Below are 239,772 nucleotides of genomic sequence, written 5' to 3'. Positions count from 1 at the left end.
TTCTTATATGAGCTCATAATATTCATAAGAATCATTATCTTATGTTTTATTTTTCTAATACTGCAACATTCTCTGTCTTTGCTACCTTCAAAAAGAGAGAAGAATTTAAAATGAGATTAAAAAAAATATCAAATTACTTTCATTAACTGGATTCTCTTTGTTAGTCTGGAGAAAGAAAGCCAAACAAAATTGTTTCCAGTCACACTACATCAAACAGAATTTTTAGCTGAGAGTATTTTATTAAAGCTACATGTTAATTTTAATCTCTTTATTGCACCCACAAATGTGATTATATTTTTGAACATAGAAAGTGCATGGTTACCTGTAAGCAGAAATACGTTTTTGAGATTAGCTCACATTTAATGAAAGAGTGGATAGTTCTGGCTCTTGGAATGCATCTGTGCCACAACCAGGTCATGGTGGTTATGGTGTCACACTGACTGTGACAGGCAGCACAATGTGGGGGTGATGAGTTTCTTATCTGGAGATCCCAGCTGAATCCCCAATGGATTGTCTTTCACCAGGCAACAGTGAAGCTCTTGGGTATTCAATTCCAATTGTGCTTGAAAATCACTTGCAGTGATGCTTTTTGTGTTAAGCCTCTAAAATTTAGGGCATCTCTGTGACTTTGGACCTCAGTAAGATTTGATGTATGACTTAGGGAATAAGGACCATTGGTCATTCCTAGTTAATATGTAAGATTTGGTGAGTTCTGTGGACAAAATATGAGATGTTGTGTTAGTTACAGAATATTCCATGTGAATAAGCAGAAAATACCATATATGGTTTTTGACTATTTTTATAAGAATATAATAAGTGATTCTCTTAATCTTTCTTAGATTCTTAAAAACCTGAGTTAAATTATTACATGATTAGACATTAATACATTTTATGCAAATGGGTTTCCAGAATTGTTTTAGATCTACAGAACAGTCACCAAACTCTTTAGATGTTACAGTGTACCCTCCAGTATGATTCTTCTAACTAATTAGCATGAAGGATTAAACTTTAGCAGTGGTATTAGCTTAAATACTCTGTGGGAGTTTGTAATGAGAGGAACATAATAAGGAACATTCTGCTTGATGGGAAGTGTGTTATCCTAAAAACTTTCAGTTGCTTACAGCTTTGCTAAATAGCACAAACATCTAGTTTGATGACTTCTATTTGGAGAATGTCCCTTAGCTTGGACTTCTAAGCAAAGTAGCAAAGTAGGTGTAATTTCTCTCTTTTTAAACACAGGCACAAAAATGTTTGTTCCTGTGTTTTCTACTCTTCTGTGAAATGTGTGCTTTGGATGAGGAGGTATTTAGTAATTGGGAGTGTGGTGCCCTATATGTCAGAGAAGTACTCTTTGCCATCTCTTTTTGCCACCTCAGTTTGAATTTGTATAAGTAAAAATTCAGCATAGCTTTGCAGTGTGATAGAATTATAATAATAGAGGAATAGAGCATATGAGAACCAAATGTTAAGGCAGGAGGTTTCAGATTCTCAGGTGTCTGGAAATGACAGAAATCCAATTGTTCTAGTAAATTTGATCTAGGTAATCACTTGTGCAATATTTATGAGAAGTTAATGTTTTATGGTAATTTCAAATGCTATTTTGAACAACACAGGACATCACTGAGGATGCTGTTGGTCCTCCAAAGTTTGAGGTTGGCAAAACTGACTGCAAGTGCTAGAATTCGCAAAAAAACCCACAACATTCTAGTAAAATAAATAAGTACATTATATTGGAGGGAAGTAGATGAAGAGAGAGTATTCATACTTAAAGCACCAGTAGATCTCACTGTCCTTTAGCAACCAAGTATCTGCACTGAAATGATGTCTCATATTCTCCCTAATGAGTTTCCCCCTAAATCTTTGAAACTACTAGCTTCCTTGAGGATTATCTGTCCTGGCAAGAACAACAACAAGATAAATGTTCTCTTTCAAAACCTGCCTCAACACGCTTGTCAATATTTACTATATATTTATAACTTGACACAGTGAAGGATTGATGAGATCATTACAGTGGATTAGGATGACTCATTTCCCTGTCCTTCATGACTGCTTCTGCTGAGCTCTTTCCTTCTCCTGACTGCCCAAAGGAGAAACTCTGACGTGTTCTGAGCAGGCTTCCAGGGAGCTGGAAGAAATCAATCCATTCTTTCACAGTCCTTGAAGATGTCCAAAGGATTCTTCAAGTCTAACGAATTTTCTGTGTACTACCAGCACTCAAGTGATTTTTCATTCATCTTGCTGTTGTTAATCATTAGACTCCACAAACATTAGGAAATCTGTTTCACAATCTCTTACTTTCCACAGGCAAAATTCTTGGTACCAATAAAATCAGGGTTTGACTTTCACTGATAACTTCTGTACAATCTTTCAGATCCTACGGTAAAGTGAGTGGTATCATATTCCAATCCTCTTCCAGATTTCTTTTGGCTGGTAGGATGAAAATAAGTTCCTCAGGTTTTCCAATTGTTCTCAGCAGCAAAATTACGCCTTACTTTTGTGGCTGTGGGAAATTCTTTCTTCTTTCTGATGTTGTAGGTTTAGGAACATTCTTGTAGGGTTATCACAAGAGACCCTTGGATGAGAAAGCACTTTTTATACCTACTGTGTGCCTGAACTCTGCTGATCTATTTATATCTCCATTCTGTTCAAAGACTGACTGTAGCAATTATTAATGAAATTAGATTAGGAAATAGTAAGGGATTAGTCCATTTCTACATGTTACTTTTGTTCTGCCACAAAATAATCTGCAGGGCGTTGTGATTGTACTTTGAGCAGGAGGGTAAGGAAAACATTCATACTGTTCTCAACCTCTTCACCTGAAAGAAAAGCAGTTGCTTTTCTTTCAGTGTGTATGAGATACATACATACTTATGTAGTATCTCAGAGGAAGAGCTCTTCTTGTTCAGCTTTATGAGCAAAAAAATTATTAGCAACAGAACAGTTCTGGGTTTTGGTCCTTATCTACTTGTAGTTTTAGGATATTTGTCTGGATTTCCTAAGGCTCTTTTTGGCTATATAGTACCCCTAGGTTTCTTTATAAAGAGTGACCTGAAACAAATACAGTCATTTTATTAAAGAGCAAAACTTGTCTAAATCCAGATTTGCAGTAACAAATTTAGAAAAGAAAAATTAAAAAATCTTATGAGAAAGTTGTTAGAGATGTAGGAGTCTATTAAAAGCTGGAAAATACATTTTATCTTTTGTATGGATTCACACAAAAGGAAAATATGTCAGTGGTCTGACATCCCAGAGTGGCTTTGAATTGTCTGAATCACAGAACTGCATCATAATGACTCATTCTCATTGCATACTGACATCCCTGCTGGGAAAGAAAAGCTGTCTCTCCCTTGTAGCAATTTCAGTTTGCACATTTTTATTTTCTCCTCTCAATGAAGTTTTTGTTCTAACAGACATCTACAGTGGAGCTTGCCTTCTTCAAGAAGACAGGCACTGTTCTGCAGGTGCAGTAGGTCATTTATTGCTCTTTTAGAAGCAAGTATTCAATCCTCCAAATGGAAAAGGAACATAAAATCCTATCTACTGTTTCTAGGGACTTTGCTATAACTGAATTCCTTCCAATGTCAATACACAAGAGGATAACACAAGCAGAACTCAGATTTGTACTGTTTGTATGTGTCCTTTCTTTATAGATGTAACATCTAAACCCTTTAGAAAAAAGATACTCATCCTTATAAAACAATCTTGTGTGCAGCCACCACAAGAAAAGCCTTTCTAAAATGAGATGATCAGCCAGTGCTATGAATTCTTGGTATTTAGTTCCACTCAGCTCAGAACTATCTAGCCTGGGATGAAACAGTCCATATTCCATGATTTTTGCCACCATACATCAGTCCTAGAACAAGTGAACCAGGAATGGCACACAAAGAGTAGATACCTCACTGTATGTTGTACTAATCTCTGTGGATGTAGATGAGGCATTGTATTTTCAGGGCAGATCTCCCAATCTATGCTGAGGGCAAGGGAGCTCAATGCATCCCTTTTCCAGAAATTGTGATGATTTTTCCCCTCCTCTTACGCTTATCATCCTCTATAACCTTGGTGACATAGTGAGTGATCTGTCCTTCTGCAAAGTCACTAGAATTGTTGCTCACTGCATTTTTCACAAGGACCTTTCAGGTGAATGTTAGTATTACCGCCAAATTCTTGTCAGCACACTTGGGCTAACAGCATATGACTTAATGTCTGGCAAAAGTCCTACAGGATTTGCTTCTAAAAATTGATAAGCACTCACAAGTTGGGGAGAGATCAGGCCAAAGAGGCACAACCAAGTGCCCCCCCCGAATAAAAACATCCTTTCTTGGAACTTCCAAGGAGTATGTTTTGGGTCTCTTCTGCTATCTGTGTCTTCATACTGTTCTCAGACCTTCTTGTCCAGACCTTTTTTTTTTTTTTCTTTTTTTTTTTTAACTTAATGAAGCTATGCCTGGACTTTTCTTACACAGGAAACTGAAGCTTAAGTTATCTTTTTCAAATTTGCCTTTGGAGTTGGCAGTAATTCTAAGGCTGAGCTATAGATTCATCATTCCCATGCTGGATGCTCACATGCCATTTCAACCTTCAATGCTGATAAACTTTGTAAAACTGTTTAATTTTTCCTTCATTGTCAAATAATCCTTTTAGAACTTATTTATAACTTCTTTGTTTCACCAAGAGCTTTCTTGAAGTGATGGAATATATTTTTCATTTATGCATTAGATTTTAAGGATTATTTTTTTAAATTGCTGAAATCAAGTGTGTGATCATTTCATTGAGGAGATTTTAAGTTAAGTAAATGTGTCATCTCAGGATCTGTGCTCAGAAACAAATACATTTGGATTTCTTGACCCTTAGGAACAGGTGTATTTGTTTTGGTTTGCTGTTTTTCTGACAATGGAGAGTTAGGGAACCAGAAGGTTCTCTTAAATTTCTTAGCTTATTTTTTTCCCATTAATCAGTAATTCTCAAGTTCTGTACATTTTCTTTGTCAAAGTTTGGTATTTTCTTTATGAACTAGCCTGTGAAAAAAGAGTTATGATGGTATTTAGTCAAAAAAGGGAAGTCTTCGGGGAGTTCATGATAGTGTTCCCATTTGTGAAAGTTGCTATAGAAAAAGACACAATGTTCAGCACACACTCAGACTGTCACGGTTTTCTGAAGCTGCAAGCTCTGCCTAAATGATCTCCTGATGAAGGTTTTTCCTTGTGATTTTGTCTCCTCTGAAGTTTTTCTCTGAGCCATGAATCCCCATGATACAAGACAGCTGCATTCACATTTGATGACTATGAAATACCACATAGCGCAGAACATTCTGGCATAACTTTCATCAGTACAGACCTTTCCTGGACTGCTCCATTGAAGCTGTAGTCAGGAAAAGGGGAACAAGATCAGTCATGGATGGTTGTGATCTGATAAATAAACATATTTAAAACCATGTGTCCCATTTGCAGTGCTGCTCAATCCTACTATAATAGTTTTAAATGATTTTAGAAAAATGATTCAAAGCATTTAATCAAATGCTTCTCAAAAAACCCCCACCAACAAAAACAAACCTTTTCCCCTCTTCTTCCTCTGCTGTTTTAGCTTGTTATCTCAGTCCCCACTCTGCACCCTGGCAAAACCCTAAAATGAGTAATGTCTCATTGTGAGAATGACACCTGCATGACCTTAAAAAGACTATGGAGAATTACAGCTTTGATTGGAAATAGCTGCTACTCTTTCTTGGTGTGGGTTTTTTTTTTTACAGTTAGTTAGTATTCAGTCTTAATGGTGTTTCATCTGCTGAAATAATGCTTAATTACTTTTCTATAAACTTAACAGTGTAAGCAACCATTGTGTGTTGCTTTTCTTCTTTTCTCTAGATAAACATAATTTTAATAGTTGAATTTAGTTTGTAGAGTTGAAATTGAGACTGGCTGGTATGGAGCCAGATTCTGATAGCATCACAGTGTGGTACAGGTCAGGCCTTAATTTAGTCTGGCTTCTAGTGTGAATGGATTCTCCTCTAATGTCATCTCTCTGCTCCTGACATAGAATAATGGCTAGTTCTATTTACATCTCATTTTCAAGCCACAAAATTCCTGCTAGTACCAAAAAGGCATCAAAGGCAGAGGATAAAGATAGTGACCTCTCTATAATTGAATTATTTCTGCGAGAATGAAGGTGGGTGTTGGGGACTTAATCTTTGTCCCACTCAAAAATAAAGGTAAGATTAAGTCACCTAGTTAGTGCAGCAGTACATATTTGTTATGCCTTGAAGCCCTCTGGTTTCTAACTTAGAATAGTTTGGGTTGGAAAGGACCTTAAAGATCACTGAGTTCCAACCCCATGACCACAGGCAGGGACACTTTCCACTAGACCAGGTGGCTCAGAGCCCCATCCAATCTGGTCTGGAACATTTTTTATTTAAATTAATTACTTGCTAAATTTCTGAACTTCAAGGAATCTGCTGCAGGTATTTAGAATGTGAAAGCTAAGTTTTGCAGAGCCTATAGGTCCTTGTTAGAGAAGTTACACCTAGCTTATACTTGTAAGTAATATTGTCTCTTTCGGTTTTAATCATGTTTTCCCCCTTCTAATTCCTTACATTCCCTTGCAATGATTTTTCCCTTAAAGTCCTTCTTGACAGAGTAACAAAGTGCATTTTCTCCATGTGTCTGTTTGTGTCTCTATCAGTTAATAAGCCATACTGTCCTCTATTTCTGGCAGTCAAATTTCTGATGTTTCCAGGTTTATAATTACTTATTTGGGAACTCTGCTGCTAGTTTTGTTTTGTAGTATTTGCATTATCTTCTCCTTAGTGCTTATTGGGATTTGAGCTTTATACACATGGGCTCTTTAATCACCATTTTTTGGCATCTTAACATCTTGAATTAATTTAAGCAGATGAAAGAGATCAATAGGTAAGGTCTTAAATATCCTTGATAGCCAGATGCTCCTATATTTCCCATGCAGAAATCTTCCATCTGCTGTCAGGTTGACAAATGAACCCAGTTTTGAATGTGTCCCCTGTTTGCTTTAATGGCTGAATGTTCAGATATTCCAAACTCTTATGTTCTGTCTCTGCACAAAAGTGCATAGGCCTAAATGCAGACAAGCTTTATCTTTATCATATAGTACAAATTTGATTTAGATATGTAAAATAGTTAATTCAAATAGTTTTAAAACATTTTAAAATAACTTCAGACTCAAATTCCAAATGCACATGCTTTTAGCTGCTTCAGACTTGCACAAGGGGCACTGAGGAGAGGAAGACGAGAAGCCTATTTCAGTAGCTGGCTTTTGAACTCTGAAACTGAAAATTTAATTCTTTGTCACTTGCATTCCCTAGCATTATTTGCTGAATTTGATATAAAGTTGCTATAAATTAAAACTTTCTTCCTTGGCATGTGCAGAGATATTTCAGTTGGTCTTAGATATTATTGCATTATTCCAACCTACAAAAACGAGCTTAAAAAAAAAAATCTATAGGAGGTACTACATACTCTGATAGTATTTGTGGTAGTAACTGGGATCAAAATACATGCTCTGCCCTGATGTAGGAAGGTCCCACACCCAAAATGTACAGAGTGCCTGTTGTCACTGTATAAATCACTGTATAAATCACTGTATAGTTGGAAGGTAATACAACATGTGATAGCAGAATTTAAACGACATTATAAACTATCTTAACATCATACTGCTAGAACAATGGTTGTGAAATTCAATACATTAGATATCAAAGATTTTATTGTTGCTTAATGACTTAGAAATACAAAAATAAGTAAATCCCACAGGTCTAAGCACAGCCAAAATCTCTGCCAGCATCTAATTTGGAAAGATGCCATTTATCCTCCAGGAAAAAGTCTTGTCAGCAGCTTGGACCAACAGTGTTCAGACTCACTGCCTAAGTGAATAGGCAGTATACTTGAGAGTCTATTGGATGATGGTGACACATAAAAATACATTAACTAACCCTAATAATGGGATAATACCAATATCTTGGTCCTACATGTGACTGAAAATAAACAGAACACTTTAATATAAGGGGGCAAAGAGAAATTATCGAGCCCCTTTAGTATGGTCCTTAATAGCCTGATTACTAAAGGAAAACCGATCCATGCAGACTTGTCTCAGTGATTGCCCTCAGTTAATACTCTCAGAATGCACTGGCATCGTTCAGCCAAACTGGAAAACAGAGGCATAAAAATTACCTTCTAAGATTATGGTTTTTTCTAGGTTTGTGAAAGAGCTGGATAGATAAGGAGAGGAGAAAGATAATAGTCATAGTTTTGATCCTGCATGAAAACTTTTATATCACTATGTAACAGAGAACTCAACCTTGGGAGGGAAAGGGCTGTGGGAAAGGGAAACATTAAATGCCCTGAGAGCAGAAAAAGCTTTGGTTGTAGCTGGCAGTCAACTGAGGCACAAATCAGTTGGAGGCCACACCTCGCTAACCTTTCTGTCTGCAAAACTCCTGATTTAATTATGTCACCATGATCCTTAACATTACTGCTTACAGCACACAAATTTGAGGACCATTTCCTTTTCCCAGTAAATTTTTCTGTCTCTTAAATTCTCTTTGCATAATGTATGGGTTTTGTACTTAGAACTATTACTGTTTTTCCTGGGTTGTAGCATCCAGGTTACACCTCGGCTAAACTCTGCTGCCAGTGGCAATGCAAGCCACTGTCATAGTCTCTTATCCTGTGTTGCAATTAATGGCATGACTTCATTTCACAACCAGCTTACATTTAATCTTCTTTTCAGCAATAAAAATGCGCAGCTTCAAATATTCAGATTCCAGTTCTAAACCAGAATTTAGTTCTATAACTCATGCTGATGTTTTCTAGGGAAGAAGAGGAAGATGATTCTGGTGTAGAGTGATTTTCTTTGTAAAGTTCTCCTGTGTTTGTGATTGTGGTGTTAATCACTGTCAACATGCTCTGAACTTTCTAACGTTGGGAATGATTTTCTCCAGGTTACTAGCACAGTCCTGAAAACAAAATAGCTAAAAAAAAATCCTAGCTAAAGTGAAAATGTGAAAGGGAGAGATGAAAGAGAAAGACTTGACATTTTCTCTCTTGAGCCAGATTTGCCCAAATCCTTGGATTGCAACATTGACAATTATATTCTTTTGTCATTTCTTAATTTCACTTGAGATACAATATATATTATTAGTGAAATACCATTGATTAGCAACAGGACTTAACAGGGGTGTATGAGTAAGATATGTAGCATCATCTGTGACCTTGCAGTTTATCATTTAAAGGAAAAAAAAATTGGGAGAAAATGAAACAGTCCCATAAAACACCCTAACCACACCTGCCTTTACAAAGGACAGCTTGATTTTGCCATTAAGTTTGTATATTTAAATGAAAGCAAAATTTAGTGCTTCCACAGGGGCACCTGCATGGCAGTTCCCAGCTGCAGTAGCAGTGGCTGCATCATTCCCACATTTAATGCTTTGTTTGGACCCAGAAACACAGCTGTGAAATCATGGAACAGAGCTTTAAGAAAGGCATTCCTGTTTCTCACTACGTAACAAGTTACAATTTTTAAAATGGTGATGGAGAGGGCAGGGTTTCAGTCTCTGGACAACTGAGGTCAGAATTTTCTATTTTGAAGCAATGGTAACAGATTAAAGCCAGTCAGAAATAACCAGGTTTAAAGGATTTTCCTTTGCACATTTATTTACAAAACTTTCTCTCAGGCTTCAGAGCTATGGTGATAGTAGAAGTCAAGAATAAAATATTTTGTGTTGTTGCTTTTCTGTAAAAAAACCCTAAAGCAAATTAGAAAGCATAAGATGTTACCACTCTTCAGCTGCAAAATTTGCATGACTCCTAAATCAGTTTGTAGCTAACTTCACATTTTAACTCAGGAGAAAGTGAAGTTCATCATTCACGGTAAGAACAATTCTAGGTAACATTGAAAACTTCTGAAAGAGCCCACCAAGAACTTGGGGCCAGCCAGGCTTTTCATTGTCCTTTTTACAACAAAAAGCAGCAACCGTGGCCAAAAATAACCGCAGAAAAATATATACTGTGGAAAACTCCAGTCTCTCTCAAGGATTCATAGAAAAATTGTTTGCAGAATATGAGTAAGATGTGACTTCGGTATCTTGATTTTTTTTTTTTTTTTTAAACTCCAAACCCAGCTATTCCTCTTTTGATCTTTTTGTCATCCTAATGAGTTTATCTCTATAGCAAAAGGAAGATACATTCAAATACATATGTAAGCTAGGAATCTAATTCAAGATAGAATAGTCAGACACAGAGAAAGAATCAGCTCTTAGAAATAATGACCTCCCAGTGCTTCCACAGTCTTCACAGCTTCCCTAGGCATGAGTGAACTCACAGCCTCTAATTTGTGCCTTTTTCAAGAAGATGGAGTAAAATATAATTGAAATGTAAACAAAGCCAATGTTAAAGCTAATGCAGCAGTAGTAGTCTGCAGGGTTTTTCAGCACATGCTCCAGTGCTATTGTAGCCAGATACCTGCTCTTGGAAAATCTTACAGATTTCTCAGGTAGAATATCTGCCTTTGAATTCTCTTATGATTCTTGCAAATGAACCTCATCCTTATTGAAATGACTAGTTAAGAAATAAAAGACGCGTCTCTGACAAATATTGCCTTGTGGTTCAGGACACTGGTTTTATGTATAATACTGGCAGCCATGTGAGAAATTTGGCAAGTTCAGCACAGGATAATCTTTAAGCTGGGAGTAGCTTGGATGAAGCCACAGGATGAAATAAAACCAAGAATTATTTATCTTAAAAGGGATTCATCTGCATTCAGCCCATGTAAGAAGACAGTGACAGTTTTTTCTCTGATGTTGACAGTGCAGTTCAGTGCCAGCAGCCTGAGCTTTGCTTACAGAGTGCTCATGTAACAGAGCACTTGCAGTTTTTCCTGTTTGTCTAGATATTTTTTATAGAAGACATTTAAATACCAGTTTTAAAGCTAATATGAATGAAGGATGAGGCCCTTTCTTTTTGAATTTCCAAAGCTGTGTGTTGTTTGTCCATATTAAAATTGTGCCTCTGATAGGTTCTGCTGTTCTACTCACTCTACAAACACAGCATAAGAGGTTTGTCAGTTCCAGGGAAAGTCTGATTTCAACACTGCAACCAAACTGCTTTGCTAACTCATTGCCTGGGAAGTAATTTTGTAATTTTTAAAGACCCATATGAAAATAGGGACCAGAAATCTTAATCAAAACAGAAGATTTTGGTAGCAATCCTTGCTCTGGGTCTGGCAGGCAGTAGGAAGCTCTGGCTGTTCCTCAAGGCTGGTGAGGTGGGAGAGGAGATGGGGGCACAGAGCTGGCAGAGCAATGTGCCCTCCAGCTAAGGCCCACTGCCCACAGTGCCTGAGCAAGGCAAGCCCACAGACAAGTTCAACCATGTTGAGAACATTACAAAAACTCACCAGGTCCAAGGTCAAGCCAGCCCAGGGGTTCAGTTCAACAAAATCCATGGCTTTGGCAGAGCTAGAAACCAACACCAGCTCAACTCAGCTCAGGCAAATATTAATGCCCCTGGGCTGGGTTTAAATAATGCTCCTGAGCCCACAGGAAGAGGTGTGTGTGGAAGCCCCAGGTGGGGCTGGTCAGGCTTGTTAAAGTCTATCAGTGTTCTGGGGGTCCTGACAAGACTCTTTCAGTGTTTACGATATAAGATGTACTTGGAGATGCTGTGGAGAACTAATGTAGTAAAAGGCAGAGAAAACAGTGTTTTCATAAGTCAGCTGTGTAAACAGCTGCATCTTGTCGGATTTTATCTTTCTAATGAAAAGATCTGAGTGCTACATAAATAACGGAAATTGCTGCAAACCCTCCATGGATTTACAATCAGGACACTGCAGGAGCTGTCATGGTAGATCCTGGAAAAGGATGAAAAGAAGAGTGTTGAGAAGTGGCATCGCAGACAAGCCTGGAAGGGTTTTGTTTTAGTTTGTCCATAATGCAGTGTGAAAGATGGATGAATGTGTTTGTGGAGGAAAGGGTAAACAGGCAATGGAAATGAACATTGCTGTACCAGTTTACACACGTGCATTAAAAACTCTAGTGCCTTGTTCAGGAGGTGATGAATAAGGGGAAAGGGTGGACATATAAAAGGTCTGATACATAACTGTTACTGACAAGGAAAATAATTAGTAAAGGTAGCATTTTGTGCTGAGAGTCGTGTTTGGGAAGAACCTCCATGTAAATTGTGGCAGCTCTGCAGGTAGAGGTTAAGCATCTGGACAGGAGGTTCAGGGGTTGATCAAGACTCCTTTGAAGTCTGCTTTATTTCTTTGGAGTGCAATAGAATTTTTCAAGCAAATGAAACCTAGTCCATGTTCTTTTCTCCCCCAAAAAATTTACATCCTTTTCTCTAAAACACCTCCTGTTTGTCTTGGAATAAAGAGCTTTTCAGCCTCATAGCTCAAAACCAGGGCAGATGGTGCCCTTGCAGAATTTCAATAACATATCAGCATGTTGTCACCTGTAAGTGCAGTGGTTAGAGCAATTCTGCAGTGCAGTCACTGGGATGTCAAAAACAGAGGAAAAAGAAATTTTAGTCCAGCAAATGCTGCATAGAACAGTTTTGCAAATTGCTTAATGTTATTCTTTGGCTTACCACAGTGCACTTGGCAGAAATTATTAGAGAGAGACACATATACAGGGTTTTAAAAAAAAAAAAAGTAATTGATTTCTGCATGTAGTAGGTTGAGGGAATTAGAGGGAATTTAATATATCCATAGCTGGCAGGTTTAATTTGTCAGCTTTTAGCATGGCTTTAGAGGATAAGAGGCCTCAGTATTACTTTAAAACCCATACTTATCATTACTAACATCAAGGAGTACAAAAGTTTGAATACTCAGTTTTCTTAAAGTAAACACGAAGTTGACAGCTACAGTCTGTCCCTACACTTAATGCAAGATGGAGAATGTGTACATACATTTTTCTTCATTTATGTTACTGCTGTCATTACCATTTAAATGGAACATTGACATATTGCTGAAGTGAATTGTTTCAAATACTGAATTCCATTGTATATTTTCTTCTTAAAAGGGGCAGGAAGGTGAAGAGCCTGAAAAAGAATGCAGATGGAACATATTTAGGGTGCCATTTTAGGAACAAATGGTGAAGCTTTTACTGGTAACCCAGAAAATACTGTATGAGTTAAGAGAATTGGGCATCCAAATGTAAGTTCTAAACACTAATTAAATAACCTGGAGTGAAGGGCCCTGTGTTTCCAGAAGAGACCATTTTTTAAAAGACATAAACCAAGGGGGAAGACATGAGCAGGGGGAATATAGAAGGGAAAGAACAATGCAAACATTGGAAAAGGTGATAGTTTTTGCAGAGATAGTGTAGTTAGTGAGAGCAAGATAAGTGAATGAGTGGGAAGAATCTGTGAGATGATAAAGGGAGTTGTGCAGGGAAACAACACTTGAGAATACAATAGACTGATTGCTGCCAAGGATTGTTCTCATTTAAGGTGGCATCTTCTAACGTGCCAGGGAACCAGTATGCAGCTACAGCTAATACAAACCCCTTGATGCTGCACATGAATCTATTTCCTTTCCCCTGTATCAGTATTGATAAATTAATGAAGCTCATCAGAAGGACAGAGACTGTGTCATACCTGTCAGAACAAGGCACGATTATTTAATTTGATTTTGCTTTCCTGTCATGATCAGTGGGCTTGCATGCAAGTACTGCTATGGAAACACAATCTCCTTTTATGAAGGTAAGAACAGGAGGAAAGGGAAAAAAGAAGATTTATTGTCCCTGAGGTGGTTGGTTTTTATTTTGAAGTGTGATGTGGGAGGCAGTAGGATTCCTGGACAATATGCAGAAGTATAGAAAAAGAAAGATTTCTTTTTGTTTTCTGTGTGTTTTCAGGAGGCTTTACTGGTGATATTTGTTTGGTTTGGGTTCTTTGGGTTTCATTTGTTTGTTTGGTTTTGGGTTTTTTGTTTGTTTTGGTGTGGTTGTTGTTTTGGTTTTGGGTTTTTTTCCCCTGTAATGTGTACAAAGGTTTTCCTGGTGCAAAGTCATATTAATGGTATGCCTTACCCCAAAAATGTATTTCACAGTCCATATAGAGGAATTTAAAATTGGTGAGCTAACCAAGCTGAATAAAAATGAATACGCATCACTGGTAAAATAATTAGATGTATTTCACCAAGAAACTGTTCTGTTGTAATAAATTACTTTAAGGATCAATTGAAATATATTCATAGATTTTTTATTCTTTTTTAACAGAAAAGGAAACTGAAAGTTATAAGGTAAGTTTGAAAATGGGCCAGGCAGAAGAGCTGAGGCTTTACTTGCATGAGCAGCTGAGTGGCCAAACAGGTCACTGCCTCTGAAAATGAGAGGTCTCAAAAGCCTGCCCTCCTGCCTTGCTTCCATCCACACTGCCCTGTCCATTCCCTGGAGTCTGCAGTTCCCAACAGGTGCCCCTTTGTTCAGGCAGCTTCTTGTCAAGCTGAGGACAACACTGTCACAGTGATGGCAGTGTCAGATGAGCACCAGAGCTCAGCTGGCAGCTCAGCTCTGGAGTGCTGGAGAGCACCTCATTCAGGCAGCAGTGACCTGCTAGGTCAAGTCAGGCCATCCCACATGGCTGTGTGCTGTGCTTCAGGATGAAATGGATCATTAAAACATTTGTGTTAACCACTGTGCTTAACATTATACAGAAATAAACTGCCCCAACAGAATTGCTTCTCCTTTGGAGTCAGGTGATTAAGTATCATTTGAACACGAAAAGAAACAAATAATGAACAAATCCATACTTTTGAGACTTAATTCTCTTTTGCCCAAAGTAAGTTTTCTTCATGGTGGTATTTGTTTCTTTGGAGTGTCTGATTTCTAAGCTAAGATATAGAAGTCTCATGTACAAAATCCTGGCTTTGAAGTTGCTGACTGGGAAGTTGAAAGAGCCACAGCCCTGTAGGACCCATTTTATGAGCTGGATAAATGCTGAGGGGATATCCAGCCTTCTGTTTTATCAGTGTAGAAAATGCATGTTTTAAAAGGGACTTGGTTTTTCACTGCAGCTGTTCTGTCTGGGCTATTGCACACCTCATATTAGATCAGCTGTGAGGAAAGAGAACTTCTCTGCCTCACCCAGCAGGGCTGTGGTTATACATACCATGACTACAGCAAGGAGGAGGGATTAAAGCTATGTGAAACAGTTTTTTACGTATTTCCCCTAGGTTTTTTTTATCTGTTTTCTCCAAAGGAATAAAAAAGAGCAAATAGAAAAAAAAAAAAGTTTGAGTAAAACCAAAGTTGGTAATTTCTTCCAAAGCTTGACTTGAAATCTTATAGAGAGAAATGGGGAGTAACAGCTTGGACTTCAAGGTTTGGTGCCAATTCTTCCATTTTCCATGATGCCATATATATATTTATTCTACAAGGCTGCTGCAGGATTTCAGAAAATAATTGCATTTTAGCTAAGGTATAGGCTGTAATTCAGACAAGGTTGCTTGTTTTCGTAGGGGGAGAAATAAAATACTATTTCTCTCCTGTACTACTGCTTCATTGTTTGAGGATTCTTATGCACATAGCCAAATTAGATGCAAAGCTAATTTTGGTTTAAAGAATTTATGTGTTCAACTATATGTGCATGTACAAATGGTGAACTTGAAGCCCTAAATTTCAAAAATTATGCTTAAAAAAGGGAATAAATTAAAATTTGCAACATTAATTATTATTTTAATAATCTTTTACAAACCATTAGCTGGAGCTTGATTTTTATTCTAGAAAGGTTTTGGGTTCTTACTGGATCATTTTTAAGCCGTGTGTGTATTTTCTTAGTCTGTAAAAGTGTGTCTGTGTCAACACAGTATTTAGGTCTATTTAATGAAAATTAAAATCAAATTTTACTCTTTAGCAGCTGACATCAATCATGTCCTCTCTTTCCCCTCCCCCTGCCCCCCATAACCTTTAATGCTGAACAATTGTTCCAAAAGGAAAATTTATTTGATCACCTATTTCAATTCTCTGACATCATTCTGTCATGGCAATGAAGTGATTTACATGGAAAAATGTATTACCTCTGCTTTTAGACATAATGAGTTTATGATGATTAATGGTTTTACTGCAGGTATGAGAGAACCTGGAAATGGCCAGCCTTTTAAAAGTGAAACATGACCTATGCTCAATTTTCCTCCTTATTTTCTTCAGTTCTTGTAAAATGGTTTTGGTTGTCAGTAAATTAAAATGTAGAAATTATGTCTTGTAACTGAAGTAAGCTATAAATGCTGGGGTATCCATGGTAACAACACTACAGAACTGCAACTAGAGACAAAAGGGAAAAAGCAATCAGCTTGAAGCATGGAATCCAAACCATCATGATGGCAGGGGACTGAGATCACATATTCCATGAGGAGTCAAAGTCCTCAAGGAAGGCACATGTTTAGTTTGGGGAAGAGCAGGCTAAAGGATGATGGTCTCCAGCTGTCCCTCCTGCTCACCATTCCTATGATTCTAAAACACAGTTGACTTTGGGCAGAGAATTTGGAATACAGAATGGTCATATGAATGGTGAAATAGTATTTTAACAGGAAAGCATGGAGCAAATAATTTTTTCTGATGCATACCTTAAAATGACACTTGAAACATTTCCTTTAGCTTTATACAGAGCTGGACTTTTCCTTAGATGTCATATAAATAACAAGTAATACAACAAGGCCTAAACTAAGACGAGAAGATGATGCTGAATAAGAACTCTGAAATATTTTCTTTACATATGTTAACTGAACTAAAACCCAAAGGCCATTAGGGCAAAAGCTGTTCAACTATAGAAAGACTTAAATTCAGGAAAAATGTAAATAGTTTTTATGTAAATGGCATTTTTGTTCCAGGGGGCTTATGGAACAAAATCACTCCTAAAAAGAAGGCAAAGGCTGAGGTGAACACTGCTGGCAATTTAATCTGCATGGAGACTTTGCATCAGTCACAAAATGTAATATTTGAGAATGACTAGAGAGTAATTTCTCTCTGACAGATCGACTATGCTTTGCTGTGTGCTTCGCCTAATCCCAGGCTGTGATGGATGCTGGGGCACTGAGCACTGTTCTGCTACCTCAGTGGAGCCTTGGTGCCTTTCAGTGTTTAGAAAAGTGTAAAATGAACTATCAGGGAAAACTAAAAGCTGGATGAATTTACAGTTGTGGCTTATCCTTAGTGACATTGACTGGACAACTGTCTTGGAAGGCACACTTGGCAATGGAAAATAACTTGCTGTTGGATTCTGTGCATGAAAACGCATTTGCAAGTAAAGCAAAAATGTGTTTAAGGTAGTGATTAAAAATACACAACTCATACTAACATTTTCAGGAAGACAGCAGTATCACAACAAGCATTTAAACTGTGTTATTTTTATTCAGATGATTAATCCAAGTCCTCCATTAGGCATACAATGAATTTAGCATTCTACTGCAGTTCCCTATATGCAATCTAGGAATTTCAGCACTGTCCCTCATTGATTTCTGCTACCAGTACAGGCTCTTGAGGGCTCTTCAAGACAGAACTGTCTTTCCTGACTTACACAGTTGTTTATCAGGAGCCATGTACTGTTGTTCTCCTATTATTTGTTCAAATGGCTTGGCTTTTCCTCTGATACAAGTTATTGATGTTTAGTTCCCTGCTGTGTGATGTTCATTCATCTGGCTATTTGTTTTCTCACATGAATGATTTCCTTGGAGGGAGAGTTAGAAAACAGTGAAAGGAGGTTTACCACATCAGTAGGTGGTGCAGATACAAAAGGGTATTTTGTTCTTTGGTTCACCTTTGCTTCAGTCACCATTTGCTCTCATCAACAGCAATTCTTTGGCTCTGAGTGTACACAGTGTACATTTGTAGTGTTGCTTGCTTTGTTTTTTAACTAGCGTGAAATTTGTATGGAACTAAATCGATGGTTGGATGTAATTTCCACCTTGTTTTCCCTGTTCTGTCAGATGGATCAGGTGGTCTCTATTAGACCCTTCACGTTGCTGGTGTTGAAATCTCCCAGGGACCTGTATTGGAGCAGTGCTCAGTGTCTGTGTGACAAGCCTGCACAGTCTGTTGCCTTTAGTGACCATGAGGCAACTGGGACATGTGTTGAATTGAATCTGATTTTTTCCCCCTAGTTTGAGGTTTCTCAATCCCACATGCTGTGGCAAAATTCAGCCAGCCAGATGGTCACATGATTTCTCTTGTGACTGCTGCTTTGCTGTAGGCCAGCCCCTGTGAATTTTATCTATCAAATCAAGTTTTTCTGATTGAAACTGCCTCAGAATACAGTTGAGATTTGCAGAGTGACTATCTGGTAGCTGAGAAGATGGGTTCTGTTAGCAAGCACATCATTTCCTTTCCAGCAATCCTGCTGCTGGCTGTTAGGTTTTGATCTGCCATGTCACCTCCATTTCCTCTTGCATCACTGCCACAGTACGTTGCCAGCAAACAGCTGCAAGGTTTTCAGGACAGCCTGAACAGTAGCTGTAGCCAGGATGGAGGCAGGCACTCACATCCAGCAGACCATTCCCAGCCACTGTGTGCAGGGATCTGGCACCCTGGATTCCCTCATGTGAGAATGCTGGTGCTTGGCTAGGCTGGCTGTACATGTGATGATGGTGGCCTCGTTACAACCTGAATTAACCACACTGGTACTCCTCCCGCACTGTTAAAGAGTTGCTGCCATATTCCAGGCTTAGAATTGGGCTGCACTGGAATTCAGCTAAGGCCATCTTCTTACAAGCTGCTTAGAATACTTGTAGAAATAAGTTTATTATTGAGAACTCTGGAATAAATCAAGAAATTTGGACTGAAAAAGTCCTGGAAGTTTGCATTGATGTGCTTATTCCTAATTTAGATAGGGGCAAAAATTTTGTGTGGCTGAAAACTTACAATTTCAAGGTGAGAGAACAGGACTTCTGGAGACACCCAAGCCATTGCTTAGGAGCAGATTGCAAGACATTTTCTGTTGGTATTCTGTTTCTGAATCACATGCTTGTTTAAATATCTGAACAAAAACAGAAAGGATGGAAAAGGCCCCCAAGTTTTGCTTTTCCCATTTGCTCTTCCAGTAAATAAGAAAATCCTTAATGAAGCAACATAGAGTCCTCACAGGTGGCAAACTGGATCTTTTATAATGAAATTTTTAGTTTGCTTTCATTTTCCAGTTTGGGGGTATTGCAAACATATGTGTTCATATGTTTGCTATCAGGGACTGGGATGTGGTTGTTTTCTACTAATAGAGCTTTATGCAGTTTATGAACTACAGAAGGCTTTGTGCATGTGTGTGGATGGGGGCTGGTAGGTGAGCAGGAAGACACTGAATGGAGGTGCAGCACAAGTAAATCTAAAAGAGAATGCAGTAAGTGGTTAAGCTAAAGTCTGGAGCCCAACAGTGGCAACAGGAAAGTGTCTGCAGGTTTTTAAATGTAGTGAGACATGGTATGTTTGAGAAGCACGTTCCTCGTGTAAAACCATGTCTGACTCATTGCTCTAATACCTCAGTAGATTAGCCTGCTTGTTATTTTTGCAAATATATATCTATACTTCATTTAAGTATAATTTCAGACATTACTCTTGTGGTTTAACAATTCTACTCATGTGCAAGCCTCACCAAAGTTGTCTCATTCCTAAATATTTTTGAGGATGGCAGTAACATGCCTTTTCTTATTCCCAGATTTTCTCAGGGCTGTGCTTGCACTGGTCCCCAAGATGAACTCAGCTATCTTGCCATCAGAAGCAGGGCTGATAGATGGCCCTGCATGCTCTCTGACTGATAAAGAACCTGCTTCTCCCCTGTTTAGACTTTTAACTAAACAATCTTAAATACAAAATTATGCTATGAGAATTACAGAAATGTTCCCAGCTCTAGCATTTGAAGATGATATTATTAAATAATACAGATATTATGGGCACTCTTAATGCAAAGGGTAAGTTGCATTAATACACCTGGAGAACTAAGTGGACCAAGTTATTATTTTTTGAGAGGCTAAACTTTGACTCTGAGGCAAGAAGCACAGAGAGGAAGAGACTGCAGCCTGCAGAGGTGGCAGGTCACAATATGAAGAACTCTCTCAATCAAGACAGAGCATTGTGGTTTGGGATTTGTTTTCTGAGCCTTTATTAAACAGAGGCAGTGGTGAGATTACTTGAGACCTCTGCTATAGTAATTTGATGGGCAGATAATGTATTTTCTGCCTTCATGGTTTAGGAGAATAAAACAAAGGCAACAACCAAATCTCTGGAGAATTAAAATGTTTTTACTTGTCAGTCATTTTAGTAATTGTGGCGCTTACTTTTACCACCTCAGTGTATTTCAGAAAGCTCATTGTTGTGATATAAATGCCCAGTTGCTCTTACTAATGCTGTCACTATCTATGGAGAAGGAGAGCAAAAATAAAGCTCAGAAAACTTTTCAAGACAAATAACTGCCAGACTGGATGCACTTATACACAGACAGATATGTATGTGTGTTTGTGAACAAAAAATTGAGAAGCAGATCTGAAATACCTTCTGTACCTTGTACTTGTTCCTTATGGTAAGACAAATGAAAATCTGTGTCTCCTTTCCTTTGAAAAATGCTTTTAATTTCTGTTTTCTATGCAGAGAGCTGAAATTCCAAGGAGGCGAGTCCACATGGTGGAGACTGGCTTCTGAAGAAATAAATAAGGAAACACCCGTAAATCACACTAATACAAAGGCAGCATGGAGTTTAGAAGTGAAGAAAACCTGCCTGAGAAACTCCAACAGAAAATCTAAGCCTAAATAATTCTCCTTTACAGGGATCAGAATAACATAGTATAGCCCTGGCTTAAATGTAGGTCAGCTGGGTTTGTGTTCAGGTATTTACAGGCAAACAAGATAAATTAATAATATGGTGGTTTGTTTATCAAGTTTTTTTCCTCAGGACATAAAACAGAACATTCTTGAAGTGCCACCAGAAACATTTTGGGGAAGAAAAGTAATGGATGACATAGCTGGAAAAAAGGACCATTTTGTAGTAATGTTTTCTTAACAATGTGATCCTGCCAGAAACTGAATGCCCTATTTGATGCAGCCATCAAAAGTAGTAGAGTACATTTCCTGTATTGTATGGGAGCTTTCTCTTTTTTTAAACTTTTTTAAAGCAAAGAATAGAAGCTCCACTGCTGCTAAACACTGTTAGCCAAGCACAGCACTGGCACACTCACTCCAAAGGTCCCTAGAAGTGATCAGCAGCCCAACGCCTTACCTGTGTCAGCATGATTAACTTGCAGATGCACAGTCTCCTCCCCTGGCTGGCAGAGGTGCACAGTATCTGCCTTGAGCCTATGTAAAAGATTTACAGAAGAAAAGTAGTAACAAAGCCCAACCAACAATGCCACACAGGTCACTGCAGATCCAGTTGATCTATAGTCACACACATTTTATTCTGCTTTTACCTAAACATTTAACATGTCATTACTGGAGTAAAACTTGGAAGTTGTTTACAGCTTTCTTAGGTTTTAAATTTTCTTGTTTTGATTGTTTTTTGTTTTCTTTTTTCTAGATTGTCATATTTGTTTTTTCCTGTATAGGAGCGGTAGCATTGTAGAGAAGCATTAATCCATACATTTATGCACATCCTTTACCCGGACGAAATTCCAGAGGAAACCATCAAATCCTGCAGAGGTACCACCATTCATGTCTGTATATGGAGAGTGCTGTGTCTACAGCTGCAGAACAGAACAGCTGTTCATGTGCAGCAAGCAGTGGAACAAGGGCTTTGCTCTTATGGAGCACAATGTCTCATGGACTGCTGAGCTGTTTCCTCTTCCGTAGACACCCCAGCTGAAGCAGGCAGAACAGCTTGGCACTGTTATCTGTGAAGCACTAGGAAACACTCCGGAGTTACCCCGTGGTGCACCCTTCCTCTGGCAGAGTGGCCACAGCAATTCCAACAGCTGCTAACATCCCACACTACACTGCACAGTAACTGTAGTGTCAACAGTCAATCCTGGGCCAAAGGCAGCATCAAAAACCATGAAGTAAAATTCTTTAATGATCTAACTAGCAGCTTGCTGCCCTTTGCACTTTCAAAAATAACTTCTATTGATTTTAAAAGCATTTTCTACAAAATCAGCTTAACAGTTAAAACACAGGGCTTGGATGGATAGCTAGAAACTGTGATCAGTATTTTGTTCACTTTGATGGAATGGTAAAAGATGAGTCTACCACCTCATAGGATTTACTGTGATGTTACTGCCAAGTAGCATAACTACCTTGTGTATTTAAAAACCTGAAAATGTGTATTTTATATTTGTTGCCAAGTCCACAATTTACTTGCTAGACTGTAACACAGTTGTAAGTTATTATGAATTGAATCTCTGCATTAATTTGGAACAATACCATTCTAGCTCATGTTAGAGCAAAAAAAGGATAATTAGTATGTGGATGCAAATTAGAGTTTAATATCCCATGCAGCTGTTTACATCTGCTTAATTAAGCAGCAGTGACTTCACATTAGCATTGCTATGAAACCGTAAATACACACCAGAGATAAAGGTACAATCATGTTAACCACCTTCCTCATGTCAAATCAATGCAAGATGGGTACTTTTTGTTTCAGTGTTGTGTTTTAATGGTAAAGAGAAAGTCTTCATGTTTAAAGAGGATCTTCAGGTTCAATACATCTGGTTTTGGTACAAATGCCAGGATTTTATAAAAAGACTGTGCTCCTGTAGGCAGACAGTTTAAGCAGTATATGAAGAGCTCTAATGGAAACTCCTAACAAATACAATTGGAAGTCAGTGGGTAATTTTGCTTTTGGAGCCTTTACAGGAGTATCACAGTCATTTTGTACAGTAGCAGAAGGTAAAGAAACACCCATCTGGAAAAATGTAGTGCTATTTTAACACTGATGAAGTTCTAACACTTGGACTATGTAGCATAAAGTCTTTGTTTCAGGTATTGACCAGCAGTTCTGGCACAGGGCTGCTTGTTTTGCTCTTTGACTAAGGACCCCTGAAGTTACACAGATGTAGCAAAGGTGGTATTCTGAGAGGTATCTACAGTCAGAACAGGCCTTGGATTAACACAACACCTTAACAATAGAACAGAAAAACTTTTCTTCGGTCAGGACTATCAGAACTCACTGTTAACCATCAGCATAAGAACACAACCTGAGTTGGTGCCATTTTTAATGATTAGAAATAATACATTGTAAAACAAAAAGTGAAAAAATACCAACGTGATACTTATAAACAAAGAACAAATAGAAAACAAAAGACTTTCGGTTTTGCCTGATTTATAGTACTTATACAACAGATCATTAGTCTGAGGTAATACCAGTATTAAGTTTTTAGTCCCTAAAGGACTGCTCAAAAATTAATAATGATAGCAATGCATGTTATGTTAGAAGTGAGACTTAATTATTAAATCAAGCAAACCCCTTCCCCTTTTAGTTAGGGATGTGTGGCTGCAAATATAAAACTGGAAGTAAGTCTACACAGTAGGAACTACAGAACATCAGAATCCTGTGTGGCGTGTCAGTACGTAAGAGTACAGCTGAGTATGTAAAAATCAGACATTTCAATACAGTAAAGACTTTGTTCCAGAATAGCCCTTAAGAAATTTAGAATACTGTTAAGTTTGCATAAAATAGCCAAAAAACCCCAACTAATTCAGAAGTCCAAATTTTGGCATGAGGTAAAACCATGTGCATTTATTTAATCTGCATTTTAGATTTAGTAAGCATAAAATTAAGTATGTTGACTGTAATGAATTCAGTCATACAAGTGCAAGTCTTCAGTTAGAACGTATTTTATGGCAGTTTATTTAAAAAATGTACCAGTAAATCATAAAAGAGGGATCATGTCCATTTAACGTTTATTGAAGTATACAGGAGGTTTTCTTTAGAATCAAATATGAGCATGAATATATGGCCAAACGTAAAATCTATCAAATTCAGTGAAAATTTTCTGACTTTAAATAGTAGCTGTAAGAATGACCAATATATATTCTTTGTTACAACCGCCCTCACTCTACAAGTAAAAAAAAAAATAATAAACATTCAGTAAACATTCTTTCCTAAGGTAGTTTCCCTTATATATCAGTGATTTATCCATTTTTTGTATACATAACTTTTTAAACATACCAATCAGTGGTTCTCACAATTGAAAAATAAAAGCACAAAAAAGTTTACACTCTTGTACAGGTAAATAAAAGATCATTTTTAATTAAACTGTATATCCTTAAGGGCATAGTATAGTTTCAATTTCATTACCTATTACATAATTAACTTCTTACATACAAATATTGACATATTTGGCTTGTGCTTCAAAGCCGTTGTGTCTACAAAGTCCATGTCAATGCAACTCATGACTTGAAATCAGTGGGGACATCTTTACTGCTGCTGGGCTTAACCTGGTCGTGCAACATGGTCTCTTCTGAGCTTGTTGTGGCACTGCATTTTTCTGTGGAGTCATCAGTGTCTGGATCCAATCCTTCAGGACAGGGAAGTTTTAGAAGTTCTTCCCGCAACTGAGCTGTATGACGCTGGATATACAAAAACAAGTCAGCGTGGAAGGCCACAGTTAAAACAATACTTTTGACAAGGTTAGACACTATAAAGCAAAAAGGGGAGTAGGTAGAAAAGGTTTAAACGAACTCTTTCAGTGTCTGGATCAACTTCTTCCCTGAATTTAAGGACTGGTACTTTCCTTTCAGTGACAGAATAATTAGCAAGCACTGCTAGGGACAAATTAAAGGCAGTCAAAAGAACTGCAGCCAACATGTGCATCATTATAAATGCTACACTATTGGTCTTGCAGTTGAGTCCTATCTGTGTTTGGGGATCACAGCAGGAACTGGCTTGGACTTGGTCGGTCATACAGTCAAACCAAATTTATAAAGAATTCATGAGGAGATCTCTCACAAGAGACAGATATGCAGAGATTTGTATGCTGATCACAGTAACTTCATTTTGAAGACCAGTCATACTGAAAGAAGGAAACTCTGGCACTAGAATTCAGAATCTGGGGTTTGCACCTCAGGGGAAGAAAAAACTCAAATATTAAAAACAATATAAGCCTGTTGTCTGTGTGGTCACAACATACACAAATGATAATACTTGGCTAGGAAGGCAGGAAACATTTATAATGGTTATAACTTGATTAAAGTTAGCACAGGGTAAGACTGGTTGTAGTGAAGCACAGTTTAATAACTGTGCTTGCCTACTCTAAGAGCTTGTTTTCTGGCAAGGAATTGGCTGTAATACAACTTTATCATTAACACCCACCCACCCTTAGAGCAAACAGAAGAAACGTCCCTGTTATCACAGAATATTCTGATTGGAAGGGAGACCCACAAGGATCAAGTCCAACTCTTCAGTGAATGGCCCAGGGGGAATCAAACCCACAACCTTGGCATTATCAGCACCATGCTCCAACCAACTGAACTCCTATCTCAGGGCCACTGTATCCTATATAAATATTGATACAAAAAATAGGCAGGACAGGTGATAAAGGAAAATCCAACTTGTAGAAACAAATACTGAGGAAGTGGAGTGCACAAACATTTCATCTCTTGACAACTGGGAAACTTAGATTTGTTATAAATGTCTCACCTTCAGAGCTGCTGCATGATGGGACATAGTCCTGCCTACCCGTTTGTCACTGCTGTACTGCTGGATGTCTGCTATCCACTCCTCACACTGAGCCATGATCTCCACTCTTTTCAAGTAGAAGTGTTTGTGGATGACCTGCAAGAAAGCATTCCCAATGTAACATGGATGGAAGAATCAAATACTTGAAAAATACCAAATTTGCAAGACCTCTGTGGGTCTAGCTGAATATAAGGAAAGAAAAAAATCAGTATGAAGGTAATTCAGAATTTAACCAGGTTGGAGATAAGTTGTAGAATTTTTGTCCTCAGAGGTTTCCAAAATACAAGTGGAAAAAGCCCTGAGGAACCTGGTCTGAATTCAGCTGATGCTGTTTTGGGGAGTTTGTTGGTCTGGGTATCTCTTCCAATCTGTAGAAATACACTGTTTGTGTGCTGCCTGTCATTTCAGCAGTCACTTGTGTTACCTGGGTGCAGCGTAAATGAATGCCAGAAACACACCGAGCAAAAGCAAAGGGAGAGCAGAATGCTGCACATTCTGCAGTTCAAAGCTGAACTCACTACACAGGCACGAGGCACGGACATTTGTGTTTGCACAGGACCAGAGTAACACAGGTACAGTGTTGACTGAGGCTTTTATTGTTTCTTTCACTGCCCTATTTTGCTAGAGAAGCACAGCATAAGTAGAAGCACCATGTCCTCCCCTGTCACTGACCATGGGCTGCCCAAACAGAAAACAGATGAGCAGAAACAGTCAGCAGTGTGAGCACAGGAACATAATGCTTCTGCACAGAGGATGATCATAGCAGCTGCTTCAGAAGGAATGCAACCACTTTGCTCTAGGCAGAGGCAGCACCTTTGGGCACACTGGAATTCTCAGGCCATAGTAGTTGAGCTGCCCACAGTTTGGATGGGAGCTAGTATTTGACTGAAGAGTAATTTTGGTATTGAGGTACATATTTGAGTCTAAAAAATCCAACCAATCAACACTCACACAAGTTGTGAAACTCTATTTGGTGTTAGCTTTGTCTTAAACAGTTTTATAAAACACTGAATAATGGTGAAAGAAACAATAAAATCGAAGAAATTTTACTGAGCACTGAGAGTTCTAGGCCATACTGCAACATAATGGGAAAAATAATTTTTCCCTCTGGAGGTTAAGAGAAAACAGCTATCTGTCTAAAGAGAAACTGCATATTGAAAGCTTTCATTCTAAAGAGAAACTGCATATTGAAAGACATTCCTGGATGCCTTCCTTAAATCCATCATGGAGCTCAGAAAAACTCCCAAAGACTGGCATTTTAGATCTCCTGAGCCTACCTGTCATTTAAAACACTGAAGACAAGACAGCTCAGAATTTTAAGGCAACAGATCTCAGGATCTACATTCTTAGACTTCAGTCTTCAGGATGACTTTGCATTTATGTTACTGAATTGATCACCACTGTTAAGGTTGCCAAGACAGCCCTACAAAAACCCTAGAGGTCTTAACAAAAAGTGAATCTCCCAAAAAAGTGCTCAGATAATCCAAGAGACACATTTCCATTTTGGATGGGGCCACATATGGAATCCAGCATTTTTCCAAAGCTGCCTTTTTCATACCAGCAGTGAGAAAGCTGAGCTGCAGAGTAAGCACACAATTGCTGAGACTCCTGAAGGAAAGTGCAGTAACAATAACCTGTGACTCAGTTACCAAATGGTGTAATATTGCATATCTTTCATTTCTGTACATGTGAGAAGAAACATGGAGTATTATTGTCACAGAGCCCACTGCTTTCTTATATATTCAATTAATTTGATCTTACTGTGATTTGAGAACATGTTTGCCAAAGTGAAATCATTACATGAGCTAGAAGAAAAGGACCTACTAGCAGATGTTACTGGATTATGTGTCTGGATATTATCTCTATCATGGACTTCTTTCTACTTGTCCATTGAGCAGAACATTTAAGAGGTAATTCAGAACCACCACCAGGTTTTATTTCATTAATTCAACAACCCTATATATACTGCACATCCTTTTTCACCTGCATGTGGATAAAAATATCTAACACTTCTGCAGGTGTAGTGTCAGTAGTTTCTTATTCCACAAGACACAGTAATTTTTATGACAAAAGGTTTTGTATTCCTAAGGATGTTTTTTAGGACATCAAGGAAGGGATGGGAGATCAACATCTCAGATGCCACACCTAGCAACGTGCATAATTCTAAAATAATTAGGCTTTTTTAACATTGTATTATGCAGCCAATTGAAAGCATAGGTGATATTGCCAGATGGTTCCACACTTCAGCACTAGCAACAGCTGTAGTAGTTCAAGGCCAAATAGGTTTTTCTGGAAATATTTGCTGGTAATACTATGAGATGACTCATGTTTGACCAAACACTTTGCATTAATATTCATACAGATTCTCTTAGTGTTTCTTCAGCTCTTTTTTCCTTGAACTCTATGCTGTATACATTCAAGTCCCTGAGATCTGCTTTGGGTAAGGAATTGGACTTCAGACATGGAGAGAAATCCCTAATAACTAAATTCTTCTGTGATGCTAGAAGTGAGTTTTAGTCTATTTTCAGGAATATAAACAAATTAAATAATTTGATTCATTAATTTTTTTTTTAGGAGAGCATGAATGCATTAAGATTAGCATTGCTTTTAGCAGCATCAAGACAGTTATTTTCAAAGGCCCAGATTTCTAGTGCAGATGTTTTGTGGAATTTCTTTTAAGGAATTTTTCCAATTTGCATTATCTTGGTCTATCTGAAGCGTTTCCTAGTATTTGCTTCAAACTCATGATCCTTGGAAAAATACTGCCTATTCCTTATGTAGAGTACAGAGTGCCCCTTTGTAGGGCAAATCAACAGGTGTTGCAGGCAATGTAGAAGGTACTACCCAGCAGTAAGCAAGAGCTGAGCTTATTGAACCTTGTGTTACCCAACTGTGCACCAAGATCCCATTCAGGTCAGTCCCAACTTGCGTGCATTCCTGTTTCCCAAAAAGGATGTGTGGAGTTAGGTGTGTCCTTATTCACTGCAGTCTCTTGAGTCAGCTGCCCCAGGTTAAAACAGACACCTCATATGTGATCTTACCATGTATTTGCATTATTCTTAATGCTCACAAAAGAGAAATACTGCCTTCCACAAAACCCACCTCCTTAAAACATGGTGATGGATTTCTCATTTGTTCAAGCATTGCCCACTTGACTGTTGCCTGTCGTATATTTCCATCATATTCTCTGGAGCTCTGGGTACCACTTGGAGTACCTCGTGATCGTTCATAACCTGGTTCATTGAAGTATGGTTCTGCCACCAGTATTAGGGACTGGACAGACACTAACACCTGTTAAGAGAAGAAACCAAATATTAAAATTGTGCTACTGAAGTATTTTTACAAATATACACACCTCTGCTCACCTTACAAGCAAAACCACTTCTATGGCAAAGTACTTCCATTTGTGATAGAGGCTACATGCAAGCAGGGAACATCCATGCTTTCAAACCTAAACTGTCACTACACATGAAAATCACCAAGCCCTGTGACTGTGTATTTAGCTCAAACACCGAGAAAATGACAAATTTAACTTAACCCCCTCACTCCAAACAAACATACAGATATAAGTAAAAAAAAGTATTTAAAGGAAGAGATGTCTGATTGCACCATTTTGTGAAAGAAAGTGTGTTTGTCAAGTTCTCAGTCAACAATTTTGATATTTTCCCTGTGGCTGAGCTTACTAATTCTTCTAATTCTGAGCTAGATTGAAAAGACACAGAGGAAGTGAAAGGCCAGGTGAACCACTGAAAAGAATCCTGATCTACACTGTCTCCCATTTTTTCTTCCAAATGAATGTTCTTAGCCTTCTAGTTTTAAATTTGACAAACAATACTGTGTCATATGCCAATAAAACAAAATCTCAGTATTTCTCTTAAGCTAAGGGAAGAAATGTTTTTAGTAATATATCAAGGAAGCACCAACTATTGAATAATTAGGAAATAAAATTTTCCTCCTTTCAGTATTACTATCCAGCATACATGGGAATAGTTGCTTACATAAATTCAAGGCATTTAACTATATACTCAGATATTCCTAATAAAAACCAAAGAATTAAATAGATACATAGGGCTCTTAGGTATCCAAATGTAGACGTATTGCATATTCATAATTTGATGGCTTGCCAGTTTTGCCAGTATTAAGAAGCTTGTCCTTGTCAACTTGTTTTGTTAGTAAATGAATAAGAAGTTTTTCTTATGTACTTAGGACTAAATCCACCAGCAACAATTTTAGGGATTACAATGGTAGAGTGACTTCCAGGCCAAGGTTTTGGGTATGAAAGGTGTTTTGGTGATCACTGTGGCTTTTACAAGTGTCTGGAAGAACAGGCTTTTGCTTTTAAAAATGCTGTGGTTTAGATATCTATATTTCTTTTAAGTAGCTATGGTGGAGAAATTTAACACTGCAGCATTGTACTTTCTGGGCCTGAATAAGCAGTCAGTATTTTGAATTATAATTGTAATGAATGGGAAACTCTAAACCAGTCTTCCAGTTTTGCTGGGTAATAAAAATTAATTTCTGAAGTATTTTGGGTGGTCTGAGAATAATTCAATCGCTGAGTCAGAAAAAAACATGTAGTGCTTAATCCTTTCCAAGCAATTTATTTAGTCTTACAGCTGTTTTCCATTTAATAGTTGTAAAGCGTTTTTCTCCCAGTATGGTGGGGATGGGACTTTTTCCAACAGTTTTCTTACTATTCTCAAAATGAAACACTGAAAAAAAGTTTCAATTATAAACTTATATGCTGCATGTGATTTCTAACAATCAAGTCTAACATTTTAGTATGAGAAAAAGGACTTGAGTGAAAATAAGACTTCTTAAATACTCGTGCCTTTCTACACTGATTTTACAGCTGAAGTCCAAAATTGCATTTCATCTCTTAAGAAATTGTATCTTGGGAGACTTGCATTCTGTAAGGAACTCTTGGATGCTTATCCCAACATTCGATCACCCTCATGGTGAAGAAGTTTTCCCTATTACTTAATCAAAATTTCCCATCTCCCATCTTGTGTCAACCAGTACTTGTCCTGCTGCTCTGGGTCTGTCTGGCATGCCCGGCTCCATCTTCCCTTCCCCATTTAGGTGCTGATCTCTTTGCCACTGGTCCAGCCACCTTCCCACCCCTTACAATACACATCTCATCCATTTGGCTAGCAGGTGCTAAGGCACACTGCTTCTTGCTGAAGTGTGCTACATCTACTGCTCTCCCTTTGTGCAAAGCCAGGCACCTCACTGTAGAAGGCAAGAGCCTTCTAACCTCTGTTCCCACCCAGTAAATCCACACTGGCTGTTCCAACCTCTCTGTCTTTCATGTACTTGAAAACAGCTTCCAGGATTATTTGTTCCATTATCTTCCCAAAGACCACAGGGTGTTGTTGACCATCTTCCTGTTCCCCAGATCCTCTCTCTGGCTCATCTTGAAGCTGAGTGTGGGATTTGCCAGGAAGCTCCCCTTGACTGTTCTGCCTTTCAAAGACAAGAGCTAATGGTTTTGCAGTGGTATCAGCTGGCTCCCTCAGCTCCCTATGATTCATGGGGTTTGGTTCTATGAACATGTTGGATCCAAGCAGCTTGAATACCATTTCCTTTACTGTGGGTAATTCCTCATTCTCACAGACCTTCCTAGTGAGGGCTCAGGGACATAGGAAAGCAAACCTTACCCCTAAGAATGAAGCAGAGATGACCTCTGCCTTTTCCACACCCTTGTCAATAGGTTTCCTGCCCCACTGAGCATCTGGAAAGCCTAAGGAAAATGTGTTCTTTTGCTGCCAGTGTACTTACAAGAAGCTCTTCATCTTTATAACCCCCAGTATTTTCAAATGCCATTTGAGCTTTAGTTTCTCTAATTTCTCTCCTGAATGTTTGGTCAATGTCCTTTAATTTCACATAAGTAGTCCATCCCCTCTTTCCACCTTCTGTGTAGTTCTTTTTGCAGCAGAGTTTAGGCAAGAGTTCTTGTTTACCCATGCTCGCTCTCTGCCTCTCTCACCTAACTTCCACATACTGCAATAGACCATTCTTGAACTTTTAGGACTGAAAAATCTGCTCTGCAAGGCCAAATCCTGAACAAGCTGAAATCTGTTCTGCTGAAGGCAGTAATTCTATTATGCTGAAGCTGTGCAGTCTTCTACGATTTGGAACAGAAATTGTACCTTGTGCTACATAATAATTACTCCAAGCACAGAATAAATTCAGTAACTGCCATAGGAAAGAAGACATTGCAGGTTTTACTTTTACTTAATGTCTTTGCTTACGAGTCAGTGCATGTCTGCAAAATAAAGCTGAGAATTATAAGGACTGTATGTCCTAATAAATTCTGCTCTAATGTAACACTAATTGTTATTGAACACAGCATACCTACGCTTCCATTCTCTTCATCTTTATTCCTTTATTCAGCTTGCTTGTACACTTAGGAGGAGGAAGGCTACAGTCTGCACTAGTGTACTTCACTTTCTCATCTCTCACAATGTGGAGCCTGTTTTGTCTTTACCATAAAAAGCTTGTGAGGATTCCATGAGATGATGTCATCTCCCAGTCTTTTTTTTTCTTTTTAAAAATACAATAAGCTATTTGAAATCACCTGAGCACAGTTGGTGCAGGAATGAGCTGCACACATGAACAGCCACTCTTCAAAACCACACCTACAGAAATACTCAGTGGAAAGAGCACTTTGAAGAACCTGTCTCTTGTGCAGTGTTCCTCTTCTAGAGTCCCACAGACATTTTCTGGACTTTTGTCTTACTTATGCTTATTTGAAGAAGATTCTGGTTTAAAAGTTCTAGAAAAAGAATCCTTAGGACCAAGAGACCACTTACTACTCCTAAATGACATCTGAAGTGATAGAAGAAATTGCTCACCTGCAAAAAACTTGATGTTTGGGGATTCCATTTCTCTTCTGGCCTCCCATGCCATGTGTTAAGTATGCTTAAGCACACCTGAAAAGGTGACATTAATACCACAGACAAATATTAGGACAAAATTGTTCTGCTTGGACAGAACAGCATATTGACACTACGTTCATTTTTTGCACAAACATTTGTACAACAGCATTCTAAAAGACAAATTTGTTTCCTATCATGGAATCACAGAATCAATTAGGTTGGAAAAGACCTCAGAGATCATCAAGTCCAACCTGTGACTGAACACCACCATGCCAACCAGACTATGGCACTGAGTGCCAGGTCCAGTCTCTCTTTTAAACACCTCCAGGGACAGTGACTCCATCACCTCCCTGGGCAGCCCACTCCAATGTCTGATCATCCTTTCTGTGGAGAAATTCCTCCTAATGTCCAACCTAAAACTCCCCTGGCACAGCTTAAGACCATGAAACAACTTTGAAAGGAAAACAGATAAAAATGATGTGGATAAGCAAGAACAGCATTCTAATAATCAAACAAGACAAGGCAGATTACTTTTCCTCATGGAAAACCTCTGGATTCTAGTGGCTCCAAAAAAAAAAGAATCATGAATAGTGCCCAATTCTCTACTTTCCCCTTTAAATACTGTTATAACACATGTAACTGTGGGTTTTAAAGAGAGTCATTCTGCTTAAGCATGTAAAAGGTGTTTTCTGTCACACAGACTATCAAGAAATTGGAATTACTCCTGAACTTTTGTGACTGATCTCAACTTCAGGGAAGCCTATGATGTTCTTGAATCCTATTGTGAAATGGGATTATCCAAGATAGGGAAAACAAAGAGACAAAATAAACAGAAGAAATGTAGAGGCAAGTATTTGCCAAGACTTAAAGCTAGACAAAGAAAAATGGAGATAGAAAGTAATTTCTAGTAGAGACTTTATGTCCACATTAATAGAAAGGGAATGGAAAAATAGAGACAAGGCACTCAGCAAACACCTTCAGTTGCAGCTGATATGCAGCGTAATTTCTCTGTGGAAAGGATCTTTCAGCTAGGCCAAACAGATTTCTGATGGGTTAATTTAGCAAAAAAAGGGTGGAAAAACCAATTTTTTCCCAGTCAAAAGCATTTCCTTTTTTGGTCCAATCCAGCTCATAAAGGCTGCATCTCCAAAAACCACCAAGACCAGCAAGGGGATAATTCCCACTTGAAACTGGTAAATCCCTCTTAATTTCTGTCTGAAGACTGGTATTAACAAAAGAGCTTCCTCCTGCATGTTAGGAGTGGCTGATCTACCATTTGATCACAAAGGGAAAATATTTTCATCAGTTCCACTTTCTTGTTACATTTAACACAGGAGCCCAGCTGACCTACCTTGCCATCATTGTAGAGGTTTGGATTAAATCTCACGCTGTGGCCTCCAGTTGTTTCCAGATTCACAAGTGGAGGGGAATTAGGATAGTCTTGTGGGAAATATACATCAAATTCAAAGCAACCATTTGCGTATGGGGTGTCTGCAGGACCAGTAATGAGAACCTACCAGCGTTAAAAAGAAAAGGAAAAAAAAGAACACTTAAAATTCCCACCCTTATATCTATCACACAGTTGAGATTTTCTAAGTTATATGAAGCATTCTATTTCCACATGCTACATAGCAGGAGTTAAAATTAGACGTTATAGTCACATGCAGGCTGTCAGTCTGTTCATTTTGATACTGTGGGTACGCAAAGCTCTCTGTGAAAATTTGTTTCTCCAGGTTACAAATGGAAAGCAAGACAGAAGGAGCTAAAACTCTTTCCTATTGGATGCTGTTAATAATTTTTTTTTTTTTCAAAATCCAGGTCCAGAGGGACTCAGTGTACTTCTCCATACCTACTGCCTACAACTTAAATGGTCACATGTGAAGATATGTTTGGATCGTAATGGAGTAACAGCAGTAAACTTTTCCCTCTGGAATAGCTGAAGAAGAATAAACTGTTCTGTGAAGACTCCTTGGCCAACAGAGCACTCCTGAGGCTCATGGACTCTCCCTGCCCCTGCCAAGCTGCTGAGAAATCAGACTCAGACTCAAATACTACAATTCACATTAATGTTTAGACAGGAATTAAAGTACACATGAAATACTTCTGTTCATTTTAAGATTTCAGGCACCTTCCTAAACACTTCTATGCCAAGCTGAAGAGAGAACTAAACCCAGCTTTGGTTCTTTACCTTCATGATGTCGAGGCGCTCCTCATCACAACGCACGAAGACGCTGGATGAGGACGAGAGAGGCAGTGAAGTTGACAGGGTCACAGCTTCCTGAGCCAGCCGGCGAGCCCTGGCAGCGCTGTTGGCATCACTCGCGTTTTTTACCTGAGACATGTAGTGGTAATTGACTTTAAAAACCAATTTGCCATCATCGTCTTCAGAAACCATTTCAAATGTATCTAGAAGAGAAAAAAGATTTTAATGCGTCAGGAAAGGAGTGAAGTTTTTAACGAATTAGTCTTGGATAAAGATTATGAGTATTAAAATCAGGAAAGTTTAATTTGGATCACACTAATGCAAGAAAATAAGTATTTTGTGAGTTAACAGGGATCACAGAAACCAAAGCATTAACAGTGCTGGGCTGAAATAATTTCTGCAGCTAATTTACAAGCTTTCCTACGCAACTTGTCAAATATACATCACTCCCAATTTGGAAAGCTACCAGCTATTCCAGACCAGGAATATGATGATACTTATGAATACATAACATCGCTAATAATGCAACCTGTGTGAAGCCAAGTGCCAGTGGTATTTACTCATGTGCTGGTTGCAATGTTATTAAAGAAGCATCAAAAATTACAGTGGAGATGGTTTTCTTTAATCACTTGCTACACAAAATCTGCAGCACAGCTGCCAGAGGGAAAAGCTCCCACTTCCTACAAACCGTTCTAACTCCTACTCTTGGCATATACTCCACAAACATTTATGAGGAAAATCTCTTACAAATACAACAGCAAAGAAATGTGACTGCAAATGCTGTCACTGCAACTCAAAAAATACTCAGTGAGCATGTTTTAGCAATAATTTTATAGCTCTTTTTTGGATCAGATACTACTAGTTCTTTATGAATTTTTTTGGTAATACATTCCCCTTATGGCCAAAGTAAGGACTCATCACAATTTCCAAATGTTACATATTGCACTTCATGAAAGGACACAATGAAATTGACTGCAGTTTCATTTAAAAAACACATTTTGATTTGAATTCTTTTCTGCTTGAAAAATAAAAGCTACATTAATATCAGCTTTAAAAAAAAAAAACCCAAACATTTCAATGTAATTTGAGAACTGAAAGACTCACAAAAAATTATTATTGTAATGAAAACATGCACACCATGACGGAATTCATCTGATCCCTTGAATTACTCTAGTGCATGCTTAAAACATTTGTTGTTAGCTTAAAGAGTTCATGAGTTGGTAACCTGAAAATACAAATGTATAATTCTCCTTATGTGAAAACTATCCGTGGTCACATATGTAAGACAATTGTCAACTTTTAAAATAATAAGGGACTCTGTTCAACAGAACACACATTTGCTCAGTGTCTGCTTTCTAAAACACAAACATTCACACTTCTCAACCTACCAAACTGGAGTTTTTTCATGACAGCCACATACTTCTCTTCAAGGGACCGTAAAACAGACAAAGGCTTGGGCTTCACAGCAGCCTTTTTGGAGTATTCAGCCATCTTCTTTTCTGTTATATAAAATGGAATGATTATTTGTAGTTAACTGTGTAATTCCAAGAAAAGCACAGTGAGTGTTGATATTTTATGGTTACATTCTTTTGCAAAAACATCTCAAAATTGCTATCACTAAAGATATACAAATCTCTTTTTCTCACTACTGTGTATTTCATTATCTGAACATCTTGGAGTAAATAAAGATCACAATCTCAGCTCAGAAATAATTCATGACTGCTGCTGCTGCTTCTTTGAATTTTTTTTCCTTTTTTTTTTATTTTTAATTTAGAACAGGAAGTGAGACATGCTTGTGTGGATGGCTATTCCCACATGCATTCTTGGGAGTCTCCAAAACCAGGAGCTGATTATACATGCCTTTATAAAATGCACTCCTTACTACTTAATCTTTAGTTTTCTTTACTAGACAACCAGATGGTCTTTTGAACATCTGCAAGTTCAATCCATGTTTCAGATTTTTGTTCTGCATTCATCTACTTAATAGTTAATCCAATTCATAAGATTAAGTTTTAGCAGAAAAGGTTTTACTACTAAAGGTCATGTATGTTGTTTTCTGCCAAGAAAAATAATAATAAAGAAGGTGCTACATAATTGTGCTGGAAGCTCTGAGGTGTACTTTTACTTGAATTATTCTGTTTCCCCATCAAAACATTTAAGAATACCACAAGGTTCCAACCACCTTTGACAATGCAGTCAGTGGCTGGGGACAGGAGAGAAGTGTTTTGTCTTGCTTTTAAGCTAATTTATAAGTTACCTGTAAATGACTGTATTACAAATAAACACCATCCAGTACTTGTAGCAGTGTTTCTGTTTTACCTTGGTTTGCTTGGCGCAGGCTGGTGGTAGCAGCATAAACGATCTCTGCAGTCTTTTGGATGTCTGGCACCAGGAGGGTCAGTCCCTCTGGCTCTTGATCTGAAGTATCTGGTTTTACTCCTGCTTTAGCTTTGTCTTTTTTAGATCTGTATGGGGCAAAAAAATAGGATTTTAACACACGGGAATATTTTTCAACCAGTCATACAGCACTCAGCATATCTGTCAACAGGGAAAAATACCAAAGATGAAGGATCAAGAGTAAATCAAGCCTTCTGATATGGAATGTCTCTCTGTCCCTTCTGATTGTTACCCTGCAGGCTGACCTGATGTCTGCACACCTTCACAAAGCATTAGAAAAGCTTACAAAATCAATCTCACAAAGATCATGTCATGAACATGCATTTCATCCTCGCAGATCCTTGTGCAAAACTAAGTCCTAAACAGATAATAATACACTAGCAATTACTGAAAATACACTAATGGTAGGAAACCTCCAGTAAACATTCACAGCATGCAGATGAACCTGAACCCCAGGCATCACAGGACAGTGGATCAAACACCAAGTTTGTCTCTCTCTGCAGTTCTCTTCTGGGCTATAGAAATGTAGACCTTTTATTTCAATAAACAGGTTATTGTAACATAATTTTAAAAGTCTCAAAATACAAACAGCGTCTAGGTTACATTGGATGTTTATAATCAAAGTATTGCAAATCAAAACGTCAATTAAAACACCTCAAAAATTTTTAGTAACATTATTTGAAAATACAGCACATACTAGCACTGTTGTTTGAAAGAAGCTAGTTGCCTGGTAATTGAAGATATATTTAAATCTTTAGAATGTAACAATCCTTACTAGCATAGATAGCCAAATGTTGAAATGAGGACAAGGGTATTTGATAAGAATGTAACCTAAATGTGCATATTTAAAAGCTTCTACGTTTTAAAAGCTAGCATGAATTTACACTGCCATCCTGCAAATTTAGGAGATTTTAATGCTAACAGCATCCTAATTATTTTACAACAATTTCTATATATTTTTGTTTCAATAGCACTTGCTCATTTTGAGAGCCAAACAAGTTCAACAGCCAAGATGAAGTGGTTTTCTCACTAGCACACCTAGAAGCAAACCAGGAAACCATCTACACAAGTAAAACCAGCAATTTAATGCCTTGATATAGCAAACATATTTTACCAACTATAACCTTTCTGTGTTTTAATCTAGACTGAAATTGTGCATAATGAATGACTCTCTAAACTATTCAGTAGAGGTGATTACAGCAGTACTGAATATAGTCTCTGAACTGTACCTAATCAAATGAGAATATCCCTAGAGAGCATTAATAACAAAATACATTACTGCAGCACGGTCCATTTTCCCTGTTCCAGATTTAATCCAAAAGGATGTTAGCCAATTGCTGACTTCAAGCTATTCTGAGCTTTCAGATGCTCAAAGTTAGGAGGAATCAGAGGCATCACAGCCAGCCCCTGGTTGCGTTTGAGAAACATTCTATGACAAAAAAGCAGCAGCTGCATCTCTCATTCACATTTTCCAATCCTCATTATTACATTTTTCCTTGTGGAAAGCTACGCGAATATTTTTTAAATAACCTACTAAGCATGTTCAGAAATATATATTTAAACCTAATAAACCTCAGTGATAACCTATTTTAACATCACACACATCCTAGCAGCTACCAGTCCCTAGAAAGGTATACACATTTAGATCTGCCTGCTATTGATGCAGAAGCCTTAAGCTATTTGCTACAAAATCCTCTGAGAAATTCTAGCTAAAGTAAAATGTCAGTGGGCATTAAGCAAGAGAAAGATGTGTGAAACACAATAAAAATGTGCTTGGTGAAGGTACATGAAAGTAAAATTAGTTCTTACAAATTCATTTGCAAAACAGTTATCTTGCAGCTCTTTTATCTTCCACATGGTTTTACAATTTAGACTAGTCTGTTTTTCTTCCTTTGACTTGGTCTTAGAATCAAAACAATCAAGGTATTGGCCTCATTAAGCAAAATGCTTCACCACATGCTTAAAAACTCCTACAGACATCGTGAGTTACTGACAGGGACTACCTCAGCAGACAAGGAATATGTATCTAGGCTAAGCAGCAGGAAAAGGAGACATCTACTCAAATGCAAACTTTCAGTACCAATAACATCATTTCCTCTTGTTCTCCCTGCTGTCCACAACAGCTACACTTCAGCACTTTTGAACTATCAATAGAAAATGTATTCTCCTAACAACTCCTGTGCCACGGAGGAAAGGAGATTCTGTCCACAGCAATCATGAGCACAACAGACAACCCTCACCCCACCTCTCCTCAGAACAGACTTTTGAAATCATGTGTTTGCAGAACAGCTCTACCCTGACAACTGTAGTTGTCTGGGGCTTGTGTGAGGGTCTGCATTATCAAGCTGCCTAACTTCTGAGTCAGGCCATACCTGTGGAAGAGCAGTTTAGGAAGCAAAATGCAGGAATAAATCTAACTCAGCCACACCTCTGCCCCATCCAAGTCTCATTTTTTGACCTTGATTCTGCCTAAGCAGGAATTTCAGTTAGTTTCTTAGAGGGAGCTGGTATCATAAATTCCCAAAATCAGACATACTGCCTAGTCAACATTTAGCTTCGTCACACAAGTCTTGCTTGTATATTCTAATGGTTAGTTAGGGTAAAGGTAACTTTCCCCCCCACTTTTGTGGAAAAAGCTAACTGATATTGCCATAGCTTGCAAGACTCCTATTAATGATGACATCCATTATTCTTCCCTCCTTTTGTCGTCCTACCTTTATTTGATTCAAAAGAATACTAACTCAGTGTGATCAGTCCTTCATGGTTCATGAGAACACAGAATCACATAATGGTTTGGGTTGGAAGGGACCTTAAAGATCATCTCATTCCAACCCCTCTGCCATGGGCAGGGACATCTTCCACTAGACCAGGTTGCTCAGAGCCCCATCCAGCCTGGCCTTGAACCTCCAGGGCTGGGGCATCCACAGCTTCTCTGGGCAGCTTGTGCCAGTGCCTCACCATGCTCCCAGTAAATTTTTCTTTCTAATATCTAATCTAAATCTACTCTCTCTCATTTGAAGCCATTACCCCTTTTCCTGTCACTGAATGCCCTTGTAAAAAGTCCATCTTTCTGGCAGGCATCTGCCTCGTTATTTTTTTCTCTACTTTAGCATTATTCACAAATGTCTGGAGAACTGTAACAGTACTTTACAGTAGTTTCTCAGTTTATTTACAACATATGGAAAATCAAGTAATTCCCTAGACTCTAGATGGGAAAATCTGTCAAATGTTCCCCAGCCATATGTACTTTCACACTGATGATAATCTTCAAAGCTCACAGAGTTTTGCCATCTGAGATAGAATTGAACATCACTGCAGACATGAACTATTACACTTAATTTTATATTTCTTTTACATTAGAAGACCACAGCAGCCCTTTCTAAAAACATATCCTTAAAATATGTTTATCATGGCTATCAAATAATGCAATTTAAAAAGAACAGGTGCACTGTAAGATTAAAATGTCGCACGAAACAGCTCTGGAACTGAAGATGGTAATATGAATCTGATCTATGAACCCATCTCCCTCATGTAACAAAACATCCTCGTCTGGAAAATCTAAAAACCTCTTTTGTTCCCCGAACTGCATGGTTATAAAAGGGCTGATACAAAAATGTAATTCAAAGCCCATGAAAAAGTTCAAAAGGTTTCACATATCACTGATCCACTGGGGAATCTTAGAGCACACAAAGTAAACAAAGGTCACAGTCACTGTGAGGGTCACTCGCAAAGGACTCCATGAGCCTACTGCAGTATGGACCCTGCAAAATAACTTCTTGATCAGATTCAGTCTTGGAGTCCTCCAAGGACAAAATTACAGCTTTACTGAAGAGGATTTTTTTTAGTGTAATCTGAAACACATGATAGGCAGATACCTAACAGCTTTATCAAACTCCTGAGCTTTAATGCAGGAAAAACCTTCATCTAAATGTTACGATTTTCAGAGTGGAGGAGGAGCCAAATATTTAATTTAGAAACAGAAACTTCCCCATACAGCTTTTCAACCATTGAAGAAAAAGCAGAGAAAATGTCAACTCACATTTAAAGGGATGACAGTCACTAATATATTTGCTAGAAGAGACAGCAGTGTACATGCTAATAATTTAAGCCATTAATTTAGCTTGTGCTAGAAGATGACAGCCTTCTCTTTACGCTGTGCTAAATGAATAATGAATTATACACTCCCAAGGCAACTTTAATTTTCAAAGTCAATACTAATACTTACTCACCCGTGCCTGATACTTGGAGGTAAATGTGATGATACAGACTGATACCCTTATCAAAGCATTCACAGAGCAAAGCCAATGAACCATTCAGCCCCTGTGCACCACAGGCATAGTGCTTATAGCACAGTGTTGCTCAGTCTTAGACTGGGGCTCAGCCTCTTGGGATAAAACTACCCTGGGTTTGCACAGTCTCCACATTTGTTCCGCCCAGTAATTCACAGATTCTTGAACAAATCTCCTGAAATCAGGCAAAACAAGCAAGGGACCATGCCTTTGCAAATGGCTTCAGGTGAAAGCTGGTTATCTCCTTCCAAGATAGCTCCACCTACCACACCTTGGGGCTTGAAGCACTGTTTGCAGACACTAAGCTGAAGCATTCCAAACCAGAGGCTGCAGGACTGCTCTCTGCAGACAACCATCAGCTCTAAATGTGAGCTTCAGCATGCAGCAGAAGGAACTGATAGTTATTTTTTAAAGAAAAAAAACATTAAAACAAATTAGGCCTTGATTCTTGGAGCTCAGTTCTAAAGAAAATATTTTTTGTTTGCAAAATGCACTCTTTGACACAGAAGTTCTCCAAGACAGCAGTGAAGACAATGAAAAGCCATAGCAGAGAAAATGCCTACCTGGTTGTATTCCAGCATCCCCATGAAGCATAGTTAGGAATTTTAGAGGTAAGCTTGCTAGATAATGCATCACACAAATGAGCCATCATCTCATTTCGCCAGAATCAACCATTTGCCATGAAGCTCAGCCAGCAGATGGTGATTCCAATGAGCCTCCTCTGGCACACATCAGCATCTCTCTGCAGCAAAGGGCTCAGCCATCAGTGCAAGCTCATGTCTCAAACTCAGCCCTCGTGGCAACCCATTAACCACCCTGACTGCTCTCCAGTTACTGATGGCTTTTGACTCCCTAGCAGTCAAACAGTCATAAGAAATCATCTCATACCTAAATATCTTCCCCATTATCCAGAAATTTCCCAATTTCTAACAGAATAATATGGCCTTTAAAAGTAAAGGAAATCCAATGCTAACTGGAGTCCAAAACCAAAACTGTTCCCCTTAAATTCTGGATCAAAGTGGACACTTCCACTCCAACATAGAGATGACATTTGGTAGACATGCAAGTCTGCTGCTCAGAGGATGTGATGTTTTGCCTTTGAAACTAGAACTCATAATTATGGGTTGTTGTTCTGCCAATTTGACCTAAAACGAACAGCAGATTGTCCCATTTAAGAAATTCATGCCAACACTTGCTTATATTTCTGGCACACTTTCAACTAAAATGCTGAGAATTCAAACCTTCCACCCCAGTGATTCCAGGCTGCTCAGGCTGTTGGTGTTTTCATCCTTATCTATACACTGCTTTAAAGACAAACAGCACTATGTTTAAACCAACCAGTAGCAGACAAGCTTTCCTTCTGTGGTTGTACATTGAAGTAGTACAAGAAAATTGTACAGACAATGTACAAAAAAACAACTACAGAGTTCTTATAAAACCCATCTAATATAATTCCGATTACAACTCTAAAATTCTTCTTTGTTTCTAGATCCTAAGCTGGCACTGAAGAACTACTCATACAGTATTTACTTAACGAAATTGGAAAGAGCTTATGAACAATAGTCACACGCCATTCTCACAAAGAAATTTTAAGACTTCAGCCTGGAGAAGTGACATGAGAAGATACAGGTTTCCATGGCCATCAAATCTGAGGCTAATGGATGACAAGATTAGCAAAGAAAAAACAGTCAGTGATTCTGGTGGAGAATTACATACACAGATATTGGAAACAGATTACACAGAAGCCAAATATCTTTCCTATTTTAAGAAGATTATGTACACTATTGATAGACATAACATTGCCAGCAAGCACAAATTAACTTTTTTAGGTGGGTATCCAACATAAAGAACTGGTTTTTGTCCTTCCCAGTTCTGTTTCTTTTGCACTAAGCTAGCAAAAAAAAAAAAAAAGAAAAAAAAGAAAAAAAAATCCCACTACAGGTACCTTACATGCTTGATAAACAACACTTGCAATCTCAGTCAAGAAGGACCAGAGAAATTTATGGGTAAAGTCCAGTTCATCAGGAATTACTAGAAAGAGTTCCCAGTAATGAGATTCCTTCTCAAAAAGTCTCCTGGGTAATGCTTGGTAAATATTCTGAGTTAATACTGGGAGAAAGAACATTCTCCACACACCTTTTCCTGACATGGTATTTACCTTCTTTCCATGATGTTTCAGCAAATACTTAGGGACAGTGTAAAATTTTGCAGAGAAGGAAAGGTTATTGTTTCTTAACAAGACATCTTTAAATTGGAAGCAAGTAAACAGAATCAAGAAACCAATTAATTACTGGAAGCAAAAAATTATTAAAATAATGAAACAAAAATTTGTATTGCAACATTTATAGCTACCAATGAAATGACAAGAGTTATTCAATGCACATCTACCAGCTTATGTCTGCCATACCCAAACCATTCCCTGTAAATAGTACAATAAACCAGACAGATACATACAAATACAAATCTAGATCAAACAAATGGTATATCCTCACTCTGGATGGCAGCATTCATTCAGAGAAATACACAGAACTCAATCTTCTTTCACTTCTATAGTCATAAGAGATAAAAAGCCCATATCCTGTTCCAGCCAGAACAGGGTTAATTTTTGCAGCACCCAGGAGGGGGCATGGCCAGGACTCAGAGGTTATTCTATGCCACCTCAGACCATTGCCAGGGCAGGGGAAAAGGACTCTCCTCTGGGAAGAAGGGGTTCATTCTGGTCAAGTAAGCGTGGAGGAAGGAGCGGTTGGGTGGTGCCAGTTCTACACTGGAGGGAGCAGCTGGATAATGCCTGTTCCCAGCTGGAAGGAGGGGTCAGGCTGGTATAGCTGCAGTTGGGTTGAGCTCTGTGGTGAGCATTTTTGCATGTGAATCACCCTCTCTTTTGTACACTTTTGTTAATAATAATGCTGCTGTTACCGTTTGTTTTCTTATCTCATTGCTGATTCCAGTAAATTGTTCTTATCTCAACCTGTGATTTTTACCTTTTGTGGCTCCAGTTCTCCAGCCCACCACAGGGGGATGGAAGGCAGGAGGCAAGGGGCAGAGTGGTTTGGAGAGTGGCAGTGGGAGCACAAAACTGGGAAGTACCATTCCTAAACCACAACCACACAGTGCAGTTTAAATGAAAGTTAGGGCTGATAAAAGTGCTTACCTCAGTCGGTTGGTATAGGTATCTACACAGGTCTTCATTTTAGCCAACAAAGTCCCAACAGAAGCTTGTGACTCCAACTGTTCTTCCTCCTCTTCGCTACTTTCTCCTGACAGAGGAAGAAGTAATGGCACCATGGATGTGCAGGATGCAATAGCACGGAGCAATTCCAGCAGAGCTCGGTACAGGGGAACGTGTCGAGCCATATCCAAAACTAAAAGAGACAAACAGTTTAGAAAAATTGCTAAAATTGGAGACCCTTTCCCTCTTAGTACAGATGTTTCAAATAGAAAAGCTAGATTTTAGTAATTATTAAAATACTAACGAAATGTAATGATAAAATACAGTCTATTGTAATAGCCATTTCTAATGTGTTGTAATGGACCTGTACAGAAAGAATTTCACAAGATACCTGGAAAACAAAGGTTAACAAAAGACGCAAGAGGACAAAAGCATTAACAAGGTATGGAACAGGATTACCACATGCTATATTCATTCCCAGTACCTTAATATACAGTCCTGGCTCAAGTTGTATGCTGGCAGAAATTGTAAACAAAAATCTACAGAGGAAGAATTGTAACCTATGGCGTAGCAGAGTAGCATTTGCTGAATCTAACAGCATAAGCATTAATAAAGACTTTTACATCACACACTTTATTTACAGTCATCTTCTCCTTTGGGAAAATTTGTCTGCATTTGTGCAAGAATATTTATGGACCTTAAATGAATGAAGTTATCTACTCAGTAGAATAGTTTTACTCCTTTTCATGAAGAAAGTATCATTTTAAAAACCATTATGCATCCTTCAGAGCATGCAAATTTTATCTGTATACATATGAAACCACAAAATAGTAAAGATGAGTAACCACATGTATTAGGCAGGCAAACCTCACTGTCAGCGCTTTTCAGTGTGATGTATATGTGTTATAGAAGTAACTGTGGGTAGAATACAGATATCAGCTCCTCTGATTAGGAAAGACAGGCAGAGAGACACAATTTTAATGGATTCTCTAGCACCACATTGTTTATTTTTCTTCTCCACTTGTTTGGACAAATATGTAATGGATGTCATTTCAACTGAGTTTGTATCATTAATAGAAATCCTGAAAATGTAGCAATAGGCAGATACTTTAACACAGCTGCTTCCTCTGTCCCTAGGACATGCTATTTTTAACAAAACTGCAGAAAATATTTGCTGTAGCTTAAAGTATTCACAAATGACTGAGTTTATGGTAAAATAAATGTATTCTTTTTCCAGCAAAAAACCCCAGACAACAAAAAACCCTGACAACTCGCATTAGGACAGAACAAAGCACAGAAGAACTCTTTAATGTTTCATTTAGCGCATCTCATCCTCCAAGCTAAAGCAGATCACAAACTTTCAACTCCTGTCACCAAACCCTTAGCTCTAAATACAGCATGATTGGACAGTATAAATAGCCAAGCTAAATTCAACAAGCCAGTTTATGCAGCTTTAAGGCTGGATTTATCTCTACCAGGAGGTCTTTGATCAATAGCTTGCTATTTGTCGTTTGAATCTATTACAATGGCACAAACTCTTAACTGGGTGAAGTGCTGTTGAACAGGAAGAAAATTTACCAAAACAAAGTATTAATCAGCCAGGCCTGGTATCATGGCTCTAAAAATAACCTGTGTCAAAATACTCCATATATCTAAAGCAAATGGAATTTAAACACTGGCATTACGAAAACCAGTTTCAATTATCTGCTGATTCTTCCGTTTATATTTATGTCTCCGTTTCTTATGCTCAGTCTCTAGTGAAAAATAGTTTCCCACAAAAAAAGTCATCATGGGTAAAAATAAACACACATAGATCTGATGATGTGTGGAAATAAAGAAAACAAACACCTCCCCCCCCAAAAAAAAAAAAAAACAACAAAAAAAAAAAAAACAGGGGCAAAGGAAAGAAAAAAGCATGAAATATACCATAGTGTAGCTCTGGCCAGAAATCACCTCCCACCTGTAGTGCTAAAGGCCACTTGGCTTCTCAACTTAATTAATAGCTGTTTATTATGAGAATAGTGAGTGAGGGAGAGATATGACCTCTTAGATAACCACAGCATTTCACTCCGGAAAGCTTTTATTTATTTATTTTAACCATGAAATTTTCATGAGACCAGAATATATAATTTCAAATCCTTCAATGCTGGCTTGCCCTGTCCTTTGCTAAATGGATAGTTACGTTCAAAACTACCCTCATGAAGGGAACTGAACTGAACCGACATAACTTGAAAGTGGGAATGTTTTCCAGAGAGATGGGAGAGATTTCTGGTTTTAGCAGATCCAACTCACTTGCACTGCTGTGCAATAGCTCCCATGTGAAACAAATGAAATGCATTCACACGGCTTCAATTTAAACAACCTTTTAGGGAACAACTACTGATTTCTTTTACCTTAATGCCAAACTCTGTGAAACTCAGTATTTGATACTGTTATGTGTCTTATGCTATTTTTCTCCTTTATTGTAATTACTGAGAACTATCACGCACGCAAGTGTATTTTTCTGTCCAAAATGCCTGAACTCCCCTCCATCCCCAGTCTAAATGCTCAAAATGTTCATCAAGACTGGATACCTAGATAAATATCAGAAAAACTTGCTGTAAAGAGCTCTATTTATTATCTTTATTTGGCAGTTCACCTACTCCTTGTGCCTACTTTGCTTTCAACTGAAAGAACACCAAGCAGACTAGAGTGTATGATGCTTCCTGCAGATACAGCTCTGCTTTCTGAAAGAGGGGAAGAAGTCTTGAGCAGTTTGTTGAGCTCTGTGTAATTTTAAAGACAGACACTCTGTTTAAACCACTAGGCTAACATGACACTCTTCTGTAAATTACACCCCTGGCCCACATCTACTCCTTGCTAACTTGTCCACCTCCTGCTCGTGTGACTGGCTGCACCTACAGATGTCTCTGGACTGAGAGCTGCTTAGAAAGTCCAGCAGCATTCCAAGTAGAACCTCAGTGTTCAGGCTGTGCCACTCACACTCCATCATCATCCTTACTGCATTTAGTGTTTGTAGCATATTTAGCTGGGATTTATGAACTATGTCTTTCTTTTAGAAACTATGTATTTATTTGGGGAGAGTATTTCAGAAATATAAATAACACAGATTTGTGATAAAAAAAATTGATCTTGTAACAAAGTCCTTTAAGGGAATTGAATTGAAATACTACAAACATGAATTAAAACATACAATACAAAACTGAAATTAAAAAAGCCTATTTCCATCAAATAGAAGCAATGGAACTTCTGGACTACCACACTCACATAATTATCTGTACAACTAAGACGCCAACAATTTGGATTTCAAACAAATACAAACCTCAGTGAAGAAAAAGTGTTAAAAGTAAATCACTGTGTTCTTCAAAGTATGCTCTCCCTTGGGAACATATCCAACTTTTTTTTGTCTGACTCAATTAAGCAATGAAGGTGTATCATAATGCTTTACCTGAATTAAATATGATAGTTTCTTTTATAGGAAAAAAATATCTAACACACCATGAAACAGAAACAAATACTTTTGCTTATACCAAACGTCTAATTTGAATACCATTAGCACATATTTAATATGTCAGAATCTTTTTATATGAGTACTTTGGTTGTGTAAGAAGGCACCAACAGCCTTTGATTTTTACAGGCATGCATGTAAGCACATCAAAGTGCAAATACACAGCATTCCTAAAAAAATTAAAATGGGAGATTAATAGTCTTGTCTTTGTAAAAATGTCAGATGGATATATTATCCAGGATCCTCTGTTATCCCAAAGACAAAACAGTTACTAGATAATGACATATACCTTTTACAAAGAGCTCAGTTCGGGGCTCTCAGGCTCCCACACTGAGTACACCCAGACTCCTGGCTCTCAGGCTCCCACCAGCTGTGGGTTTGTCACATCTGTCCCTTTTTGTGCTGTTGGTGCTTCCTGATTCTGTGGGCCAATGAAGTGCTGAGAAATGTTCAGCTCCCAGCACCACAGACTGGTTCAGAAGCTCCCCCTTGTTGACTCAAACAGAGCTCCTGCCCCAGAGAGCCAACCTGAACTTTTACTGGGTTTCCTGAGCACTTTATTTCATTACTAGACTCAAGACAGGGATTTGCAGTCAGGTTTCATCCTGCTTCCTTGTCTGCCTTACCCAGGGCTGTCAGGATAGGTCTGCCTGGCAATAACCGCGGTGCTGCAGAGAAGGCTCCAAAACAGTGCTGGAAAGTCACTTGTGCACCACCTGACCAAAGCTGCTTCCCCACAGGCTGCCATGTGATTCTCTGCTTGCACTGAGTACATCCCCATCGAGCTCTCACCTTTGGCTATACCCAGCAGTTAACCAATTCAACCAGCAGAGCATGAAGCAGAGCACAGGCTAAAAACTGCAGCTGACCCCGCAGAGTGAGCAGGCAGCTGCAGGAGACCAGCATGGCCCCTGGCCAGGGGCCTGGAGACAGCTGTGACAGCCCAGGGTGACAGAGCAGGGCAGGAGGTGACACAGAACAGCAGGCAACAGCACCAGGGGGGTGGCCAGATGATGACAGCAGTGCTCCTAAAGGCTAGAATACCAGTGATACCAGACATAACTGTCACCAGTAGCATCTTTATTAATACCTTTGTTTTATTAATTAAGCAACTATGAATGGATATGTCCAAAAAACAGGTCAATGTCTTACAGTCCCTGATAATTAGCAAGGAAGTTCAGAGGCAACAGGCAGCGTACATATTTACTCACAATTCACACAGAAAAAGTATCTCAGGTCTAAATTTATTCTGTTGCATTTATGAAAAGCAGAAATCTCAGCAAGGTCACTGCCATTTGCTAAGATAGATAGGGATGGAAAACGTGGAAAATATCTCACAGTTTAGGGGGATAAGGTCTCACCCTACTTTTCCCATCCCTTTGGGTAATAAAGGTCAAGCTTTACTGGCATCACTATGATTCAGCTAGCCTCCTGCCACAATATTTGCAATTTTGAAAGATGCTGAAAGAAGGCTAAATAGGTAAAAATATAGAGATTTCATAAAACTCAATCTCCCTTATATGCTAATAAGAATCAGTCTGATTTGGGGGAAGGAAAAGGAGTATGACTGAAGTTGTGTTAAGAAGTCTTGAGTTCCACAAACTGCTGATCATCCTATATTTTGAAAACTGCAGTCTTTCACATGCCTAAACATCACAGGATATTAAAGCATTTTTGAGAATTTTTAACCTATGCCTACTTTTTCCTGGAAAACAATTGATTAACATTTAAAGATTGTGTGTGATTTCAGAACATTTCAATTGCTTTCCACAAATCTATTTGTTCATCACTAATATAGATCTATTTCTTACAAATAACTAAGACTAGCCATATGCAATTACAACCTTAATAAAATGAAAAAGCATATGAGGGCAGGTAGTTTCACAGGATAAAGGTATCACTTTAAATTTAATATATATCTGTAGCAAGATAATGGTCCAACTGTGTCTAATACTCCTTTGCTTTCTTTTAATATTATAGAATACTCAAACAAAGAATAGCCAGGCCTAATGGCCCATTAAATAGACAGTACTGAACAGCAATAATTTTTTTTTCAATTGATTTAACATCCTCAGTTCAACTTAACTGCCTATGAATAAGATTATTTCCATTGCAAAGGATATTTAAAACATCACAAAGAATATGGACATTTATTCTAAAATGAAGCAAACTATTAATATAGCATATCCATTATATCAAAAAAACTTCACACTTTACAGCAAATTGAAACAAATACAGAAGAATAATTTGTAAGAAAATGAAGAAAAGTTCAGATTTTCTTGCATCTAATGTGAAGGTCTTCCCCAGTGTGATTCTCATTATGACTATACTAAGAATTCCTACCCCAAAGGAGCCTACAAACTTGATGTGAAAAAACCCCGAAACAGCCACTTGAGGAAAAATAAAAAAATCAACACCTTTACCAGTTTTAAATCTGTGACCCTGCCAGATGCAGACCCTCCTTGCTTCTGTGCTCCACAAAAAGCTGTCTATATATGCTCTCAATCTATCTCCTGTACACAACTTCTCATCTTCTACACTCAACATTTAAGGACTTAGTGAATTTCAGAATTTAGAGGCCCACAGAAGTATGACTATTTTTCTTCTGAACAATCTTGTTTTACTTCTGACCAACACACATGACTGATGTTCTACCTTTGTTGAAGGAAAGAAGGTTGTGCTGGCAGCCACAGCAGAAGGCACCACTGGAAACTCCTCTAAAACTACAGTATTTTTATTTGTTTTCTCAAAGAGATCTGCCACTGCAAATATGAGAGAGATGAACATGAAAGGTCAATTAAAAGGAAGTAGCTGAAAAAAACCCATGTTCTGGAGAGAACCCATATGTAAACCCATGTAAGGGAGAGCTCCTTGCAGGGGGTGAAGTTTCCAGTGACACAAGCTATGCCTCCAAGTCTCATTTCTTATTTTGTTTTGGATCTATTTCTATTTCAGTAAGACATTTTTATCTTCCTGGAAAGAGGAATGATTGTGTTTTGTTAAATATTCATCCTGAAGCAGCCTTCTAATCCTGCCTCTGTTTTAAGCAATGTGAAAGAGAACCACTGACAGTTATGTGGAGTTTATATTATAAAACTGTTCTATTCACATCATGCACAAATGCTTTACTAGAGTGTATCCAAACCTCCCCAGCAAAAACCCCAAGAAAATACCTATGTATTCCAAGTGAGCTATTTTTTCTTTCATAGTGATAAAGTTTAGAAGACATGGTATCATCAGCTGAAGAAGGTAAAAGTAAAATAAGACATTCTCATTACCATGCTACTTACTAAAGTTTAAGACCCATGTTAAAATCATGACCGCAGGACCACATTCACCTAGCACTACATTTTTCTTTTTTATTTTATTTCACTCTTTTTAACCTCCAAATAAATTAAAAATAAGATCCTAAAGTTCTGTCAATTTTACACCATTTCTAAAACATGCTTAGTAATTACTAAGGATGTATTTTTCTGAGGCTTCAGTATGTTATTCACAAACCTAAAACCCACAGCCACGATCAAAGACTTCAGGATCTCATTATCAATATTAAACACTCAGCTGCTATGAACACCATGGTTCAAAAAAAACCACACAAAGGAAACACTAATTTTGTATTTTTAATTAAAACCTTAGGACACAGTCTTGTGGCCACATACACTGCCAAGCATGAGTGAGGCACTCTGTCTTCCCAGCAGGGCTACACACCCTTGTGCTAAATATTTTAAAACTGGAGCCATTTTGCAGCCCCCCTTTGCTGCATCTTTGCAAACATATGATCTATGAATGCAGTCCCTGCTGCAGGCAATAGTGTCAGTTCCAAATACGTCATGCTCTGCTGCCTCTTGATTTTCTGTTTCAGAATCAACCCAGGGCAAGCCTCTTTTATAATAGGCCTAATTAACACGCTGTGCTCTGCTCTGCTTTGATACAAAAAGAGATTGCCCACAGAGTAGTTCAAAATCAGATCTCTAAGAAAACATTAGCCTTTGGGTAAAAATAAAACAAAAGCTTTCCAAAAATTGTCATCTTGTAATAATTTAATTAGCTTGACTTTTTCTTCCCTTTTTAAAATAGGAATACCCCTAGCATTTTCACAGTACTGTTTTCAGTATTAGGAAAAATGACATGAGGAGGGACTAGTCCCTTGAATAATGAAGCAAGAGGAAGGGGTTAAGCACCCTTACAGGTCATGAGTCACAAAGCCCATGTCAGAGCAGTAAAACAATACAAGGGTGGGCCTCTAAATTCAATGGGTACAGTGTCAAGCTCCAAGTTATTACTATTATTGTTCAGATAAACCTGAAAATTCTTTTCTTCTGATGTCAGCACTGAGCCCATTCGCTTAGTAAAAAACAAATCAGATCATAAGTTAGAAAAGCTGAAGATAAATTAGAAATTAATTATTGAGACTGCATTCAATCATTAGTATCACTTCAACACCATGTGCACTGCCCCCCTATCAAAGAGATGGGAGAGACCTGGAAAAGAGAAAAGGGTGACTAAACAAGGTACAGAATGAGCTGCTGCACTATCTAAAATAAAATAAAGATGTTGCAGCCTCAGTGACTAATGAAGGGTATCAAAAAGACATTGCTTTTAAATTATGAGTGGTAAAAAAAGTGAGTAGAATTGGACTGATCAATACCTTCAAAGGAATGGGCACACCATTAGAAAAGATAGTGCCATTTGTACAAGAACATACACTACGCAATACATCACTTCTAAGGTTTGGAAACGCTTAGCACTAAATGTCAGGGTAGTAAATATTATCACAGGTTCAAAAGTAATTGGGTAAATTGATGCAAGAACAGGCCATCAAGGGCTAACAAATGAGGTGACACCACCGTTGGCAACATACTAGCAATACCAAAGCTGCATCTGCATGTCAGTCCCATCTCTGGATTCTCCCTGGTATTGTCCACTATCGGTGATTCAGTAGCAGCGTAACAACCTTGGTCTGTCTTGGCATTGCTATTACTGTGTGTTCTAGGAAACTTGGAAAAAAATACGTTTAACTGCAAAAGGAAAGGAAAACTATGTTCAATTATACAGGCAAAAGGCATTGCTTGGGGAAGTCGGTCAGTCATCCGTAGTGTAGTAATGTGGCTCAAAACTACTGCTCTTAATCATTTCTGGTTTGCTTGTTTTTAAAAAAAACTGATTTTGGTTAAGTTTAGTATTTTCAGGAAGTTTTGTTTACAAGTCAAGTCAAACAACACTTTTCACACATGCATCCATGAATCCAGAGAAAACCATTTGCCAGAAAAAATGCAAGGGATTATTTCATTAGGCCAATGTGTACAGTTGAATAAACAAGACACAATTTCCTGCATTTTGAAAAGATGGGAAAAAGAAACCCAAACAGTACAAAAGACATGAAAATCTCAATGAGCTTTTAAAGCCTAAGTGACTAGGACAACCCTGCATGATCCCCAGTTTTGGTGATATTACTGTTCAATGCCAGACTCCAGTGCCTCATAATATAATCCACGAGGAATCACTCTCTCATTAAACAGAGCTCCAAACAAACCCAAAAAGGTGGTCAGGTAAAGAAGAGATGCTTCTTGGAGGCTACAGAGCCATCAGAGCCATATTACATGTGGGTTGGGAATACCTCATCAAGCAAGAATAATTAATGGAATCTAAAAATGCAAAATTGTGTATTCACTGGTTTTGTTTGATTGAAAAAATGGCCCAGCCTGCATCGGTGTAGAAAGGATGTGAGCAAAGTACTGAAGAGTACTGAAGTACTCACTGCCATGGGATCCAATATCACTGCAACTTGTAATAATCTCTCCTCTGAAAGAAAGCTAAATTTACCCATTATCAGTTCTTAAAACTAACAAAACATGAAGGAACCCAATTAAAGCACAAAGCTCTAACCAAATCATGTTTGCATCAAAATCTAGAAAACAAGTGTAAGGAAGCATCAATGCTCCAGGAATGTTCTATGCTATCAAATAAATAAAGAATAAAATAAAGGCATAAATAAAAGAAAAAATAATTAAAAAAATATATATAAAAATGTGAAGAAAGACACATATAAAGAAAGGCATTCAGAGACTGCATGAGAATAAGTGGTTTGCCTGGTCAAGGGATGAAAAAAATTTATTACTAAGACAACCCTTCAGTATGGCATTTATTAAATTACAAAGGACCAATGATTTCTATTTGAGGCTGATGAACTGAAATAAATCTAATAATAAAGGTAAGCTAGAAATGTCAAGTTATTCTTTCACTCAGGAAAATAAGAAAAATATTTTCTTCAGAGATAAACACAAGACAAATATTTTGCAGACAAACTCTTTCTTAAAAGAGTAAACATAAATTCAAAATAAATAAGGAAGTAGAAACTTGCCTATCATTTCATGTTAAGTGTCTTAAGTGTGCAGCACTACACAGAGATGAAACAAAAGGTATCACTACCCTTAGAACATGGATTGGGATTTTAAAAAAAGTTAATGTTGCTTTCACCATCCCTGAAAAGGAAGAGAGAATAGTGATTTCCCTATTTGTGGCAGAGGAGTGGGCAAGCAGCCACCTTTAAATGGTCCTCAGTCTTAGTGTTACCTCTTCCAGGCCATAAAACAGTCACTGGTATTTTAGAATAAGATGGGAAATGAAAATAAGATGGAAACATGCCATTTCATTGCACATGCTGCAGAAATAGATGCAGAAATTCAAAATTAGATAATGAAGTTGTAGAGTGTTTTTAAACCATTACTTCAGCCAATGGAAAAAGGCCAAGACTTGGGTCTTCTGCTCTGTCAGCAGTGGATACCAACACTGTTACTGGAATGAAAGGACGTGCAGCTCCTGTGCTTTACTTTTTCTGTATGTGTGAGCACACCTACAAGATCATGTCCTCAGGGGACAGAAAGAAGACTATTTAAGCATCTCATTCTGCATTAAATATCTAATTATTTCGCTTGGCCAAGATGGCAGAGCTGCTGTGCATATGCAAAACAGAACTCTTATGACTCCAGCGTATTTTTCAGATAATAGGTTGTTGTTTAAATGGGCTTTTAGTAAACACACAAATTGCAGGCTGAAAAGAAAAATTGAAGTCCAACAGCCTCCTTGAGTCCAAGTTAAATGAAAGGTAACCCTTTGTATTCAGTGAATATTCAAAGTGCTTAAGAGTGCAAATAGCTCCTATTTGGTAAATATAGCAACCAATTTAATACATGATGGGAACAATCATCTCTAAGACTTGTGGAATAGGAGAATTTGCACCTTCCATGCAACCTCATGCAAATTCCTCCAGCACTTAATAAAATGGATCATCCCCCATTATGTTGCAGCATAACAACAAAAAATAATACAAAATTACATACAATATTCTTTTGTTAATGAGCTGTATTATCTTGATGTCCTCTAGAGAGGACACAAAAATACAAATCCCATCACAAAAACTATACAGTGCATTGGAATAATTTACCATAGACTACTTCCTTCAACCAGAGATCTATTTCCTTAGATTTTTAAGTACTAAGAATATCCTCAAAGAATAGTAAAAAAGGAAATGGGAAGTGTCTGCATGAAAAGATAGGAAGTGCCAGATACATTTACAGTATTCGATTTTCAAAAACAGGAGAGGAAAAAAGAACACAAAAGAAATAAAGGAAAAATGACATTGTTACTGCCCAAAAATGAAAAACTATCACTTGACCAAATAAATAAGACTTTCAACTGCTGAAAATGAACGCCAGCCCTCAACTCGGTAAGTTTTCCAAATGCACATTGAGCTACACACCCCAGCTGACAAAACTCTTCCCTAAAAGGACAGTGAGCCTGCTCTTAGGAAAAGCAAAGCAAAAATGTCTAGGATAAACCCTTGCAATCTGCTTTGCACATGAACATAAAGGGATTGTTAGCTTCTTTAGTCAGGAAATTTTTAGCAGCTTATCTAATTGTACTCCAACTATTTGAGAAAGCCACTACTATGGAGAAAGACAAAAAATTGAAAATTTATTACTTACTGTTCTTTCAGAGGTGTCTTGTGTACCATAAAACAGTGTGCTGTTAGTGTTACTGTATCTTACCAGGAAGGCACAAGAGTTAAAAAAAGAGGAAAGAAGCAGATAGTACATTTCTGCTACATAACATGGAACTGTAGAACATGTAGTGTACTGCCACATTCTCCTATGAAGTGATACTCTCTTTCCAAAAAAGACTGAGTCTGTTGGTAATGAGACACATAATTTTTACAATTAAATCTTAATGCCTCTAGTAAAATCTGTGAATGTTTGTAGCATGTGGCACTGCAGAGCAATCTATTTCAGACATCCAGCACTCATATTCCCAACCGTAATTACCAAGTCTAAATGAAACCACTTGAGATGTACTGTCTGACTACAGTAAAATAAGAAAAAATGGTAGGACCAATAATATTTACACTGGAAATTTTGAAAGATGCAGTGTGGTATCTCCAATTTTAAAGGGCTGGCTGAATGCCTTTACCAATTACCCTCAGAGGGGAAACCAATCTAGTACTTACATACTCCCAGTCTTGTCCTCTGAGCGGGGATACGAATACCAATTAATGAAGTGATAAAGGGAAGTCCTGGATGAAATGCTTGTGGGCCTTAGCAATGAGGTAAGTGGCCCAGGAAAGACTAAGGATAGGCCCCCTCCACACTAAACTTTACTGCCTTGTGGCTTGAACAGCCAGGGCAGTGGCCTGCACTGTTTTCTCAAAATTCAACAGCTATCACAAGATGGTGAGAGTCTATAGGCAGAGAGAATTTCACAGAACACTCAAAGACAAACCCAAACACTTTTGAAGACAACCACACAGACCTTTTATTTCTCAAGTGAACAATTAAAAGTAAACATACAGAAACTAATTTCAGGAATGAAATAAACATCAGCTGCATCTCATGTATGATTTGTTAGCTTCTATACATCCTTGTATCAAGGATCAGCATCTAACTGTACTTCTCTTGAAAGCTTATTAAGAAAGATAACTCATCTGTGGGAGGAAGGAAGGTAAACACCATAGTTTAGTTTCCTTTTGCATAAGACATATTACACAGTGGAGTGCAAGGCATAAAGGTCTGTCAAAGCAGTACATCTCTGCTTAGGACCAGAAGAGTTATGTCTAAGTGGATACAAAGGGGAATAGTAAAGAATAACAGGTCCGTGGCAGCCAGATACAGATACATAAGCAGAATGTTGCTAATGCTTTCAAGACAGTCGTATTATCCTGCAACCACAAAGGTCCCGAAATTCATCGTGGTCTCAGATGAGAAAGAAATCTTGTTTACTTAGGCTTTCAGGACTGTCCTGTAAAGCACCTTCAGAAGCTTAGTCATCAGCTGGAAAAATTTCTGTTATTTAGGGCTCATAAAAACAAACTGGCAGACAAAACCCCCACCCCACTCTTGATTTCAGAATAAAATATCATTTAAGCAGCAGGACATAAAACACGTGGGTGAGAACCAGAAGGAAGAACAATGTGGGATGTGAGAAGCCCCACTGAAATCTCGTCTTTTACGCCTCCTACTTCTCACCTGAAATTTCCTGAGTATCTTAACCATGAAAATATTTCCTTCTGGAAAATCTAACAGGCATTTTAATTCACTGTGATTAAATGAATGGGGCCAGAGGTCACAAGCTAGTCTGAGGTATGCTCTGTACATGCAGCTGCAAAATGTACCGCCAGCTGTACAAATCAATGAAGATTCTCCAGTTCACGAATTTATGTTTAAAGCCATATAAAACAATGTGCAGTACAGAAAAAGATAAAGACTGAAGCAAACTTCCAGTCTCTCAGTGAACTTTACTATATACCAGTTTGTTGAAAAAAAAATACCTCCAATTAGCTCTTTGTAGCAAGGTTCAGTCTTGAAAAGACTAAGTGCTTTATCTGTCATGCAATCCAGTACCCAATTACAAACAAAATCTAAGCTACTTCATTCCTTGTAACAGCTAGGGTTTCAATACCATTTCAATACCATTTCAAAGGTTTCAATACCATGATGCTTCACTACATAATTACTCCTTATAAATTACAACAAATTTCTGCAACACAGTAGAGTTGAAAGTACAAATTTATAATTTGTTCTTTCATAAATATTTTATATTATTAACCAGTCAAACAGGTAATTGGTTTTGACATTTAAAAAAATTCTGTTTTAGTTCTAATCCAAAAGGAGTATCTAGTAAGCAACTGACTGCTACTTTAAATGCTTTGAAAATACAAGTATATATTCATATTCTTTGCAATAGGAAATAAGAGCTTTTGTGGGCTAATATTTTCATCCTCTTATTCCATAACTATTTCCAAATAAACATGACAAAACAGAGGAAAGAATCATAGCAAAAGGTGCTGGGACTGCAGTAACATCTAGGTTTGGTTTGTTTTTCAAGATCAGTCATCTGAAAACTCAAACAGACGTGTTTTTTCTCACACAGTAAGATGCTTTAAGGACTTTGGAGAAAGAGGAAGGTGGTGTAGTATTGTAGTTCCCTAAGAGACACCCTCCTGCACTATGATCAGTTCCCACTACTCTGCTTCCCTGTGCTTGCCCAGTAAGGACTCAAGGTTCACTTAATGGACTCTTTTAACACAACAAAATTTATGAAGATGAGAACTAAAAAACCTGATACTTGAAAGCCCTAATACTCCTACAGAAGCATAAAGTCTACACTCAAACCAATGTGAAGAAATAATCCCAAAACCCTGCTGTCTTTGACTAAAAAAAAACCTCCTGAGCTGCAGAGAACAGCACTGAATCAGAACTGAAGCGTTCTAAAAGTTATTAACCACTTTCTAAAGGTACAACACCCATACAAGAGATTCTTCTAAATAGAAGTAAAGAAGTGAAAAATTAAGATTGCTCAGTATCATAAGGTAACCACACAGAGCTGGGGCTGAAATCCTCACCTCTTACTCAGGAACATTCATCTGTCACCAACTTCTGAATTGCTTCAGTACATAAAGACAATGATTTAAATACTATCTAAACAAATATGTGACGTGTCATGCAGCAGTTTCCAAAGGCTGTTTTTTCTTAACTTTTACTCAACTGTCAAATGTACCACTTTTCTTGACAAAATAAGTGTCTGTTCTGACCATGATCACAGGAATTGAGTTTGGCCATTACCAAGAGAAGCTGGCATTAAAAGGGGTGTGGCAGAAGAACTGGTACTACTTCACATACATTGAATTGACTTCTTAACACAGAACTGTTCTAGAGCAGGAGAGAGAGACTAGAACAAGAGAATATTTGTTAAGCCAAATTGACAGGTTGGAACTGACCAGAGAAATTTTTGTAGTTAGTTATGAGACAATCTTGAGTTTTTCCAAGGATATTTTTGGTCAACAACTAAGTTACAAAATCAGGGAAACCCCCAGACAAGAGCCAAAAGACACTGAAGTTCCTCAGTCAGAAGGAAAACAAGATGTAGCCATATAGCTGAAGTGTCCAAATCATCAAGTCAATGCTGAGCTGAAATACATAAAAGAGCCATGAAAGAGAATAGTAAGAAAGCTAAAAATAACTGGTGTTGCTTCAGATGACGGATCTGAGTCCTTCCTTTTTTCACCAGAAGAGTAAAAAAATACTTTGAAACCTGGCCATGCCTATCATTGCTGACTCAAGGGCATCACACATCAATCTGAATCATAAAAAACAGGCTAACAGCTCCCACAAAGAAAACAGTATCTGTGTTATCAGGAGAGAGAAAAAAAAAGAAAAAAAAGGATAAAACTAAAGAAGAAAGAAGGTGTGTGGCTATCCACTTCTTGCTTATGCTAAGCCAACCAGTTCATCTTAATTTGAGCATACTGTTGCATCTCCCAAGGGACACAGCTTTCCTCCATTGTTCTGCAATTTAACTGAAAGACTGTCAGACCTCATAAAGGGAAGTTTGTGGAGGTTGTTGGAGAAGAAAACTGGAATGCATCCCTTACAGGAAACATGTGCTACCTCATTTCAAGTACTTTCCTACATCTTGGGGAAAATTCAGAACAACTACAAGCAGAAATAGTCTTAGTGGACAACTGATGCTATGCACGACCTTTTGGATTTCATTGCAGTATTCTAACCTAAATAGATTTTTAAGTCTAGACTATATCTGACACAAAACATGGTGTTTTAATGAAAAAATGCAGCATACGGAATAATTTTAGAGCACACAAAAATCAAAATTATATAAATTCATAAAAATGTATGAGGAAAAATAAAACACAGACTTAAGAAAACTTGGTCCTTTTGCAATTGTGATGCTCTGGGTATACCACATTACTTGTAGTGGTAGCATATAGCAAGATAATGATCATCAAAGGATCAAGACTGTAAATCGTTGAATTTATACCACTGAGTTTTTACAAGATAGCTTGGCAACTTCCTCTGAAGTACGAATATGTTTAATATATGACATACATTTCTGTTGCCTAAGGTCTATTCCCATGCAATAGAAGTCACTTCAGCAGTAATGAACAGAGTGACCTCTAATCAACCAAATTTGTCCTGCTCTCAGAAAACCACATAAATCAGTTACTAAGGAGTTGCCGAAGTCTTACTAAATGCTTGAAAGCTCTTCCTAGATGGAAGTAACAGAATTAAATTAAGGATGTTTTAGAATACCAGTGTCCAGACTCCAAATTCCGTATAACCATGTAACGTTCACTCCAAAACAGGTGGGTTTATTACTGACTTCTATAAAATGTACTCCCAGACTCTAATGTGATTGTGATTTTACACAAAATGTAAAATATCTTCCCATCTTTCCAAATATCATCAAGTATTATGGATAAATCAAGGCCTTTTCAAATCAATCTGTATTATTCACTTCACTCATGTGAGAAATCTTGCATGAAATTTTCTCTTCACACTGGAGATGCATTTCAGCTATAAGGAAGTTATTTGTAAATGCCAGCTTCCACTCAACGTGGATGAATTCCTTGAGTTTCCTATAACTGACAAATGTTAAGTCTGACAGCCTTTATTTTCTTCTTCCCAAACAGCAACTCTTTGCCATCACTGACAGCTTAAGCAGCTACTTCCCCATCCTTGTTACTGTGTTGTGCTAGAGATTTATTTCTGGCTGGGTCTGCTTTCCAAACCCATTCACGTTGTGTCCACGCAGACAAGCATATCAATGCAATGGCAGGATGAGAGGGAGAAACGCCATAAGACCACGGCAAACACTGCCTCTGAATCCCAGTGTCCAGGAGGCATCTCTGCCCCTCAACTGTGTGCAAAGGGAGCCCAGACAGATTTGTTTCCTGGGGTTCACTGTAGCCACTGAAGTGCCAGTTGCATCACAATTATAAAAACAGCAGACCACTATGAAACCTCGACCGCCGCAATATCCAGGCCAAGAAATGTGTGGTGATTTTTTTGCTGCTCTCTGTGGGTACATTGTAATTAGCTGGTTATTTGCAGTGGAACTGCAAATGTATCATTAATCTTTAAATAAAATATGCACGTTGGGCAATTTCTCCCTTTCACAAAGGAAAGGGTTTGAACATGTGAGGGTTAATACAGCTGAATGGCTTGAAAATTTTGTTATTGCTAGGTGCTCTCAGCAAAGGGAATGGTCAGAATACACAGGTGAAAATTCCCTGATCTTTGTATCTCGGAATGGATCTAAATGAATGCAGAAATACATTCAAGAGACACAGACACAAAACAATTCCAGGAACAACTAAAGATGCAGCAGCGTTTTCAGAACAAGGGAAGAGCTTGAAAGGAAAGACTATATATACATATTAGAATATATATTTAAGGAAGCTATGCTGGAGAGACTTAACCTAGTTAGTTAATTCTTCTAGAGTCAAACAATTTCACTGAGGCAACATAACTTTTGGGATAAATGGGCAAATCACATACAAGTACCATACAATTCACAGGACTTCAAACATGGTATTTACCATTAAAATAATACACATACAAAATATGCAGTTTTGTCTGTTACTAAGAAACTAACAAATGTACTTAGACACTTTGGAAAAATAATGAGAAAAAATGTAATGTAAACTTAGTTGAAAATGGAAGAATTAAAAACAATAATTTTACTGTCTTCTGCTTTCTCTGTAAAAGATTATTGAAAACTGAATTTCAAACAATGCTGTGTAATTCCTATAATATGTTGTTCTAGAAAATGATCAAGGTTTCCAGTTACACTCCCATTGTTTGAACTGAATCTGATTAATTGCATTTTGATTTTTCATATACATATAAAAAAGTGTATTTTTGTACATTTGAATTCTGAATTGCTTGACATTGCAAATATTTTTTACAAAACAGGTTTCCTAATATATTTATAATACAGTTGCATTCACAGCAAGAAGCTATGCTACACCAACGAAAACACATTGCACTGGAAGCTTCATAGATCAAAGTGACTGAAGAAAATTATTTGAAATACAGCTCCTTCCAGAGGTTATTAAAATTAGGTGCTTTTTTTTTTATCTGAAGAGACTGGGAGGAAAAGACTTTGCAGAGTTCTCACTCCTTTCCAGTTGGGCAGGAAAAAAATGCCTCTCTGATTTAAGCAGGAAAAAAATTGCATTGATGCTTCCTATGAAATTGGAACAGGATTAATTTAAAGTGTTTTCATTAATTACATGGTAACCTGCATTCTCTGGGTGGTGAATAAAAAGAGGAAAAGCATTTATTTCCCATAGAAACAATTGCCTGTCAAACAAAGCATAAAGAGACAAAAGGCAGAAACACTGTTTCAGCTTGAATGCCTTAATGTCACCATTTGTCATGCAGCACTTCCTCAGCAAACCCCGAAGTACAGTTAACTCTGCTCCTCTTTCCACCACACACTTTCTCCGTTGGTACAGGATTAAAATGTGCCCAGCCTGACGATGAAACAGCAGAGCCATCGCACATTGTTATGCAACTCACTGTCTGCAAGGGTGGCTCGTAGCTCCTTCTTTATTCAGCAAGTGCCAAGTGCATGTTTAATCAATGTCACAGCTCACCACAGTGTGCAACTAAAGCCACTGTCATTCCTCTCTTCAGATTTGCCTGGCTGAGTTATGCAATGCTCCGAAGAATACCTTGGAATTCTTTCCAGAGGGTCTGAATGCAGGTGTGTGACAGCATTCACACTACTGCCAGCAAAGCAGACCTCTTTTCATCCTTTTTCAGGCTGGACTAAAATTACATAGTGTGACTGCACGTAGTTCGCTGCATTCGGAATTACAGCATGTCAACGTGAGAAAGCCTCTTCAGACGGCTGCCACAAAGAGTAAATCAAAGGCTGGAGATTTCTGAAGTCTTAATAAATAACTAAGCATTACTGCATAAAACCAGGAGCTGTTTATATTTTTTTTTTTAAGACAAAACAGAACAGCATGCATTTTGTTGCTCTGCATTGTCTAAGGAAAAAAAAGCCTCAATTTTAATGAGAATTAGTCAACAGTGTGGATCATTATGAGAAAGAGCTTTCCTGTTTTTTCAACTACACTGGCTTCAGTGGATTACTGAGAAAGAACACCAGTCATTCGGAAGATTCTGCAACATTATTATCCTCACTGATAAACTTCATCAAGAAACTGCTCCTGCTCCTATCTTGTCTGTCTGAGAGAGGAGAGCAGCCCCTTCATGAAGATAAAAGCCTGGCTTGCCACTGAATCGACGAGTAAGAAGCATGTCTGATGACATTTTATTCCTGATGCAATGTAGGGTAAGAAATACAATTTTTTTTAACCTTTCCATAAGATATGCTCTGAGCTGATGACATAAATTAGACTCACAGCAGAAATACCTTAATCTCTAATGACTAAAGACATTTGCCAGGAGAGAAAGATGCTATTGCACTATAAAATACGATTGTATATCTTCAGTAAATTGGTATGATCTGAACTAGTAGAAATCCCCATCAAATTTCTGATCAATAAAGCTAAACCAGCATAACAGGTTACATATAAGATCAACATTTCAGTCACCAATGAACATAATTTTACAGGGAATATGTTTCTAGAGGATATTTGACTGTAAATTAAGAGTACAACAGCAGCTAAGTAATAGAAAAGACCTGTCAACCTCACTTCTGCAAACAAAAAATGTATCATATATGCATCTGTAAATGTCTACTTGAATTCTTATCTTGCACAGAATGTTGCTACTATAAAAGTATGACTGTCCTGTGGCATACTGCAATAATCAGCATATATACAACATGCTCTATATTTGAAGAGACAGACATTTTCTGTTAAATGTTTACTCTTGCATGGATGTTCAAAAGCTGATCTATTAAACATGGAAAAGGATAAGATCTCACTTGCAATTGCCTACTTGGGGCTCGCTGGTGAAAAACAACCGTGATACTGTATTAAGGAGGCATATTTTCCATGTTTGAAAACAGCAGGCATGAATATTTTTAACTGTTTTTGTAGTGTGGCAGTTAAATATTTAAGCTCAGCTGAAAATGCATATAACCTCCCCAGGCATTTCAGAGTATTTGACAATGCTCATATACCTGCTTTCACCAGTTTCATCTTTTATAAGGAAACAAATTAGCTGGCTAAAGCCAAATTTTAAATGTCTTTTGTAATAAAGCATATTAACTGGCTTGAAGCACCAAGCTATTTTTCACTCCTATCAAATCTCTACCTACATAACAATTATTTTTAACACTGATGTGTTCATACAAAAAGAAAACAAAAGACAAATGCAACTCAATAAATACAGCATTAAGAAATATGTAATGAACTACAGAATTGTTTTGAAAAATATCAAAGCTTGCATGTTTGTCAGGCCAGATTTACCATTTGCTTTCTTTTTTCTAGCTAGCTGCCAGAATACTGGTGAAGGTATTTGCAGGAAAAATGGGGACCTCTGCCATCACAACACTGGAAGATGTAAAAAGGCAAGAGGAGAAAGAGGAAAAAGAAGAATCTATTTTAGCACTGCTTGGGATCATTGGAACTGTGCTCAATTTATTTGTTATTGTTTTTGTGTACATCTACACTACACTTTGATGACATTTTTGAATATCTATTGTACAGCACAAAGTGCAAAGACCTGCAATGGTAAGAATGATTTCTATATTTAAAGCAAAAAAACCACCACTCTCTGAAGAGTACCAGAAACATTCCAGAGTGAAGTGTCTGGCTAAGGGTGCTGCATCAATGACTGCAAAGAGCACCTATGAGCCCAGCTAGGGTGCTAAATTACGTAAATGAAGGCAGACCATACACAACTTCTTGTTGGCAACGGATGAAATCCAAATAGCAGGATTAGAGATGGCACTGTTTTATTGCCAGCAAACATGCAAGACAGAAATGTAGGCAAAAACTGAAAATAGTCAGAAGGAGATTGATTAAATATATAAGTAACTATAAGCAAGTCCCATGCTTTCTATGGCTTTGTGCAGTATGTCTCTTCATCGCTGAGACCAGAAAACAGACAAAAGGGGTTTTTATTTTTTAGACCACCCCAATTTAGGCTTATAACTTTCACTAATGTATAATAAGTGTGGAAACAGGAACACTGTTATACTAGAAGTTGTAACATTATAAATAAAATTTTAACTATTGACTATATTCTGCAGCATTTTTGTTAGTCTTGTGGAAAGCTGAAAAAGGTTAGATTTTCTTGCCTTTACTAAATCTGTATTTGAAATCATCATGCTATACTGACAATGTGCTTTTTAAAATAAAAATCCTTTAAAGTGGTGTGAAAAAATAAAGAATAATTTTAGTACTTCTTTTAAGAAATATTACTAATTCTAATAACACACTAATACACATTCTCTAAATGAAAAGACAAAATCTTTAATTATATTTTCTATATCATCATTTTTAGAATGTGTTGAACAGAAGCCAAAAACAATTCTCATGTTTTCACCCTGACACTTATTTTCAAGTAAAAGATACCATGCAAGGATTCACAGCGTTGCAGGGAAAACAGGTTTAACCTTTGTCCAGAAGAGTGTACTCTCCCTTTCTGGACCAGGTCCTGAAGACATTTGCCCTTTTTGCACTGTCTGTGATTGAGGCCCAAAATTGCAACTCTTAAGCATACTACATGGAACAAACAATTTGGCTACTGAAATTAGTGAAACTATTTCCACGTTTCAAATTAAATCTACGTATGCCTTTAAACTAGATCCAAAGCTGCAGACAGTCTGAGACCATAGAAGTTTTTGTATTCATGAATGTATCTCACATGTACCTTATAATGAAAATTACTTTTGAGAGTTTAGATTTAAAAACTCATTATATAAGTAACATGAAAAAAGTAAAAAGAAACTGGTTTTAGTAAAGACTTTTCTTACTATTACATGTGCCACAGAGGAGCAACAGAGCAGCTGCATTTCTGAAATTTAGCCTAATTTCTTTTAGGCTACAAAACTACATCCAGTCCCTCCATAAAATGACATGCAAAGAAATATATCCCTTATATAGGTGATAGCTTATTACTGAATAGAATTTTCTAACTGCTAAACCAGTTAGCCTTTGGAAGTCACTTTGAAACAAGTACATGCATACAATAAGGTCAGGAATCTAGAACAGAATGAATTTGGCAACGATATTTCAGTCAGTTGCAGAAATACACTGTAACACTGATTTATGGACAAATGAGGTGGAAGATGGTATATTCTGGTTTTGCAACTCTGAGTCAATACTGGCTCAGCTAGAAGAAATGATAAACAGAGCTGGGGCTGCACTGTAAGGAGGCAAATGCAGACAAGAAAGTTTATTCACTAACCACAGTCTTCAGCAAGTCTCTATTAAATGTATGCTTATTTTCAGTATATGAAGCACCAAAGCATTCTGTAAAACTAAGCTACATTTTAGAGGAATTACGCAGGTTACTAATGTTTATTTAAGACTACAGAACAGATATTACCATTAGTAATTTTTTCAGTGTACTTCTTATATTTACATATGGATATTATTGCATTTAATCTCATAAAAAAAGGATATTTGAGATGAGTCTTAAAAATGAAAGATTACAAGAACCTGAAAATTGAAATTTGGGTAGAAATTACTGCTGTTTATTTTAATCCTGAAGTTATTTAGAACTTGTCAATTCTGTGAAATAAATAAACAGTTTTATTTCATATCATTTCCGCGCATAGCTCTCTTCTCGAAATCGTGAATCAACTAGTACATCAGCATTACAGTGAAATACTGCACCTATTTTTTGTAAGCTCTTCAACAGGAAAACAGATAAAAAGCAATCCCAAAATTATAACCAAATGTGGCAAAGGATCAGCATGATTCTATTATCAATGAATGAGCTCATTAACGTTAATGAAGACTAGGAGAATTTTTCAGTTCAGTAATTATACACTGTCTATCTAAACTGCCCCTGTTCTTCTAATTTCATTTATAGCAAAGGCTTTGACCCTTTGAGGGAAGTCACAGGGTAACATTATCATTAGATTGCATCAGCATTCAAGTTATATTTTGTTTTAAATCAGCAGTCTAACATTCTCTCTTAACAGGTAATTCCTGTGGGCTATACTCATGTGGACCTAAGTCTAACTTTAGTTAAATGAGCTCTAATAAACAGTTTTAGTACTTACATGTTTAATCCAATATATGCTTAGGAATTTTACGACAAAAAATATGTTAACAGCAACTACCTCGTATTATAAACAGCAAAAAGGCAATAGTCTAGGGAAAAGCAGAGTTGTTGATGATTCAATATTTACACTGCAGCATTACCGTCACACCTTCAGTGACGGATGAATAAAGAGCTCAGTGTACCTGCCTCAGAGTGCTCAACACACTCAGTTCAGTCAGACTGGACTACTTGGCGGAAAGTAAAACAGCACCATAAAATGCCTTGAGAACGATTGCTAGAAAAGACTGCATCTTCAGCAGACCAACTAGTGTAGTTCATGGTCTAATGCCTGAACAGCATGACTTTAATGGACTCAACTAACAAAGCTACATCAAAAGTGGCAGAAAAAGAATTCAGCACATTCACATTTAACAGATTTGCCCACAGTACTTACTAAATAAAGTTCATAATGAGGTATTTGGCAGCAGGATAAAGCAGCACAACATTACTGAATCCACAAGTCCATGATATAGCAGTACTTGGTAAACCATGAAAGGTGTATTGGAAACAAATTCTGGACTCTCGTGGAACATGCTGGCCAGTAAAGACAATCCTTTTAGCAAAGCCCACCCACAGAAATGCATCATCTCTTCTCAGCAGTCAAGCCCAGGGAAGACTAAGATCATGTAACACTACAAGCTATGCTGATCACATCACACAACGTCTATGTCCACCAAAGAAGGAAAGGTGGCTAAGAAAGGAGCAGTGCCAGAAAACCCCAGCTAAAATTACAGTATCACCTGCTCCCTTTAAGCCTGGAAATTGAAACAAGGAGAATTCAAGCAGAATTCTGCAACTTGCTATGAGGACTGTTTTCCAAGGAAAAAAGCTAGAGGATATCAAACCTCTCTTGATATTTGGCTTTAAACAAGATTAAGTCATCTCAGGGTGTGCTAGATACTAGTTTAAGGACAAACCAGTACAAGTGTATTTTTTACCATGGAGACACTACCTAATATTTTGGTATTGATAAATCCCAACTTCACTCAGCTTCTTACTGCCCAAGTCTATTAAAAAATAGACAGTCCCTGTCCTAAAAGTCACTTGATTTACCTTCTGTTTCATGATTCCTCCTTTCCACTGCTTTGTGTCTATAAACCTTGTTAGCTACAAAAACTATTATAAATACTGCTTTCTTCTCTCTCACTTGTAAATACTAGCTCGCATTAGTCTCCATAAACCTAACAGTCAAATAACTCTTGTATCAGCAAAATCTAGACCTTCAATATCGTCATGTATGGTCACACATTTGCTGGAAATCTGTTGTACAATGCAAATTTTACTGCTGTGCATCTTGTTCAAAAAGAGTTCACATATTTGAAAGACTTCCTACAGCAGTAATTCTTTGAAACTAAATGTGCCGTATACAAGACAATAGTGAAACGGTTTTACATGACAGCTTTTGGTGTGAAAAGTGCATATATACATGTAATGAATACATACGAGATGTTCCATGATACAAAAGTTAAAAACTACATCAATTTTACATAAGTAAATATGAGTTAGTCCTTAGGAATAAACACAGGTATAATAAAAAACCCTGAAAGATAAACTTTCTGCATTTATAGAATGACAGATAATAAAAACCACAGTAATGCCATAACAAGACATGAAACAAACACAAAAAACATGATCAAGAAATGGTAAGGATTACAGCAGATATTGTCCCTTGTGACGAAAGCTATCTTGCATACTAAGGAAAGTCCTTCAAGGACAGATAAACCTTCCTCCTCTACAAGAAAAAAGCAATTATAGAAATTAATTACAGTGGTCAGTTCACAATTTTCAAGGACTTCACAATCACCTCACTTTGATGCAAATGACACTGCAGAACATATCAGAGCAATCTGGTTTGTACTGATCTGGTTCAAGGTGAGGTTTCTAAAAGATTAAATGCTATGTGAGCATTCCTCTGATCAATATTCCTTTTATCTAGAACTATATAGATAACAATCTAATCCATGTATGTTTTGGGCAAATTAAGCAGAATGCCAAAATAAACTTAAGGCAACAAAAAACCTAGATAGATTTACAACTGTGACACAAGCCAAACTGCCAGAAGAGCTTTGCCAGCTGGATGTACCAGACCTGTAGCTAACTGAACATGTGTAAACAAAATACAAAATTCACATCAATACCAGAATACTTACTGTCTTATATTACCACAGTGTTACCAGTCTACTGTGCAATGAAAGGAAACAGCATGCCAGCAGCTTCATTGCACATATTTCTTTATCAAAACCTTCCCCTCCCCCTTTGTTTTATGCGTATGGTAGATACACATGGATATGTGAAGATCATGGTTATTCCAACCACTAACAACAAAACCTAAAATCTAGTAGAAGAATACCTTCAGCATAAGGATAACCTTCAGCTGGTCTCACCAGTACCCATTTAAATTGAAGAAAGTAATAGAGTTGCTGAAAATCGCTAATTTCTGTCACCATTGTGCCGGGGACAGCTTGTTCCTGCTTGGGCGCCAGAAATGGGAACATTCTGTTAGGATTCTATATGCAGTATCCCAATTTCTCAGTCCAGCATGTTACAGGAAGAATACAGTCACCTGCTTCTTCCACATAAAAGTACATTTTCACAGCAGAAGTTGCACCAGTCTGAAAATTAGAATACCATATACATGCATGTTACGACTAATGCTGTTCCCTTTCCTACTCTCCCTAGGCTCCCATTCAGCCCTGCTAGAGAAGAGACAGGTATTCAAGATAGAGAAATCTGAAATTAGATAAAGCTCTATCACGAAAGACTCAAATCTGTTCCACTACATTGCAATGGTCTTCAAGGTTTTAAAAAATAAAATAAAAATAGCAGTAATAATAATAATAAGAAAAAAATCCGTATTTGAAATGATTGAACTATAAACACATTAAGTGAATTTTTCAGTCCTACAAGCATTGTACCAGAGCCTAACATAGCTTCTCAACCTGCCTCTGTTGTGTTAGCTATGTGTCCTGACACTCAATGTCAGTGACACTGAGAGCCCCAGCATCACGTGCAACTTGCACTCATTAATGTGAAAATTATCTATCTGCCTTTCAACTCAACAGTAATTACTGCACTGGAATTATGCCTTGTTATCACTAAGATGAACTGTTTCCTTCCCAACTAAATGCATCTGGCTCAAATATTAGCCAAGAGAAGACATTCTTTCCAGAAGTCCTACTTTTTGCACATTTTCCTTTCATACTGCTATTCTATTGTGCTTCCATAGACGAGCTTGACTGATGCAAGCCTGCAAAGTTAATATTTTTTAAATCCAGGAGAATATCATTAATTATAGTGTTGTGTATAGACTTTTGAACAAATACAGCAGGAAACATTCATATTGCTTGGATCAATCAAAGGATAACAACCCTCAGATTTTACAGCTCTAAATTTCAATAGAAATAACCACTTTTTTGTGAACCTGTAATCAGAAGAGTAGTTTTCAGTTTTTTCTCTGAAAAGCAAGGTTTTGCTTTGTTTTAATATAGTTTAACTGCGACATTGCTCACTTTTTCCTGATTGCTAATGCACAGGCACAACATTTCAACACCTCCTGCCAACCAGAAACAACAGTAGCTCAGCAGTGGAAAACATACCTAAAATGAACACGTCTCACCGAAACTTTGCCTTTTCTTAGTATTTTGGGAAAACAAATGGTCCCTGAAAGCCAAACTAGTCTGAACTTCTCACCACCAGCCACATATCTCATCTCTTCTATCAGTATCTGACTGTTCTTTCCCAGTTAAAGGTGACTTACACAGACAGATACATTCTTCTGCTGAAAAGAGCAAAAAGCAATTTCAGCAGCTGTGATTCATCTATAACTCAGGACCAACTGCTTCATCCTTTAGATAACACGGCATTTTTGCCAGGCCTTTCAATGACTCTTCCTTTTCCTCAACAAAGAAGAATTTATGAGTATCTGTTAGAAAGAATACTTTTTCTTTTTCTTTATAATTTCCTTTATTGCTTTTCATGATATTTTCAATTGCAATAATGAGCTTGGTCTGTCATTAGTTCATTTTTGCAGTATGTGCTAAACACAACCAACAAATTCATTGCAAAACTAAGGTGAGTTGTCAAACTGCAGACTAGCAAGTGAAACATCTTCATATTTTTATTTTTACACTGAGACCCCAACAGACTTTTTGAACTAGTTCCATTCCATCACACAAGATTATGTAATGTCCTAGTTAGTACAAATTAAAAGAGCCACATTCTTTAGTCCTAAGTAGCTTTGCAAATACTTAAGACAGCGATGATTTCTCTTCTACCTCTAACATAAAATATACCCTGTAATTCAAAAAGCTATAACATTGTTCCATATATTCACATCACCACACCCTCCAACTGGCATCCAAAAGAACTGCAGTAATGTGACAAAGACATTTATCAGTTGCTCCAAAAATAGAGCAGGCAAAATGAGCTCCAAAACCAAATTACTCAGATTTTGAACAACTCCTTCAGATACTTAAGGATTAAATCCATCTTTATCAACAAAGTAACTCAATAAAATTCCAACCTAAGTCTCATCTTCATACTAAAGCCTGTCATCTAGTGAGACTGAACATAAATCACAAACCCAGTCCACTGATTTTGCCATTAGTTCCGCACAGGCATTTGCTTAATTCATACTGCTTCACACCACCTTGTAAAACTGAAATGGTTTCCCAGCAAGATACAACATACCAGGTGAAAACTATCAAAGCATCTTTGTTTTAAAATTATGAGCAGAAATTTGATGGTAACATAGAACTCTTTTTTTTTTTTGCTTTAAAATCCCCAACAATTTAATTGTGTCCGTGTATCTGAAATACTTTGCAGTTGCGGCAAGAGGCTTATTTTTGTATTTCCTAAATAAAGGAAAAAAAGCTTTGATCAAAGTAGAATTGCCCTACTAGGTGCAACATTTACCAAATTCAGGCATACATTTCCTCAGTTTCCTTTAAAATTAACATTTTTCTTCACAGTAAGTTTCCTGATCTTGTACTCTCTCTCCATGTATCTTCTGCAGAACTAACATGTAAACTCTTCAGAAGAAAATACCATTTTCCTGTTAGTTTCAACAGTTGAAGAATTGAACTTCAATTTTAAAGAGATATTGTAACAAACGAGCATTTCAACAAGATTATGTCTGATGATTCTATTTTATTTTGTTTTCTAAGGCTCAAGAATGAATGTTCCATTAGTAAAATTGTAAACTGGCAAGTGTACTGAAATTAGCAAGAGCTACCTATTGCTTCTACAAAAACTGATTTGCCAGAAGTAAGGCAGCTTGATTTTGAAGGAGACAAGGGCACATTACCTGAGTCGTTGCGGAGGTACGATGACATTGCTGGGATGAGACAAGACTGACTGAGCAGCTCTAGGAGAACGGATGGAAGAGCACTGCTGTTTTGGCCTCTCCCCTCATGGCTGGTTTGAGTCTCTTCGTTTGATGTACTTCCTGCAGGATTTATGTAACTGGCAAGAACCTGAAATACACCAAAATATTTAATCAAAAGTGATTTATTTCAGTCAAAAGAACTTTGACTTTCCTTCAGATAGATGTCCTAACACTTCACTAGCTGTTTTGTGAATTCAGTACTGGTATTTATTTCAGCAGTCCCAAAGATGTTTCAGAAGATTACAGTTATTAAATTATTATAACTTTGGCTAATGATGAAGTTAAATAACTATTATAATTCTGAATGATTTTAGGAGATCAATTAATATGAATTTTGACAAACCTGCTGGAGTTACTCAAAGCAAGAGTTTGCCAGCTCAGACCACTGAGAACTGCATCTGACCAGTGCCTTTCAATATAGAATGCCAAGTACACCACCTAGCAGTAAGACTTTTCTTTTTTTCCAACTGCAAATGCCTCAAATATTTTTGTAACTTCCACTGGGACAGGACTTCAGGGTTTACAGATGAAACAGTAAGTTATGGTGAGCACAACAGTTACCTGGAGGGACAACTACTCATGCTGCTTTTACCTGAGTAGACAAAGAGCAGCCTTCCCCTGGTGATGGTGGGAAGTCACCTCCTGACTGCATACCCACCTGTCCCAAGGGTAGCTGTGGCTGAGTTCACAGGTCCTTACCACATGTTCTAGACTCAGCATTTCCATGGGTCTGATTTGTACACTTGTACTCTCAAACTAAGTAACTTTGAAGCTTGACAGGCTGTATTGCTTCAAGTCTCAGGGTGTCTATTCACCTTTTTAGCCCCTTTCATTCTCCCTCTTTCTTCTAATCCCATCTGCCACGGTATTTTGCTGCAGCATCTCATTAGCACTCTGTACAGCAGAATTTCTCTAAATCTTTCTAGAACAGGGACCAAGGAAAGTCTGCTGTACAACTGATTGACATGTTCAGTAAAATGCTACTTCCTTCAACTGCTTAGTGCCCTAAGCAAATGCCTCCTTAGTTTATGACTTATCACATTCATAGCTAAACCTCTGCCTGGCAGAATACAGAATACTGCCAACACTGCCTGGAAGCTTTGCTGGGAGTAATTTAGGCAATTTTCCTTTTTTTTACATAGGAAAATATTTTCAGATTTTATTTATTGTACTTTTGCAAGGGATATGATGATTGTGCCATGTATTGTAGTGACTAAAGTAACTGACAGCATCAAAATGGTACCTTCACCAGTCAGGGTTTGGGCATTTCCAGAATTTCATCTCCTTTGTGCTCTAACTCCAGCAGGTTAGCTAACGATTTTGAGCTGAGGGGTCTGCGAATTAATTTTTTGATGACTAGGTACAATTTAATATTCCCTACATTGACCCAAGATAATAGGGATTGGTTGGATTTTGTAATGGACTGAAAAGCCTGATTATGCACAATTTTCTTCTCCTACTAAGATCTAGTTGTTTAGGAGAACTACTATTGTCATGTAATTGACATATTCAAGATTTTCTAGTATGTATCAGCAAGATTTTGTTATACTGGCATAACACATTCATGGACACAAGTATCAACTACAGGCACTTCCTTGAAGTGGAGCAAAAATACACAAGAAATGAATAGGTAACACTGTTTGACACACAAAACAAAATGCCTATTCCCTTCTAATGGACAGACTTTACTTTTGAGTGAGTGCAGCACTTTTGGCAGAGCTATGTGACAGCTCAAGGGAAATTCTCTGGAACACATCCTGGTTCACTTTCTCTTCAGAACTGACACCCAGGTCTTTTATGCAGCAGCCTAATGACATCTGAAAACAGCCTCGCTCAAAATATGACCTATATAATTTTCCATTAAGACAGCTATTTGCAAATAATTTTTGCCCAAAATAGTATAATTACTCTGCTATGTGACTGACAAAACTCCAGTTTTACATCCAGTCCTAATGCTTTAAATGCTTTTCATCAATCAAAATTTCATAATTACACACCTGTAGGAGGCAGGTCACATGCTCTTCTTCTAGCCTTTGCTTAGTCAAAGCTTGTTCAACATCCCATCCTGAAGCTGTAGAGCCTGTTCCAAAGCCTGTACCCTTAGCCCAGTACAACTGCTGTTCTTCTGTTGATGCAGTATTGTGTGTACTTGACACCTGTGGCTAAGTGAAAAAAAAAGAAAAAAGGAAATCACAATTATTTAATTTTTTCATCTTAGTAGTGTTATCTTTAAAAATTCTTTTTTATGCAAAAGAATGTAATCCCAGTTTATTAACTGTATAAAGATATCATCAGGATCCAGTGAAATTCAAAGCTTTCCATAGTAAAGACTGCCACATATATGGAGTTCTAGTAAAGATCAGCAATAAATTGTTTAAAGTGGGTCTTCAATTTGACCAGTACTGTAAGCCGTTTATTGTTCTCTTTTAAGATACTATCACTGCTTAAAGGATGAAAGGTATTAAAATGCTACTTAATATCATTCTAAACATCACAACTCTGTAATTATTCCTGTTTAACACCCAGTCAAGTTTAATAATATGATGAGACGAAGTGGATGGGAGTGGAAATGTTATAAAGAGCACACAACTGAAATGTCAAAATGCTAAAGTATTTGCTGATTTTGAATATATGCTCCAAAATAGCAAGACGAGTAAGTTACATGTGTAGCTCTGACACATGATCTCCGTGTCACTAAAAGACACACTACCTCCTCTCTAGGTAAGAGGAAGGAAGTAACTCATCCTTAAAATTTTCTGAGAGAGCATTTTTCCAACAGTGCTTGTACAGCTTTTACCAGTGGTCTGCCTCTGTATTGTACGAACTTAACTCCAGTACACTGCTTAGCCCTCATGAAACTGTGTAAGTAGTTATGCTAAATTTTAAATTTTAGCAGGTCATTGGTGAAAAGGATGCAGAAGAAACAGATGCTTTCCTATTTACATATTTAGCACCCTAAACAAGTGACTTGCTACTTTCACTACTCAGTGACAAGTAGCTGGAAACCACATCATGTCATTAGGTGCCCAAATTTATACTGCAGTATTTGCTTTATGGCTCTGAAAAGTTTCATTTTCTGTCCAGATCTTCTTCAGTGACTTTGTTAGAGATTATATTTGAAAGAAAAGAAATGATGTATGAACACACTGCAATGGTAAAAAAGTTATCACCTGTGAAGTACCATACTGACAGTAGTCAGGAATCATCTTTTACACTGGAAATGTAATGTGTCTTGGTGATGAAACAGCTGTGTGGCTATTTTCATGTAGACATTACTCATTACATCACTCATGAACATGTTATTCCTTTAACACTCAAGAGGACTGTCATGAGCACTGAATTAAAGCACTTAAGGGAGAGCCTGGCCCCAGAAATACGAGCCTCAGTGCAGGCCTGATGGATCTCTAGTTTCAAGTTACCATCTATCACTTGATAGATATGAATTATGAGAAAGCAAGCTATTTAAGGGGTCATGGTAGCACTGAAGCAGAAATAAGAATTATTAGTTGCCCTTTCCCTCCGAACATGCAAAAATGCTAAGGTGTTAATGTGCCAGCAGCCTGATGCCCCACTGGAAGTAGAATCTCTCAGCTTCCCCTTAAATTTGATTAGCCATTAAAGTGAATTATTCTCAGGCACAGCTTCATCTCTTGCTTGCTCAACCCTTCATCAGCATCAGAGCTGCTAAAATATGGAAAGCCCTATATTCTGCAGCTACTAATCCATATTCAGCCACCAGGAACTGTTTCATGCAAGCCTCTACCAAAACAATGCTAAAAACAGCAAGTTATGAATGTTTTTTTAAAACACTTTTATAGACAATTATGCAGAAATGGTAACTTACAATACTAAAAACAAAACCAGAGTATACATATTCTGAATAGAGGGTAGTATAATATGGCAAATACCTTGAAAAAAGTTGAATTTTGGTGATTCATTTGGTCTTAAACACCATGGAAAAATTGTCTTTAGATCTCATTTACACATCAGTACAAAGGGTGCAACAAAAATCACTGCATTAATTCATTAATTTTCACAAGTCATTTACATTTGTGAAGCATTTGAAAGGAAATAGTTTGTAACCAGGACTTCAGGTGATAAATGTTAAATAATGAGGTCATGCTATCTAATGGGGATTAAAAGAACCACCATTCTGGTGAGCATTATGCCTCTCCTGCCCTGAAAAAGAGTGTCCTGTGAAAGAAATTGATTACACCTTAATGCCTGAAGACAAGCCTTCTTTCTCTACTTTCATGAGAAGCCTACTATCATGATTACTATGTTTATCTGCAACATACAGGGACAATTACCTAATAAAATACTCCATAATTATTTTTAAAGTCTGCAAAAATTAGAGCATAATGAAAGCAATGAGATTATTTTCTTTTTTACAGTTAAAACTCTTATTACTTCTGGGTGGCTCATACTCTGCTGTTAAGCTTACCTCTGCCTGGTTGGGACTAGAGTTGGGCACTCTTGGTGCATGGTGGCTTAGAGCAGACAGACAAGCCAGGATGAGATGGATAGCCCCAATCTCCAGAGCCATCCGCCTCAGCAGCACTCCATCATCAGTAGTCAGCGGTGTAGTGCTGAACAAACTGCGCAACACGTGGAAGGGCAGAGTTGGGAGTACATTTGCTGAAGGAGACTGCAGGATATGACCTAGGTTGAAGAAGAAAAATATCAAACCCACTTTTTTTTCAATAGTTCAGTACAGCCTATTAGTCTCTACAACAGTTTATCAACATGCAGAAATCTACTAAGGACTTAAGCATACACATACAGTAAGGCTCTCTAATACTGTGTTTCCCTTCAAGGAAAAAATTGATAATAAGGAGATTGCAGAAGAAAGAATATTTCTTTATTTTATTCATGCGTTTGGTTAAGAACCAAATTTTAAAAATCTGATTTGCCATTTCCAGGGAGAAAACTGGTTTGGAACGTGGTGTGGATTAATTTTTTTTTAATTACACGTATTTTTTAAACATTCCAAATACAGCAGCGTAAAGAATGTATGTGATCAGCTAACAGCAGCTCAGCTGACAAGCAGCAGTAGTTTATCATATGTAGGATCCTTTGTTGTATTAATGTGCCCAAAGAGTGAATTAAGTCACTGACAAAAAACAAGTTTCTATTCAAATTGAATACATGGTGAAATACTAACATAATTTTAATTAGATGAGTTGCATGTATGAATTTTGTTCTACAATTGCTTAAAATTTTTAACCCCTTTGCATTATGAGCAAAAATTTTCTTTTCAAAGCCTCATTTCAAACAAAGGAGTGACTTATTAACGCAACATATTCAGATATGGGAAACTGTCTCAAATTTTTTCCTGTATTTAACAATACATTTCACATTCCTTCTCCAGTGCATGTATATAAATAGAGACAATTGACAACTGGAGATGCTTCAAATAGTGAAAATACTTTAAAATAGCCAACTCTGTTCAAAGTGTGCTTCCTGTCTTAAACATATTATTTTCTCCCTCATTCTTATCAGCTGTATCATCATCCAGAAATCTAAACTGAAATACAGTACAAATACATATGTCTGTATTTGTGTGTATATGTATCTACATACACACACATGCATGCACGTGTTAATTCACATCTATCTGATACTCTTTGTAAAGATGATAATAAGAAGGAATCAAAAGTCCTCTGACTGGGATCTTCATAAATAAAATTAAAAAATTCTGGAAAATCAGCCCATATGACAGTATTCCATAACTGCAGCTATAACCAAATCAAAAAGGAGAAAATCTAAGCATTTGCCCATGATTTATCTTTGCAGACAACTGAATCCATGTTTAATCTATAAGCCATGGATTTGTAACTGCAGCTCTTCATATTATTCAAGAAAGCAATGAGATTCTATGTGCATGAAAAGCTGCATTTCCAACAGAAAAGGAAGACATTAGTAGTTTATACAAAGAGCTAATGTTGATTACTGTATACAACTGATCCCACATTTTGTAGAGCTGGATTCAGATGTTTGGCTTAGGGAGTAGAGAAACTGACTATTTAGTCCAGCTAAAACAAAGACTACCAGGGAATGCAATTCCTGTCAACAAATGCATTGGAGAAAGAAGAGCTATTTATGATAAGGAACAGTACAATGATGAATGGCCACAAACTGCACAAGAATAAATACAGGCTGAAAATTAAAGCAGCCCCTACCCATCGAGAAAATTACATTCTGGAATTGTATTCCAATAGCAGTCGTGGCTGCACACACAAAAAAGAAAGCAACCCTAATTCTAAAGGTCTCTTTATAAAAAAAAAGAAAAAAAAGGATATAAAAATTGCCCGCAGTATTAGGGGACTGGGACTACTCTAGAGCATAAGAAACTGCATACAGTTCTTCAGTTATTTACTACTCAAATTAAGTGGGTGTAAGCAGCTAGACTGAATGTTTATTGTCCAGTTTATTCTTGTCTACTGTCCTGCACCTAAATACAAGACAAATAAAAAGATAAACAGAAGGGAGGGCAAATGAGACACTTAGTTCTTCAGCTGGTCTTATGAGGTCCATGCTGCACACCACTCTATAGAGTGCTAAATAGAGTTTAACTTCTGATGATTGCAGCCTAGAAATACCAGCACTCTTTTCAAAGTCATAATCACAGAGTCATGTAGGTTGGAAAAGACCCCTGAGATCATCAAATTCAACAGTAAACCTGACACTGCTCAAGTGCACCACTACACAATGCCCAATGAAAGGAAATGTCTTAAATGTACTAAAACATATTTCATACACACTCTTCGGGTTTTTCAAAACAGTAAGAAACACAAATATTAGAATTATATGCAGAATTCCAGGTTCATTTGCAAAAACACTGACAACAAATTTTTTCTTGGCTTGTCTGTTTTTTCACTGAAGAATATCCCATTTCTTCCTCTGAGCTCACACTGTTAAGGTAGAGCCCCTGCTTAGGCAATATAATCACTATAATCTTTAGATCTTATTCTCCTCTTCTAGAACAGTATTATTAAATGATTTACTCTACATCTGTAGTAGCTTTGCTCTTATCCATATTATTCTGCATTTGGTTGCAGAATTATAATATGTTTGCTCAATTAGTTGAGCATACCCAGCTACTCACATCATTCTGTCTGAATGCAGTCATCTTGAGAGTGTCATTGTAGGTTTTATCAGTGCCTATTTTACAATTATGCTGACATGAGATGAGAACCCTTGAATACTGATGATTGTGATAAAACTTTGCCAGACTGAATTTAACAGAGACAACAGTTTATAAAAAGGCCTGCAACGCGGTTCTGCACAAACCAATTCTAACTTCCTGCTCAAAGCAATACAATGCAAATAAATTTAAGTAAAATGATCTAGCTGTGGTCTACAAAGAAAGGTAATAATTACAGCACATACTTCCTTCACCATCATCTGTAACTCCCAACACCAATCTCAACAGACACTGAGCATGTTTCCGTTCTTTTAGCAGCACCTCAGCATAGCCCGGGAGACGGAGAAATAAACCAAAGGCAGCCAAAGAATGTGCAGGTATGGGAGACATAGTCTGGACTGTTGACTTGATCGGTGGAGGCTCTGCAGCAATTGTTTCTGGTGCTTCATACACCAATTCCCCTGACTGTTCAATGGTGACCCATTCAAACTGATCACTGTCCTTCTGTTTTTCCTGTGTGGCCGATGTAACCACTGGAGTGCTCACCTTAACCAACAGAAACAACAAAAAAATTTGACATTCAGTTAAATACCTTAGGCAAAAATTTTATTATAGTTAGGATCTAAAAGACATGCAATCTTAATATAGGACACAATAAAGAAGTCACATGAAATACTCTACCATTTGCAGATACATGCTAGATGGCTGTAAAGAGCAAACTTGTTTCATCTTCAATACAGTGCCAGAAAGTCATGCCTACACAAGCAAGCAAAAGTATTTTGCCAACCTAAAATCCTCAGTTAAAGTGTATTGCTTAAATATAGAGGCATAAGAGACCCAAATTACTCTGAAGTAAATACAAAGATTAGTTTATATACCAGACTGTTAAATAAGAAAGAGCCCTTTTAACATTAAACACTGCAAATGTAAGTTTTTAATTTCTAATTACATATTGCAAAAAGAAGAAAAATTAATCATAATACCTTTAAAAACTTCAGATATCCTAGCAGTCTTGTACCAACCCATGATCCTTTTGAACTTTTGATTGATTTGGCAGGCTTTATTACTATTCTACTCTAACAGAACAGTCTGTTTTATGACCAGAGGCCCGTGCAGTCAAGCATTATGATGGGAATCAGAGTTTAAGGGGGTAGAAGACGTACAGTGCCCCAAGACACAATCAAACAATTTAAATGAAATTATGACACTGAGGTCACCCTCATAATTAAACATCACAGAGGTTTCAGGCTTTCATGCTATTCAGAGAAACAGATTTGATCATATTTAGAACTTTAGTACTTATCACCAGACTGATCTAAACTAGAAAAGACAAATATGAAAAGCCTTTACAGAATTTATCCAGAATACCAAATTCCTAATTTAAAGTCAAAGCCATGTTTTGCTGCATACATTCCAATTATATTCACATTAGGAGAATCAGAAGTACCAGTGACTTGGAGAAATATCAAAGTAAAATTAAAGAATTAAGGGTCTGGAGAAATCATCAGTCTTCACTCTGAATAGTCTATTTGGTATTACTGTATTTAGATTTTTTTATGGATTGCAGAATTCTCATTCAGTATTTGAATCTAAACATATGTCTTAAACTAAGAAATTGTGAAAAGATAGAAAATTCCCAGGGCCATAGAAAAAGAAGAAAAAAAAAAAAGAATGAAATTTCTCATGGTCATGTTACCTTCCATGTGTTGCAGAATTCCATATATTAATTTTCTTCAATACAGAATACACATTATCTCTCTTGAAATTCATAATACAGCAACTGTTTATGCAAATACTTTTCCTTAACTTGAACCTTCTGAACTGAGTTGGTACTACACCTCTAAGGCCTTTGCAGAACTATTTACAGAGGATGTGTACTAATTATTCAGTCTCACTACAGGGTTCTTTTGGTTGCCATAATTTTACAGTCAGGGTACTGAACAGCACCCTTAATTCAGGATTAATTCAGTTTCAAAGGGAATAAATATTCTTTCTTGTTAGGAGTATCAGCCAAAAACTTCAAAAATATAGTCAAATAGAATCTGAATAATTCACAGGTTATTTTTTCCCTTTTTAGCAGTGTGTACCTAGGACAGCAGCCGAAAGAGTAATTCCACACTAATGCCACTATTGACACTTTTGAAATGCCTATCAGTGCATCCAGAGGAATTCTATCTATAAGTATACAAATACTATATATTATTAATATAAATATAATTAAGATTAAACTGTTATTTAAAATACTAAAATTACATTATCTGCTTTGAGAACTGAATGTCACTTAACCATAAAAATGTCTATGAGGGTACAGTTACATGAGCAATTAAGTGACAAGCAAGCATGCCTCTATAGTGCCTCAGCAACTTTATTATACTGCACCCTCTAAAATATTTTGTTAACAGAAGCAGCTTGCCTTGGTCCCATGAGGACCTGGCTACTCAGGCAGTCTATGATGTGAACAGGGAAGCACATGTAGAACTGGACAGGGCTGTGGGAGTTATGCACTTGCTTATTTTAAAGTAGCTTCCCCACATAACCGAGAAGTTAACCTGAACCATAAAGAAATAGAAGGAAAATACTGTCCTTAAACAAACAAGCAAACAAACAAAATAATCTCAGCATGTTTTCTGACTTTTTTTTTTCCACTCACTTGCTGAATTACATCAGGATAAAGCATAGGGAGTCTCTCTGCAATAAGAGCCAATCCACCCATGCCTGCAAAAACTTGCAGTGGAGACTGAATGGGACAGGTTTCAAGAAGTGATTCATCTAGAACTGCATCCATACACTCATCCCCAGGACTGATGGCTTCATCTTCAGGGCAAGGTCCCAGTAAATCTGCATGCTCTACAAAAACACAAAGGTAAAAGAAACTAATACATCATCATCAATACAGTGTTTATTTCTTTGTCCTCACTTAAAAGTGGACTTGAAAAGTACTGGGTCCTTCTCAAGAGAAAACTGAGCCATGAACCTGAAATGAATGAATACAAGAATATCAAAAGAAAATGAAAGTTTTAGTGATACCTTTTGCCAGTGACAGCAGATCCATGTGAAACTTAGCATTATTTATACAGAGTTACATGTTAATTACTAGAATTTTATGTTTTATTAGAATTTGATCTATGCCTTCAAGACTTGGCTAATTTCAGACTTATGACACTTTTAAACATTGTCTCTCATCTAGAAGTTAAGTGTAGGTTTGTTACTCTCCAACGAAGAGTTTATAGCTGAAGAAAGGAAAGATCTTAACCTTCAATTAGTTTTGCTTCTCACATTTCCTGTCTGTGATGTGTCAAAATAGCCCTCTGCGAAAGCTGTGAAATTTAATTCTATTCTTCCTCATGAAAAAAGATCATTATCTTGATTTCTAACTTTCTACTTGCATCCATCCTCTCAGTTTATGACTAAGCACCCTAACATCTTGTACAACAGACAAAAAAACCCCAACATTCTATGCACTGATGCACACAGGTATATACAGATTTTTACCACAATTCCTTATTGCCAAAAATTGACTCTCTTTGCTAATTGCCTCAGGCAAACTTCAGTGAATATTCTATACATTTAATCTAAAAATCTGTTTTGCAGATTATATTGTTAAACAATATAATGCAGGGGTACTCCAAGTCTTCACAGTATAGCCACATCAAAAGGCAGAAGAGGTCAAGTGGTCTTAGTACCTCTTCACTGTGAGCAGTCTGACACCCATGACATGCATGGATATACTCCAAATATATAGCACACATACTATTATTTATTACATATTTGTAAAAACACAGAAGCACATTAAAGAATAACTCATGCAGATACCAAAACAAGTTTCTTATGAAAAAATTTTTAAACAGCAGATACTGTATCTTTTAACAGATACTTTATCTTTTAAAACACTTTTTTCTCTAATTTGAAAGGGAATAGGAAACAACAGTCTTTCCCCCATCCTAATTCTCAGCTTTCAAACATGCAAGAAGCACCGTGCTACAAGGACATCACTGATGTGCTGTGGAAGGATCACACTGCTTTGGAGCAATATGATCAAAGCGTAAGATTTAATAAGCTTAAATCAGTGATATGTAGGAATATGTACATAATTTCATCCTAATTCAAACACACAGACTATGAGAGGTCTCTCTGTCTGTCCCAAAAAGTCTTTCATAGACAAAGAAAAGGTCACAGATACTTTCAAAGCAAGATAATCCTTGTAAGAAAACATCCAAACACAACACTTTCAGTACATGAGCTCTGATGTCTCCTGTTTAAAGGACACAGGTAGATACTTTCATTTTAAGTGTAAATAGAGTATCTTCAATATGCATGCAAGGAGTTACAATTCAGTATGGTTCTCAAGTCCTTGCTTAAAGTAATCTCTTTATAACCCAGGTTAAACCATTTCACCTTCGTCAATATTTTCCAAGTTTTCAGTGAAGTCATGCAGTTCAGCTGCAGAAAACTGCTGATCTCAAACAAAGGCATTGAAGCACACAGAAAAAAATGTAAATAAATCACACTTTTCCTCAGGTAGTAGGAAATGCAGCACTAGAGACACCAGGGGAAGCTATAAAATCAATCCAACATGGATGGTGTAAAAAGCCCCCCAGTGTACTTTAAGTAGCAAGTAAAGGAATACTGATATGCAAAAATGATATCTCTAGATATTACAAACAAGTAATGAAAAAGCAGTAGCTCTGACCTTCATTATTAAAAAGAGCCCAGTAACTTAATAAAAGTTCAGAGGACCTTCACATGCAACTCTGCTTCTAAACTGAACCTTCTCTAATGAGCTGAGTTTATTCAAATATTAAAATATTTATTATATGTCTAGAATTTAAATAAAGAGCATAACTAAACAAAAGTGTTATTTGAAACAGAAAGGTCTCTCAATAGTGCATTCATATCCAGACACCACAGAGTCATGAAATGCTTATTTCAGATCAGATATTAAGAAAATTGTATTTTTTTCCAGCACTTCTGTTTTTTATATTTTCTAGAAACAGACTATCAAGTGAACAGTTATTAAACGAAGCCCCTGTCTTAAAATAACTGTATTATTAACTCTGGAATTCTATGCTGTGTCCATTAGCAGGCTAATGATCAGCAGATCACCATTAGCTTAATTTCAAAGTCCCATTTCTCTAAGTCTTGTCTAAAGGAATGATGTAAAAATATTTTAGAACAGATTCCTGGGATAGACCTCCTCCCTTCCCTTCAAGTAGATAGCAAGCAATTGGCCAAAGTATTATCAAGAAATATATCCTATTAGAAAATGTTAAAAGCTGTTAAGTGTTTTTAAAAGCTGGAGTTATAAGACCTGCTTAGATGGATTTGAGAGAAATCCCCATTTTCAAAGCAGCATTTGGTACCTAACGATGCTGCAATAAAAAATTTCACAGGCCTCTCTAAATCATATGGTTTCAAAGAGCTCCTGTATTACTTAATCTGCCCGGGTTATCAGCACAAACACTTATTACAGAGAACTGATATACATGTCAAGAAATAAAACATACTGTATCTATACAATTGTATCACATATAACATTACAATGAAGAAAGAAAACTGAAACCAGAACAACCATATTGGAGCATCTTATAGATACAATTTACACAGGCAAAGAATTTGTACTTCATCACAAAGTTTAGCCCTTGTCTAGAAAAGAATAGCCCAGGAAAATCCTCCAAGAAAATACAGAAAACTGCTGTTCATCATCAAGAAAATCAAAGCAATTTTTGTCCAAAATAAAACCATTTTAAAAAGGAATATGCCAAAAAAGGAAGAACACTCACCTTTTTCTGTGTGAAGACGTTTAAACGAGTCTGTTTTTGATAAGCTTGGATCTGAGATTACTTTGGAACCAAGTTTAACTGTCAGATCTATTGATCGGTATCCTTGAGGGAGTTTACGGTCGTACAGCAGAGTCAGAAGCTGGGCAAGTGTCATTTCAGCTGGTAATGGTTGACCTAGACAATGATGGCATCAAGTCAGAGAGGAAAATTCTGATTGGGTTATTTTAATATGAATATCCAGGTGCTGTTCATTACTTGCACCACAGATGCCAAGTAGACTAAATATTGTCTGGCTCCAAACTAAGGCCTTAATTTTACCATTTGTTCTCTTGGGAAAAGGGGCCCTATCAGTTTGGAACCTATCATGAAAAAGATCTATGCCAACATTCCCTAAGGCAGCTCTGTGCTGAGAGCACAAGCACTTGGCATATTTAGCAAATGGCTAAGGCTGTAATTTGATGTGCATTTTAAGTTGGTACTGGCTGTGCCCCCCTATTAACACCACCTATGCATCACCCTTGAATTGTGGGGACATAGAGGTGTGTGTGACCATAAGGTAAAATGGGTGGTATTGAAAAAAGTGGAAAACACAGAAACCTGCAATTCTTTTTTGGTTCTATTAATATAAAACATAGCTCTCTACTCCTCTATCAGGGCACAACTCAGCAAGAAAAAAAGAGAAGGGCTCTGTCAGGACTACGTTTCTCCACAGCAATGTAGACTTCAAATCCACATACAATACAGTCCAAACTGATCACTCAGCTTCAGATTTTGGCCACTTCATTGATTAAAAATACATTCTTCCCTGAAATACATGCTACTCTCAAGGCAGAAAAAACACTGCCTGACAACAAGTAGATTTACACATGAAATATTTTAGAGTTGGATCATATAATAGCATGTCCATTTCATCTTGACTGCAGTTAATCAAGTAAAACAGCATCCAAGAGATCTTTAGTAACAATCTGTTTCTTCAATTGAAGATTGTGTCTTAAGAAAAACAAAAACTAATAATGCCTTGCTATTGTGCAAGTGAGTAAGTTTTCTGCCCTTTCTTCTCCATTGCTGATTTTCTTCACATGGCTTATTATTTTGTAACAACTGTCTGCTGTGCAAGACATGAGCAGATCACAAATACAGAATGGTCTACATGACCGTCAGGAGACAGTCAACCTTTACCAGCTACATACTGAAAACTGGCTCTGGGTTTTGATCTGATCTCCAAAATAGCATTATCATAGATTATCCTGAGCTGGAAGAAACTCACAAGGATTAAAGTCCAACTCTTGGTCCTGAACAGGATAGCCCCAAGTGTCATACCATGTGCCTGAGTGTGTCGTCCAAATGCTTTGTGAACTCTGTCAGGCTGGTGCAGTGACCAATTCCCTGGGGAGCTGTTCCAGTGCCCAACCACCCTCTGGGTGAAGAACCTTTTCCTAATATCCACCCTAAACCTCCCCTGACACAGCTTCAGGCCATTCCCTCAGGTTCTGTCACCTGTCACCAGAGAGAAGAGATCAGTGTCTGCCCCTCCTCTTCCCCTCATGAGGAAGTTGTAACTGAAATGAGGTCTCCTCTCAGCCTCCTCTTCTCCAGGCTGAACAGACCAAGTGACCTAGTCATTCCTCACACAGCTTCCCCTCAAGGTGATTCACCATCTTTATTGCCCTCTTCTGGACTCTCTCTAATACGTTTATGTCCTTGTTATATTGTGGCACCCAAAACTGCTCCCAGAACTCGAGGTGAGGCTGCCCCAGTGCAGTGCAGAGCAGAGCAGGACAATCCTCTCCCTTGCCTGGCTGGCTGAGCTGTGCCTGATGCTCGCCTGACCTGCCTACCCTCCAGAAGAGCCCATAACCATCCATCGTGGCACACCACAGGACTCATCCCACCAGGGTTTGCTTATCAATTTTAGCTATTTTAATCCAAGTATGCGATCCTGCTAATACTTGCCAGAGCATAGCCTCAAAGCTGGTAATTTGATAATAAGTTTAAAATTTAGTTTCTTATTGGGAGAAAACTACTTTGATCAGAAATTAACCATTTAATTCCATTAGATAAATCCAGCCAAGAAGCTTCTCTGCATAATATTGAAGTGTTTCACCCATGTTTCTGTCCTTTATTCCTGATCCAAGTCACATCAATTTCTTTCTACACAAGAGAGATTGCCAACCTGGCCACCAGCTTGGCAACCTTGCTATACCATATCTGATATACATAGAACATGCCTAACTGCTTAAGACATGCTGTTGCTTCTAAAACACAAATTTTACAGAATTCAAGAATACTTCTAAACTGGCAAATCAACCTTTCAGAGAGCAATGCAAGTTGGCTGTTCATTTAGAACTTGAAGTAATAGGGCAGTAGTACCAGTTCAGTTCTGCCTTGCTTGTGAAAGAAAACCTAGGTACCTTACAAACCTATCCTGCTTTCATTTGTGAGGGCAAGTATAAGTGGTTTTGAGAGTGTTTTTTAGGAACAAGGAACTGAACTTCAAGAGAGATCAACATAATTGTTAGTTTTTTCAAGCCACTATGATGCTACAATGCTGCAGTTGCTAATGTTATAATGCTTCCAGTTGAAAGCTGTTACTAGCCCAGAAGGGCTTCACACTTCCAAAATGCTAATGCCAATTATCATTGTAATTACTTTCTGATTACGTGTCAGCCAGTGAAACAGATCATAATTTTAATGTTTAAAATGCATAATTCAAATTACCTGGTAGTAGTTTATGGTATAGATGAAAGACTGGAACACTAATGGTCTTGCTGGAGGATTCTCCTCCTGAGGAAGAAGTACCAACTTTATCTGCCATCACTCTTCCTCGCCTTGATGGTGGACGTGGAGGGGTGGATGAAACAGCTCTTTTTGACTGAGATTTCAAACCTAGTACAGAAGTAAAAAATTTAAAGTTGTTTTAGTATTTAATACCTTGAGTTAGCCATGATACTCAAAAGCTTCAATGATAGAAAAAAAAGGAAGAATTTTGCCTCACTGGCTAATTAAGTACCAGAATAACATTCATATATAAAATATATTTGGATATAGTCCCAGTATTTTTAGTTAAAAGGCTGTGCATTCTCCTAAACCCCAAACATAAACCAAACCCTAACTAGATCATACCATGCATAAAAAAAGCCAAAGCTATTCCGATTCAGCTCTCCTTAAAGAGAGTGTCTCACAATGGGCCCTACAGCAGAACTTTTTTAGGTTGTCTTTTCACCTGAAAGCAAGAAAGGCAAAATTTTCTAAATTGAAAGACATTTCAGCACAGACTACAGATAACAACCACTTGTCTGGCCTACAAAGGTGACTTTAGCTACAGTATTGAGAGTACCACATGTGATGAAATGTGCCTTTAAATGTGCTTTTCAAGTTCTCTAGCCCCAAAACATTTGAAGTAAGCTCTACGTGAAAATTAGGAGGCAGAATAACTACATAAAAGCTTACTGTTATTACACAGCAAGACTGCCTTATCTCAGGACACCTTAAGCTGACTTAAGGTACAGCAAAATTATACTGCAATCATGGACCATTCTGTGCAGGTGACAGACCAAAGTAAAAAGCCAGCAGGTTAAGATACAAAGACATACAACTGCTAACTTATCATTGTCCAAGAGCTGCCACAAAACTAACAACTTCAAATGCTATAATACACTCTGGTTTCAGCTGATCTTTAGCAGCAGCTTTAATATGCAACACACTGTCCAATAATCTCAGCACACTAAACTAGCTTTCCTCAGGAAGGTCAGGCTCCAAATAGCATCTTTGCTCTCTATTAATTTTACCAGGAGGTAAAACAATAAATACTTTTAACTTCTTGAGATTCTGAGGACACTAAAAAGCCCTCAGAATATAGAAAAATGAATGACAAAAGAAGAAAATATTTTACAAACAGGTAGTAAAAACTAATGTGAATGAAATAAGTTTACATTTAAGTTCTTTTACTAAATTGGAAAAAATTGGAAACAACATCAGAAAAATCTGACATCTGTTTCTTTCTAATACAGAATGGGCTATATCAGGCAGTAGGATCAGAGATACAACAGGAATGACATATGGCTGACTATGCTGTGCCTTATCTTCATGCTTGGCATAATACTTTTGTTTCCTCCTAGATTCTTTATTTGTGTTTTAACCCTTTGCTTGGATCTATTAATACTTTAGATACTACTAAAACATGTTTCACTTGTTTAAGTGGCACCTCTTGTAAATATCCTGTCAGATAAAGATGCTGTAATTAGCATCAGCTATGTTGTTTTAAATGTATACCAAGTTCAGTGAAACTGCTGCCCTATTCAACATTTGGCTTTAGAGTTGTATCTACATCTAAAAACCTGAAATAAAAAGCTTAAGAAATATTGGTGCCAAAAGTCATAGGAAATCAACATCTCTTCTTTATGCTTCATGAAGTGTGAATGAACTTGAGGTACCTCAATGAAGGCAGAAAGCAAGATAGGAAAAGAGTAGTTTGAAGTTCATTAATCAACTTCAAACTGAAAGACTAATGACTTCTACAGCCATCAACTGAACTGTAACATTTGTGTACCACTGCAAAATTACTATACTCCATCTATATCCTCCAACAGTAGGCCTGGAGGAAAAGAGTTTACATGAAAGACTTTTGAAGACTCTACATATTAGTTTTTATAAACTGAATACTTTGAAAGAAACTCCTCTATTTGTTGTTTCCAAATGGAAAAATATGGTTTTTGTGCTGACATTTCCATCTGACAGTTTTTACCATTAGTTGTTATGCAAAGTATGTGGATACCTTTTATTTCCAAAGCATATTTTGGGAATAGAGGTGATTAAACTCTGATGCACCAGCTACTGCAAAATGGTAGAAGTAATAATGCCCACCAAGCTCCAGGTGTGTCATTAAAAAATGCAGTAAAATACCCTAGCAACAGCATGCATGAAGTTAACACTGACACATGTATTTAGGTACAAATTTGTCGAAGTATAATCTGCTAGAGGCAGCTGTTCCACCAGGAATCAATCTTTGCTCCATAACAGTTAGTTACATTACAATTTTAGTACTGGGTACTACAATTTTTCTAACCATCACTAGTAATAAAATTAATTATTGGTGGGTATTTTCTTCCCCATACATACTTCTAAACACCAGAAAAATACCTTTAAAAAAAGATAGAAGAAAAAGACATACCAGAAGCAACAACAACACTGTAATTGTCCTGAAATCCATTTTCTGCTTTAACTTTTTCTTTCTCTTCATAGTTCTTTTTTTCTTTATCTTCCTTCTGTTCATTAATTAGCTTAGCTGTAATACTGGGTGTATCTATATGGGGACAGGAGGAACAAGGACAAACAAAAATAGAGGGAAGAAAAGCATTTCAAGATACTAAGAAGATTTTATTACAGTTTCTAAGCTCTTAACAAGGCTATTCTCAACTACTTTAGTGTCTCAGAGTTCCAATCCAGGCAGCAATAGTCTTGTCAACACCTATGAATTAAGGTATTACAGTAATTCTGTCCATTTCCTCCCCCAAAAATCTGTTCTCTGACAATTTAAATCTGTAACAATTTAAAACCATTACTTGATGAGTCAGGTGTTTTCACATTAAAAAACCCACTAAACCACTGCAATCAACCAAAAATGAGATTCAGCAAAAAATCCCCATCCAAACCCAATGAACCAAAAAACCCACAAAAAGCCTTGACAAAACAACAACAAAAAATCCAACGAAAAAAGAAATTCTAAAACTTTTTTTTTTTTTTTAAAGGACAGCTGCAGACTTATTTAGATCTGGTCTTTAGGTCTGGGTATCTCATATTACATACTGATCCAATTTCAGAACTGGCAAATTCTCTTCCTTTGAAATTGGAAGATGCCTAAAGTACATTACACAACCAAAACTTGAGCTGTCTGCTTAAGTGAACATTGGATTACTGCAGTTCAACCATTATAGTTCAATGATTAATGCAGTTCACAAGTATCAGCAAGTTTTTAAATCTAATCTATTAAATCACTGATCATGGGTGACAATGGACAATTTCACACCTTGTGAAGTACCATACCGGCACCAAAATGGCCAAATAATTTTCTAATTGCTTCTGAGTACTAACTTGTTTCCATATAGCCACAGCAGCTTTAAGTTATAACCAGACTCAAGACCTGAAAGTACCATCCAGCTACCTTTAACTGTGTGTCACCAGTGGGTGAGATGCTGAAAGGGATGTGGTTTGGCTACTTGGAAATATATTATGATTTGTGCCTGAAGACATTGGTTATGCCTGTGTTAGATAGCTGTGGAGATTAAACAAGATACAGAGTGTAAAACTACCACCACTTAGAATCCAACATTCACACACATATACTCTCTCTATATATAGATGTGTGTGTATCTACACATACACATATATACATATACACACATATGTATGTATACACACACACATATCTATCTATGAGACTGTGTGTTGGCTTTTAAAAAAATGTCATCATCATTATTATTATTATTACTGCTACTACTACTACTATTATTATTAATAAAATTCTGAGTTGATCTAGTTTTGTCCCATGGACTTAATGTCCATTTACTGTTGGGGAATCTAAAAGTCACTAATAAAATTATTAAAGATGGTTAAGCACCGGTATTTTAACTACTCAGGTGATACCCAGATTTGCTGCTTTATTTTTCTGACCAGACAAGAGCAGTAACTCAAGACTAAGGTGCATGAAATACAAAGCAGCTGGTACTCATCCTAGGCAATCCTATCTGCAGTGTACTGCACATTTTCTTCCTACAGCAAAGGGATGCAAGTAGCAGATTTGGCAATGATTTCAGGACCCCTTTCCCCTCCTCCTTTTTTCTTTAAAAGCTGGGGGGAAAAGTATGAAATTAACATGCTTCTTGTGATTTATTTATGCAAAAGTATGAAACTATTGAGACATTAACAGCAGTTAAAAAAGGACGAATTCTGACACAGGATCTTCATGACTTCCTATTGCTGTAGTGGTGACAGCCTTTTTTTTCTTTTCTCCGCCAATCCATCCCTTCTCTCACTCTTGCTCCAAACACACAGTTTGTTCCTCTCACATCCAAGCCTTCTTTACCCTGTCCTAACCATGGGCTTAATGGAATGCCATACAAGAACCACAAAGCCAAGGCATAACACTGCTGTAGCAAACCCCAAAGTTAGGTGCCTTACAAAGTCAGCGTTTGGCCATTTTCAATTACAGACATTACAGTTTACCACATCACATTCCCCTCTCCACTCCTTATTAGCACTGGCTATCAAGATGACCACAATACACCACCAAGGCAGCTACTCAGTACAGTTTATGTCACTGCTCACTAAGTGATCCCAATTTTGTATGAAGTGAGCATCCCACCCATTACAGTAATTAGATCCTCGTGCAGTTCACACATGACTCTCTGGACAGTAAATAAATACAGAATTTTATCAGAAATAGTAAACTACTCCTTGATAAATAAGATACAAGCATTTTGTTAGAAATGGGTATTTTTCTAATAAATTCCCAAAACACATCTTGTCCTATCTAGTATTCTGCCAAATACCGTTTTAGTACTCCTATCAGCTGGTTAAGTAACATTTATTGCCTAACAAATTGGTTAGCAATTGCAATATAAAAAATTTTCAGCAGATATGAAAAAACAATAGTTCCTTTTAACTCCATGAAGACCGGTCTCATAAATTATAAGTTGATCTACACTGAGTTCCAAAAAAGTACACATTCAAGTAAACCTACATGTAGCAATGTACATACCTAGTCAGATGAATGGGCAACTAAGTGCACATCCTTCACTGCACATCTCCCATATAGCACAAATATAATTGCTGTAATGATAGCTGACTTTTCTTTGATATTATTGAGAACCACATCTTAAGAAGAACGAGGAAGTGCTGGATTTCCTTTGGGTTTCTTTAACTAGATATGTATGAAACTGACTTTCCATGTAACATGTCCAAACAATTTTTGCTCTTTTTATTACTAGAGAAGAATCAACTTGCATTTTGCTTGGTTTTACCAAGAGAGCTCTGACATGGACATGGCATCTTCAGTATGAATTCTGCTCTTTAAATAAATGTAAAAAAATCTATTAACCCTAATCTTTAACATATATTTCTGTTTTCTAAAGTATTAAATAAACACTAAAATTAAAGGTGGGATTCATTTTAAGACGTCTACCATTCGGGTGCCAAAATTCGTATTATGGTCTGTGAAGGTCTGATCAATACAGTTCCCTCTAGAGAGGTTCATCTCTCAGTGTATATTCATGTAGTGTAACTGAAAGTACTGAAATTTAAAAAAACAAACAAATAAATGAATGCCTTAACATTATCTTCTCACTGTGCATAATTAAAAAATTAATATCGAAAAGTAAATGATGCTTTTCAACTTTCATTTAGTAAGCAAATGCAAATGTTTATACAGAAGACAAATGTATACCCACAGAAATTAGATGGAGCCTTCATCAAGGTCCTTTTCACAGGACATTCATCTCCACCTTGAGATATATGACTAAGTTCCAGGGTATTTAAGTGACAAAATTTGGGGATATTTAATGAATGGGTGAAAGTATGTTTTAAAGACTAATATTTTCAGTATAATTTGTACAGTCAAATAAACAACATAAGATTATTTTTCTAAACTGTATTAAAAAATAAAAAACAACAAAACCAAAAACATGAAGTATTGCAAACTTGCCTGACACACGATCAAGAACCTCTGCTAGAGTTGTTGAGACAGGCAAGTGAAGAGTACGAAATTTGTGTCCAGCTCCATACATTGGATGTTGAATTACATGACTAGTAGCATTAATTCTACCTTTGTACAGCTGAAAGGAAAAAACAGTCAACATTTAATATGACTTAAACACTGAGAAATAACTTGGACCACTAAGTTCTTTTAAAGCCACGTCAGCTATAGAAAATAGCTAAATTCTTAGTGTGCTAAAAAAGAAAACTGACATAGCCTTCAACTTTGGAGGTACACAGTAAAAATGTATCGAACTAGGACAAGTTTAATTTTTTAACCCAAAATAATTTGTTTTGAAAGCCTACATTTTTAGGATCAGAAACAGTATGATATCATCTTTGCTTTAAAAAATCCAATTATTTTACATAGCTGTAATATGAGAGAAAAATTCAGTGTCTAAGACTTGCAATTATTTATGAAATGAAAACTCTGAAATTGCATTACAAAAAAAAAAATACATTTGGAGTAGAGGAAGATGATGTTTCTCTACTGATCTGACTTGAGGAGGAAGTTTATTCTAGATTTAAGATCTACTTTTTGTTATTAGGACAGATAACTAAGTCACTATTAGCTAGAACATTTCAAATATTTTACCATAAAGTTATTTTAGACAGCCCTGTTCATATTTCATATCATTCCTTGCTTGCAGTAACTTTTTACCCACTTGTCTGCAATAAGAGTGCCCCTTATCCTCTTCCTATTATCAGAAGACCTGTTTACTCTTGGATGGGAGAATCACATTTTTTAAAAAAACTTTGTGGTTTTATCCTGTTTTTTTAGTCACAGCCTTCAATGGATAGCACTTTAGATATCAATTATAATTCTCTTTCGGTGAAGCATGTGGAAGCATAAAGAATACGTCTGCTTTATAAATTAATTCACGTATTTGTCACTCAATTTATTAATGGCACTTTGGCTAATTTTAGAAGAAACTCTGCCAATTTTGACTATGACCAATCCTTAATGAAATTGCTAAGGACTAGTGAATAGATATTGTATTTCTATTTGCTGCTAGTGTTTAAGGATCCTATTAAAAAGTCTTCTGTAAGATAAAATTCAGCTGTCAGATCCTACAGAAGCAGTATATTTCCAACTACTTTATCTTAACACAGTACCTTGAATTTTCTTCTAAAATGCTGAGTTACAATTCAACAGCAGTTTCCTTTCCAAAATTCCATAATGTATACAGCAGAAAAAGCTGCTGTCTAACATTTCAAAGTTGAATATGCTCAGACATAAGCTTTTAAAGGCTAAATTTATTCCATGTTTACCATAAAGTATCAAAATTCCTTACTGGACAAGGTGATTGAAGAAACAAAGTCACTTTCTCATCCTCTAGCATCAGCTGCAAGAAAAGCCTTCTAATAAATCCTGAAATATTTCCAGAGGTTGGGAGGTTCCCACGCTGAGGAGAAGACTGGAACAATTCACAGAGAACCTGAGAATGTAAAATGATATCACATTTAAAATATTTCTATATTTAGGACTCTAAAATATAGTTCTACAGAGCCATAGTAGGCAGTGCCTGAGATCCACCTTCCAGTTATCACACAAACCAGATCAGAAATGAGCACCACTGAAGAAAATACCTGCAGCAAATAAGACTTTAAATTTAAAGGTTTAAAACACTGACTATAGCATCAAAGTAATTGTAAACACAGACTTCTCAAAAAGATAAAATGCTGAAAATAAAGTAGTTATAAAAACAGCTTTTGAATTCCTAAAGCAAATATTTCCCACTGCATAATGCAGTATTACTACCAGCCATTAACAGAGAACTGACTCAATTTTTTACTGAAGTCTACTTCTTCTAGGGTATCATTATTGTTAATGCTGAAAAACCATTTTTTCATTATACTTTTACTCAGCTAGGTCTGCAAGGTTAATGAATGTGACAAACATAGCTGAATCAGTTCTAGAATGCCAAATGCAATGCCATATTCTGCAATACCCTGTATTTCCTTGGACACAGGTTGCACAAGCAAACTTCCCAGAAAATGTTTACTAACATTAAATATTTGTATGAAGCTTGATGTTCAAATTCCATTTCACAAATTTTAGCCCTATCCAATTGAACAGAGTGTTTTAGATTTTGGTCTAAAGTTTATTCCTCTAAACCAAGAGGAATACAAATCTATACGCAGGATGCGACGGCCATGCCAAAACATTTTTATACATTTCAGACTCAAACCAACAAGGTAACAATTTTAATAAAATATTTTTCCAGTCAATGTCAGCTTACAAAATCCCAAGTTATTATAAAGAAAAGTAAAAAACATAGAAAGTTTTGAAAGTTAGCTGTAGCTATTAATAAATTAAAACGTTATTTTTCTCTCTCACCTGTGCCATAAGTCTCTGGTTATTAGGATGGCAAGAGATGCACTGTAGGAAGAAAGCAACTGTTGCATTTTCAATTGCTGTCCGCTGCTGAGTGGTCAATCCTGTGGTTACAGTCGAAGAAAGCAAGCTGGATCTTGCACTGGTCTGCTGTGCTGTCATACTGTGTCCTCCAGAGGTAGCACCCGAATGGCACAACAGGAATAAAAGTGCTGTCCACAACGGATTGACTTCAGAGCCACCCAACCAATCCTTCATCATGTGGCTGTTGCCAACTTCTGTCAAAAACCTGAGAACAGGAGCAACCAGGTCTGCTGTGATGGGCATTTTATTAAAGTGCTGTGGAACATGATGCCTCCTGAGCCTGTCCTGGGTGATATCCATTGATTGTGCAGTGCAGTCAGTGCTCGAAGTATGGCTGAAGCAGAAACTAGCAAGACTTCTTACAAGCAGTGAAGGCAAACCTGAGTCCAGTAACTGCTTGATAGCTTCAGGAGACTGAGATGAGGCAGCAAGAGTAGCCAGGTGAGACTCTGTTAGTGCAAGAGGGGCTTGTGCATTTTTAGAGTCATCTGTTAAAGATGAACTAAGATCCTGCTTTTTGCTGTCATCGGTCATAGACAGTCTGTGTTGACACTGCATTGGAGGAGGAGTGATACCCATCCATCCCATCAGTAAGGAAAAATAATTTGGGTGGATGTGGCACATGGAACAAAGCAAACTATCAACAGCTTTCTTCAAAACCATGTTGCAGGGAAGAGACATGGACCAGTTAAACAGTGACCTGTAAAAGACAGAAAATCATATTAACACATAGTATGACACTCATTTTCCCATTTTTTATCATTGGTTCATAAAACATTTTTGCATGTTTATGATTTACAGTTGAAGATGATGTTGTAAAACACTCCGTGCTGAACCTGAAAGCCCCTTTTGGATCATGGTATCAGCAGGACACAGATTACCCAAAAGGCATTTCTCAACTGTATGCTTAAATTTCTTTCATTGTACTGTATTTTAGATAAAAACCAACTTTTCTGGCATGTTGCACACAAAACCCAGATTTCAGTCTTTTGATAGTTGTTATACATCTTGTCAATTTTTAACCATCTGCAACCTCTTTGTGCTCTCAGTTCTCCTAGTTGGAGTTATTAGGGTCACACACACATGGCACATGCAGACTCATTTACATTAAGGTCTCAATCCTTTGTAAGAACAGAAAGTATTTCAACATATTTCAAAATTTTTTTTAAATTTCCCTTATTAGGCATCTTCCTGAAGATGCTGCAAAAAAATGAAAGCAGTGACAATTTTGTTGGTTGAACTACCTACCCTTGCTATCCTTTACCTAAACTTAGGACACAACAACAGAATTATTGCTCAGTGATACTAAAATCCCACCTACCTTTGAACTCACATCCAAGTACTATCTCTTTGAATGCTAATCCAAGGCACATGAGTGCAGAAGCTAATTTATCTCCTGTTACTCAGTTTAAATTCCAGACAGGGTACTTGCAAAATAAAATGATCATTTCTTCATACAGATTTGTTCAGAGTAGGTGAAGTACTTAAAAAATCCCACAGTTTTCCAAACTGCATTCACAGCACCTTGACACCATACATGTTACATTATCTTAACACCTACATACAGAGCTGTCACGCACTTCATGCCATTCAATGCCAGGTTTTAAAATTAAGTTTGGATGTATCATCATATGTTACATTCCCATTTGAAGACAAGGATCATTTTCCCCTGTTCTGGATGGAAATGTATCCTATGTTTAGTCTAAGGGCACTTGGAGAACTCAAAGAACTCTTTGGGTCTAACCAAAAGTTGGATTTATCACCAGTCAAGAGAATGGTTGATAAAACCCCTCTCCAGCACAAAACTCATCTCAATGACTAAATGATCTATAACTCTGGAAAGATAGTCACAATTTATAAAAGTCCACATATAATAAAGCTATGCTTAAACTCTTCTCCAACTATATATTCACATAATCCTAATGCCAAAATTTTCTGGGTGAGTTCATGCCCTGTGAAAAATAAGATCTTTTTCTAAATACATATTTAAAAATAACTAAGGGATTAGTATCCACTGGCCAAAGCAAAAATGCTGAAATGAAAAATGGGAATGATGGAAAAATACTTCCAAGAAAAAACTGAATTATCACATGAAGGAGAAACTTCGAGCTATAGCTAGAATCCATTAAAATATTTCAAAAGTTACAGTATCAAAGAGGTTGAAGAATACACATGAAAAGTTATTTTTATTAGAAGAATTATTTACCCATAGAACTCTGACAAAAATGCTTTCATATTTATTGAAACATATATTTTATAATTTGCTCCAGATAGTGGCTGATATGAGCTGCAGTTTTATATCTGGCAAGAGGAAGGGGAACAGGGCTTTATTATGATATGCATACTCAAACTAGGTACAAAAGTTTAATTAGTACTGTATCATTTCTCCCTGTGATGAAAAAGAACATACTATCCTCCAAAGGCAGCAATTCAGTTGTGAAACCCCCTTTTATACAAATATAATTGGGCTGTCCATTTTAGGAAGTCCATTTTTATTACAGTTTTTCTTTTCCCCTTTTCAAATGTTAAAATGTATTTCTGTTGAAGTGTATACCTAAATGGACTTATTGACCTGCAATTTAAAATCCTTAAACTGATTCCCAAGATGAACAAGCTCATTTTGAATTATCTATATCACAGTATAACTGAAGTGTCTTTGGAAATTGTCTTGCTTGTAGTCATGTATCTAAAGACCATCATGTTGCACACATTTAAGAGCTCCACATGCTTGTACCTGTAACCATAACTCATACACTTGCTGGTGTTTGTTTGACTGTGCCTGAAGGAGACTGGCTGTAGAAAAATGTGAAGGTTTCCTAAGAGCAACAACAAAATCACATGCAAAGATCCCTTCATTAACTGCTAGTGTATTCAACAGTACAAATCAAAAATGCTTCACTACAGTAATTTAACAGCCATACTTCTATAAAACACGTGAAACAAAATTATGTGGCTTTTCATTTTTGTTTTGTTTTGTTTAAACAGAGATGTTTAAACAGATCTCTTCTTTAAAAGAAGAGATGGTTAAGCAACATAAATTGCAAATAGTAGACAATATATTTTCAATTTGAGAGGCACTAAGAGTATACATTTGGCATTTAGGGTGAACTTCTCTTTAGAATCTGCCAAAATGAAGCAAATTCATAGTTTAGGGTTCACTCCAGATTTTTGCCTTCATTTCTTTCAGAGCACTGGCAGAACAGACGTGGAACCTCCAAGACAACATTTCCCTCTTCCCTATCTCTCAGCTATCAGTTACAGATATTTGATACCATGACAAATAAAATAATGCTTCTATAACAGAATCCTAATGAAGATCACTTACAGGTACAGTGAAAATTACTGCAAACAATTTCAGCAAGTATAGTCCATTAAAAAACCTCATGGACAAAACCATGAACCAGTTTACCTTTCACATATATGCAAATATATACATGGATTTACTGTTTCATTTCAGATTTCTGGGTCTTTAAACACAATTATACCTGGAATATGTGATGTGTAGCTTTGAGTTTAGAACTACAAAACTACCTGTTTGCATATCTGTAGGTATCCACTCTATCAATTAGCTTCAGAGAAATCACTTTCCACTGCTATTTCACAGTAAGTGCCCTTCAAGTTGTATCGTTTCAGGGAAGAAAACAATTCACTTACAAAAATGATGCAATGCAAAACTTTGCTTTACTTACTCAAAGAGCTCTCTGTCCAGCAATGCTGGCAAATCATATTCAACGAGCAATTCGTAACTATGCCACAAAATTGCTGCTACACAGTGCAAGTGGGAAGGAGATGGCATCAAAAGACCATACTCTCTGGTTGAGCTATTGGGACAAATGTAGCTGACCCGGCCACTTTTTTTCATAGCTGCAACTCTTGCAGAATCACTGACCCATTTCAGCAATGCTTGAATTCTGTAAGACAAGATGATGTTGCACATTATAACGGATCAAATAAAACACTCAGAACCAAATAAGCTTGTAATTCACTTTACACATTTATCTCTTCCTTGGAAGTAAAGTTCAAGAGTGAGCTCAAGCTCTGTTTTTTCAAGACTTAGATCAGGGCAAAAATTAATTAAAAAAATTTATCTTGGACAGCCAAATGTGAACCTTCTACAGAAAAAGAAAATATAGCAGGTATCTGAGTTCTGAGTAGCTGAGAGAAAAGTCAGTTGAAAACCAAAGTTTTATCACATTTGTAAGAGCAGAAAAAGAGGGACAGCAGTCACTGGAAAGGATGCAAAGAGCTAGGACAGAAAGCTGGAAAGCTCTTTCAGGTTTCTGCACTTACATGCTATCTCATAACAATCAGATTTCAAAAATGTTTGTTTTGTGAACTAATATCAAGGCACTGTTTAGCAGATTATTTTTTGTATATGCTTCCACATGATAACCCAAATAACATTACCTATCTTTTGTTCCAGGGTCCTGAGTTGTTCCAAGCTGATAAAGAATGTCTATTGTGGAGTCAGAAGAGAGACCATTTAATCTTCCAAACAGTAAAGGGCTATTCAGATCTTGCCGCATTCAAAAAAAAAAGGGGAGGGGAAATAATAGAGGTACTTACATACGTATTTTTTAAGTGTACTAATGACATTATTACAGACTTGCAATATTAACATTGAATTAAGTTTTGCCATTAACATAAGGATGAATTCTTACACACATTACTGTCTCAAAACTGTGTATTTGGTATGTTCAATGTTCAGCCTTACTATGAAAGGAAAACCCATTACAACATTCATCAGATACAGGACTTAGAGGTTTATATAGTAGGGTTTTCCTCAACATATTCCAAAAATACATTACTAATTCCAACAGAGCTATCAAACCTCTTGCTACACAGAAGCAAACTTATTTCAAAATGGAAGCTTATTTAACTCCAATTTCCATCAATCGGACTACAGCTGAAGATTTCCATAGATTACTTCCCATTCAGCTTCTCCTCACTGTGTTAATCTTCTGCCCTGTCAGAAACTACTCTCCTATCTAACAACATTCCAGCAAAACAGACCAGTCTACATTGACACACTAACTTATGGCAAAAGAAATCACGGAAACAAATTTTAAAAAAGTGTTTTCTGTTAGCAGCTTCAAAACAGGAAAAAAAAGAATTTTTCTTTCATTTAAAAGCTACAAAACAGCAAAGTGGTATGAAACCCCAAATACAAAACCCCAGTGCATTAACAGAACAGATTCTGCAGAATTTCACCATGGGACATAGAATGTAGTTTTATCTTGATTATGTACTTCCACATATAAATATTTTCAATGCTTAGTGCTATTCAGAATTCATACCGTCCTACAGACTACTGCTGCCCAAATTCTGCTGCATTAGTTTTCCTCAGCAGTACTTGTGGCAGTACTCTTTATTTTAAAACATCTGGACACAGTATCTAAAGTAAGAGGCACTGTGCATCCTACTCTCTGTCTTCAAAATACCTAACTACAAAAAACCAAAGCACTCTGGTTGCAACTGCTTTACTGTGGTAGGACTACCCACATACAAAGACTCTGACACTTAGAAGCCCAACAAAGCACGATGGCAAGTTCTGGCAACCCAGGCTCAGAATCAGAAAGTAACATCCAAATACACTGTATTTGTACTATTAGACAAGCAAAATGTTGTTAAGCAACAACTGAAAAGAAAAACACTGCACTCACCTGCAGGATCACTCCCTGATGCAGAGCAGTTTCTTAGAAGAATGTCAATTAATTTTAGGCCAATTCTGGTGGACTGAAGCCCAATTTTAACAAGCACAGCCTCGATGTTTGGAGAATGCATCCCACAGTAAGGGGACATTAGCAAAGCAGCACATGTCTGCAACAGATTAGCAGTGGGTGCTGCAGCACTAGCCATCATTCCTTCCAAATCACTTATGTGAGTGAGGCAGTGGTGTAATAATCTTAACCATCCAATACTGAAAAAGAAAACAGAAAAGTGAGCTAATGTATAGTTTTCTTACTAGATTGTTTTTCATCTACAGCACGACTACCTGTATTTGATTATAGGACAAGCACTGCAGAAAACGTCTGTGACATGATCAAACATCATCTGAGCAAAGCAAATGACTGAATTTAAAGCCACAATGTAATATACATTAATAATGCTGTTGCAATCATTGGACTAAGATTGTAAGAAAGGCATGGTCTGTGGGTAGGAAGAATTAAGAGCTTGCAAATTTCAGTACTAAAGTTTCCCAAGATTTCTTGATTCACGTACGTATTTCTTCCAGTGGGGCCAACCTATTTAGAAAAGGATGAAAAGGAAGGTATTCATACAGGGGAATAGGTGTGGGGTGGTTTGGGGCTTGGGTTTTATTTGGTGTTGTAGGTTGTTTATTTTTTTGTTTGTTTTGTTCTTCTTTTTCTTTCCTTGTGTGTTGTGTTTTTTACATCAAAAGAAGTGAAGGTGCAACAGTAGTTGGCACTAAAAGTATGCACCTACACAACTTTCCTGATATTACAAACTTCTAGGATCATACACATTTACAATAAATCACAGTGAACCTTAGGGAACCTGATTTAAAATGCATACAGAAAAAACAGAAATTAAAAATGTGCTAGCTACTAAATTTCCCTCATGTCTCTCATTTTTTGACAAAATCATTCAGAAGTCCTTTTAATAACAAATCGTGATAAGTAAACCTATTGTAATCGAATCAGTTTGGAAACACATCAATTAGACTTTATTTTAAAAACATACCACAATACTATTTAAACTAGCATCATGAGCAAGGTGGGAATCTAAGCTGTATGTGAAATAAATGACATCATTCACTGACAAGCTCTAAACTAGCAGAGGTTGTTTCCACAGCTAACCTTTATCACAGTTTAAAAAAATGCACACTTGCATATTGATCTTAACTTAAGCTTACAATTTTTTTTTAGGAATCATTTACTCCTAAATCAATTAGATTCATCAATTACAAGTGAGCAAGTTCTCTGTTATGTCTAAAAAAAAATTTATGCAAGTTTATTGAATATATCTATCACATTACTACCATTATTTTGTTGAGATACTTAAAACATTAAACTGAAAGCTACAACAAAACGTTTCAAGAAATGATGATCATACACTCACCTTCTTTCTTTAGATACAGATTATTCTTGTGTGACTTTATCATAACCATTTCTGAGGTAAAAATATAGTATAATTTGGCTATAATAATTTCCTTCACTGCTATTCAAGAGCAAAGACCAATTTCAGTTATACAACTTTCATTAAATATACACTGAGAGTATTCATGTTCTCTAGATTCACTTATGCTTTCAAAATCTTTCCATGCAAAAGAAAGGTTTTTAAAATTTTCCCATGCTCTCTTCAGATTTATAAACATTAAGATTCAAAGATGAAATATTTAAAATAAATGAGTTTTTACAATTTAGTAAGCTAAATTTAAGAACCAGGAAATCTCAAAAATCCATCCATTAAATTAAATTCAAAGTTGTAAAACTCTGACACTTAAAAAAAATCTTTATTCATTCATTTATTTTTATTTTTAAAATGAGTGAGAAACTCAACATGCCACCTAGCCAAATAAAAGCTTTTGAAAAGAAATCCTGCTGATATGCCAGAATCATAACAACACTCAGCTCCTATTTCTGAAATGTTTGCAAACAGCAATATTAGAGATGACTTTAATGAAACATTCTACTGTTCTATTTCTACTCCTGCTCCAGTACTTATGTAACTCCCTTGACTTCTGTAAGGATAAGAAGTATTTTGGCACTCCATTTTTTTTGACAACTGCCTACCCTAAAAACAAATAATGAACTCTAAATGCTTTCCTATGCTTTGCATTCTCTTGCCACTGCAGAGATTAAACACTCCCTTTCACATATGCAGACTGAGCATGCTACTAAAGAAGTGAGAAGTACTTTTTATATTTCCCTTCTTATTGGGGGAAAAAAAAATTGCAACTGAAAGGATCTGACTCAGGGAAGAAAACACCATAAAAAATCTGAACCCTAAACCATGAAGTGGCACAAAGTGTCCCCTGACCCTGCAGCCTTACCTTGTTTTAGAGACCTGATCCTCAGAGGGAAGGAAGGGATTATTGACGGTGGCAGAGGAGGTGTTTCCAAAGGCTGTGAGGCCCAGCAGCTTGATCTGAGACAGGCCCAGGGTACTGGCATCCCGAGGACGATGGAGACGAAGGCAGACAGCTGAGGCAACTTCAGCTTTTACCAGCTGGATTTTTATATAGGTGAGACCACTCGTGATAACAGGAGTTGACAAAGGTAACATATTGACACCATCTGCGCTTATTTCAACAGATACTGATGAAGGGCAAGCTACAGAGTAAGATAAGAAAGTTTAAGACTATTTTAAAATCTGTACTAGTTTGTCTTTGGCAGTAATACATGTTCAACAGTTACAATTCACAGAACAAAATGACTAAAATTATCTCAGGCAGACACTACTACAGAACTGCAGCTGGAGGGCTTGACCTGGGTGATGGCACATGTTAAAATGCACAAGCATTTTGATACATGGTATACACAGTTTATTTTGAAGACTTCAGATAAATTCCTGTCACTGAAAACACTCTTTCCCTATCAGGGCTACAAGAAGAAAAGCTGAAAATCTCATGCTTGTTCCCAGCTCCCATATGAAAGCATTTTGCCTGAAGACCCTTGACCAATCTCACTTTCTCACTGGCCAAAGTTTTGACGACTATGACAAAGTTTTTTGACATATTAAACATGAACTCCACAAGACATCTACAAGACTAGAAATTGAGCAGAGGCAGGGCCTTCCATTTTCAAACTTATTTTACAGGCATTACTCAACCAACCTCTCAGCTTTAGCTCCTCTGCTTATATTCTTTGTATTGTTCCCAAACCATACATTTCAAAGTTTTGACCTGGCATCAACATCAGTGAATTTACTTACTTGCCAGAGAGGCCAGGTGAGGCTGGATGTGGATCTCCTTGAGCAGCACAGCTGCAGGAAGGTGAATGGTGAGGTCACACCAAGCTTCCTCAGGTAAGAAAATGTATGACCATGCAGCAGAGCGAGCCCGTCTGTGGGGAGGTGTAGCCTGCAACAGCACTTCAGCAGGCTGGGCAGTGGGACTGCTTGAGGTGATTGAACCTTCAGAAACAGCACCATTAACACTGATTAATAGTGTTTATACATAATTAATTCACAACCTGTGGAAAACAGGTTACATAAACACATTTTTTTCCTGTCTCATCTGTTTTGGTTTATCAATGACACCTTGTGTGTAATAATGCCAACTGCTGAACTATTTTTCTTTTACTCTGAGACTGTTTTAAACAGGCAGTCTACACATCCACATACATATGTATGTCCTTGAAATTTGCTAGGGGACACTTGCTACCAAAATTCTAAACTTATTTTTAAGAGTACATGACAAAGACAAACCAAAGAAAAAGGTGCAGTTTGAACAGTATGCTTAGAACTTGAACTCAGTTAATTCACAGTTAACATATACTTTAAAGGTTTAAATAGTAAAATAACAAAAATTACTTTATAACCAAATTCTGCAACCCCTTTTCTTTAAAAAGGTTTCACTAAAAAAGACATCAGAATAAAAAAAAAAAAAAGCCTGACCATAGCAGTTGCTTCTTTTTCTACTCCTAGCATAAATTAAGAATGAACAAGGAAGATCTAGGCTGTTTTCTTTAAGAAGTAATAGGGCATAACAAGACCAGATTTGAGCTGTTCCATACTACAGGTACTTGGGGTGTTTTACTTAAAAGTTTCTATAGCCTGGCCCCAATACTAAATGCTTAGCAGCAGCTGGACATTAATTCCTGGACATATTTTGATAACCTTTTATCCCAAATGAATTAAGCTCATCTCTCAGAGAATAAACACATGAGAATCAAAATGAACTACAGAGAACACTACATGATGAGAATCAGAATGTTCTAAGTGAGGACAACCAGAAGGTTAATTTTGAAAGTACACTCCTGACTGAAAATTAAATATTAAGAGAGATGAAACTCATGGCAGAACATCATGAATTGTAACACTTTGTAAGCGGGGAGATAAGGTAGGCAAGAACCTACCACCATATATACTTAGGATTTTTACTATTTAAAGTAATAAAGAACCAACATTTGCAGGATTCCTAAATTTATCTTTTAGAAATTTTTGAGGAGCGAAGTAGATTTCCAGTGGCCCCCTGTTCTGCTCCTGCTCTACCAAATAAACTTTTTATTGTCTTTTGTAATACCATTATTTTTGACACCCCAATTTGAATCACAGGACTGAATGAATTTCTCTCTCATCCAACAATCTCTCCAGAAATTTTAAAATTATCCTTTCTCCCCTCCTGTCAGTGAGACAAACTGTATGAATATATACAAGGGCTACACTAGGCTAGTGTGCAGCAACAGAAAACAAAGACAGTAGTATTAAAAAGGAAAGCCTTTGTAAGATATTACAGTACTGCTACTTCTTAAAACACATGTTTTAGTTAACTGGCAGCCATTGTATTGATATCGAAACAGTTCTGCATTCTAACAAATGCTCATGCAGGCAACATCAGAGCAGTTAGGTGCAGATATGAGAGCACCATTAGCAATATCAGCCTTATGCTCCAGCTTCTTCTGCTCGGCTTCACACAGCTCAGGCTCATTTCTCTGTCATCCCACTATGCTATGCTTCTGTTACAGTTCCATCAAAACTGATGTGCTATGAAGTTAGTGAGTCTTAGTGTGTCTAAGCCAGATGGTGGGCTGGAACCGGGTACACCCTGACCTCAGGGAGGAGAAAGGGGCTCACCTCGGTGCATGACTTCACCAGACACAGATCACTCCCTCTCCTTCTCTCCCCTGTCCACATGAGGTCTTATTACCTGTGGTGGAGGGGATTAACCTCATCCCTCAACACTACCTTGAAGCACCAGCAACTCCTCTCATTAGAAGATTTGGTAGTATTGGAACATTTGACGCTATTGTAATACTTTTTTTAAGAACTTGATAGACATTCAAGTGACCAGTAGACATTAATCTAAGAGAAAGAGCATTATTTACCCAAAGGTGCAAAATTGTGAATTCCTTCTGCATTATCAGGCTCTGAAGCAAGCACTCTGGCTTTCAAACTGCTATCTGTCGCTTTGGTGGGACCAGAATCCAGGAATTTCATAATAGTTGAGACCATGCTCCTTGCTGTGTTAACAATAGCTCTTGTGCTTGTTACCATGTTGTTACAGATAAGTTGAACACCACCTGCATGTAATGTGAGCAGAGAGAAGAAAAAACCTGCTTAGAAGCACACAACAGATTCTATACAAGCAAATGCCTCTTAGTAAATTGGCCCCTATAGACACATACATGTATTCCTTAAGTGCCAAAAAAATCTAAACCAAACCTTTTATTTGATGTGGCTAAAGAAAAGACATTCTTACCCATATCATGGAAAGCCTTCAGTGCCTCACTTGTATCCAGCACTCGTAAAATGAACCACAGCAGTGGCTCAGATAACTGACATGTGGCAAGAGAACCCTAGAAGAAAATCAATTAAGAAATACATGGTTTCATACAAAATTAGTACAGTAGAAATTCACGTAACAGCTCTCAGCCTCCCTTTTTAGTAGGCAAAACTACCAGAGAGGAAATGCCACCACAGCTGACCTCTCTGCCACCATACAGCAATAGCATGTTTCACACAGTGCAATTCCTTACATAAGAGAAGTCTTTGGGGTATGGAAAGCTCAAATTCATGGGGTGAGCAGCTTAAAGGAAATAGGAGTATTGAGCATTAAAATACCCACTAATATGAACAAAATAAATGTTCTTCCCACTTGTACATGATAAAATATCTGATCCATCTTCAAGGCTTTAGGTAGGAACATTTACAGGAATGTCAAAATGTCCTTAGAGAAACTCACTCTCTCCCTCTACTGTGGATAACAGAGAGGCTTCCTAACCTCTGCACTGAAGTGAAGTGAGGTTGCACAAATGTTAACATTTATTTTATATAGCACTAGTTTTCTGACAGCAGGCCTGAGGGAACTTACCTGCCTTCCCATGTACCCACAGGCCATGTAGGTAAGAATTGGCTGAAGCATCACTTGAACTGTCGTTGCCTTCTTACTAAGTGTTGTCAGGATAGTGAACAACCCATCTCCAACTGATATTGCATCTAAGCCACCATGAAAGTTCTCATGTTTAGTGAGATGTAAGCCACTTGCACCTTAATGAAAACACAAACAGTTCAAAGGTCAAAAACCAAGACGTAACAATTAAAAGCACATCAGAGAATTCAAGAATATTTAAATATTCACATGGATTTTACAAAGTACAAATAGACCAGTTTTCAGGATCATATGAATTACAATTAGTCTTCCCAGACACATATAAACAGGAAGACTTGACCCAGCAATTCAAGAAATTTAAATCAAATCAGACCATACAGATGAGTGCAATTAGTGAAGGAAATAGGGTAAGTACCACAAGGATTGGAATCACTCCTAGCTAAAAGCAACTAACATTTAAGATTTTTTCAGATAATAATAGAGGTGGTACTTGTGCAGCCAAAAACAAACCCCAAACGTTTAACACACATATTTCTGTCAGAAATACCTCTCCTGGAATTCTGCTTCTTCGTGTTAAAGCTCAGGATTTATGCATGACAATTTCCTGAATATCAATTATCAGCAATATTAATTACACATTGCTGAGATTACAGACAGAAAGCAAAACAATAGTCTTCCCATGGAAGAGATTACTTCCATAAATACAACTGTCTTACAAATGATTACTTCAATCTGGAAAAGCTGTTAAAAGTGGGCTTAGATTCAAATGTGAGAAAATGATGGGAGTAATCCTGTCCCATTTAAAGAAACTGAAGTTACAATAATAAATAATAATAAAAACCAGTGTGCTCAAGTGATCTTTGGAACATGCCTTAAAGAAACATTCTGGCAAGAGAACTGCCAGGTGTAGTACTCTAGCCACCTTCAAACTGTCAAGACAGCAAATGCTGACAAGCACTGGATGCACAGCAACAAATAAAGGAGTCCTGAGACCCAGCCACTGTCCAGTCTAGAGAAGTGAAACGGAACAAATGATAAAGCTGACATCAAGTAAATTGGGTTTGCTGTGAGGACTTTCAGATGAGAAGATAGGATAGGAGGTGAATACTGTTACTTGTATGATTTGCAGTTTGTCAATTACAAAGCATGAAACCCTAATGAAACAGGCACAATGGCCGTAAAAGGAAAAACAGAAAGAAAAATGTTTTAAATTAATGTGACAAGTGGATTACTCAAGGCCATCCTGGATCCTGACCAGCTGGCTTGCCAGATGCAGTAAATTAACATTATTAGCATAAATTTTAACACCAGAAACACTGGCTATCCGTACACATTTGCAGACATCTTCTTGTCTACCTATCCTGGTAGCACCTTTCAATGCTGCATGAGTTATTACATGTTTACTACTATATGCTGATAACTGATTTTTGGATTCTATGTACCGTTAGCTACAGTCTTGCAAATGTTTTGTTCACTGAAACTGTTTGGAGAGAGCTTAATATAGTTTTTCTTGAAGGAACTAAACCCACAAATAGCTGTGTTGCATCTTCCCAAAATACTTGGACAGATTAGTTTCACTAACTTATATTAAAAGATCTGGGGAGGAACAATCCAGTGAAGGGATTAGCTGGCCCAGAACCCTGAATTCAATGAAAAACATTTGAAAAAACTATCTTTCCAAACTATCTTTTAGAAAATGCAAAACAACTGCTGGACAGAAATTGGTGGTTTAGAAAGAGATCAAAGATGAGGAGAAGAGTATTTGAATTTCACTCCAAAGAAACACATACTCAGAACAAACCACCATTCCCAGAACAAACTACTTTCAGGTTTGTAGTGTATTTGCAATACGGCATCAACTACCCAGAGTGATGGAGGAGATATTCTGGAATTCATTTCAGGAAGGTTCCAACAGCACAATCCACTCTTGTCAAATCTTGCCTCCTGTTTAATTTGATTACTGGAGATAACTATTTTTTCCTCAATTGTTTTTATACTGGTCTAATATTCACGTGTTCTCATCGAGCAAATAACTGTTTTCTGATAATAGCATTGGTCAACAGTTTTGTATCTGCTTAAAAGAGATCAGCACAGAAAAGGCCAGAGCAACTTGCTTCAGAACAAGAAAATCACTATAAAGAGAACAAAATTTTACAACTATTACACCTGAAATGGAGTGCAAGGATTTTGTCTATCTTCCTGCAAACTGTTTTTCTAATTTTGCACGTGCAGAAATTCATGGTATTTCAGCCAGTGGTTTAACTTGTGGAAATAAACAGTGTGCTACCATCACAGCTCACGAGCAAGTCACATAGGTAGGCAGCCTCTCCGAGAAAATGCACCTCAGATACCTATCTGACAAACAGCAATTTTGTTTTCTAAGTATCATCAGCTCCCTCACTTGTTCATAGCTAGAAGATCCCACCCACAAATATATGACTGCAACTCTTAGAACATGATATTAATGCACTTTCTGGTAAAACAGAGGAAAAGTTTAGGTATTCTCTGAAAGGGACACAATCATAATTTGAATTTTCCAGAAGTGATTAAAAAAGGGAAAATAATCCAATACATAGCAATCAACTGAGGTAAGATGTCTTGTACAAACTGAAGACTCATCCTAATATATGCATAGAGGCATGTCATGGCCACAGACTGAAATACAGGAAGTTCCACTTAAACAGAAGAAAAAGGCTTTTCTACTTTAAGAATGATTGAGCATTATAACAGGTTGCCTACAGCAGTTGTGGAGTTTCCACCCCTGAGGAATTAAAAACCCAACTGGACCAAGGTACTGAGCAACCTGCTCTGAGGCAGGTAGTTGACCCTGTTTGTGCAGGAAGGTTGGACTAGACAATCTTCAGAGCTCCTTTAACATTAACCATTCTGAGATTCAGCAAATTCAAATGCCAAACACATTCCTGTTTGGTTTCAATTACTATCTCCCACCTCATGTTAGGGTTTTTTCCCCACATATCTGTTCCCCATTACCTTCTTCTCCAGCTCTTTTTTTTCTGTCATTTCTGCGACGCATTCATTCACTTTTACACCCAGCTTATGAGTTTGCAGAAGTTTTAAATGTTTCACCACTCCAAAAGATCTTCCATCACACTCAGAAAATACCTACCAATAATCATTGCCATAGCGCTGCTGTTACACTGGCCAAGTGCAGACAAAATCTGGCTCATAATTTGTTGGTTGGCTAACACCAAGTCTGCCACATATGCAGTTGATCCTTGAGTATTAGGGTTGCTTCCATTGCCATCTTTGCCTCCTGAAACCTTTTCCTCATCAGACACACTGTCTGTAGTACTGCTTGCTACTGGAACACGGGCGCTGTATTCTCGGTTACTGGAAAGTGGAAGTTGAACTAAAATGTTTATCAGCTTCAATAAATCAAACATGAGTTGATCTCTTGTCATTTCTCCACAAACTGCTTTGGCATCACCTGGACGGATAATATTGGCAAAAAGCCCTCCAAAACATGCTCGAGCAGCCACAGAGCTGTCGGAGCCACTACGGGACATTACTTTGTCCGAGCATGTAATGTAATGATGCACAAGAAAGGTTATTGACTCAATTACTGCAGAAATAGTGCTAACTGATACAACTTCAAAATTCTGTTCCAGGGTAAATTCCAAGAGTTTCACTTGAGCGTCCAGTGGTCCCTGGCCTGTCTGGAAAGCACCCCTGCAAGAAAAAAGGAAAAAAAAAATTAAAAAGAGATATTTCAAGTTAAATATATTTGCCTGTCTGGATATGGGTTTTTTCCTTGATTTTTAGGAATCAAAAAGCACACCAGACTTCCAATAAATAAAAATCCAGCTATTTTCAGAAATGCATGTTGAAGCAAAATCTAGCTCTTCACCTGTGTCAAACTTTTGTAATTTTTTAATATAGTGGTCATTAAATAGCCTGTAGAACCTGCTCATGCCACCACCTTCCTGATTCCACTAAGGATTATGAGGTTAACTTTGAAAAAAGCTAGGATTCATCTTTTTTTTGTATTTTTTTTTTGTAATTCAGTTAGTTTTGTAGGTATAGACTTGGAACAGTCTATCTATAGACTGCATAGTCCAGTTCTTGGTGAAAAGTTTCCTACATTTGCAAGGAAACCTTACGGGAAGCAGTCACATAATACTTTAATATCTTGGGGATTATTTAGCAGCTAACAGGAAACCATGACGGATTCTTTTCTTCCCACCGGTTTTTTGTTTGTCTCCCCATCCAGCCACTCCCCACTAGAGATAAAAAGAAGAATGGTCAGGTTTTACGTATCTAAACAGTAATGATACATAAGCCCATGAGAAAGTACTCAAAATATCACAGGCTGGTGCTTGTTGGTTGACTGCTTGAAGGATTTCCCTTAGAGACAAGTTTATTTTACCAATTGCTCTTACACATATAGCGGTGGACTACAAAATGAAACCTTTTGAATCAGTGTATCTAAACTAAAACTTGTGTTAGTTACTGAACTTTCCTATACTTCTCTGGATCTTTTCACATTGATTAATCTTATTCTAATTTTTAAAATTAAATACAGAACAAAACAGTTTATGGAAACAGCCCTGAAGAAAATATTTGGCATTTAATTAATTCTAACAGTAAAATACTGCTTTTCTTCACAATTAATCTTATGATCAGACATGGGAGAGTTCAGTAATTACCCGTGTTCTTAGAAACAACCATCTAACCCCCTTTCTGGCGCTTTGCTTCCATTTTATGGCATTTCAGTGTCACATTTGGTTTGTCTCAAAAAACCCCCCCAAATACATTTCAAAAACCACCCTTTCAGTGGTCTCATTAGCTGATTTCAAACTAATGCTGGCATGCAGACACACATTCCAAGATTCACCGTGAATTAATGATTTTATTGTATTATGACGTCTCGTAGAAATCACTGATCATCAATATAACTTGGTAAATACAACTCCTAACAATAATAATAATAATTTAAGTTACAAAGGTAAAATCTCTAGGAGAATGCAGAAGCTGTTTTCTGTAAGATTAAAGAATAGATAACACCAAAGTGCCACCTACTGGGAACCCAGAACTGAGGAAGCTCATCCCTAATTACATGAACCCTTTGTCTGGGGATGAGCAGAGCATCAATACCAGAAGGAAATGCCTCCTAGTGTACTTCAGTTTAAACAATTGCCATATTTCCAATGTACCACTCAATACGGTCTCGTGCCCCTTGGCCTTGCCTTGAGGAAGCAGAACTGTGAAAGATAAGCCATAAGCTCTAATTGCTTTCCTGGGCAGAGACACTTCTCTATACTAGTGAGCATCAATAGGCCCCAGGAGAGTGAGGCAGAGGATGTTTTCCACTGTCATGTACAGAGAAAAAAGCCACCAAAGATAAAGCAATAAAAATGCATATTGCATAAATAGAATTATGCAATCTTGTATTTCATCCCACCATATAAGAAAAGACATTCATATTATTTTCACAATCTAGGAAAAATTTCTGGAATCTTTAATAATTTAGGTCTCTTAGAATATATTTTTTAATGGGTATTTAACAGTGGGAATCCCATTATTAACGGGATGCAACAGTGTCCTTACTTCAGGGAATTACTTCAACAAGGTCTAAATCTTAGATTTCAATAAAGTTAGTACAAAATGTTAGTGCTTCTGTTGACAGTCTCTCACACAGACAGCTGTGTGTGAATTCCAGATGCACTTTTCCATGTGCCAGGAGCATCCCAGATTCTACTGGTAGTGCTGCAGCAACAACAATGATTTCCAGTGATACATAACTTGGTAGTATGACAAGGTACATCCTCATCTTAGTTGTGATTGACTAGAACACAAATTTTAAACAAAAGAGGGTACGAAAGGAAAGAAAAAAATAAGATCTACCTTTCTGTTGAAAGTATATGTATTAATTTCAATAAAAATTCACTGAACATCTGAGGACAAGTTGAAGAAAGATGCACTTGTAATCGAGTAAGAAATTCTTGCATAGCTTGTGTTGCTGTTGGCCCAACCTAGAAGAAAAGGTATTTTAGGAAGTATTATATATAACCGAAATGTCTTTGAGAACATCAAACAGTATCTAACATCTTCTAAGAACAGAAAAGTATTGCATAGCTTAGTTTGCCTTCTGAACATTTTTACAGCCATTTTACAGAACTAATCTGTACCTGTTTGTATTATGTATTTTTCTATTGCTAATCACAAGTCAAAACCAAGAAATTCAGTTCTTTGTCTAAGACTTGTTTTTCAACTTGAGACTCTCTTTTCAGTAATGCAAACTATACTCCATACAGAATATATTTCTGTGCTAATCAGAATGTTTTTTCACCAACTACATACTTATGTAAGTACTTTAATGACACTGTGCAGTGTTAAAGCTCTGGAAATGACTATGTATTTTCTGGAAAATATGCTGGAACCCCCCCTCCCCCGGAACTACTGGGTGTTTTCTGTGTCCTAAACTGAGACTCCTGTCGAATACTACATACAATTAAGTGCACTTGGGCTTTTTTTTAACACTATTCACAGATACTTCAAAGACTGCAAAAAGCAAGAAAACATTAGTTAAAATTAGGAGAGGCAGCAGATATCGCACAAATTCAGAAACAGGCAGAAAATAAAAGTATAATTTTAAATATGGGAATTCTTTGATATTAAAACTTTATCTTCACTGGCATTTTTATCCCAACCCAACAAGATTTTGCGAAAGTAACTGAATGGAGCACTTCATAAACATATGGCATCCTCTCCCTGTGCCAAGTCTCCAGAGAGTTCTAAAAACACACCAGCACTACTGAGGGTGTATCAACAACATGAACTTCCCCATGGTTGCTCATCAGAACCAACTAAGACTATAACTAGAAGAAGAAACAACACCAGGATAATAATACATTATAAATAACACATATTTCTGTCAAGTGTCTTGAAATCCTTTTACAAACAGTTTTTCTTGTATTTTAATTGCTCATTACCTGTGGACTGTGTTGATTTGTTCCATGAGGATTAGTGCCAGAAAGAAATTTCACTAACACATGAATGAGGTTGGGATCTGACACCAACAACTGGGCAGTACTTTCCTGAGCTCCAATGGCACTGCTTGGGCCAGCTTAAAAAAAGACATAAAAATTAGATGCACAATCTTAAGCATTAAACTAAATAGAATACGTATAGTGCAAATCCCTTATATTTATTTCATGATAAGGAAATATACTCAGCTAAATCAGCTACCAGAACCTGCTTACTCAGGACTACAATTTTGAGTTTTCCAGTAAGTACAGATATAAAGCCCCCAAACTGTCCAATCAGTATTCCAAGCTTGCAAAGGCAGTATTCCTGAAAATAGAGATTCATTTTGTAGGTGTGATACATACAGACATTTTGATTTGTCTCTTTTTGTTAGTCCAACACTTTATAAGGCTTAAGTGCATTTGTCAGTTTGTCAGACAGAGACCAAATGTTCTGTTATCCTGTAAACAATCACAGTGTTTTTGTTCTTGGCACACGCAAAGACTTCTCAGAATAAAACTGCAGGGAGCTTAACAGGTAAGAACTCTGAAGACTGGAATTTGCATTAAAATATACCCTTCAGTGATCAAATGTGAAGTCTTACTCTTCTAGTAGTAGTGTATTGAATCAGTTCAAAACACAGTGTGATAAAAGCATGATGTGAAACAGATCCTGTGGAAGCAGGATAATGCTTTTTGGTAAACACATCACGCCAGTGTCCTCCCTTACACAACTGGCTCAGGTGTACAACTCCCCGCTGTGAGAGGTATAGGGACATTCACATGTAGGTCTGAAGGTGTTTGTCCCTTCTGATAAGGCATCACTGACACAACTACGCTTTAAGAGGCACCTGTCATGTCTTAGAAGATGTCAAACCATCAAAGACCCCCAAAATGCCCCCAGATTAATTTCTGGGGTCTTCCACCAGAGGTCTGTGCCTGATCCAGTGTTGCATCAGACAGTGCAAAACTCCCCCTCAGTGGAGGTACCTGGGCATTTCCACCTGAACTTGAATATGTATCAACCCACTGAACTCTGGGCTTCCTAGGCTTGCCCCACCCCGATGGATCAGAACTGTGAGCATCAATTCCACCAATGAATATCTAAATTGCAACAATCAAATCTTGTCTCTGGATCCACAGGTGGCAATACCTTTCCTCTCCACTATCTACTCTTATCTTTTCTTTTTCTTTTTTTCCTTGTATGTTTTCCTAAAAGATATCTTTATACTGTTTCATTTCTACAGATAATAACCAAAACAGCTACATACATCCTTTCCACTGCAACCAAACTGTTCCAAAATAAACCTACCATACAGATATCTATCTCTCTCTCTCTCTCTCTACATATATATATATATATATGAAAACTGATCATTCAGTGTTGTTTCACTCTAATCCACCCCAAAGGATCTATTAGCAAGAACCTGTAATCTGGCCTCTAGGACTTGCAATACTTGCATCTCCAATCCTTTCCAACTCAACTCCAACTCACAATCCTATATACAAAAAAATCCACAACCACATTCATACACTGAAGTGTGCCTGTCATGAACCACAGGGGTTGCTTCTGAGCAGCTTTTTATTCACCTACTGATCTCAGGCAATTACCAAAGAAGCTCTCACAAACATTCAGCTGCCTGTCAGTGTCAGAGAAGAAGACTGAGCCTCATAACACTTGAAATATGTTATTCATTCACATATGATTCCAACTGATATACACTGCATAAATTTTGGAAATTGTTGCCAATCTACAGACACCAACTGGAGAGTTGACAGTATATGTGCTTGTTAACTGAAGGCAGTTATACCAGAAATCAGTCCATGCCCTATTCTCAAATACAAAGAATAAGGTCTCACTTTGTGCATAGTAAGTCTCCTTCATTAGTTTTTTGCAGCTCTATTTCTTCACCTAATGGCAAAAATTTCAGCAGATTTTTGTGAGACTGATTTCTAAATAACATCACAAAAAGGAGACATAGTAAAAATTTTAAGAAAAATGTGCATCTCAAAGTCAATGATTTGAAATGGCAAATATGAAAAAAGATTCATAGTCAACATTTAAAAACTACTTCCTTTAATTTCTATCAGTCTTGTGGCAAAATGTCATTCACAAAGTGAGATTATTTCTAGTGTGTTATGGAGCAATATAGAGAATGTGAGATATACTGGAATGCATAGGGAAATGAAATGGCTGGATTTCTATTTCAATAAATTCAGCTTCTGGGGGCTGATTTTCAAATGGCTTAATATAAGCAGTGACTGGTGCCTGCATATTTACAGAAATGTTCCTACTCCATCAGAAAAACTTCAATCTCACTCATAGCAACCTTATCATTCCTCTCTGCTACTTCTTCTCATACTACAAAACTAATTCCCAAGGATCATTAGCTGGTCCTAAAATGTTTTTTGGAAGACATTGACAGCTTACTTATAATGACATTTTCTTTTACTATAAGGGTTTCTGTTTCCCATGGTACAAGTAATTCAAGGAACTCACTATGTTATGGAGGACAAAAGTACTTATATGACAAAAGGAATGTTCCAGAAGTTTTTTGGTGGAATCCACACTCATTTGTACATCACTAAAACTGTCAACATAAGAAAACCAACCAAACAAACTTACCATTAAGCTGCATATTTGTCATGAGCGTTAGGCTGTGAAGCACAAGGCACCACGTCCGGAGTAAAGTATTAGGATACCATGCCAGAACTGACAGGAAGCTAGTTACTGAAGCTGTCAAGAAAAACAGGTTTGTCCAAGCTTAAATCTTCAGAGTGTTACTAGAAATTTCTAATTTTTACTGTAAGGTGCTATATTGATTATTGTTATTAACATTATTGTTCCTTGTATTTATTTTGTTTTGACAACCATTGTTGCAGGAAATTAGGAGAAGAAACCTCACCACCACTTCACAGGAACTGGCCCACAGAACTTTCTACAGTTCCCAGACACTGACATCTCAAAAAAAAATGATTCAAAGAAACTGGTTTAAAATGTTCTCATGGAAGTGAGCATAACAGGTTCATTATATCAGGCATTAATATTTTGGATTATCACCACAAGATACCAGCAGATAAGAGTTTCTTAACTATACAGTATAATGTATTTCAAGAGAAAAAATTCAACATGTCTTTTTACTAGAATAGTAGTCTGATGGTCAAAAGTAATAGAGCTTTCCTACTCTGCTGACCCCTTTGTTAAGAAAGGGATCATAGGATAGTATAAAGGAGATGAAATTTGTCAGAAATGTGCATACAATTGCACTGTTCTTCTCACACTAAGAAGTGTATTTTCATGAGTCCTCTTGGGCATAATTATGAGTTAAGAACCACAAATTTTACAAATTACTTTCTAATAAAATTATAAAAATTGAACTAATCAACTCTTGGTTACACACTAGCAACATATTTTTCACTTTAAGAAGAAAATGAGCCCAAGAGTTCTTTAATAAGAATGCAGAAATTATGTCAACACTGATCTTATAAAAAATACTTACAAGCAATACTTTTTGCTTATTAACAAAAATTGAATACTTAAAAAAACAACTACACCAAATGCATTTCCTATATTTAATGTATTTTACCTTGGTTCAGGGAAACAACAGGTATTCGGTTAGCATTATAAAGGAAAATATCAGCACCACTATCTTTACTTCCAGAGGAGCTGGAATTCAGGCTTAATGTGAGCCATAACTGCAATAGGGATTCAAGCTGAAAAAAAAGGGAAAAAAACCCCATTATGAGACCAAACTCAGAAACCCAGAGCATCAAAGTTTTAATTTTAAAAGCCTGATCTACATTCTCAGCTGCTAATGTTTCACGGTAACACATGCACACTCTCCTCCCTTTCTCCCCTCTCTCCCTCTCCTTTACTGAATTTAGAAAATTCTGCTAAACATAATATTCAAGGCAAATTTAGCCCAACTAGCAAATGCATCTGCTGTGTTTTTGTAATTGATTTCTACCAAATAGTTTCTCTTAAGAAGTTTCTTCAAATTTGCATTAAGAAAATGCAGCTTTACATACTGTTCAGAAATATCTTTATCATAGCCTTATACCTGTAACATGTAAGGTAGGCTTACAGGTTTGCATGTACACTTTTGGAATGTTATTAAAGTGATGTTTCCCAGTAAACCAAAATTACTCAAAAAGACCCATTTATCTAATGGGAAACCTCAGAGACACTGATGCTTACTCTGAGTAATTCCCCTAAGGAAAATAACTTTAGATATTCTGGGGAAGCATCAAGGATGTTTACATGACAAACTGTATTTTGAGTGAGGTATTTAAAGAACAATCGAGGGATGGAGTCAGCCACTCTATCAAAATATCAAGAGGCAGGCAGACATCTAATCACCGATATTTATAGCATATATAGCATTTGTATGAATCAAGAAAAGCATTGCTAAACCAAGACTTCTCAAAAAGCAAACTCTTAAATCTAACATACAGGATCATTGGATAATTCAGGTTGGAAGGGACCTTTTTAAGTTATCCAATCCAATCTGCTCAAAGAAAGGCCAAAGAAGATATCAGACTTAGTTGTTTGGGTTTCATTCAACTGGGTTTTGAAAACCTCCACAAATCTCCACTTGTCATTAAATGTCATTTAGTGAAACTTTTCATTAATAAGCTAACAATTATCATTCAGTGAACATACAAACATGTTTTTAAATATGAAAATATATGCCACTTTTCCACTGTAACAAGCAAAGGCCTCTTTGATAAAAGCTTTCTTTGATAAATAGCAGCTTGTCTATTACATTATCAGTACTGTTGTCCATGACAGATTCATAAGCAATAAAGCACATAACATAACAGGATACTTGAATCCCAAGTAGCAAGAAGTATAGGAAAACAACACTCAAATTTAGAGAGAAATGCTATCAAAATATCTTAAAGTTCAAAATTCTATACCTGAACATGGTGGACTTGTAGCATGGAAAAGAGTTTGTTGAAGCATGCGCTCAGCATAGGTATAGATGACAACTGCACAATCAGCTGGGCATTCTGGTTAGCAGCGTGTAATCCCCTCAGCAATGAATCATCTGTGCCACTGGGAGACTGCGTCACTAGAAAACAAAACACAGCACAATCCCCCCGTGAATTATTTTGAAAAGTTGCCAGAAGTAATTTCATAATTATTTCCTTGTATTTTACACTTAAGGGAAAGACACTTTTTTAATAATTTACAAGAACATCTTCACTGTAGTATTCAGTTGAATTGGACTACTGACTACCATAGCAGTGCCATAGCTGAGTATCACATATTTCCACCTTCACAAAAACTGTTAGGAACTGAGTCCACAAAAATACACTTCCACAGCTATTATAGCAGTGTCCTGATAACACAATGCTAAGACAAACAACTGGAACATCTCTTTCATGCATTACAGTACAGCTGTTGCAGGCAATAATGAACTTCCAGAGAAAGAAGTCTGAAGATGTCACTAAACCTACTCCATCACCAGATCTTCAGCCACTGACTGCATGCATATTAAGGTACTCAGAGGGCAACAAAGAAACACATTTTAACATGATGGGCAGCACAACTCACTGAAAAAAGTTTCAAAAGTAAACCACCCTATGAGTGTTTTTATAAGATCAAGCTCACTGAACAGCTGAGTCCAAAATTGTATTCAAGTATTTTCACTTTCATCACTGAGTAGGTGTTAACTGTCAAATGAAAAGCAGCTTTCAAACACCAAGAATGAAGCTTCACACAGGCAGCTTAGTGTGCACTTGCACCTAAACCAAAAAATGAAAAATTTCCCTACATTGTAACACAATCCATTGTATAAGAAATCATGCATAGTTGACTGTTTCACAAAACGTCTTAAATGAAAGCATGTAAGTTATTAAAAAATCTGAATAAGAAACTATCTCTACAGTTCAGCATAATAAGAAAATGCAAGCAAAATGTAACTTTTTCTAAGTTACTACGTGACTGGAGAAAACATTACTATGAATTTCAAAGCATCATGATCATTGTGAAAAGAATGATCTGCCAACATGTAGTTACATGTAGGAGATGTGTTTGTTAACGCTTGTAGAATGGAATCAGCCTCCAGCGTGGACATCATTTTCAGCATCAGCTCAGCCTGCTGCTCAAGTCCAACTTCTAGACGTGCATCTAAAGCTACAGAAGGTAACAAACAAGGTAAAACTGAGTTATATCAAGGACATACATAATTACAGAATCCCAGAATATTCTGAGTTGCCAGAGACCCACAAGGATCATGAAGTCCATCTCCTAAGAGAATAGCCCTTATGGGGATCAGACCCACAACCTTGGTGTTACCAGCACCATGTTCTGAACAACTGAGCTAATCTCACCTTTAATTTGTTCCTCTAACTTTCTATAACATTCTGATAGACCTGAAATATATAAAAAAATACTGGATTTCTGTGAAACACACCCATATTTCTTTTCTCAGTTACTTTACTATAACACATGACAATCTGCATATGTTCAAGTCATTTCTTCCTAAGGCAATAGCTCTCAAACAAGAACCAAAAAGTTGTTTTTTTCCCCAGTGTAGCAGAAGAAAAATCCATCACTCAGTTTAGTAGTGCTCCTACAAATGAAACAAGTGCGCCACTTCACTCCTTTGGGGTAGAGCCAACTAGAAAAGAGCTTCCAAAATTTCCTGAGAAAACAGGATAGATTTACAACTGCCTATAAGTGCATTCCAACATATTAAAAAGAAAGATTTTCTGCTATGATGAGCTTTTCTAAATGTAGGTTTCACATTATATTCAGTTACCACAGGAAAAAAAATGTGGCATATATAAAATGTAATTCTTTCCCCTTAAAACACATAGATATTGCTAAAACAATTTCTTGTGCTAAGGTGTCAAATACAGTATTACAGAAAAGAGATCATGAACAGAACTTAAATTCATTGCTTACCTTGAGAGACTGATATGCTGACAGTTTGTGATCCATTTTTCTCTGTAGTTACGGGTGGTTTTGCAACTGGAATTCCAACGCCTCCAATGTAAGGATTGTAATTGTAGGTGCCATATTCAGCACCCCAGTAATCGTACCAGGTGCTGCTTATAGGCTTAAAAAACAAACAAAAAACCAAGGAAAAACAATAAATAGCAAGTCTTTAGATTGCCAAAAGTTTCTAATGACTAATAAAAAAATTCATAAGTTACAGAAAATTAAAACCAGAAGATTGGATCCAATAGCTTTAGAAAATTTTGTTTCAATTCTCATTGCAGTATAAGCTACTGAATCCTCAGTGATTGTCAAAATCCAGCAATGTAGTTAGCTGCCTCAAAGATTCAAGAAGCCAGTTTGAAAATGTTATCATCACACATTTGTACCATATTGTAAATTTGGAAGTAGAGTATTACACAGGTATTTTGAGGAGTTATTTATCAAGACAGAATACTATACTACTAACTGTATTATTAAAGTACCTTGAAGCCTCAGTGAGGCTCAGGGACTATTTGTACTGGGGTCTGAAAAAGAAACAGTTGAATAATCCCTATTTTTGTCATCATTTAAGGCACTAAGAAAGGATATGGATCACAATGAAAAAAATAATGTAACACTGTATGAAGGCAATTTGCATATGCTGGTGTGTTTAATGGTGAGATCCAACACCAACTGTCATTTTACAGATATGGAAGCAAATATTAAGATGGATTAAAATTAAGAAGTGGCTTTATGGCTATTTTTTACAGGACATCAAAGCAGGTAATAAGATAATGAAGGTATCTTGGATGAAGTGGACTAAAGAGAACTGCCACATGACATGATGGCAGAACAAAGAAGGAGGGAAACATCAGTAACACAGAAATCCAGCAATAAGTGTAATTTTGGTAATAGACTGAAATTTAAAGAAAAAAATCTTTACTGATAAAAAATCTTTACTCATAAGTAGTTGGTGGAAGAACCAATGACGGAATACAGAAAAAAAATTAGTGCTTTCTGAGCAAGTGGCGAGACAGATAATTTAGGTTAATTCAAATGAGAGGTTAAGTCAGTAGTGAGAGGTATGGAAAAACTTCAAAAGTCATCCTCATGAACAGAGAAAAGAGACTCAATATTTCATTATGAACAGTGTGTTTCTTTAAAGCCTAAATATTTTTGGTTTTTCATACATATTGACAACATATATACTATTACATCTATCTGTAATTGTACTACATCTGGTATGTTTAGTCTTCATTTTAAGTATAAAAGTACTTTTAAAAAGTAATTTTCTTGCTCCCAACTGAAGCAAACTTTGAAGTTAGTTGCTTCTCTTTTTAGTCTGAAGCCAATCTGAGCACTAGCTACTGCTGCTACTGCCTTTTTTAAACACAATGCTAACAGCATAAACTCATCTTAAGATCAGTCACAGAAATGGTACTCTATTCTTAATAAAAAGGACAAGAGTAGATCTTATTTTTCTTTTACATTATGCTTTTGTTTTCTTTAACATGTGCTAAAGTGTGAGTAAACTCAGAACCTCTTGTTTGCACAAGTATCTTCATGCAAAAGCAAAACATTTTGCGGTCAACTGAGATGTGACTATTTATATTCTTTCCTGTCATTCCACATTAAACATTATAAAAAACTAGAAGAAGGTCTAAGACATCAAATAGAACTACTGAAGAAGCATAAGAGAGAAAGGATTTTACTATCTCACATGTAAAGGTTATCCTGAAAACCTAGGTGTGACATACCTTGAAGACTTTGGCTGCAAGGGGATCTTTTTCCAAATCAATATCCAAAGGATCAATATCAACTTCCATTAGGTCTTGTAGTAATTCAAGATCAATGTCCTTATCTTTTTCCAATGATGACAATGGTGGAGCACCTTGAATCATTAAAAGAGTATTAACACTACCAAGTAAAAATTATAAAACAAGGGTGTATAATACACTTAACAGATAATTTTAACGTTTTTGATGTTACAACTTCATGAAACAAGTTAAAATATGCAGTCAAGTTGCCTTTTCAAAAGCAATAGGAAAAATAACAATTTTTTACTTGTCAGAGGTAAAACTAACTTGAAGAACTACTCATAATCTGCCTACATTATCAGAAACTATTTATCCTATCACCAAAAAGTCTTTTACTGATACCTTGAAAGATGAGTAAAAGGTTTTTTTACTCTTTTCAATAAATACACATACACAAAATTATGAAATAATTTACCTGTGATGTCATGTGTCAAAGGCTCATCTATGGTTTCCACTAACTGAACTGTGGACTGCTGGAGAGAGTCGTCAGAATCTCCAGCCGAAGCTCCAGCATCTTCACCCAAAGCACTTTCCTCCATAGCTTCAGCTGCTATAGGTGCCAACAACTCTCCTAGGTATTACATTAAGCAGACAACTTCATTTCAAGCTTAATTCCTGTTACAAATGAACATTTCAGTGTCTACGCCAACTGTAATTTTTTTCATCTAATTCTAAATTCTGTGGGGGCTATTTCTGCAAGGATAGTTGAAGAGTTTTCAAATAATCAGTCATATAAATACGAACTTTTCAATGCACAGGTCACCGTAATTGCAATTTTAAATCCCATTTTTACACACTAACCTAAATGTTATGATTTTTTGGGTTCTTTTTTACAACTTGGATTGTGTCAGCAGATTCTAACATAGTGATAAAAAACTTCCCTAAAATATTAATGGAAGAAAGATTCAAGTACAAGAACTCTTCTGAAGAATATGAATTTAAAACAAACCTGCTAGGATATCCTGTAACATACAAGTCAGAGAATACTGAGCCCATGCTCCTCCCCAAGAGATGTCTCCTCTGTTAAAGTCAGTTCCAACAAGAAGCAGCAATAATCGTTCTAATTGAGTCTCATTTACAATCTCACATAAATGAATTGTTGGCCTTGTAGCATTTGCAATTCTAGCAAGAACCTATTAAAAAAAAAAAAAAAGGAATATATGCCTATTCATATTTAACCCTATGAAAGTATGTAATACCTTTAATTGCTATGATTATTAGATTTTGCTTACAAGTAAATCAGGTATTTTTATCAGCTCACACTTTAGAATTTTATGAGTGTAATTATACAATATTTTTTTAGTTAATCTTTCCATGTAGTTTTGAAACCATTATATTGTAAGTTATACAAAAGTGACAGATCAGAAAAACTACCTTATCAGAAATTACTACAAATTTTAGCGCTGCAGCTCATTTTTACCATCAAACAAGCAAAAAAGCAGCAATAGAAAGCTCATTTCATGCAGTCACTACTGCAGCTACATAGTGATGATCCACATTCTATTTACCTTACAAATAAAAAGAAGTAAATCTGCATGACAAGTAAAGTCCATGGACAAGAGAAAGAGTGCCAGCTTTTGCACTACAGAAATACAACGTTCATGTGCCAATGTAAAGGGAAGTGGTTCAATTTCTGGAGTTTCCTTTGCTGTTGACACTTCTGTATCTAAAGAAGAACGAGGCCATTCTGCAGTTCGACGCAAGCGTATTAAGTCCTTGAAGTGCTGCAAAAATTAAATTTGAAACAGTTACAGTTTAAAACTAACTTCTAAATCTTTTTCCAATGAATCAGTGTGGCAGCAATAACAGAAACTGTGAAACTTCTTAAAAAAATAAAAGGAAGTCTAAAAATATATGAGAATCTGGAATGGAATTAAGGCTTTATTGGCAGAAATTGTTTTGGCAGCATGTTATCTCAGATGACAAACACATAATCACATTCAGTTCTGCAGAAGTGCCAATTAAACCTTATGTATGCCATAAAACATACTGAAAATACGTATTTTCAGCTTCTTTCATATTTTCACACCTGTACACAAAGCTACAGTTACCATAAAGCAAACTGCATCTAAAAATAGCCAAAAGGGAAATTTACTCTTACAAGAACACTGACTTTTCAGTTCTTCACATTAGATAAATCATCAATAATTTCTAAAATTTCCTAATACTTCCATGATACAAAGTAGGCATTAGTCACAATAAACTGAACTAATTTGATAGTTCAGTTGATCTGAACTAAATGGCTCTAAATGACAACCTTTTTGACAGAGGGCCTACATGCAACGGAGAAAAGAAGGTGCTTTTATTAATCTACCAAGGGCATTTACTTATCAGCTTAGCTCATTGTATCAGCTACACTAGCAGTCAGATAATTCAAATGCCTCTTATAATCTCCCTTAAGTAGGAGCTACTGAAGTAGACCAAGAAAGAGCTATTTACTAACACAAAGGTTTCACTGTCTCCTGAAGTAGCACATGTTTTAAGTCACTCACAGCTTGTCTTAACTGAAAGGGATTAGTAGGTGAAATAGCAAAACCCACACAAAATGCAACTATCAAGTGGTACAGTAACACCAAACTAGAAATCAGGAAACTGCAAGAGGAAAGCTCTTTAGTTCAACATGGTTTTTTATGCAACTTGGCTACTATAAAGTGAAACTTTAAGCAGCTGGACAGCACAGTTCAGCCAATAACTCATTTAAAGATGTCTCAAGGGGAGTGCCAGTGGAGCAGCTCCCATGGTATAACCTGCTGGAATAAAGCAGAAGATAGTGCAGGAAAGAACAGATCATGACAAGCACAGTTAGTGAAAACTTAGGGCTTTATTTTTATGCTAGTGGTGATTTTTTCCATAATTACTGGAAGTTTTAAGATTTCCCTTTAGATTGCCTGTAAGGTCCAACGCTATATAATCTCCTTCCACAGACCTATTTTCAGTCATCCTAACAGGCACGAGTACTTCTTGAACTAGGGAGTAAGTATTTCAAGTGATACCTAGGTTTGGTAGCTAGAAAGATTTACACATTTTTTGTGACCCCTGCAAAGTCCATGTTGTCATCTCCTGAAATCACTAAATGTCAGCACCTCCTCTCATAACCAAAATAATTCTTTAACTACTACATCCACTCTCAGTATCTGAGGCTAATTGCAAGATGCCCCAACTGAAGTGGTAGGTACTTTCAGGAAGCTAAGGAGCTTACGAGAAACTTCAAAAATAACTCTCAAAAGTCATATTTATTAGTTTGGGGAGACAGACATTGGTATGATTATTTTTTCATTACTCAACCAGGAAAGCATCTAGAAGAGCATCATGCATAAAAGCTAGCCATATAAAGTACTATTTTATCTTTCTATTGCTGTATGTTATCCAAGTTTAATGACATGACTGGCATTCCTAAAGCTACAAGTTTATTAGTAATTTTGGCCATGATTACCTAACAAAACCCTGTAGAAGGATAAACTATTTTTCAGAGAGCAATAAATTTCCAGAAAGCTGCTTTATCAGTACTAGAATATACTTGATAGCAGCCACAATGAAACAACTTTTTATAAAAGGTCAAAGTAGCACAAAAATGACTTTGCAGGAACAGGTCTTTTCACACAAAGGACAGGAAGTCAGTTACAGTTTCAGAGCATCATACCTTTGAAGTAGCCTGCTTTAGTTTTGCCTGTTCTACTAAAAGTTTGTATGATGATCCTTTGTTGCTTTGTATTTTCTCTTTTTCCATCTGTTCCACCAAAGCCTTCTGTTTTGCTTTTAATAAGTTAAGTTGCTAAAAGAAAATGTTAATAGGAATAAATGAAAATTTAAGCAATAAGAGGTTAAAAGGATCAGTATGTTCATATGACAGCAATCTTGAATTCAAATTGTAACTTAAGCTTTTCAAATACTTTTAAATCACAACTTAGGTGCTTGCACTCAGGTGCACTCAGATTTATCTAGGAAGTACGTTATATTTCTTGTCCAACAGAGTACAACAGTACATTCCAACATATGTTTTTCCAGCAGATCCCTTGCCCCATGGTTTTAGATGAATGTCAAAGAAGTTAGGCAGCCTTTAGCTACAGAACCAGACCTATGCAAAAGCAAGGCTGAATGAGTCTCAAGGCCAAAGCTGTTGTTTCAAGAAATGAGATATCCTATAAATGAGACATACTTCTGTGCAAATAGCCACTACCACGCTGGAAGTCACCTGTTTATGATGCACGAGCTGTTTCCTGATCTTTCGGGAATACAGTCTATCGAGGCTACTGTTGCCTTTAGTAGATCTGCTCAGACTCTGAGTGTGAAGACTATTATTTATAAAACTCCACTGGTTTCCTATTGGAAATAAAAAAGAAATATTAATCCATCTTATTAAACCCCATTTAACTCCAGAAAAAAACATCTCTGTTTCAATGGTTAGCATCTCTAAACACTAAGCACTGAAGAAACAAGCAAAATCTAACTCTTATTATTCAACTATTCAACTATCCCCACTCATAGTAATACTTCTGTGGGATTTTAAAATGCAGTGGTACCATCTATTTTCATTATTTTTAGAATATATAAGCAGGCAAGCAAGACTGTCCTAAGTAAAAACAGATGAACAGCTTCAGAACATAAAAGCTTTATTTTCATTTTTAGAAAAGATACTACAAGAAAACCATAAATAATCAAAATAGTAATATTACTACTACTACCACTAACGTATGGTACATACTAATATTATTATTAGTACTACTATTATGAAATAAGTGAAAACCTGGCAAAAACCACATGTAAAAATGGTAGATACAAATATCAAAACAGTTATGAAGTCACACTGTTGGCCCTTTCTCACAATACAAAGTGTCTCAACATGGTGAACTCTCAGTTGTTAAGTCCTGCAGTCACAGGGTAATATACAGACATTTTACAAACTAAAATCAACCCTGCATTTTTCACTTGAAAAAATGAAAATGATCATATTTATAAGGAGAAGGGGATGTAAATAAGCAGGCAAGATTGCAAATAAAAATACCACAACATACATTTTTAAAATCTCTTTAAGTGAAAACACATTTTAGGTATTTGAACAGCTCCCAGAGCAATGCTCATAGAATCAAGTTTTGATAATGAATGCGATATACCTGTCAAAAATCGTTCCCTCTCTTTTCCATTCAGAGGTTTCTTGGCTGTGGCTGCTTCATCTTCAACAGTAGCTACATAATCCAGTAGTCTGGACACCAGCATTACAACCCAACTGATCATGGGAATATCTAAAACTCCTTCAAAATAAACAGATTTGAGTGCCTTAATAAAGTTCTGAAGACATAAAAACCATCATACAAATTTCACTAGGCCTCAAAGACTCCACTCCCCTCTTTTTGTTCTTTAAAAAGAGGGTAAGAGTCTGACCACTCGGAAATTAGGGAATAGGTTAAGTATAGAATTTAGGTGCAAAAGAAAATGTCATAGTTCCCTTAGTCTGATGAAGTCAGAAGTCAAAAGCTTCACTCAACTGTTCAAGCTAAAAATTAAGAAGCCCTTTTAAAAAAAAAGTAAAAAAATTTATGTCTACATTTCCTAAATACCACATGTATAGTGACAACTGTTTGCATTAAAGCATATGAAGTGGATGTCTCAAATTCCACAGTGTTAAATTCTTCCATTGAACAGGGCTTCAGTGAGACAGTTATAACTGTGCATACAAATACCTCCATTTTTGCTCCTTTATTAGCGTATTTTCACATAGCCATTTGAATAAATGGTAGGAGAGCCAAGAATGATTTCAGACTAGTTGAAGTACGCTGGTGGCACTAATGACTGGCTATTGCCTATGTCAGTCTCACACTTTAAATGTCATATTTTTGTACAGGCAGAAAGGAAAAGAACATATCTTGCACATCATGCAAGAAAAACCTTTGTGCCCATGGACAAATCTAAATGAACAGCTCCAAACTGAACTCCTGACTGCTCAACAACGACCAGAAACCTACAAATAATGACCACTTAATTACAGTCATTATGCAAATAGCATACTTCTACACAATCTCCATACAGGAAAGACATCAGCACTAGAGGTTACACACACATTTTCATATCTGTGCACTGTGTGAGCCACATCTAACCACACAGTGCTTTTCAGGCACTGACCTCAAAAAATGCTGTAATTAACTCAAACTATTACTAAATACTGATCAAACAAGAAAACTAAGGCACAGAAACTATCTGTCCAAAATCATACGTAGGTGCTGGCTTCCAAGCAATAGGATGCAGCCTGACTTGGTAACTCCAGTTTCTTGACTACACTCTGACAGAAAATCCCAAGCAGGCAGAGGAAGCACCCAAAGAGTGTTCCACAGCAGGACCTGGACAGGAACCACAGACTAAATTCCAAGAACAGAAATGAGTAGAGCTGGTGACCACTACACACCTTTTTGGATGGCAGAATAAAAAGAAAGGAGCCTGCTGCAGAGGGAATTATGTACCTTTTCATATTTCTGTCAAAACAAGAGCATTTCTTTACCTTTTATCTCTTAAAAAAAAACTAAATCAAAATTATAGGCTTCTCTCCCTCCCTCCCTCCAAATGTCTTTTGCTTATTCCTTTCTTTCTTCTTTCAGCCTCAAAGTTTACAACTTCTCTCCACCCATAACACTCACCTCTTGCTCTGATTTTCCTTGGTTTTCTGACTTTTCTCCCAGGAAGTTTTCACCCCTTTGACCCTTAGTTATGTGTGATAGTTCTCAAATAGGAATTTCTTCTGCCATACCTGATGCTTCCACCACACATAATATTGCCCTAATACTCACCTGTACTGTCCAGGAGGAAGACAGCTGGAAGACCAGCAAATAAAGCTCTGAAGTATCAGTTACTTCTGCTTCCTAAAGTCCTCCATGAGGACAACTAGTAAGGCAAGAGCTATGAAAGGAATTGGAAGCTGTGGGGAGAGTGCAAACAGAGGTAGAGGAGATGTAAGCTTGGGTTTGCCTCCAACTAGTTAGAGACTATAGCAGGATATGGCTCCGATAGAGAAAGTACATGGTAGATCAGTGGGAAGCAATAGGTCAGCTTCTGACACAAGCTGTAGATCTGTTAACATCAGGAGACAAGGGAAAACTAAGGACAGAGTCTCAGCTGGCACTTCACAAGGCCAAGAATTTTAAACAATGTATCTTCTACAATGCTTCGCTACATAACAAATTAAGTAGCCTAGAGTGCGATGTTTTCAAAAGTAAAAATTTGCCTCAGCCTTAGGGTAGTTAAAAAAACACTCAGAGTTTGCAGAATATGTTTTCAGTTAATTTTTAGGGTCAAAAAATGTAAATTCTTTGTGATTACAAAAAACCCCACAAGAACAAAAAAACAAACTCCATGTAGTTCGCAGAAACCTTGCAGATACACCTAACTAACTTGTCTCCGTATCTGTGTTTCACCTCAAAAGCTTGAAACTTAGAAAGGATCTCATGAGCAAAAAGGTGCATTTCTTTCCAAAACATTAAATTCCAAAGTCATTCACTAGAGCTGTCTATACACTGAATGTTCCTCCCACTCTGACAAAGCTTCCTAGCTGAATTAAAAGCAATCAAATAGATTTAGCTCCAGTTTTAATGGGGTGGGGGGAGGAATCTCTTTTAGCACCTAAAGAACAAGAAGATTGATCACATTTTAAAAGACACCTGTATTTTGGAAATATATTAAACAAGCAACTTCTTTTAACACATCAAAAATTGTGAGTTAGTCTCTCAATTTTCTAGTTTATAATGAGTATGAAAATAATTTCCCAAATTAAAGGGCTACCTTCAGTTCTTCTGTGCACAGGTAAATGAGGTTGCAGTGGTGACAGCAGGTTATCCAGGAGATTAAGTAAACTTTCTAAAACACCACTGTTGCTAAGCGATCTTTGGCCAATGCAAGAAAGCAACATGAAGACCCTAAAAATAAAATTTACATATTTAAGATTTTATCTCCTTTTCAGATTCAGTAATATCCTGAAACATGCCTTATATAACAATATTGTCCTAGGCTTTCATCTGAGACACAGACAGGTTGCTACAGAAAGCAGTACTGTGGCCCAGCAAGTAGACTGGATTTCACATTCTGTTGCTGTTAAGGTTAATGCAGCATTTTAGGGTGAACATCTTCACTTTTACCCTCAAGAGGTCAGCAGAGTCTTCCACATCTGAAACAAGATCTCATCCATTTTATTTCCTATTACATACTACTGAATAGCAGGGAAAGAGAAATAAATCCATATATTCTTATATTATTGAATAATTAATTTTTAAAACATATGAAAATATAAACATTTCTGTTAGAAGAAGGCAGAAAGTCACGGAACAGAAGATATGTTTGATTAAAAAAAAATGCTAACATTTAGTATATGAAAGGCCTCAATAAATTATCTGAAATAATCAATACATCTAACATTCAGTGCTCAACTCGACACGCTCTTGCTCTTATCTCAGTGCAATCTTTTGTATTAAATGCTAAGAGTGTACCTTCCAGTCTCAATCCCACTTTCAAATGCCAGAGAAGAGCAGCTCTAGGATGTGGGTACATTTAAGCCTGATAAAGGAGAAGGCCATTTTTGACACTGGGGTACAATCCTGCTAGGTATGTGAAGATCTCCAAGTAAGAAAAAATAGCAAATTTTTGTGGTGTAAGAACCAAATAGGCACAATAAATAACTACAATTGGACATTAATCATCTGCAGTACTTTTTTGGGTCTATTCCTTAAATCATCAAAAACCAGGGATAAGTATCCTTCAGTCCCATTTCGTCAATTCCAATGATAAATTATAACAATGGAATTACTTCACTGATCCACAGATAATATATCAATATAGATTTATGCCTTACCTGTCTTGTGGAAATATGAGAAGTTGTTCTGAATTGTATAATTCCTGCAGTACATTTGAGAGAAACTGACCCCACCACCTTTCACCTCCACAGAGCTGAACAAGCAGAAGGCCAGTATGCAATCGGATCTTGGGGGTTCCACTGATACACAGGTGTTTAAATAACTCTTCACAAGCTTGAGCATGAAAAGTACTCTGCAGAACTACAGGAACCGAGTGTCCTTTTAAGAAAAGAGAACACCTCTGTTTAAAGAGTCAATGACTTAAAAACATAGGAAAAAGTTTGCAGTAAGTTTTTAAAACTATTACTATTAGACTAATTGGCACAAGAGTAAAGGAGGAGGGAACATATGTGGAGATGGTAATGTGCTGGTAACTCAAAGGCCAGGCTATTTGGTCAGAACCAAATTGATACCATGTCAGTGCAAATACCCGCCCCAGAGTCTACACAAAGCAAAAACCAAACCATTATCATGCTTTAGAACAAACTGGCACAGAAAAATCACAAGACAGACAAACTATCAACAGAAAAATGTTCTGCCTGGTTAGGGAAAAAAAACCAAACCAAACAAACCAAATCTTCCCCTCCCCCAAAAAATACAACCCACCACTCCTACTCAGATTTTTCAATTTCAATTCTCCAAGACTTCTTTCAATGGCAAGCTTAGGAAATAAAAATCTTTACTGGATATTAAAAAATCATGAACTAAGTAGAAATACTGGGTTTATGAGTTCACTACCACCACCACCACTCTCGAGGCAATTCCTGCTTCCTCTGCCCACTTCTAACTAATCCATTCCCAGCACTGCACAGGCTCCAGTACTCGCAGATCCTTCCACACAGTGATTCTCCCTATGAAAGCAACATGACTATTCTGCCTGGGCAGTTCTTTGTTACTTCAGCAAACTGAATCAGCCCACAGAGGGATCAGATGACTATCTGAACAAATAAATATGCAGCCAGGACTACAGAAAAGTAAGAAGGACCTTGACACCTTCTCCCATCCTTTTCAGGAAGTGGTTAGGCCAGCTTAGCGCCACTGGAAAAACTTCACAATGTATGTTATTGGCTACAAAAATCACACTAGATGTGGCTTGGAGCAGCCTGGACTAGGTGTTCCCCTCCATGGCAGGGTGCTGGAACTAGATATTTAAGATCCCTTCAGACTCAAACACCATTCTACATTTCTATGATTCTATATCTAAACACAGTTTAAAGGCCTTATAGTAGGAAAGTGCAGGTCAAGAAATAGAAATACTCAGCAATAGTTTCTACTAGCATGGCAAAAATGCAAAACCTCAAAAAATACTAACCATTGGAAGAGTGCAGCAAGCTAAGCAAAGTATCCAGCAAGTATCTAATGATGGTGCGTAACTGTTCTGTGGATGACATCTGAATCAACTCCTTTGGATCAGACTGTTCCTTTAGGGTTTTCCTGCTTGCACCTAAAGCTACTTTGAGTCTCTGAACAGCATGGTGAGCCAAGTTGAGTTGAAGCTGTAGCTGAATGCAGTCCTGGTAAGCAGAAAATACTCTGCTGTCTTCTTCTACTGCTTTGTCTGGCTTTCGCAAGAAGTACTGGGCATTGTTAGCGCTATTGAGTGGCGGCAGGTCAATGCTCTGCAGAAGGATTTCTAACCGATGACAGGCCAAATTGTACCTAAAGGGAAATATTCAAAACCCACAATTCAATACACATTAGCAAACAGCAATACATTTGACAGTCACCCTGCCAGAAGACAACTTTTGGTCCATTGTGAATACACTGTTAAAACAGATACTGAAAAATAAGACAATGTAGTCTTTGTTACTGCTATAAAGATATTCACAACAATTCTACAACAAAGGCAGATCTCTTTTGGTCTGAAGAATATAATAGGAAGAAAAAGAAATTTTTTAATATTATGATATCCCAGTGTTTTACATTAAAATAACTAGAAAAATACACTTTTTTTTTCCTGCTAACCTGCACTGTATGTCTTCCTGCAGTGCAACCATCATTGCCAAATGTTGGTCAATTTCTGGCTGATTTGCTGCTTCACCTTCTCCTCTGAGGGGATCGTGCATTAGTTTCAGCTCATTTTCAAAGGGTAAGATATAGGTATGGCCATAATAAAATCCTAATGGGATTTTTGCTCTGGCATTTGTGCTACCATATCGACCAATAACAGTGATCTGAAAGAAAATGGAACTATATTGTAACACAATTGTAACAAAACAGGCAAAGTAAATAACAAGTCAAAAATACATTAGAAGTTCACAGCCGACAAAAGTTCGGTCTGAAGAGAGGTTAAGTGAAAGTTCACATACTAACGTCAAGAACTTCAAAGATCCTTTTACCTTCATAAACCTGCAAACTGGGGGTGGCAACAAGTCATGTAAAATAAGTGAATGTGTGCTAATGTCAGTAGCCACTACCAGTCGCCTTCCATCCACTTCTTCTCCTAACGTCCAGATGTCAATGGACAAAGAAGCCAAATCTCCACAAGTGGGAATCAATACATCTGTCAGTAATATAGGTCTGCCAAAATCCAGGGTCACAAATCTTCTTGCTCCTAGGGCAGAAAAACACAGGATTGCCTAAAAGACCAGTGTGGGCTAACCAGCGAAGACATGTTACTTCTTAAACAATAAAGCCATTGTTTATGTACTGTTTAGAGGTATATTTGTATACCTGAGCCTAAAAAGGCTGCACAATCCAAGAAACTCACACTACATGTAGCTTGAACACTTTGAGAAGAAAATTTTGGCATCAACTTAAATTAAGCTGTTACGCTTTTTATGCATTATTTCTAAACAGGTGCTCTATTCAGAAATGCAACATATTCCCCAAGTTCCCGGGATTTTTCAACTACCACCAAATGCTGGGTCTTAAATTTCCACATATGACAGAATGTAAACTGAGAAGTATCTTTACTCTGAAAAGCTAAGAGAGACCGTAGCTAAGAAAATTAATTAGAGCCCCAGAAAGTACCCCACTTTTTATTAAAACATGTGTCAAAGTTATTAGGAATTTAGTTTTACCTGAGTGCATTCGCTCTATAATAATTGACTGATGAGGTGGAGGTTGAAGAAAATGTGAGGCATGAGATATTGCAAGAGCAAGGCCAGATCCAAGCGGATTCTGAGGAATGGAAAAACATCAGTAAAAATCATGTGATTACAATCTATGCATTTATTGTGAGCTGTTAAAAATGTACCATTTTGACAACACCTCCCTACAGCTGGATTTAAGCATGAACCATCAAAATACATTAACTACTAAATTCAAAGGCTTAATAATTCCTTACATAGTCAAGCTAGCTCCAGTTAAGAGAAACCTTATGAGCTACTATAACAATACTATCTCGCTTTCGTAAGTTCTTTTCATATAGTCTAAATTTAGTAATACAGTCTTCACATGTGACCCAAATAAACATATATTTACGAGCACTCAAGCACAAATTAAGACCCTGGCAATGCTTACAGCATTTTGTTTCTCTAAGAAAAAATAAAGGAAAATAATTACCGTTCTAGACTTGCTTGTATTTTTGTTATGTGCTGCAAGGTTAACTGTTGGGGGGTCAATGACTGAACCAGGAAAAAGCTGAGCAAGCTCTGCATTAATAACAGCGGAAACTGCTTCATTCGGTGGAGTCAAAGGTGGAGTCATGAAGAGAGGAGTTGTTTTTGGTGTGGGTGGAATGACATCTGAAGGATGAATGAAGAACCCTGGAGCTGCTACTGTATTAGAAGGCACAGAGTTGTGAACAGGACCAACTGCTGATGCTGCTGCTGCCGCTGCTGCTGTTGTCTGATGCAGTTTTGCTTCCAGCTTAGCTTTCTGGGGAGAAGATGAAAGCAATGTATCTAGCATATAATACTGCTTGTGAACTGTAGTACTGAGCCACAAGCTCAACGTTGATTACACAACTGGATTCAATAAACCTAAGCTACCTTCAACACAGCCAAGTTTGATGTTCAACTATAAACTGAAAAATTAAACTATCTATTAATAACTATTTAAAAATAACTATCTATTAACTATTAAACTATAACTATTTAAACTATCTATTTAATTTTACTTATTTGCTGAGGAACACAAGTAATTAGATGGAGTAATCAAAAAAATAATAAAAACCCTACACTGAACAGCAAGGTAGACAGAGCCTATGCAAGGTAGACAGAGCCTATGCAGCCAAGCCTCATACTAACAATGGCTTTATGACTGGTACTTCCCTGTGTCAGCAACCGTGCTGCTCATTTTAGCGGGCTTTTTCAATTTCAGACTGATATACTGACTTATGAAGACTTAGGTTTTATCACAAACTCCCAACCCACCCTTAAAATACACAAAAACAAAGTCTGAAAGACCAAAGCAGCGTGGGAGACACTCTCAGAACTTTGCTTAAGAAGAGTGAACCAGAGTGCTGAGCAGTTCCTTCCTCAAATGCACTACGGACAAAAAGCCAGGCAACTATCTCTGCAACTACTTTCTCAGCTTTCGAAGTTTAGATACAGCACTAAAAAGAGCCAAATAGCCTCCAACCTGTTGCTGAAGCTTCAAAAGCTGCTGCTGTTTCTCTTGCAGCACCTGTAGCTGTTGCTCGGCTGAGGCCATTGCATGAGAGAGAGACTGCAAAGCTACCTGGGCTGCTGAACTCAGTGCTGTCGAGGCTTCCCCAACTGTTCCAGAAGAGAGGCCACCAACTGTTGGGGTAACCCCAAAGGTACTCACTGGCATGAAACAAACAAACAAAACAAAACACGTATGAAGAAATTATAAAATACAACATTTAATCCCTTATTAATTGCTCAGAGTCACATAAAAAGAGAAATTTTTCTCCAGTTCTTGCTATAATTTAACATCATTTTGAATTACAAAGTGCATGGTTTATAGACCATGCACACTGGTCATACATGTAACACTTGGATTACAGAAAAGCCACCTATTGCTCTGGAATTATTCCAGCACAAAAGGCTGTAAGGTTAAGATGCAGGCTTGTACGTTATACACTCCAATGGAAACAAATTGATTCAAAATAATAATTTTTAAATTAAATTTATTTGGTAAGCTCCAGTAAGTTCAACTTCGCATACAGTAATTATTTAAAGAAAAACAAAGCACAGACAAAGCATTTCAACACTTGCAAAACTACAGGCAATCTGTTTGCCAAACAGTGTCACTATGTTAAATTAAAAGTGTATTGTGGAACTATGCTAAGTAGAAAAAATGAAAAATTGTATATACCAGTAAACGTACTTGCATCGTCCCTTTCTATTCTAGTTCCATCACTTGTTGAAACACAGGTAAAGTGCAGAGGTTCAACTTCCAGAAGTCCAGTAAGGGAAGTAAAACTACCTTCAGCAGCTGCACAGCTACTTATTTTCCCATTTCCTGAAAGAGAAACATGTATCTGCACAATCAGCCAATGTTTCCTTGATAGTGACATTTTAAGTCATGAAGTGTCAAAGGGGAGGACTAAATATAATGCACATATTTTATTAGTTCATGTTGTAGAACAAACATATTAACACAATCACATCCTCAATATAAATGAAAGTACATCTTTAAGAGGATAATGCTGTCAAATCTGAGCAGAATATATCAGTAAGTCAAACTATCAAATATGACAGAAGTGTAGTATAATCTTCTTAATTCTAGAAATAAATTATATATGGATGCTCTATTATTTCTACACTGAAAGCAAATTAGCTTGCAAAAATATATTGATGTTACTAGAAAGGAACAGAAAAAGTGTCAGACCAACTAAGATCATACACCAATTTAGTACAAAACCCAGACCACAAATCAATATCCTAACAAATTCACAGAGTTGTATGGAGGAAGGGATAGGAAGGAGAAAGACAATAGCATACAAGAGAAGGGAAAGAATTGCAATGACTGATGAATATGTGTGCTATGAAAAGAATTTCCTGACGGGTAAAAATTACCTAGTTCATCAGGACACTGCAGGGCCTAAAGATTCACTAATGAATTAACCTGAGAAGATAGACACAAATAGGCCTTTAAGGTATTTTAACTCCTCTAAAACAGAAAAAATACCTCTTTAAACCTTTATATTTAAGTAGAGGAATGCTATATGGCAACTTCTCCACTTCAGAAAAATCCATTTAGGTTTCTCTGCCTATGTGAGCTTTGCTCTAATGAATAGTCTAAACGAATAGTAACACAACTCAAGGAATTTACTTGAAAGAGGTGACAGATGATTCCTAAATGACTGACCGAAGGAATGAGAGCAGCCTTTCTGTCTAATATTTGCCCTAAGATATTCTACAGGATAAGAAATAACAGATTCCAGAAAGAGGCTTTTTGCTTTCCCTGAAGGCCACAGGAAATGTAAAAGATACCACGAAGCAAGAGAATATTGTGCACTTCAGCTTGGCTGGAAGGCATAGAATGACATCTTCATGAAAAGAAAACAGTATAACAGAGATTTACCAATTCTACCACAATCAATTACTGCTAAATATTCATACCTGATAGAACATCAGACAAATCAATTTCATCTGACTGTACTCCAATGCTGCTGTTGTATACGTTTTTACAAGAAGAGCCACATATTTCCAAATCAAACAGAACTGGATCAAAAGGTGAACTGTATAATCCATATCTGCAAATAAGACAAACAGCGCCATTCACACAGTAAGAACTCACATAAAATTATTTACAGAAAAAGGCCAAGTATTTCACTATCAGGATTCATTATATTCTGAACTATTTTGTTCATTCGACATATCTTAGAAATTATCACATACTTCATTAAAGTAATTTATTAGAAGGCATTTTCAACAGCTTGTGATGCTAAATAAGTAACTCTTCATTACTAAATAGTTTTGAATATGTAATACTGTCCTGGAAACATGACACACAATCACACTAGACATACACACATCACAGCAATACACACACCTGCATATAGTAAATCAGACATTTGTCTGAAGTCAGTAAGAACACAGTACTGTTCCAAACCAGCAGAAGAAATTCCACCTCAGCTTGTTCTTCCAGCCAAAGTAAGAATTAAAAAAGGAAATGCTGCTAGGCATACCAATCAGCGCTTGTGATTAATATCTTAACAGAAGAAAACTTGTAACATTTACTCTGGTAGTGCTGGAGGGGAAAAAATAGCACTATCACTCAGGTATCAAAGTGGTCCCAAACCATTTAGGGTTTTGTAAGCCAAAAAAAAAAGGGAACTCCAAAGTAGTATCACAATCAGTGGGGTTTTCTGTTTGTTTGCGGTTTTGTTTCTGCTTGTTTGGGGGTGGGTTTGTTTTTGTTTGACTTTTTTTTGGTGTTTACCAATAGCTATTACCAGCAACTGAAAAGAGGGGGAAAAAGGAAATCAGGCCAAATTACTAAGCCAGAGTAGAAAGAAAGAATGCATCTGTGTAGGTACAAAAATGAGAAACATAACACTGCACTTTGGCAAGAGACAGAAGAAATCTGAAATATTTCCACAAACACACCAGCAGGGACAGTAAGTTCTTCCAACCCCTTTTCCCTCTGCTTTCGAGCAGTTTCTCTTTTCTTTACTAGATGAGGTAAAAACCTGCAACTGGTAAAGCTGAGAAGGCTGGAATGTTTAAATGTCTTTTTTGATCAAGTAATCACAAAAGTGTAAATGTCTACAGGAATACAAACACCAGTGACGAGGTAAAAAGAGATTCTAGACTTCTCTGAATGTTAAAATGTTTCCACATTAGCTGGGCTCAGTGCTTTTGGCCACACAATACTATGACTGTAATTATCACAAAGCCATGGATGATCTTACAAAAGGGTAGTAATTGCTACAGATCATCTGAGAATTACACATCAACCCATTTAACATTAAACCAAACCACGTTACTTACAAGGTAGCAAATTTAAAATAACTTTATACTAAGAACAACACAAGACTCTTGGTTACTCTTTACAAGCATGCATTAGAGGGACCAGTGCATCCTGCACATCTGGCAAGACTGATGTGTTTGCTGCCTGACCTTTTTTCATATGCCAGCCAAGACAACATGCTACTCTAAAGTGGCTACTAAAACACACAAAAATGCCCAGAAAAAAAATCAGTGGGGTACCTTCATAGCCTGCTTTAGACATCAGATTTAAAAATTCAATAAATCAGGTCAGCTCAACACTAACACTGATTATTTACATGTTTAAAATGAAGAGTCTGATTTATTAAGTAAGCAAGTGATAAAACATAAAAATTCTACAAGAGCATTGTAGTGTAGCATCAGAATTTGAACGTACTGTAGCACTGCAGAGGGTTTAATTTATTCTGTCCAACCCAGATTTATTTCAACAAGCATAGTACCTTTTACCCATTCTTCAGCAGGAATGATCTGGTTCACAGTTTTAATCTTCATTAGCAATGCTTTTCACAAAAGGATATAGAAGGTACATCAACAAAAACCCAAGACTAAATCAAGAATGTAATGTAAAAATTCATCAATCACCTTATTCATCTGTGCAGTAATGAATATAAACCATTTGAAATACGTCTTCTGTTTCATTCATCAGAGCTCTCAACTGGAATAATGTCTAAAATTTTGTGTATCACAATACAAGGAAGATAAGGACCAAAAAAAACAGCTCAAGGAAATGCTTTAAGAATGACTACAAAACTGAAGAATACAGTGAAGATACAAATACACTCCAGACATACAGAATTTGTTTAGAATGAAAGAATCTGATTTCCAGTGCCAACATGAGCAGGACACAAGCACTAAAAAGCTTTAATTGCAGCAGGAGAGTTTTCAGATTAGATGTGAGCAGGAGACAGTTCAAGTGCTAATGATAAAAATAATTAAACCATGTAACACCTCACAATATTTAGAATAATTTAATTCCAAGACTACATGAATCTGGTACTTTCAAGTACAGGCTAGAGAAATTTTCCCAGATTTCCTAGAGATAAGTAAGACAGCCTAGAATCCTATCTGAAATCCAGGTTCTTCTTGTTTTCTGAACTGCAAATCATGTAACACATCCAACTGGCCTTATCCTTGCAAGTTTTACTTGATTTATTGCAGCACATTATAGTAAAATGAGTATTACTCTCCTATGAATGTGCAAATCCGTTAATTAGACATCTGCTTTTAGCTGATTACCAGACGTTAGACTATTGCACCTGGGACCAAATGAGAAAGAGGAAAAACACGATAGTATAAATTCTGCAACACAAATGCACACAAAAAAGATAGAATAGAATTTGGGGAGAGGAAAGGGAGAAAGGGTAAAGTAATGGATGCCTACTAATTTCTATTTTAAAGAAAAACCAAAACCAAAATCCAAAACCCAAAAATGACAGGATTCTCTTGATCCGTAGACATATGAAGGAAAGACCCACAAATCTTGCTTAAATTAGTAAACTGAATCAAGAAATAGTAAGTCCTTGCTAGAGAACTACTGTAATCAAATAAGGGATTTGCTGCTACTCTTAAACTACCTGTGGGGTTACAGAGTTAAAAGAGAAAGCAAGTTCCAAGAAGAAAATCAGTAAAACACCATCTGGAAGGTGACCTGAAATGTCACATGCACCAAATTCAAAAGTGGGCAACTGGAAAGAAGGAAAACCTTCAATTTCAGGTATGCTGTTTAAAGAAATTTGAAGCAATTTCTATGAAGGAACAGCTTGATTCCCACAGAAAGATGCCATTCTCATGTCAAGTGTAATTTTCACTTTTCTCCTCCATTTGGTTCAGTCCACTTTATTTTTCAAAATTCTCTATTTTCCAGATACAATTTCTATAGCTGGGCTAAGCCTTCTAATCAACTGCAAGGACTACAGATGGTAAAATAAATTAACAACTAAGTAGAGGAATGCAGTAGACAACAGGATAAGGATCCAAGTGTAACACCTGAGACTAAGTTTTTATGCAGTATTTTGGAATTATAGTTCTTTAAATAAACAGGTATCCTCCTTTCTCCACACCTCCCCTTACTGTATTTTCTATTACATTTTCAATTTTATCTGAAAATTCTGAACTAACCTCCACCAAACCTTTTCTACCTCCATCTTGTTAGACTTTGAGGAAGACTCTTGCAGACAAATCACAACTGAAAGAGCTGTCCAACAGCAGCATCTTCCCATCACCATAATGGAGCTTTGGAAACTGCTACAAATCTGAACCATCAGAGATTTCCTTTTTGTTTCATGTAAATCCAAAGTTAAATGGCCAGTCAGTTCAATATGTAAAAGATGTGACATCACAGTCCTAAATTACATTGGTATGTCATTTAAAAGAAGAACCTGCATTCCCTGTGAATTACTCTACGTCTCTGCACTTAGAATCTGGTCTTTAGAAGAAATACATTAAATGTATGGTCAGCCTACTGAAAGACTATTGGTTTTGTGAAGCACTATGCCAAGCTGAAACTATTCAGAATACGTATTTCCCTCCAAGAGTCAAAACAGGACATGCTCTTTCTTAGTCCTTACACAAAAAATCAGAAATACTAACTTAAGGATTGCACAGACTTCAAACACTTCATACACATTGGCTAATTTAAAATGTGAGATAGCAATTAAATTCAACTTTAACTTTGCGCAAGTTAAAACTATTTTCCAGAACTTTAGCAAATGAATCCTTGCTCAAGCAAATACAGCAAAGTGTACCTTTTTTTAAAACACACAACCTTTTTCAGAACACCAAAGGATGGCAACAGACAGTTCTTAGGTTTGTTTTTATTAAGTTTACAACAACCACATTTCTTAGTACCTTGTTTGAAGTAACGCTTCCATTGGTGTTAGGCGATCCTGCAGCTGCCGGGACACTGCAGTCAGCAGTGATGCACAAGCTGTACTGCATCCTGCCAAATCTTCATCCTTTACATAGTTCAGCAATACAAAATACCAGTACACAGATCCTGCATTAAAAAAAAAAAAAAATCAGGTGAAACATGACATAAATTTTTCACAGAGAAAGCACATTTTGAAGGATAATCAATGGAAGTAATAAAGAATTATCCAACAGTTACTGAATACAGACCAGGAAGCATTCCACTACTTCCCCTTTCTCGAGAGACTTCAATTAAGAATCATTCTGTAATCATAGGTTTCCACAAGTACTTCCAATTCTCTTTTCAACTAACACATAACTGAAGGAAAAAAGGGTTCCCAAGAGACAGATTTACACATTTCTGTCATTGCTTCTGCCCACAACTATCAAAATACTCTTGAGGTGCTTGGCTAGGGGTTCCAATCCCATCAGAGCCAAGCCATACTCCTGTCGCTGTTGAGCCGCTAGCAGAGAAAAGACCCAGTTCTCAGTGGCAAGAAGGAAAAAACCTTTATTGTTTTGATTTCATCATATATATAGAGTTTTCAAAGGTCACCCAGATTGGTGAGTCAGAAACCTCCCCCTAGGCCTGATTGGCCAGGCCTGCACCGTCCAAATCCTGGGACACTGTTTTCAATAACATCCAAACTTTATCTTTATTTATAAAACACAAAAGGAATTCTCATGGGAAAGACCTGTGCTAGCCACATACTCCAGATTCAACACTTTCTCCTTTCATCCTCTGATTCTGATTGCTGTCTTCTTAACCTGCATTTGCTGGAGGCACTGCTTCCATACAAACCACTTCTGGGAGCACAGCATGGTGGTACTGCACAGAAACACAAATCTCAGCTTCCTCCTTCTCCTTCACTCCCTGTGCATTCCATACTCTCTATAGCAGCAAGTGAAGTGCTTTGACCTGAGTGGTAGCACAACCAGGCTTTTGGAATGCAAACTAATTTTCCTGTAAGACCCCTTGGTGATGTCAAGCTAGACACAACTCAGCAATGTCCTAGGGTGAAAAGCAGACCTTGCCACCCAAAATACAAGGGGTAAAATCATCTTCCCATTCCACTTGGCACTCCAGATGCTTCAACAAGGTGCTAAGAGACCATTACACTGCAATGCAGATATGGAAGGAATTTAATTTAGTTAAAATTTCCATTTAGTGCAGAAGAATCGAAAGAGGATTGCTAGTTGGACATCATTTGAATAGCTCAGTTTCCTGGCAGGGCTATCTCCTAATTTTCAAAAATAACAGACAACTCTGACTGTCACTTATGTCAATAGAATCTGTTGTTGCTGAGCACCTTTTCAGAATTCTTGCAAAACTTACTTAAGCTCTTCCAAAAACGTCAGACTTCATGCTCTGGTTTAAGCAAGCTTATTTGCTTAAAATTCCACCAACTGCAGATGTCTACTTCATGACCAGACCACTCCAAGAAGCATTTTGTACTAACTGAACAATTACCTCATTCTAATTCCACAAGAGTCTCCAACACAATTTGACAAACAACAAGTGTACTGTGTAAGTTTACAACAACAAACACTGCATACGTACCACCTGTGGCAGCAGCAGGCAAAAGAGGCATATTGTCGAGTAATGCTTTTAGAAGAACTGATCCAAACCCTTGCTGACTCGGGTCACATCTGCCATTGCTACAAAAAAACACAGACACTTTAACATTTAATGAAGTAGGAATGAAGGATGAAATCTCCTCCAGATGATGACACTGAAAGGCTGATGCTCGTCGCAGTCATACCCCAAACACTTTTTTCCTGAACAGAACATCTGCCAGATCTTGTTGCTTTATGAACTCAATGTCAAACAGTAACAAACACATATGTTCCATTCAGAATGCATGCAAACTCCCCAAATAAATACAAAACAGAAAAAACCAAAAATATATTCAAATAGTTAGCACTGACCTGATGCATAGTGCAAGAAATCGTGCACATTTGTGAGCTATGCTCCGCCCAGCTTCAAAGAAGCAAACACGTATAATATCAGAGACACATTTACGTGTTTTAGACAGCAAACTGTCATTTCCTTCCTTTGAGCTGTAAAAACAAGTTGCACACTTTAGAGAATCATATAAAACTATTCTTTTGAACCAAACCAATACTGAGAAATGGCCATGATAATTTGAACACAATTCCTCCCTTACCTGCCAGGGCCATTTGAATACACTCCGGCCAACCAACAAAGTGTGTCGAGTACAAGACTCTGAGCATGTTCTGTAGTCAGACCATCCTCTGTCTTCTTGCAAAGAGTGGTGAGCAGCTTCTCATGGAACTCTGAAAACTGTAACATGGCACACCGTTGAACTCTATGGAGGAGGGGAAGGAAATAAAAACCAGAATTATCCAATATGGCCATTCTCCCATTAAAGTGTCCCTCCAGCTTTGTATCCTGTCTTGGGAGCAGCAAAAAAGAGAATCCTAGAGGCAAGTCAAAGCAGTACAAAAGCATATACAATACCTTCTGTGCACACATTCCCAATCTTCCTATTTTCTGTTCACAGAACCTCCTACATGCCTAAACAAATTTTCATCATCTACAGGGCACTCGTTAACTGTTTGCACACACCTCTTTGCAGCCTCATTGACCTCTTTATACCCATTACAGTCAGTGTCACCACTGCAGAGTGGCAGCAGTATTTAATACACTTTAAATACTGTATTACTTGCATCTAGGTCTGCAGTACCAAGCCAGAGACTTTAACCACTTCTTTGTTAGTTAAATTTGGTTCTAAACTTTTTGACAAATAACATAATTTCAGCTGTAAGGAACAGGGCAATGCGGAAACAGAAAGGGAAGATGCTTCCTTCGAAAAATTTATCTGTTTTACCAGGAAAACTTATTTATATTTGCCTTTTGAAGTCAGGCAAAAATAATCACTTGGCATATAATTTCATGTATGGTGTTATTCTACCACACTGTTACAGCATAGTGCCCTCTAACTTGTGATTTACAGGATTTTCTATATAAAATAAGAGTATGAAATGACAACTTGAATCAGTATCTTGACCTGAGCTATTTCAAGAACTAAGCTTTCTATGAGAAATGTAACTGAAGCTAATATTTCTTCAGAATTAAAAAACACCTACTAACCTTTCCTTCGAAATTGAAGTTTTTTTAAATCTTCGAATTGTTACAGAGACTTCTTGAAGTAAGTCACAGCCTCGCAGATTATCTGATTTTCTTGAAGAACTGGTGGCTTCAATTTTGCTAGATGGCTTTTCCTTTTATTTTTGGAAAAAATAACATTCATAAATCACATTGGTTCTGACTGACTTATTTTTATACCTCATCCACTGAAATGCAAACAGTTCACTAAAATCTCTCAGACTGAGCATTGTACTAAAATAAACTATTTTTATTCACTAATTGCTTTAATACTGAACAATAAATTTATTCATGTTCTGTAATCTATTATGTTCTAACTATTCTAAAAATGTCTACAAGATGTATATCATACCATCCAATGTTACAACTACAATGATCAAGAGTAAAACATACACACAGAAATCTTCATGGAAGGAATAAGGCCTATCAGCTACTGAAAATACTCAAGGAAACGAGTTTCAAAAACAAGTGGTCAGAATGTGAAAGTGGTAGAACAGACCCTTTCAATTAAACTTGCACAAAAGAAACAACTTAGAAATATTGAACTCTAATTCTTGAAGGAGTCAACAGAATGTCACCTCTTTAGAAAGTAGTTTTTAATGGATCTTAATTCTGCTAACAGCTGTTTTGTTTTCAGATGACATGAATCATGCCAATCTACAACTAACACACGTTATCTTCCTTGGCTATTCATTACCTTGCCTGCTGCAACTTTTGCCAACAATGAAGCAAGTGAATGGCCCTTGTTCGCCTGAGGTTTTAGAGGAGGTATTCTAACAACTGGTCTAATGCCACCATTGCAGATTTCCTCTGTTCCTCTGTCATTGACTGCTTTCACATGAATTAAAAATGAACGATACTTGCCACCAGCCATGCCTAAAAGTGGAGACGAGAAAGGGAGGGGGGAGAATTTGCACATTTTAAACAGATTGCAAGTCGTAATTTGTCAATGTAAAAATATGTAACAAACCTAAGTGTGACTACAGAAGTACGAGATGCACTTCAATCACACATGCTTCATGAGAGTACCATAATAAACTGGCTTACCTTTAACAAGCTTTGGACTTGTTAGTGTCAACATTCCAGCATGTCCTGATAGATCAAGTCCGGTAGCCAGCCATACTGGACCACAAAGTATATCTTCCTTGTGTTCCTCCAGAAATGGACATAATCTAAGACCTTACAAAAACATAAGTAAAATGGATCTGAATTAGGTATAATTAAGTCACAAAATCTGATCATTTGCATGGATTGAAAATACACCACGTCAAACTCTGATCACTAAATACATACAACTCAACATAAAAAATTACTTTAAGTTTGTTTTTAGACATTTTTCAATGAAATCAATTCAAGGCAAATGACAGTTTTCAAAGCATTTTTGGTTGCATTATATGGATTAATATATATGTTGACTAGCTTATCAAAGCCACAAAATACACAACTGATGAAATAATGAACCAATATACATAGATCACAACTCTTAATGGGTCTTTATTAAAGCAGGACAACACTGTTTAAAACAAAACAAAATGAATAATAAATTTAAAAAGAAGACTGATTTGTTTCTCCTACGGTATATCCAAATTATTGAAATCATCATTCACTCATCTGCTGCCCCTTTCTCAGCAAGAAACACCTCCTCCTTTCAGCACTTTTAGCTCCCCTTTGTTCCTTCCCCTCATCTTTCACAGCCCCTCCTTTCTTGGAGTCATAGGATCACAGAATGGTTTGGGTTGGAAAGGACCTTTACAGTCATGCTCTAGATAAGCCTGATTACATGAGAGAAAAGGTGTAAAGTAAGACTGTTGAAAGGACCAAGAAAAAGAACCACAGCTCTAGAACTGAGTCACTCCAGCTGTCAAATTTTTGTCTGCAGCTCTCCTCACTCAGACCCACTCACTGCCTCACAGTCTAAGACATTTTGCGGAAGAGTGCTAGTTAGACAAAGTCATAAAAACAGGCACAGTCAGTGTGATGTGGCCTAGTTATGAATTCTGTTTTTTCTGTTTCTGAATTCTGTTACGTTCTGGTTTTTATTTTCTCGGTTTACTGCAGCAATTTCTACAAAACCCTGGTAAGCAAAGAACAATTATATTAAAACTAGCTAAAGAAATGAAGTAAAGTACTGCTGAAACAGGCTAGCAATTTAGGTTAGAAAGGTGCCATATCAATCTACTTGATTTCTAAACTAAAATAAATATTAATCTGCTTTTAAGCACCAAACCTCTCTAGTAGTTTAGGATATTTTTGGTGTGTTTGTGTCAAACTTTCAACTCATACAGCAAACAGACCAGTGAGAGAAATAACTCTGAAGACAGTGGAGGAATTAGTTTATTTCAATGTCTGAGAAATTTTTGCAGAGGAATTCAAATTTATCATTAAAAGAAGAAAAAGGCAAGCTCCTATTTTAACTGAAGTATAATAAAATCAATAAAACTTACATTGTGGCTCCTCTACATCCATATACTGCATTTCTTCATTGAATTCCACCAGTCCTGGTTTTCCATTTCTCTCCACTTCAATATTATGAGCTGGAGATAAAGGAAATGTGATCTGTCTATCTACTCCTGCTTCTGGAAAGAAAAATATTAGCATGATTTCAAACACAGTTCAAGGCTCAGGAAAAACACAAGTGGTTGTTTTCATAGCAAAATTATCAGCTTTCTGCCCACAGCAATATTTCTAGTATAAACCCACAAATATGCAAAGACATGTTTTCCATATGGATTGAAGTTGCAGCAAATAGTCAAAAAACCAGTATTTCTGAATGACCTGTAAAGAGCCTGTTTTGCTTTAACACTGCCCAAATTCTTTTCCCCTAATAATCAACTGCAGATTACTCCTAAGAAATTAGATTGCAGTACTGGAAGTTTGATGATTTAAAATAACTGGATTGCTCCTGCTGAACATCAAACATTATTTCTGTAGTGCTTAAATACAGCCCTTTTTCCAATTAAATGGATCACATGAATTATAGATGAAGAGGACATGCAAGCAAATTAACAAGAAGCATATACAGTGAATTAACTGCCAGACCAAAACTATTAGTTCCCAACCGGAAGAATTATGCCTCTGGCCTTCCCATTACTATACACTACATATTTAACCATTTCCAGGGCCCCTGTCACACAAAAAAATTACTGAGTAAACTCTGCCCTACACATCTTCCCTAGGTCTCATTATCTTAAAATTTCAGTTCCTTTCTCGCCCCATGGAAGGAGAGAAGGGAAGGATGGGGGGTTAATTGAATTTCAGTCTGAGGTTTTTATACATTTCCAGGAGCCATCAAACAATCTTGAATATTACTTCTCCCTAGGATTGGAACATTTTGGTTAAGATCTATCACAGATATAAATTATCTAGTTTTGTCTTCCCTTATAATGAAATCATTAGTGCCCTATTATTTTATTCAATAGTGCACAGAAAAAAGGCAAATGTCACAGAAGTCCTATTCCAAAACTCAAGAAATTGAAAAAGGGTAGGAAACAACTGCAATGCAGCTACACTTGAAAAAGATGTTGGTTAGTTATGCACCTCCAATCCTACAGAACAAAAAAGAAAAAACTTTGTCACAGCTGTCTTGCAGGTGCTCTCATATTCCCCAGTCCTTTCCAGACTGCCTGACTCCCCCATTACATGCTTTCTATACCCTGTTCATAGCAGAAAAAAGCAGATTCCAGTACATTGCATGTAAGGAAGTGAAATGTCATTTTCTGGAAGAGCTCTGTCATGTCTTCTGATCAGTATGCTGTGCTGAAAAGCATTCACGGATAGCTCTGGCAATTTATTTCACAGCTCAATCAAATGTCTCCATGGAATTACCAACTCGTGGAACTGTTTGCTCTGAAGTGTTTAAAACTGAAGCATTAAGGAAAAGAGTTAAGCTTTTCTTTTATTGTTTTATTCCATAGGTGAAGATTTTCAGATTAATTCTGACATCCAGATCTGCAAATGGACTGAAATCATGGTGAAAACAAAATAGTTTCCATTTACGAGAGAAACATGGATAATCTCTTCTGTTTTTTCCTTTGACAGAACAAATTTCTACTACATGTTAAAATCAAGATTTTACTTCAAGGATTAAAAAAAATGAAGAAACTGAAAGAACACCTGTCGACTGCTGTCGTGTGGTCACAGCTAGCATCTCTATTAAATCTAAACCATCTTAAATCCTAAAAGAATAGGCTTTCTCAAAGAATATTACTACGCCAGAATATGTTGTTCTTGGGTAACAACCAGTTTGCACAATTTAAGGGAGCATCTCCAGCACATATTTTTTGTTGTTAAACACTGGGGGATGCTAGAGAGTGAGTTTTATGAAAGCATGTCAATGATCTTTGAAATATCTATATTCCTTTTAGAAATTTACAGCTGTTACTCTTGTTTAAGTGGGATGGTCTAACTTAGCAATTAAAAAAAATATAAGAAAGTGGGGGAAAGGAGTTTTTATGATCACACTTGCTGTTCTCCTCAACACATTTTATATCCAGCAGCCAATTTAATAATATCTGACAGCAAGATGGCTCTGAAATAACCAGTTCCCAGAAGCTTTTGAAAAACATGTGGCCAGATAAAAATAACCAATTAATGCCTCAATAAAAGGAGGTGCTACATATACCTTCCCCTCCTAGCAGACAAGGCAGCAGGACATGAAATGAACACTCTCACCACAGGAAAATCCCAATGGAGGCACTTCCACATCAAAGAACTGACTTTTCAATTTATGCTACCCCCTCATCTGCTAGTAAGATGCAGAGTCCACTTAGGAGTGTTCCCAAGGCAAGAGTATTCCTAACTCTGGTTCTACTCTGTCAAAGCTGCAAGGAACAAAAGAAGAAATCATACTGCAGCTTTCACATAGCTTAATTAATGAGCCAAATGATGAGAGAATTCCCAAGGTAGTTAGGGCTTTTTTTTTACCACCATCAAGAAAAGCCTTGCTTTTTTTCACTGGCAAATAATTTCCTTTTGTGACTTGGAATAACTTATTATAACTTTTTTTACTATATCAATGCCTTAAAAGAGCACCATTTATTTAATCAGTCAATCTCTAGGATGATTTACAATTGACAACTTATTTTTAATGACTGTAAGATTCATGCAGTGCAGAATTATAATTGATTTCAGTCTTTTTGAGCTATGTCCTTTCATTTGTATAAATGTCAAGATTTTGAAACTGTTTATCCAGTTTGTCTCCCCAATTTACATTCAAGCATGATAAGTGAAAACAGCCCATGATACTGAGAAACAGAAAAAATCAGTAAAAGTGAAATACTTACACAATTACAAGCAATTTTTCTAGTATACATCACAAAGAATAATGAGTTTGAGAAAAGAAATAATGTTCTAAAAGATTTTTTTTTCTTACCATTGACTTTCCCTAAGCCTGGAGCTTTATTTTTCAGTAAAGTCACTTGAATCTGGGGAATGTTCGTAATGTTTGAATTCAAAACAAATTTGAAGTCCACATGTCCAACCATACAGGCTTTTGGTAGAACCAGTTCAAAGACATGCTCGTCCCAGCTGTTGCTGTCAGGAAAAAAAGAAGACAATGACCCAGTGTTAGGAGAAAATTCAGCTCAAGCAGACAGCATCCCACAGAACATTCTGCATCTATGCACACTGTCTTTAACAAGAAGAAAAACTTATTTTGCATTAGTTGACATCTGCATGAATTTCTGAAGCAGAAGTCTTTCAAACCTTAAAGCTTTCAAGCTAACCACATTAATTTTGTGAAAAAGATGTTGAAAAGCCAATTTATATGACAGGGAGAAATAATGTTCAGATAAAAGCAGCAGTGGAAAGATTCCCAGTTCATTGCAGTACCATTTTTTCATACTACTATAAATACCAGTTACTAGTTTCCATGAAAAAAAGTATGAGAATAAAAAACCAAACATAACACTAAGAGAGGATCTACCCATCAGTGAAGTGTATTAAAGGATAAGTACTTACCTTGTAATCTTTTAAGCTGCCCTTATCCATTGTTTAACACTTCCCAATGTCACTTTCCAGTGGTACAAAAACCACATCCAGTGGTACAAAAACCATATCCAAATACTACTTCCAAATTATATTTAGAGCACATTTGATAATTCATACAGGATGAAAAGTGCTTCTTACCAGGTGCACACTCAGAAGCCTGTGCTGTGCAAAAGGGTGCAGCTTTCTTTGAAGACAAGATTATTTTACACTGAAAGTGTAAACTTGAGATAAGTACCCCTCAGTGATTCATTCCATAGTTTGGTACATGAGGGTTTGCAAAACATATTTCAAACCAAAGAGCAATGAAAATAAAACTAATTATGTGTCAATCGTTCTGTTTGTACTCTCTTTTTTAAAGAGCTGCACGTCCTGATCTCCTTAATTGAGCATCAAATAATTTTTAAAATGTAATTTTGATAAACTTATTCAGTTGTATAACTGAGAACACTAAGAAACTGCGTATGCTACTATAAATATTTTTGAGACATCTTTCTAACATCTAGTTTCCAAATTGCTATTTTAACTCCAATAGCATGCTAACATTGAGTATTGTGCAGAACACCATTTTAAAACAGAAGACTGAGGAATAATGCAAAGGTATGTATTTCTTTACAGTAATATCCCCTAAGGCCAGGTCTCCCTCAGGCACACGTAATACACTGAAAAGAGATTTTGGCTCCAAGTAACGACATGGCAAGCCAGCTTTCCAGAGCAAGCAACATGGAAAAGCAGAGACTTTGGAAGGAAAGATGGACAGAAGCAAAAGATGGACAGAAGAGAATTTGTGGTTATGATTCAAGACATAACAGTGAAGAATTTTCAGCTAACTGTACAAATAACACAGGTAAATTAAATATAATGAAAATTTAACACACTGCTCTGTGGGGAAAAAAGCCCCCTAAAACCTCTGTTAGCAACTGTAACACTAAGTGTTTAGAATCACTCATGCCTTTCCTCTAGCTTGGAGAACACATAATCCAGTGCCAAAGACAGAGAGGTGTGGGGGCTGTTTTTCATGTCATGCAAAGCATGGACTAAATAAGACACTCAGAAGAGCCAGACTTCTGAAAGACTAAGTAATACTCTGCTCATCCAGTTTCAGTTAAAGATCTGGTACAAACCCAAAAATGAATAATAAACCACTTTGTCTGCACTAGTCTTTTGTAGTCTGTGTGTTGCATACAACCACAGTGAATTACAACTGTTATTTGTCTACTCCAGAAATCTATTTTTGACAGAATTGAGCAGCAGATGCTCAATAGGCATGTATGGAATAATGAACCTCCATTAAGGTCTCATATTAATCCAACAGTAAAGAGATCTTACACCTGTGGCAATAAACTTCACAATCTAATTCTGTGATTAGTTAAAAGACTCCCCTTAGAGCACTTTTTAAATGTCTCACAGCTCTGTTTAAGTACATTCTTTGTTTATGTGCAAACTTTCAAAGTAGCAAATAAATTAATTTACTTCCCTATTATTTTCTCAAGATCTTAGCACATCTGTCTTAAATATCACTTTTCCCTGATAATCCAATGCAAAGTCTTTCAGGAACTCTTCTACCTTTGAAACCCTTCTAAATCTACAGCATCCTTCTAAAGAAGAACATACAATCCATAGTGTGTTCTAAACACCAATATACCAACATTCTCATCTACAAGATATTTTCCAACACTCTTACTCATTCCTTTTCTAGAATATCTCACTGTCTGATCTTCCGCTGCAACTGAACTTTGAACTGCAGAGCCATTCCCAGAGGTTAAACACCAGAAAGCACATCAGTATCTAGCTCTTCCTGCTTTCATATATTTTCAAATACGTCTCCGTAAGATGAATACATCCCACATCAATTTGAGAAAAAGCCAGGAAACTCAGATGTCACTGTTTTATCTATGCACACTAGGAATTCATGTACCTCTCTTTTAAAAGAATTAGCCCCATTTAACATTTCAGTTAAATTACCACTGAGGGGACAATACCGATATTTAGCTAATTCACAAGGTAAACCAGACTCTGCTTTTCTATTTCCTTTATTGCACAGTCTTTTTAAAATAACAAAGTAGGATTGTAATATAATGCCCTTTTCTAAAACACAGTTACAGGATTATCTTTTTCTATTTGAGAAACAAAAGAATTACCATATCAAATTGCATTACTCATCCATCTAACTCTGTAATCCCACATCGTGATAGGTATCAGTATGAAGCACTCAAAGAGAAGATAAAAGGAACTTCATATTAACGACCAACAAAATAATCCAGAAATCAAAAAGTTTCTTCCCAGAAAACTTTTAATTAAGAGTTAACATGGCTTTCTATCTTAAGAAAACGACCCTAAGAACAAAGGGACTGTAATTTAATAATTTTCATCATGAGTCACATAGCAGCTGTCAAAGATTTCCATTACTAAACCAAAACTTTTAACTTTTCCTTTTTACAATCTTGTTTTACTTAGCAGCAGGCATAATTATTTTCATCTACTAAAACAATATTCATAAGCTAACTTTCCACTTATCACCTTCCAATTAACTGCTGTTACCTTCACCACTTGCTTCCCTATAACTTCATATCAGTAGCTTTTTACTTTTCAACTGTTGCTGAACACATGTGGACAATCAATAGTTTTAACTGGAAGTTATTTTGCAAGGAACCACCTCCCTTCCACTTGCTACATACAGAATATTTTACTTACACAAAGCAAAACCACCCGATAAATAAAGGTTTTAAAGCCTATAATGCACTGCAAGTTTTTAACTGTAGCTTATGAGCATTTATTTAAAGTAAGTTCAGCTCCTGTTAAGTGTCAGCTCCGGAAATGTCTGCAACTAATACCTTTTTTCCCACCTGGAATGCTTCATCATAACATGCTATCTTTCAGTTGTTTATATGACATGCTTTTTTTTGCCCCACACATGATCTCTAGCTCCCCTAGCATCCTTTGGCCATTTTGTTGTTTTCACTCTGTGGCTATTTCAAGTCCACAGGACAATCCAAATGTTACATATCAGTAGAACAGATGTGGAGCAGTCTGATGCAAAAGATCTTGTAGTATCTTAGGGACACCCTTAATACAATGCCCAACAAAATTTCTACCTATATTTTACTTCTCCAAGTATTTTTCACAAAAAACAATGCAAAGCTACCTCAGGTAGGTTTGAAGCAACTCTTCAAGGAGACTGCAAAGCTGCTGTACTCATATTGAGGAGCCCAGAGGAATTCCAAATTCTCATGTCACGTGTGAAAAACCACGTACTCTACCCATACCACGTTGGTACAGTTCATTTCAGTGAAAACATTGCCTGAACTTTAGCACAACTAGGCCTCTGGAGCGGCTTAATGTCTCACATAGAAAGATTTAATTTGAAATGAATAGACATAAATCCAGATTCTCTTTTCATATTGTAAAATAACAATACGATTTCATTTAGGACAACTAATTAGTCATACTGGCACCCACAGTTTACATCTTCTGATTAAATTATGTACTAAAAATGTGTGTATACATAAGAAAGGTGAATCAGACTTCTACAGAAACTATCAAGAATATCTCTAATTCCGGAAAATGTGCTTGTCAAATTATGTAATGTAATGCTTACATTTGGCAAATAAAAATACACCATTTCAAAACCTCACTTTTCAATTTGTTTCAAGGTCCACTAAAATGCCTCTGGCAATCTCACTAACACCTATAACGCCAATTACCAAACAGGGATCATAATCTTTGAAAATACACATTCTTAAACTTGCACCCTAGTTAAAAACAATTCAGTTGCATGAAACTTGTGGTCATCCAGCCACACAAACCAGTTAAGCAATGCACATGAATGCTTGTGGGCTGTTCCCCTACATACCTGTCTGTCTGCAGCTTCCAAGTGCGAGTGTGCTGAGCTGCATCCCCATGGTGCTGCTGGTGCAGATGCTGAGGATGTCGCCTTTGCTGCTGCTCCTGCTGCACTTCCACCCAACAGGGAGGGACAGTGGCTGAAAACCGTGGTGTCAAGGTCTCAAAACGGGTCAGTTCCACCAGGGATGTCAGTGTTTCAAGGGAGAATGGCTGCTCCACCAAAAGATCAACTCCTGAATAATTATAGCACATACATTCATTACTACACAGGTATTTTTTCCAGAATATCCTTTAAAAAATAGTTTGAAATATATCAGAACTACTGTAGGCAAAATTAATTACAAGTCATAGAAGTTTTTTTAGTTAAAAAAGAATAATAATAAACTCCATCCCCCACAAAAAGCACTGCCTCAAACAAACAACAACAAAAAACAACTACAAAAGCCCCAAACACAAGCAACCAAACACCCCAGCCTTGAAGCCAGTATCCTTTGAAGGTAATTCACTTGGAATACATTTTCTAAGTACTGAGAGCTCTGAGCATGCTGTCTGGGATACAACCAGAGGCATCAGGAATAATTAGCCAGTTCCACTTTGAAGATGTAAAGCTGATTAAACATTTTTTTAATATTCCTATTGACTCCAATAAAAGAAGTTCTGTATTTCATGAAAACAGACATCCAGAATCACTATGCACTTCTATGACTGTTTAAAACATTACTTTGGCTCTGATTATCAATATAGACTTGTTTTATGGTGTATTACTAGAACATTGTAGAAGGTTCCCAAATTAGTTTAAAAGAGGGATAAGTGAAAAACAAATATGCTTTATGTAAAACACTTAAAAGACACTGGGGCCTAGATAATTATTTTGTTTTCTTGCCTTTATATTTAAGACTTGTGCCAAAGAAACAAGGACATTAATTGAAGTACTGAAAACTAAAATATCTCAGGAAGCCAAACACCTAAGGAAACCACAAAGAAACCAAAAATAATCAATTTTCTCAGACATACAAAACCCCCAACGAACCAACCCTCAAACCAAACAACCCCCTCCCCCAAAAAAACCCAAACCAAAAGAAAAACCTCAACCAATCAACCCACAAAAACCCAACCAACCAAACTAGAGGGACAATAAAACATGCACTATGTATATTTTCTAGTATTTAGAGCATTTTCTCTTTAAAATGTATTTTTAAGGAAAATCTTTTACTTTTCAAGAAATCATGGTTTTCAAAAAGAGAAAGTTTGCTACCTGACTACTACTGTCACCACCCGGGGTGTGGGGGTAACAATACAGCAACACAAATACCACCCTCCCTGTGAAGCCTGAACCTAGGGAGTATCTTGAAAAGCAATCCAGGCTGAGATTGAGGTGAGATACTCAGACAGGTAATAAATTTATTCTCATTGCAACTTTAGTAATTTCTACTTTTCAGTCTAGGAGGCAGGAAAATGCCAAAGGAATTAGAAATGCTTTAGAAATTGAATTTCAATAATACAGCAAAGACCTTCACGTTTTTAACTGCCAAATGTGAACCTCATTAGCTGGATGACACTGCAGTGAAAAGTGAGATCATTTCTCAAACTGTACAGCAAGCCTATCTTTGAGCAGACTGGATTTTTCTGCTTCATTCTCCTTCTTCCTCCAACAGAAACAAATCCAAATTCAGAGTATTCAAAGCAACCACATACATGTAATTAAACCCTAAAACTGAAGAATGAAGGACTTAACTTTCCACTGCTGTTAAGTATACTTGGCTTCTTTCAAAAATTACAAGACTTTTACTACATTCAACAAGAGTGTTAAGACAAAGTTCTAACAGCAAACTTGAAAACAGAGTTTTAACTGGTCAGGAAAATAAATATTCTCTTTTAGCTCACCTTGGAAAAAAACATTATTCTAGATTACATCACCACAAAAAACCCTCTACTCCTTAAAAAGAAACAGTAATCTAAGATGGCTATAAGGTTAACTTATTTTCTGTTAAAATAATAAAATTTAAAATATATCCAAGTTGCAAATTCAGCGTAGAAAATAAAATTCAAGAAATGCATTCTAGAATGCAAACAATGGAGAAGAAGTAACACACAAAGCCCACAATATAAAGGAACAAAATATGGGCAAAAGCTTCTGCTCATTGCAGGAGTTCATTTCCCCAAACAGAAACCTTTTTCTTGAGCTGTGCCTCTGAAAAACATGTGAAGACAGAAATGGAAGAAAAAGGCTTTTTCTGTTGTTTACTATGTAAGACCAAAAGAGAAGCAACACTGATATTACAAATGCTGGGGACAAAGGCTAATCCACACTAGCACTGACAACCTCATTACTGAAGAGGTTTGCACAGTCCTAATAATCATTCTCATATATTGCAAGAATCTTGTATCATTGACTTTAGTATCCTTAACCTGGATAATTCAGACTAAGAGTTCTGCAATGACCATCAGGGTTTCAACAATTCCCACCCAGAACCCTCATTTCAGCACTGGCTTCTTATGACAATTAAGCTTCTCTCAGAGCTTCTAGCAGCTCAGTTTGATGCCACAGCAAAACAGTACTCAGTTTATCTGATCCTTACTGTGTATCTAACAACAGGCATTACTACAATATCTGAATTACATGACTACTTAGAGGAGGACCTGCAGCTTGTGGACCATGTAAAGATACAGCTACTTTGAAGTCTACACATAAATAAAGCAATTTTTTATTCCACTAAGTCATATTCAAGCCTATATCGAAGGCTGGATGGGAAAGAGATAAAAAAAGGAAAATAATTCCCCTCAAAAGTACTGGCAGAATATAAACAGTAATGATCATCTATTTGACTCATCAGGACAGTCAGAGTTACCATTTGATTGGAAGTCCCTGAAATCTGCTGATAAGCTATCATACAAGGAATGCATCCATTGAAGCACATCTATTTCCTAGATATTCATATTATTTTTTGCCTTATTTGCCATGAGCAAAAGCAGGGTGAAGAAGGAAGTCATAGATTTTTTTCCCCTCACAAATGCACAAGTTTATCTTCTAGTGATTTTCAAACTTCAGGAATGGCTTCTATGGTGAAAAAGAGCAGGAGCAGGAAAAATTTAGTCCTCAAAGCAGCTGCTGTAATGCTGCTTACAAATAAACTTCTGACAAAATATGCTTATTTTCCTTCTTTCTTTTGACTGATCTTGTAGAATAAAATCAGGGTCACACCAATAGAATCTGCCACACTTAAAATCACACACAGAGATTGGAAAGAGTCAAAAGGGTTTGTTTTGTTTTTTTAATCAGGAACTGCTGAAGTGTTATGCTTGTACACATCCAGTAACAGAAATACTGCAACTACAGAACTCTAAGCTGCAAAAAATTACAAAGCAGCATGCTATTAAATAATCTGAAATCATGTTCATATGCAACATTCAAAAATGTCAGAAGTATTTTTACTCATGATACATTTACACATGTTCAATTTACCTGTAATGCCTGGACTAGAAGGGTTAGATAAGGGCTTGGTGCCTTCTGATGACTGTTCTACACTTTTGGAAAGGGATCCATCCACAAGTATATCAGCTTCATCTATGTCATCACAGGTGCCTCCAATCTGAAGGAAATGAAGTTCTCCACCTAAAATCATCACAGACAAAAAAAAAAAAAGTTCAGACAGGCATACAGCTAAATTCAACTCACAAGTCAGGCTTGCACTTCAACTGCTATTCAAACTCTGACAGTATTTATGCAGAACCTGAAACCAGTAAAATTACACCAGGTCTACTTTTTTTATTACCACTATTTTTTGTTTTCAGGACAAATGCAAAAACAGAACTATAAAAATATTGCAGTTGTGAATGGCATCAAAAGTAAAAAAATATTAGGGGGGATAGGTTTTAAAGGGCAATTAACAAGGAAACCTCAATAAAAACCAAGAATCATAACCATTGTGATGCTTCTCATAATCCAAATTATGCTTATAACAGAAAATATTCCATCATGTCAAGTGAAGGTCTACACTACCTCATTTGTACAGAGTGCATAAATTTCCTTTTAAAAATTCATTTTTGAAAATTAAAATTCAACTAATTTCTCTGAATTCTCCTAACTAGGGAGCTCTCCACATTATTTCATCAAACCTAGAATTAAAATACTGATTGGGTCAACAGACAACAGAGGAAAGTCCAAAATTTTCAATGGACACAATGTATTGATGGAAGTCTGAAATCACTCAAGGAGGTTGCCCATTACTCACCACTACAGATACATAAATGAATTCTATCATTTACAGAGAAGCCATAGAACCAAAGACCACAAAGATCATCAAGTGCAACCCATTAACCCAGCACTGCCAAGTCCACCACTAAACCATGTCTCTAAACGCCACATCTGTACATCTTTTAAATACCTCCAGGGATAGTGACTCCACCATTGCCCTGAGCAGCCTGCTCTAATATTTGGCAACCCTTTCTGTGAAAACATTCTCCTAATATCAAAGTTAAACCTCTCCTGGAGCAGCATGATGCCATTTCCTCTCATCCTGTCACTTGTCATTTTGGAGAAGAGGCCAACCTCACTACAATCTTCTCCCAGATAGCTGTCTAGAATGATAAGGCCATCCCTGAGCCTCCTTTTCTCCAGGCTAAACAACACCAGCTCTCTCAGCCACTCCTCCTTCTTGTGCTCTAAGTCACTGAGAAGGAATGCTTAACTTTGCATAGAGCTGGGGAGGGCTGGGAAGAGCTGTTACCAGTTTCAGAAGTTACAAAAAGTCACATCAGTAGGATTCAAACTGAGAGGCAAATCCAAGCATAGGCCTTATGCAGTTTTTCTGAAAAATCATTAGACTGACCATCAGCATCTGACTAACACCATGACAAACCCTGTTATGCAAAATATTCAGATAATCTGAAAAAAACAAACTTAAGGACAAAAATGCAATAAAACGCCAAGATAAAAGCAGGTATATGTTCTGCACTGTGAGGGGTGAGGAGAGTGAAACAGAGAGTGACAGAGGCACAAGGAGGCAGAAAGTATGTGAGGCACAGAGAAAAGATGTGAGAGGCACAGAGAGAACTTTTACAGCAGGGTTTTTTGAGATCTGACTAGGAAATGCCTGACAACAAACAGCTTAATAAACTCACTCTTTTATGAAGACAGACTAACAAGAGGAATATAACAGCTCAAATGAACAAAATGGAAGAACAACTCCACAGACAGGATCAGTGCACTGTGCTGTGGGAAAATCCACCACAGGTTTGGGTAATGTACAAAAGTAGTGATCCCATGATCTGAAGGGATGGGAGATTTTCTCATTATCTGTACTTATCTTTTCATTCTATCTTCTTGAAACAGCTATTTCATTAAGCCATTAAACTATTTCTTGGTGGGTCTTTTCTAATTGAGATCCACTAAGAAGCCTGTACCTCCCCACTCTCAACCTCAACCCACACACCCTGCATGCAGAACAGTACATCCCAAGGAGATTTCAAGTGTGGAGAAGAAAAAAAGTAGTTCTAGCAAGTAGCATTTAAGAATTTCCTTGAAATTAAACAGCTCATGAATAAGCAATTTTCCTCAAACTTCAAAGAGAATTAGAGAGACATTAGAAAACACAGACCTTGACAGCTTCATTTGGTAGTAAGTTAAACCTCAGTTTGTTTCTCACTCTGTTTATTGCTCAGCAGCAAAAAAGTCCTTACCACATTTTCCATACAAGAGCCATAATCCCTGCATTCCTGAAAGATTCCAGCATTTTTCCAAGAAAAAAAAAAACCTGTGGTAAACTTGAGATATCTCACTTCCTCTTGCTTGTTTTTAAAAAGGTTCTGTAAACAAGTTTATCATGAACTTCAGTTGTACAGTATTAGCCTCTGCTTATGCACATTTCTCCAAAACCCTGTAGATTGCTCTGCCTCTGTATCACAGAGGAGGCATTTTCTCACATAGAACATCTAAAGATGACTTTCTGATGATGCATGCTTCATTATTTGTTTCAATGATACCGTAGTTCCAATAGTCAAGCACCAGTGAAAAAAATCTGCACAAAAGTCAGTGCTTCATCTTTTTTCTTTGTTTGTTTGTTTTTGTTTGGTTTTGTTTGTTTTTGTTTGTTTGTGGTGGCGGTCTTTTGGGGTTTTTTTTTTGGGTTTTGACAGATTGTTCATCTTTTTTGTTTGTTTTACTACTATTGTTTGCAGCACTAGGCTGAAACAGTGACTTGTCCAGTGCTCTCTAATTCTAGCCAGGGAACAAACATCTCAAGTAGCAGTTTATTTGAAGGCATCTCTGCTTGCATCACTTTGACAGAGGCAATAAATGCTTCTCTTGCATTACCAAGAAAATATGAAAGCTGCCACTGACTTACTCAGTTGTCATGAAAGAGACAAATTACAAACTAGCATTGTTATACTTCCCTCAAAAAACAGGCAACATAATCAAAACATTGTTAATTTAATTCTGAACTGTATTTAAAACCTGCAATTTGCATGGATTCAAGAACCTGGTGGGCAACACAAACAGAAATAAGAATTATAAATCCATTCAAATAAATCACAGGCTTCCTTCTGGCAAAACAGTTCCTGGTTCCAAGAAGCAGCACTGGAACAAGCTAGAGACCATGCCAAAAACTAAGGCCACTGCAATCAAAGCCAATCTGGTGAGATGTTCTTGCACCCTGAAAGGAGTTTGGCAAGAATAACACCATTGTCATTGGCAAATCACAACACAGTGACATAGCTGAACAATACCCAATCAGTTAAAAGGAATTGGTAAACAAAGCCCTACTACAAGAAACTATGCTCTAAACAATTTATAGCCCCCTCCTTGTCACTGATTAGCTTTAAATGTACAAGTTCAGAACACCTGAAAAATGACATCAAGAAAGCTATCCAAAACTTTACTCCAACACGCTACTCTTGGAGGCACTCCAGTTTACAGTACTCTGAGATTTTAGCTATAAAATTCCATCTTGATTTTGAAAAAAATATGCAAATTGAAAAATGCAATTGAATAGGGACAAGTGAAAGTTACTATGCATAGAAAGAAATAATTAAAAGCCCTATTACAGGATGAAAAAAATCAGCTTCACAGTGGTTCTGTAAGAGAGGTTCTTGTGAATCAGATGATGAACCTCATTCAATTTCCTGCTCAAAAGTGCAAACATTCCACTATATATACTACAGACTCCAGAGCTGCTTAAGGAATTCATCTGTAAGATTACTGGGACTAGTTTTGCATATCTCATCAAGAAACCTGTGGACTAACTTGATCAGATCTTTTGGTAAAGGTAAGTAAAGGTTGCTTGGTTTTTTCTTTGTTTTGTAAGTCTAAAAGGATTGGAGATATTCAGCTTGAGAAAATAAATGGCTGGAGAAGGACAGCACCTAAATAAACTCTGTCTTCCCCTCCATTTTTTAAGAAATCTCTGCCGTATTCATAACAAATAGTACAACAGATACAACTCCAGTGACAAAAATGATACAGGCTAAATACTAGCAAAAAAAAAATTGTCAAGGACAGCATGCAGCAAGAGAAATTTAATTAACAGACTGTTATATCTCTATATTGAAGATGTTTTAAAACAGGGTGATCACTACTCTATTTCTGAATGGCTAAGTGTAATTGACCCTGACTTGAAAATTATCTCATACCATCACTTCCAACACTAATTCTGATGTCAAAAAATCAACCTCTCTCCAATTCTGTTAGACTCCATTACCAAAGAAGGTAGAAAATTGAAAATACTAAATTGATTCCTGAACTTCACATACATAGTACACAAGGCAGACAAGACCTAATGACAAAGAAGATCCAAATAATATCCAAACTAAATCAGAAAAAAGCTACAGAGTGTGATTAGTACAGTTTATAACTTAAGAGCAAGAAAGCTGCTATAAATGAAAGGTACAAGATTTGGGGGTATAAATTCTCAAATGTATCTAAGTGCCATCCAGTTCTGCCAGGCTTGAAGTAAGACATATCAGCACAGGCAACTCACATACCAAAATCCAGCCTGAAAAAATACTTTTGCTGACAAAAGGGAGTGACTAAAAAACTCTTGTTATAATGTAGCACCTTGAAAATGTTATAATGTAATATATTAAAAATTTCAGGTGAGCACAATCCAGCAGTAAGAAACTGTATCTGACCCTCTTAAATACCAGATAATAGACTTTAAATATCAAAAGACCACCCTACAGCTGCATCCCTATTCAAAACCAGTACCTGCTGCCTAGTTCTAGAATAAAGAATTTATTTATTTTCTTACTTATTATTTTGAACGTTATAAAAGCAGAATGAAGGCTGTCATGTTAATGACACAAACCCCCATATGAGAGCAGACACAGCACTACTAAGAGGAATATTAAATATAGTCTACCTTGGCCAAGGGGAAGAGAAGAACGCAAAATACAAAGAGATTAAAGTTCACTATGTTTGCTTAATAGAAGTGGAACCAAGAATATACTTGCACACTTCCCCGCCGAGGTCACGCCCAGGTAACCCTGGCAGAAGCAGGTAAGTACCTGAAGCTGACACCAAGAGGTGACATTTTGAAGTGTGACTCACAAAGATAGATGATGTCAAATGCAGGTCTAAAACATCTCTCCATAAAACCACTCTAAATCTGAAGTACCCATTCACATAGAGGTTTCTTTTTCAGTCATATCTTAGAGGCAGCTATGGAAAAAATTCTGTGATCTACCAATGAAAATAATACATCAACAAGCAGGAGAAACAGAAGAAAATGTTATTCTGCATTCAGGACTTTCAGACATCAAAGTACTTCTCTGCCTACTCTGACCTCCCAAACAAGTTAACAGGAAAGAATATACTACTCATCCTATATGTCTGAATATTTTCCAACATCATCCAAGCATTTCCAATGCATGTATGTTTCAAAACTTCTACTTCACATTTTCATTTATGTGTTTTCACTACAAGCTTCTTTCTAGATGGAATAACGTTGAACACATCAGTGAATACAGTTATTCTACTTTCATCATATCTTTTTAATACTGTCACACTGCAGGCACCATCCCACATGTGGCAGTAAACCTAGAGGAGCAAAGACCTCAAAGTGATTTGCAAAGCAGCCTAAGAAAACTCCATTTAAGAAAAAATAGTAACAGTAAAACCCTCCATCTTCAGCCACCTAGCTAAGTAAGAAATTCTACCCATTTAAAGCAAAAGTTTAAAGGATTATTATGATTCAAGACAACCAAAATTATGCAAAGCCTATTCCATATATTAAGATATTCAAATTTAAAAAATAAACAGAGGATTTAAAAACTTGTATTAATAGTGGAGGTTCTTGACTTGCTTTTTCTTTTAGTGTTCCTGAATTTTATGCCTTTTATGCCTTATTTATATACATTTCAGTTCAAGTCATTCTTTACCAAGTGTTGCATTTTGGCATAAACGTCTTGACTCTGAGGCTTCAGACATACTTAGTATCAGATCTTGAAATCCAGACTTCTAATGGACATTGACCCCTAAGCTTTGGACTTAATTTCTCAAAAGTGAGAAGAATATAACATGGTAAAAAATGGTAAAAAAGGAATAGAAATGGAAAGCTTCTAAGGCTATTTAAGCAATGAAAATAATGAACTCCAAAGCCCATGGCTGCAGGGCAGAAAATGGAAGTTTCCAAATGGAGATGTAGTAGGTGTAAATCAAAGATAAGAATAACCAGTGGACTTAATTTTTTTTTTTTCAAAAAGTAAACACAGTACTATATTCAAGAAAAGAACCTTGCCGGATGACTTGATACCTGTAGCATACTGGGCTACAGAAGAAAATACCCCAAAATCTCAGTCATCTTAAGGGCAGCGTGAACAAAAGAAATCCAGCAAAGCTATTTATAGATTACTAGATGGACATTATAGTACTGTGAGAGCTTTACTGGAAAAGCAGAATCATGTGCTTGTCAAGGAAGATGGAAGTATTCTCCAGTCAGTAACAGAAATGGTGGTTATCTAGGCACAGAAAAAACACTCCTACACACAGACAATAAATGCTTGCCAATCAAGAGACCTGTACATCTTGCACTCCAGCCCTAAACAGGTTTAGATAAAACCAAATGCTACAAGAATATAATTACCACACACACTAACACTGGATGCAAAAGTACCATGGGCAGTAACAGTAAGACCTTTAATTTTTATCATGGATCTTAAAACATAAGAAAGACAAAACAGATGTGATGCAAGAAAAAGATCGATAAAATTCTGTAATAACAAAAGAGTAATGAAATTCTGTAGAAAAAAAATTCTGTTCTTCAATGAGATTACAGTTTGATCAGCTAAGTATAAGGTAAAAACATTATGACATGGATATGATACACTAACAGTTTTCAAAGGCAATTAACCTTTCAGTTAGAGTTCCATTTTAGCTAGGAAAGAGCATGCATTATTAAACACAGCTGAAACAGTTTAACAGGTTATCTCTTCAAAAGCAGTCACCAAAAGAGAACAATTTAGTAAATATGAATGTTACCCTTGGGAATCTGCAAACATAAATACTAGTTACTAACTTGCAAAGTTTTCATTCCTATTTAAAAAACAAATCTAAAATGCTCACTTTCTAGAAATCTTGTGAAGTGAATGATAAATACGGAGCCTCTAAGAAAACTGAGATGCTTACATTAAACGACTTTATCTGTTGGAAACAACAAGTAAATCTGATTTAACAACTGGTCATAAGAGGACTTTATAATCAATTCTTCTAGTAAAGAAGAAGTTCCATGTGATATTGATGGGAATTTATTTGAAATATATGAACCATCCCATCAACTTAGCCCCTCTGAGAGGTTAAGCATTTCCATCAGAGCTGCAACCAACTGCAGGAGAACAAAATAAAACACTGGTGAATGGAGGAACTCAGCTGGATGACACGCAGAGCTGTTTCCAGTGCTCCAATAGACACAAGGAAGCAGGGACTTGTGTGGTGATTTATGGACTTTTACAAAGCAGTTGTTACCTGAACTTGAGTTACACTCCCCTCCTACCTGCCTCCCTTCCCAAAATGCCTTGCATTCATTTGGAGAAAAAGACGTAAGAACCCTGCATGGATAGTCTGGCTCTAACACTCAAGAAAGTACAATCCCAATTGTAAAAAGCTTTAGCAGAACCACCAGTGTACTAACTGAATGAAGATACCCCGGAAGAAGGTATAAAAGCATTATCTTCTCTGCTTTCTTTAATATCATCAGTTACAGACAGGAGACATTTTTCTGAAAAGTGATTTCTCTATCATAGAAATAATTGCCTACAATAATTATTTTTATTTGTTTTGGACTTCAGAAAATCCACGTCTCTACAAGAAAAATATCTACCAGTACACTGGACATACACAAGAACTACTGCCATTCTAGAGATTAAGATCAACATTTAAGGTGAGGAATTAATAACAGTCCATGATTCCTAGACCAGAATTAAACTGTATGTAAATTCAGCTGAATTTGAAATTCAGATTCTAAATTCTGTAATAAAATCCAAATACTGTAAAATCAATAATTTAAAAAAAAAAATTTAAAGGAAAGTCTTACCTTTTGTGCACGCACATAATCTGTCTGTGCCCGAACAGTATATCACAGAGACAAACATATCTGGTTCCTCAGTGCCCTCTTTTTTAGGTGGCTCCACTTTGGCCAGAATTTCAAAGTTTGAAAGATCTAATATTTTTACATATCCTCCCTGAGTAGTTATTACCAGGTGCCCAAGAGTAGAGATCTCAGATCTTCTCTCTCTCCCATTGCCATTTTTAGAAGTTAATTGTATTTCCTCTACAGGCTCCTCACAGTCGTCCTCCCGATTATCCAATATATCTGGTGGGAGCAGAATCATTGAGGTAATTGTGTCTTGGGGGTCTTTGATATGCTGGATTTTTACTGGCTCCTCCTCTAGAGTAACTATTCTAGTGGCATAATTCATCTTATAAAGCACTAGGTATCCACCACTAACACTTCTCTGTTCAGGTTGAATTATTAAAGGAGTTGGTACATCTGCTGGTGACTCATGCTGGATTACATCAATACTCGTGCCATTCACTACAGCAAGACTTGATTCTAGTTCCCCCTTCCTTCTATTACATAGTGCCGAGTTTAATTTATTTAAATTATTCAAGGCCTCTACTTGATTTATTGCACTCAGAGATTCGACAGGACAAGTCCGCAGTCCTATTAACAGATGAACTCCATCTGCACAAGGTGTGATTGAATCTACACACAGGTTCTCCTCCTCTGCAAACTTAGGCAGACGCAGGCACTGAACCAAAGTCCCAGGCTTGGGAACCATGGAGCTCCACTTGTCCGAATCCGGAGATGTCAGGTTGGCTGCAGCATCTGCAAACTGCTGAATGTAAGTCACAGGGGGGTCCTGTAACAGCAACTGTTCCTGACTGTCCAGCTCCATTTCAATGATCTGTGGAACTGTGAAACCATCATCATGTATACTTTTACTCATAATATTGTTCATCTGTGAAAAGAGTTTTCCTGCTTTTTCATCAGACTCTTTAATGCTGTATAGCAGCAATACAGGCAAAGTCCTCCTTACCAGAGGGGAATTCAGTTCTGAATTAGTGCAGGATTCATTGTCAGTTGATCCCTGTTCCGAGACACTCTCACCTCGAGTCCTGCTTAAGCCATCCAGTGATCTCTGAGAGTTACTGCTAACAGGAGAGGTAGCAGGTGATTTGTATGTTAATAGACCTCCAGCTAATAAACAAGGAAAGGGAATGTTGTGTTGTTCTAGATGTTTTTCCTTCATCTTTTCACTCTTACAGTTGGCCAAACAGGGATTTGCCCCAAGTTCTTCTAGATCTTTAACTGTGTCTTCCAGAACATTTGCAACAATTTCCCACTGAAGTTTTTCAGGTTGCTGAAGAACACTGAGAGCTGTTATATCAAGGCTGACTTCCATAGCTTCTTTTTGTGATGTGTGCCCTTTAAAACAAAAATGTCCAACATAATACAAATGCTCAAAAGAAAAAACAGGAATCACACTGCACATATTACCATTTGTTGAAAAAAAGTATTGTTTTTTACATCTCATGCTCTTTTTTCCCCCACTTGCTGATCCTGACTCAAAGATGTACACTGGATTGTAGAAAATAAACACGTAATCCTCTCTCCATCAAAATTTCTGATTCAACCTCTAAAAAAAATAACACAAGAACACCATGCATAGCACTGTTCTGCTTCCATATGAAACCTTTATCCAGGAAGAGAAATACTTTGATAAAGTGCATACCCATAGGGAAACAATTAAGATACTGGAACTCTTTCCAGCAATCCCCTGAATTTAAAGGGTTTTGTACAGCTGTAATTTGTTCCTGTTCTAAGTAAGTTCTTTTATCTTGGTTTGTGTCCTTTATTGACAGAAAGATAAGCAATGCTTGTTGTCAAGTAAGACACTTATTAACCAACAAAGTACCGTTTTTTTCTCTCCTGTATGTAAACTCTCTGCCACACAAACAGTGACTTAAATACTGGCACTGCTTTCAAGGTAAATCCTTTTCCTTTTTTTCTAATACAATGAATATAAAATCATTGGCTCTGACAGGGGTTTTTAAAAAGCCTGAAAGAAAAATTTTCCCTTTCACCTCTAAACTATTATGTAGACCAGATATAACCCACCTGTCACAGATTCCGATCTGGAATGCTCTTCACTGTCTGAATCCTCCAGTAGGTCATCACTGAAAAAAAATAATGCATGAATGAGACCACATACACTCTAATTGCATGCTTATTTTTAATTTAATCAGTAAAAATTAGTAGAAATTGTAATGTGTACTATAACTGGCCATTCTTTTTTAGTCAGCACTGTTCATCCATTGATGAGTTCATCACAGACACCAACATAAAGACCCTTTTCCTCTATTATCAAATCAGTAGATGAGCTTTCTTTTTGTCTCATTCTACTACTGTATTTCCTACAATTCAGGCATAAATGGAATCAGAATGAAAGCTAGTTCTCAGGAATATTTCCAACAAAAATAAAATCATACAATCGGGACATCTAAAAATGACTATCAACATCTTCAAATTCCTCAAAATAATCCCTGGAAAGTGGAGCCGACAGAGTGTTCTTCAATTCTACCAATGCAATTTTGTAGTTAATACAGAAACAACGTATGAATAGTGTGCTGGTTTTAAAAATACTGGTAGATTAATCATTTTGTCATAAAACCAGATTCTGCTCAAGACACTTTTTCTAGAAAAATAGGCCCCTGAGTAGTTCTAAGAATATATGAATAATTGATGCATCTGGCTTTTCCAATAAAAGACATTATTTCCTATTACAGGAAATCCAGGCTCCTTACACACAGGAAGAACAGTAATCCCTTTACAGCTTCAGGTATAACTACTAACAGTACCAAGTCAGAGCCTCAAACTTCAACAAACTGGATGCTTCTTTCTTATATCCAAGAAATAGATCTTTTTGGGGTCAAATCTGATCAACCTTCACATCACAACATGACAGAAACAATGCAATACTTGGATTCTCATCCAGGTTCCTCTTAAGCCGAGAAGTGATAGCAAATTTCATGTATGTTAAGTGAAGTGAAAGATGCTTAGTTCTGAGCAGTTATGATTGTACTATCCTTTATCCAACTCCTAAAATTGGTTTAATTCTTTAACTCTTCAGGAGTTCACAGCCCTAAAGCTAGAGTAAGAGTCCAGGCACACTGATGTTGCCCATGTCTTCAGAAAAGCAAGCTTCGTATTTGCTCTGCAGTACTGTAGATATCATACCAAGCTTAAAAGCAAAGATTTACCCTCATGTCCATGTAGCAGTACTGTCACTTTATTCGTAACACTGAAGTTTAGGAAGAAACATTCAGAAAACTAGCAAGACTCCCCAAAGACCTTTTGTTCCAGATTCTCCAACAATTATTCACTCTTTTGAGCTTTGGAAATACCAGACAAGAGCTCCCAGTAAGAGTCTGCATGGAGCATGAGTGAAAGAATACTACTGATTCTCATGTGACACTTTCTAAGCACTAAAATAGCCTCTAACTTATCCAAACCCTTGCAACAGGAATATTTAATTGTTTATATAATCTGTACACATGTACTAAAGGTACACAAAAAAGTGCAAATCCCTAGCACATCCACACAATTTATATTCAGAATGACATAACCAGAAATTATGGAGAAGCAATCAGTGAAAAGCATGCTCCAGAAGTCCGTGAGAAGTCTTTACTTTCAAAACCTGAAATGTATAATCCGTAATAAAAACGAAAAGCTGATCCAAAACTTATATTATTTTCTTTTTTCTCTGCCTCTGAAAGGGCAGCAATGAGATCTGCAATCTCTTTGCTAGTGGAGTATAAAATCTGGAATGGCAGGAAACTGGATTGAAAAATAGAAATTTAGATTAGTCTTTTTCAACTGTTGAATAGTGTACAAATACAGAGTGACTAAAAATATTATTGCCAGGAAAATTACCCATCTTATGTTTCACAAAGCATGACTTTGCTAAATGGCATTTACCACTTACACAGCAGCATTTCATATTTCTAATTTTGTAGATTGGCATACCTGTCTCCTTCTAATTTTGGTATGTCTGAGCAGCTAGATGAATCTTCTAACCATGCTAGTGTTGGTCTCCTTGAGTCAACCCCTGAGCTCTGTTCTCCTGATAACATAAGTTGCTGCACAATAGCGGGATCATATGCATTGATTTCAAATTTTAAGTGGACCTGAGAAATAACAACAAAAAACAGAAGAGGTATTTGATTTTGAATCGAGATACACTAAATCAGTAATTAGTTGATGAAAAATTATTGTTTATATTGCATACCTTCATAAGTTTGGAAACATCCCATATGCAGATCTTTCCTCGTTTTGTTGCAGCAGCTAGAAAATGAGGACAACTTCCAGATCCAAAGCAAGTTATTCTGTCAGTGCCATCTGTGCAGGGAAATTGTGCTGGACTTGTTGCCAGTGTGACTGAAAGAGGTACATTCTGAGTGTGCTCACCCTTGACAAATGGGCAGTTTGGGGAATGTCTCTCATGTTCAGACCTTTTCAAAATAAAAACAAACAGAAAATATCGATTTCTCACTGTGAAAAATACACATAGCATATACGAGCTAAGCCCAAGAAGTGAAGCTAAAACAGAACTGTTTAACTGTACTGCAGCCAACCATACAAGAGCTGGTTGCAGTCAATCAAGAGAGTTCTGAAGTTACTAACACACCTTTCCTTGCTGACTCTTAATAGCAGACTGTATTAAAGATTTTGATCACTCAATGCACATTCATATTCAAATGAATCAATCTACACAGTGCTCTTAATATAATTAATCCATTAAAAAAATTTGTTCTATAGGCTGTAGCCCATCATGTCCTCATGAAGAAAAGCACAGATTAAATTAACATACATGAAAACTCCAATGCTATGAGTAACTTCAAAAGTAATGTGCTGTCTTTAATTCTGTACCCAGAATTTAAAAAATCAAAACTGAAAACAGTCCTGAATGTCACACTGACCAAGAAGCATGGAAAAAACCTAATCTCAATATAGAGCTAAGGCAGAGACATGACAAGAGCAATTACACAACCACAAAATGTCTCGAAAATCACAACTGAAAGGAGTAGACCAAAACTATGAAAATAATATGACGATGGCAAAGTTTCCACCAAGTCAGGAATCTGATGTGTTCAAGGAAAGATTATAAACTACTGACTAATCAAGAAAAAAATTACATTAAGAACTCTTTAATCAGTGTAAGATCCTGCATTTCTGTCACTATGCGCAATTTTAGATGATTCAGGAAACTAGTAATGGATGCTGCAACTTCACATGAAAGGCAAATATGTACTACATAGCCATGTCAGGTTTTGAACTTTAAAAGAGATGTGTTCTAGTCACAATCAGATAGAAGACTCAGCTTTGATCCCTGCAAAGTAGTATTGGCTGACAACTCTTAAGGAGCAATTTGAAATGAAATAGCAAATCAGAATTAAGAAATAAAACTAACTACTTTTTTTTTTTAGTATTATACATAAATTTTATACAGTACAGCAAATCTTCTTGTGATTTGCTCCATGAAATCATTTTGGAAACCCATTTTTGTCAACAACTTGTCAAACTCACCAGAAATACCATCAAGATATGTTGATTTTTGTCCTTCAAAGATCTCTAACCTCTTCAGCACAAAATTAAGTCTACTTCAAACATCATTAAACTTACCAAGGCTCATCTGTAGGCTCCCAGCACACCAAGCACACACTACAGGTAAAGCACATGGCTCTGTCATCTCCTGATGAAGCAGGCTATGAAAATAGGAAGAAACACTTGAAACTTATACAGCTATGTACTATGAAACATTTTTAACTAGGTCATCGAGTCCCTTCCTTCTAGTGACATACTAAAGCATCACATCAAACATATAAAAGGCCACAAATTATATTCTACAAAGTGGAAGTATTTCACATTAAAAAAAGGATACACATTACTATAGAAGAGATCCAGAACTAGCATTCATGCAAGTCATTGGATGCAAACCACAGACATAGAACAGAAATGACTTTTTTTAATTTGGCAAAAGTTTGCAAGGTTCAAAAAATTTAGAACTGGAGCAGAATACATGCTTAGATAAACACAGGTTAAAAAATATTCCTACCAATCTCTTAGGACATAAAGTATTCTCTATCACTTCTCTGCAAAGAACAGTTGTTACTAGCTGAAGTAACTGAGGAAAAACAATCAAAATGTCCATTCTCCTAAAATTTTGCTTTTTCATGACCTCATTTCCAGATGTGCTTGGGAATATGCAGATGAAATTCCAACATATAAATTCCCTGCATATCTCCTTCCATACAAGTTTAAGAAATCATCCTAGAATTTTATCTATTTGCACCTATCAGGCTCTGCAGCTGATATAATGAGGAAGACAATATCGCTTTCGAATGATAGGCACTGCCCAATCATCATTATCTAAATCCATATTATAAACATTTTTTTTAAAGCAGGAATAATTTCCAAGAATGAAAAATGGAAATAAGCACAAGTAGTGCAAAAAATGTTGAGGCTGTATTTATTCTCTAAGCCTAACACTTTAATGTGATCTAGGCCCTGTGTTTGACACAATACAGTTTAAGTTCTACTAGGAAAGTATGGTTAGAGAACTCCAGTGCCAAACTTATCGCTTTTTTGTTTTATTTCTAATATAAGAAGGATTATTTACTCAACAATCTAACAAACAGAAAGACAGATTCTACATTACAACCAACTTCATCTCTATTGTTGTTTAACTCAACAAAACCCCCTGAAACTTAAAAAAAGAGCTGAATGGCAAAGTTTTATGGCTTATCTGCATAAGTTTTATGGTTTAACTGCATCACTGAAGGAATCTACTAAAAAAAGAATAAAATAAAAGCACTAAAAAACATCACCACCTTTATTCCCCCGCCCCCCAACCTCGGGAACAAATAGTAAGAACAACTAGATCATTTACCTGGTGATAGAATCCAGCTTGAGCCATAGGATCTGGCTGTGCCCACCGATAACCCACATGAGGCCATGAAGTGAATGTCTCCCGTCTGTTAGCTTCACTATACATCAAAGACCTAAAAAGGTGAAAAATTCTACGTTACCCAAAATTGCCACTTAAAATTAAAAACCTAAACTGTTTATGAGATACTTTCAGCGCTTTAGTAACCATTAGAAATAGCACAAATGGTTACCTATAACTTTTATGTTAAATTATAATTAACTACTATAGGAAAGGTACAAACTTTGCTCACTTGGGTGCCTAAAGTACACCCCCAGTAAAAAGTAAAAAGCAATACAAGAACCTACAGGCCTTAAAAGCAAGACTAATAAAATAAGCTTCCAGGTAGCCTATTTGATCTACATGCAGAAAAGCATCTGATGCTCAAAGCTATTCTGCACCTAAGCAGGTAGAGAATCTAGCCCAATAGAACTGTGAGAGAGTTTGGGTATTTTTTAACATGACAACTACTGCAAAATTTTGGGTTCTTAGTTAATAGCACATGAGAAATGACTATCAGTTTTCCTTTTCCCTTGACAGAACTTTGTTCCCCCATGAACAAGTGCTGTTAGATGGAAAGGTGCCTCATTTCCTGTTTCTGTTCCTCAGTTTCAGGAGATTTTTGCTGTCTCATAAGAGAATGGAAATATTAAACATTTCCTGCCAAGGAAGTAATCTATTCTAGCAACACCCACATAAGAGCTATCTTAACTTGACATTATACCAGCTTAAGAGACAGATCTTTGAGAGCTCTGATCAAAATACAATATGGTGAGGTACAGGTAGAGCTGAAGGCTTGGGAAAGGGAAGTTAACAGATGAAATAAAATTAATTAAATTACTGGAGTTGTAAGAAATGATTATGCACTTACAAAATAGTATTTGTACAGAAACTTTCAAGAAAGAATTAATTTATAGACTTAGAAGATATATCAGTATTGTAACTAGTCTCAGCTTATGAAGGTTAAAATAATGGATTACTTGCTTGTGTATACATTACCACTTGGATCAGAAGCAACAATCTGAGGTAAAACGTTCTCTGACCCCAAACACATAGCAGGTGACCAGACAGTTCAGAAGTAGCATATATATGCTCTGCAGATCTTCCTAAACTGCTCTTCCTAAACTTCTAAACCACAAAATATAGGCATGACTCTTTATTTTAAGAAGAAAAAAAAAAACACACTGCAATGTATCATGAAGACAATTCAAGGCTGCAATTGTTACCTTTCTGAAAGTATATGTTGGGATTAAGTGAATTCAATTTGCCTGGCACTGAAGTTGAAACCCAGACAGTGTGTCCATAAAGGTGTCTTGTGGTGTCCATAAAGGCTTTGCTATGTTCACTCATTTGTATGGCCCAGTGTGCAATAAACACTTAATTAGCTGTACGCCAAAGAGCAACAAAGCACAGAATAGGACTAATTCTTTGGCAAATACATTAAAGTCATAAAGAGCTTATCCTGATACAACTAAGGAGTCAAATTCATCACTTATTTTGTGTTAATATACCTGTCCACAGATCGCCCAGGTCCCACACCAAGCTCTGGTCGTGCGCTGGGTAAGAGGTAAGATAACCTATCCATCACAGAGGATGCTACAGGTAAGGCAGCAATATTTTGATTTATCTTCTTGAGTTCATTTACAATGGCACTGGCGACAGACTTCAAAACATGATGAGGAAGGTGGAACGTAACCGTTGCCCACTAGGTAAGAAAAGAAGTGTCTATGTTTTAATATTTTAACATCTAAACAACAAAAATCACAAAAGTCTCAAAACCAAAACCAAACACATGATACCAAGAAATACAACAAACACACAAATGCAACTCGTACATAATGAATGGAAAGACAGTAACTTCAGATTTTAAACTCAGATGGGTTTATTAGTTGACTTTATCAGCAAGAAACTAACCTTGTTTAATCTCTTACCAAGTGAAGCTTTACACAGACAACTAAGGAACAGAGAATATATTCCTCTGTCTTCAAACAAAATCCACCACACTGAGTCAAACATTTCATATGTTTCAATAATGGCAGACACACAAACTGGACTTGGGAATCCATGTTAGATAGTACAGAGACAAATTCTTACCTTTGCAACTTTATGATTTGCTGCTGTTTCATGTGAGGTATTTTTTAAGCCATCCTTCAGTTGTGTGATGAACAAATCATATCCCTCCGTACTAGAAACATCTACTTTTTCTATGCAAGCAGATAACAGCTGCTGAGCCTAAAATACAGATGTGCAAGCAAAGTTACCAACCATGCTGAACAACAGGAATTATGCATGCTTCATTAGTCCAGGAAATGTCCTTTGCTACATCCTACTTTATAATATATTATATCAGCATAATTCTCATAAAAGATCCAGAGTTGAGTAAGATGTTCTAAATTTTATTTCATAGTTGAACCAATAGATAAATTTCAGCCATGGCAACAGTAATTACTACAAATTCCCTCAAGGACAGTATTAACAAATGTTAAACAAGTCATCATATAAGTTAAAACTGAAGATCTATTAAAGCAAGCAATGATGAGAAATCTATTGCCCAATGCTTTCTCTTCAAAATGATTCATTCAGCTTTAAGGACAAAAACTGAGAGCAAGAACAAAAGTCTTGACATTTTCCTAGTAGCTTTGTATCTTCAAAACGGTAGATAATATTGAGAACAACAGCATTGCAACAAAATTAGAGACAAATTACTAAAAATGCTAATACAATGAAGCTGAAAAATGAGGCAAAAAAAACCCCAGGCTAGTTTAGAAATTAGTTCTTAAAAGTCAGAAATAATGCAGCTAGAAAAGAATGCTATAGGCATCAATTCAGAGACTTTTTCTTCCAAATCTCATCTGTTTCTAGGTTGTCCCTCTGTCTGCTAACTGCATGTTGACAGGTAATATTTAAAGGTATGCTTCATGTGCAAAGCACAAAGTATTCTAAATCTGCTGTTAGATGGGTTAACATCTGAAAAATATGCTAGGAATTCTTTCAAGTTACAAATACAGGGAAATATTTCCTGAGGATGATGGTCAGCCAGTCCTATAAACAACCACAAACTGCCCCAAACAGAAGAGACCAAATGGCCCTTGGTTATGTTTTTGGGAAGTTCAGGAGGAAGAAAGACAGAAATAAGGCAAACCCATCCCCTAGCTAATGTTGTATCAGAAGAATAACAGACTGTGGAAGTTCCTAAATTTTAGTGTTTTGCAGGAAATTCAAAATAGCACAGAGGTTGCTTCATAACTTGTCAATGCTGACAATTAGAAATGCATAAAGATGCACTGCACCACCAGCAGACCAAACATATTAAAAGACCACTTAAGTGTAAAAATTTGCAGAAAGTTGTAGAGATAAACAAAAACTAAACACTCTTTCTTGGATAAAAGTTCTTAATCTTTCTATGATGAAAGATGTGGACAGATGTGTTTTTATGATATTTGCTTAACATTTTTAAGTTCTTCCAAGGTCTGAGTTACTTCCTCTTTAAAATTAAAAGCAAGAACTTAAGACTAATAATGTTTGGCCTCCTACCTCACTGATTTGGCGATGAACCTCCCAAGGCTATTCCTACTGAACTATAATTTCCAAATTTCTTTTCCTACAGGAAGGATCTTTACAGAGAAGTGTTGTATTTAATCTTGAAATAAGGGTCAGTAAACTCTTTAGAACCAAAGAGTCTTTGTGCAAAAAACTGACACAAACTTACAGGTTATAATGAACCATGTGAGACTGCAAACCTGTCACAGCAGACCTTATGAAAGGAAATCCTGACCTCTGACACTTTCTTCACACTCAGCCACACATATCAAGATTCTTTAGTAACCCACAAAGGGTGTAAAAGCGATGCCAGTGGGCAGCCAGCCTGAGAAACTTGGAAAGGTCTCTTCAGAGACCTCTATGAAACATCATTTTATTGCTGTTACTCCTACTCAAGTAATGTAGTTAAAAACCTCACATATAACACATTCTTGATTCATAGTAAGCACCTGATATCCAATACTTCAGGAGCACATAAAAAATGCTGAGGATAAACAAATGCAACAAAATCCTAAGCATTACACTCTAAGCAGAAATATCTACATCAGCTTCTCTTAAAGTGATACTAAATGCTCAGATCACAAAGTACTGTGTTACACCTGGTCCAAACATAAAAGGGAAGCCAGGTTTGCACAGAAAAGTCATTCTTCTGTCAGCTGACTTTGACAGAAAACTTAGATTCCAGCACTAATTCTTCACATGAAGAAACATCACATTACGTGATTTTGCCTTTCTTTCCCTGCAAGACTATAGCAACAGCAACAAAATCAGAGATGCCTAACAACCCAGACTGACTTCTAGAAGTGCATATAGATTCCATACACAATCACTGACAAAGGTGGGGAAATGAGTCCTTATCTCTGGTCACTAAAAAGTTCTTTCATCTGAAACAACGTGCTCTTGAGGCATATTCTTATTTGGTTGAGATACAGGTAACTGTGAAAAGCTATGGCCCTACCACAGCTAATAACTGAGAAACTTTTCCATTACATAGTGTTAATATCACCCTCGAAACTCGGAGTCAAATGTCTGCTTTCAGTATTTCTGGCAGTTATTTACATACTTCTTTTTCCCTGCCCCTGCTCCACATCTTACCTCTGTAACCGGCAATTCAAGCTGAACCACGTCATCTTGTTTTGAAACAGGCGTTTGCAGAGCTGTGTCTAACAGTAAGATGCCATTGAGATCTTTCCTACATCCTACTGCATAATCATCCACAAAGATCACTTTATCCACAGCAGAAATATACTGACATTTCACCCGTCCACCTGGTTTAGCTATAAAGAGAAAGACAAAATGAAAGATCTAATTAGAAAACAACTTTTACATGAAAGACCTATTATTTCTATTTTGCAAAGTAATGTAACACTTTGGCAAAATCTTTACTTCTTTAAATGATCAAAACCTAGCACTTTAGCTACCACAATTTTCACCAGCCTTTTATATTTTCTACATTTAAAGAAAAAGCTACCAAAATCTGTACATGCCATCAGTAACTACAACCATTTTATTCCTACAATGGAAGCCCTTATTGAAGTTCTGCTCCTACCAGGAGGCCTAAACTAGTGTTTTCAAGCCTAATGTAGACGCATGGTGCACTTGGTAATAGCTGACAGTCAATAATAAGAACTAAATTGTACAAATAAGCATGAACACTTAGACAAAATTGCTAAATTACCATTGAACCTTATTAACACCATTTTATCAAGCAAAACAATACTTAAATTTCTCATAACTAAGTACGGCATGTAACATGTATCAGTGTGGCAGGCTGAGACGCTACAACAGATTATTTCTGCTCAGTACTGCACACTGATGTCAGTAACAGGTTTGAGAAGTTTGGTGAAGGTAGAGGAAGATTGTCAGCAGGATATTATCCCTTAAAATGTTTGTTACTCAACACTATTACATGTCTAAAGCTGGAGGGGCTTCAGAACTAAGTGTAATTAATGTAAAATGCTACCTGTATAGAAGGCAAACTGCTTTAAATACCAGACAGTGTAAGCTGCCACTACAGAAGCCAACTGTGTATACGTTATAAATATAGGGACACATTCTGCAACAGCACCTGAAAATGCTGGATTGTCAACACAGACATCTTCCTGTCACACAGGAACAGGAGTTCTGTTAAATTTTGCATTAATCATGTCCTGTCCATGTTCTCCTCTTCCCTCAGACATTGGATACTGTTTTTATTATAAATAATTAAAAATCACCATTTTGGTAGCTAGCATACAGTAAAACATCCAGGTAAGGACAGCAACATAATTCTGTCATCTTCACACTTTGATACAGTTAAATGGAAATTAAAACTTCTGGAAATACAGGGCACACAAATCTGACCACGTTATATTTGTGGTATCATCTCTTTGAAAATGCAGGTCAAGAAAAGCTGTCAGCTGCCCTTCTCACCAAGATTTTGGAAACAATCCAAACACAGGACATACAACTTTGCCTGCATGAAATATACTGTAATCATAATCATTGATACAGCAGTCAGAAACACTCCAAGAGTCCAGAATCACATGATGTGAAAACTTTGGTCCTTGCTCACCAAAAAAGGGTTTCCTGAATGGCATATCAACTAATTTCAAACTGTGTTTTTGCCAATACACTGGTGTTCCTCACACAAGACCTTCTACAGCCAACACAGCTGCAGGCAAGGAAGTATATCGTTCTACAGGAAAGTAAGAGTTTTGACACAAATCCAAATACAAGTTTGAACATATTTAAAAGTACTACTTTCAACAATGTACTGGAAACTATTATGCAAATAAACTGAAGAGTATCTGATGCACTAGACTAGAAACCTCAGTAGATTCTGATGGTGTTTGCAGACTATCCAGTGTGATCCAAATGATGCATCACTACAGGACACTTTCTTTAACTCATCATTTCTCTCCTTCTCCCTCCCAGAGAAAATGGGAAAAGCAGCTCACACTTTCTGGCAGTGCCAACACCATGAACACTTTCTTTAGCAATTCCCTTTTTTCCTGTCAAGCTCAAGAGTATGCCCATGCCCTGTGACAAGGAGCCCCAGTCATTGTGGCTTTCCAGGCTAGACCATTCTTATTTTATCATTTCTGTAGTGATGTTAATGAAATCTCATGTCTAAACCAGCACACAGCTAATATCCTCTGAGTAAATGGTTTAAATCTTTAGAAGGCAATGAAGATGAATAACAAGGCAGATAACATAGTATTTCTGCTCCATTAAGAAACAAAACAAGAAGTTATAAGTAGGGAACAAGAAATATACTGACTACCAGCTGTGATTTTCTCTGTCCTGGTTAATATTCTGGTTGGTTGTATTGATAGAAAGACTGGCCAAATTATCTCTACAAAGTTATTTACAGTTGCTGTTTTTACTTTATTTGAAGCACATAAAAACAAAACAAGCTCCCTTAGCCTAATTTGATGGAGCTTCAAGGAAATTATTTAATCAATATTTAATATTGTTCCAAAACCCAGAAAAACACATTCTGTAACTGACTAGTTTACATTGAATAGCCTTTGAGCTGCTGAGAACCCTTTTCTGTATACAGGAGTTTAATTTTAAAAGTACACAAAACCCATTTCAAGATGATTCTAATGCTAGTGACATACTATAACAGTCTACATATGGCTGACCACATGATTATAATAATAGATTGAAAAGCAGAAAAACAAAGAACTTAGAAGTCACCACTCCAGAAGTAGTAACCACTGTAGAAGAAATGCTTAGAAAAGTTAAATCATTCTCAAAGCATTGTCAGAAGTGTCCTTTCTAACTCAGGATCACTGTTTTACATCTGCCAAAGGACTCTGACCAATACCCTGTGAAAAACATACTGTTGCCACTCTAACATTCAGTCCTGCCTGTCCAGCCTGACTAAGTTTACAAGCAATAGTGATCTGCACCTTCACAAACCACAGCTCAAAAGTTTCACATAAAATCACTAAATTACTTAGTCAGATCATCAAAACCCAACTCTTACTCTCATTTTAGCCCTAATTTCTTGAGCTGTAATTTATTTTGGTGGTAGGAGAAGAAACAGTCATTCAAAATTTCTAACAATATTGCTTTTCAGTCTTGGCATAAGTGAATCATAGCTTCTCCCAGTATCTCCAGCCTATCTGTCTAGGATTAAAAACAAAACAACTCACGAAGAAGTCATTAAGCCTTTTGTCAGTTCCTATGAGGAAACCTGGCAGGCTGCTAGCACGCTAGAAGTGCAAACCCAATAGTATATCACATTATGGTATGTCATCTATAACAACACTACAACTAGCAACTTAAAAACTTAAAACCAAATAAATGTCAGATTGCAGAATTAAGAGCCTGAGAAAAGGAACATTTCACCTCCACCTTCTTTGTTTCAAACAATACAGAACAGACCAGCAATTTCCTGTGATCGAAATCTGACCTACAAGGTATTACAGAAAACAAACTTGCCTGGAGAATTCATAACAGTCTAAGCAGCATCTGTCATGTCCCCTTGCCTACGGGCATTAAGATGAACCAAACCAATTAGAGAATTAGCCTTGCAATTCAAGAAGTAGAACAATGAATTTGTCTTCATCTCTCTGTTATGGATTCAGCCTCAAAACTATGGAGCTTAAGAGAAGTGGCTGTCATCCGAATATCTTCAGCCATCATCATGAAGAGACACAGATTAATGCTGGCAGTAATATCTTTATATTTTGTGATATTGAAAGAAGTTAATTCACCTAGAAAACTGCTAGCCAGCAATAGTACTAAAATATAACAAAGTCAGTAATTTTCCTGACAAGAAGCTCCCAATACAGAGCAAAACCACCCCTCCAATAGTTTGTAAATTACAGTAAACTAACACTTTTATTTGCAGCTATAAAGTGAGAGTGGCAAACACATACATCATAACAGTAATTCCATAATGCTAAGATCCAAATCCAATCAAATATCTAAGGAAACATTCATAATTTTGATATACGAATGCCACCAATTCTTTAGATTAAGAATTAAAGTAACATTTTTGGAGAAACAGAAATCCCATCAGCTCAGCAGAAGACATACATTATGTGCACCAACACCAGTTTCTTCATTTTCAATTTAAACTAAAATATCCAAACAATATCTCAGTACTCATTTCAAAATACTGCAAGCATGGGAAAACTAAATGAATGAAGTTTCAGGAGATCAAAAGCCCTATGTAGTCCATTAATTTTGTACCATAATATTTGAGCATCAAGCTACTTAAAGGAAAGAGAATCCAAAAACTCCAGAAAGGGCCAGGTTAGTAAACTGCAAAACTATCCTTTCCATTTGAGACAAAAACACTTCCTGCTAGAACCTCACTCAGCTACTTCTCACACATTTTTGACATGCACCTGGGATTTAAAAACCTTACTTATCAGTCGTCCTCATTTGTTACAAAGCAGGTGCCTTTCCTATTGCTACCATTTCATGTAATCATAAAACCAACTGGAAGTTTGCAAGTATAACACCTAATCATATGCTAGCTAAGCAACACATCTGCCAAGGCAAGCGCTTCAGAACACTTGCAGTTTGAGAAAGTTCTGCAATACAAATAAAAAAAAAAAGAAAACACTGTCTTAAAGCTCAACTTGCTTTCTCAACTTACTATATTTGCAGCAATCTCTTTTGAACTATTTTGGATCTGTTTTAAATACTACAGAAAATCACAACTATGGACAAGCTGCAAAGGGGTCCCACAAAAGAGGATAAAAAGCAAACCGCTGCAAGTCTGGTCTAAAAATAAGAAAGTTGTCTCCAGATTTTTTCACATCAGTGACTCCCAAATGAAACAAAGACACGGTGGTTATGGACACTTGGGAACACAATACTGAGAAGATGTCTAAGGCATGGCCAAATCAGGCCATGACTACTCATCATTACTGAATTTATCAGTCAGAGATTCTCCCATGCTCCTCTCCTCTCCTCTCCTCCTCATGTACATCCCCAGTGGATACTTCAGCAGGGTAGTTTTATCTTCCAGGTCCAGACCCAGCCCCTTATTTGCACTAAACATCACCTCACCAAAGTAGTCTGCTGCTATCACAGACACTCCATGAGCCCCTCCTTTCCCCAAAACAAAACCATTCTCAAACTTGAGGAAAGGATAGAAAGGAAACTATTAGATAAACACAAGTTCAAGTTCCTATTTTATACTAATTACATAAATGGCTTAAACCAGGTATACACAAGAAACATTTTCTCTTTTAGATTTCACTATACACACACACACCTTCATCTGCCACATCAGCTGGCCAAAATGATTGAATAAAGCAAAAACACACTAGACCTGAAGCAGGAAAGAAAATTAAATGTTCTCCAAACAGTAAGAATGCTAAAAGAGACAAATACCCAGCTTCATATCACAAAGTGCCGTCAAACTCACTTATTTGCCAAAACTTGATTTAGTTAATAAAAAACAAGACATGTGATCCAAAGTTTATCTTTTCCTTTAGCAACAAGCACGACAGTGTTGCTTCAGTATCAGTTTCATTATATGATAGCTGGTTTTAATAATCCTTATTAATAGGAAGATGTGTTATCTGGGCCAAAGCACTGGAGACAGCCACATGAATATTAACTAGATGTGCCTGCTGAAGCTTCTGCTCTACTAACAGAAGCTAACACTAACACTTAAAAGGTTTCAGAACATAAACAAAACCCCACTGAGATCAAGAGAGCTCATCTCTCACTTGCTTTGCAGGCATAGAGTCCTCTTCCACTCTACAGACTCAAAATGAGAGTGAATCAGCAGGAAGACACTGATGAGCTCTTTGTGCCCATGCTCTTTGTGTGGTTTCAGATCTCCATGTATCTGACATCACTGCCACCTTGTATGTACAGAACACAACTGCTCACAGAACTTTATGCTGTTAGCCCAGGAACAAATTAGGAAAGATTTTACAAGGTATTCCAGAATCCTTCCTGCAAAGCCGGGTAAACTGTGAAAATGTAAATCCCTGCAATTCTTCCAGCAAATGCCTCACAAGCGGGCACAATCTTCTTCAAAATTTTTCTTCAAGTGAAAAATGATGAAAAAAAATTCCAGGAAAGTTGTCTTTCAAAAGTGCAGATAGATTACACAGATTCCACCCAGAATCACAGACAGGCAAGGAACACTTCACAGCTCAGTAACAGGAAGTTCCTGTTCTTCAAGTGCTAGTCCCATCACAGCATTTCACAACAAAGAAACTTTGCCAGATGAAATTTTACTACCAGTTCCTCTTTTGGTCCCTAAAGTGGCATCTGAGTTCACTCACTATGTATTCTGCAGTCTCTGCAACAGGGGAAAACATTTCCAGATATGGCACTTTCTGAGCTCCCAAGACTTTTCGGTGGGAAATGGTTTAGCTTCTCCCTCTTCCAAGCCCCAATATTGTAAGGAGCTTCCAAGACATCATGTTGGGAGAAGCATCAAGTTCTCAAAAGCAAATGGGTGGGTTATAAGGCAAGTGAAAAACTGGCTATGTTGTCATGTGCAAAGTTAGTAGCTAGCAATACAACACCCAGCTGGCAGCCAGTTATGAGTGGCACTCAACAAAGCTTGAGATGCTTCACTATACTTCATCAATGGCTGGGATGGTGCCACAAGTTGCACCTTTATTTAGGCTGTGGATGACACCAAATGGGAGATGACTGAAAGCAATTGATGCATTAAATGTCAGGGCTGCCTTTTAAAAGGATCTCGAAAAGGCAGAGAAATGGCTTCACACAGATCTCCTGATGTTCAATGAAGACAAATGCAAGGTCTTACACCCAGAATGGAACATAACCCCATATATAACCCCATATATAACCCCATACATCAAGAGAAGCTGGGGACCAATTGTCTGGGTGGCACCTAACAGAAAGAACTTGGGGATGGACAGGCTGAACAAGAGGCAGCAAAGCATCCTTTCAGCAACAAACTGTTACGATAGAGGGGACCACAGGAAAAGATCAGTCTCCTCTAACCAGCAATAAGCCCACATCCAGAATACCACTTCCAGCTTTGCTCATGAGACATGTGAGAGTCCCATGAAGAGGCACTAAGAAGTTAGAGGGCTGGAGCATACAATATGTGGGGAAAGACTAAGATTACTGGGCTCATTTAGTCTGAAAAAAAAAAAAAAACAGGTTTAGGAGAAAATCTAACAGCAGTCTTCCACTGCTGCAGCAGTAGCTCAAATGCTATGTCAGACTGCTGAGTTACCTTTCTCTTTTGGACATAACTTTTAAAAGAAGCACTGAACAGAGAAGCAGAATGGATCAGACGGAAGTGTTCATAACCCTGCATTTTGCCCTAGACAGAGATCTAAACCAAGTGGTTAGTGAAGAATTTAATAAAAGTAATCTACACAATGGTTTTTCCCTGGAACACTATCAGCCCAAGCCAATTTGTGCTTAGAGACCTTCTGGGCTAAAAGGGATTTTGGTCTTTATAATGAATGTTGATAGGTTTTTCTTCTATCACTTTGTACAGCACTGTTGTAATTCCACAAATATATAGCATCCACAATGCCCTGTAGCCGGGAGCTCCATATTTTACTGTTTCTCACAGTTGTTTCTTTTGATGCCCTCAGTTCCTGTACTTGAATAATCAACTCCTAATTTTCATTTTTCACATGCTCTTACTCTCTTACCTCCCTATTCCAAATCATTCCCGTCATCCTTTTCAGATTCAATACTGTTCCACATACATAAACCAATCCACACTTTAAGTTTCTAGTTCTGTTATACTCTTTTTGAGATGAAAATACAGCACATATACAGGCATTGAAATGGACCTATTAGCTGAGTTCTTGACAACTGCTCTAGCATTTGCTTATATGGTAACTACTGAGCATTTAGCTGTTATTTCATACTCCTAGGACAACTCCAAGATCTCATTTTGGCATTATGACTTAGTTCAGACCCCACTACACCAGGTTCCAACTCCACTAAATTCTTGTGAGTATTTCAAGTTAAGTGCATTCTCACATTCTCCTAATAAATACTTCTACATAGGGAAACTAAAGAAAACAGACCAAACTCATGCAGGTTTTAAAGTTATATTTAAAAGTGAAACTATTCTTCAGCTTGCCTTCTTAAATTCTTCAGAGCAGCTGGCAAAATTAAAAGGCCTTGTACATTTTAAACACTTATTTGCATCATAAGAATATTTGAACACGGTGATTACATAAAATAAAACTTCAGTTCTGTCACTAAAAATGGACATTCAGAAAAGCTACCTTAAGCCTGGCCTTGCTAGGCACCTTCTACAGGTAATGGGAGGCAGGTTCCTCCACAGATTCAGAATAAGGACTTCTCCTTTCTCAATGTTGCATGGCGAGGGAACCTGAGAATATTTTTTGAAAAATGCTGGTCTTGTTCCTTCTGACTTACAAAAGCTATAGAACACTGAACAGGAAAAATCCACTCGTAAAAAATGTTTATCAAGCAGTGTTACTTCATTTACATCACAACATAAATCTAGGATCCTGCAGAAGACAAGTCAGCTAAGTCTACTACAGTATTTCTCCACATTAACCACAGTGCCTTCTTATTCTCCAATTAAACACTATCTTCTCAGTCTTCACTGCCATCTTCCTAGCTTCCTACTTCCCTAACCCTTTCCCCACTGTCATTCAGGCACTCCATCATAGTTCTCAGTCCCATCCTTCACCCTCCCAGCTCTTCCTTTCAATACAGAGTTTTCCAGGAATCTTTGTAGCCTGTTGCCCAATAAACATAGTTTACCAAACTGTTCTCCTGCAGCTGCCAAATGCAACGATGAGATTCTGATTGCTTCACGGTTAGTCAAGTCAGGGGAGGGCAGTGGATCAAACAGCTTTTCCTCCCCAAACTGTACAGGGGACTGAAGAACTGCTGACAGACTGCATGCTGTGCAGGCTCTCATTAACCAGCACTTGGGATTGGATATGTTTTCACTAATGCTACCAATTTTCAAGACTAAGTACTTACCTTAAGCAAATTCCCTCTTAAGTTATACATTTAAAAGTTATCAATACTCATTGAATGGCCCAAGCAAATACCTCAAGAAAATTTTAAACATAATAGTGCTTACACTGATGTGACAGGTAAGTAATTATTTCCCTAATTTTACACTTTTAAACTTACGCACAATGTTTATTGTATATCATCCTCATTTGTGGAGTGCTCGTTCCCCAACATGCACAAAAATCTTCAAAATAGATGTTCTGCAGACTTCCTGTCTACTTTTTCACCAGCAGTGTAAACTGGGTCCTAACAAATCTTGATACTCTTCCCAAAGACAAGGCAGCAAAGGACTTGCAAGTGTTAGTATTAATGTGTACTTCACAAATGAAAGAACTTGGGGAAATAGCTGTTCTTTCTTGAAACCTCTACTCAGTGACAAGCACTCATCTGGTGACTGCAATCAGTCGGTGCAATTAAGAGAACATTAACTATTTAAAAGACAGCTTTCTAACAGCAGAAAGCAATACTGTGGCATCACTTAGGAGCCATCAGGAAAGTGAACTGACCAATGAGTACACATTCTGTTTGAAATTTTTTTTTTAAATTGTGACAAGTTACGGATCTCACCGGAACACACAACATGCAACAAGCTATCTTGCAACATGATCTTGCACAGTCTAACACTCAAAAGCTGCCCATGAGTTCACATGATTGTAAACCTCACCTCCATCTTCAAGACAACCTAAGAAATGTTTTTGAAATATGTCATACTATTCAGGGAAAATTAAAGAATCCTTGTAAAAGCAAGGATGGACACCTTTGTTTCCTGATTTGAAAGTGACTTGGAATGAAAACCTGAAATAACAGATCAACACCATACCAAAAGAATCAGACCTAATTGTTATCTAGAAAGATTCAAGGTGAATTTTCATCTAGGACAGACTTTTCTTATACTCTGTCTTATAAACTTTTAGATGCTCTATTTCACTTAAGTTATGGATATCAGTGCAACAGCAACCACAAAAACATAATTATAAACAAATTGAGTAACTAAAGACTCAATGGCTCTGCTGGGCCAGCTAACATTATGGTGGGCTGCTAGAAAGGACCATAAGACAAGAGAGTATGCTATATCCAAACCACTGATCTCCAGGATGTTCAGAACAGTGAAAAGATCAGCCTTTTAAAGATCACTAGGCTGGACAATCAGCAAAAGCCTTCTCCATGTTTTCATTACTTCAAGTCCAACAGAGATTCACCTGCTTTTTTCCATAACATTCTGGACTTGTACTATCAATTACCTGTCAAAATATATTTCTGACAGGTTTCTTCTACATCTTACAGAACACAGCACATAACATAACTGGGAGCTGAGCTGAAGGGTTTATCATATAGGCATATTAAAAGCTGTCTTGACCGAAGTTGGATAATAATCAGCACTGAGGTGAAAGTTTGTTTTTTCTTTGAGAAACCTTCATATCAATGAGAAATGCCTTAACTACGTGTAAGACAATTAGGGCAGGAAGTCAAAGTTCAAATCCCTGACACAAATCCCAGCACAATGTTTCCTCTTCAGGTCACTAAGAAGCATTTCAGGATTCATCTTCCTGCATAAGAACTTTTTTAAAGTCTATATGCAGAGGTCTAGGAAATTTCTGATTATCTGACATGAAACCATTCTGCAGCCTCTACTATACTGCACTGCTGTTGCAATGACAGCTATGAATCCATCAGTCCAGATATGAATGATCTGTCAATAAAATGAAAAAACGTTGTGTGATAATGCCTGGCAACATAACATATGCCTGTATTGCTGCCTGTTGTAACTTCTGAATCCTTGCATGAAACATAGACATGCAAACATCCCTTTAAAGGCATGTGAAAAGATCTCTAATTTCTATTCTGCTTTAGCTTCTGCAAAAGATCATCCAGATGTGCTTCAACTGAGCCTGGAAATATCAATTAACAGCATCTTGACAGTCTGGCAAGATGCCTGGCAAGTAAGAAGGGATATCTGACATATTCTGATTAAGCCAGCAGATAAATGGAGCTCACAGCAGTCTAGTCTTCGCTAATATAAAACACTGAACTCAAACCCAACAGTTCTCCTATTCTGTTTCTTCAAATGCTTAAGGCTACTCAAGAATGATCTTAAGATCATATAAATCAATGGAATGATCTCTTTGAGAAGTATTTCACCCAGATTAGCAGTCACCCAATAATGCTCAAATGCAAGGTGGGCTGTAGCAGATCACTGGATTTGACAATATTCCTTACATGATGAGAATATTCTGTATTAAGAGCAATGGGCTTTGTTGTCATTATTATTATCATTATCATTGTTGTTTCATAATGGAACAAAAGAATATAAGAAACAAAAAGACGGAAGAAACTTGCCCCAGTTTTGAGGAATAAAGGAGAACGTGAGCAGTATTACCAGTGAGCTTCAAACAGCTGAAACTGTTGATGGTGTCTTCAAACAAGCCAAGTGTAGAATTGGCTAACAGAGAATCCCAACAGTTTCTTCCTAAAGATTATTGTAAGAAGTGTAAATTCCCTCTATGACTTCCAACTTGCAAAAGAGATTTTTTTCTTCTTGTTTTGCCTTCTGCATCACATGGAAAAGAATCAGAAAGAAACAGAGCTGGGTACCCCTTGAGAGATTTTCGAGGCACCATAATTTGAAGTTAGACAGCTGAAGGAAAACAAGACTTCCCAAAAGGGAACTCTGACAGGCAGACAATGGTGTTGAACTTGCTGGCATAGGTGAGCCTCCTGGCTGGGATCTATTTACTTCTAAATTCTTCTGATGGAGGAGTAGCTCTTGAGGGCCTCTGGTGATAATGCAGAATCTCTGTTTCCCCTACAGGAACTGGTATATACATACCATGAACAGATCCTTCCCTGCACAGAGTCAGATGTCTGCATTTTGATTCCTGTTAGGGCCTCTACAGTACTTTAGAAGGCCTTAGCTACAAAACACTGTGCATTTTAGCAAACAAGGCTCTGAAGTTACTGCTGCATCACACAATCTAGAAAAACCTACTGGAACATTCAAGATGGCCACTGTCCATCTGACAGTACATCTTAGTTTCTTATTCTAATCCTGCACAAGCTTTTCTGGGAATTACAGTACTCTCCCAGTTCAGGCAGTTTTCTTATTTTATTTGTTAATAGAAGGAACTGATATATCAGAGATCTCTACGAACACTAAGAGAGTCACTCCAGACTATTCTGGAAGTTTGTTTAGATTCTTCAGGGTTTTTTTTGCCTGGCTGTTTTGGTTTGCTTCTTTTGAGGCAGAGGAAAAGGCTCATCTTTAGTGCTGTATTTGGAGATTGTTCATTTATGCTTTTTGGCTACTAGTGTTCAACTTGAAACTGAAACCACAGAAATATTTAAATATCTAAGAGGGAAAATAAAGTACTTGATAAACCTGCATGACAGATTCAAAACTAGTCATGACTAACCACTACAAGCAAATAAACAGAAATGCGTAACATCCAGAAATCACAAGAATTTTCTTCACACTCCCAGTCTGGTTCTCTGAAATGCAGTGTGCATGCAAGAGTCTTGACAGAATAAAAAGGACAACCTTGTGACCAGGTAAGACAGAGCTTAATGTTAGTGTCACCTGACTTTCCCCCTTCTTTTATGCACTACCATGCTCTGGGGTGTTGCAAATGATCACCTGGTCCTCTTGAATAGACCTACAGAGCTCATCCGGGAAACAGATTAAAGATGATTACACACTTTTAAGAGATAGAACTAATGACAATTCAGTATGGTATAATAACAACCATAATCCACATGGAATTCCTACACAGTGGACTCAGAAAAACAATCCCTGGATCACCACATATATTAGATTAAAGATGTTCACATGAAGAATTGAAGCACACAGACCACATCCTAAGGTCTGGACCTGATTTATAACTGGACTGTCTTTTGGCTGTGAATCTTTTGCCTTGCTCTTTTACACACCAAAGAGCAATCTGCATTTCTATTCTAACGAAGGCAGCCTCCACTGCTCCACCACATTCAGCATTCCACAGGTTCAATCTCTTCACAGAGAATGAGCTCAAAGCTTAATATATATTTCCGCAGTGAACTGTGACTGCAAATACAAAACACTGAGGCTTGCTGGTGTTCCTTTTCCTCTCCTATCCTGCCTCAATAGGAGACTCTTTCCCTTGCTCTGCTTTCCAGAAAGAGGCCTGCTGCACTTTGTTTTTGTTTGGGTAACAAGCAACAGCATTTCTGTCCAACATAAATCTTTGGCAGGGCAAAAGACCTGCAGCCTCAATTACCAAGGAGGACAAGCAGTCTCCCAGGAGAAGCAGTTTTAATTCCTAGAGACTCTATTTTTAGTTATAGCACCAGAAGTCCCTGAAGCAACAATATCCTTTGACCTGTCATTTATGGCAGGGGAGGGAGCAGGGACAGAGTTGGTCTACAGGTCTAAGTGTCCAACTACTACTATCCTACATGAAAAGAGCTCATGCTGTACAGTGCAGGCAGACATCATAGAGCAGCTGACTTCCTTTTTCCTTCTCTTCCCAGAGACGGAAGGAAGAGAGAGAGAAAAAGAGTGAACAGGATTGCTAATAGCCCAAACAGACACCAACTGCTGAGATGAACCAGATTTCTGACAGGCATGCCAGTCTGAATCTATAAGAAAATTCATCTAAAGTTTTCTCAAACTAAACTAAGGTTATCATTTTTCCCCAGTAATGTAATCACCAGCTCTACTGCACAGATAAAATTTGGGTAGATTGCAAGCAATTCTGCTGTTTTATGTGAGGAGGAGTAGAACCCATCTTTTACAGCCATGCTGTCACAGAGAAGACTGACACTAAAGGAAGCATACATGACTGAATGTACGTAACAGAAGCAAAGCAATATGTTATTTTCAAATAGTTACTATTTAGGGAAGAATTGCCATTAGCATTTTGAATACTGAGTCAAATCCTTTGTGAGAATTCTATCACAGCAGAGTGTAGAATCACTTTGATTTACAGTTCACTTCCTTTTCTGTATCTGAGAATTAAACATCTCCTACACAGACAGACAAACTATATTTTAAGTCCTCTATTTATGCCCTCCTCATCTACAACTTAAAAGCAATTATAAAATTCTTGCAATAGCTTGAAGAAAAGAAATTAAGTTATTAATAAAAAGGCACTTTAGGAGAGTGCATGTTAGAAGGGAATTACAGAAGCAGAGTGATCTGAATCCTGAACAATGCAGGAAACACCACACAAGAGCCTCATTCTCCATGCAAGCAAGTGAGAACAAAAGCAGCTGGCACCTTCTTAATAATTCCACAAACCTTTTTTTTCCAATTGCCCCAAATGCTTAACCTTTACATACAATGTACCAACTTCGAGTTATGAAGGGAAATCAACAATTTTTGTCCTGTTCTCTTCAGCTTGACGTTGCAATACAGTTATTGGTTTTCAAGGTGAAAGTGTACATATTGCCTAGGCTATGGCATTCCCATGCAGTTCTTGGCATTACTGTACCACGTTCAGGCAGCAAACAACCTTTCACCACCACTGCTCAGCAAAGCAACATCTTATTAGCAACACACAACTGTAAAGGGAACCTGAACATGGAAGCACACGGCTGGTAAGAAGCATATCTTTCTATTCCAAGGGCTGGACTCACAACAAGGCAAATAACCCTACCCACCACCCGCCGCCAATATTCTGACATGTGCCACAATTTAAATAGCCACTAATTAACATGGAACGAAAGCTGTTAATGGCATATGGATCTTTTTCTACAGAGCCAACTTATTAACAGTGCAAAAACACTAATGGTCAACAAATAAAGTTGCTTCATAGTCATGGAGAGGCTACATTCTTAGCCTCCACAAAGCCAGTACATAATCATGCCTCCTGAACATAATAGCACAGATACGGTTACTAGCACCAGAGACACCCAAGACAGTCAACAGCCTGAAGAACTATCCAAATATGCACCAAAACATATCACCAAATAACTTCATTAAGGATTCTGGTAATAGTTTTAAGGCACAGGACAAATGACACTTTTAAGCAGTAGGCCTTCTTAAAAAAAACCAGAATAAGGCTCAATAAATAAATTATTACAGTATCACATATCAATAAGAACTAGAACTGTGCCTGTCCTGCCTAACATGCTGCTTCTAATCTTTGGAAAGTTCAACGTTAGATGACCCACAAGAATACCTACAAAACCAAAATTAAAAAACACAACCCTATACATCGCAGCCTTCCATCCCCATTTAGTCTTTTAGTAATCATGCCAATATGTTTTACAGAAGTAAAACGCCTCGGCACTGTCTACATGAGTATCTCTGCCCCAAAGAGTAGGAACACAGAAGCACAGACTCAATAGGGCTGGAACAGAGATCCACCGAGTCCAACCTACAACCAAACACCTCCACTAGACCACGGCACTGGTCAACTAGACCGCGGCACTGAGCGCCACGTCCAGTCTCTCCCTAAGCATCTCCCGGGACAGCGACTCCACCACCCCCAGGGCAGGGGAGGCCCTTCAGGCCAGAGAAACAAAAAGGGGTGACAAAGAGCCGGGGGATCCGCGGGCACCGAGGGCCGGGCCGAGCGCGGCCGCTCGCTCCCGAGGCTGCCCGGCCCGCCCGGCACCTGCTCCGCGGCCCGCTCCCCGCCGCTCGCTGCCCGCTCACCGCCCAGCGCCGACGCCTGCAGCGTGGCTCCCGAGGTGCCGTCGATGACTTTGATGGCGCCGCGCGCGGTCACGGCCAGGATGGCGTTGAGCGCCGGGTGGTAGCACAGGCTGCAGAGCCCGTCGGCATCGCAGCGCAGGCAGCCGTCCCGCAGCAGCAGCCACTCGCAGGAGCCCGGACCGGGACCGGGCCCCGCCGCCGCCGCCGCCGAGGAGCAGGAGGCCGCCGCAGCCATCTTCGCGGCCGCCGCCGCCGCCCTCAGGACAAGAGGCCCGGGGAGAGGCGCTCACTGACAGTCCCTGGAGCCGCCGCCGCCAGTCACCATCCGGGTCCGGGGAGAGGGGGAAAGGGAGAGCGCCCGCGTGAGCGGGAAGTGACACAACCGCGCCGGATGCGGAACCGAGCGCCAGCGGCCGCCGGGGGCGGGGCGAGGGGCCGCTGCGCGCGGGGCGGGGCGGGGCTGCGCCTGCGCACCACCCACCGCACCACCCACGGCGGCCACAGCGCCCCGGCTGCGCTCCGCCGCCTGCCCAGCGCCGCGTTCCCGGCCGGCTCGGGGCGTTACCGCTTCGGACAAAAGCGGGCTCCGGCACTGGCTCTGTTCGTGCACCCGAGCGGTGCGAGAGCCCCGCTGAAAGTGCCCCCGGCGCTGGCTGGGGTGACAAAGCCCCAGCGCCTCAGGCGCGCTCCCTGCGGAAGGCTCTCTGCCCTTGCACGGGGTGTCGCTGGTCCCGCGGGGAGCGCAGAGCCATTGCACCCAGCACTTTGCTCGGAATCAGTGCTTCAAAAATGACAGCACTTTAATAAACGTTCTGTATTTTGTTGAGATTGTCCCTTTTCACCCACTGAAATACCGATTCCGTTTGTATGGCTCAGCCTACCTGCACACGTTACTTTATTTGCGGTAGGCTTTATTTGATGTGACAGGTTACACTTCAATAATTCACAACGCTTTTAGGCTACTGATGGTTTTAAATCTCATTGTCAAATACAAAGTTTTCTACAGAATATTTTTAACAGAAGGACCCAAATTAGCGCAGGCTGCTCTAGCAGGGAAATTTTTGAAGAAATACAATATGTGAAGAAAGAAAGAGGAAACCAAACCAAACCCCGAGGGGTATGTGTTCCACCCAGGCTAATCAAAATTGTCCTGACAGCAAAGTAAGCAGCTTTTAACTCGCTGTAGTACTTCAAGCAAAACATTAAACACCAATAAGGATAATGCTAAAATTACAGCCGATCTCAAGCTGTATGTTGTCTCAACAATTGATTCCATCAACTTTTCAAGTATAATTTTTCTGGTAAACAGCAGAGTATGTCTGATGGGTAGAAGAGGGAACAAGACATGTATGTGTTTAGCTGCTCCCTAGAGATCATCCAAAACACATCTTACCAAGGTGTGATACCAACGTCACCACCCCAAAATAAGGTGTTGCATCTTAGAATGGCAATTTTTTTGCTAGATGGATGTGCTTTAAGTTTCCAGTTTTAACAGACTGAAGTAGTATATTGATTATCACAAAAACTTATTTATAGCCTCAAAGCTATTGGTGCTATGTATACATTAATATATATTGATGGCATGCACAGGAACATGGATGTGTCTTAATTCATCAATATTGATTATTCAATATTAATTCAGTAAATATAAATAAGCTTCATACATTCTGTAAACAAGTTTAATTCAAAATTTTTATAAAATACATCTTCTATTTACATACATACCTCATCTAAAAATATGAGTTTGTTGAATGCAAAGTTATTACAAACTATCAGAATAATTTGAGAGCTGCTTGTATGTTTCTTCCACAACATACACAAAAAGTGACCCTAGAGATACTAAGATTAAAAGGTGCAAATCTGCAACTGTGTACAAAATATGTACTATGTTAAGTGCATATCTACATTGCATATTACACATATGCCAAGTCTCTGGAAAGGAACAGTTAAAATTGCAACTACAAATTTCACAGAACATTACTGGAGAAGAAAGGGGGGTATTTGGAGATTCAAAAGAACATTCTTAAATCCTTTCAATATTCATAGTCATTTCAGTTGCACAGAACACCTCATGAAAAACTATGCAAAGAGGAACTAAGGTTAAAGCTCTCCCACAGCCTCATAACCTAAATGCGTTCTTGCCCTTCACCTTTGTGGGGATGGATGTTAAACGTATTCACAGGGTTTGGGTGGAATCTTATAATAATAGTTGGCTATTCCTGTCAAAAAAAGAAATGTAAGTAATGAATAAAAGAGGTAAGACCAGATTATCATACAAGATTCCAAAGCTAATATGCTTTTTTTTTTTTTCAGAACGTGGTATGAATGCTCTCAAAACATTTGTATGTAAGAAATAAGCTGCTGCTGGTATAAATTGATTTAGTATCACTTTGCATTAATTCCACCAGAACTTCTGCAGAAGTCAAAAATCAGGTGAAAAGTCAACCACTCTACTAATTTTTCTCTTTTTATATACTACAAGCTCAAGTATTACTCTGCAATTTATGTCCAGCACTAACTTCAAGTAGTTCTGTTTAAAACCATCACAAGCATCAGCCAGGAAAGCGGACTGCATAAGCTAAACGTTTGTGGGAGAGTTAGAATTTAGTTATGTATTTTGCATCAGTAATGACTGGTAAAAATAAGCTGGCTAGTTACACAGTCTAAAAAGCTGAAAAACTACAGTTCTGATATGGAAATATGTCCATCAGGGATCAAAGACAGCCCTTGCTATTACATTGGCATGACTGATTTTTATTTGTAGCATTAAAAAAAACAAAAACAAAAAAAAAGGGGGGGAGGGAATGGGAAATGCATTTTTTCTGTTACCAAAAAAAAAAAGAAGACACTTCAGAGCTATTTGTTGATACTAAATACTGAAGATTGCAAATGCCTACATTAGTACCATGCAAAGTGAAGTTCAGTGGACTTCCCTTGTGAAGAAATATTACCATAAGGACCATTATATAAGCAATCAACACAGTACACAGGAAATATTTAACATGTCATCACATTATTACATAATCCTTGGAGAGTCAAAATTAGCAAGACTCTAACTGTTACTAAGGCTGTAACTCTGCCTTGTTTAGTGGAGGAAGAATCTGGCCTTCCAAATCTTTCTTATTTCTCTTTACAAGGGATTAATAGTATTGGTGCAAAAGAAAAAAAAAAAGTATGCATGTTAAATACCGTGTTATTAAAAGCAAAACAGAGCAAGATGTTGTAAAACATAGTTAGGGAAGCAATATTTTTATTTTGTCATCATAAAATAACATTGTTTAAAGACCACACAAATTTGATAAATCATCTTTTTTTCTCCAACATTAAGCCAGCACTAAAGTTGAGAAATGTGTTCACCCATTTCTCTGTAAATTCATACTTTTAAGTAAAATAATTTGATTCTCCAAATATGCATTTTAATTAATTATGTCACGCAGTAAATATCTTGCTCCTTTGGTGAGAGATAGTAAATGAAAACTTCAAATACTTGTATCTTCAATTTTTAAAAACCCAATATACATCCTTAACCAAGGAGTATTTACCGTACACACAAGCCATAGATACAAAATACACAGTATATACATGTTTTGAAAACAAATTGGAATTTATAAAAACTCAACAGCCAAATCACAGTAATTGAGGCACTAAATTAAAAGTAGTATCTTCTTGTCTTGATTATACAGACTATTCTGTGAACAATCAGGACTGTTCCATAAATATATATTATCTACAGAATTTGCTGTGCCACAAAAAGCCAGCTGTATTTAAGCTTGAAAGAAAAATTGCACTTTGAGATTGTTAACAGTTAACTTCTTATTTTTAGTTCTTGAATATAGTAATCTGGTCCCAGTGCTTTTGGCACAGGTATTGAGTTGCAGTTTTGCTACGCTTTGTTATAAAACACAAGGTTCTTTCATTTTGTTCATTAAAATCTGAAGAGTCTTAAACAAACCTAGAACTTTGATACAAATCTATATAGCTACAATTGCTTCATTAAATAATATACACAAATATGCTCTTCGATCTTAAAACACCTCGACAACTGGATACAAAACAGTCACTTGTATTATCTCCAGCCTTCTTAATCTTACACATTATCAGTCTGCAAGTGACTGAAATATTGTTTCTGGCCACATCTTACACTAGATCACACCCCAGTGTACAAGGACAGAAAATAAATGTATAATAAAAAGATTGGATAAATTAGAAGGGGTTTCTTGGTCTTGAATTCTTCTCCAACTAGTAATGATGCAGCACTGTATGCAGCCCAAAAGACTCCAAACAACTGAAAAAGAAGATGAAGAGTCTTAGCTGACACCACAAGTAAGTCTCTCCAAATACTACAGTAAAAATCACTTCTTCTCTCAATATAACACAGAGCCAGCCCTAAGAAGTAGTACTTGTTACAGCTCAAGTAGTTTTGGTCATTTGGGGCTTGTAATGCATTTTCATACTAGTGGTGCAAAAATAAGAACCTTGCAGAGATTCCCTCTGAAGTTAACATAAGGCTGTTAGTAGTAATCAAGCAACAGAGGTTTCATAAACATATATTTATTTTCAAGTTATATATTAGTTAACTGGCAAGTTAATTATTTACTTTTTGAGCATCACTTATCAGTAACTGCAAATTATCAAATCACAAATACAGCAATTTTGTTACTTATCATACACTCTAGCTATACTTCAATTATACTGTTTACCAGCAAGCTAAAAGGACAGAAATAATGAAATCAACAGAACAAACCCCCAGAAAGTGTACAGCTTAGTTCATAACAGAATTTTCTCAGTGCACCTTCCCAGGCTCTGCAGTGACTTCAAAGGTTACCTAAAAGGGTTTTAAGAACTAAAGTGTTCAAGAGTGTTATGTAATTCTGGGATCTTTTAGGGAATGTTACTGGTTCCATAAAAGGTGTCCAGCAGCAGGTGGTATCAGGCAGGTTTTTCTTTGTGCCTTACATTCCACATCTCTAAATCAGAACAATCCTTACCTTCCCTGCAGAAGGTATGGAGAGCTTTGTACCGCTACCACTATGGGGAGGTCTCAGAACAATGACTAACGTCATATTCATGCTGCAGGGACTAAAAATAAACTGGATTATGGGGGAAGGGACAGAACAGCTTATTTTCAGATTCTTCATTCTGAGGTTTAATTATGCATTCTCTTCTCAAAATGAGAATCCTATTTTTTTGTGTAGTGCAACCCTTAAAGCATAGCAAAATACTTAAATACAAGCTAGCCTAGTAACAACAAGTGTCGTTATAGCAACGGCACTGTATATCCCCAAGCACTCACAAGGAGCATTTAAAACCGCGCTCACTTTCCACCATGCTAACCAAAAGGATCACAGAGCTCCCTTTGTAGTTCTGAAAATTTTGACATGTTACATTCTCCTGAACAGATTACTTGAAGTGTTAAGAAAGCAACTTAAAAATAGCTAAACAATTCTCAACTGATGATATGAACTTACTTTTATTAGGGTAGAAACAACTTCAAATGATCCAACCACCAAAAGTACAGGTGCTATGACAATGAGGGGAAGTAGGGAATATCCTATTACACCAAGAACTTGGCCATAAGCAACCTGAAATTTCCAAGCACACAAAAATAAGCTTTGCAGTACTCAATCTCTGTCACCAAATACAATTTGTTCTTGTTATAACACTATGAAAAATTATTGCAATATGTTAGGTACTCATGAAATTCCAGCCAAAGGAGGCTTGGTAGGGTAAAAATTGGTTTTGTATGCTAAACCCTAAAATTAGAAATACATTATTTTTTTTCTTTGAAATGCTGTAAATGATCACTTTCAAAGGAAGCATTTACACATGATAACCAGGAGCACAGAACTGTAACAGAACTCTCAAAGACCAGCTGTAGTCCTGGCTGTCACAAGCTCCAAAGACATAATTTTCTGCATTAACAAACTCATATCCATTACACAGAAATAAATACATAAAGTACATGAATGCTTTTGGTGTCAGCGGAAGACCTAAAACTTGATCCCTGTAAGACACAGAACTCATCTGATTTCCAGCTTCAATTTATTGTGATTATCTTGAACGGACTTGTTCCAAGTACTTCCATAAATACTTTTAGCTTCAGAAGGAAATGTCTGATTTTCCCCTACTATGGTCTGAAACGTTCCTGCGCACAGCTAGCCTTCTTGGATTAAACAGGAAAAATAGTGGCATCTTGTAAGAATTTTCTTGTGGATGATGATCCTTCACAATGAGCTCTAAAATCCTAAACTTTTTCTCCAGTTTATACATTATGATAATTTCACATTTTGAGCCACAAACCAGACTGATCTAAGGGCATCTGGATTGTGTTGATATGCAGAAATACCATGCAATCACATTTATAAAGACTTTTTCTTTCAAAACAGCATTTGCACAAGAAGACTCTAACAATTATAATTAAAAGGGAAATCTAAAAAGTTTGAAGTAAATAACATTGGACCTCTGCAACACTAGTGCATCATAATGCAATATCCACAGTAAAAGTATAAAAATCCAGCATCACTGAATATTTAGTTTTTTATGACACAGTTCAGTGCATCTTATGCTGCAGATCCATTTTAAGAAGTTCTATCCTCCTGACTGTTCCACTGTAGCTGTCTGTGGGCCTTGCTCTAAGTCATTTTTGTTGTTCATACCTGAATCACTTAATGATTTAATTTGTAAACAGCTCAAGCAGCTATTCCAACCCTATTGGTGCAAGCAGCTGGAGGAAGGGATGCTGGCCACAACTCCAGTTGGCTTTGCAGTTGAGGAACATGCACTGGCTTTCATACTTTAATGGGTTTGAACTGCATCAAGCCAGGGACAAACACAACGCTGGGAGGCGCTTTACACACAGGGACATCTAACTGCTGTTAGCCCCACCATTTAAAAATAAAGAGGCTCCCATTTAGTCCAGCGACCGAAAACTCAAAAGCATTTCTCCCTTAAGATTGGACTTCAGTTCTGGATCACAGGAAGCTGGTAGAATTTCTGGGATTTACAGTACAAATTTCCAGATCATTTATCACTTCTAAGCACACCATCCATTGCACAGAGAGATTAGCTGTGATGATCTCTGTATTTTGGATTTTATTTTGGAGGCTGAGAACCTGAAATGTTGCCTTTACACTTAGCAATGGCATCCATTCTTAGCTGGCTACAAGATCAAAAGCCATGCTCTAAGAAAATTCAACTATTGCTAAAAAATATTGTCAAGAGACTTTACATTACCTCCCTCTACATCCTTTCCACACACAGATACTTACTTCTCCTCCCAGAACTCTGGCCAGTAAAAAAATTGTCAGGGATCCAAATATCCAAATAGTTATAATCCAAGAAACAACCTTAAGAGATAAAGAACAATTCATTTATATGAGTGATTGTCACTGTAAGAAAGGAAAATCCGTTTCCATTAATAATTTTCACTGTAGTCAAGGATTTTATTATGCAAAACTGAATTCTGAACTGGGGCAGGAACGGTATTTAGTAGCAAAACGCAATTTGCAAAAAAAGTTCAGGTTACATTTACAGAATCACATTAATGGTAAATTTGGTGTACATGGAATGCACAGGCTGTGTATTTTGTAAGTATTGTAACAGGAATAGGAAGTTGAATTAAAACTACCATAAATGTCTTCACATCCCACCTATTGCAAAATGTGGGCTCAGACAGTTTTGAAAAGTCAGGCCTACCAATACAAGGAGTTGGAATTCTCCTTCTTTCACCTATAAAGATGCTGCTTTACGCAAGCTGAGAATGCTCAGAAGACATAGGACTTCAATTCTCAGTGGAACTAGATAATGGCGACAACTTAATAAAGAGCCCCAGACTCCTGGAACCAACTCTGTCATTATTTTTTATTGCTTCTTTCATAGTTCTGCTCTCAAACTACAGAAGAAATCTTAAAATCATTTTCTGGCTTAACAGAACCTTCAAATTAACTTAGCTGGTTTTGGTGTTGAGCCACTGGAAGGATTAGAAGTAAAGCTCTCCTTTTTGGAATGCCTTTTTAGAAGGAAACAACAGTCTAAGTCCGTCACTCTATTTCCAAACATACAGCTACTGAACCTAAAAAGTTAAGTCAGTAGTCAGTTTAACACTTTGATTAATTAAAAGTTCTGGATTTCCAGAAGAATTAAATAGGAAAAACCAGATAAAAATCCAAGCACCACTTAAAAACAATATAGTGGCTTTATACTATTTGTGAAAATAGCACATGGCCTCCTTTTACTTCCCGCTTTCCTCCTCTGTCTAAAAGAAGAGGACCAGATAAAAGTCTCAGAGCAGGAGGGCTCATCTCTCTCCAGCTCAGAGCCCACCTTTGAGGTCCATCTAGTCTAGCTGCTGTCAGTCATCCTGTTGCTAGCTGCTCGCTGTCCCTCCTCATACATATACAGCACTCTTGCATCCATATGGCAAATCCACTGTTCCTAAGAAACATTAGACCCAGTGTTCCTGTACAGGAGGTCCACAAACTGCAGGAGGAGGTCCATGTGTCACAGGCTCAAGGAATGGTCCTTGCTTTGCTGAGGAGACAGGTGAGTGGTCCACCCAGAAGACTTGAATAATAAAGTGTTTTAATCTACTCACTTCAAGCCTCATAGAGACAAGATACTGAGAGTGAATTCTTAGTCAGCATTTGGTACACCATATGGAAGCCAGAGGTCCCAAAGGGAACAATTTTATCCCACCATTCACACAAATCCTTGCATAAGCACATTCTGCTAGTTTACATATGGCTTATTGCCATACTTGGTCACATTTAAAACAACTGCAACCACACATTTAGTCATAAAGATTTCCAAAGCAGGAGCACCTAGGCTTACATACAAATTGCTACCATAAATGATAACACTTCTTTCTTTCAATCAGAACATAGAGAAAAAAGCCAACAGTGTTTATGGAGGTCAATTAAATATGCACAATGCTTCTGAGTAGCTATTCACCCTGGAGTTCAAAAGGAATTATGGAAAAACTCTATTGACCAGAGGAAAGTTATTTGATTGTAACTGAGCAGGGAGGGCAAAACAGCAAACGGCACTAATGAAGATTAAATATAGCAGATAACAGCAGTCATACAGTATGAATTAAATAAACAGCTTTATTTGTCAGGAAAATAGAATTCATGGCATCCCAACAAATGCTTTTTGGTAACATTTTTTAATCTAATAAAAATCAAGTTAACAAAAGGTCACAATTAAAATGGAAAGATTCACTAATATGACTATAAACCCATTAGTATCAATCTGGTTCCTCTAGAAACCCCATCTTTCCTTTGTTTTACTGTATAAAAACAAACCTGACATTTCATCATGATTAACTTATCCGTGGGCTATTTAATACATTCCTAACTGCTGTCTTTCTACATATTAACTTGAGAAACAGCACTTGAAATGCCCCACATTAGTATGTGAAAAAAAGGCTTTCTACCTACGTAAGAATGCAAATTGCTTAGCAATCACATCCCCAAATTTAGTTCAGATTTCTTTTTAGGCAAAAGATTTATACCTACCTTAAATTGTCCATATAATGAAATCATTGAGAAGAAGAGGACAACTGCCAGAGGACCCCAAAAGTCTGGATTGTCTCTCACTACCTGCCTATTGAATCCAAGAGATGGCATAGGCATCAACACACATCGAATTTTGTAGTAAATATCCTTCAGATCAATGTCGAGTTCTTCCCTGAAATTGTAAACCAAGTGAGCATTACTATGCGCCACAGAAATGAAATAGAGCATTAAAAAATAAGTGCAGGGGCAAACAGCAGGTTTATAGAGCAAGTCCCCTGTCACCCACAAGGCTTTCTGAAGCCCTGACTAGCAAAGGAACAGTTTGTCCACAATAAAGTAACACCATACCTTCATGCTGCATTCTGTAACTGATGTGATACAGTTACATTTGTTTAATTACTCAAAAACAAATTACATGACTGAGAACAGAAAACATACACAACATACCGAGACCAGGCTGGATGAGGCTCTGTGTAACTTGGACTAGTGGAATGTATCCCTGCCCAAGGCAGAGGAGTTGAAACTAGATGATCTTTAAGGTTGCTTCCAACCCAAACCATTCTGTGATTCTATGATACCCTAAAGAGTCTGCATTAAGACAGCAGGTCTATTTTTCTGACACGCGAGGACACATGACACATTTGTATCGTTGTAACTACTTAAAAGTCAAAGACATGCACACATAAAGAATGTCTGTGTATTCTTAGCCAAGCAGTTTGCCATGAGCACACTTACTATGAAAACACATTATTTCAAATTCTGCAAGAAAGAATACTGTTACATTTGCTAAGCTTAAACTATTCCAAATACATCATATAAAACTATTTTTTAAAAATAAAATGGAGTTTAACTTCTTCAACAACAGTAGTTTTCAACAGACCAGTTTATGCCAATTGTTTAATACCTGGTTTGTTTCCAACACGGGTAAAAATAAATAAAAACCACTTGAACTAGCAGTAATATGTATCAACAGATCTTGCCCTTTTCTCATTGTCTTCCCTGCTTCCAGTTACAAACTCTCTGCAAGCAGATACAACTTGGCCAGAAGACTCTTCCACACAGCAGACTCTTAACTGGTACATGTTAACCTGACCGTCCTAGCGTAATGGGAAGGAATCAGACTTCTCAAGTAATGGGCAATTCCACTTCTTTATGTGCCTTCTCATGTCCTCAGTCATGACTGAGGAGCTCTGAAGAGAATTCCAACAGATATACGGCTCTACATTTAAGAACACAATGAAGAAAAATGTAAAATTGTATCCTAAGTCAATTTATGAAGGTTTTGTCCAAGGCTTTGATTTTTCGTTTTTTTTCTTCAGAAAAGATGAAGTGAGAAAGAAATGCAAAGACATGATTCACCACAATTTCTCTTTAAAAAATAATTAAATACTGCTAATTTAGCCTCTTGAGGCAATTTTTGGATTACTATTACTAAAGCTACTTCAGAATTGGTATTACTAATTGGTGACTAAGTAACAAAAATTGCTCTTTAACTATCCCCGAATCTAAGGAATAGACTAGAAGCACCTATCTTCCACCAGTTCTCTAAAAATGACGTAGCAGCCCTATACTTTACTCTGAAGACTGTGTAACACAAGTATTTGCTGTATGGAAATAATTCTTTGTCATTGTCTAGGGCTTCTGACAGTTCCTCATGTGAATAAATTGTCTTTTGCAAGAAGCTGACAGCTACCCCACCTGAAAGTGATGGTCGCTGTACCAGGAAACAAGTGTCTGGAGAAAGGCTGCCCAATGAACAAGTAAAAAAAATATCTCACTTTATTGAACAAAACATTTGCACAGTAGCACTGCATTGGTGAACTTCCATTAGCAGGCTGCTGTTCTTTCAATCCTTAATAGGATTCAGATTGCAAGAATTCATTATGGCACATGGTTCTGGGAATAATCAAAACAACAGAATTACGCAAAAGTTAAATTCATGCTGTCACCTCAGTACACCAGTCTGTTTCTTAATTAAAAGTTAGAGGTTTACAAAACAGACTTATTCACACAAGGAGCTACTTCTGCACGCTTTAATTTAAAGCACTTCTCAAGTAGCACTGTCATTATTAAGCTCTCCAGACATCTGTTGTCTCTCACCACTCTCATCTGAGTTCTCCAGAGTACTCTCTGTCTCACTCCAATTTTTTAAAGCATCATTATGTTTAATTCACAGGAAAACACTGAGAATGAAGTTACTTAGGTGCAAAACAAGGACCAGGCTGCCTGACTCAAGGTGTAATAACCTTAAGATACAAACTTTCCTCAGCCAACCACACTTCTGTGAACAGAACAATGAACGCAGAGACTTTCAGTTTTAAGGACATTATCATCTTTCAGCACTAGTACCTTCTAATCTAACTTTGTAGTAAAAGGCAGCATCAAAGATTATAAAGTTTGTACTACTTTGGTTCTACTGTAATAACCATGATTCACAATGCTTTTGCTTCAGAATAACTGACAGAATTGATTTAATTTACTTAACAGGAATCTTCCCACAGGATTGTCTTAGGCTTTGATCCTTTTACAGCATCAATAAACATGCAACATGAATGCAAAAGACAGAAAGAACACAATCTCATTTTTTTGAACCGTTACAAATTCAACAGATAAAAGCAGAAAAGTCATGTAAGCTTTATACTTATAGAGATTAAAACCCATAATGAGAAACAATGTTTCCATTCTTGCACCAGAAAACATTCATTGGTCAAGCAATTTGTCAAACAGAATTCCAGACACAGCACAAGGCTGTGGGACAATGAGAGACAACAAGTTGTTTGTTTTCCCCACCCAGCTAATAAAGATAGATACCCAGAAATAATTACAACATACAGGAGTGGCTTGTTGTCTTCTGGGTCATCATCTTCCACTTCCAGAAGCCAGCCATATCCTCTCTGTCTTAGGAATGTAGTCGCAGTAGATTCTTTGATGAATTCTCCTCCAAGATTTAGCTTAACATCTGGAGTTGTTATAGAGCCACTAAGATCTATAGAAAAAGGGAGAGAAATATAGACTTTTTCATGTCTTGCCAAAAGCCATTTGATTTTAAAAGTCCTGGAAGATAAACAACATATGAAGCTACATGTGTTGGTCATCACCATAAAACATTCAAAGCTACAAAATAAAATGATACCTTCAGAGATACATAATTTGAAAGCGTACTTGTGGTTTTATTGCAATAGTAACAATGTTGGGTTAGGTCTCAAATGACCAGGTTTTAGTTAAATGGGTCTCTTGTTTTATGACACAGTGTTATGGTATGACAGAAAGTCTTCCATTTGTGCTTTATCACTAGGAGTTTAAAGACACAAAAGGAGAGAACTAATGAGAGTCTCATCATGCTATAAATTGTGGATTATTTATCATTTTTTTCTGACCATACTCTACCACTTTTGGAGCCCATTTTTGTAAAGGGGCACTGTTTCAGCCAAAACCACTCTGCTTTTTTGTCAAATTTTTCATAAAAGGAAAACATTTGGGGATGTTTTAGTTCACAGCCTGCCTTTAATAAAGCTGCAAATGTTGGAAAAAGAATGCTATCACAAATCCTTAAGCTCTGGACAACAAGTAATACAAGTTCTTTTTGATATACTATGATCTTGCTCTGCCACAGTACTAAGCAAAACAAAGAGCAATTTATCTATGTTCTGGTTGGTTTTCTCAAAATCACCAATAAATATTAATATTTTTTGTTCATTTTATTCAGTTATACACAGATGGAAAATAAAAAAATAGTATTGAAAATTAAATGAAGCAACTTGAAGAAAGAAAAAGACATATAAGAAGGGAATAATTATTCCTTTAGGAAATAATGGATTTTCATTATCTGCTGAGAAGCAAAAATCCAAACAGAAATGTGTAAATATTTTGTACAAGCTTGCTATAAATATATTGAGAGATAAAAACTCTCTTCTCATCCAACAACTTTTCACCTCACCAAAGAAAATATTTTTTGCCTTTTCATCGTTGTGCGTTTTTCACACATTAAAATTCCTCTGTACAAATTTCCCAAAACACCTAGCTACAGCAAGTACTTCTGAAACACATACTCACAGAGGTGCATCAGGCCATATTTGTAGATTACAACATCTCCTTTAAAAACACTACAGTTTTATAGAAACAAAATTTGCACAGTGACAGAATCTCAAAGTCAACATGTCGTAAGTGTTCATTGATCACTCAGTATAGCCATTAATTCAACAGCATTCTCCTTCCCTGATCAGCTTGCTAGGCCACTCAAATTCAAGCTTCTCCATAAATGTTTTTCGACTATTTCATAATCCTGAGAGTTAATGATCCATTGCTTTGATTCTTGGGAAACCATCTGCACAGGACACTTGTAAAGATCACCATAACTTATGACAGGCATTTCTCTTTGCTTTTCTCAGTACCAGCATGTACACATTGCTCTCACCAGACTCAAGCAAAGCCTTCCTCTGCCTTTCACGGAGGGAAGGAAAAAGGATAATCGTAATGCCTGGGCATCAAGGTAAAGCCTCTGAAGTCTTCTCTTGACTCTGGGACCCTTCTGTCATTATGAAATACTTGTTTCTGCCACAACATAAAACTTTTTTGCAAAGAGAGGTTCTTGCTACTCTATGCATAAATGCAGTTGTCAAAAGAAACAAACACAATAGTCCAATCAGCCATTTATTTCACCTTTCTCAGGGACCACCAACAATCCATCCTGAGGCAAGGAAAGTCCTACACAAGTCATATTTACCAAGACTCCTTTTAGTAGTCAATGAATACCTACAACCACACTTCTGAATTATAAAACCTATTAACATGATCTTAAGTCTATCTTGCAAGACAAAGCTGCAGAAACCTAGGGGGAAAGGGATTGGTCACCTCCTCTTCTGCAGGCTGCTTTGAATGAGATTTTTAACTGAAAAATCTCCCAAGAACTGCTGATGCTGATGCTTCCTAGGGAGAGTCTGGGTGCCTTCACTACTGTTGTCTCAGGCTGAACGCCACAGAAGCAAAACCAGGGTCTCTCAGATGCCTCATTTCAACCAGGCACTGCAGAAAACCAACTTTCAAAACAGTGTTGACTCTAAATTTTGAAAAAGCAGTACAAGAGGCAAAACCCCAAACAGTCTGCTCTTTCTACCATGTCTGATGACCTAATTGCAAACATCTCTCCAGCTTTCTTTCTTACAGCTCCTACCTCCCACACAAATAAGATGGGGAAACAGAACACTTTTTAAATTTTTTTCATATGGATCAAGATTTGGGAAACACGTAAAAGTCAGAGTGCAATGTGTAGTATTTTAATTTTAAAATAGATGTGTAAACTTGCTTATGTTTTTCTTTGCTAGGATAGGTCTATCCAGCACTTTGAGAACAGGACAACAGTTGAACAGTCAGGATATCACACCTTGCCTGTGTTCATAAAAAACATGGAGTCAGTGTGAGTCAACACAACCTACAGGAAAGGTGGCTGTATTGGATTGGGTTCAGCATTGCCCAAAAAATACTTCCATGGGAAAAGCAGAGCTTCTATTCAGAGGCACATGGATCCTTTTTCACACCAAGGTGAAGAAGAAACACAAAGCAAAGGAAAACAAACAAGCAAAAAACCCCAGCAACAAAAACCCCACAGCCACAACTGTACTGTTGACATGTATTTCTTTTCAGGACTGTGACCAAAGAACAGGTATTCTGCAGTAATTTGTCCACTTCAGTAATTCCTTTCCAGGGTGGGACACAACTAAGGATTTACATGATTCCTTAGTCACAATTATAAGAGTAACTAAATACATACAAGAAAGCAGAATCTTTGTTATTTAAATGGGTAGAGGCCAAAACATCATTCTCCACCAAAGTAAGTTTGCACAGTGTTGACTCCTGTCCGTTCAGTTTTGAAGTTTTAGGGCACATCTTCATGGTATCCTGGCACACCACTGCTCTTTGTGCAGCAGTTTGGCAGCAGGCCACACTTCACCCCCTAAATTACATACACGGCTTCTTTTCCTCCTTCATGACTGTGCCGAAATGAGACACGGCGCGACGCTTTGGCACAACCTTACAGCAAACATGAACATACGACACGACGCTGGGTAAGACACCGAAGCGGGCTGCCGGCAGCGCGGGGGCCAGAGGAGCGGGCAGTGACAGTGGTCACGGTAATGTCACGCCGCCGGGACCAGCCGGGCTCCGGCTTTCAGAGCCGCTGGGGAGCGGAGCGGAGCGGCACGGCCCCTCTGCCACGCCGCTGCTCCCGTGACGCGACACGGCAGCACCGCGGCGGCCCCGGCACAGCGGCCACCGCGGCCACCCCGCTCCGCCCCCAGCCACGACACCAACCGCGGGGCCAGGATAGCAAGGAAGGGCCTCTCCTGTCTCCCCGGCCCGGGAATGGCCCGCTCCCCCGGGGCCCGGCCGAGCGGGGACAGCGAGCGCGGCCCTACCCGCGGCCCTGCGCTCACCTTCGGCATCGGCCGAGGAGACGAAGGTGAAGTCCCCGCTGCTGGGCGCGTAGAGAGGCGGCTGCTGAGCGCCCGGGGGCTGCATCTCCCCGCCCGCCGCGGGGGCTGCGGGGCCGGTGAGGGCGGCGAGGGGCGAGCGGGCACCGGGGCCTGGCGCCTCCCGGGTCCCTCCTGCGGCGGCGGCGGCACCGAGCCCAGGGCGCAGCCGCCTCACGGGGCGACAACAAGCGGCGCCGCCCCTGCCATTGGCTGCTCGCAAGGCGCGCCCGGACTGGCCGCCGGTGCTCCAGCGCTGACTGGATCCCGGCGCTGTGCCGGGAGTGAGGTCACTTCCACTGCGCTCCAAAGCTCCTCCTGACGGGATCAGCCAACCAACAGCCTTCCTTCCTTCCTTCCTTCCTTCCTTCCTTCCTTCCTTCCTTCCTTCCTTCCTTCCTTCCTTCCTTCCTTCCTTCCTTCCTTCCTTCCTTCCTTCCTTCCTTCCTTCCTTCCTTCCTTCCTTCCTTCCTTCCTTCCTTCCTTCCTTCCTTCCTTCCTTCCTTCCTTCCTTCCTTCCTTCCTTCCTTCCTTCCTTCCTTCCTTCCTTCCTTCCTTCCTTCTTCCTTCCTTCCTTCCTTCCTTCCTTCCTTCCTTCCTTCCTTCCTTCCTTCCTTCCTTCCTTCCTTCCTTCCTTCCTTCCTTCCTTCCTTCCTTCCTTCCTTCCTTCCTTCCTTCCTTCCTTCCTTCCTTCCTTCCTTCCTTCCTTCCTTCCTTCCTTCCTTCCTTCCTTCCTTCCTTCCTTCCTTCCTTCCTTCCTTCCTTCTTCCTCCTTCCTTCCTTCCTTCCTTCCTTCCTTCCTTCCTTCCTTCCTTCCTTCCTTCCTTCCTTCCTTCCTTCCTTCCTTCCTTCCTTCCTTCCTTCCTTCCTTCCTTCCTTCCTTCCTTCCTTCCTTCCTTCCTTCCTTCCTTCCTTCCTTCCTTCCTTCCTTCCTTCCCTCCTTCCCTCCTTCCCTCCTTCCTCCCTCCCTCCCTCCCTTCCTTCCCTCCCTCCCTTCCTTCCCTCCTTCCCTCCCTCCCTCCTTCCCTCCCTCCTTCCTCCCCATGATCTAGTCACTAATAATGCTGTGAGGCATGTTTTTGACTGACCTGCAGAGAGACCTATGTAGCCCTAAAGAAGTTGTAAAATAATACAGTTGAGATGCTGTTGCCAGTCCCTGTTATACTAAGAACATAAACACTGCCTCTGGCTGTGGTCTGTGCTTTGAAGAATCAGAAAGTGGGCTCTCACTTTTTCTATGTTCAGTGAATTAACAGAAATGCTCCCAGATAACCCTGCTTAGGCTTAGCAGGTAAATCCTTCCCTTTACTCCCTACTGAGTGCCAGCATACTTATTCTCAGAGGACACTTTTTTTTCCTGACATCTTGAGGAAACAGGCTTAAATGTGGCGTTCATGCTACACATATTTAATTCTATTTCATACATAGATCTCACTAAGTGCCATGGAATATAAATATAAATGTAGTATAAATTGGAAAAGCTACAGGTCCAGAAATAGCGTTAGAGAAGTAGTTTGATTTGTAGAAGGAGCCTCCTTTTTCATATATATCCCATTAAAGGACATCACTGAGAGGTCTAACTCAAATAATTTTGAACTAGTAAAACCCAATCTGCTTTTCATGGAGAGAATGTGACTGTAAGTTCCTACTTTGCCATATCCAAGGGTCACTCAGATTTGCATTTGTATCCAATATGACTTGGGTTCAGATTCTTTGTGGACATTTTACAGTTATTATCAGTTTCCTTGCAGCAGCAGAAAAAAATAACCTAAAATTGCACATAACCTATTTTTAAATTGCAAAATTGTCTTGATAGTACAAAATGCCCATACAGATGCTTGTATAACCAGCTTTCCCCTTTAAAAAGGTGAAGAATCAAGACACCTGCTAAGAGCAGCTCATTTTCTTAACTGTTATGTGGAACAACTTCATTACAAGACGTTTGCAATAGGCTTCCTACAGTTTCTGATGTCTCTTCCTCTTTACTCAGTTACAGCCAGCCTGTCAGAGTTCAAGGAGCTTCTGGATGATACTCTTAGTCCTATGGTTCACTTCTAGGTAATCCTGCAAGGAGGGGGGATTTGAACCTGAGCATCCTTATGGATCCCCTTCCAATTTGAGATACTCTATAATTCTATAATATTTAACGACACTGCTATGAGTGTGCTGTTCCCTGTTGTTGTTGGGATGTCTTGGATGCTTCTGGAAACTACGCCCTCCAGAGGACGCCAGACAGATCTGTTATTGGACAAATTTCAAATTATGAAATCAGAGAATCCTGGAATCATTTAAGTTGGAAAAGACACTTACAATCAAGTCTAACCATTACCTCAACACTATTAAGTCCACCACTAAACCATGTCCCTATGTGCCACAACTACACTTTTTAGAACACTTCTAAATGAGATGGTGACTCTACTGCTACCCTGGACAGCCTGTTCCAATGCTTGACTACTCTTTCAGTGAGGAAATTCTTCCTTTAGCCAATCCAAACCTCCCCTGGTGCTTGAGGGCATTTCCTCTCATCTTGTCACTTGTTACCTGGGAGAAGAGGCAGACACCTACCTCGCTACACACCCTCCTTTCAGGCAGTTGCAGAGAGTGACAAAGTCACCCCTGAGCCTCCTTTTCTCCAAGTTAAACACCCCCAGCTCCCTCAGCTGTTTCTCATAGGCCTTGTGCTCCAGACCCCACACCAGCTCCATTGCTCTTCTCTGGGCACATTCCAGCCCTTCAGTGTCCTTCCTGTAGTGAGTGGCTCAGAACTGGACACAGGACTCGAGGTGTGGCCTCACCAGTGCTGAGAACAGGGAAAGAATCCCTTCCCTGGTCCTGCTGGCCACACTATTGCTGATCCAGGCCAGGATGCCATTGGCCTTCTTGGCCCCCTGGGCACACACTGGATCATGTTCAGCTGCTGTCGGCCAGCACCTCCAGGTCCTTTTCCCCCAGGCATCTTTCCAACCACACTTCCCCAATCATGTAACGCTGCAAGGAGTTGTTGTGACTCAAGTGCAGAACACAGCACCTTGTTGAACTGCATACCATTGGCCTTGGCCCATTGATCCAGCCTGTCCAGATACCTCCGTGGTGCCTAGCCTCCTTTCTTAGTTTGTGGCTTTAATTTGTTTGTTTGCTTGATCTTTTCTTTTTATTTAACTATGTATATGGATGACAACAAAGAATGCCATGTCAAGGAACTGCTTGCACTTAAGGCAAACCTTTCACTTGCTTCACTGCTATTCTTATTTATTGAAATAGGATTTTAAGATGTTTAGTACTTGTCTCTTAACAAGACCAACAGCATACACTGCTAGAACAAAACTTGGTAGTTTGAGGGACAAGAGTAGTGTACCTCTTGATAAACACAAGGAGTAGTCCTCAAGGCACTGTAAAAAGGTGGGAGGAGACAAAAGAGAAAGAGATTAAATAGCACACTGGATTAGCTTTGAGGAGGAAATCTGGGACAATGATAGTTAATGACAGAATATTATGCAATAAGATGAGTCACAAATGCACATTTTATTAATGTGCCGAAAAGGAGCAGTGACAAATGAGACTGCATGATAGGCTGGGTGACTAGTTCTGTCTCTCCTTGTTTCATGGTTTCATGCACTGGACCCAATGCTATGCATGTGCTGTATCATTTTCTAAGTAAAAGTGAAACACATGGAGGTTGATGTGAAGCAGAAGACAATTTTGTGACACTGCTGGTACCTAGCAAAGACGAGATCTTTTTTATTATTTGGAAATATTTTCTGTATTTTCTCATTGTCTGATTCTGACTGTGATCTCCGTATGAACATGAGCAGTTAAGTAATTCGATTTCTCTGCTTTCAATAGACTATTTATAATGACATTAATTATGATTCATTATCTACTTTTTAAACATTATTTTGATAATACAAGGATACTTGCTTCAATAAATTCCTGTCGTAGGGATTTTCTGACCAGCTGAGATCCAGATGGAATTTCCCATCGAAGAGATGTTGAAGGAGACAAAGATGTTCTGCCCATTCTTATCTAAAATAACAGTGAGTAGGTTTTCAACACTTGCTCCTCCTGATGTTCTGTCATACACGAGTAATGAAGGCTCAAGAAATACACGTGATCCAAACACTCTGTATTTGTCTCAGCGTTTGCTCAGATTTTAAGATTTTGGTCCCCTCCTCTCAGCCTCCTTCTCTTCCCCGTCACTCTACAGGTGAGCAACCCGCTGTCCCTTGCCTGGGCTGTGCCAGCGGAGGGCACTCTAGCACTGCTTTTGCCAGATCAGACCTTAACTGGGGTTCCGGTTTAGAGCGTTTTTCGAGGGGGTAAAAAAAAACCAAAATGTTTGAAACCGGTTGAGTAATATTGTTTCATCCTGATGCTGCTGCTAGATTTCACAGCAATGTCTGCATTTTGCCTTTCTGCACATTTCAGAAATGGCCTACAGTGATTAAAGCCCACACTACATGTAAATATGTGAACAATCATTAACAATCATGTTCTGCTTGGTCTGCTGAAGTTTAGGTTGTCTTGTAGCTCTTTGCACATAACCACCCTTCTATGGGTCATAACTGTTGGCAAAGGCTGGCTTCATTCCTACCACCAGCGGGACCATTTGCTTTCTCTCTAGCTTCCTGTAGGGTAGAAAGGGAAATGGAAAAGGGAAAGGAAGCATTTTAACAGGCTGTAATAAGCTGTGCTGCATAAAATGCCTTGTTGGATAGTCACAAATACAACCTGTCTGCCATTAGGAAAGCCTTCTATTTAATTTTAATTTTAGACATTCAAAATCATGCATTATGTGAATTTACCAGAATATAGTGTAATAATTACTGTGTGAAAAGTAAGTCAGAAACACTGATGTTAGAAGTCATCATTTGATTTCTTGGGGAAGTTTGGAGCCAACTGCTGTGACAAGGCAAGTAGGCAGATTGCTGTGGTGTTTTTTCCTAATGTCTCAGAGTAATATCAGATAGGGTTAATCCTTATAATATAAATAATCCACTTTGAAATGGCTTTTACATTTGCATCTAGGATTGTTAGAGCTTCTCTTTGGACTTGCCTCACTATGTCTAGTTGCTCGAGTCAGTGCTGCTCAAATTAGAGAGGAAAACCCTGAGACCTGGCTTCTTGGAACATTATGACTGTTTGGTTTAGTCTAAATATCAAAGTCCCACAATAAACATCTCATTCATGAATTAAAGTTACCATATTTTAATGAAACCATTAAAGAATGAATGAATTAAATGCATCACAGATACACTCATTTCTACTAGTAGCAGAAATACTTACTAACTGGACCATTAACTCTGGACAGAAAGACAAGTTTTTGATAAATGTTGTATCATAAAATTTCAAATGGTTATGAACTGGACTTGCTTTACATCAAGAAACAGTTATCTGTATTTCTGGCAACAGAAAGGCATTGCACAATTTACTCTTTAAGCAAACAAGATATTAAGTAATTGTAGAAGCAGGAAACTTGCAGAGAAAGAATCCTCAGATAATATGTAGACAGTTTCTGATAAACACTACAACACTCTGCTGCTTATTCTTCTTTTACACCATAATTAAGAATATAGTGCTGAGAATGTGAATATTTTAGCAACCTCTGAAATCTGCACACTATTACAAACTGAAAATCCTATTATCTAATTTAGAAAAGTAATTTCTTATACATTTTCACTGAAGTCTTGATATGTTCTCTATCCTAAATGCCACAAAGTACCAGAGTACTCCTTTCAAGTTAGTAATGCATACCATAATCAAGCAGATCTGACAGACTGACCCCAGAACTGGCTAATCTGCATGAACTGCCATTCAGACTGCAAAGGTGATACAGTTCCCCCTCACCTATTTCTGACTTTCTGTGAGGTCAGTCACTGGATACCAAGGTTGAAAAGTTTGAGTGTTTGCTAGGGCCACACAGTCCAGTAACTGAAATGGATATGGCAATTCATATGTCTGCCTTTGATAACTTGGTAAAAAAAATGCTTCTCCTGGATTTGTTCCACAGGAAGATCCCATTTGATCTGCTATGAGTTACTTTCTTTGGGCTGAGGGGTAGTTTTTATTGATTACATGATACAGTACCTGGTCAGTAGACTGTGGTTATCTTTTTATGCAAACAAAACTTGCCATATATTCAATGACACCAAAATATAGATTGTTGTAGTATGTGAGACAGTAAACATCTCTCTAGCAGTTTATTGTGATCAAACAATTAGAAACATACCAAAACAGTTCATCTAACAATGTGACCCACCGTTTTTCTTCCCTATCGCATTCGTGGCTGAAGGTATCAGAAATATGAGAAGGCTATGCTTATTATACATGAACCATTTAACTGCTATTGAGGATGCCATAACCTACACAGTGAGATAAATCCCTGATGAACTAAGCACCCTTGAAGAAATCCCTCTAGAGAACTGCTGTATCTCCAGAGATGCTGTGGAAATTCTAGGTAAAAATAATAATAGTAGGTTTACAAGTTGAATATGTGTGTTTTGAAAATCAATACATAATTGTGTAATGGAAGGAACAAACATATTATTCTATGGTTCTAAGTACTTTGTTGTTCTAAACAATATATTACCAGATGGTTTAAATGACAGAATGGAGGATACACTTATAAAATTTCTGATGATACTGAGTCTGGAAGGCTCACAAGCCCTGTTGGAATACAAAACCACAAATCAAATTGGATGCATTTAAGAGGTGATTCAAAAACAGTAGGGAATTCATTACAGACAGATGTAAAGAGCTGTAGCTGGGAATGAGTCATCATTTTCATTAATACAAATGGGGATTTACCTATGTAAAAGATAAGAATTGAGGTTCTTCTGTGAAAGACTGGGAAAACTATGCTATTAAAAAGACATTTGCTGGTGAGTCCTGAAAAACAAGTCTGTGTCTAGCCTCACTATGATTATTAAGAAAGGTATAGAGAAGTCGAGAGAGAGCACTAAGAACAGCTAGAGGTTAATAAAATGTGACTTATGAGAAATAGTTTAGTTTTGTTTTGCTTGAGAGAGAAGTCTGTAAAAGAGCTTTCCCAGTGGGCATACAATCTCTCATATTTGAGAAATGCTTTTCACTACAACCACATGTTGACTCAGCAGCTTGAGGATTATTTGGATCTCCTTGTTGGCAAGTGAGACTGGAATGAGTATAGTATCATATCCTCTTCTGGAAGAAACAAGTCAAAAGAAATTAAGGGAGAGCTGACCTTTCATTAGCCTCAGACCCAGCAACCTGTAACACCCCTCGGTCTTTAAATGATTTCAAAGAGTGTTCACTTTATCTGTATGCTTTTTATGAGCTCATTTTTATTAGCTTTGACATTAACTATCTAGACTGGGGAAAGCTCTAAAGAAAAACGTAACAAAGTCTGTAACCTGATGGACAATAAGTAAGTGTTTTACCAGTGGGTTTTTTTCCAGTGGGATAGTATAGTTGTCTGACCTAGCAAAAGGAAACTTTTCCTACCAGCAGGACAATTCTAGTATAGTTACATCTCTGTAATTCGATACGGGAAAATTTATTGTCAAGACAGAAAATGCCAATTAAAACTTAGACCTATAAAATAACAACAGAATGATTAGAGCATATTAGTTCTACAAAAGAGGGTATTAATAGATGTAAAGAAGAGCTATTTTGTAGTTATTTGCCACAAACAAATTCTTACTCTACAGCAAAACAGCAGATAGCTTATTTCAAGTGACTTTAGCATTTCTAAAATACCACCATTTTGATTTGTAAAAAGAAGTCAACATTTATTGCTTTCTTTCACAGTAAACCACCTCATATTTAACATGTGGTAAGAGTTCACATGTGGATAGTATAACAAAGTTGCAGGTGTGCTCTCAAGTTCACTTTACAGGAAGACTGATACCATTTTAGGTCCTTGTGTGGACAAGCCAGAATGCAGTCTCCAGGCCCCTAAAGTCCACAAATATCCCAGGAGAGCACTGTGCATACAAGGCAGCTCCAAACACAGAGGAATAAAATAGAGGAGTCACTTGGCCACTTCTGTAAGAAGTGGTGGCCACCCAAAGACAGCACTCTTTGCTTCCAGTCTGCCACTGGAGTGAATGGGCAGGAGCACCTGTTAGAGCTGCTGTTTCACTTCTCTGGGCACTGTTAAATCATGGGTGCTTGTACATCATGAACCCATTCCTTCTGTGTTGGGTATCTCCTTATATGCACTTGTGCTCGTGGGTTCTGTTTTGTGCTGGACAGTGCTGCAAAGCCATTTCATTCCACTACTTTTGCCCTGCCAATGAAAAGAAATACAGCATTTTCCCTGTAGTTAGGTTCCTTCAAAGGCATGATCCCAATTCAGTAAAGAGCTGAATTCTGTAAAAATGTGTACATTTACCTGTATTGACAAAATCTGACATAGTATATTTTTTCCACAAGCAGAAATATCCTATATCAACTATATAAACCCAAAACTGAATAAAGCTGAATAAAACAGAAAAATTGTTTTAAAATTTCTAGGGTGCATCTGTGGAAACAGACATATGGATTTTTGTAGTAAATACTTATTTTTTATTTTGACATAGAACAGAGATCTCAACAGAACACAGTAAAGAAGATATTCTCATCAACATTTAAGAATTTCTGTCCTTTCAATTTCTTAGTTGCTTAGCAGAGCAACTTAGTGCTTCAAAGCTCCCTTTCAGAATTGGTCAAAATGTGAAGAATAACCAAGCTCTTGGTAATCCCTTCATCTCTCTTCTTTTGGCTTCTTTCCCTCCAACTTCCTCAGCAGACTATACTTCTTACCAAAGACTGTAGTTAATGTGGTTTACAGTAGAAACAGTAAAAAGTTAGAAAGACCATTTTAATTTTGTGTATTCTTTTGTTTACTCTTTATTGCTGCCGCCTAACCCTGCAGATCCAAGCAAATCTCTTGCCCTCCACAGCTTTGTTCTCTAAGAAAATACAAGTAGAAAAGCACACTCTGTTTTCTGGTGGATATTGAATTGCATCATTACTGAGTGTTCTTGTCTTGAGATATATAAATTCACTCTGACCGTTAAGACATATGATACAAAACCAAAAAGCTCTATTAGGCCTCATAATTAACGTACAAGGATGGGGACAGATATTTGAAACAATCAACTTATCTTCAAAGGACTTCATTTTCCATTTAAAGGCAGTTGCAAAGACTCCAATCTAGAAAGCTGCTGATAGAATGGAGTTAATGGCTATTGGTGACCCTGAAGAACAAAGTGTGCAGGGAGCCTTGTAAGAGCAAAATTGTGACAGATGGTGGTAAAAGTTCAGTTCTGGAGCTTGAATGGAGATGGATGATCTTTTTTGTTTTTTGGGTTTTTTTTTTGAGGATGATTGCAATTAAGGGACCCTAGGAAGAAACTTAGGGAGCAAACCAGAAGCTCTGACATAATGCTTAGAAATTAGAATGAATAAGAAACATTTACTTTGTACTCCAGGTGCCTGTGCAGTTTTGTTGCTAGTTGGCATCTCAGACATAATAAGACCAAGCTGGAAATGTGAGCTATGGAGCAGCCAAATTTTGGTGCGACTGAGAAAGAAAATAAAAGCCAGATGAGGGCTTATGACTAATGCTATGCCAAAAGCCAAAGGACTATGTGAGCACTGAGGCAATCTACTCCATAGAGCTAAAAATGGGTATGTAAAGTTCTTTGGTAGAGAAAAGGAAAGAAGTTAACTGAAAAATATGCCCATGAAGTTGCAAAAATGAGCAAATTATGTTGTTCAGATAGCTGGGGACAAATCTATACAATTTTGATTTGACAGTGTTATCAAATTGAACTGCTGATTTCACTTGTTTTTAGCCTCTTGTGCCATTCAGCCCTATTGTCCCAGTCTGAAGACCTTCTGTATGCTATATAAAAATTGACAAAACCATGCATGACTTAATTATTGTAATTAAAGGACTATTCTCTTCTTCCTAATATGTTGTGTTGTCTTTTATCCCAGAGTGTCATGTTTCCAGAGGAGCACATTGCAATGGCAGCCTTTTGCCTCCCTTTGTGCTGATGCATGTAAATACTACAGTGCATAGCAACAGAATATCAGGCACTGCAAATGTGGGATATTATATTGTATAGAGAACTAGAATATGTTTCATGTCTTGCGAGATCAAAGACAAGTGCCATTAACTCTAGTCTTTGGAGGAATCCTTTACTTACAATAAGTAGTGGCAAAGTCTTTCTTAGGACTATTGAGTGTGGTGGGAAAAGCAAGCAGCTGAAGAGCAGTGCTTTAACCACTTTCAAAAATGGGTAAGTGACTCTTTGGAAGACTGTTCTAAAAAGCAATCAATTGCAGCCTGTGGATGGTCTCAATCCTATCAGAAGAAAGACATAATAAGACCAGATCCCAGTTGTTCCATGGTGGAATCAGTGAATAAGCTTACATTACATAAACCAGCACATTTCAGTGGTTCTCTAAAATACTTTCCAAGTGAAAAATTAAACAGCAGTGTCCTCCCCTCCATCCTATAAAGCAAAGGAACCTGAGAAATATACAGCTGATTTTTCATATTTTCTCAGTTGCTTTACCCAGTTTTCCTCCACAGTATCTTTGACCACATTCTTTTGTATATGCTTGTACTAAGCACAGTAGTGCTGCCTGTGAACATGAACAATTTTAGGTTTGTTTTTACAGTCTATCCCCTTCCTTCCTAAAGATCTGATGATTAACAAGCTGATTTATAACATATTCAACACTTATGGATAAAAAGATGCTGATGAGATACTTAAAATGTCAAAACACAGACATATAGAGAGCAGGAAACTGCACCCTACAGAAGAACATTGTTTGTTGCTACAATACAGTATAGTGTGCTACAATACAGTATGCTTTCAATGATTTATGAACGATCATTTAATCTGCCTTCTCAGTCCTCTGGACCTGAATTAGCCTCTTGATAGCTCTGATTAACTTGGCCCCCTTCAGTCATATAATGCTGGTTTTGCTTGTAGATAAGCAGCTTTTGGTTCGTTGTATTTGGACAGTTTCCCACAAGTGGTATAAATGTGTCCTTAATGCTTCTTACAAGTTTGTTAATAAGATTAGAAGGATGACTGTAATATTTGTTGATTACTATCCAGAATACTGCTAATCCATTAGTGGTGAGGAAAGGGAAGTACACTGCATGGATTTGAATGTAAATCTCAAACAGTAGCACTTGTTAACTTTCAGCAGCTTATGTATTTTATTGTGCTCATTGCTAATTAAAATTCTTACACAGAAAGCTTGCTTCACCCCAGGCTTGACCTGCCTCATATGATGCACTGAGGTGGCAGGTTCCTTCAATTAGGGTGGTTTGGGCATGTGACAAGTATTCTCTGTTCACCTTCCTTGTTGTGAGTCTCTAATAACCAGCTAGCACGCAAGAAGTGTATTAGCGTCCTTACAGTGTTAGTTTTCCTGTATGAAAACATATTGGGATTCAATGGGAAGGAAATAAGGTTGGGACTATTTCTAACCATAGAAATGCCTTCACATCTGCCAAGTGATCCTTGAAATTTATTCCTCTGCACTTGTTTTCCTTTTCTTCTTTAAGTTTACTCCTTTCTCCTGCCTCTCCTTTTTTTCCCCTGTGAATCTTCCCTGGCATCCTTTTTTTTTTTTTAATGAAGAGATTTTTAACAAAATATATTTAACTAGAGTTTGATGGGGATGTTGGAATGGTCAGATTACTTTTGGCAATTGCCCGAATTCTTTCAAGACTGGGACCTGAAAAATTAGCTTGAGATTTGGATCAACAAGTACCACCTTCCAAAAGACAAAAAATTAATGCTAGTAATAGGTTTGTTAGTATTAAAACTCACTTTTTTTCTCCAAATTATAACAATATAATAGGGAAAACAGCAAAAAAACCCCAAAAAACAACTTGTTCCTCTTCAAGCTTGTGAATATCCCAGTATCCAGAGAGAGATTGCATTGATTTGGAGACACTTGCAGAAAGCTAGCTACTCCTAGTCCTTCTTCAAGGCACACAGAGGCCTCAGAAGCTTTACTCACATTCCCTTAGATTCGCTACTCAAAATTACCCCAGACTAGTTCCAACAGAAGGTTTGAAGGTACAAATGGGGACCAACATGGCTCCCTGCTGTCAGTAGCAATGGTGCCTTATTGGGAAATTCTAGAATTTCATGCACTGAAGGTGAGAAGGTATGGCAGCTCACACATAAGCCTCAAAAAGGCCTAAACAATCCCCATTCTGAGCTACATATTAAAAGATGAGAGTGAACTTGCATGACTGGTGGAAGCAAACCTTTTCCCGTCCCTAAGAAGTAATGGCGACTAGGAGATTTCTTCCTCAGGCTCTTGCACAAAACCAGTATTTCATTAAAGCCACAGCCTGGAAGATGAGTAAGTATGCCAACATACCCCAACAGTCAGGGTGGCAATAGCCAATTCATGAGTAAATATCTTCCCTAACCCTGAGGCAGATTGCTAACAGCAGGAATCACCTGGGCCAGCACTCGCGGGCAGTTACACAGAGCTCTGATCTGCTGATGTCAATGGGAGTTTCTCTGGGATCTCCACTAGAGCCTGGGCTTCGCTGCTTCCTTGCCTTCCCTGATTCTTGATCATGCACAACCTCATGTTTTACAGTATACTTTCTGTTCCTGGCCACAGAACTGCCCTTAACTGTTGCACTCCTTTTACAGACCACAAGAACATAAGAATAACCTCTGTGAATCTTCACCAAAGATGCAATAAAAATTTCAGAATGAAGATAATTGAATTACGGAGCATCTGCTCTATATAATGTGAACAATCAATGACTCTATTGCTGCTAGTTTAGAAATCAGCAATCACTCCTCACTACTCACTCAATTTCAAGCAAGAAACTTCTTGTTTATGTCAAGCTGATGCAAGAGCAATATGTTTTTTCATTAAACCTTGCACTGAGTTTCCATTTTTAAGCCTCATTTGCTTCCTGAAAAAAAAGTAAATAAAACCACAACAAAATTCCAATCTACACTTTTGACATAGAGGAAAACCAGATATGTTCTTTAAAGTATGAAGTGGTCTTCAGACACTGTCAACTATAAGAGCAGGTTTGCTACCCAAAACTCTAAAATAAAGATGGAAGAATAAATTGAATGTAAACCATCCTATCCTCTGCCTTAAAGACAACACAGAATATTTCCTATACAGACTTGATTAGTAAAAGTTTTGTGAGAGATGAAAACAGCTAATTATTTGAATTGTGCTTGAGCCAACACAGTTTTATTTACCAAGGGCTACGAGAAAACACTACTTATATTATTAGCTTGTGTATTTCTATTTTATTTTAGTTTTGGAGCTTCAATAAAATATATAAAACAAAACCAGGTACTGAATCAAGTTTTTTTCAATATACAGCATACTCTGGAACTTTTCTGATACTGGAATGCATATGAGCTAGTTTAGAAAATGATCAGATTTAGTGCTTCAAATAAATGATGGGTCAGTCTATTATATTTATTAGCAACCACTGGGTGTCACTGTGTCTCTAAAAATACAGCTAAAATGGGCTTAATACTATATTAAGAAAATAAATCAGTTGCATATAATGCAACCATTATTGGTGGCTTTTTATGGAACTGTCAGGTTGCTTATTCTCCCGTGTATATGAAACTCTTAAAAAACCCCAAAGTAATGAACAGGTAATTACAAGAAAACTACCAGTCAAGTAGGAGATTGCTGTAGGAAAAGATACTCTCCTCTTTCTACTATCTATAGCTGTGACTGCTGGCATCAGCATGGATGCAGTTCATTTTATATTTCTTTCTCTGCAACACATTGGCTACAAAATAAACTACCAAACATTTTCCCTAACCTCTGCAAATATTGTATTATTAAAGCCTCATACCTTACTGCACTTAGAGGTTGTTCTCCTTTAAAAGATTTTTAGTAGCTATAAATATTACTCTTAGCATGGAATTCATCCCATAAACAACTTGTTCTCCAGAAGGAAGTTCTTTTTTCAGTGAATATTTTAAGAAAGATTGATTATGGCGCACAACAGGTTTGGAAAACTCTGATTTTCCAACCCTCTCTTTTCCCAACAGCTTTCAGTCTGACAGAGAAAGCAAAGCCCAGGATGACTTTCAGGCTTTGGACAGACCACTGTACATTTTACTCCCCACAAATACTTCTCCAGCTATTTAGGTTTCACAAGACAGAGTATTGCTGTCGGTGAAGGTTTCCATGCCCTGCTTGCAGGAACAGCAAAGCGAACCTCACCAGCAGCGTCCCAGCCTGGAGCTGAGCTGTGCTGAGCTCCTGCCAGCAAGGCCTGATGGGTCACTGCAGGACTGACAGTGGGAAGAGCAGTGGTAGAAAGAGGTGCTTCTGTCAGAGGAAGGAACCAGGACACTTTAAAGTCCTCACTGGAGAGTCCAAGCATGTGAGTGGACTCTCAGAGCCTTTTTCCATAAGATTCTGCCATGAATAACTCATGACCAGCATATAGGCAAAGCTCATATCGAAGAAATATGTGGTGATACTCTCTTGGCATCTGTGGAGACTGGCATATGACTGCATCCAAGATCCAACATTTCTTTAGTCTTGCTCCTACGGTTATCACAGATCAAGGACAGAAAGTGCCAGTGAAGTGGTTTTTTATCTTTAGGGTCAAATTCATGTGATACATATTTAGACACTCTCTGAAGCATTTACACAAGAGACAGGCAGCTGTAGGTATCAATGACAATATTCTGATTGATCAGTCTCAGCAAGGGAGGCACAAAGGTCAGTGCCCTTATGAAAATAGGAGAGAGAAGTATTGACTTAGTCTGAGTCATGCATATTTTGTCTTCTGAATTCTGAATATGCATTAGAAACATTCTCTGGTGAAGAACTGAAGCAACTATACACTTAGCTCTACCTCTGTGCATCTGCTGATGCCCAAGCAGTTGCAAGGATTGGGGCCTTGTAGTTGCAACCAGAATTCCCTAAAACTTAGGCTTTTGTACTCCTAAACATGGAATATTTCCCCTCTGATCTGGTGTGGAAACTACAGGCATTGTCATCTCCTTGCCAGATTTCTTCTGTCTTCTTGCTTTGCTTTTGGTTTTGTTTTCTGTTTTCAAAAGCTGAGGAAGCTGACAGTTCCTGGGGGCTCCCCAGCAGGTTTGCTGCTGCTGCCCTGCAGCCTGGCACAGCATTCTGCTCTGTGGCAGGGAGCCCAGGACACTCGAAAGCTCCCACCTGTGTCCTGCCTTCCCAGCTCCTAGCCCCAGCTCACGGAGCCAAAAACCTGCCGTGTCTACATGTGGCACCCAGTCCTCTGCCGAGGAGAGGGAAGTCTTGTGACACCCAGCAGGAACTGAGGCTCCCAGAGCTCCTGTGCTGTGTTACAGCCTGGGAAGTCAGCAAGAAGGGAACCTGCCAGCTGCACGGGAAGGGGACTTGAAACTTGGAGACCTCTAACCATCAGCCAGCCTGAAGACCTGTGCCTTACATGTTCTGTTAGCACAGAATAAATCTATGTGGGAGCCACCAACAGTCTGAGATTAGCCCAACCCCTGAAAAAAATTTAATTTGATCTCTCAAATCCCAAATCAGTTCTGTAACTGAGGAAGCAATATTTATGAACTGGTCTCTGAAGCTGTTCCTCCCAAGCTCATAAAGGCAATGACATCCTCTTCCCTGCACCAGGCAGAGCCAGGTGGTGTTTGGTCCTTTCCCTTTCCTGTAAAGGTTTTGTAGAGGTGGAAATGAGAGGAGAAGTCCTGTTGCTACCAGGATGGAGCCTGTGGTACTGGATCATTTCTGCCTGGTCTTCATCTGTCCTGAGGGCTGAGCAGTGGACCTTGCTCTCTGCAGAAGCTGTCATCAGGTGCTGTAGCCCAGATGCAGGGCTGTGAAGACAGCAAGCAATTAGAGGGATTTCTTCAGAATATTGTCAAGTAGTCTCTTCTGCAAACCACCCTTCTGTTCACAAACTGTAAACTTTGTGTCTTCAACTCCTTCCAAATCAATTCATTTAAAGCTTTGCCAGAGCTGGCCAGAGCTTTAGACCTTTGAAACACAAACTCCTGAACCACCCTCTCGACATGAATTTTCAGAAAACTAGGTCAGTTTTAAAAGGAAATACAATGGTGATTTGGAAGAAGTTTGTTGAAATCAAACTATTTCCAAAGAATATGTTAGTTTTGACAGGTCAGGATTTTCCAGTGTCATGAAATTTTGTTCTCAAATTCCTGAACAGCTCCAGTCAGATCTTTGTTCTGGTTCAGTGACAGCAATGAGATCATCATCCAGTCATGATGGACAGCAAATCCAGTTCTGCTGAAGTTCCTTTCTCAAGCTGTACAATTCTACTTTGTGAAGGGTCTCACCAGTACTTTAAAGTGCAGTTTGCATTTCAAATTTCCTTTTCTTGAAGGGAAAATCACAGGATGTTGAGAAAGATGAACACCAAAGGCATATGTTTATAATGAGATCATTCATTCAAATGCAAACAACTGCAAGTGTTGATGACGTTTTTGGAAAGGATGGTTAAAGTGACTACTTCAAGCCAAACGAGAAGAAATCAGGGTATCTACACACTGCCTCCTCCATTCTGCAAATATAGAAGCAACATCTGTGGATGCATGTCTCTTGGTTGAAGGCAAATAGGGACTGAAAGGTAGGAAATGACAGACCTAATAGGAACTTGCTGACATTTAACTCATGTGCTGTGATTAACCTGACATGCCCAAATACCCAGCAGTCAGAGACACTTGTGACAGAGCTAAGAGGGACCTTCACCAGGAGCATCTCTCTTCAAATATTTCGAATCACTTTGTACAGGTTTACATCTGAGGTATTACTTAATTTACCATCTTACACATGCTTTTATCAGCTACTTTTATTTTCTATCCTACTGCTCCAACTCTTAACAATGTGACACAGATTATGTCCATTTTCTTACCCCTGGTTCCTTTATTTCATAAACTAATGCTAAAGTGTCCTCTGATTTTATTTTATTTCCTTGACTTTTTTTTTTTTGTTTATGTAACTATTTTGAATTGTGGTACCAGACAGATATGATTTGAACACTGCAGTCCTTAGTGCTAAGATCACCAAGAGCATGCATGCAGAAATTCTCAGATTATGTTGGTTTGCACCAAATTGTGTCAGAATTATATTGAAGTGCTCCCTGTTCTGAAATGTCTGTGGGTAGTATTGTTGAATCAGTAAGATTCATCAATAATTTTTAATCCTTTACATTTCAAGTGACTGACAAAATTAGATTTGAAGACCATGATCCAAATTGGCCTTGGAAGTGCTTAGTTCAAGATAAAGCAAAATGTAATGGGACTTGATTCTCAGGGCTATCTATGATTTACCTCCTTGCTAAGGAAATAAGAAGTTGACCAGAGGGGAAGACAAAAAGCATTCTGGAAGTATTAAAACAGGAATTTGGTACCATCAAACTTCTCCTGGTTATTGTCTAGATTTGTCTTCATACCGAGATCTGGTGCAAGCTAGCAGAAATGCAGATGCAGCCCCAAAACTTTTCCGTCTACTTTTAAGCAACGTTAAACACAGTGATGGCGGTAGAAGTCCACTATGTGCCAAGGAAACTTGCTAAAACATGCATGCTTTCAATCACTAGAGACAAAAAATAAATAGAGGAGCAAACACCTAGACTTGGGACTTCAGGTGGGTCAATTTTAGACTTCTTACATTTACTGACTTTATAGGGAACTTCACTGAGCTGTGGACAGATGTGGTTACCTTGCACCATTTGTAAGGTACTGTAATGAAACAGCTACTGATGGATCAGGCACTTCCAGGCCCACCCTTCAATCACAACTGAAGGAAGCAGCTCAGAATGAGATTTCTCTTTCTCTGGTTTTCTGTACACAGACATAAGATTTTTTTTCTGAGCTTCCCAGTTACACTTGGTTCTGTCTGCCAAATTCTATGATAGAAAGATTTGCCACAAACTTCTTTACAGGTCACTTAGGACCCTCTAAAGTACATAGCATGTGGGCAGCTTATTGCTTAAGTTTTATGTGACTCATGCAAATAAAACTGAATAATAACAATATGTCTTGAACTCAATAAACCTGGAGGACTTTTAGACACAGTTAAAATGGCGCCCAGGCCAGAAGCATTATTAAACTGATTCATCACAGGACTATTTTAGCCTGAGAAGCTTGCAGCTGGTTTATGTCAAGGTTACTGTGGCTGCAACATCCTGATGAAACCAATTCAAACCTCCCTTATTCATTTTTCTACTGTGTTATAGCTGTCATCAGTGTATGGACCCAGAGTTAACCTCAAGGATATCTTTGAAAAATAAAGGTAAACTTGAGTTTATAGATTTTGGTTAAACAGATAAAAACCCCTGTAAAATATCTAGATTTTCAGCTCAATGTAAATTCAGAGGATTGCCATAGAAACAAATGTCTATTTTTCATTTTGTAAGAAACGAGTGAATTAAAGCAGTGAGTTAAATAATTTAGAAGATGAGTATGAATGGCTGCTTAACTCTCAAGCAGCAAGGTTCTCTATTTATAGCATAGTTCCCTTTTTTTTTTTTCCTCCTTCTATCTATATGCATTTTAATAATTTATTTCTTCACTAATAAAGTATTCAGTGAGGTCAGTATGCCCTGCTCTGCAACAACCCATCAGAAATGTGAGTTTGGAAGGCTTGCTTCTGAGGTCAAATGAAGAGGGTGCGCATGGAGAAGATGATGAGTCTGAGGGCAGAGGCAGTGATGCTAACACAATGGCATGTATGGACAGTTCTGAGACTGATTTGTCAAATGTGGTGTGATGGCACCACTGCACCACTGACAGTTTCATTCCAGAGTCTAAGATGATGCTACATAATTATCCTTCTGCCTAGAAATAAAAGGGCAAGTTGAATGCTGATCCAGTTAAATGGTTCCAGGAAGGGAATATCTCACTGGAAGAAAGGGCAGTGGCAATGCAGAGGATCCCATTTAAACAAGGCAATGCAGAATATCAAAGGTTCAGAAAGATGGCAGGACTTCTACCACACAGACTTCAGATACATCAGCACATTCTACCTTAAGCCCAAAGCAGTCAATTGACATGATTTAATATCAGGTTAATGGAAGATATTTGAAGCAAGATACCAGGCTTTCAAATATCTGAGGCTACATTGCGAAGGGAAAAATGGAAAATAATATAAAAATTGGCAGGTTAAATATAAATGCATATGAAGGCAGGTTGGAAAAGAGTTTGAGGAACAACTTGAAAAAGATGCAAAATGCCGTATAGGCTCTTTTTCAAATAGATGAGGAATAAAAAGCCTGAAAAGAAATTTTGCAGGGCAATTGATGGCCAAGCATAAAAGGGAGTATTCAGAGAACATAAGGTCAGAGCAGAAACACTAAAAAAAATTTTGTAGTTGTGTTTACTTTGGAGACTTTGGGTATATTTCTTCATCAGACTCCTTCTTCCTAGTGGATGAATCTGAGGCTGTGTGTGTCATGAACTGAATTGTCAGTGGAAGTGGACTATCAACAAAGTGAATAGTAACAAATCTCTGTACCCAGATGTAGCTCAGAACCGAGTTGTAAAGGATCTCAAGCCTGAAACAGTTGAACTATTAACTGCTACATGTAACATCTTGTTTACAACCATGTCAATACCAGCTGAAATTAATTTATTGAATTTTTTGGAAATTAATTTCTTGAATTTGTCAGAAATAAGAATTCAAAATCATTGAAAACACTATCTAAACAGGTAAGAACAGAGGTAGAGAATGTAATCACTGAGCTAGAAAAGAGGTTAAACAGTGAAGTGGCAAAGTTTGCTGATGATACTGTATCATTCAAGGTAATCAAAATGAAAGCTGACAGTGAAGATTTGTTGATTTCTATGATGTTAAGGCAGTAATAGAACAAGAAATGAAACTGAATGCATGAATGTAAAGTAATGTCTGTGGGAGAAACAATCCTATATACATGTCAGATTCAGAAATAGTTTGTCATTCATGAGAGAGGTTTTGAAAGGTATCCTTACTAATGAATAATTAAGCTGCTAAAATGCTGGGAATTATTTGGAAAAGAGTATGGCATGAATCCACAGTGGACCCAGAACTTGAACTTCCAGTGCCATCATCTCAGAAAGCTTATATAGTAAGCAGAAGACTGTTGAAGCCAGAAAATGGCTTTCATGAGAGCAACAGCACATAGCCCAGAAAGCAACAGAGAAATGCTGTGGTAGACTTCTGTAAGCAGAGTAGCAAAGAAAAAACAAATAGGAATAGGAATATTGTCCATTGCCTTTTCTAATATAAGAACTATGGATATAAAATAGACCTAGCAGGTGACAGATTCAAAACAGAACAGAGGCACTTCACATAATGCATCCCAAGTCCTTAAAATTCCTGAGCTGTGTAAGCACCAGTGAAGCATCATTAGGTACCTTCCCTATTCTTATACTTGGATGCTTCCAAATATAAGAATAGGGACTCTCATAAGACCTGGACTCTTAGCAGTAGGATGCTATTCTCATGTCCCAGGAGAAGGTTATTATCATTCCACAACACAAATTAATTTCATTCCTCTCCTTTCCATTTTGTGAGTTTATTTGCTAAAGACTCTTATCATGTCAGCAAAATATACAAGGACCTGGAATTAAACCACTGTGGCAAGAGCTTCCCAAGAAAACTGGGGATAAGTAGATAAGTTTAGTTTCTGTTGAACTTCAAGCAGAAGTCCTTTTGGTAAACACATATCTCCATAGAGAAAACATCCCTTTTAAGGGAGAACAGTATTAGATTACATGGTATGTGACACCATTTTTCCGCATTCCAGTATAACATTCACACAAGCTCTTCCTCCCAGATGTGACATTTCGCCTGACACTTACTGCATGTCATGCACTGCCCTGAAGGCAGTAGGTGAAAGTGACATGGCATTTAAAGTAAATGTTCCCGCCAGTGTTGTCATGATCTGCAATCATGGAAATCACTACCGTTTATTTACAGTGGCTTGGTTAAAGATCCGTACCCAGCCCAAGGGCACAAAGCAGTGACCTAAAGTCTTAAATAGAACTCAACTTGAAATAAGATAAAACAAAGGAAATATGCCACAGTGATAATATTTGAAAGATCTGCTGAGTGGCAAAATAAACACTGCCTCTATTTATTTGGCTATCATACTATGGAGAACATGAAACAATTTGTCATGTTGGAATGGTGATACTTACGAGCATCTTCGGGATAACTTAAATTACATACATGAAAACTTAGTGGAAAGACACAAGATCAAACCCATCCCTTCTTTAACTTAATGTTACAGTCAACATTGAGTAAATAATAATTTCCCCTTCTTTTTCCCAGCAGTCATCAGTCTTACTTATCTCAGAAATTCCAGCTAATCTTAATTTTGATTTAATATCTGAAATAAAATCTTGTAATGTGCACTAAGAAAGCATTTTGTTATTATTTGCATATTTTTGAAAGGAATTTAGAAATAATATGGATTGTTTTAAAGCACTGCATTTTAAAGCATACATGATGTTCTACAAGGGTAGCTGGGAGACAGGATTTGTGGATTACAGCAATTTCCCTCTGCAGATGTGATAAATAGTCTTAGGAACCACATACAACTGTCCCCATGGTACATTCCATATGGAGGTTTGGAGGGCAGAGCACACCTGCAGTGCTGTGCACCAGCTGCATCCCTGCAGCTCAGAGAGCAGCCAAGGGCTGTCCCTGTTGGCCTGATGGAAGAGCAGTACCTGCCAGGCAGAGCAAAGAGCTCATGGGGATGTGGGCTTGACCTGGCACTCAGAGGCAGGATATTCCCTGACTCTCTCCCTTAGTATGTGCCTAATCCCATTGCCAAGTCAGGCCTCACACTCATACAAGGAAAAGGAGCAAGTCTGTGTTCAAATACGGCCCAATGGACAGCATGGGCCATATTTGAACACATATTTGAATTTGGTTAAAGCATCTTTTTCTGCATACCAGAAAGAGTGCAATGAACAGTGCACTTTTACTGATTCAAGAGAACTGGCACTAGAACCCATAATTCTGGGGGATTTTCTATCTAGTCCTCCTTCTGGGTCATACTTCTGACTGCCCAGTAGATGGGCGTGAAGATACTGACTCTTCTGCACAAGATTGTAAGAAGCAGCCTAACAACTTGCTGCTCCTAACACTACCTATTCAGGTACACAACATCAAACCAGAATTACAAGCCTGTTCTTTTATTTTGTGTATCATTGTGCTGCCTTTACCACAGGCTTCCACATTTTCAGCAAATAAGGTAGGAGTGCTCCAGACACTCTCAGTCATGACAAGGCTACCTCATTTGCCATGTACACCACTGAACATTGAATAGAAATGTTGTGGACAAAGCTGCAGAAAAAATTCTCAGAGATTCAGTGCAGTGCTTAGCAGCAATGAAAAAACAAATCCACAGTATATAAATAGAAATACTGCCTATAATCTGGCAGAAATAATTTTAGAATTATTTAAAGTGGACAGAAGTATGCAAAGATGAAAAATGCACAGAGATGAATATTCAGGGACTAGTATGAGGAGAAAAAGCAACTGGAGTAGTGTCTGAGTACATTTTCTGGGGTTACAGAGAGGGTAGCAGAGCAAATGGCCTGGTTCTCAGGGAGCTGCATGAGGACTTCCAAAGGGACTCCATTTTATATCCGTGAGCAAAAGTAAGAAAATGATCCAGAAACAAAGGACAATCTACTTAACACTGAAATTGTTAACTCCTAAGCCATCAACACTTCCCATAAATTCAGTGGCCTGTTGATGAAGCTCTTACATATCCAGAGCAGGGCAAATAAAAAGGAATGACCATTCTGAAAGGTGGCTTAATTATCTGTTTGGAGGATTTAAAGAAATGAAGAGGGAACAGGAATAAACCCAGGGCAATGACACTGCTGAATGTCTTGTCTTTTTTACATAGGCTTCTCATTAGAACCAAATCTCTGGTCTGGAACAGTAGGACTCAGCAGGATAAATGTACTGTAAGAAACACATTTTCATCCAACAGTTCAAAAGCCTCATTAAAAATGGTAAAGCTTAATCTGTCCGCTGTGGACTGTAGCAGCAGACAGCATGGGTGGGGCCTCAGTGCAAGTCTTGGCTGCCTGTTTTTTTAGGGAGCTTGAATAAAGATATTTATTCTTGGAAGAAAATAGGTCAATTATTTTCTATGGCAACTGGAAAATAAACACACGAACTGCCAGCAAAACATCTATCCCCTGGTTTGGTTTGGACTTTTTTTTTAAAGACTGAGTACAAGGTTACTTTGTAATATTCATTGCTAAACTATTTATTCAGCTAAATTCCATGTTGGCTTTTTACAGCCTTGCAGAGCAATCCACATTGCTGCGAGCTAATGGGATGAGCCCCAAGAACTGTGGTGGAATCTGAGCTTCAGCCTGAGCCCAAGCCTAAGCCAGACCCAGGCCACTGCTGAAAGTGAGTGGGGAGGAATTTCACCTGGGTGCTCATGCAGTAGGAAATGTGAATCATGAGCACTGTCTCACTTCTAGTAGGATTTTTGTGTGCATCATTTGTATACAACCTAAATTTACATCTTAAAAGATGTCAGCAGTACTGGGTTGTTGAGGTCAGAAGGAAGGTACATACTTATTTACTTCCCTTGTCTCTGCAGAAACCAGCAGTACTTGCTTTCAGCAGAGAAGCCACCCTGCAGCTCATGAATGAACTTCTCTTAATCTGGAGCCATCTTGTTTTCTGTAGATAGGTTATTCTTTCAAAAAGTCAGAGAGTATCCTCAGGAGGCAGAAAGAAGCCTCCTAGCTCCTTTCAAAAGTAAGCTGGCTGACTTCCCCAGCATCTTTTCTCTCTTCACCACAAGCAAGCCTTAGCCCCTCTCAGACTATTTTGGACTTTCAGTTGTGCATCTCCCTGTCAGCCTCTCTCCTCTCTGTTGTTGGTGGGTGATGTGCCATGCAGTGACTGTGAGAAAAGACAAGTAACATAGACCACGAAATCTGCACCTGTCAGCTGAGTCTCAAATCTTGTTTATTATATAAACCTGAAGTTACCTAAAGGATCTGAGTTGCAGGATTCACTTCAAAATTACAGTCAATTGATGAAGCTTTACAGGAGTAGAACTATCATGGGAAGCCAGCCTATCTTCTTCCTGGGAGAACTCAGAGTTTTCTGAGTTATTTCAAAACAAAAGGATTGAAATGGCAGACTGCAATTGAAGTCTGGTTTTGTAAAATACTCATATATTTAAATACCATGAAAAAGGGGCAGCAGTAGTGAGTTAATAGGCACAGCACTGAAACATAAAAATATGAAAATTCTTAAAAATATCTTCCCATTCCTCAGGAGCAGAGAAGAAAGCTTGCTACAGCTACTAGCAGCATGTTTTCATCTAAGCAGCTGTTAGATCAGGATCTCTTTATATCTGCCAGTTGGGAAGAAAAATTAGTAATGGATTCAATCACGGATCTTCCATGCAACTTGCTTTACAGGAATGCACAAATCCCACTTTGCAGAAAAAAATTAAACAACCTATGACAGCTTCTTCACTCACCCCTTCAAGACTCTTTCTGCCAGAACCTTAATCCAAGAGTCACCTCTCCAGGCTTCCCCCAAGCCTACACAGCAGCTCTGTTCAGAGAGTTGAGGCTGCTTTTTCTCTCTCTTCCAGTGTGTGGTCTCACTCCTTGGATCCTGGAGCCATATCACACACACAGGCATGCACATACACACACTCACATGCACTCACACATACTTTTCCTAGAACATCATGCAGTCAAAGTATCTCTGCTCAGAGCATTCAAATTCCTGAGCAGCTTTGTCTTGCCTTTATTTTGTGTTGAGTATCTGAGAATGCAAGAGTCCCAGGGACAGAAAAAGAACGAGAAAATTCCAGCCTTGATCAGGGAACTGTAGTAATAGGCATCCTCAGTCCTTAAAGTGGGAAGATATGGGTTCTAGTGCCAGTTCTCTTGAATTATTTTTCTCTCATCCAACAAAGGTGTACTGTTCATTGCACTTTCTGGGGTGCAGAAAAGATTTGTCTCTTTTTCATCTGAGTGTTTTAACCAAGAGGGCAGAATCAACACCTCTCCTTTCTTGCTCCAAGTGACAGGGCACTGTTTCTCCCCAAGTTCTATCATGGCCCAGCAGCTCAGCCCACTCCTTAGAAACTGAATGTGTGGCGTAGCAGACATCCTTTGAGCATATTTTTCAGAGAAGGTCTGTGAAGGGTCATAGGTAAAGAGGCATGAAGAGCTAGGTAACAACACCTACACTCCCAGATGAGGTTGTTTCTGAATATGAATGGTGTCTGCTTTTAGGTATCTAACTAACTTCTGATCTCTAAGTACTTTTAAGATTAAATATTTTGAGGTAGTAGATTTTCTGGACCTCATTCTTGAAACTCCTGCCTATATATAGCCTAGCTAAAGTTTAGACAGTTTGTATAATGCCTTCAGTTCTGATAGTCCTTTTCAGTCAAAATAGAGCTGTTTACCTCAGTGACATTATTCATAATTTCTTCCCTTGCAAGTGAATTAGCATAGGTCCCAGAAATTGTGAGCCACTGGAGCATAACTTTAATAGGCTCTTACTCTTGAATAATTTTAATAAGCAAAGATGCTAAAGAGTACTTAGGTTTGAAGAGCAAGACTGTTTTCATAGTTTCTCTCCACTGTAAATACCACATGAACTTCTATTGGTACAATACACCTCTGTTAAAACAAACAAGGCATGAAAATTTTCTTAAACATCTCCTTTACTGACAAATTCTTGGGAAAAGGAATATTGTTAAAAATATGAACTCTTGTCTCTCCTTTCTCATTTCTACCATCAAAATTTCCATATACCCCTGTTTCTTATTTTCTGCTAGTGGAACTCATCAGAACTGATGCTGTTTCCAGAGACAATGCTACACACAGGTTTGTTTAAATTAGAGTTAACTGGGGAGACAGAAAAAATAGACAGCCTAAGTCTTGCAGTTTCTAGTGGCCCATATGCCATTTAAGCCATGGCTGCATTACACTTAGCAGGCATAAATTCGTTGGGCAAGAGAGAAAGTGTGGGGGGTTTTTTGTCTTTCATTCTTTGTTCTCCTTGCACGGCTCCACCACCTTTGATGTTGCCAGAACAGTCATTTGGTGGTACCTCTGAGGAGTCTGAAAGAAGATGGGGAAAAATGTTGTGTCAGAATATGGCAGGAATGGCTGATAGGAAATAATAGGAGAGGAGGTTAGCCTTGTGATTACAGCTGGCTAGCACAGTCATGCAGCACCAGGGATAATCCAGTGTCCTATGTCCAGACTGTTCCAGGGAAGACTGCTTGCTGGTGATGGAGGAGAGAGCCCTGTTCTCCTCTCTGTTCACCATGTCTTTGTGAGGTGCCATTTTAGAGGTGTAAAATTGCCTTCAAATACAGATAAAATTATACTTGAGAAAGAATATTTCGTATCAGCAAACCAACAATCTGTCTGGGGTTTCCACATGTGAAATGTGTATTTTAATGTGGAAAAACAACACATGCAACTTCCTGAAGATTCTGAGTACTGGAGAGTTAGTTACTCATCCCCACTGAAATTCTCCCTACTGGCTGGTGTGAACAGTTTTAATCATCTACATATAATGCCTTACAACACAGACATTTTTATTCCCAAATACAAAGAAGAACCATGAATGTGGCTTATTACTCACTTTAGTGAGTAATTACTGCACAGTGGTAACAAAAGGCATTTGAGGAAGACAATGCAAGTGACCACTAAGCCTATTTTTGGTCAGCATATCTTCAGTATTGAGTAAATGACTCCATTTGGCTTGATTTGCTGGCCAGCCACAGTGCTAAATGTTAGTGTGCTCCCAGCAACTCCCTTAATACCTTCTAAAGCAAAACTGGGATGTGGGATTGGGCAATGTTGTGCCAAGTGAAAACTCAGTGCCAAAACCTCTGTGCTGTGTGTGCCATTAGTCTGCTCAGGAAGGAATCTGCTCTCGTTTCCAAACAACCTGACAAACAGAGGTGCCCTACACTGGTGGGGCTTTAAGCAAGATGCTATCTAGTGTTTGGAAGTGGAAAAAGAGGGAGAGGAAAGACAGACTGGAGGTTTTGGTGATGCTCAGTTGTCTATTATCCACCAGGAAAGATTTCCTGAGAACAGTGTTACAGGGTTATGTTTTACTTGGCTGAACCAAGCACTCCTTTAGGTCTCTATTTATTTGCATTCCCTGATATTTCGATGACATGCTAGAAGCCTCAGGAAATTAAAATGAACAATATTTTTAGAGCAAGCAACATCTTCTTTTTGTAAGCCCTTCTACCAGCTTCTCCCCAAGCTCCTGAGACAAGGAACAGGATGTACAGCTGCCCAAGAGGGTTGCTGAGGCTTGGCTGTTTTCTGCACATGAAGGCCTGTCTTGGAGAAAGCAAAGCCATCAGAGTGAACCACTTAAAGGAAATAAGATGAAGTCCAAAGGACTCATTAAATACTGTAGGGAAGAAAGAAAACTTGCTGTTAAATGTGTCCCCATTTACTTGCAGGTTTATGTAGCTTACATCTAAATTAAAAACTTTGTTTGGAAACTTCTTGCAAGCTGGTGAAGACAGGGTATATTTACAAAGAAGAAAAAAATTCCACATGCAGAAGGAAATGAACAGGAAGAGATAAAGTTGGAATATTTGAGAAAACAGTAACATTTAGTAAAAGAAAAACATTTAAACTCTGTTAATGGAATACTTTTTCTTTTAGGGAACTGGAGAGTTAACCCATTTACAGATAACATGGTGTTTTTCAAAATACATCCTCCCACA

General features: G+C 37.6%; 2 protein-coding genes and 1 long non-coding RNA gene across 8 annotated transcripts; 1 reads left to right on the top strand and 2 right to left on the bottom strand.

Annotated features, from left to right (window-relative positions):
- Positions 1 to 23,122: 23,122 nt before the first annotated feature.
- BIRC6 (baculoviral IAP repeat containing 6) lies at positions 23,123 to 196,392 on the bottom strand. 5 transcript variants are annotated; one of them, XM_085055258.1, is made up of 74 exons: positions 196,031 to 196,392; positions 180,520 to 180,701; positions 177,979 to 178,116; positions 177,396 to 177,589; positions 175,849 to 175,960; positions 174,582 to 174,664; positions 173,188 to 173,410; positions 172,926 to 173,086; positions 171,018 to 171,076; positions 168,930 to 170,324; positions 160,868 to 161,017; positions 157,412 to 157,637; positions 152,945 to 153,105; positions 150,018 to 150,149; positions 148,621 to 148,752; positions 148,271 to 148,449; positions 147,559 to 147,689; positions 146,612 to 146,773; positions 146,373 to 146,504; positions 146,005 to 146,102; positions 144,384 to 144,531; positions 140,145 to 140,278; positions 138,895 to 139,041; positions 138,193 to 138,380; positions 137,173 to 137,487; positions 136,689 to 136,788; positions 136,005 to 136,219; positions 135,631 to 135,839; positions 134,978 to 135,324; positions 133,665 to 133,884; positions 132,602 to 132,735; positions 129,949 to 130,086; positions 129,030 to 129,157; positions 128,478 to 128,609; positions 126,346 to 126,561; positions 125,787 to 125,970; positions 125,253 to 125,408; positions 124,778 to 124,911; positions 123,006 to 123,159; positions 122,115 to 122,231; positions 121,010 to 121,164; positions 119,677 to 119,803; positions 118,716 to 118,826; positions 116,057 to 116,190; positions 114,969 to 115,096; positions 112,231 to 112,793; positions 109,086 to 109,261; positions 108,474 to 108,570; positions 108,100 to 108,294; positions 105,986 to 106,186; positions 105,105 to 105,384; positions 102,751 to 103,007; positions 101,495 to 101,603; positions 100,777 to 100,998; positions 97,007 to 97,787; positions 95,961 to 96,104; positions 94,616 to 94,745; positions 91,088 to 91,219; positions 88,636 to 88,803; positions 85,918 to 86,091; positions 82,788 to 82,984; positions 80,383 to 80,683; positions 77,435 to 77,652; positions 74,988 to 75,152; positions 72,910 to 73,078; positions 44,529 to 44,739; positions 37,008 to 37,153; positions 36,077 to 36,187; positions 34,674 to 34,891; positions 33,837 to 33,998; positions 32,462 to 32,539; positions 28,707 to 28,895; positions 25,566 to 25,700; positions 23,123 to 24,496 (listed from the first exon to the last, which is right to left on the bottom strand). In XM_085055258.1, exons 1-74 carry the CDS (start codon positions 196,263 to 196,265, stop codon positions 24,317 to 24,319), a joined length of 14,565 nt encoding a protein of 4,854 aa, XP_084911384.1. In that variant the 5' UTR covers positions 196,266 to 196,392; the 3' UTR covers positions 23,123 to 24,316. The 5 variants fall into 5 exon arrangements, with proteins under 5 accessions (XP_084911384.1, XP_084911386.1, XP_084911385.1 ...); XM_085055260.1 differs by having other exon boundaries at positions 101,495 to 101,543; XM_085055259.1 differs by having other exon boundaries at positions 138,907 to 139,041.
- Positions 62,797 to 65,572, top strand: LOC146439450 (uncharacterized). Its single transcript, XR_014850801.1, has 2 exons — positions 62,797 to 63,711; positions 64,817 to 65,572. It is a non-coding gene; the product is annotated as an uncharacterized LOC146439450 (long non-coding RNA).
- A 2,871-nt stretch (positions 196,393 to 199,263) lies between the features above and the next one.
- On the bottom strand, positions 199,264 to 212,319 carry YIPF4 (Yip1 domain family member 4). 2 transcript variants are annotated; one of them, XM_085055255.1, is made up of 6 exons: positions 211,959 to 212,319; positions 208,378 to 208,531; positions 205,546 to 205,717; positions 203,299 to 203,376; positions 201,499 to 201,612; positions 199,264 to 200,315 (listed from the first exon to the last, which is right to left on the bottom strand). In XM_085055255.1, the coding sequence occupies exons 1-6, from the start codon at positions 212,059 to 212,061 to the stop codon at positions 200,178 to 200,180; spliced, it is 759 nt and encodes a 252-aa protein (XP_084911381.1). In that variant the 5' UTR covers positions 212,062 to 212,319; the 3' UTR covers positions 199,264 to 200,177. The 2 variants fall into 2 exon arrangements, with proteins under 2 accessions (XP_084911381.1, XP_084911382.1); XM_085055256.1 differs by having other exon boundaries at positions 211,977 to 212,314.
- Between the last annotated feature and the right edge of the window lie 27,453 nt (positions 212,320 to 239,772).

Source organism: Lichenostomus cassidix, chromosome 3 (assembly GCF_008360975.1).
Source record: "Lichenostomus cassidix isolate B80296 chromosome 3, HeHo_3.0, whole genome shotgun sequence".
In the NCBI taxonomy this organism is placed as follows: Eukaryota; Metazoa; Chordata; class Aves; order Passeriformes; family Meliphagidae; genus Lichenostomus; species Lichenostomus cassidix.
The sequence above is the reverse complement of the archived record's forward strand: the minus strand, read 5'-3'. Positions and strand labels throughout refer to the sequence as shown.

Excerpts from the sequence above, each read along its gene's own strand:
- BIRC6 (XM_085055258.1), bottom strand. The coding sequence starts at position 196,265 with ATGGCTGCGGCGGCCTCCTGCTCCTCGGCGGCGGCGGCGGCGGGGCCC. Across the intron at positions 170,325-171,017 it reads CAGATCGGAATCTGTGACAG|GGCACACATCACAAAAAGAA; the intron begins GTGGGTTATATC and ends TTTGTTTTAAAG. Across the intron at positions 36,188-37,007 it reads CCTGCGCCAAGCAAACCAAG|AAAAGAAGATGGCTGAATAC; the intron begins GTAAAACAGAAA and ends TTTATATAACAG.
- YIPF4 (XM_085055255.1), bottom strand. The coding sequence starts at position 212,061 with ATGCAGCCCCCGGGCGCTCAGCAGCCGCCTCTCTACGCGCCCAGCAGC. Across the intron at positions 205,718-208,377 it reads GAAGACAACAAGCCACTCCT|GGAAGAACTCGACATTGATC; the intron begins GTATGTTGTAAT and ends TTACAATTTCAG. Across the intron at positions 200,316-201,498 it reads TTGTTTCTACCCTAATAAAA|TTGTTTGGAGTCTTTTGGGC; the intron begins GTAAGTTCATAT and ends CTTCTTTTTCAG.